A 288,358-nucleotide genomic window follows, 5' to 3' on the forward strand; every position below is an offset into this window, starting at 1 on the left:
CACTGTTACTAAGCTGTGATCCTTCATACAAAGTTGCTTGGAGTACTCCAATAATTTTAGCTGTAATAACCATGGATTTCTACGTATCTTTTCCTCCCACGTGCAATTTTTTTAAAACCTGGGTTTACAACAGAATCTTTAAATCATTATGTTTGCTCACCTTTCTTCAAATCTGTCTTTAAGAACTACTTCTGCTATGAATCCCATAAAACCCAGCATTTGTTTTTATCATTTTCAAAAGCTCCCATCCCCTTTATATTCTCCTTAATTTCCCTATGTGCAACCCTTCGTACATTTTGTAAGCACTAAGAGGAACAAAATTCAATTATTATTCTTGTATCATTCTACTCCAAACTTAAAATACTTTACAGTCATGAGTACTAGTCAATGATTTTTATCTTGAAAATCCATTGTACAAAGAGAGAACTTCACAGGATATAGACTAAACTTGGGAAAGCCAGTAGCTTGCATTGCTATTAATTATGGACTACTATCTCGCATGGATGAGCTGGAAGCTTGGCAGCCATTCAAGGACTTGGAATTACAATATAAATCCCACAAGTTACCACAGTATGTCAGCAGAAGGTTGGAACCATCATTGCACAGGTAGAGCTCATGCACTTCCCCTGTTTGTGACGGCCAACAAGCACATGAACAGTCTGTTAACGTAACTGGGATGGAACACCCTCAGAGTTGTACACTGACTTCTCCACACAGCTTTCAGGAAACAATCTGCTGCCCTCCTTTCCCTTCTCTTTCCTTGACACCACTTGAGCGGTCACAGTTTGAAATGTTCCAAGGAAAGGAAGCGTGGCAAATCTACCAGATTTTCGGTGTGAAGGGATATAGAGAGCCGCTCCTGTTTCAGCAGAACTAAGAAAATATTCAGAAATACATTTTTATATATAAAATTATAAATTTGTATGTAATATACATGTATATTTCCTGCCAAATTCTTAGCATTGAAATGGGTAGAGGAGATCATGGGCATACACTTTGACCATCACTCAGCAGTGAGCAGTAGATACACTGTGATGTGGGGTCACTTTGCTGCTATGTAGACCAGCAGAGTGCCTGTGATATTGCTTTGTGTGCACAGTAACTCTGCAGGCATCTGGAAAAGCCACTGCAAAAATTAGAGAGTGGAATGTAGAATTTGGGTGTGGATTTTGACACTACAAAATCAAACACTGTGCGCCGTGTCCTGCAATCCTATGTGGTCCACTGCCAAGGAACCACAGGAAGAAGACCATATGTTCACTGCACAGAGAAGGAAACACAGGGGAAGGGCACAGTAATGAAAAAAGGACAAAAACATTTAACAGTAGGCTTTACTAGCGTTCTATCTGAGCAGAGAAAATCAGAATGCTCAGAGGGCTTATAGAAAATCTGAACTCTAATTTTTCTCTTTCACACCGTTACATCTTTGCATTCTCCCTCACACCAGTTCTGTATCCCAAAGTACTGAAAGTCGATAACGTACTATCCATCATCCTGAATGCCACTACTTTATAAAAAATAATGATAAAGAAATTTCTGTTTCACATATATCAAAACTAAAACTCCTTTTTTTACTTCAAAAAAAAAAGGACAGGAAGAAATGAGAAAACATGGAAGTCCACAGGCACAGTAGCTGGAGTTATACACTTGTTTACAAGAAAAAACAGATGACCAGTGCCCTTATAACAAACATAATCAGCAGTTTCAACAGAACACGCTTGTTAAACTGATTCATAGCTTTGCATGGCATAATGATTTTATTGCCATTTATTACAGAGCGACATGAGATAACAAGAGATGTTTTATCTTTTCTTTATTTTTTTCAGACAATGGCATTATTTGTTAACTGGGTTTGATGACAGAAACAGCAAAGTCAGCTACGGCATGGATTAACATGAACAATAAACACTTCCTGAATGTTTCATTCAAAGCCAAAAGATAACAATCATGGTTTTTAACAGAGGGATGGAGTTTTACCAGTTGGAGGGATAATTTCCAGAATGCTTAGAAAATGCCAGTTCATGATGGCTTAAATTAATTATAAATAACAAAAAATAGACTGTTTGTTTTCAAAAATAAAGAAGTACTTTGTAAGTGATTGATAATTTTAGCTTAACTTGAATGAGAAAACTTCAATGTTTCATAAAGTCTAGATAATTATTAAATTTTACTGGAAAGAATTCAGATATGCCATTGTTTTTGTGTTTGGGTAGAAAACAATGTAAAAAAATATAAAATAAATTCATATAAATGAAGCAGTTTATGAAAATAATTCTCAAATAACCTTCTTAAAATAAAACTGGTGTGCAAACAAGTTGGAAAAAAAGATGGGAAATCCAAAAAAAAAAAATTCTCATGTGTTTTTTTCCGCCAAACAAGACGTGTTTCCAATTAAAGCCCATCCCATTATGATCACAGACATAGCAGTCACCACAGTACTTCTAATGCCTTGGGTCCAGACTGCACAAAGTGAAACATGACTGTAATTGCTTTCATAATTAGTTTCTGGTCATAGTTACACATCGTCTCATAAAAAGTAAAGGAAGTGTACTTGTGGCATGTGCTGCTCCAATGTTAGATCAGTAATGCAGCCAGTACCAGTGGGGGAAGGGGAACTTGTGGAAGGGAAAAATGCTTTTATTAGAAACAAAATTTAAATAACTTAGGTTTTGCTCATTGTTCTCTCAGTCTCACTGTCACAAGCAGCAGAAAAGTGTAGTGTTCACATGTCTGTCCACATGCCAGGGCAGGGGCGGGTGTTCAAGTGTCCAGCCTGCCATAGGGTTCTGCAATGCTTGTGTCCTGCTGTTAGGTCCTTTGCAATGCCCTGGACAGTGAGGGTAGCTGACAAGTTCTGCTCACCTTCTCATGCTATTCTTAGGCTGGCAACCTTATGCAAGTTTTAGGTATGCTTTATTTCAGCCCTCTTGGGTGACCTGCATCTCCACTGTGTCCCAGCCCTGAATCATCTCACTTGAATCACAAACTCACCTGAATCACTCTCATTGTCCTTTGTCTCCAGTGGCATCTGCCCTGTGAAACTGCAGGTATATGGGGTGGGATCTGGATGCTAACGTGGTTGCCAGTGACCCAGGCAGTGCTGAGACTGTTGTCCCTGCTGTGCCCCTCTGTTACTTCCCACACTCAAACCGTCTTCTTTCTCCAGTCATGCTATCTTAGTCTTTCTTACAGTTTCACACAAGTACAACACACACATCATGCAAACCAAATAGTATTTGGAGGCAGATAAATAATATTATCAAGTGGTGCTGTAAATTTTGCCCTTTTTCTAAAGTATCTTACTAAGTGCACTGAAACAACTACTATGAGGCAGATTCTCCCACATACTGTGGTCCTTTTGTACTCACGTTGAAAGAAATCTGATTAGAAGTATGCTAAGAAACGTGTTTCAAAAGAAACAAACTTTTGGGGAGAAGTTTTATGTGATGATCTTTTTTGTCCCATTCTTTCCTGTTTCTGGATATGGGACAACCCAGCACAACTTAGACTTCTTTGTTTCTAGGCTCTTTAGGATAACTGAAAGCAGGTGAAAAAAAAGAAAAACATCTGGGCTGCTCTAGCAGCAGCCCTAAAATTGGCAACATGATAAGAATAACATTTTTGAAACCTTATGAACCCCTTCTGTCTCCTCCTAATTACCCTGCTGGGCAATATTGTTTTCTTCTGATGAACTCACCCTGAGAATTTATTTAAGAGCTGTAAATTCCCATATGTAATGTAGAGTGAAATTACATTCAATTACTGTTTGAAACATTTTACATCTACTGCTTTTTACAGCAACTAACAGTAGTACTTTACGCCATAGTGACTCAGGAAGTGTACTTGATCACTTTTTAAATGCTGTTGCCAGGGATGGGGGGTTCTGTATACATCAAATCTATATGCAAGCTATTTCTTACTTATTGATGTGTCTTGCAAAAGATAAGTGCAAAGCCAAATTTTGCTTGCACAGAAATATTACAGCAAGAAATTCTTCAATCTTGTGTGACCACAAAAAGATAAATGAACAGCAAAATGTCTTTATTGCTTTTATTTCCAGAAGTCAGTTTGCCCATTTCATTAGGTATATGTGCAAAGCCATGTACCAGTACCTCTGACTGAAATACAGATGCTCTCAAATATTATCTGTATATAGCAAAATCTGAGACTCCCTCGATGAAATGAGGCTGCAAGTATGGCAAAGAATAACATGGTTAACTATGCAATATTAAAAGGATAATTTTGGTTTGAAAATATAAATATTTTTCTAATATCAGCTTGCCTCATATTCAAAATAGCTCAATGTACAGTCAAACTTTGGTAGCAGTAACTGGTTTGGGTTTTGCTTTCTCTTCATTTACTGTTTCCATGTTCCCATCTGGTTGTATACAGTAAGCACATCAAAAGCACATAATTTCTACTGTTATTCAGAATGTTTTGTGAAAAGACACATTCATTCCAAGCCTTGCTGTCTATGGAAATGAGCTTAATGAAATCTTTCCCACAGCTTTTGAGCCCACTGGCACACATCAGCCAAACCTTACACAGAAATAGGGATTGGAAGGACTTAGGTTCCTGCAATGAAAAGGAGTGGCAGGATGTTTCAGAGAAAGATTTTGGGCGTGGCTTTTCCAGGTGTATTCCAAGATGTGAAAAAAATAGCTTTAACTTTTGTCTTGTTAGAAACCAGAGAGTGCAAAGAGAAAACTACAACAAAATCAGTCTGACCTTTCAGTAAGTCTTCTCAGTAAAGGGGACAGGGATAGCAGCCTTCATTAATTCCATTGCCTGCGTGATAGTTATGTTGAGGAAATTGCTTTTAGCACCGTGTAATACCTCTGTTTATATCTAAGGCCAAAATCAGTAAGAGAGATTTCTCCTAGTAGTACTATAGTGAATAGCCCAACAGGAATTCAAGATATTTTCTAAGTAATTTTTTCTTTGATGGCTTGTGAGCTGTAAACACCACAATTTTTTTTGAGACTACTATGCAGCCTGATGCAATTCATTTTTGAGAGGAAGTTTTCTTGTTTGTATTACAATATTATATCATTGTTATCCTTATCATTATTCCTACTCAATAAGTAAATGAAAACCTTCAAGAAGGGTCTAAGGGCACCAAAAATTAATTTAATATCCTTTCCAGGGTATTATTATATACAAGGAAATAAAGTTCACAAAAATATTAATGACATTAATGCTTGGTTGTGGTAATGGTTATGCAGGCTATTAACTTGCTTGTCAGAGACTATTTTAAATTTTTAAAAAATATGGAAAACTTGAGAGCCATCACGTTCATCTATTTTACTTACATGTCTGTTTAGGGTGTCTGACTGAGAATTAGGTATATCAGTAATGCAACTGGGACTCAGACGATAATTTCAACTTGAGGTGCAGTCTTGAGAAAACAATCATAATGATATTTATTTCAGCTTATTACAATATTATGATATGTAAACTACAATTTTTTTCTTTGGTTGTGATACATACTGTGAGATTAGAAACAGCAGACTGCAGGATGTAGTCATATCACAGGTAAACTAAAGCTTTGCTGCATTTTTATTATAATTACAGATTGAAAACATTTAAAAAAAATATATTCAAATACAGATTTTTGGGTTTTTCCTTCTTTTCTTTTTTTTCTTTTTGTAAATATATTTTTAAACTGATCTCATATTCTTGCAGCATCTAAAAAATATCTGGAAATAAAGTGACAAGAATGAGGAAATAACATTTGCATTTTCCCACCAGATGAAACTATTTGCCCCAAAATTGCATGAGAAACCAGTATCAGGTTTGGAAGCACACATTCCTTGGGAGGGGTTCTCTTGGCAGACAAAGCAGTATGAGCTCTTTTCCAGCTACCTAAATAACAATCTCAACCCTTTTGGTGTCTTATACTAGAAAGCCCATCTGTAAGATTTCATATCTTTTGGAGTGTTTTGCTGTGTTTGATATATCACAAGATAGTTCTAATAAAGCTCTAACAAGTGAAGTGGGAAATATAAAGACATGGAAGTATAATTCAAGCAATATAATTTCAGCAGAAAAATGTATTCACTTCAGGAATATTGAATGTTCTCTCTCATTCTTTCTTCATCTGTACTTTTCATTTGTCTTCAATATAAGTGATCAAAGTTTGATGTAAATAAATCTCCACCATATGATGTTCCATTTTTTTATAGCCCTACCTTAACTTGTTTATTACTTTTCTAATAGCTTCAACCCAAGAAGATTTCCCTTTAAAAAATGAACTACCATCACAATTAAATTCTAACTCATATGATGAAAAAAAATCACTGAGTGCATTTTAAATTAATTGAAGGTAGTTTTAAATCTCATCATGAGCATCAAACAGGAAACCATTAGTTGTACTACTTCTGAAAAAACTACTGATTGTACTGCTCGTAATGTTTCAGCCATAGATCTAGTACCACACACTGGTGTCCTCCACTAGCAGCCAGATAGAATGGGATGACATATACTCTCTGAATCATACAAATTTTTGATTAAAATAACCCAAAAAATCTATTTTTTTTTTAAGTCATTATTTTGGTCAGCTGTGCTGCTACACTTAAATTAAGGTCATCTCAAAAGAAATTAAACTAGAGCATCTCCTCTGGCTTTATTGAAATGCATAGCACGTGTCCCATGACTAGTGGGAATATAAGTGTGCAAGCTAAGGGAGAGTTTTCAGTGGCCTTGAAATACATTATTAGAGGAGATGTTTAGTCCAGGGACTGGGCTATAGCTGAAAGTAAAAATGTCAGGGCCATATATTGCAAGTGTGGAAGCCTCAGACATAACAGCTTCTTCCTGCACAACTGCAGTTCTTGAGCCGAGGTACTGTTTAATACTTACACAGATGTATGGGACAATAATGTAGAGCAGTAGTAAAAATTCCGAGCGTGGTCCAGCTTTGTAAGTAATAATGACATCTACCTTTACTGTAGTTCTTTTCAATGACTTCCTGCACCTGCTTCATGGAGGATGACAGCATTGCACTCTGTACTCTTAACCCTCTGAGAAACAAGTCAGATGAAGGAACAGAGACTGAAATTTGAACGGAAATTTGAAGTCCACAACTTATTCTGAATTTTTCTACCTGTAGTAGTAAAATGAACTTGAAAATGAGAATTTCAGGCACTGCAGAGTGACACAACAACTGTCTTTCCAAAAAGTACAGCGGGTTCTAGACTAAATATTCATTAAAATAGTATATAACATAACGAGAAAATCTATGGGCTGTCCAAACCAGTACATATATATATAATCTATCAAGTGTCAGAATAACCACAATTTAACTTAAAACTTTAAAGATTTCCTTTTACTCTTACAGGGAAATTTTTATGTGAAATTAGTTCTTTGTTTTATTTTCATATAAAATCACCAAAAATTATACTTGACTAAGAAAATATGCTTATTTTTATGCATTCTTTTTGTAACTGTATTACACATTGTTAGTGTATTTCTTTCATTACTAGTACTGTCCATTGTTTAATCCCATATTATCTATCCATGAAGCATGGTGTACAGATATTTCCTGGACTATCAAAGTACCAGGACTAGCAGAACTATCAAAGGACTTCAGCCAGTTAGCATTTCAACCAAAAGATTTATGAATGATCAGTAGTTACACCCTTTACAACATGGATTTTCTGAAACTGACAAGTCATTTAATTTGTCAGCATACCATGTCACACTTGATAGCTTTCTACATCTGTAGTTGCTGGGGTATGTAATATCCTATAATACATAAATCCATTTTGTGTATTTTCCTCAATATGATTTTTCAAGCTGGCTGTGTAATTAGAAATATTTTCTTCATTAATTATAATAATTATATGTTTGTAAGTTACACACATTTCATTGCCAACTTTCCAAATATATTACATTTAAAACTGGCATACTTCCCTAAGATATTACATTCCCTTTTTTTTTACAATAGTGAACAGTCAAACACAAAAGTATTTTGATATTCATATTTCTGTCACACCTATTAGCAAAGGAGGAATTCAAAATGTGAGATATTTGCTTGTCTTTTATGCATACAGTGAAGAGTTTATTCCTGAAAAAAAGGACCCTGTAAGACATAAGGGAACTGATCTTAATAGTACCAAATAATGATATTTATTCTTTCAGGATTTCTCTAGAGTGCCTGTTGTTTCTAAGTACGTTGCTTTAGAATACATATTATACTGAATAATGGAAGTGTTCTTATTAATATATACTAAATAAATGGTGCAATAAACAACAGAAAATTACTACTGAAAAACAGGTGTAGGAGTATGTAAGACTGATGAACTGTTTAAATTTGTTAAAATTAAGGAAAACATGCAAGCAGAAAAATCTGGAAATAACATTATTTGGTTGCACATGTTGTTTGTTTTATATACCTTTATCTATTCTTCTTAGCAAGAGTGGTCTTTGATGTACAACACTCCTCTGAATACAAAGAAAAATAGTAGTGAGAGAAAAGGAATCACATAGATAGAAGAGCTGAGGTGGGATGGGCATCTGAAAATTGTCCAGTCCAAATCCCCCGACATATATAGTTGCATGTACAGGTACACACATACACATAAATAATGTCTCAGAGGTAAATTACAACAATTAACTTGATTATTTGGTATTTTTTAGATTTGTAGGCCCTAACTTACGCATCTATCTAAAGAAAACTTTTTCAACAACTTCCAGATTTTTCATACAAATATTATCAAAACACCAAGAAATATTTGAATGTTTGGGGTATTTTTTGTTAAATGAAAAATAAAATAAAAGTATTCACAGTTCTTATGAATAGAACCCATTTTGGAATTGCAATTCTGTGTTTGATACCTGATGTTTACTAAGTCATTCTGTAGTGGGACTGTGTTCCCTGGACAATTGTTGTGAGTTCAGGGAGCTTCTGTAATTGCAGGCATTCAGACTAAAGGCTGTATTCAAACCACAGTCATTCTCATGCCAATCTGTTTTTGGAGTTTTCCAACTCCAGTGCACTTTTGAGGCCACACTGAAACTGAAAACCTCTAAATGATGCATTCTCTGTAAACAGTGGGGTGCACTGGTGGTGGGATGGATGTTCCAAACCACCCCATCCACTGCAAGAACTTTAAATGAAAACACCCCAACTTCGGTGTTTGTTTTATAAAATAAGAACAGGGAGAAGGGTGCTCTTTATGTTTGTTAGAGAAAAACATACAAGCAATTTATTTTCTGATACAAACTGACATTTCACAGAAAAGGTCTCCAGAATCAGAGGATATTCTGATTATTACATATCCTTGTCATAGGCATATTATACCTATGACAAGGAGAGATATATCACAGTACAAAAATGTTTATATGAAACCTAAACTTCTAATCTTTTATTTGTAGTGTTTCTCATATTGAAAACACAGGAAGGAAAAATAATCAAATGCATAATTTAAAAGTTTTTTTTGTGTGATTGTTAAAACAGTATTTCAAATTTTACATACTCCATACCTGAAAACTTAATTTTCCATCAAGCTGTGTCCTGAAAAAGATACAAAATGAAAGAATAGGTACAAAGAGAACACGAAAGGCAAGAAATGTGAATATAGAAAACAAACACAGAGTTTGTCATTTTTTAAATCCTTTGCACCACAAATCAATGTATAAAAATTAAATTAAATTGACAGAAATGCAAGAAAAAAATAGCAGGCTGAGGAACAGAGCAGGAAATAATCAAGTTATGTTATTAAATAAATAAAACATTTTTTATAACTTGTTTTCTATTGAAAAACCTTGGCAGAAGCCAAGTTTCATTTCATATAGCAGTACAGTAGATCTGGTCAAAGGCCTATTGATTTCAATGTGATTCTTGCTATGTGCTTCAATGAGTCATGTTTTTAACCTCTAAGTCATTCAAATATACTTAAGGCTTTTTTTTAAAGAAAAGAAGGAAGGTTTAATTGATGACAACCAAAAAATACAATATGAGTTTTTAGACATCTAATGAAAAATTAGCACTGATTTAAAGAAGGGAGAGAATGTCTTTATCTAATGATGTGAAAACCTGACTATTCAATTAAATAATAGATTCTTCAAACTTTAAACAATTTAACCACATTATTTCAGATTCTTTCTATCCCATTAAAATTATAAAATCGGAAGAAAAAATAGGCAGTGATTCATTTAGCCACATTATGCTTTCAACTATGTACATATTCAGAAACTAGACCATTATAGTCTGCCATATAAACACCTATAAAATAATGTTATTACCTTAAAGATTATTACCTTCATTTTTGAAAATCAATAAAAACATTAAAAAACATTAGAAACCATACATAATTTAATGAGTCAGAGTCAGATATAATTCTTGCAAAGAACAAATAACCTCTACTGTCAGGTGCAATTTTTTTTCCACAAAGGACTGACATTTCAAGACTTGAAGTAGATTTATCTTGTTAGAAGAGAATACTCTCACAATAGATATGCAGAATGGGAAGCAATCTACAAAAATACTTTAAAATAGGAAAGTGTCACAAATTACAACCTTCCAAGATTTTTCTGATAATAATACTATATATAAAAATTCAAATTGTAGGAAAGAATTCTCATAGTGCTCTCAGAAGTTATAGATGTTGTTTTGACTCAACAAAACATTTGCAAATTTGTTCAAGTCTCTCACTACTCAGAAAGCTACCATATGTAACAAATGAGTTGGCTGAATATTGCATTGGAAAACAATTTGTTAGCAGAAAAGTATTGGAAAAAAAATGGAAATTTCCTCTAGCATGGTTCCCATTATCTGCATCTGCAAGAGCTTCTGTGCTGCATGCCAGTTCCTCAAGTGAGGTAACAGTGAAGAACAGGACTATGAGGACAAAGAAACCAGCATGGCAGGGAGGCATGACAGCATTTTGGCAGAGAAGAACTAGTCTTAAATCAATTCCAAAGTGGCACAAACATGATTATTTACAGTATTCAACAATGTTCAAACTTCCCCCAAGCCAAAGCATTTGCTTGCCTTGAAGGTAATTTCTGCAGAGGAGAGTGGAAGAGAGGAAACTTCAGTTCCAGATTAAAACTATCTGAAGTAGGTTCTCTCCTAATATCCCTTCCAGTGAAAATCAGCTCATTTGTAAATGAGTTTTATCTTTCTAATCTCCTTGAAATCTGCGGTTATTACCACTACCTAGTCTTAATCATTTCATTTCTGGGAGATGACTTTTGTTCTCAGCTTCATTTCCTCTGAAAATCATTATGGGTCTGTGTGGGGACAGGTAATGAGGAGCCCCTGATGTGAGAGCAGATGCTCCAGCCAGCAAGTCAGCAGAGGTCATCAGTCTTGTCTACATTACAGGAAGATGTGTCCTTCTAGAGACTTCTGCTACAGCTGCCTACATCATGCCAGCTCCAGCTCCAGGAACAAAACAGGGATTTACTTCCAACAAGTCATGAAAAGCTTTTTGCAGAAGTCTGTTTATAGCAAAAGCATATCATGTCAGAAAAGCACTTCCCACCAAAAGGAATTTCACCACAGATACCTGTCATGTTTTTCAAGTTTATATTCAGAAAGTTAGGAAAAGAAATACTGTTCTATTTTTGGATTATATACAAACCTTTACAGCCTACCTGATCTTGTTTCAACTGAGAAAGCTTCACAAAGTTTTCTGTATCGAGTGGCACTTAAGTTTAACCTGCTCAGATAAAACAAAACTTTGGTAGATTCTCTGCAGACAGGAATAATATATTCTTATTTTATGTGTAATAAAAGTTTGTACAATGAGTGTAGAGTGAACAAAGAAACTCTGGATTTCTCACAGAAAATACCAGTATGTAGAAGTGATTAAAATTATTATTCTTTTTCTATATGTGTTATTGTAATCATGCAGTTTCCATTATCATTTCTAAAACAGAATGTCAGAAACTTGATTTCTTCTTTAACCAATAATCCAGCATGTCAACTACTCAGCAAACAAGCTCCAGAATCTGAATTTTCACTCGGATCTGCACTGCCAGTTTCCTGCCTAAGCTGTGACCCTCACCTCTCTGAATGAACATAAATTCATTCTACATGGCTGTCATTCTTGCAATCTGATTCCCTCAGTAAACCAAAATTAAAGGTCTTTCTAGCATCATCTTTTTTCATCATCCTGTCATTTTTCTCTAAATCCTTTCTGTATCTCTTGTCTCATACACTAAAGAGAATAGTATATTACAACTCTGACACGTTTGTGATTTTAACCCAATCATTATGTCCTGTGCAAGAATCCCTCCATTTTCAAACTCAGAATATAATAATAAAAAAAAAGTAAAGCACTTATAAGATTTCCTGTTCATACATACTGACATACACAGACTATATGTCATCTGAATAGGATTTATCCCTACATTAATACAATGGTCAAATTTTACATGAAGTCAAATTTAAGTTCCTCAATAAGAACAATGATTTGGCCTCAAATTATATCATTGCAAGCACCATAAGTTTAAGAATTTTTCACATGTGTAATTAGGACAGGCATCTGGGCCAAATCCAGCTCTGGAATAATAGTTCCGTTGCCTTTAGTACTGGCTTTCACCCAATATGAATAAGTGGGGACCTGATGCAGATTTTTCCTAGTGTTTTAAGTTTTTATATCAGCTATATTCCAGCAGGATTCCTGAGAGAACAAACTGGAATGTCTTTTTTTAAGGCAAGTCCTGCTTTTCAAACAATCATATTAATGTTATTTCTCTATGAATATTCTAATTACATATCCTTATGCTAAATCCTGTGTTCAGGGAAAAAAGGAAAGGCACTTTTCTACAATGAATAGGGTTATAGTTTCCTAAGTTTTCAATTTTCACAAGTCATTAGTGACCTGCAGTACAAATGTTCAGCTTTAAGATTTGCTAGAAATCCAGATTTTCTGGGGATGGGGCCTGTTTAATGTGTTTCTAACAGAGTACTCACACAACAGCACAAATGGCCACTTGTGCTTCTGGAAAGCTACAACCAACATGTCTTTTCCATTAGTCTGTTCCTAGGGGTTTTTTTTCATAGGTGTATGAGGTTTCAATAACTTCTGGCAAATGTTACTTACAGCAGAGAGTTTTTCCTCTATTCCAAAATGATGTCTTATATAGAGAATAAGATACCAGCAAATTCTTCACTCCTATAATTCTACTCAAATTTTAGAGGAAAATAGCTGCTCTCTGTATTGTAATAGTGTCATATACTACTCTGAGGATCACAGTAAACAATATAAAGCATTCCCATTCCTCTACATTACAAGTAAATAAAATATAACAAAACAAATACCACCTGTAGTTTTTATTTAGAAAATCTCCTCTTGCTTAAATAACATATCCAAACCCTCTTGGTCAGCAAACATCTCAGTTTTCAAAGAAAATCCCCAAAATCTAGGCAGTTATCTGTACAATTAATACAGATAAAGAGTAGAACTCCAGAAGTTCATTATCTGAATAGTCTTGCACATATGCAATAGCCATGTACCAGGGAATGTTCACATATCTTAAAAAAACCTATAAGCTATAAAGGAACACAAACTAAATAACTGGAAAGACATGGTGAATGATGTTAAAAACTGGGACTGCTCTTAATGAAATGTGAATTCAAAGGTACTAATCTGATGTAGTTACATTCTTCCTAAGCATGGACTGGAGTACTCTTGAATAGAACAAACTTGATCTCAGAACTTTTTCAGAAAGTTCTTCAGAAAAGATTTTCAGAAGTATATCCTCAGCAAAATGCAGGGGAAAATGAGAAAAACCCTAATTTGTCTACTAAGGAGATGACTTAAGCCAAGTTACTCAATTGAATAAAGCACCCCTTTATACCCTTTGAACAGAAAAGGGGAAAGAAAATAGGTCATTACAAAGATGGACAACTTGTTTTACACAAAGCTCCTTACAATTTTTCTTCCAGGGACAAAGATACAGTGAGTCACTCTTAGGCTGGAACATGGAGAAACCTTAAATGGAAGACAACAAAGGTGGAACCAGAGGAAAACAAAAACCAATGGCAGTGACTGAGAACGAAAGCAAGAACAGAAGCAAGCGGGTTTAAAATATTAGAAAAAAAAAATAATGGAAAAGAAAACAAATTCTCATTTTGGCAGAAAGATTAAAATGAGGAAAAAGTGACTAGGAGTTCTCATTTTATTGATTTTAATGTTGTATATATCCAGTTAAAACATTACAACATAAAAAAAAAATTGATCCATTATGTTGTTAATAGCATACAAATGGAGATGCAGTAAGTCTACACTGAAAGACAAAGATGATACAAACCCTAAAGCACTTCTTCACTAAAAGAATATAAAAAATGACAAATGTACAGGTTAGATATGCACACTTTCAAAGTATTTTTATATAGGAAAAAAAGGAAAAAAATTCAAAATATTCTCTAAGTTGTTATGAAATTAAATGGAGTGCTAACCTATGAATTTGCATAAAATCCATTAAGACCATCTATGTTAATTTTAATAAAATTCCCCCTGCAAAATACTTTAATAAACTTTTCTGATTTGCTGCAAGTAGAATTGGAAAAAAGCATATTTTTTTCAGCAGTTTTGGGAAAACAAAATTATTTGTGAACAATGGGATAAACAGTTTGTGATCAAAAACAAAGAAATTTTTTGTCTGTTACTGACTTACAAAGAAATGCTGAAATTTTGAACATAATCTATGCAAAAAGAGCCAGCAGAAGGAAAAGCTTAATCGTTTTGCAGTCTTACAATAAAGTATTGTTTTATGTTACATGAATAAAATTGCTGTTCTAACATTCATAATTGAGGATTGAGTTAATGTGGAAGAGGTTCAAAAAGGAGCCAGTAGTTCACACTGTAACATGTAAAGTCATTAATTTTATAATCATTTTGAAAGTCATTAATTTCTTTTATCTCTGTACAAACCATATATTCTTCACCACTGTCATTTTCAGCGATATTCTTATTGAGATAGTTGCAATTTAATTCACAATGTGAGATGTTCTGCCAGTCATATGTTAGAAAGGAATTTATTTAAATATTTCATTCACCTGTCTTTATTTTACATTATTATTTTACATTATTATTTATCATTATTTTATAGTGTCCTCTCAGCAATTCAATGCTATGTACCTTTTTCTTTTTTCTCTCATACCTTCCTTCTTTTAACATTTTTTAAAAGAGGCTGGCACTTTAAGGAGCCTTTTCAATCAAGTGCTTCATGACTTCACCCTTTTGGTTACTCAACCAAAATCACATTTCTCCAAAAGTTCTATTGAATTTGCCACAAAAGCAGAACTTCAGAACACAATATTTTACGCAGAAGACAAGAAAAAAGTAAACAAGCCTGTTAGTGTTTGACTTGTAAGTGTATTATCCCTAAGCACTTGGATTTAAGAGCTGAGTTTGTTTTCTGTGAGAGCAGTCTCTGGGTGAGCAGAAGGACAGCCTGGCTCATTAAGGCTCATACAGAAGTTAGAGTTCTGTTAGGGATCTCTTTCTCTGTCCCATCCTAGCTCTGCATCAGTCTCCATGTGCAGCTCACCCTCTCTAGAGCTGTCCTGCCTAATAACAGTGCACAGCAACAGAGAGACGCGGCAAAGCTGCAGGAGCTCTGTCAATAGCAATTCTCCCTGCTAAAGGAGGGCAGCTGCAGCCACTCTGGAGAGAGTTTCTCACACACAATGCAAGTCAGGATGTGGCTGCTGTTATGTTTCATAGCAGAATAATGGTGTTGAAGACGGTTTGTTTTCTGCTCCTCATCCTTAATAAAAAAAGATAGATCAATATAAATGCCTTCACTGTGAAAGAAGCATGAGCTTTGTTACAGCCACCAACAGATAAGAATCATTTCCCAGGTAAGTCCTTTGTGAAAAGGCATCATTCTCAGAAAGGGACCAAGGAAAATGGACACCAAAATAGCTCCATTTTTGATAACTTTATCAATATTAAATAACAGTTGCCTTCATTTGCAGGAAGCCCAGGTACCATAGAAGCACAAGATACACTGAAGTTAGGAAGGTAGAAAGGGCAGGTGGAGGTTGAAACAAAGTTTTGATTCTCTACAATGTATTGCTCCATAGTTTCCTTGTGAAAGAGTGAAAATAGGACAAGTTTTGGGAAAGGCATAACTTTTGGACTTCTGAATAGGTCTAGAATTCTAAAATTCAGAAATCCTTAATTTTTGAGAAATAAAAAAGAAGTCAGCTTGTTGAGTTTGGATGTCTGGACCACAGTCTGAACTACACCTGTAATCCTCAAAACTCGGGCACAGATGATCATGCAGCAGATCTATATAAAAGATAGTGTGAACTCTGTTCAGTTGTTCAAGGTTGGGGGGGAGAGGAAAAATAAATAGTACCTGAAATCTTGTGAGTTTTTTAAACTAAATTTTAAGATGTATCACAATTAGAGGGATTTTATTTAAGGAGAATGAAAATTAATTACTACATAATGGTAAAAAGACTAACACTCAGAAAACATTTTCTTATTCACTAAGCTCTGTATTTTTTCTGGAAGTTTTTCTCAGAAACATTAATTAAAATAAAATAATTAGTTGCTTCCATTGTGATTTCAGGCTTTTAGCAGTTCTGACACCAAATGTCCCTGTTTAATAGCACAATTGGTACATTTTGTTTTATTTCTATTGTTGCAAAAACTCTTTTGTTCTCTTCCCTGTAATCCATTATAAAGTATCCATTACTATAAAAGAAATTATTTAGCTCTACTTAGCCCAAAAGGAACTTTTACACATTCATGAGGTGTTTTCACAAAGTGTTTGGTTAAAAAGTGAAAATGCTGCCACATTTTATAAGGGGGAATGTAATACTTTGTAAAAGGCTGTTGTGCTAAAAAGTCTGCTCACTTGAGAATGTGCCTTCATTTCCCATAGAACCAGATTGTAAAATCTGAGAGGAGAATGAATTTCTTTTTTGATATGAGGAAAGATTGTCACTTCAAGCCCTGGATAAGGCAGGCTTCTCTGTCATATCACAAATGACATAAATAAAGATGATGTCTTACATGTGATTAACAATTATATATGTATTGCAGACACTAATTGCCCACACTGATCTTTAGGGATATAAACAAGAAATTACAAAGCTCTTCTTGCCTTTTTATATAATTTGCCATTTTTTCATTTAAAAGAGAGCTGTAGCTCTCTTTCAGTAGTTGAAAATCTGGTTTGTAAGAAAGCTTAGGCTATAGGGTCAAATATTGATCTTTTTATTTCCTGTTCAGTAAAAGGATTTATGTAAGGGGACAAGGATAATTTCTGTCCAATGCTTTAAAGCAAGGCTGATCTTTAAAAGAGAAAACCAATTGAAAAGTCCCCATGCAGTATTTACCATGTTCAATGAAATCCAAATATCTTACTTGGAAATCTATTCTTTATACATATAGCCTTGATGCCACAGCTCTATATTAAAAAGCAGTGATTATTTCACCCTCTTCAAGTAATGTGAGAGTCCAGGTCTTCTCAAAACAAATATTATCTAATTCTTAATTTATCTACAACTGGTGTAAAACCAGTTGTACCCTGCCACCCACCATGGCCAGATGGGAGGGTATCTTTGGAAAATTTGCTTACTATAAGATAGAGTTCGTTCTGGTTTTCTTTCTGCTTTTCTTCAGTGCTGGAAAGCATATGGGTTGGACTGTTTTTACTTTTCAATAGTTACATAGTCCTTTCTGAGAGTTAAATCCAACAGGGTTTTGGAAGATATGCATCAATATCATAAAAATAGCTAAGTCTCTTGTTAAAAAAGCTGTTTGTTTGGTTTTTTTTAAGCATCATTCATAATATGATTTTTTAGTATTCAGCTAGATAAACAGCCCCAATTTGAAGACAGAGGTCTCAGGTTGATTTTCTAATTCCTTGAGGAGGTTTAAATGAAGAGAATCTGAAACCCAAGATATGAGCATACAGAATCATAGACTAGAATTATAGAGTAATTTACATTGGAAAAGACCCTTATGATTGATGGGTCCAACTGTATATGAAGCCATAAATGCACATTTTCCATCAAACTATTTCTTTCTATGAAACTTCTTCCATAGATAAGAACAACACAAAATGTTCATTATCTAGGTATTCAAAATAATATTAGTTATTTCCGGCATGCCTTATATCTTCAGCTCTAAGTTCCAAATAATCAATTTCAAAACATATTTTGATTTTAATTGTCATTAAGGTGTAATCTTCGATGACTAAATCTGCTCTGAATACTAGAGACTATGCACATATGTTTTCCCTGGAAAAGAGCATGCACAAAACTATCACTCTGAGAAAATATTTGTACGCTGGTTTTCCTTTAATAAATAATTTTCACTATGTCTGATTGATAATTTATTACTACTTTGTCCAAACTCTTCTCTTGTTTGCATCAGAGATATGTTTGAATACTTCTGTATACAGAAAAAAAAAGAATATATTTCAGATTACTCTCTCATCACATTTCCTAAAGCATTCTAATTGTGCTAAGCATAGGGAGACATATCAATATATTGACAAAGGGAAGGCAATACTATTACTCTTTTTTTTTAATATCATCAATAATTTCTTACATTTTGAAAACACAGGCCCTGGAATATAAAAGTAAAGATCTTGAAAACTCAGTCATAACCTCTTTTTCTGGATGAAGGAGAGAAGGGAGACTTTTTTAATAAACTTCATAGATTGAAGCTTTGGATTTATTTTCTGTGGAAACTGAATTTTTAAATACACTTTTACGAAAGCTGATTTCCAAGACCATTGTACCAAATATGTTCAGGAAACAAAGGGGATCTTCTATCAAATAAATCATCAGGAGACAAGTGAACACAGGCAAAAAAAAAAACCCTCAGACATGAAGAAGAAGCTTATTGCAATGAAAAGAATGGTTTCAAGTTATCAGCTGCAGAAAATTCAACAGAGATTTCTGGCCAGCTCAGGAAATGAAATTTCCTATCACTGATAATACAGGCATATGAAGGTTTTCTTCTGAGAAGAGAAAAGAACTGTTTTAAGATTCTGTTTTTATTAATATAGATTAGGCTATAAATTAAGTTACTATTTTGAATGTTAGAAAGTATGAATAATAAGTATTCAGTGAATTAAAGAAACAGTCTTAAATGGCATCTTCCACTCAGATTTGTACATTTTTGTCAATCATTTATTACTTGGGGTCAAATTCTACCTAATCTTTCTTCAGAGACCATTCTTTCTGTCATTATGAGTTTTGTTCATCCCTATTTACTCAAGTGCAGCATTCATCTTGCCACCCTCTATTAAAAACCTGATAACTGCTGCTCGCACACACTGACTGATACCAGCAGCCTTGTTCTAAAGTCAGCTTCTGTATCTGATAATAAAACTCTATATTTGTCACTCAGTTCAGGACCTACAATGCAAAGGAAACTCTGATGTCCTCAGCATGCTTTCCATAGTTCTGGGCCCCAGGAGAGCAAGCATCCTGTTTATCTTTCTGTGCAAAAGTATAACAATAGTTTTATATGTTCTGTGCAATCATAGAATTGCTCAGGTCGCAAGAGGCCTTTGGGCCTTCTAATTTTCTCTCTGCTCAAGCTTGTGCCATCCTTGAGGTCCTCCTGGGTTACCTGGACCTTTTTCAGAAGTAATGAACTTTCATCATTTGTCCTGAGTTCCCTCCAAAGTTCTTTGTTTGGCCAGGCTGGTTTCTTCCCCATCAACTCATCTTTTGGTACACAGGCACAGCCTGATTCTGTGCCTTTCAGAGGAATTCTTGAGGAATGCCCAGTGTTCCCAGACTCCTTTGCCCTTCGGGACTGGCTCCCAACAGACTCAGTCAACCAGACTCCTAAGCAGGCCAAACAAAGTCTGGCCTCTGGAAGTCATGGAAGTCTGGAAGTTAAGAATGAGGTATGGCTCAGTGTACCACCCAGACGCACACAGATGAGGCAGGAAAGTTTCTGTCACAGCTGCAGAAGAAAGCAATACTCAAGAAGTACCACCCCTTGGAGAGGTAGTCTGGAAATTGTTGAACAATTCAAACTGTTTCCTCTAAAAATGACTAGGAGAGGTGCTTTGCTAGCACCTCCCAACCTTGTGTTATTATTAGATATTAAAAAAATTCAGTTCACATTAATCAAAGGTCTGATTTCAGTTGAGACAATCAAGAGATGATCAAAACCTTGCATAAAATTAATCCTATAGCAAGAATTTTGGGTTTTGTCTTGAAACTTCTGCTTTCTCAGCAATGCAGCAATGACCCCTTGGAAAAAAAAAAAAAACCTTCCAATGGCATTTTCAAATTCCAGTGAACACAGGAAGAAAAATCTCAGGCTTCTAGACCTGCCCACAGCCTCAAATTTAGGAGTCTTGGTCACACAAGGGATTGCCAGACTGGCCTTAATCCCTGTTTTAGTGGGGAAAGGGAGTTAATAATCAGCATGCATGTCCCTTTCATGTCAGCAACTGTTGTAGTATCCTCTTGTCAGAATCCTAAAATGCTTCTGGCATTAAACTTACATAGTGATATATACTCTGAATGAAATTTCAGTATCATATGGAGATGCATATTTAAATGTCTCAGCTGGAAAGTAGTGAGCCTGTTTTGGCTATCTGTTCTCTGGAGCTTAAAGGAGATACGTATCAAAGCAAGAAAACTAAAGCAAAGGCTGGATTTTGTTCCTTTCCTAACAATCCCTGACTGCTAGAGCCCTGCACAGTGAATATATTGGTTTAACTCCTCCACAGAGCCTCATGTCTCCAACTGGTCTTTCTGAAACTTGTCTATGAAGAGAGGATGCTAGGTGAGATTTGAGCATGGAGATCTCCTCTTGCACTGCATTGTATTTTTAAAGTTTGGGATTTAACATGCTATTGAGAGCAATAAGGGCATTGTTCTTTGCATCATATGAGGATTACTTTGAGAATTCATTGGGTGCCTTCCTGATACCGGCAGATTTTTGCCTGTAGAGAAATAATTGAACAGAAGTAATAACCGCAGAGGAGTATTTTGTGTTAGGATAATGCCACCATACAGAAAATACAAAATTAACTAAATAAAATGATCTAGAAAGGATTTGTTTTGTAGTCAGCTGAGCTTGTATTAAGATTTAATTTTAAGTGTATTATTTTTTTTTTTTTTCACGTCTTTACATTATTATCTGTTCATGTCAATGAAGGATCCTCAGAGACCAGATTAGTTTGGGGTTTTCATGGTATCAGAACATTGTAAATCAAGAAGTTTAAATTTAAATCTAGATATTTTATTTATTTCGATATTTTAGTGACTGGAACACAGTACAAGTGTAACAGCAACTTTTAATGACAAGATCTAGCCCTTGGGTTGCACTGGCTGGTGAGGCCAAGGAGTGGTGTGTAGTCATGGATTGCTAAGCATAGGACAGTTGATTAAAAACAAAATTTAGCACACAAGGGGTTTAGATTCCTGAAATAGATAAAATGTCACCCTAAGGAGATTTCAGCTCTGTGTGATGGGAAATACTATCCCTACACCCTAAAGAGGAAAATACACCACTTCTTTCCAGAATTACTGTACAGGGAAGCCTGCAAGTCTAACCTGAGTTAGACAGGTCTAACAGGTTTGAAGGTGTGAATAATGCACTTGAAACTTACCTGGAACTGGCAATTATGTGAAAACTTCTTTATTTGTATTAATCTGAAAGGGTTGTTTGGGTTTTTGTTTTTTTTTTTTTTTTTTTAATCATTTAATACTTTTAGAGGCTTACACTGCTGTAACAAGACATGGAGAAAGAGGAGTTACTTTCACCATAGCTTTTTCCAGCAGGTATTAAGAGACTGAGCAAAATAGTCATTACTCATCATAGGCTGACATTTGTCTAGACTTGAATACTGGAGTGGAGTGACAGCTGACATGCTAATGTAAAAGATATTTGTACTACACTAGTATTAAAGCAAGATGTACTCTGCCTCATTAACATTGTATATACGATGCCCTGACAATTCACTTATACTTTGCTAATGCATTGCCACTACTGAACTGCATTTTTCTCTTCTCTAGGTTTTTTCCAGATATAAATGTTAGATATTTAAATAGATATTTGTTACTTTCAAAGGTATATAACCTGCTGAAGGAGTGCTTATTCAACTGTAGAGGAAATATACTAGCATATTCTGCTTTAGGCCAGGTAAGTTTATATGTAAAGTGATATCAATTACCAAGTTATTAAGGGTTTTTTTGGTATCTCCTTTACTGCCACCTTATATTGCACATCACCTTTTCTTATTTTTCTAATCTTCTGACATACTAGATAAAAATAACCTTGAAATGGGTCATATTCCTAAGATTTTCGTTCCTGGTTTTGATGTCAATAGGATTTGGTAGAAAAATCACTAAGAAGGAGAAGATTGTGAACAATGCTTTAAAGTCATATCCAGTCCTTGTTCACTCCTTATCCTTTGTGCTTTAAAGGTTTTACCTCAACATCCGTCATATCTGCCAAACTGGAGCTTATCACATACAATGATTATCACTGCCACACTGAATTTAGCCAAGGGTAATCTTAAGCACCAGAAGTGTTAAAAGCAACACTAGACTTGCACTGCCTGACCTAAAAAGCAGAGACAGAAGACCTCCAGGGAATAGACAGACAAGTAAGAAAAGTGTGTGGCATTATGAAAAGTCAAATAATGAATTAATCCTTGGATTTTTTCTATGGAAATTACTGATTACATGTTCAGAATAGTTAAATAGCCTTTTCATTTATCCTGTTTTCAAGACATGGACATTAGTTTAGCCTGTCTGTACTTTAAGATGTGAGAATCTCCTTAAAACAAAGGGTCTAAACCAAGCTCTCTCATTGCTGTGTGCTGTGACACACCTTTACTGAAGCTGGCTGTGACAAATGGTGAGGCTCTGAACTTTAAAGGACAATGAACAGGTTTGAATTATTGTGCTTTCCCTAGTTGAAAATAAGGAGAATAGCCATTCTCATCCATAAGAATTGGCCACTTAGTATAATTAAATTCTGGCAGACTACGTACAGCAGGTGTATTTTAATTAAATTTCTCCTTTATTACATCAGGAGCTGTATGCAGTCCCTGTGGCTCTTCTCCATCTTGCTCCCCCCACTTTCCCCCACCAAACACACCCTGCCACAGTCTCACCAAGTAGCTGAGACACTCTCCAGCAAAAGGTTAGACAATGCTTATAAGTAGGTACTGGGATTTACTAGAATTAATAAAATTAAATAGAATTCAGCCATGGGAAAATATGCTTTTTGAGGAATTAAAAATGTATTTAAACATTTAGTTAATGGAATAGAAAGAAGATGACTCTTAGTCGTGATCTGTAGATTTCCTTTGGCATTACTTTCTGAAATTTCAATATGAAAAAGATTTCATAAAACTAGTAGAGAATTGAGGTTTTGAGATAATTTTAATATGTTATTTTACCTGTTTCACAGATATTCAAAACTCTTATAAAATGTATTTTTACTAGTTTACTGATGTTTTCATTGACATGTAGTAGTGTTTTCAAATTTAATTTTACTCCAAAAAGTAAATATATATATATATATGTTTTGCATTGTTGGTTACCAGAGATCTATACAGAAAATACTTCTAATATGTTCTAGTATGTTGAAAACACAAGACAAAGAACTTCACAGGATATTAATTACATTAGTTTAATGCAGACTTAGAAGTTAAGTTTTAAAATGTAGTCCAGGACTAAAAATAAGATTAAAATTGAATGTATCTTGTGTACATGGAAAACAAAGTAATAACATTACCAAAAAAACAAACTGGAACACAGAGATATGAACATATTTTCTGCCATATGCCTTAAATGAATTGCTGCACTATTAATTTTTACTCATTATGGCAACATTTTTTTCCTTTATTCAAATTTCACTTCCTTTCATTTATTCACTGAATCTAATCCTTTCTAATTTCTCTAAATGTCTTTACCTTTTAAGGAAAAGCAAAACCAAAAATCAAACCAAGTATCAAAGAATCACCAAATTAACTGGGAACAAGCAAGCTGGCATTTCACAGAGAATCTATATTTGCTCATGACTCATACTTTTTATAGTATTTGCAATGATGAGGAATCAGGATATGTGTTAAAAAACTTCTTTCTCTCTAACCCACATACATATTAGTATATGTAATCTGCTTTTCCTTGCTTTATTGGTTTATGAGTGTGGGTCTAAAAGAAGTGTTGAGAAAAATGTTGAAAAAGTGTCCCATTACCAGAATATTTTCACATATATTTTAGAGTTTATTTTCATTTCCATCACGTGAATGTTCAGGTTATTCATACAAATGTTTAACAGAATAAACCAATTCTGAAATTAAATATTTTGTAAGGGAATAATAGTAAATGACCCCAAGCTGATTTTTAAAAAAGGAAAAAAATAGATTTTTATCCCAAAGCAAATTTTAATGAGAACCATTTCACTTATGTTTTGAATTAGTGCAAATTTATTTTGAACTGTCAATAGAGAAAAAAATAGTATTTTTTCATATTATATGAAAATAATCATATGTCCCATATGATCCAGGCTGTTCACTGCATTTTTGAATATGAGTATTTTGGCATTACTAAAACTGTAATGTTTTGTTCTGATTTGTTGAAACGGCCTAAAGCACAGTGATGTGAATCACTTAAGAAATGAAACCTTGTTTTCCTGTGGTGTACTTCATGTGCAATATGTTCTGTAGTGCCAGACTGCTTACAAACCTGTGAGATAATCTTCACATCAAACTTTGCACTCTAAGGGACATTAGAGAAGACACAGCACTGCAGGGATGCTGCTCCATATGAAGGAATGAGACTAGAGGGATCTCTTGCTTCATAAGGACATCCATGTGCTCTAAGGATATGTAGCCTGTTCTTTGAAGTCTTTGTTCTAAATGAAAATTCTCTGCTTTGGCTCAAATAAAAGTTAAATTAAGCGTTTGCTTATTTTTGAAAAGAAAATATATCTTTTGGCATTATAAAAGGCTTCTCACAGGAATCAGTTCTCCAGAAGCTACATTTCCTCTTGTAAAATTCCAATGGAAAACTCATATCCAGCTCTTGTTATAAATAAACTTCCTAAAAGCATTCAGAACGTGTTCTGACTGATGCTACACATGGCTATAAGAAATGTGTTGGACCGGGTATTTTAACAGATTCTATTCTATAAAGCCAAGCAGAACACAAAAATGCCCTGAGATGTCCTGAACAGTCTGCAGAGTGCCTGGAGATCCTGGGGTCAGTGTGTTCTGCCTGGGACAGTGTGGCAGTGAAACTCTCAGCATCCTCTCACACTCACAAGCCCTGATCATAGGTGTTAGAGGCAACAGGGCTGCCTGAGCCATTAGCCCTGAAAGCTGGAGAACCAGCCTTTGCACTGGGAAATCTGCTGTTTTTCCATAAAACAAAACTCAAAACAGCACCCACACCAGCACCAACTACTACCACACCCCCCCCCCCCCAAAAAAAAAAAAAAATCTGCTTGTGGTTTGTTCAGTTTGTTGAACTCTTAATCTGAGACCAAATACATCCATGCTTCTGACAAATTGGCACTACTGGCAAGATCTTGCTTGTGCATCAACAGGAACTTTGAAACTATAGAGTTGACAAAATTGAGCAGTTGGGATAAGTTTCTGTCCATATTTCCACACTTACAGAGATAAAACAGAAAATGTCCATACCACTGAGACACAGTCAGTCAAAGGAGGGAGAGAATGACAGGTGGAATGAAGAAAAGTTGAGAGAACATGCTGAAGATTCAGCCTTTCTTCATCAGAGCCTGGAGATGCAGCAGATTTTTCTGATCAGTATGCATATTCCTACTCTTAAGGTTTACAGGACAAAATAAAGCAAAAAAATAACTGTCTTTTCTCACTCATTGTGTAAATGTGAGACTTCATATGGACATCCTCCTGTGCAATGAACACACTGTTTTTCTTTCAGTTTTGAGAAGGAGAGAGAAGGAAGATGCACTGCCTAGAACACCTCAGAAGAAATCTGCTGGGAGCACTCACGCTGCAGGGACAGCCACCAGGACTGCAATTCAGGCACAGCTCCTCACAGTCCTGAGCTGCTGCATTCTCTGAGGGGTCGGGGATACCAAACTGGAAGAAGAAAATCCACAGAAAAAACTGTAATATACTGTTGTAACTTTTCATTGCCCAAACACAGCCTCATATATTCCAGGTTTTATATATATATATATATATATACATATATATTGAGGAGGAGGTATCTTACAGTTCACAGATGACACATGAGAGACATTCTTTACTTCACTACTCAGCCCAGGTTTCTTTTATGTTTTCTTCCCTGCTTTCTGTCTCCTATGGATTTACAGCCTTATTTCAGTTCCCTTACATCACTTCCACTGTTGCCTTTAGACTTATGCATGGTATCTTATCTACTTTAATAAGATACTTAACATTCTCTTTCTACTTCAAGATAATTGGTTTGAGTTAGTTTTATGCTAAAATGAGTGCATTTCTATCAATCAGTCTCCATATCTGCAACAACTTGATTCACCATGTAGTGAAATGCAATTCCAATACTTTTATAAAACTTACTGCATGAGAGAATGATTTTTAAGCTCACTTTTATGTCTCTTTCTGATTCCACTATAAACAGTTTGGTTACCACATGTTATCTAATTTAGATTTTATATTCACTTGCATGATGGTGTAACAGCACTGGTGAGGGAGTGGAGTAGTTACAGTAAAACATCTTTATGCTAATTGCTCAGTACTAATGTGTAATAAAAATATTTATACAGCAGCTAGTAGTCTACTTTGTATTGTGGTCAGTATTTGCTGGTTTTATATTAATAGATTAATCTTTAATAGACTTCTGGTTGATCTGAGTAAAAAAACACATTTACCTTGCTCTTTTACACTCCTCTATCAGTCTGTTTAAATATTTGCATTGCAGCATCACTGTGTACCTAAATGATCATCTGGTGTTTACCTTCCACACATGTGAAAGCACTGCATCAAGACAGAACAGTAATTCTTAAGCCTCATTTGAGAGCAGCATGTCTAAGTAATGATATTGATATACACCACTAAAATATTCACAGTATGCTGTAGCATAGTCTTAACATTCAGCACAATCACAGAACTTTCGTACCCCTATGATTAAACTGGTTTCTTCTCTTTAGATATAAGGAATATCCTGTCAGTATTGATTCCCATAATATGCAAAAATAAACCCAGGAATTGTTATACTATTCACCTTAAACTATATAAAGTTATGTTTGTGTATTTTAAAGAGTCTTAATTGTTCTTTATTCCTGGCCTCTGGACTCCTTTATTTTATACTTGTCCTTCATTCCATCATCTGTGTTCTGTTCTGCTGACAGAATTGATAATTTAATTTTTTCAAATAGACTTAGGGATAGAATATTTCTTGTGTTGATAAAACATACTCAATTTGGAAGTATATTTTAAAATTCAAAACTGAAATCTCTTCTAAAGATGTGCTGTTTTTCCTTCTTTCCTCAAGACATTGGAGAGCTTTGAATGCTTAATAATCTGAATGATAAAACAACCTCTTATGGATACGGATTATCCGAAAAAGCATAAAAAGAAAGATCAAAAGTAACTAGATTAGTTTAAGTTGAACAACAGATCTTGTTCTCCATCACAGTAGTTGTGAGAGTTGTTCACTCTTTCAAGAAATTTCTTACAGCTTTAGTGAATTATGTTCCCTAGAATCTTGGAAGACTCATTGCAAAACTTGGAGCACTTACACACATTTCATGATGTGGTGTTAATTTGACAGTCACAGGAACCTCTTGTCCAATTCAGAGCTCTGAGTGCACTACATATTTCCAGAGAGATCTATGTCCTTAAATTGACTTTGCTATGTGAGCATGTACTTTAGATTGAAACTTCACTGTTAGATTGTATCAGCATCTACTACTGCTGAGCAGTTCCTTACTTTGAGATTAGTATCATTAATTGAATCTATTGTGAATCACAGTAAAGCTATTCAATCTGGATTTAAATCGTGATGGTATACATATCATCTGGAGCAGCAGTACAACATGGTGAAACAGAGTGCATTAACATTTACAGAACTTGTATATAAAACAACTTCCTTTTCCCATGCTTAGTGAAGACTTTATTTTGAGGAACTTCTTAAATAAAGCTGTGAAGATAGCTCTGCTCACAAGTGGTATTCTCTAGAAATGCTTGCAGACATTCAGTTCTGCACACTACTCTTCAGATAAACAGGGAATCAGGGAGTCAAAAGCTTCACTGTAGTTAAAAAAGATTCGTCAGAAGAATATCTTGTTGATCTACTAAGACTTGGTAAACAGTTTCCCAGTACTGTTAAACTTTTTCCCAAAAAATAAACAGGAAATATTTTAGTGAAAGCAGTGTATGGCCAAAGGTCTCACTATTTATCAAGGTTATTGATTCACATAAAATCTATAACTTCTTCAGTTATTATGTATGCATAAATAATTCTCTAAATACATTGTGGCTGAGCTGATGAAGTTTGGGTTTCTGGAGACTTGGAATTTCCCACTCTTTAATAAGGATGGCATCACACATAGTCCTCCTCTTCATTTCCCTCCTCCCACAAAGCTGGAAGAAACTGCACGACTCTGTGGCTTTTAAACTTTTGTCCTATTAGACTGAAATGCATCAACACCTACAGAAGATTGGGCAGGACAGCAAAGTTACATCATGCAAATTTGCTGCTTAGGAACAAAATGTTACCTGAGAGGGATAAAATCTGCTGAGGAGAGATTTTCAACTACAGAACAACCTTGCTGGTTTTTAAGTCAGACCTCTTTAAAACAACGTTTTTCATTAACACCTATGTTTACAAAAAAAGAAATAGCATGATAACAAAAAAATGCTGACCACTTATGAAAACAATCCTAAATACACTGCAAATACTCCATTATACATAACTGTCAAGTCCTCAATAATAGTTACATTTTCAAATGTACTCCCTTTCTTTTCTTTTTCATCTTCTGAATTTCTTCAAAGGGTTTGTCAGACAACTTAATAATGTAACAAACAGTTCATGGTGTTGAGAGTTCAAAGTGCAACAAGGAAGTTTGCATTCTAATTCATCTTTTTTTCCAGTAAATAATGATCATATTTTATCACTTCCTTATTTTTTTTTCCATTTAAATCCATGCTTCCTTGTTATTTTTCTCCTTCCACCTTCTTGGTTTTGTCAACAAAGGGGATTAACTCATCCTAAAATAAAAGTTTATAAGAAGGTCCCTCTGATTCTGAGCCCTGCCAGCACTACCACCTTTCCTTGAGCCATCTCTGAAAGTCCTTCTTGAAAAGGGCAGCCTAAGTCCTGTCTCAAGCAGGAAAGAATTTTAGAGAAACTCAGAGGGTATTTCAGTAAGAGTTCCTTGTGAAAAGGATTAGAGAAAGGGGGTTGGGCATGTGTGTGGCCTCCCTGTAAAAAATAGCGGTCTGAAATTTCTCTTATTTATGTGAAAAAATCTGCTCTGCCCATCTATTCTTCCCCCATCACCCTTTTTTAGTGCTGCTCTATCACAGAAAATGTGTTGTATATGTGGACATCATAGAGACAGCAGTTATGGTACACTCTTGAGTTAGGCAAAATAAACTCTGTAACAAAATGTGTTCTCTTGTCCTAGCTCCCAATTTAAAGCACTGCTAAGGGCACTGTGATCTATATTCCCACCCCAACACCCCACCTCAATTTAAATGAAACCAAAATACATTACTTTAAAGTTTCTCTCAGAATTAATGGTTAACTCAGAATTGAAGGATGATGATCAGAGACTGAAATGTGTTTTTAATGTAAATGAGGTCTATTCATTAGTGATGCGGATTTTCTGATTACAGAATAGCTAAATATGAGAATCTGTGTAGAGAAGAGCTCACAAGTCTACACACATGATACTTTTTGGGAAGCTGCAAACAGGAGATATTTCTAACCCCATATTGTTAGAGGCTAAATGTAATGCTCAAAGTTCAATACAAATTTATTTTGCTTCTTAACATCACTTGAAAGCCTCACTCATCATTTTTGCTCTGATGTCAAAGAAAACTGCAGTATGTCTTAGAATCAGCAGAAGCCACAGTTCCACCGAGACAGAATATAGAAAAGTATGTGATGACTGGTTTATGACCCAGAGTATTCTGACAATTTTATGTAAAACAAGAATGTAGGTCAGATATAACATTAACATGAAAATCACTATCTCATATGTCTATTATTCATAATGTCTAGAGTGGTCTCTCACTTCATCCATGCTAAATAACCTTTCTTCCATGAATGGATAAATTCACCTTCAGGCAGAAACTAACCATAGAAAAGTCTAAACTTAAAGGTTGCAGAAACTTATGAATGGTTATTCATTATTTCATCATGAGCTGATAATTGAAAAGGTCTAGAGACACTGATTTAGAGTAATTATAGACCCAGTTGTCTCAATGTTATGTCAACTTTTAATTTCCAACTGATAAATTGATTTAAGACCTCTCATGTAGTAATGCAAAAAAATTTTTAAATTCTCCAGCTTTGGTCTATTGCGCTGTTCTTGTTTACATAGCCTTGGGCCAAACTCTGAGCTTCAACAGCAGCTGAAGCATATATCCCTCCTGTTAGGCTCCCTATGTCTTTTTATTTCCCTGCATAATTCCTTCTCATTTCTATTTCCCTTCCCTTTTGTTGTTTAACTGGGCTGACATGACGTTATCACAGCCTTATGTCAGCTTTAGCTGGAAAACAGCTTCTACAGTGCTGCAGTGAGTTTGTGGCAGAGACACAAGTGAACTATCCAGTTTCTGTCATGTGTCTTTTTTGTCATCAAAAAACAGACTCAGGTTCAAAAAACGCAGACCTCAAACACTAGAAGCTCATATTTTTATTTTTTTTTATTTTTACTCAGAAATAATGATTTTTACAATCTTTAATATAACTAAATTTCTGTTTCCTAACATTTTTCTCTTAAAATCCTTCTATAGTCTATAGTAAAAGGAGTGAGTGATATTGTTAATGTAGAGACTAATGAGTATATTCCAAATATTTTAATTATTTTCTTATCCTTGTGAGTGCTATTCTAAAAATGAAAAAAAATACCTAAAAATTACCATTTTTAAACTATAGAGGCAATACCTAAAATGTTTGATGTCACAGTAAAGAATATCTTTCCATCTGCTTCTGTTAGTTCAATTGATAGTAATTCCTAATTATTTACTCTGTTTTGAAGAAAAGGGTTAGAATTGTAAGCATAAGATGAAACAGAGCTCTCCAAAACATTGACACTTGGCTTTGCATGGGTTTTTTTGTCTAAGATATAAAATTATTACATTATTTTAATTTTTATTTATCTTTACTATATTTTAAACAAAATGCTCAATTTCCCAGTAGTTATGAACTAATATGCACAATTACAGCTGTGCATATCTTAAAATCTTCCTTTTATTTGGAAAATATGCAGTGAAGACGTGCAAAACTAAAACATTTCCTCTTAGGAGCTTCACATATAGGACAGACAATTAAGTGAAGCCTGGCATCTTCTGTCAGAAAAATATAATAACTTTTTAGGGTGTTGCGTGAAACCCTTCAAGCCACCTTTGTGCTTAGCATTCTATAACATTGAGTCAAAATTTTAACATATATTTCCTATTATAGAGATGTAGTATTCTTATATTTCACCCTTTTTGTTGGATGTACACACTTTATCTGGAATATATGTAGTTAAGGAACAGCAGTTTTAAAACTTTTGAGCAGTTTTGTTAAAATATTCTAATAATGCTTATTCTGTTCTTGATATAATCTGTGCAGATATACCTTATATGTGATCGTGAGTTATTAACTTCTTTTGTAAGAGTAGAGAAATTAAATTTTAATGAAACAATATATTTCACTCTTCAAGGCAAATATGTAACACCATATATCTGAGTCTATTCAAAATGGAAAAATAATTATTTAATTTCATTTGTTCAACATGCTATTTATATGTTACCAGAAGGTGGGCTATTTATTCCACTTCCCCCAGCGCTAAATTTGAAGCCAGTTTTAGTTCTGAGAATTTCTTAAAACACCTCTTGCCTAAAATTGCCACACACCTCCATATGTGGATTTGTCTGTGGGGGTACAAATGTGTTTCTCAGAGAGACTTTCTACACTGCAGGAGAGCTTAAAACAGGACCCTTATCTGAGGGAACTTCAGTTCTTATTGTTGCTCAGTTCTGCCATTTATTGCATTCCTTAGAGGCCTTAGCTCATTAGGTACCAAGGACTCCAGGGATTTCATTATAAAATACACTACAGGGAACACTGCTTTGAAGGAAATTCCCATCAAGCTGTCATCATCTAGCAATTATACCAATGTTTCAATTTCTTGTTATGCGGTACTTTCTCCTCAGTGGAATCCTCATGAGTCGAACCAGAGCACAGGCCAGACATCCTTGATCCAAGTGAGCAGTACCGTGCAGGCTGCCTTGTCCAAACCATTCCGTTTTGCTAATTCAGCACTGATTCCAGATGAACTTTGATTTAATTTATGTGAGACCACACTGTGAAATTTTCATGAAATTGTTTCACATGACTGGCAAGTATTTGTACTCTAGGAAGGTTAACTTTGACTCTGACAATTTAGCTGGATGTTTCATCCAACATCCATTAATGTCAGCCCAAAGATTTCTTTTGACTTCTACAGTCTTTGGATGATGTTCTAGAGCTCTAATTAGCCATCTGTGTGCATCTTTGCTGTGGTTGTCCAGCTACTGGATCTGGCCATTGCATATGCAGTTTCCAAAAAAAACATTTCTGGGAACTCACCTTAAAAAGGTCTGTCTATCTATCTATCTATCTATCTATCTATCTATCTATCTATCTATCTATTTATCTATCTATCTATCTATCTATCTATCTATTTATCTATCTATCTATCTATCTTATATAACTATTTTAGATTAATATACAGAAAATATGTCAAAAAATTCAGTGAACTCTATAGCCAAGTATGAATGCATGTTATGCATGTTAGTATCTGCATTTAAGTGTACAGGCAGCACTAAGTTAATGAATTTTCCTTTAGAAACCTTTCAGCTCTGGATATAAAGGGGACCTTAAAAATGTTATGCATATTTTTTTCTTCCAGTAAGAAATTATATGTATTTTTAAAACTGTTGAAAAGCTTTAAAATAAAGTTCTCACTTTGCCACTTGAAGTGATAATTTGTTATTTTTTACAGTTTCTACGAAAGTTACTAAAAATCCTCTGAAAATACATGCCCAATCCTCATTTGAAAATATGTTCAAATTAATAAAAATAAAATGAATCATTAGTTATAAAAACATAATTAGAAATTCTTCTACAGAACTGCTACTGTCAGGCATTTAGCAGTTCAACCATTTCATTGCAGTTCAACCCCAGGTGTCAACAACACCTCACAGCTGCTCACCCATTCCCTCTCCAGCAGGACTGGGAAAAGAGAATTGAAAGGGTAAATGTAAGAAAACTCATGGGTTGAGATAAGAATAGTTTAATCATAGAAATAACATAATCATAACATTAATTCCATTGCATCAAAGAAATTATCACTATAAATATTATTATAATTTATAATAATAATTATGATAATAATAATAATAAATAAAAATTTGCCATGAGAAGGAAAAGAAGAGAGAGAAATAAGAATTAAAACAATAGAAAGGCAAGTGATACAAGTGAAAGTGACTATGTGACTTATGCCCAGTCAGTCCCCAAGCAGGAGCCTCCACACCAACCATTCCCCTGGTTTAAAATGTCTGTAACATGTCCACAAATACCACAAAATATCCACTAAATTAATTTTGTCCAAGCCTTGGGGCTCCATCTGTTCTGGTAGTCACTTGGAACAGGAGACAGGAGGTGCTGTGTGGCATTCCTGGGCACCAAAGGCAGCTCAGGTTCAATCACCGCTGCATTTGCACTGCTTCTTGTAAGGTTTCTCCTCCATCAATTTGGGTGGCTCCTGCTATAGTAGTACCTGTAACATGCATCTTAAACAATGGATTACAACAATTTAAAGGTATTCCCATGACAATCTCCACCCTGGTCCCTTTGGACCAGTTTATCGTGTTTAAGATTGCAAAAAACTCCTCCATTTGTTCTTAAGATAAGCAACAAGTGACTCCTGCTGCAGTAGTTTCCAAAACATGCAACTCACATCCCGGGTTCCAGCAATTTAAAGGTTTTTCCATTGCAGTCCCAACCAATATCATTCATTTTTCATTTATTTTTAACTGAAGTTCAATTCCTTTGAACTATACCATGGGGTTTGACATTGCCAGGAACTACTCCCTCTGGCCCTGCTCCACAGACTTGGGCATATCCACAGATTGTGGTCCCCTGGGGCTGTTCCAGCTCCAAGTGGAGACTTATCTATGAGCCACAGTCTCTCCAGGGACATACCTATTGTAGGCATGGACTTACACACAGCCACAGTCACTCTGGGGTGCAGCTGTCTGCAAGTCCTCCTTCTCCACCTCCCATGATAACTTCAGAGATAATCCTGCTCATCTTGGCTTTACACACATCCACAGTCCCTTGAGAAGTAAACCTGCTCCAACATGGCCTTGCCAGGGCTGCATTCCCTCCAGGGCAGTGCCTGTTCTGTTATGGGCTTATCCATGGTAATGTGCTTTAGGCTGTTCCATCATGACCTCATATACAGTCACTCATGCTCCAAGGTGTACCTGCTGCAGCATGGACTTGAGCCACAATCCCTTCTGACGTACACCTTCTGTGCCACAGATGTAACCATGGCAGTAGATGCTTTGATGTGTACCTGCTGTGGCTTGGACTCATCCAGATGCTTCAGGGTGTCCTGTATGGACTCATCCACAAATCCAAGACTCTTTGATTCTAGTTCACAAAGGCAGTCCCAGCCTGCCCAGTGCAGCAGCAGAGAAACAGCAGCGATGCTCTGCCCATGTGCCAGACCAGCCACATGGCCTCTGCTGTGATCAGAATGCTCCCAGCACAGTACACTAAAGCAATCAGCAGTATGGCAAGCAGCAAAGCCAAAGCAGCAACTAAAGAGCACTAGATTCTAATATACAGCAAGGTAAGCAAGCCCCATGGCAAGCACAGAAATCTGCTGACTAGTGGCAAAACCACAGCTATAAATTCAGTACGGCACATTCCAGTATTATCTGTCATTATTTTGAAACCTTTGAGCCACACATTGGGTGCAGTCACAGTTCTATTCCAGACAAAAACTAGGCACCACACAGCTGCCCTCACTCACCCCAGTGGGATGGGGGAGAGAATCAGAAGACTAAGAGTGAGAAAACTCATGTGTTGGGACAATAGGCAAAGCAAAAGCTGCATGCACAAGCAAAGTAAAACAAGGAATTCATTCACATCATATGGGCAGGCAGGTAGTCAGTTACCTGCAGAGGAGCAAGGCAGCATCATTCTTAGCAGTGACTTGGGAAGACAAACACCATCTGTCTGAATGTCCCCCCACCTTCTCCTTTTCCCCCAGCTTTGATTGCTGGGCACGATGCCATACAGTATGGAATATCCCCTTGGTCAGCTGGGGTTACCTGACCCACCTCCATCCCCTCCCAACCTTTTATGCACCCACCACCTCCTCACTGGAAGGGTCAGGTGAGGAGCAGAAAAGTCCTTGACTCTGTGTAAGCCTTGCTCAGCAGTAACAAAAACATTTCTGTGTTAACAAGACTGTTTTCAGCACAAAACAAATACACAGCCCCATACCAGCAGAATTTTTTCTGTGAAGAAAATTAACTCCATCCCAGCCCAAACCAGCAGAATGAAGAAAACTCCTGTGGCTAAAGATAGCAATTTTTCCAAAGCATAAACATTAGTGCTTGTACCCAGAAAAATATCTTATTAAACTTAAAAATTTTTCATAGTGGTTGTCCATATGCAGGAACATGTTTGGAAAACAAATTTTGTTTCCTACCGTAATTATATGTATGTTTATGCATGATCTCACATGTCTGGCAGTAGACTAAACAAAGTGTGCACTCCTTTTAATTTTTACTGTATATACTTATTAAATACATATATTTTTCTATGTATATATATATAAATACATATTTTATATATATTAATATATATTATATATAAAAAATGATGTTTTTTTCTTGTTCTCTTTTACATAATGTGTTCAAAATGAACAATGATGAAAAAAATCAGTGCAATAAATAAAAGTTTTAATTCTTCTTGACTATCACTATCTTTGTTCTCAAAAACTCTGTTACTACACCTACTTTCTGAAAAGCAGAATAAAAATGGTCCTGGAGTTGAATCTGGGAGACACACAGTTTCTCCGCAGAATCTATCTTCCATAGCTAACAAAATGCAAACCACAGAAGAAACCTCAATTTTAACTTGCCTGCATTTTATGCAATAATATAGACACGGGCCAAATGTCTGCCAAATATATGATTCCAGCTGGCAACATATTTCATTTTCTTGAAAAGGTATATGGCAATAGAAAATCATTCAGTAAGCTTTCATATCTGCTTTACCTTTCAAAGATATTATTAATATAATCTCTCTCTAACCTATTCAGTGGAATTTGGTAGGTGTAATCCAGGATTATATTCTTAACTTTTCTGATCTGTGAGACATATGGAATTTTTCCCAAAGAAAAGCAAATATATATAAAGTTAGAACCCAAAACAGATTACAATCCTACTTTCAAACTCTGTTCTCATTTTATATCTCTTTTAGCAGCAGCAGTGATGGTTACATTTTGTTGCAAAAAAATACCAAAAAAAAAAACCAAACCAAAAAATCACACCACAGCAAATGGACAATTTTCTAAAGAAGAAAACCTAAGGCAAGTTAGAAAACTACTTGGAAATTCAGATACACTTCTAGAACAGCAAGTTCTTATTGTCCTCTAAAGAGAAGAAAAACAAAGCAACCCATTGAAAACCTTTCAAAGCTTATGATAGAAAAGAAGAAACTGAACAAGTAGAGATAAGAAACAAAATTGCTGTGTACCAGTTTCTTACAATTACAACTTCTTAACAGGTAAGCAAAAAAAAAAAAAAGAAAAAAGAAAAAAAAATAAAGAGAATATTTTATCCCCCTGTAGCTGAGATACAGTATCTCCCATAACCAAAATGCCCAGGAGAAAAATTGTCCCCTGATGAGCTCAGATCACAGCAAGGTCACATCTGAGGTGACAAAACTCAGATAACAAAATGGTTTTGAATAGGTCAATGTAGCAGAAAGAACATTATAGCTCAGATGAACTGCAACAAATGGGACAGATCCCAGATCTAACTGGGGTCATGTTTCTAAATGTAACCAGATAATGTACCAAGCAGTGTTAATGGAAAGGCATGGCTCTTTTTGCCCTGTGGGTTAACTACAATAACTTTTGCCACTTACATCAGTGATACCTTGATGCTATAATTACTCACTGCATGTGTCGGTCGATATTTGCAATGTGCTTATTTACTGCCCACTTTCTGGTTGGAAAGCTGCTGTGGAAATTGCAGATGGCTTGTCATGTTGGAAATAAGTCCATGTAATTTTTTCTTGTGCTGTTTTACAGGAGCAAGCAGTTTTTCAGATTTGCTGTATCTCTACAGCTGTCTGAGCCTGCAGAATCATGAACATAGAGAAACTATATATGAATTTTGCTGAAACTTAATAATTACTCTACTGTTAAATATGCAGCGTGCACAGATTCCGAGGTGGATGGGGGGGGTGGGGGAAGGAGTGGGGGCACAAATTCTGAATTTTTTCTACCTCAGAGTATAAAACTGTACATTACATTGGTTTTTCTATGTTCATTTCATGGAATTTTTTTGAAAAATAAATTCTGGCCATTTCCTCTGATTATCTTGGCCATGAATTAAACTAAAGAACAAGAAGCTCGCTGTCTTTAAACTTCAATTCAATACTGTGTGACCCCCAACCAAAGCAGACAAGTAAAATTATATCCAGCCATCAATGTGTCTTCTCCTTTTTGCAAGTTCAGAGGACATGGAAGAGTTTAAAGTGCTGAATAATAATATCATGTTGTTTATGCTTCCTTCATGCCAGAGAAACACTGTGTGAATGTAAATGTTTCTCTTGCAGTCTAATGAGTGAAAGTTTTGGGCACCATATTTTCACAGGACCTCTGCTGGAGAAGTTATAGAAGATTTTGTCTCCATTTATAGGATCCTAAATGCTACAAAGAAAAAATTGCCAACTCATCACTTCAATAGATTTTAGACAACTAAGAAGAGATATCTCAGAAGGTAAAACATTTTGGTCTCTGTAACTGCTTTAATTTATGCTAGAAACAGTCAATGTGTACCAGCTAACAAAAACTTTTACTGATTTGTTTCACTATCACAGTGTTTCTGAACTCAGATTTCAAGAATTCACATTCAGAAGCATTTCTCATTTCCCATTTCCTGTTATGGATTGTCTAATAAGAATAAAATGGTAATAGATGTCATTCATGCAATGACATAATTTCTCTTGATATTAAATCTTTTTGTTTCTGTTTAGTCTTAAATTTTAACATGGATGTAAAGCAATTGTTGTTACACCTAAAGGGATGATTTGCCTACAAAGTTACAAGAGAGAGTGACAAAGATTTTTTTGAAGTTATAAAATATCTACATTATGCATTTGAAATAGCCAGCAATCCTTCTTACTCTTCAAAGTATTAACAGTTTTCTGTTGCATTTAAATTTTTCAAAGCTTACATCCAACACATTATGTCATGTTCTGAGAACAAAAGATTGATAAAGCACTAATGAGTAGTTTATTAAGGAATAATATTTGTGGACAGCATAAAGGATCTTGCAGGTACTACAGAAAACACTTCCAATAAAATGCTGTCAACCCTTCACTACGGTGAGTTTAAAATAGCTGACATCGTAATATGACCAGCCATAATAGGTCTATTCCAAACGAATGGCTAAAGTAATGGAGATTGAAAATGGAGTAGCTGCCCAATCTCTGCAAGTATTATTTTTTTTGGCATTGGATGACATTTTGAAAAATGTTTGCATTTTGAAACTAAAATGACTTTTCTTGCCTGTAGCCAACTGAGTTGGCCCAGAGCTGACGGGCACAAGGGGCACTCGGGAGGTTATCGCATGGTAATCTTACTGCAACATTGATGCAGAGAGAACTTGTAGTCCAATAAAAACAAATAATACATTACTTTTATGCATATTTGAACTATGAGAAATTTGCTGTTTTACAGAGACTTGGCAGATTCTCATAAACAAACCAGAGATCAGCAACAGTATGTTGATGTGTCTCTTTTAGCTGAATTTAGTGTATGACAGAGATGCAAACGTCACTGCTCTTCACAAGCAAGAAGCTGTAAGAAGGGCACTTTAACATGACAGCTAAACTGAAAGGACACAAGGAACTATTACAACTGCAAGCTGTCTGAATCATGAATGAAATTACAATTAGCTCTTGGGAGAATTGTTGACAAAACTTCTGCATCAGACATTCTAACTCATTAAAATCAGAACCATTTGTCTTAACAAGCTTTTTTGAGAAAATTGCTTAGATCCAGGATGGATTCCCTCACTAAAACAAGAGAAAAAGTCAGAAAAATCCATAACCAAAAGGTTAATAAGACAGCTCAGAGACCAGATGAGACAAAATTTCAGTAGTGGGACCATCACATGAAAATGGCATAAAACTGTCTAAAGCTTAGAATCAACTTCTATCTACTTTTATCCGGTCTTCCAAAACATTGAAACAAAATATTTTCACAGCATTAAAAGATTTCTCATTTTAATGAAAGACAAAGAAATTCTATTATTTGAATGAAAAGTACATTTTCTTTTGGAAAAGTGGAAATGGAATTCTGTTTCAGTTAGCCATAAGGAATTTATGGTTTATAAATGTATTAATGAAATAAGTGGAAGGTATAATCAAATGTGGTTCTGTCTTAGGGTTCTTTTCAATGTGTTAAGTGGCAGAACATTGTGCCTTTGTGTCCTTACCTAGAATGAACATATATGATGGCACAGTTCATCCTCCTAAAGTTCTAGAAATACCAAGGAATCATATGTCTGTTTGACTTCTTCATGTAATTTCTGCAAGTTATGATGCATTTTGTTAAAGACAGTTGCTGAGAGGATGAGTGGAAAGACTGCCTCTATTCTCATTCTGAAAATTTCTTTTGGATAAAAAGCCTTGCAAAGCAGGGGGAAAAGAGGTGTTCTTCCTAGGAATAACTGGAAAAGCCCAAAGTAATGCAAATTACCCACTGAAAACCACAGCCAGTTCTTCCTAAACAAACCTGGAAACTTGACTGGAGTAGGGGTCTGTCTTCCAGTAGACAGATTTCATAGCCCCAGAGATAGCCATAAACATATTTTCCAAGGTGTTCAGCAGACTGAACAGTTTTTCACAGCCACAGAATCACCATTGCATTGCATGCAAGAGAGCTTGGGAAAAAGTTCTAATGATGCGAAGGGAAGAGTGAGTTTAAGGAGCAGAAAGCTTTTAGAGGGTTTTTAAAGAAAAAGTGGGCAGATCATCAAATCAGTTTTGAATAATAATTTTTAATTCTATGATTAGCTAATATACTTAAGGAAATACCTATCCCCTTTAGAAGTGCTGATCATCCTATTGTCATATTTGACAAACTGATTAACATAACTCTTTTGATTGAGAACAATTAAATAGGTATTGCTCTAGATATTGATATCTAGATAGAGAGTTTGTTCTACCTCTCAATTGCTTTAATAAAAGTCTGCATTTACCTGTGCAAATCTTACACCTCTCTCATCATTAATTGTTTTACCTTCTTGGTGAAACATTCCCTTTTCACTGCGCTCCCCCAGGTACCACTGTGCCTCCCATCTGCATCATGTTGCTGTGACTCCTGCAACCCAGACAGCAAATATTGCAAGATGTCCTTTTTCTGATAAGAAATCCATGTGCTAAGGAGAGATACTGTCTATTTATCATATCATGTATTTTTATGTCATCCAGGCAATCACCTACTATTGAACAAACTCTGAATTCATCTGTTTACATGTAACATGAACTTTCCAAAGTTAGGGTGTAGTTCTGTGAGAACTTCTTTCAGTGAAGATGAAGAATTATGTGGATCATTTTAGCAAACTTCAGCCCCTGAACTGACAGCAGTCCATCCTGGTAGACACTGTGAATTTCAAACAAGTGTGAAGTGAGATCAGCAAGACTTCAACATTTTTCAGGGTTTACTCAAAAGCAGTAGCACCTCTACTGTTTCAATATTTTCACATTCAAAAGAAGCAGAGTTTTAACATGTCTGAGCATTCACAAATCCTTCTCTGAATATGGTAGATAATTTTTACATGTAACGATATTAAATCTTCCTTATCTTTAAATAGTGTACACTGTATAGCATTCAATTTTCTGTATCTGTCTTTAGAAAAAATGCTGATATGAAATTGTTCCATATTGAAAATCTGTTCTCCCTGATGGTATCAATGTATTGTATAACCTTGAAAATACTTCCCATCAGTGCTATAGTATAGTGTTTATTTGCACATTAAAAATCTGTTTTACATTTTTATCCTGTGTACATACTGCACATAAATAGAATATTCATTTAAATGTCACCAGACATATGTCTAAGACAGCAAACATCTAAAAGAAATAATGAAAATGACATTATGATAACTTTAAAACAGCATCATAAACTGACATTACTCTGGCTAGAAATGAATCATACAAGAAAGTAAAGTTATAATAAAATTCACGATAATTATAAATCAAATTATATTGTCTTCTGTGGGAGTTGCTCTATTATTTGCTGTGCTCAATGAAGAAACTTAGTAAATAATGTGAAATCTAGACATAAAGACACAGTTCTATATTCCATGACTAAAATAGATTAAAGCTCAGAAATAGCTATATCCACCAGTTCTCTGCTATCTATACTTTTCTGCTTTTGAAGATGCATTCTCTTCCTCACCAAAATATATTGCAGTATTTTTTACTTTTCTGTCACATACAAAATGCTGCCACGCCTTCTGATCAGGGCAGAATACTGCCCCAAGGGACACTTGTCCCATCTGCTGCTGCCTGAGTCATTGCACAACACTGCTCCTCAGAGTCAGGAACACCTCTTCTGTCTCTTCTGGTGAGCCAACATCAAATTTCATGCTTCTGGAGTTAGCCTGCAGACTGCAGCTCACAGCCTCTGCTCTGTCTTGCTGCCCATTGCCTCCCCTGCACAGCCAGGTCGCTCCCTGCCGCTCAGCACAGCGTTTCTCCCCAGGCAGGACTGCTGTGCTGCCAGCAGACTGAGCAGGGTCACCACATGTCACTCACAGCTCCACTACCGCTTGCAAAGGCTTTTGAAGAAGGTGTAAAAAGGAAAACCAGGCAGCTCCTCCAATGAGGATGTCTGGTGACTGGGAAAGGAGTAATATCAAGGCACGGGGACTGGAGGATGCAGAGCTGCAAAGGGAAGGTCTGAGGGGAAAAAAAAGAAAAAGCGGGAGGAATATAAGGCAGAATAGAAGTACAGGGAAAATAAAAACCTAAGAATGAATATTAAGACCAAAAATATGCAGAAGAAACCATTCCCTGACAGGAAAAGATTGTCTGTGATTTCATGTCACATCAAATGTAGATATTATTCCGGTATGTAAGAGCCAATGACAAAATTTATTCTATACTATGTCACCTTTTTTTGCTTGAGTCATTGCAAAGAACCAGCCTGTAAGAACAATAGCTGCACATCTTTCCTTCTCTGCTTGACAACATAGCCCTAAGAAAAGGAATGATCCTTTCCAGTTCCTCAAGACCAAAATTTTTGTCTCCCTCCACAGAAGAGTGCAGTAGCCATAAGCAGCAACTGTGTTTATCCTTCTATTTCCCCCATTTCACACACTGGCTTATCCACAGTATCTGGTAGGGCATATCTCAGATCCTGGGTACACATCTGGTCTCCTGGAGGGGAACTTCTCTCCTACTCCTGTCCACCCTCCACCCAGCAGACACTCACTCCAGCAGACCTTTAAAGGTATCTATTGTATGGATATAGGATATCCAGACAGCATTAATTCTCATAATTTTGAGTGTCTGTGGTTTTAATACTGTGTGTTTTAATACTGTGTAAATCAAACTGAATTCTATATTATTAAGGACATAAAGATGTGATATCCCTTTCCAGTACAGCAATTAATCAGGCAAACAGACAACCTTATGCATAATCTCTGCCTTACTGATAAAATATTGACACAAATGGGTGGCATTACAAAATGGTCTAATCCTTTAAGAGGCTGAGTGCCCTGAGAGATGCATAGCAGACTCTACTCCAAATGAAATTAGGAAGCCTCTGAGACCCAGCACTTCACAGGACCAAATCCTTTAACTATGTTAAAGATTCTTTCTACAAAAATAGTAATGAGAAAACTCTAACAACCAACCCTTCTCCTTGTGCCAATGCAAATGAGTAACAGATTGGCAACAGTGCACACATAGAAGTCTGTGAGGCTACACAGGATAAGAGGTGTAATTAAGGATAAATTGCTGTAGTGAAACCAAGGGCTACACTGTAAATTTCTTACTCTGTGGCCAGTGTTCTGAAATTAGCAGTACTCCCATGGGAATGAATATTCACTAGCTCATCTGAAGCTGAGGATGTATGAGACATTATCTTCTAGGAGACCATACTCTTGCTTTTTCCTGAATTACTTCCAATGTCAAGCTTCTCTCCAAGTTGTGCCAGTATATATATTTGTGTGGCTCCATAGTCACTCGGGTTAACAAATCTATCTCTTTAGGGTGAACAGAGAACAAAACATTTTATTTAGGGATAGATCCAGGGGCCTGGAGCACCTCTTGTCTTGATTCATTGTGTGAACAGCTGTTTTGGCACCTTGGAGGATGAGAAGGACTGAAGTAGTAGATTCTACAATTTTACAGTCAGCTTCAGATAAAATTTTAGACAAATGGCAAAAATCCAGTTGTCCACCTTTCATCTTCTTGCACTGCCAAGCATACATCCCACTCCCACTTTTGTGAGAACAGCTCCTTCTAGGGGTATGGTTAGATTTAAAATTGGGGTGGGAGGAGCCCAGCCATGACCAGTGCTTTGGCAGGAATATGAAAACTCCTGGAAAAATGAAGAAAGGAGTGGAAGTTGAGAAATGTCCAAGTTGCCCATAGCAGTAAGAATGCTCAATGTAAAGCTACAGACCCTGTATGGCTTTATAGCTTGACTCTAAATTATTCCTTTGTATTCATCTTTGCAACAAAAAAATGTTGCAATAGATTTCTGTCAAGGAACTTCTCTTTCAAGAAATTAAAGGGAAATTTTATTCTTATACTTCAATTTCTCCTAAGGGGTTGCTGTAAAAAATTCAAATTGTAATTAACAAAACATCAGGAAACACATTTCCAGATTTCAGCAATATGTGTTCCACAGCTGTGGGATAATAAATTGTTCACACTACTAACTGCAATATTCAATCCTTAAAATGGTGTTTATTACCAGGAGTTAATGTGTACAAAGTACAGTCTCTGTCACATAACACAGGTGTGAAACACACAGTCCCAGGGCAATACGTAGCTCAGAAACTTAGGAAAACATTCAGAAACTGATGAGGCATTTCTTACAGCATATCATCAGCAACTTGCAATTACTAAGAGAAAAAAAGGACTTTCTAGAAAAATGTTAAATCTGAAAACCACAACTAACAGTAGTATATCAGTCAGCAACGACTGGTGCAACAAAAAACATTTTAGGATTTCTAACCTTGAAGCTCTTTCTCATGGCAGTTCAGTATTAGAACTATCTTGGATTAAGAAATACACCTTCTGGCACATCCTTAGGTCATTACATGCAGCATACTTTAGATTACAATGATTAGTGAACTCCAGATTCTATAAATTCTTCGAGTCAAACGCACTGTCTTTTGATAATTCTTTATCTTACAAAGACAGCTCAAGGCTCAGTACTTCCATCGGATAAAAATGCAACCCTTTGGCCTGAAAAATCCAGCTGTTGCTCAGATAAGTATGTCCTGTATACAAGGATAGTCTTTTGTTGTTACTGCTGATAAGGAGGCAGTGCCCTAGAGGATAGGCAAAGCATTGGAGAGCAAATTTCTGTTAAGGAAAAAAACTCCAACACATAAAAACCCAAAAACTTTTTTCTTTTGAGCACTTTATTCTGTAGTTGCTCAGATCAGACACTCTTGCAATTTACCCTGAAGTGCTGGCTACTGGTGCTGGCTCCTGTCAGGGATTGGGCAGTGATTTACAGCAATTCTTAAAGTAATGGAATATCAAAAATCAGTGTTTCATGTATGATATAACCGTAGGGACTATTTTAAACATTCAAGCATATCTGTAGTTTCTACAACATCTGTTATATAAAAAGGGACAAACCTGAGAGAGACTTCTGCCTCTTTATAGAAGCAACAAGAGACTTCTGAAGGTCATGTTACCCTTAATGCCTTCTCAGAGTTTCTCATAGCTGTGGTTGGATGACCTAAACTTCAAGGGCAAATTCAGTGCCCTTCAGAGTAAATTATCTCATGTCTCCTATTGTTGCCACAAATACAACCTCCTCCTTAATTATTTCAATATTATATAATAATTATCTCAAAATACTGTATTTAAAAAAAATAAATAACAGCAGAAGGAAAATCAAAACCATTATTCTTTGTACTACAAGCTACGAGTATGTCTCCAAAGCGAAGACCTTTACTTTTTTGCAGGCTGTTATTTGCACTGGCTTTGGAATTAATGGGCTGCACTTGTGGTCTCAGGATGCTCATATCTTCTGTAAAGATGATGACCACCTGCTATTAGAGTCTACTGTAATACTCAACCTTCAGCAGCTCTACATCTTTATTTAGCTACTTGAAGCACACCTCTGATGTGCTTGAGTGCACTCTGCTGTATGACTCGATCCATCTGCCCTCTGTGGACCTTGAACAGCCTCAGTAGGATCCAAGCAAGCTGGACTGAACTGGGCCTCACCCCTTATCAGACATTTCCTCTGTCACACAGTCCTTTTATACCTCCTCTACACACAACTAAGGGCAAAGGCAACACACATATCTTTGAACTGCAGTCTGACAATAAATTGAGGGGAAAGGAGAGGAAGGCCTTTTCTCTGATTGGATTCATAATGCTCTTCTGAAAATCAAATGAATGTCCTTCTGATCTATTTTCAGTTCTGAGTGTCAGCACCCAGCATCCCATTTACTTGGATGGTTTACAGAGCTCTGCTCCCAACACCCTCTACAAAATAAATGGTTTTTTTATTAAACATAAAAGATGTCTGCATTTTGGAAAGTGTCTAACAACTGGCTGCCTACTTGTAAAGCCAGTGGTTTAAATTATCTGAAAGGCTACTAATCCACCATATGTTAGAGCAGAGGATTATCCTCAATGCATGTGGGGACAGACACTTGCATAGTCAATATCCACTCCTTAAAATCCTCAGATTATAGAATGAAGGTAACATTTCTATAAAATAATGTTTTTGCTGAAATATTTAGATCCCACTTTTCTTTTCTCTTCTCCCTCAAACACAAATTTTTCTGTTCAATAAATGAAAATAATGCTGTTTATTTCAGAGATAGCTATATACTCATCTTACCACAATTCAGTTTGAATAGAAACTGACATACATTTTGTGATTTCAAATAATAATGATTAATTTTTCCAAGTAATTATAATGCAAATGTACTTGGTGGACATGAAAGGTTTCATTTCTTGGGTGGGCTAGAAAGCAGTCTTCAAAAATGAGCACATACAGTAAATCTACTCTTTATCTGTGTTTTCAGCATAAGTGCATGTGAACTGTTCATCTCAACTGCTTGCTACAAGAGAACGAATGAAGTTGTTTCTGAGAAAGAAATGACGTTGTTTGAACCGAATTTGAGAGCTTCAGTAACTAATTTTCCCTCTGAGAAAAGTTACCTTTTGGGGATTTTATTTTCTTTTAAAGATAATAGGTAAAGAATGAGGAATAGAATTTGATGTGATTCTGTTTGGGGAAAAATCATGGAATCAGAGAATTGTAGAATGGCCTGGGTTGGAAGTGACCTTTAAGACCACCCAGTTCCAGCCCCACTTGCCATGGACAGGGCACTTTCACTAGACAAGGTTGCTCAGAGCTCTGACCAGCCTGGCCTGGAACACTTCCAGGGATACAACATTCAGAACTTATATGGGAAAATACAATTTATCCAAAAACCAATGGTAAAACACTGTATCCATATCAAATTCATCTACTTATGAACAGGATATAAGAAAGGAAGTGTTAAATATGTAGGGAGATATAATTATCCCTGATTTTGAAAAATATAGGAACACACACATGTTGTACAAATTGTGGAACAAAATTAAAGGGTGTATAAATGACCTCTATAATCCTGGGATCCAGCCCTGGGGAAAACCACACCTCACTTAAAACAGTCTTTACAGGTTTCTCAATATCACGATTCCATTGCTGTCCTACAGCACCTTTGCCTCTGTGGAAAATGTACCTTTACCAGACTCCTGCTGCACAGCACTGGTATTTATGTTTTGTAGCTTGTAGGGAGGTGTGACCCATGGCAAAGATGGGTCTTGCCTCTCCAAACCATTTCTTCCCATCTCCTCTCCACCCATCCCCACTACAGTGATAAAACCTGTTTGCTAACTATATCAGCTTAAAAATGCTCAGGAAGAGAACCTCTTGCTGCTGGCTCTTGTCTCCAGCTCCAGACCTGGCTGAGCCTCTTCTTAGCTCTGCTGCCATGGCTCTCAGTGCAGAGAATTGATGGATGAGATGAAGGAGTTAGTCCAGACTATTTTGTTTCATTCATTGGTTTTAGGCTTGATTTGGACCTGTTCCCCATTTAACTTATGCAACTGCCAAAACTTTGATCTGCCAGCCTATCCAGTTTCCAGCATATTGTAAAACAGGGACAATGCAAAGTGGGAAAGAATTAAATAGAGAAATACCTTCAAACAGCATTTCTGGAGAGACTGAGTATCATTGGGAATAGATCAAAGGATTAACTTTGTGTTGCCTTCTAGAACTACAACTGACTCCTTAGGATGTCAGAATGGATAACAGAATTATTAGAAAATAAGTATTTTCTTTCTGGCCTTGGAAAAATAATCAGGGAATCTAATTGAAATAAATCCCTGCTCCTCCTCTTCCTTTTTCTTCCCCTCAAAATACATCCTCAGAAGTCTCCAGGTTGCAAACAAGTCTTTTAGGGTAACTTCCCTCCCCTACATTCCTTTTTGTTTGGAGTTAAGTCAAGAAATGAGAATGAGACTGTCACACCTAAAATGTCACTTCAGTAACTGCTGATATCACCAAAACAAATAATTCTGTTATATTTCATATGCTTTCCTTTGTAGAAAATAATTTCAGATGAAAACATTATTCATACTACTTAAATAGAGAATATGGTTCAAAAAAGAGCTTTTTCAGTTTTACTGAAGTCAAAAGGAGTCATGTACCATTGATTTTCTCGGCAGCAAGCAGCAATGAAATGATATTCATAACTTATGTTTTATTTTTGACATAAGAGGAGAAATACTGGTGCTGCAAATAGCTCTGAAAACACATGAGATGTGAAAATATGCAATTAAATCTCTTTGAAGTGTCTGGTAATGACAATGAAACAACTTCTGCAGTAATATAAAATCTACCATAGGTCCTTCTGTGTTCTAAGACACCTTGAAGAGCATTTATCTATGTGAGCTGGTGAATCACAGCCTCAGTGAATGCTGCAGATCCCCAGAATGGGCCTAGATAATGGACCTTAGAGTAATAATGTTTACTAAATTTAATATGTGTAATTTTGAACTCATAAAAATAGTTTGAATGACAAAGAGAAATTAAGATAATGATTAACTTGAAGTCAACAACAATACATTCTGATTATTATGGCATTTGGCATACCTGGCCATCAAAAACCAGTGTTGTTGAACGTGAGAGAGATAACAAGAAAGGAAACATGAAAACCTAATACATAAAATAGGAAGACATTTCTGAGTGAACAGGTTTGGAATTTATTTTGGAAATGCATTAGAAAATATTCAAAAATCAGACTCACAGAAAATAATACAGTTTTAATTTTTCTAGTGATGGTCACCTTATGTTTTAGATGATTTTATCTTTCCTCTTCAAAATATGTGTAAATGTATTTTGTTTTAATTCTAAAACACAAATTCCAGAATAAATCTCATTATTAGTTTCTCTTCCAGGCAAGTATAGAGCAGTGATATTACTTTTTCATTTCTGTCAAAATAATACAAAAACTGAAAAACATAATTTCAAAAACATATTTTTAAATTATAATTATCGAAAATTTCTGATGAAAATCACATTTGTAAGTAACAAAAACATCAGTTCTTTAAGATTATTTATGAAACATATTATTATTTTGTATTTTGCTTAGACACAGTTGAACATGAAAATCTAAGTTTAAAAATGTTTTGATTCTTGCAGCTATGTACAGAGACAAAAGACTACATGGAAAATTCTGAGTGAACATAACTCTAAAAGGTAATTCTAATCTTTTTCCTTTTAATCTAGATCATTACAATGTGACATAAACAATATTTTAAGTGTTCTGTGGCCTTAAAATATTATATTCATTGCTTTTTGACATCTTCAGTTTTTCTTATAATAATAGATTCCTAAAGGGGGAAAAAAAGGGAATGTGAAATTTGTACTTGCTACAGTCATTATCATTAAAAATTCAGAAGTGTTAGCAAATTCTTCACAGTTCCCTATTGCTTTGTATTCAGAATACATGGAGAAAGATCAGCTCAGGTGACATTTACTGGATTTCTCATTAATAATTGGCTTTTTGATCTATGACTACCAGACTTAAAATGCTATAGCCTTCCATGAAGGCTATGTTGGAGCTGCAGTGAAATGGTGTTACTATTGTGGCAACAGCATGAAAAATTTAGGGTCAGACCTAGAGGATCAGCTTTGATATGTGAAATAAAATTAGAACAGAGTCAAACAAATGCATTTTTTTAATGTGTAATTGTCAATTTCATTTTGATACTACCCAGACAAGTAAATGTTTGTTCATACACAGTGCACAGCTTCAGGAGCTAGAACTTAAACCTTTTTACCCTGTTGAACTTCTGCTGTGATGTTGCCCTGAGTCAGGGAGATACCAGAGAGATAACAGAGGATTCTGAGCTGACACCACAATTGAGAACATGCAATAAACTCCGCACATGCAGAACAACACTGCATCCATGACAAGCAGGCAGACTAGAAGTGGCAGAAGGAGCTGCCTGCTGGTCACATCATAGTTTTGTGTGACTATATGACTCCACTATATGATTCCAGGGTAGGAAAAACAGTCTTTACTCTCTATTCATGCTGTTCAGACCTGCTATTGCAGCTCCTGGTGAGAGCAGTCTGAAAAGGATTTAGTGACAGTAAAGTAGGAGCCTTTCTACTTCTTTGTGAAGCTGTCTTATTCCATCAATATCAGATTTATGGGGAAGTAATAAAAAGCAGAGGAGTTACCATTCTGTGTTGTGGAATTTATGGGCACTGATCTAGGAGAAAGTAGCCCTCGTTTTTTGGTTTCTGAATTCAAGAACATATCCGCTTTGATCCTGTGATTAATATAATCGTGTCAAATATTCTGAGAATACAGTTTTTGCTCAGTGTGAGAACTTTAACTGAAAGAAAAACCTAGGCACCTATTTTTTTTAGAAATCCTTATTTGAAAACCCACCAGCTCTTACCCTTAGTACATGACTACAGTAGAGAGCTGCCCAAAGGACCAGGACATGAACTAGCATTTAGAGAGCATTTAGAGACAACATAATTTCTGTATTGCCAAGAAACAGGTCTGGCTCCTTCAGAAAGAGATATGATCAAACTGTGAATTTTAGATCCTGCAATGCCATTGTTGTAAGGGGTTATGTAAATTGCTGGGATTACAAATCCGCAGGTTCAGGCTCAAGATACAGTGTCTGAATTGTAGATGCTCAAATGGAATAGAATCATGCAGATCCACAAAGGGCAAACAAAACCAACATTGGCTTTTAACTTTACATGCATGTAAATGACTGTGTGAGTACAACACAACATGTTCCAGAACATGAAAATCAGCTATAGTATTGAGGAGAGCTTCAGTTAAGGGCTCCTGTCCTCCCACCTCCTGTTTGGGCTCTGGGTACAAACCCAGACAAATTATGGTTGCCTGCTGTGTAGGTGACTTCATTTAGCCCATTTGTTCAAAGATAAGAATTTGTCTGAGTGCTTGTAACTGTTATCTTAAAAGAACAAAAGCACCTGCATGTAGCACGTACTGTCTCTTACACTAATTACAATAAATGGTAATAAAGGCAAGGTTTGGAAAAGATAGTAGGAAGTAGCCTTAAACTGAAATCTCTAGAGACTATTTTAGTGGCAGTAAGAAGACTAACAATAAATTTGCAGTCTCTTTGGTTTCTTTTTTGGGTTAGCTCTTTGTGTTTTGTTTTATAAAGATCACAGTAAATCAATTAATAATCTTGTCAGAAAACAACACAGATCAATAAAAATTCATAGCAAAACCAGCATAGGTTTTTCCTTTCAAAGTGATATTAACATTTGAATATCAGTAGAGTTCTACTTTCTAGAATATTAAATTTGCATTCAAATATCTGATTATTCGTAATGTATATCTTTATGGTTTTATATAGAGTTGACATAAGCTTTTCAAGATTATATATAAAACAACTTGCTATAAATTATTCCCTTTAGGGATAACCAACTTTTAAAATAAGCAAATATAGAAATCCTTTCTTTGAAGAGGTGTGGAAGAGCATAGATGACATGGAATAGTATAATCTTTTTATTGTGCTTTATTACTCTGACAGCTGAGCAAGGAGCTGTGCAGTATTATCACTGCTGAGTACCACCTTAAATTTTACCAAAATGCTGTATTTTATAGTGTCATATTATGACTTTAGCTCTAGTGGTCAAATGCTTTTAATAATACTTCATCTAATTCAGTATAATTATTGATGGTCTTATACTTTCATGACAAACCATTTATTGCATTGAAATAGAGAAACAAATACATTATATTGCTTATTAAATTCTAAGTGATGAACCTGAATGCATCAAAGATTGTTTGATCTCATGAACTTTAAGCAAATATCTTCAATTTTCTCTAGAGAATTGAGGACTTGTCTTCACCAACACTAAGGAGGGAAGGAAATGAGTATAAAACACTTGTCTACCCACCTACTGAACATTTCATCTATTTAATTGTTTAGTAGGCTGCATCCCACACTCATTTTGATGTTTTTTGGGGTTTTTTTTTTAAATGTTAATATTCTTTTCCTGCTTCCATTCTAGAAGTACTGCAACTGATGAATTTACATGGCTTTTCTGATGCCATCATATGATCCTTCTATGTCATTTTAATATTTCAAAATAATTACTGGACACCACAGACAAAAATACATCAAGCTGGTCAAATTGGCTGAAAGTTTTAGGAATTCCCTGTGAATTCAAGTAATTTCAGTGTGTTGGAACTGGATTTAAGGTAACTGAACTACAGCTGCTAAACAAGACAAGACACAACTCCATTTAGACTATATTAAACACATAATGTATATAAGTATTTATTTTATTAAATTCAGATAATCCTTTTAATGTGTATAAAAGTCTGAATGATTAGAAAAATAAGAATTTTTTTTCACTGTTCTACCTGAACACTAGCTATGTGCTTTATGTGTATCCTAAAGTGATTCAAGCCAGCCATCATGTAACTTTCCTTAAAATTTAATAAATCATAAAAAACTTCCAAAAAGCTCATGAAAGAAGGTATGTGAAAACATGCAAGAAGCATGTCACAGTGCAGGTCTTGTTAAACTGCAGGTACTTTTGAATGTTAATTTTTTTATTGGAGAAAATATTATATGCAGGTTTTACGATCTGACAAGATTTCTTGTTTTAGACTTTGGAAGAAACAAAAATAAGGACACTGTTTTCAATAAACTTCATTAAACTCATAACCTTGCAAATGCAGAATTCATCTCTGAAGGCTTATGGAAAGTGGTGGGACTGAAAGAAGAACTCTGTGAATACATGTGGAATTGATCTAAATAAAATTAGATGTATAAATCTACCTCTGTCTCTAGATTCTAAAACAGGAGAACAACAAGAACTAGTCCAAACCAGAGGATGACTCTGGTGAAGTGAGACAATAATTCACAATTTGCAATATTTTGAGTCATGAGCAAATTAAAATTATTCCAGCTGCTCCAGTGGACAGAGGGGTCCTCGCTTGACTTCCCACACCCACCTCACACCATCAGACCAGGTTTCCCATAGCAGAGTCTCAGAAGCCTTGTAATAAATAAAATAAAACAATTTATTCACAGCACAGTAACATAGAAAAAGCCTGAGCTGGTGCCTCCAAGTGGGGACCCCCAGTCTGCAGGCTTGCACACCTTCGCTGTCTAAAGGTGCTAAAGACTCGCTCTTCCTCCTGAGTCCTCTGCTCCTCCTGTGTCTCCCAGTATCTGCTGGAGTCAGAGGCACAGAAAATATTCCCCTAGCTGTGCTGACAAGCTCTGACTCTCAAGAGAGAATTGAGTTTAGTTTAAAACCATGGAGAAAGCTTCTAGAACTAAGTGGAGAAACTGAGAATGTGAGTGCATTAGATAGAATTATATTAAGTCACTGGGTGAGAAAGAGTTTAAGCTGTATTAGTGAATAAAAAACAACATGGAGGATTTAGGGCATTGTTCCTTTCTCCTTCTCCTCCTTTTTATTCTAGGGTTTTAGGGCAATAATAAGTGATTGGATGAAAGAATCCTCATTGCAGGACACAGGGGTCAGGTTATTGGGTTAATAATGAAAATAAGTTACTTGGCATTTCATTACTGGATGGCTTGACACTTAAAAGATCTTGAAGAGATTCTTCAGCCATTTTGCACCTTCATAGATAACTGTACATAGCTCCTTGTACTCTGTAAATATGCAATATAGATAAGGAAGAATAAACATCCTAAGCCTGAACACGAAAACAGGTGTCGCTCTCATCAATCTCAGTCCTGGGGAGAAGAACAGAACCTCCAGTGTCACCCTGACAAGTATCCATCCACCTGGCTGGCACCATCAGTTTTCCTGCCTTTTGTTTACCAGATGTTGGCAGTTCATGGCCTCCTGTCTCAGGCTCCCACCCAGAGCTCAAACTGCAGCTTGCAAGCAGAGCTGCCTGCACCAGATGTACTCCTCAACACTGCGTTAAGATTAGAGATATAAGAAGATAGGGAAAACTTTCACTGTTATTTATGTAAAGTGAAAGCGTATGGTGGCTATACAGACACATATTTTAGGTTTCATACCCAGCACCAATTGCCTGGGTTATGGAAGAAACTCTTCTACAAGCAAGTTTATTCTCTTTTTTCAGTTATGGAGTTTCTTTGCTCCCTATGAATCAGTGAATACTTAGAGAAAATACTTGATGTAGTATTTCCAGTGGTAAATCTCCAAAATCAATAGAATAAATTTAGGCATGAATTTGACCCTGTGAGTTCTATTGATCCACTGAAGTTATTGACCTAACAGAATAGTGCAGTCTTCCTTTAACTGGATTTTTAATAAAGCACCAAATTTCACTTCAATATTAAATACCAATTTGAGTTGATAGTTCAGATCATGGGTTATTGATTTTGAACGTATGTTACTGATTAAATCTGAAGTCTTTGAGCAACAACAGTGCATGTAAGATCATGGGACAGCTCATGTTGAGAGAATTCAAGAGACTGCATTTTCTGACTGCCTGTTCAAGTGGTGGGACCAGACCAGGTTGCTCAGGCCTTATCAGGTGAGGTCACGAAAACCTCCAATGATGGGAATTGCACATCTTCTCTGGGCAAATTTACCCACTGCTATACTAATCAGAGTGGATTTTTAAAAATTTATATACAGTCTGATTCTCTCTTGTTCAGCTTTTGGTCATGACTCTTGTATGGTCCATTATGAACCACCCATACATTAGGGCATGAAGCTAGATGTAGCAACTCTAGTGGTTCTTTATTAAGTGCTACGTGGAGAGGCATAATCCCTTCCTTCCTGCAATATACTCAGTGTACTCGTGTTTCCCCTCACTGTCACAGCCAGTGAGTCTGGTGGCCCTTTCCATGTGCTGCTGGCTCTCCAGCACCCCCAAGGCCTCTTCCACAGAGCTGCTTCAGCCCAGCATTGTTACAGGAAATTATTCCTTCTTGGGTATAACAGGTATACTGGCCATTGACTGAGAGTAATTAGAAAGATAGATTGGAACAGAGAAGGAATCTGATCATTTTTTTCATTTGTCTTTTTTGATTTTGGTGCTCCCCAATATTTCTTCTTTCCATTCTCATGTGTCTGTTTATTCTCAAGTTATTTGGTAAAAATGCTATTTTAATATTTATTCTCCTATTCAGTTTTTATTTGGATTTTCTTTCACTCATTAATTGATTATTACCAAGTAAGCATTTCATTAATTATATGTACTTGCATACATTAATACGCATGTACCCATAATAGGTATGATCCCTGTTGTCAAAATGTACAAGGAAAAATCTAATAGAGTTTTTTTTAGTATTCTTAAGGACTTGATCTGGGCACAAACCAATGAAAATCTTGAGGTATTAGGACTTCTGGGAGTAAGGAATGTGTCTGTGGAGCTCTAAAGTATACACAAGAGATCATTAAAAGGTGCAGGGTTTTACCTCTGGATACCTAGACTAGAAATCATTTTATGTCTGAACTTCCTCTGGCACTCTCAAGGTCCCTGAAGTCTGAAAGAAAAGTGTTGAAAACCACATGATAATGCAGATGAAAAGCTCTGACACTGAGATTCCATCCTCTGCTACTGTAAAGGAGACTTTGTTACTGGGTATCACAAATATGTGATGTGCTCACCTGTTTCTATGAGCTAATTTCCTTTTTTGCTTTCTCTTTTAGTCATTTTTGTTAAGTATCCTGTCTTGGCTTTAATTTTCATTATAAATATTTCAAGTTTTTTTAATTCTAGAATTTATCCCAAATACAACAAAATATTATTTCAATAATATGGCATTTTTTGCTGCTAAGGGACATAGCACAGATTTCACATGCACATAAAAACAGAGTTTGGTCCTATATTTGCATGACTTGGAGTCTGGATGATATGGGGTGGGTTTTAACAGAAATAATTCAATTTCTGCAAGCATGCATGATAATCTGAGTTTGAGTCATATACTCTTATCTTTCTTATTAATTTCTCTGCTTATATACACATCTAAACTTGAAAAGAAATAAACAGTATCAATAAGTAGGAATTTAACTACAGAATATCTAATAGGATTACAAGAGATGAAAAAGCTAAAATATTTTATGCTGAAATATTTTACACATATATTACTTCCACCAGAGAAATGAAATTACTCTCGGTTCATACCACTATAACTTTTTTATTTCTGCCAATATTCCCTGTGCCATCCAATATTGTCTGGAAATGCACATGTTCCTGGTATCAAAGGAAAATATACTGTGCAATGCTTAAAAAACTCACCATTGGGTATGTTAGTTTCTAGTCACATTTTTGAAAACTTTGGTTCCTATTTGGGACTCAAAATTATAGTCAACAGCACTAAATATCAATAGTAACATCAAGAGGAAAAAATATTTCTTTGTTCTGAAAGTTGTTTCACATCTATCTGAAATACATGCATTTTTGTTTGTGCATTTGGGAGGGGGTGCTTTCTGAAAAGAAACACCTGATGGAAGAAAATACTGTTGGAAGAAAACCACTCTTTAAGCAGAGGAGTCTTTTATCCCAGACAGTATTTTGACTAGTCATGATTTTCAATCCAGTTCTAAATTATTAAAACTGCTTCAATTTCCAAACTTCCTTGCAAAAAAATATCAAGGAGTGTAATAGCAGTTTGGTTATTACTTTGTAAGAATACTGGATTAACGCTGGAATGAACTACACAATTTAAGATGTTCTTTTCATATTTAACCCTATCACTCTGTTATGGCAGACTAGGGTAATATTTATGCTCTCAAATAGTTAATTACTTAATGGCCTGTCTTTGCTTTCCAAAATTATCATTGATTGATTTCTGTTTCTGAATCCTGTTCTTGTGATCTTCACATTCTTTTTCAGAGTCTAATTCTGGATTCCTCATTCTAAATGATCTCTTCCTTTTTTTTTTTTTTTTTCTGAGAGAAAGACAACATTATATTAGACTACTCAGATGAAAAAATATGCCTAAATTTCATTGCTGCAATGTTATATGTGGAATAAATTTCTGTATGTTTCCTAGTGTTAAGCTATATGAATGTGAATGGAAAGAGAGAAAGACAAATGATTTTAACATTTTTGTTCCTAATAGATCTTATTAACAGGATCTTGTAATTTCTTGGGATTGCAACAGGAAAGGACTCTTCAAAATCCCTAAACAACGGATTATTCTCATAATTGTGCACAGTGAGTTAATAGCTGACTTCAGTGTGAGCAGAGATAGTCTATTTGTTGGACATCTTTGGAAATTATAACTCAAATAATTCACAAAAAAAAATAAATAAAAAGCTGTGCCTCTTATGATGGAACACTTTTTTTGGTTGTTTTTCTTAAAAAAACAAAAAACAAAGCAAGAAACCCCACCACAATGGAGCAAATAACCAACATCTAAGTATTAAAGACAAAATGTAATTTTCACATTTGTCCCCACTGTCATGTGGAAGGGAGAAGCCAACTATGCAAAGATCCTATATCCTATTCTTCCTGAGGGAAAAGCAGCTGTCAAACAAAGACCATGTTTCAAAGCAATCTGTCTAGCAGGTATTGATACCTCTCTCATCCTCTCACCCAGTCCTGTTTTACCTACATCCTGTCTTCCCCAGGCACCATACCAGAACAAGGGCTACTGGCATAGGTTATGACAGATGCAGTGGGTGAGAGCAAAGAATAAGAAAACATAACATGAAAAAAGAGCTACGTTAGAAGAAAATTAAAACAAATTCTTAACAAACTGACCTAATGTATTCTAAAAAGATCATCTTGGTCTACACAATTTATTTTAATTCTTTGCATTCTTTTTCTGTCTAAACTATTGCTAAAAATACCTGGAATTGTTTTTTAAATCTTATTTTACATACTGATTTCCAGTCCCTGGACACAAAGTTGTTAACAAGGCTTAATCAGACAGTGACCTATTTGCTACAGAATTAAAAAAATCAAAGGCAATATTTCAAAACTCAATTAAAAGCTTCTCATTCCCCTGTGACATTCCCTTCAACAGAAAAGGATTGTTTTGGTTGTTTTCTTTGGTTACTTTTTGTTGCTGTTGTTAAATTCTCTCTTAGCACACCTTAGTGTTTAGATCATCATTACTGAATTGAACATCTCTGACTCAGGCTCGCAAGTTCTTAGATTTCCTCATAATTTTATTTGTAGTTTTATTTGAAGTTAGTTTGGTCTGCTTTGATCTATAAATTGGTATGGATGTCTTGACATATGTCTAACATTTATCAGTTATAGGAAGAATGTCCAAAGGGCAAAAGTATCTGCTTCATACATCATGTAGGTGAAAGACTGAAGTTATAGCCGTGATGCTATTCAATAGCCTTGAAATTATTCTGAATATTTGAGGCAAATTTTACCAGCACACATGGTAGTGGCAATAGGTATGGTAATTGTAAGCTTTTGAAAACTTCCCTTGTATACCTAATCTTTGGTAGGCTCATGGTAACAAGTTTTTTCAAACCTTGTAACAGAATTTTTAACATAGTCACTTACACAACAGATAAATTAGCTTAAAACATGTTCCTACATATTCGTCTATCAATCCAGTACCAACAGTGTAAACATATTGAAGAAAGTAGCATAAATCATTTGATACATAAGATAAAAATAAACCTTCTCATGGTACATTTTAAAATCCGTTGAAAAACTGTGAAGGAAGAAGAAAAATGAAGAGAGAGAAGAGATTCAGTATTTACTCTTGTTGTACATGTTTATATCTAGTTTTCAGTTTCTTTGAGGGAAAGAGTGAAAGTATTTCATAAGTTGCTGTAAGAAGGCAAGAAATTGAATTGGTGCACATCTGTACCAAATCTATGAAGCTTCTAGATCCTGAAACCAAAGGTCAGTTGGAGACTTTCTGAGGACTAAAATGTCCAAAGGGAAATGTTCTTTGCTACAGAAGGTAGAGTCTGGTGCACGGTGATGCTGAGCTAAGCTGATCTTACAGCTGCTGAGGTAAGGCTGATGTGTTGTGAGAGCTGCAAAAACCCAGCTGCAGCAAACCCATGCTACCAGTAATTTGAAGAGACAGGAACCATTACTCTCCTTTGTTATTTTCTTTCCTTCAAAAAACCTTTATTTCCCTTTACTTGCAGTCTCTTAGTCCCTTTTTTCTGTCAGCTGGTGCTTGAGACCTGTCCTAGCACCTATGAAACTGCCTATTAGAGCAGCAAGTTATGTATTGGCTGATTGGAAGGGGTTAATTTGGAAATTTTCTTAAAGACCCTTTGTTCCAAATCAGATTATGTCATTAGCAGAGGAGACTGTATTGAATTATGGCATCATATTTATAAGAGAAGGCTTGAACTCAGATCTTTCAGGAAACAGTTTCATGCTATTCTGAAAATAACAGCTTCTGACCAGCGACAGGAATTCAACACAAATAAAACTAATAGATATACAACGAGTGATAAAAAATCCACATTTTTAATTTGGACTACCACTTTTAAATGGGAAATGTGGAGCATTCTTTTTTGTTGCCCTGGGTTCCTTAGCACTATTTTGACTTACTGAACTATAACAGAACAAACAAACAAAGCAAATTGTTTCTCAGGTGAGAAATAAAAAAAAAAAAAAAAAAGGAGAGAAAGATAGAAAAAAAGAAGTCTGAAAAATGTAATTTCAGACTCTAGGATTTCTGTAAAGAAGTCCAAAATATGACTTAGAGTGTTAAAAGGAAAATACTACAGAGAATCAAGACCTCATGCATGTATTCAGCTCTTCATTATCCAGAGAGCTGAAATACTCCTGACCCCAAATGATGAAGGCATGGAGGTCACTGCAGGAGCTTTCCAGTTCCCCATAATGAGTTAGTTCAGGGTCAGCTGAGCTTATTAACTGTGGCTCAGCACTTTTCTTGCTATCCTCACTGTGGCTGCTCTGAAACCTCAGTGAGGATCCTTGCTCTGCCCCTGAGGACTCCAGCAGCAGAGCTTATTAGGTTGAGCAGAGAAGTAGCGTGGACCTGGGGTTCCCACAGGGCTCAGGCAGTCTGATAACCTGCCTGCAACTGAGGGTCAGTGGATCTGTGTAGTTGGCATGTCTAGAGATAATAAGTCTGCCTGAACTTGGTGTCCTTCCAAGCAAAATAACTGAAATGTCTCTGAAGCACAGAGACATTCTACCTATTTAAAAATAATAAAAAGAAAAAGAATGCCACCTTTAGCAGCAGTATATCCATGTTTGTATGGTGTTTATCTCATCTAATAGTACTGCCTGGACCAAGGAGTCCTTGTAGCTTGAGAATGGCTAAAATAATATCAAAACTGAGTAATTTCTTTATGTCTCTTCGAATATAAAAACTTTCACATGCAGAGTGATGTGTTATAAACATTTGATTCCATTCTAGAAAATGTTTTTAAAATACGTGAACAGTCTAGGAAAGATGGAAAGAGACTATTAACAAGAGTGTAGTGACAGGACAAAGGGAATTGGCTACAAACTGAAAGAGTTTAGGTTCAAATTGGATATTAGAGAGAAATTCTTTGCTGTGAAGGTGAAGAGGCATTGGAACAGGTTACTCATAGAAGTTGTCCAATCCTTGAAAGGGATTAAAGGTGACCAACACCAAATTAATTGAACCTAGGAGTCATATGATATCATCAAAAAATCCTCAAAATAAAAACAGATATGAATTGCCAGTTGCTTGAAAAAATGTTAAATTCATTTCAGTGAGATGAACTAATAGAAATTAATTTCATGCAAGAATTTTTACCCTAGGCATCAGCATATGCCACTATGTTTTAACTGATGAGAAGAAGAATGAAAAGCAACTTTTCCGCAGGACTTAAACCTATGGATATAAACAACTTCCTTCACTGAAGTGAGTGAAACACATTGCAGATGACATTTAACTATCAATGTTGAAATCTTACCAATTGACTTCTTTAGTGAGGCTGACATATTTGGGTTTGTTTTCTGAAGAGCTTTCCATAGTGTTTAGCTTGAGGAGGAAAGTTTTGAATACATCCTAAAGCATGATTTCCAGGAAAAGTCAGAAATAACTCTCTCCTTTACAAAATTCCTTTGAAATAAGTTTGTACCATAAACAGTCAGTTAACTCAGCACAAAAGTTTCTTCTTTATTCATCAAGACTGGAAAAAAGCAGCCCAAATCAAGATGCTTTGTACTGTACCATTCACATAAAACTTTCAGTCCTGTTTCTCAAGCATTCTGTTTGGGATTTTTTATTAGTACTATCACACCTAAAAAGTAAGACATCATATATCCTCTGATAATACTGCACTATAATTTTCTGCATGGATAGACTAAAACAAATTCAAAATCATGTTTCTAGGTGATTCTCTATATATCAAGACATAGGGGGATTATAAAGCAAGCAGTAGCAGAGAATCTGTCAGATAAAATATGTCAGAGAACAATGAAAGATGTAAGATTTCTCAAAAGAGCCGATATATGACAGCAGTTAGTATAGTGAGCATGCAGAATTTAATGTAAAGAGCACTCCAAGTGTTTGTTGGCTTAGCATTTCTGTCTGCATGAGAAGTCACCTAAAGAGCCAAAAATCTTTGTCTGTGGATAGAAAGAATCCTGAGTTCTGGAGAAAGCAACAAACCTATATCTTGTAAGTAGTAGAAAACTGTGCTCCAGACTAAAACCTATATACAGTATATAGAGTCCTGAGTGTAAAATAAAAAAACATTCAATACCTGACTGAATGTATCTTCAGCATGCTCATCTAAGAAATTGTTGTAAATTCTAGAATTTCTGAATGCACCTGGATCCCAAGAATTCCTTTGCTCCAAGAGTTCTGTATGTTTGGAAAAAAAAATTCATTTCAAAATTAGTCTTGAAAGAAACTGTTAAAAATACTGAGTAGACGGGTGACTGAGGTGTTCACTAAACATAATGGAGAAATTCTAGAAACCTGCTCAGCTGAGAGTAGTTTTCTCTCTCAGATAAAAGCAATAAAACAGGAAGGAAAGAAAAAGGACAGATGAGTGTCCAAAGCAAAATATAATTTTATATTAATAATGCATTTTCATCTTCCTTTCGGATCTTAAGTTAGAGAACCTTTCCCTAAGGATCAGTAAGTAAATGACCAAAGTCCAACAAGTCCAAAAATAAAGTGAAATTTAGCTAAATAGGAGTTTTTATACAGAAAAAAAAACCTTCTTCAGTTTTTTTCAAACAATGTTATCATAAATGATCTTTCAAGTTACGTGGTTTATGCTAGAAAAAACTGTTTTGGATCTCAGGCATCAATAACTAGTATGAATTCAAACCATATATGAGTGTTACACAGAGGAATACTTGAGTGAATGTTGCGGGGGTTTTTTGTGCTTTTTTTTTTGTGCTTTTTTTTTTCTTTCAATTAATTTCCTTTTTAGATAACTATGTGGTGTCTGAGTCTAAAATTATTAGTTGAAATACGATATGAAAGCAAAGTCATTGCATCTAGTAATAACTTTGCCTTCCAGCTCTTTTGGCAAATGCAAAAAAACTGCAGCATGAATTAAATCTGGGCTGCTCCCTTCATAACTGTAAATGAAACAGTTCTGACAAAGTGCAGATACTGAAACCACTGACAAAGCAAATTCTGGGCAGATATCACATACTACCAGCTCTGCCAAAATGAGTATGAACAAAGATGTTTGTGCTAATTTATGTAGAAGATTAAAACTAAGCAACTACAGAAAGATTAGGAATTTAAGTGTTAAGATGAAGCCCAAACTCTATTTCTAAGATGGTAGAATAGTTCTGTGTATTCTAAGATCTTGGGCTTTTGTTAGCAATTTTCTGGTTTATCAATTGTTGTCCAAAGATTCAGCTGAAGAAAAGGTTAGCCACCCCCCTGAATGCAAAAATATTCAGGAATGATACTATAAGTCTATGACAGGTTAACAAACCATTTTGCCTTACTTTATATGCAGACTAATGAAAAATAGGTGAACACAAGGCTCAGGAAGCTTAAAAGTGAATTGAGGAAGGAGAGAGAAAAAAAAACCCTCTAAATTAATTTTCAATTTAAATGAAAGGGAACAACTCTTTTCTTCTTTTCTTTCCCATTAAAATCATTGATCTCATTCCTACTTAATTGGTTGCTTCATTATAAGAGCATTATAGAACAATAATGCTATTCTATGGAAGAACATAATCATATGATGATTTAGACAATCTGGGAGTGCTAAATAATAAAGGACATTAGAAAGGTGTAAACAAGGAATAGTCTTAGAATGGAGTTTCCATATGGTCTTGGCACGGTTTATGAACAGTTTGGAACTGTTTAGGAGGGAAGATGCAAATGCATTGAGAAACAGGTTCACATGTGGGACGGCAGAGTGATGAGTAGTAGAGAAATGGACAGAGCAAAGTCTCTGGAGTTCATAACAGGTCATATTGTCACTGCAAAGCACGAGGACTTAGTTACCTGCTACTGCATGATAACTGCTGGCATCTTATCTATCTGCTTCCACATGGACCCTTCATTTACAGAGCACTTCAGCCCACAGAGATGGATTGCTGCTTAGTTAGGGTTTAGCAGCAACTTTCTCAGCAGGAGATGTATTTGACCTATCCAACTTCTCACATGCAGCCAAAAGATTAAAACTTTCCATAGATGCAGTAAATCTCACCTGTAGCTGCAATTTGCATCAGCATTTCCATTCATTCTCTGCTTTAATCTGTAGCCAAACACCGTTCTCTGATTTAGGGAAAGTGAACTATTTTCAGTACATCTCTGGAGTCATACACAGTATTAAATTTCCTCCTTGACTTGAATGGAGTCCACACTATTACTATATTTTGTGAAATGCCTTCCTGTCAGTTTCTCAGTGTTTCTCAGACACCAGTTTTCCCCAACAGCACAATGATTCACTTTTCTATGCTTTACTTATACAGCAGACACGTAAAAGAAGTCAGAAACTTTTAGCACTTTCATTCTAAGATTAATAAAAGACAGAAAAAGTAACAAGATGTCAGTAAATATCCATTTGGATTTATAATACATATTATGCAATACTATGAAGAATTTGATTGTGAAGAGCTATTAATTAAAATTAAAATAAGAAATTAAATAAGTTTTAAGAATTAAAATTAATAAGCAAATATAGGCAATTGGAAAGGTTCAGTTAAAAAAAAGACAGTGGTGAGAAAATTGACAAAATTTCTGACAGATATGTCATGATATGACACCCAGTATGGAAAAATGTATATCAATGTCCCATCTGCTCAAAAGAGATAGCATGACGTTTTTGATTCAAGAGGAAAAGAATGGGCTGATGAGACCCTAAGGAGAAAAAGTTGTCAACAGCCAAATAAATCCAGAACTGGAGGCTCAAGCAATGTTTGGCCTTAATTTGTCTCTGAAACTTAACAATAACTCATAAGTGATAGGGTTTGGCTTCAATTCTGAATAAGAAACAGAAATCTTCAAGAAATTCCTGTAACCACGTTCTTCTTGGAAGGCAAGTGACAGGAAAGGTTGCACAGTTACGGTGTGAAGAATGGTGTTGTCTCATTTAGATCATTAGCCTCAAGAAAACCAAGAGGCAAGACCAGCTGAACACTGACAGAGGAAGGAGTCTAAGATTACAGCTTGGGGGCTGGAGGGCTGTTGGGGAGGAATATTCATGGCTACACACAAAATGAAGAAGCAGTGAGATTTTTTTGCCCGTGCCTGCCATTGATGTTGTCAGGATTGCTGTGTTAATGCATGGAGTTTTCTTCTTTTTGCCATTAGAAGAATACTCTGCTGTGTTAAACAATATGCAGGACTCCAGCTGCACAGGGAGTAGAATGTTAGGAAAACTTGAAATAAGCATGCTGTCTTTGGCTAAATCTGAATTGCTCTTAATGCACTAAAAATATTTCTATGTGTCTGTGTGTGTGTGTGTGTGTGTGTGTGTGTGTGTGTGTGTGTTGCATTAGATCAGTATGTGTCTTCTAAGAGCTGAAACACTTTGTGAAATTTTTATGGTAAAGTATCTTCTCCTTTGTCTAGTTGAAGAACTGTGTGCAGAAGATGCATAAGATGGCTCTGCAGAATTGTCATAGGAGGATGTGGATGAGTTGAAGAGAAATCTATCACCTTTGAACTTCTGTGTTCTGGTAAGAACTAGAACGGCACAATAACAGCTCTGAATAGAGCTGTGAAACAGTTAATAAGAGAATTGTTTAAATAACATGAAATATGACAGTCTTCAAAATCCAGAACATCTGGAAATGTCATGGAAAGCAAGCCACGTCTCATGAGATATCCACTCAGGTGCTGCATTCTAATTATAGCTCAAAGAACAATACTTATGAGGTTTGACTGTCACTAATGCTAAATATTCTTAGTTACTGTGTTATTAAAATTTCTTTAAAGCCTCCTTTGATTTCTAATACCATTAGAATAGAAAGTGTCTAATAAGTTCCATCTCTTTCAAAGGGTTATTACATAAGCTAAAAGCGATTCATCCAACGATGAAGTAAAAATGCAGTGCATAAACCCAGACTTCAAATAAATCAATGACCTAATTCTTTATCAAAAGCTACATTATGAAGTAGAAGTAGGTGCTTAATTATAACACTTCCACGACTATTAATTTTAAAAATTCAAACAAAAAACATGAACTACAGGTACATTTTCCAATACTTTTATTACCTGAGCTTATTTTCTCTTCAATGATACAGTATCAATACTTTTCCCATGTATTATGTACATATTTTAGTAAGTACTCAAAAGAAGCACACTTCCATGTTTCTACATTACTTAGAAACACCATGTCATTGTAGGAAGGATGTAAAAGTGGATGATCATGGATCCTATCTTTTGTTCTGTTCACTTTGCTACGTTTCTCTGTACGCTAGGATTTCCTAGCATACATTGTAAGTGGACAGTTATAAACTGGATTTTGCTAAGGGCTCTTCACATGGTCAAATGCTATTAGCAACATACATTGTGATCTTGGAAATTCCTATCTTAGAGTGTCTATCTGGGATATCAAAGTGATATTGTTTCTTACAAGATTTACATTCTTTATTCTTAAAGTACATGTTATACCAGACACACATTTCCTGAACCCATATAGTGGAAGTTTTCTCTTCTCAGAAGTACTTCTGAATTCATTAGCCTTCCTAATTTATCTTGGCATGCACAAGTAAGAGAGCCTTCCAAAGGTGCAATACATGGGATGAATCATTTATCTGCAAAGCAAATGAGCTGAAAATATAGGTCATTAAAAAATATTCAACAAATATTCATTACTTTGTTCTGGGTTCTTAATATCTGGTATATATAGTGGCTAGATTTCTGTCAGTTTTACTATTTTTTCATATGTATGTATATATATGTATGTACAAAATTTATTTATCATCCTAATGGACTTTTTGTGGCAGCAAAAAAGGTGCATTGTATTTTCTGATGTTACTTATCTACATCAGTATTTCATGATGTGCATATAGTAGATGTAAACTTCATCTTAATTAATAGTAGGCTAAAACAGAGGTTTTATATATAATTTCCATGGAAATTAACTGCTCACTATATGAAATACTTGGAATTTTAAATGGCGTCTATTTGACAAAAGAATGGATCCTACCTGCTGAAAACAAAAAAAATAAAGTCAACTGCTGTCTGAAAATGCATATTCCTTCTGACATCTCCAAAATTATGACAGGAAATTATATCCTGCCCTGCCTTCAGCACTCGTGTCCTCTTGTTTACATATTTCTAATACACAAACATAATTGCAATTTACACCACGCTCAAGCTAGCCCAGAAGGGCTACTTCAGTTAAGTACTGTGAAGTATGGTGAAGCAGTACATACTGAGCTCTGTGGAGCTCTAACTGCACTGCTGTCAGGAGTTACATTGATTGTGTTGCACACAAAAAATGGTTTGAAGCATTCTGACCTCAGAGATTAATATTTTCATCCTATGGGTTTTTTTGATCAAATATTTGGAGATGTTTTCAATGAGAACCAATAATAGTCCAGTTTATTCCATGTAGGTTGTTAGCTGCAGAGCTGTTTCTGAAATAGTTTTTAATGTATTTTTTTTATCTGGTATTAAATAACTAAAGAGGTGGGGAGATGTGCTTCTTTTTCTGAGAGGCAGTATTGTTTTCATCATGTGAAAATTATAAAAGATATAAACTCAGTACCTAATCTTCTTTCACCTGTGAATAATATGATTTTAATATTTTCCATTCACCACTCTTTGCTCTAAGATCCTGAACATGAATAAGAGGGAGGAAGTCTAAGGATGTAGCTCTCCATCAGTCGGCTCAAGAGACTCCACTCAACATTTGATAATAAACTGCTTCTTGTGACTCCACTGAACCTACCAGGTTCAAGAAAACACTTTTGACTCAGATTAACTTAGTGCAGGTGCATTATATTTCTTCTTTGTGGTAATTTAAGAACTGACAAATTTTTACTGAGGAAAATATGGAAGATACAAAGTTCAAGAAAGAGTGTTTTCATTGAACTGAATGGTACAAAAGGACTGCAGGTCCTTTTGGATGGTTTCAAAGTAATGATTCTGGTATTCTGTCTCAGAAAGTATTGCCTTCTTTGGAGGAAAAATACAAAGTCATAGTGATGTTCTTCATTTCTTCACTTTTTTTACATTTCATTTGTAGAGTTAACTGGATATTTTGTCATTCACTTCAAAGGATCCAGTTTATAAGCCTTCTGGGGTCTTTAGGAAAAATGTTTTCCTCTTGTGTTATGTCTGAAATACAATAGAAATACATGAAAACAGAAATTTCAGGTTTAATGCTTCTTTTGTGGAAATAACCCAAAATTTCTTTCTGAAGAGCTGCTACCAAATGAAGAAAAGGCATGTCATTCTCATTGTTTCATTCAGTTCATGCAGTTTTGTAAAAAAAGTTTATTAGATGCACTCTTTTCCTTATCTGAGCTTAGTAGTCCATTTAAGCATTAAGGCAACAAATTTAACACACTCCTGATGAGGAATTGCCAGTTTGGTTGAAGATAACATTTTCCCTTCCTTTCTTATGTTCAATGTTTGAAATTCTGAATATTCCACGTATGCTGTCAATATCAAAATTTTCAGATATTTTGAATTTTTCCATTAGATTCTTTTTACTTATATTTTATATTGGGCTACTTGTTTTAAGGAAAAATTGTTAATTTTCTCTAAATTCAAAAGTTAATTGAATTTTGATGTACTATATCTATCTGATTTGAATAAACATCTTTTGGCTTCATGTAATTAACAGGACACAAAAATGGAGAGTGTATAGATGCTTTTCCTGCTAGTTAATTAACCTGCTGTGTAATCTACCTTAACACTTGAAGAAGTGAAAGATAAAGGTGAATTTTCACCAATCCCCATGCAAAATTATGTAAAACAGGAGAAAGGATACTTTTTAAGATAGAGCATGCTTTTTCTAAGTTATGCAGCTCCTAGTGTTAAAAGGTTCAGATGCATTTTTAATGCCTGGATTAAAGGATGGTTCACTGTAGGCTATTATTAGAAGGTTTGACAGAAAAAGAGAATACATGGGATATTTGGTTTTTTCTCTTTTCATCTCACATACAGAAATAAATCAAGTTTTGTTTTAACAAACTAAGGGAAAGCATGACTTGGCTGTCATGTTTACCTGTCTCTTTTACACCTCTCACTGACTGAACCATTGAGAGCAATTCTACTAATATACAAATGGACTTGACTATCCCTTATGTTCATTTAACAATAATAAAATACCTTAAGGCAAATGGAGCCTTACATTGCACCTAATTATTATCCTTCTTTTACTGACAGATTGTTTTTTTATAATAATATCAGTATATGACTCTTTGTTAGCATCATTTCTATTCTTATATTGGTCTCCCAGAAAATTTGACAGGCTCTAAAGTAGACCAAGCACAATAAGAGTATGAGAAGAGGTTAAGCACTATACGTAATGTGTAGCATGTAGCAGTTAAGTTCCCCAGTAAATAATTGCTCCTTCTTCTACAACAAGCAGCTGAGTGCCTTGAAATAAATTTATATAAAAGAAAAAAATAACATTGAACATCACAACTTAATTTAATTGACCTTCTGGTATTCACAATAAAATATTCGCTTTTAATAATATATATCTTCAAAAGGGCAATTTTTGACTTGCAGTAATTAAGATAACTTAAAAGGGCTTCTCCTCATCTGTATCTTTTATTCTATTACTAGCAAAAAATCTGGCAGTTACAGAAATATCAAAACAAATTATTCTTGGGATAAGTAGCTTACGTAATGGTGATTCATTAACTGCATTTCTTTCCAAAGCTTCTTTCACTGCTGAATCCTTCTGCGAAGTACAGTCTGTATAAATGTTCATAGTGTTCAATTTTTTCATTTGAATATTCTAGGCAGAATTAATATAGCACAAAATATAGGCACGTGGGGTCATTCAACCTCCATTCCATATGAGGGAGAACTCCATTAACTGCATAGTCTACTGCAAAAAAAAAAAGCTACATCCTCAAATAAAATTTATGAAGTGCTAGTCATCAGGGTAAGAGCTGTGGGTGTGTAAAGGCTGAGATTACTTAATCAAACTGGAAAAGGAAAATGCCTTCCATAAGGCCAAGGAGATGGAAGGAAAAAGTTATCTGGGGTAGAAAAAGTTATCTATTTTTGTTCTGAGAAGCACCTAATAGCAAAACAAGTAGGATACCAGGAGGCAGCTCCCTCTTTCCCCTTTTCAAGCTGAAGCACTCTTTTCCCTTAGATTTTTGCCCTGTAGTGTAGGTACTGCTGAAACTGTGGGTTTCAGCTGGTTTTACCAAGCCTATGCACAAACAGCTTGCCCAAAGGCACACATTTTCCCTAGATCAGGTATGGACTTATTTATTATTTTGTCCAGACACATTATGAATTTTTCACTTAATTTAGACTACCATGCTAGTTTTGTCCCTGTTGGAGTGGCACTGTTATATCCAGAGTGAAGTCTGACAGGTTAAAATTTAGCTAACCCCTAAGAGAAACAAATACTAAATGGTAAAATATGCCAGGTGCTCTAGATTGTGTGTCCAGAGGATTTGTTCATTTTTACATTTATTTTATTGTTCTGTTGAATAATGGCATGCTAGTGGTTTCCAGCCCAAATCCCAGCTCTGACTCAAGAACATTCACTTTCAAAAGAATAATCATGAGTCACCTTATCTGAGAAATCCCCTGAATAAAGCTAACCTTAAACTCGGGTTATTCCATCATAAAATGTTATGTTAAGATCATCTCTACACAAAAGGATCATCTCTACACTTGCAAGCACAGAGTGCTACTTTTCTGGTAAACAATACTGATGGTTCTTTTACTTTTGATTATCAATAGAAAGACAAAAGAGAGATTATTATCATCATTCTAACAGCTTTCAGAAGAAAGTGACTAAATATAGTAGTCTAAATATAGACCCAATGCACCAGATAACCTATGAAGTTTTTATGGACAGCTTTCTCTTCAAAAATTACTGTCTTTAAAACCAAAGCATACAGCTGAGGTAATTAGGAAATAAATATATTTGAAAAATCAACCAAAAGGATATTTTTAAAAAATATCTGGGAAAACAGTTTGTATTTGAAATTCCAGGAGATACTTACAATAATTACATGGGGCTTACTACAGATAGTTCTGTTAATATGTTTTCTTCACTTTTATGAAGACACTGGTTCCCCATAACCAGTCATAGGCAAAAGAGCTTTTATTTTCAGTGCATTCTGTCTGAGCATTGAACAGATGTCCCCCCTGCTAATGGGTCTGTATCCTTGTTTGAAAAAGGGTCATTAAACCTAGATCACCAGACTGTACTGTGTAGAGCATTCTCTGTGCCCTTATGATTCACATCTGTGAGCATAGTGGGGGAAAAAGAATATTTGAACTTGTTAATTCATTAGGGTTAGAAATTTAATTTTATAAGAAAACAGGAACCCAGTTTCACCAAGTTACAGTGTGACATCTCCTTCCAAGGACATTAGCGCTAAAGCACACCCATTAACTCAGAACCAACAGCAGATGGCCCTTGGAGTGTGGGATGCTTATTTGGAAACAAATTGGGATCAGGAATACAGAAAATCAACTGGGTTTATCCAAATAAAAAGGTACAAGGCCAAAGAAACAGCTGGTATAAACTGGCATATCTTCACTGAAGTCAATTTAGGAAGATGCCTCCTCTTCTATTAGTAGAGCCTGGACACCAAAGCTTTTGAGAATTAGGAAAGGTTGCTGTTAGAAGGCGGGTCAGGAGGAAGGGAGCATGACAATATAATGAACAAAAATGCCCTAAACAAGCAGGCTTAAATCTATGCTCTGGAGTGTGTTCCAATCAAATTAATTTTGGATTCATCAAAAATTGGTTTGTTTTCATTAGAAAACATTAAATGACTTGAAGTCTGATTTTTTTCTGTTTCAAATGTGTAGATTACTCTGTGAATGATATAAGAAAAGAGTCTGAAAATTCATTTTTAAATCAAAATTCCAATATTTTCAATTCAAAATAGCACAAGTAGAAACCAGGGCCTTATATATTAGGAAAATTTCAAAGAACTTGGTCTACTTTTAAAATGTTCAAATTCAACACTGAAAAAATCCAATAAACTTCACAAATAATTTTTAAATGCCCTTTAGATTCCAACTTATAAGGAATTTATAGCAGTTTTCTACTGACTCATAAAATCTGATAAGGCATCAGCTGCTATATAAAAACAAAATATGAAGTAAAAGTGGTCAAAGGACATATTTTCAATGTTTAATGTATTAAAATATCATCTAAAAACTCTGACATGAACTTTAAACAAACCAAAGTGTTGATGAGATCAGCTTTAATTACTGTTAATTTTTTTTTGAGATGAAATTTTTGGCTTCTTGATTAGCTGAAGATATTAAGTGGCCCCTGGTATTTCATGTTCCAACTCCCACAGCGCTTCAGCGAAGCTTTCCAAAATCAAAACCACAAGAGTGTCTTTGGGAGGTCAGTGAGGTGACCCTAGAAGATGCAGAGATGGTGCACTTGGAGGACAATCCCTGAGCTGATTGACTGATCTGGGTAAGGCTCTCACGGTAGCTCCATATGTTCTGCAACCACTTAGAGGCTTTAAGTCCCATTGTTTATTTGTTTTCACACTAATTTTCTAACACTTGTATGTCACATCTACAACAAAGACTTTTTTCCTTCTAAATTTTAATTGCATTAAGCTAAGTTTTACATCTTGATAATTTACTGTTTCATTTTCTGTTAAGAATTTGGTTTCTTATGAAATTTAGATTCTTAAAACAAGACATGAGGTCTTTTTACAATTCACATAAATAATTGATTAAGAAATGAAAATTATTCAAGGAAATGTTCTGTGTTTTCTGTAGTACAATATTTACATAAAATTTATTAAAACAAATGGAAATGCTTTTTACCACAAAAATTACATTGTGTTCCCTGCAGAAGGGTCAAATGTGGAAATGGAAAAGTCATACAACCTACACCTATGGCACCTGACATTCATTTTTATCATGTTTATCTTTTAAAGATGTATTTGAGTAAGCAGAGGACAGCTTGGCATTCAAATTGCTTCTGGAATGGGTTTTTTGTGATATTTATACTATATCAACAATTTTTAATAATGTATCCTCTATCTCATCACAGATCTTATTATGGAAGATTCACAAGCAACTATAGCATTATCAAAAAAATGCTAAAGAAATATCTGCTGAGAAGCCTTCTTGTGCTATTTACAGACAGACACAACAAAATGACTTTACATAACCTTGTTGGTATTTTCTGATGCTACAAGTAGGAAACTGAAATTTAATTATACTTAGATCTGAAGATAAGGAGAAGAAAATATTTATTTTACTGAAAATACCAGTTTCTTTTACTAGCTGTTGTACAACAAATTTGAAGTGAAACAAGCTACCCACAATGGAAGTCAGATATAAGATCCCAAAAAGTATTCTAAACTACTTACAAATCCTTCAATTCCCTCATCTTTTACCTTTCTTTACAAGAAAAGAGAATCAAAATGTTCCCATGACCTAGTCATGCTTAGAAGGAAACCTTGTCTATGATTTGTCAATATTATCAAGGTCAAGTCGAATAATTATCACTGCCTCAAAACAAAGGAACACTTTGACCTGAAAAAAGGCATCCCAATGTTAAGTTTAGAAGCACATCTGTAAGAATGGGAACAACTTATTTGCTATTCTGCACAATTAATATGAACTTTATGAAATGTTCCTCAACTGCCTGATTCTCTTTCCTTGTATGAAATTTCACCCTGGTTTAATTCTAAAAAAACCCAAACCTGGAGATCAAAGATTGGATTCATTTCATCTGTTTTTTAGCTGCAGCACACAGACAAAAGGGCCAGTTCTAAGATGAAGGAACTAATCAGCTGAGAATAAGTACCAGTACTTAGTGTTTTTATTAATGACATGAAAATGTTGAGCAATGAGGTGATAACCACCACAAATTCTATTAAATCCTGAAAGTTTTCAGCCTCATTAAGCACTTTAGAACGATTTAACCAAACTTGGTATTTAGGCAATGTGGTGGGAATGCACGGTGGAGCACAGAGGTGGACATTAGGAACAGCTCTTAAAGGGCATGAGGACAGACAGCAGTGGTGACTACCCTGTCTTAACTCTAGTCACAACCCTTTCCTGGTTCTACTGCTTCCCTACCACAGGGGCAGAAGCTGTTTTAAGCCTTCTTTTCCACATTTGTGTTACAAAGCATTCACAGTACACTTTTTAATCTTATTAACTCCTCTTAGACTGAAGTGAACTGAACCTACCAGTAGTTAATTGGTTCATTTTTTTTTGATACACAGATATTTTGGCATTATTTCTCCTCTTTACTATTTAAGGTTCCAGAAATATAAAATCTGTTTAAGAGACAGATTTACCTGTGGAAAATTACAGTTGTTTCATAAATGTCAAGGAGTACTATCCTCATCTAATAGACAAAAAATATATCCTTTGGCTGGAATATGAAAAATCTCTGAAGTTGTAATGAGATCAAGTGATTTTGATATTAACAAGTACAGCATTCTTCTGTCCCAATTATCTGATGCAGACCAGCATATCTGTAAGTTCCTGTGGAACTTTTGTTTCCTGTTTTCTGTCCAGCTGCTACCATGTGAAAAATTTTTGCAAGACCATGTTCAGTTCTGCTCTTAAGTTTCTTTCATGGTGATCTAATGAAAGAAGACTTTGCTGTCACTGAGAAGATAAATCACTTCTTATAAGAATTAAAGCTGTATAAATCAATTTTCACTGCTCCCATATGCAAAGATATTGTACAAGGATATGCAATTTCTCCATTATATTTTTTCATATTATGAAACCATCTTTTAATGATTAATTCAAAGAAAAAGATTAAAAGAAAAATTGGAACTCTTTTAAATAGTATCATAAGTTTTATTTCAAAGGGAAAATCTGCAGCCTTAAGAAAATCCGATAAATGTCTCTATAAGAAAACAAGGCCACTTTGTTCCAGAAAGGTATTGTATAAAACGAAATGTTGTTCTTGTCAGGAAATATTATTTTGATTTTTTGTTATTAATAGTCTATGAATGGGGGCATTGTTTTGCCATATTGATGGACATTTAATCTAGACTGCAGCAGGAACTTAAAACAAGGAGATGTAAATTATAGTTTCTTACTATCAGAATCACAGAAATGATCAGAAGACCTGATGAGAAACACAGAAAACACAAATATAATACAATTATCTGCTCTGGTGTTATGAAATGACAAATCTAAATTACACATTCTTGTGGATCTAAGATATGTTGTTGCGTTAACCCAGACCACTAAACATTAAATTTGCAGTCTTCTGTAAACCCATGCTCAACAAGCAAAACTCTCATCTTTAGTATTCAGCTGAATTCATTGTTTGTTAAGCTTATTTCTGAGACTTCCAAAGACTATGCTGTGCTGCAAAGCTAAAGAGATTGTAGCATTGTAAAACATCTCCCAGAGGAAATTCTACAGCACTTAACCCAGATTTCCTTCACATGGGTCACTAGACTCTAGAGAAAAAGCTAAAAGCTAAAAGTCACTGTCTCTTTCTACTTTAAACCATTTATTGAACTCAGCTTTCAGAGATGGAAAAGGACTTTCCTTACTAAGTTTATAGTTTCAAAACAAAACAACTTTATGAAAAGCAGGTTAATCATTCCTGACAACCGATTTAAGTAAAAAATGTTTAACTTTTCTTTATGAAAGTCCTAAAGAGCAAAAGAAAATGGAGTTTGTGTGCAAAATAGAGAAGATATTTTTGTCACCTCTGCAAGGCCTCTATTCACAGCAGCTCTAACCTCCCCACTCTCCTTTCCAAACAGGACAGTGGTAGGTGTTCAGGGACATCCCCACTGCTTAGGTCACTACAACTCAGTCTGACACCTACAAATCAGTGAAGTAATTCTGCAGCACTTAATGAACTCTTTCATGCTGCTTTTCCTTGCAGGACTATACTCAAAATATAGCTCTTTTCAGCCTCTGGAAAACTAGTCTTGCAGTATCTCTCAATCAGTTTACTTGCTATTAACTCTTAATCAAGCTGGAATTTTTCATCACTTTCTAATATGGAGGCAATTATTAATATCCCAAAAATAGCCCTTAAAAAGGACAGCTTTTATAAATTCCATAAAACATTATTTGCTTTATTTTTAACGTCCTATAAAGACAACATTAATTAAATCTTATACATATTTTAATCTGAAATAAATTTTTATTAAATAAAAAAGCATAAATGTTAACAGTAATTAATTTTAGTTTATTAATACACTACCCTTCTGGGAAAATAAAAGAGTAAGGTTTAACATCACATGACAGAACAATATGTTATCCAAAGTATTTGAAAAAAAGTGAAGTGAAGCAATTCCTAGCAAAAATGTTATGAGTCATACTAAATCAGGCTTTTGAAAAGAAATAATGTTCCTGAAGATCAATAAAATGATGGTGTTCCTTGCTGCCCTTCGTGTGTCTTCTTATCTCAGGTGTGATTTGGTCTGGCTGCCTCTTGATACATCCCTGCTATTAGATGTCAAGCATCATTTATCCTGCTCAGTAGAGAAGAGATGCCTCCAATGAGTGATACAGAGCACCTAAAGTTATCTACCTACACTCCATCAAAAGATGGTGAAGCCAGACTCAGTGTTGACTAATGAAAAACTATCCCACCAAAGAAAAGTTCGCAGCTCTTTGCCACAAAGGTTCAATGCTCAAGAAACAGGGCTAGAACCACTTTTTTAAGCTTGATCTCCAGCAATGAATTGGACTGAGATTAATAACATTCTGCAGCTCCAGCTGGATTGCTGCTCAAGGCAATCTTAAAATTTATTATTGTAGATGTAGAAGCAATTGCAAGATTTAGGAGCTGTTTTTTCAGGCAGATATGCAGATTAGATAATAATATTCTGGATAGTATCTGGGGAGAGAGGCAAAGAGAAAGGGATTTCTCCCACTGACTATAGGCAGAAAGAGACTGATAGGGAGTGTTTTTTCTTTGGGGTTTTATGCATTTATATCTGCATAATACTTGGCTGGTCTACACTCTTTCTAGACAGAGTATAAAATACAGAGTATTGAATAGACAGATCTAGAATAGAGTACTCTCATTATTTACTACAAAATCAGAATCCTTCATGTGAAAAATAGGTTAGTGACAACTCACTATTATGCACTACAGTTTTTAGCTCGCTTATGTATTTAGTGTCTAAAAAATTTGAACTGGAATAGAGTCTCAAGGAACAACTGCTCACTACACATATTTTAAATCATTCAGGATTCTGAATGAAGGATTCATTCAGAATTGACACTAATTAATTCATAATCAGTGAACTATATAGTCAGGATCAATATGAGCAGTAAAACATATATAAATGACAACTTTGCATGCTTACAAAATATTAATAAACACCCGTAACTTTCTCAACACCCTGCTTGAAAGGTTCATTCAAACTACAAACACTCTCCCACCTCTCTTGGCACTGCAGGTTGCCATGTTTCCCAAACCTCCAGTCAGAAACAAGGGCAGGTGCTCTGTGAGTTCCTGTGCTGCTCCCTACAACCCATCAGTCCACAAGTCATAAAGCAAGCACCCCCTGAGCTCACACAGACTGTCCACAGAGCTCAGATAAGAGACAAAAATATATTTCAACATTGAGATGCATAATCAAAGTTATTGATGGTCTGAATTATGAGATGTTGCCATTTTAGTTTCTTAAAACTGTATCTCCCCATCAGTGTCTTTTTCTGAACTCTGAAATTCACTTTTTTTTGAAGGAGTGATTCTTTGTTACTGTAAGTTTAACAAATGACTGTGGACTATCTCATACTGAGTGCCACCAATCAGCTATAATTCAGTAAGTAAACCCCATGGTGTATGAGATTTTAGCTCATATCATCTATATGGAAAAATGGTATTTCCAGTCTTTATTGATAACTCCATACTTTGCTGAGAGTTATAAAAGACAGAGCTATAAATTAGCTTTGATCAACCAAGAGGAACAGCAAGAGACAGAATGCACATTAAAGTGTCAGTGCATATACTATTTTTCAGTTTGAAATAAATGGAAATGAACATAATTTTCCTATGGAATGAAAGATACCTTATTGCCATTTTGGCAGAAGAGCTTGATTTAGATGCCCATGAATAGACATGACAATTATTTACATGTGTCTTACATTCCTTAAAGGTGTCTCTTTTATTTCACACTTATGTAGTATGATTCACATTGCAATTCATTTGAAACAGACAAAAACTGCTCGACTTTTGCAGGTATTGTGCAATTTGTCAATATCTGAAAACTTTTTGGGGAGAAAAGGCTTTCACTAAAGGCTTGTTGATCACTGTTTGTACACTGCCCAACTGATATGGCTCATTTCTGTCTTTGCTGTCTGAATTAGATTGATCTGCACTTCACCAGGCAGATGGGATTTGTTTGGGCTTTTTGGATTTGTTTTACTTTCTTTTCTCTATAATTTTTACTTTCATTCCCATACATAATTGATTTTAAACCAGTGAGTACCTTAACTGGTAAGTAAGACGCTTTATGTTCACTACCTATATGGACAGTGAATACTGTCCAAGTGTTAAATGCTATCTAAAAATGTCAATATTTTAAGGTAGAAGGTTTTGTGCTTTGGAAAATATTCAAGGATTATCAGTACAAAAGGGCTGTATGAATAAGGTGCCATATCAGGTATCTGAGTCATAGATATTGAAATAAAATTGTATGGTTTCCTTGAACAGTACTTCTAAAGATGCACAAGTACTTATTAAAAAAAAAATAAATTCTCTCTCAGACTCCATCTCTCCAACTCTATTGACCTGGGAAATGTATTACAGCTAATAAGAATTATTTAATTGCTCTTAAAGCCTCATGTCTTTGTTAAGGTTATATAAGGAATTGAGATTCCCCATTACCATAAATAACAAATCCTGGATTTATTCCATAGTACCTATTCTGGTAAAAATTTACATTGCCAGGCTCTGAAATTCTGGTACAGAATTATAATAAAATATATTCAGTGGGTAACGAAAGCATACCTAACTAGAAAGTCAGGACAGAAAGAAGTAAAAATAAATAGAGGAAGGAGATCAGAGTTATAAAAATACTGTCAAAGTCACAGAGTGTTACTTGGTCTCTCCCAAAGAATTGCTAAAACAGCCAATTACTCCAGTAGATAAATTTTAATTCATAAAAATCTACCAAAGTCAGGGATATCAGTTGCCTAATAAGATCTCTCAGACAGATATTAAAGTTTAATATAATCAAACTATGCTAAAGGAAAGCATTCAGCGTCATGGTATGAGTTCCTCACTCAAGTTAAATACCCTTTATATGTGCAACCCACTGCCTAAGATAGGACTAAACAACTCTAAGTTTTACAGCATTGACTATGTTTACCCCTTTAATATCCCACAACTGTAACCAAATGGCTTCAGGCAGGCCAAGTAGACTAGAATTTTTCACATGTTTCTGAGTGGTGTCACTTAGAGACAGGTAACTGAAGTGAAAATTAAGTCTAAGTCTCACTTCACATGCAAAGAGATGTGAACACAAGGATCACGTTAATGGAGTCAGTTTATAATTAAATAATTCTTTCTAAATGTTAAATGCTCCTCAGAGGAAGGCAGAATGCATACTACAAGTATACAAAGGGATTATTGCAATAAGAGAGAGAATGGATGTGCTTTCTTCACGCTCAGTCTGAGTTCATCCATTAGGTGAAAATAGCACATAGTTTTTATTAAAGGTCTTTTGCATGGAGATACAAGGTAAATGAGGCAAATTAGGTAAATAAGAATCTTAATTTCTGTCCACTTGTCTGTAAATTTAGAGATTCAACATTGCCTACTGGAATACCTACCTGAATGTTAGGCGCATGCTTTACTGTTTTTCCATTGGTAAACCTGAGTGCTTCCAGAAGAGATTAGGAGACACTGAGAATGCCACTCAGGCAGTAAGCATTGTTCTTCATTTTGTCTTTGCATCTTGAAGGAAAGCATTTCTTGTTCACTTGAAAAACAGTTTTCCAATTTTATTTTTCCTGTTCAGATGGCAAACGAAAAAGCAATCAGTCATTAATAGTTTTACCACAAAAAGAACAGTCAGTTTAAACTATATTCAGTCAAACTTACCTGTAAAGTAAATTGGGCAACACTCTCTGCAAAGCCTAACTATCTCCAAGAGGAAAGGTTAAATTTATAAGAACATTTTTTTCAAGACAGACATATGTTTTTTTTCTAGCACATTGGAAACATCACTATACAGAAGATAGTTTAAGAATATTATTTATTCTGTTGACCACAAGAGGACTTCTGTAGCTTCTCTTAGCACTACAGTGATGTTGAACAAAACTGAAAAATTCCTTCCATTTTCATAACATCCTTCAAACTCAGACATTGCAGCAAGCAGATTCTGTTCCTCATGCAGTCTCTGATTATTTGAAAACTAGTGACTTCTGTGCTATATCTATTTTTATATTCCTTATATATAAAAGTTTAGTCCTGTCACCTTTGAGCATGTGCAATTATTTTTAACACTGGAAAAAATTCTATGCAGTATCATTTAAGTAGCTTGTAAAATGTAGCATCTTTAATCATGCACCTGACAGGGCAGGCACATAATCTGGTTTTTTGGGCTTTGAGCTCAAAGCTCTTTCATAGGAAAGTGGATTTTTTTTTTAGCTAACAAATATCAAACATCACTAGAATCATATACAATGTACCAATTTTTGGCTAGTCAAAAAATGTCACTAATATTCTGTCTCATGTGGAAGTTATCTGTCAGTCCATGTATTTGCAGAGGCAAAGGCTGCAGATTAGACTGCTATTGTAACAGCTCACAAGATATCTTTTTTTAGTGTTAAGTTTGGAACAAGTGGAATAAAAAGCTTTACATTATTACAGCAAAATAATACAGACCTCCAATATCAAAAAATAAATCCAAAATCCACATATATACATTCACTCTTTTTCATGTTCCCTTAGTAAAAAACTACTTCAAAGCTTATATGTTGAAATCTACTGATCTGTTTCCACATTTTATGCATTTTTAGTAAAATTATTTACTCAAGAAAATATCCTATATATTTTTTTATGTTGTTTCAAACTTTCCTTTCTTGCACCTTATGAATTTTTATTAATCTTTCTGCTACACATAAATCACTTAAAGTAGGCAATATGAGTGCATCACATTGAAGCCATCTTCTCTCCTTTGGTTTTATTGGCCTTTCTTAGGGACTTCATCCTTTGTAATCATCTTGTGTAACAATTTCCAATATATATTTCAGGTATGGTTAAATGCAATACAACAGTGACAATTTAGTTTTGAATGTTGCTTCAACAGTATTTCAGTCCTGACTCTGAAAGTGTGTTTTACTGTGAAATTTGGCAATTATTCTATTCTTTTTAGAATAAGACCCTGTTTGCAACAAAGCCACAGTCAGTACTAAAGAGGGTAAAGTATTATGCTAATTTTTGATAATGCTAGGAATGTCAGCATCTGTATAAAAGTCTGCTGCTATTGAAATAATACACTGTATTCCACATTACCATTTTTGTGGAAATTATAGAAACTATTATCTGCCCGGTGGAAAGTTTGTCTTCTTCTATACAACAGATTAGGCTCATACTGAACCCCCTTGTTCAGCCATAATGTACTTTCAGTAGTAATTAAAACTGAAATTAATAAGTAAATACAAATATACACTAAACTGGGGGAAGCCCAAACCTTGGTCTTAGTGTAATAAACAAGTGCCCTTAAAGATCAGTGTGAGTACTCAAAAAATTGCAATAAAACAATATTGGTAAGTGTGCAAAGCACTGAAGTGATATCTGCCTGATTGAATGTAAAACACTGGATTTGAGTTTTTCTTCTATTCCTGGGATTTCACAGCTGATTTATGGGCTATGTATTTGGCAAACAACAGTGAGATCAAGAAATAAGCAGTTAAAAAGACCATCACATTATTCCATCTGGCAATGAAGTCTAATCATAGTAATTGCATAAATAAAACTTAGATTTTCCTGCTTGATGGACAAATGGGGACTGAAATAATGAGTTTGGTGACCTCCAGATTTTCACCGTGATGAGCTGTAGGTTAGTCAGGTAATCTCTGGGCAATTGTGGTTTTAGGTGTTAACATGCCATGCATATTATCATACAAAGAAGGCCAGACTTCACCAGACAGGCTGTAGTTTGTCTCACTGTTAGCTGAAAGGGAGTGCTTGGGAAGAGACTGTTTGCTGTGATTAGATCCCTACCAGTTCTGCTTGATGTCCCACAGACTCTGGTTTCAGAGGGGATGACCTCACTAGGCTGACTGATGGTACTGCTTAGCTTACATCTGAACTATTCTTACCTTGTAACCAGTGACAGGAAAAAAAATAAATATCTAGGCTCCCTGAAAAGCTGTCATATTCTGAGAATTTTCTGTCTGGCAGACTGAAATTCAATTACAATAGCATCAGAATTTCATGGGAGTTTTTTTCTGTATGTTTCCACTACTGTTACACTTTGAGTTTCTTGAAATATATATTTTACTCTTGATTTTTTAAAATCTTATTCTATGAATGAGAGCTCATTCATTTAACCAAATATTTCAGAGGATTCAAACATGATTTTACACTGACTGAAGTAACTTAGTCATGAAAGAGCATTGTAGAAGTCCCAAGTACTCATATACAGTTGCTTTTAAAAATTTAGTTCCAGGAATTGTGTGGTATTTTTCATCTCTTTTTTAAATCCATAGTTCCGTTTTATTGGGACACTCCGAAACTGTGATACAAATCTCCACTAAACTATTTTATGGAATATGCTTTCCCCTTCCTCTCCCAATTCACCATATTATAAGTTCAAAAAGTCAGGATTAGAATGAGAGCAAGCATTCTTCATGCAGCTGTCATATCTCTTTTGCAGTAGCCTGCCATTATACCCAGTACAAAGCTTTGTAGAGATATCTAGGCAGGCACAAGTGCCAAAAGTAGTATAACTCTGTTATTGCAATACCCCAACTAATATAACTAGATTACTTCCACTACAGTGCCACAAAGTACAATTACACATTACATAAATATATTCAAGTTTAGTATGCAAAGAAAATTCCAGTTAATCTGAAATAAATGGCATTTTTCTAATAAAATTGAATAGTTCAAAGATTTCATGCATGGACTGTACAGTTCCTGATATCCTTCAAGACTGAAAATTAAGCTTTTAATAATATCAGTTTAAAATTTTTCCCTTATTCAGTCTGAATTAGCCTGTACAAGGGACAATTTAAAGCTTGCCCAGGGCCATCAACATATACCACAGCCAATTCTGAGGCATTACCTAAAGAAATTGTTATAGTTTTGTGAGATCTAATTCCCTTTGCATTCTCACTTTCAGTAATTCATTGACTTCAGCCTGCAGAAAGAGACATCCAAGTTCATGTTAAAGATACTTTAGCAAACAGAAAAAAAGGATATGTGTATTTTACTTCAAACATATCTCCATCACACTTTTTGTAGAACAAAAGAAGACTACAACAGTCTATGTTAGATATAATATAAAAACAGAATTCTTACTGAAGGCTGAGGGAAGTTAGCACAAAATAAAGCTATCATTCTTTCATTTTGTGATCCTAGAGTTATAAAGATAGAACTGAGACAAATGTTCTTTATCTTCATGAAAAAAATTACTGGGTGGGAATTTTAGAGGTTTTCACAGCAGAAAAGAGAGCAAATACTGTTAAAAGTTGATTTTCTTAATATTGTCATATATATGAAGAATTTATAAAAATCCCCACATTCCAGATCTTGGCAATAGCACTTGCAGCATTTGTTTTCTAATGCAAGCTGAATGGGAACAACAAATTGCAAGTTCAATGTCTTTGTACATGTATCAACAAAAACATCCAAAATAATAAAAAAAACCCCATTCATACATATTACTCTGTCTTTGGTCCTTTGAAATGTCAAAACATTCTTGGGTCATAAAGTTGCCCCTTATTTATGCAAAACTTAAAAAAGAAAAGAGATTATTATCCTGAATTGGTTGAGACACTGTTAAAAATAATTTTGCTGACTAAGAAAATTCAAATTGGAAAAAAATTTAGAACAGGCTAACCTGGTTAACCTCATATTATACTCTGTCTAACTGAATAAACTTCAAATTTATGTAATCTATAGGGTATATTCTTCTCCACATAAACTCTCTGTTAAAACAGTTTCTGTGATCACACTCAGTTATCTCATTTAAAAAACCCAAAGATTCCAGACGGCAACCCAGCAGCATGCAACTGCTCAGTAATTCACCCCAATGAAATGGGGAGAGAATCAGAAGAGTAAGAGAGCAAGCTTGTGGGTTAAGATAAAGACACTTTAATAGGTAAAGCAAAAGATATGGAAGGAAAGCAAAGCAAGGAATTAATTCTCAACTTCTGAGGGGCAGGCAGATGTTCAGCCATTCCCAGGAAAGCAGAGCTTTGTCATGGGTAACAGATTTGGGAAGACAAGCACCATTGCTCAGAACATCCTCTGCTTTCTTCTTCTCCCAGGTTTGTACTCTGAACATTATGCCATATGATCTGGATATATCCCTTGGGTCAGGTGGGGTCAGCTGTCCCATCTGTGCCCCCTCCCAACTCTTCTCCCACAGCCTTCTTGCAGGTGGGTGGGGTGAGAAGCGGAAAAGGCCTTGACACAGTAAGCACTGCTCAACTATAATCAAAACTTCCTCATTTTCAGCAAAAATCCAAAACCACCCCATAGAGCTACTCTGAAGAAAATAAATTTATCCCAGACGAAACAAGCACGTTCTCCACCCCTTGTTCCACACCATTTATATCATGCTCAGATCCAACATCATCCAGTAGCCCATCATTAACCACTTGAGACTGGAATGTTAATGGTTCATGCACCAAGCAATCAGCCATTTGCAAAGGCAGTGGGTGATGATGCACACATTAAGAGCCCAGGTGCAGAGGTGCACACCCAGCACTGAAGGCCACAAGCTGGGTGTTGAAAAAGATAAGGGAAAAGGCCAATAAGAAGCAGGTCCTGCAAGGTGAGATAGTGTGTTTTATTATGTCAATGTCCTCCCACAGTGCCCTGAGTGTGAAAAATTCCCTCCAAAGAAGAACCAGAACTATCATTCATAAATCTGAAGATATTTTTCTTCATCCTTTGGTAGAATACCCAGAGATCATTCCCCTAATCTGTGGGCCACCCTTGTAAAATGTCTGTAAAAGGCTTACAAGTGTCTACACAGTGACAGCAGAGTTCATTTAGTCCATGGCTTAGGGCTCCATCTGTCCAGGTGATCACTTGGGACAGGAGGGGACCAAAGGCAGCTCAGCTCAGGTCACTGCTGCACTTGTAAGGCCTCCAATGGTCCATGTATTCCTGTTATAGTAGCTCCTGTAATACACAACTCACTTCTGTACTCAGATGCTGATGCCATGACTTGACAGAGTTCATCTCACATAGTAATTCTTGTCTTGTCTCGAAAAATTCACAAAAACAATGGAAAGAGGTTAGCAAATTCTGTTATAAGGTGCGATTTATTCTGTTACAAGGTCTGACCTTATGCACAGAAAGGGCCATGGCTGGAGTGACTAAACTAAAATATATAGTCTATGTATACTATGGAGCGAGATTCATTGCTGGTTTTGTGAAACTATTTCTTAAGTTTAGCAAAGCAGTAATATTGCAAATGCAGTCAAATAACTACAGCAATATGTGTCAGGAGAATTAATTAACCTAAACAACAAAACAATATGATTAATATAAACTGATGAAGTAATACCATGAATTTTGTGCATTTAATGCTGTAGCAACACATCACTGTTTATTCATATCAGTACATTTTTTAACTTACAGCCTTTACAATAAAGGTATTTTTCTTCTCATAGTGTAAATTTTCAGGTTAAAGTGCATTGGTTTCTATTCTCATGCATAAGCACAGTACAACTGAAGTAAAGTTGTAGCAGATGCTTTGTATTTCTCTGCTGTCTGTTTCAGTATCTCTGATTATTTTTTGTAACTCGTCTTTGCTCTTACTGAATAGAGACATTCTGAAGCAGTGTTAGGTTTCCTTGAAGACAGGAACTGGGGAGTAAGGGACATTAAAAAACAAACAAACAAACAAACAGCCAAGCAAACCCCCCCCAAAAGTGCCATATTAAAAGAGCCAGAATATATTTTAAAGCTAAAAAGAAAAAAAATTGTACCAGCAGAAGTGAAGTCTGGAAGGAGAAAATATGAGTCAGTGGAGCTATGAAAACAGAACTATTGACAAAGCCACTCTCAAGTGAAGGACCACCTACTCTTGGGGGTAGGTGTGACAAGGGAATTTTACAGATATTTGATGGAGATTTTTTTTTTTTTAAATTTTACTAGAGGAGATGTGTATGGGAGTTGCAAACAAAAGTTTAAACTGCGCCACATCAATATTGAAACTGATGTTTACAAACCTCTGCTTGTTTCTGGCACGTGTGACTCATCTGCAACAGCAAACAGATTCCTTCTTTCCTTTATACCCCAGTCAACTGGCTTTCAAAATCAAATACTTCAAATAAATGTGAAGATAACAACAAAACTAAAATATTATGAGTGGAATTAAATTTTAAAATCAGGATTTTAAACTTCAACTGTGTAAGGAATGACAGACTCCAGGCTGAGGAATTAATTTTGACTGAGTTAGGTGATGCAGCACTGAGCAGAACTTTCTTTCTCACAGTGTAAAACGACAATATATGAAGAAATTGTGACCTTTTTATTTTTCTATAAGGCACTCATAGCTAATTTTTTTATAAACAAAAAATCTTTCCCTGAACAGCTTTGTGGTGGAAACATAGCTATTGATCATGTTTAATTTTTGACAGAAAACCACAACCAAACTGACTTTAATATCCCTTATGAGTCCATGAAGAACTGTGAAGTACTGAGTTCATAGCTGTTGTAGGTAAAACCCTGTGCTGTGGGGCAAGGTCCCACCAGTACTTTTATTCTTGTGCAGACAGCACCAGAGAGCAAGGTGCAGTTTCTACATTCAATAATTTTCCCTGCAGGGGAGTAAGAGAAGATAGCTGAAAGGTACTATTTACCCTAAAAAATCATTACTTATTGTCTTTCATGTGATTGTTTCCTGTAGTTACAGCAAAATACTGTATTTATTGTAGTGACATAATATTTTGCCATTATATATATATTGAAGAGCCTCAATAACTTGATTGTAGAAAGAATGTTTAGTGATTTTTCTATGTCCTCAAATTGATGTCCAACATCATGTAGATTCATTCTTGTTAGGCTTTACTTGGCTAGTAGAGATCAGAGTTAGGCCAATTCCAGATTTTGGAATAATAAAGAAGATAAGGTAGACAACAACCTCATATTTCAAAGGTCAGAAAATTATCTGGTTCTTTCAGGCCACTGAATGCAGTGTCTTTTGTAGTGTGCAATCCCCTAACATTTAAAATATTTTTGGTTTATTATTGGAGTTGAGATAGCACTATCTTGGTTAAAGTTGAGGTTAAGATGGCCATTTTAGGAAACCATGGTGGTTTTCCTAAAATTTCAGGTTATGTCAGTTTATCATTGGTTCTGCCTGTACCAAACTTGATGGATAAGGAAGAGGTGTAAACCTATTTCTCTATTTTTGCTTGTTTTAATTAAAAGGTAGGGTTTCTTCCATTATATTCCTTGAATAACACTTGTATTAGCAATGGGAAAGCTTCAAATACTTAAGTAGCACATAAAAAAAAAAAATCAAACTTACATTATCCAAATGTTTCCCATAGGTAGGGACATTCTAAACTAGATATCACTGCAGACCGAAAAAAACCCCAAACAAACAAAAAAACCCAAAACAAACAAAAAACCCAAAACAAACAAAAAACCCCATACTGTTAAATGTTGTAAAGACAGAATAAAACTATAGTGATAAACAGTAAGTAAACACCTGTTTTTACCAGAATTTTTTGAAATTGAGTTTTGGTGGTTTCCCAAATCATCTGCAATGCAGTATGCCTGCTCCTAAAGAATGTTTTTCTTTTGATAGTATATTCTGAAATTTTGCTGAAAGTAAACTACCTCTGAGGTATGATCCAATGGAAAATAATGGAAATCAACAGACTTAATTTTCTACTATCTTGTACATTATGGTTCCTTGGCTTTGAATGGTGTCTTTAACTTTATTTTAATAGAAATGCAGAATAGAAGTAAATTGATTCTATTCTGATATAACACTTTGGACCCACTTTGCTTTTCATTTACACCAGTGCAATCAGGAATAGACATTTAAATCTGAAACTCATACAGGTTAAATCAACTTCCCTTCAAAATTAAGCTAGCTTAATGTTACCATCTCTGAGTTTTATCAGTTTCATTCAGAGAAACTCAGCTTGTGGCATTAATTGCTTTGAAATATGAGGAACAAAAATAATGTTATTTTTCTTTTCACTCTGATTACAGCAAAGTAGAGATGCTGGAATGACTGATTAATGTGCTGCTCCAATAGTTTCTTAGCAGTTTAGAGTGAGGTATCTCTGTTTCATGAACCATACAACCATGGTACTATGTCAAAGCTAATGAGCCAGAAGAAAAGCAGCTTAGATGAGGTATGGCATCTTCATAAAAAATACAGTTTCTAGATGGTTTACCCAAAGCTGACTAGATACTTACTCCAACTACCTTTCACTAGTACTAAGGACAGTCTTTATTAGTTTAAGAGAAGTTTCACAAGAATACTGCATGAATCACTGTAACAATGTGTCCTAGAGCTATCAAATGTCCTTTTTCATTTTTGTAAAAAGATGCTACCTTTTTTTGAATTCAAAATTAATATACAAATATAACAGGCTAATTTGAATGTTTGTAAATTACAGCTCAAATATCTGTGATTTTCTGTTAGTGTTCATAGCAATTATTCTTTCAAAAAAGATGGTTAAACCTCTGCATAATCACCAGATAACCTGCTGTATCTACAGTTTTATTTCAGAACCACAGGCACTACACTTCCTTAGCTTTCAATTTGACCTATAACTGCTCTTACTCATCTTCAGGCTTATGCACAAGCCTATTATAACTTTAGAGCCCAAGCTGGGCACAACCACCTTGGTTTTGTTTCCATCTTGGTGTGATAACACTCCAATCCTCTCCTTTACAGAATTGCTAAAGATCTTTAGTTTCAAGGCAAAAAGACCTCATATTATTTCTTAAATATTTAGTTTTTATCCTATTCTCACAAAGATGACTGTTCTTTCCCTTAATCCTTTTTCACTTATACCACTGAAGACTTTTTAAGTTCCCATATTACTCCAAGTTTATGTAGCCTAAAACTAAAAGAGGTTACTTGTTTTTCATCTCAGTTTTTATTTTGAAAGCTTTCTTAAAGTTTTAATTAATTCAGTTAAGCCCCCTTTAGCCCTCTTCTACCTTTTTTCCCTTTAATTTCTTTGGATTGAAAGTTTGGTTTGTTTGTTATACAAATATATAATTACACAGTGAGAAACATCTTTTAATCATAAGTGTAATTAGAGCTTTATTAATACACTATTATTGTATCTGTTTTCCCCTAGGCTCAACATTTTTTCTGAAATCCGCTAGATGATAAATGCATGAAAATATGGACAACAAAATGAACTTTGTTTAAAACAGCAATAAAAACCATTTATAATTCTTTAGAAAGCAAATGGCTAAGAAAATGTGTGAAAATTAGCCTGTAAACAACACCCTTTATGACAAGTAACTAAATTACAATTAGTTGACAAGTCACAGCAAGTGTCAGTAAAAAGGACTTAGTGTCTGAAGGAAACACCAAGCTGTGGTCTGTCTTGTTCAAATAGATAATGAACCCATTTGCCTAAGTTAATGAAACCTAATTAGTTAGTTATATATGGCAGTTATATAACAAGGCCTGAGATATCTCAGGTAAATAGCCATTCAAGCTGAATGGCTTTCACTGAAAATATTGCTACTGATTCCTAGTAACAGACAGACAAACAAATACAAGTATAAAAGTAATAGTTCAAGAGCAAGTAAGGTCAGAATAAAAAGGGAAAATATCATAATGAAAGCATAAATGTTCTTATAAACACTTACTAAAAAAGCAGTGAAAATGGACTCCCCATAGCTCTTCCTTGAAAAAAAAAATATTTACTTTTCTTTTGGTTGTGGTCATCTCTTTCAATTATGTTTGCTAAATGTAGTCAGAATCCACCCAGGTCAGGAGCAAACTGGGAAGGGAAAAAAGGCAAGACTGAAGACAAGCCATAATGAGTATTGAAGGTGGCTGTCCAGTACACAAGCTGCCCACAGTGCACAACAGAGGTCTGTCCAGGTCACAGAGAAACAGGGATGGAGACCTGCCCTCCTACAGCATCTCTGGGGCTGGGCTGAGATGGGGTGTGGGGCCATGGGCACTGTGCGGCGCCAGGGAGATTAGTCAGGACTAATGAGGATTGGTGGTGCCCTCAGAATCTTGAGAAAAGAAAGAAAAAAGGACATGCTGAGACTAGAGCTGTGATCTGATCTGTGATTAGAAATTAGAGATGTTTGGGAACAAAATGAATGATGGAAATGTCTATAGCAAGAAAGAGCTGCAGGGAATATAACCTTAGCAACACCGAGCACAATTTAATTTTTATCAGGCAGAGACATCGAGCTGGCCATTACACTGATTCAAAGAACAAAAATGTGATTTATCTTCCAGCAGCAAGGATATTTTGTGTGAATCTGAGGCTGGAAATTATTTTTAAGGGAAGTCCACAGTATGTATGAGGTGTCCTTCATGTCAAGACAGATGATGCTGCTTTACTCACCAGTGAAATGATTCAAGGGCAATAATGCTGAGCACGCTATCAAAAGAAGGGAGTGGAGACCATTGCAATAATCTGAGTTGAATTTTTCAAATCCATAGAAAAAATGGTAAAAGATGGCAAGATTCTAGGGACCACTAGGCAAAAGAATAAAAATTCTGTAGACCTATCAGGAATTCAGACTGCACAGTCACTAGTAAAATTATTGCATGTTTTAATCTTGAGTAGATTAAGATCAACACAAAACCACCCTTCAGCCTGTCAGATTTCCCATGGGCTATTAACAGGATTTTTCCATTCTTTTAAATTAGGACCACAGCATCTTTTCACGGCATGGCTTCACTTTATAGGGACTGTCTTTTTTTTCCTAAGAGAATTGCCTCTGTGAAACATATGTCCTTTGTCTGGCTGTTGACTACCATGGAAATAAACAACAGAGCCCAGATCTTTCTGAAGAGGACTTCTGATCAACATAGAACCACTAAAAATGACACAGTTTTAGTGTGGGTTTTTTTCATGTTAATGATGTCAATACCTTCTGCAGCATAGCTCTGTGATCCTGATGAACAATGGCTTCAGACAGATTTGTTACAGTAAACAAAATGCATTCACTCACTTTTCCAGCTGACTTGAAGCCTTGCTTTTGTCTCACCTGACTCATTGTGATGTGCTTGAGGACTGCCCATTAATTTAGAAACTCCTGGCATATGTAAACTTTCAGGTAAAAGGCATCTTTGAATGTTGATAAGTTTTTTGACAATGCACGTGAAACCTTTAACTTTGCTTCTACGACTAACTTGATCATTTCAGAAACTCTTCCTTATCAATTAAAAATTAAAAAATGCAATCTAGCTGTACAAAGTATGAGCAGAAGTGGTTAATCTGTCTCTCCTAATGATAGTTTTTGAATAACAAAGCTATCTGTCCCAATTTTGTGCCTTTTGTGCCTTTGTCGTGTCACTTGTGAGATAGGAAGTTGTGCTCTGGCATCCATTTCTGCCTAGCAGGGAGGGCTTGATGGGTTTTTCCCCAGGAGGCTAATATTAGATTTTGTGGATTTTTGTCTCTCCTGGGGGGAAAAAAAAAAAAAAAAAGTTGTATGTCTGTGTGTATGTATGTGTGGAGAAGTTCTGCTTGTACTTCTTACTAGGGATAAAGCTGTTTCACATTATAGAAGCCTAGAGGTAGCCTGTATATTGTTTGGGTAAGTGTAGCCAAAACATTAATTGGTACATATAGAAATTGTTCATGTGGCATGGAATATGCACAGCAGATACATTTAAGTGCATAATTAGGGAAATCATGTAATGATGCTTCATATTTTCAACTCAAGACAGTTATATGCCAATCAAGGAGTGAATAATTGCACTCTAAAGCACTGAATGAGTCTCATTAGATCCAGGACATTATAAATACATATAACCACATGCTCAGCTATTCTATCAAAAATCTGACAAATTAGGGTTGATATTTCCCTACTGAAAAACAGCAAATAAAGCAGTTGGCACAAATCTTCTCAACAGTCCACATATAATAGAAATTTGCATTACATTCTTTGCCTCTCAGGGATGAGGGAGAAAAAAATCCAGTCCATAAATATAGCGAAAGAGCTCAGCAAGTGTCCTACTCTGTAATCCCAGTAACAATTTTCTCTGCTCTGCACCAGCTTACTTTGACACAGATTGTTTCCCTGATTGACTTTTTATATAAGAAGAATTAAAAGAAAACAACAGTTTCAGTGCAAAATGTTCTGAACGTGCTACTAACAAAAGTTGATTGTAACTACACTGAAACCTTTGTGCAAACCAGTAAGCAATAAAGCTGGTTTTGTTTACCCTCTTCATGGATCAGCAGTATCTATGTGTAAGAATGCAACAATTCTTAGATATTAAGTTTCCTTTTTTTCAGTAGAATTACAGAGACAGTATTAGGATTAACAGCTCACATTTACACATGAAGAGTGAAAAGCATAAAATATGAAAGTCCTATAATGAAGAAAAAAAGAAGCAGGCAAAGCCTGTCAGAGCAGATAGACAAAATTCAAGCTGTGGTGAAGTGGGCAGAGATAGAGGTTCTAGGTATAGAGGAGCACTGTCATTATTTTATTCAGATATATTCGCATGTGTAAAAGTATCTTTTGGTCAATTTTTATCTCATTTTGGGGATCATATTCAGGTACACACCACAGTTTTTAGTTTATGCCTTCTGGGTTTCCACTTCAGATTTAGTCTCTTCACTATTACTGCTCCTCAGCTGAACTCATGTATTTCATATTTAATCAGATTCCATTTAGCATCCATCACATGTAATTTCAAATTACATGGCTAGCTTGTAATGCAAGTTGTTTTTTTTAAATTAGAAAAAAAAATGAATTCTGAAATGGAGTTGTGCCCAGAGCAAAAGGGCACAAGAGCACTTCTAATCTGTAAGGGTTCAATTATTGCCTGCTGAGCACAGAGCCTACATTTGTCTGATTTAGTGTCACTTATTTCAAGAAACATGAGGAGGAGGGAAATGTGTCCTTTGTGTGATTAGTCTTAAACAGGAACAGATGAAACAACAAAGGGTTGTTTCTTGTCATTCTTCCTAGTATTTAACAGGATACAACTAAACTAGCCTGCCCCATCTTCTCTTCCACTTCCATCCTTCTGTATTTTTAACAAATCCATATTTCATTCAGGTGTGTCTTCCATGTAAGCATACAGCACAGTTATGTAACACTTACACTTATTCAGTAATCTGGTTAACTCCTAAAATAACTGAAGCTCAATGGTTCTAGGGTACCTTAAAAATAGACAACATACCTAAATTGCATACATTGCTCTTTGAGACTAGATTTGGCCTTTCTTTCAAAGGCATCAATTGAAGTTTATGGCTTGGGACCCAGGATAGAGTTACTGCAAAGAGGAACATTCATTCTAAAATCTCGAATAGGTGAAATTAAGGTCATTGTCTTATTTAGTAGACCAAGTACAACATCTTCTCCCAATTAATCTAACATTTGGTTTAAGTGCCTCATTAACAAAGCTATTCCCTCTGGACTTCTGCAAAGAACTACACAGGACTACTTAGCTGAAAAAGATTGCTGGTAAAAAAGTCACAAGACTGGGAATGAGGAATTATAAAAGGCAATAAGCAGAAAGACGAAGGAGAGCTTCCCCTCAAAAAGGAACCTTATTTGTTAGGAGTTGCCAAATCCAGTGCCCCAGTGGAGGCCAGGCTGCCACAGCCCCATCTCCACAGGTCCAGCAAGTAGCAAGACTGAATTCCTAACAGACACACATGTACACACAAATTCACATAGAAGAAGTTAGGCTGGAAAATATAAGATTATCAAATGCAACAATAAAAAATACATGCAGAAGCATAGCCAGCTGCACAGGTCACCAGAGACACACACAGTCAGCACTAGCAAAAACAGCATTAACAACCTCTTCCTGTTACTTTTTCTGGCTGATCAGGATGAAAGCCCATTAAGAGTATTAATCCCTCAAGCAGCTAGCCAATGACATATAACCTACCCTGGGCCTCCAGCCTTCCCAGCTGTAGGTACCTGGACACGTGAGCCCGAGGATGCAGCCACACTCCACATGTTGGTACTCAAACCTACACACACAGGTACCCACCTGTCCAGCACCTGGTCTTAGATACTGTAAAGCCCAGAATTTGCTTGAGAAGTCTCTTAAACAAGCTTACTTTTTGTTAATGTATCCTGAGTCAGATGCAAGGGAGAAATACAAAAAATATGTTCTTCAAGAGAAAAGAACAGAAATCTTACTGGCAAACTTCAAAAAATCAGAGAACTTTGTCAAAAGTTTGAAGCGATGTTCAATCAATATAAATCATTTCACAAAGCGTTAATTTAGCCCATTCATCTTAAACATAATCCAAGCCCATCTGATTTTAAGTTACACAGACTTTGAGAAGAGGGAATTAGAAGAAGAAAAAGAGAGAGAGATGTAGAAAAGAACAAATATATCTACCACTCCTGGTTTCATCTCTGTTTCAGATGATGTAAATTCTAAGAGGAGGTACAGTCAAGACACATACTTACCTCAGGTTTTCCTAAAGTACCCTTTGGCCTTCCTGGGCCTTTCCCCAGGGGGGACTTTCAGTCACCTAATCACTCAGGAGCTGGGTTAGGGGCTCCAGGGGCAGGTGTGGAACATGGCCAGGGATTTGCAGCTCCTGTAAGGCTGGGATACAGGCCCCAGGGAATGGTGGGGTGTTTAGGGCAGTGCAAACTTTGCCTTCTCCCCCACACACATACAAAATGTTTTGAGACAGTCATCTCCTCCAGTCTCTTGCAGACAACCAACAGACTATCTGGGTGGCCCTTGGGTCCTCCAGTCCCTTAGCTGCCTTGCACAGAGACAGAAATGCCCCTAAGTAGCTGGTCCAGGTTCATAAACTTACCAGCAGTCATCCCCGAAGGACCATGGACTCTCCAGTTGCCGCTCTGAACCTCCTTGTTCCTCCAGCAGTGGACTCAAGACACTTCAATCTCTCTGCCTTCTGGCCTACACTTGTGGCACCTGCAACACTTGACTCCAAAATCTCCTTCCCATTTGCTAGTTAGTCTAGCTGGAGGTAGGCTGTGATCACACCCTGGTGTGCCTACCCACACCACGTGCATGAGCTCTGGTCTCTCCAGGTGCTGGCACTCAGGGCTGTGACCAATGGCCCCACTCCTACTGCTGGCACTTGGACACTCATACACACACACAGGCACACAGAATAGAGTCCTGTCACAGAAAATCAGCTAGAAATGGCATTCAATGAGAAGACATAACAGTCTGGAGGGATCAGTGCTGAACACAGACACACAGGTGTATTGACTGGCAATCTGCTTACATGCAATCAACCTCTGTTATCATCTTTCCCCTTACATTTCCTTTTCAAACCATCCTGATCCCTCCCTTTTCCTACCTTTGATGCTTCCCTTAAACACCCTATGAGTATCTCCTGCAAGTCCAAGATGTTTTTTCCCACACCCTATAGTCAATGCCATGCCTCTATCCAAAGGCTGCCAACCCTCTCAGTCGAGAAGGTGACCCAGAGAGATTTTCTGATAACTCATACCCATATTGAGGGATATCACCCTAGGCCTTGAGATTGAGGCTCCCCTGGAACAGCCCTGGGAGGAGGAGGAGGAGGAGGAGGGGCAGGGTCTGTGCTATTAGGGTTTCCCTACCAGCTGTACTCTTCTGTGTTCTTGGTGATGAACCTTTAATCACCTTTCCTAATGCTCACATCAAAGGTCTAGCTTGATATTAAAACTAGACATGCCAAAGGTGTCTGCAGCTTGCCCAAATTCAGACAGCATTATCCATATTTCAAAATGGTGTTTGGATAACATGGGCAGGATTTTTTTTTTCTGTTGGATACTGAGGATGGCTTCATCACATTATCTCAGCTGCTGATAATTCACAGATTTTGCTGAAGAATTCAGGTATGAAGCAAGCTATGGTCAAAAGCCAGGAGATCCCATTCCAGTCTATACTAAAAGATAATTTTTGAAGCAGTACCTTCTGTTTCAAATTAATTAAATGTGAATTAATTTGGTCAATTACATTTGATTAATTATGTGACATGTGATTGATGAAGTAATCATTTTAAAAACGTGTATGTTACAAAATAATGAAAAAATTAGTAATTGTGGTCTATTAGAGACTTGTAGGAATTAGAAATTGTAGAAATAAAACCACTCAATCTAGTAGTTTGACATTATCATCTCACAAAAGAAGGTAAGACTTATAGTACAATTTCTCTCCTACAGAATATAAATAAAATCACATACTTCATTACTTTTTAATCATATAGGAAAAATCTATACTCAATACACAGATTTATGCTTGCAGAGAAAACACATTGAAAATGTTTATTAATTAATTTTAGCTTACAGTAGAATATGTACAGAAATCTTTAAAAAGAAGTTGCAAGGGATTAGAAGGCAGGCAGGCATAATTTCAGTAGGGGACTTTTTACAATGTCAGTCACCCTTTAGGATGAATTATTGAATGAACTTGGAAATAGGAATACCCAGTGTAACAACGGAAACAGGTTAAGTTACAATAACCCTTTCTGTTCTTGAAATTAATGAAGTCTAGATCTTGAAAACTTTGGGGAAAAAACCTTATGCACTGTTTCATCTAGCCTATGTACTGCTGAAGGGAAAAAAAAGTAAGATTTACTTTAACAGAATTTTTTAAGGGACTGGAAGAAAACAGAAGGAAGGCTCTGTAGAAACATAGTGTTTGTTTTTCATACAGACAAGTGGGAAGAGTAAAAGTAAGGGCACATCAGCATGTCTGGGAGAATGTACTGCCTCAGGCAATGACCTGTTTCAGGTTTTCCTCTGTCCTTAGCAATCACTTTTTGGCACCTTTGAAATTCCATGCTCCTCCATCATTTTCAGCAAAATCATTAAACAGGACAATCATTAAACCTTTATTCTGGCATATGGTATAAACAGCTTTCTATCATTTAAACAATAGAATAGATGAAATCTTGCTTTGGAGAATAGTAAGAAATTCTTGCTACTGCACAATTCTAAAATTCTGAAAATGATCCTCAAGTTTGATTTTTCTTTTTTTTTTTCTGGACCTTGCTAGCCTTATATTCGGCAATGTTTGTCTGACCTATATTTCTATGTCAATATGAGCATTGTCAGAAAGTAGTAATACAAATGAAATGCCTAAAAAGAGTTTTAAAAAATTTTAAATGCTGAAATATTTATGTGAGGAGGGAAAAAAAATGAATTGGGGTTTAGCCTTGGGAAGCAGTGAAACTTCAAAGAAATTGGTGGATATAGCCAAAGGTATTTCACAGGTTTAAAAACCTAATAAAATATGCGAATCCAAGGTACCTGCTTTAGGTGATTAGATTACTAAAATTAAACATTCCCTTCTATCTGAATAACAGTCCTTAAAGTACAAATATATATGTTGCAGTGTTTATTCAGCTATCCATGAAATAACTGAGGATGAGGAAGTGAGAGAGAGGTGACAAAACAGACAAACTACCAGCTGAAATGATGGCACTAATTTTATTCGTATTGATACATAATAATGCTCATTTTTCCTGAGGCTAAGGGATATCTTCCTTAAAGACACAATGTCAGCTTTAGCTTATTCAGTGACTGCATCATTGCCATGAGAGATTCCTTGCAGGCAGCGTGCTACATTTCAGTTTTCTGGCTCACATGGGCACATTTAAAGGTATTTCTGACAGAGTTTACTATAGTCCCAGTCAACCAACAGAAATGCAGAACTTTTTATTCTACTATAAATGTGAATAGTACATTTTCACCTTAATCCCTTCACTTGGATAACCAAACTGATATTTAATTACCTATTGAGAATGAAGGTCCTAATTAGAGCTGTGCAGAGCTATTCACACATTGAACCTTAGTGAACAAGCCTCTCACTGTTTTCAAGTTTATTGCCATTAGCCCAGTGGGTTTGCTCTTCACCACAAGACTTAGTTCAACCATTATGCTCCAGAGAAAGAAAAACCCTGAGAACACAAACACTGATATTACTGCACTCTATCAGGAGCCCATTGAGCTTTTCTATCCTTTTGAATAAGCTATTAAAAGACAAAGTAAAAAAACTGCAGTAGATCCAACCAGTGGGGAAATACTGAGGTAATTTTACAAAAAAAAAAAAAACAACAAAAAAAAACCCAAAAAAAACCCACGAGGTATTGCTGAAAGAATGGAAGAGATTTAGAGAAAAAAATGTTGAAGCAATTTAAGATAATAAGATACTAATTAAAGAGGAATTATAGTGGAGATTTTATAGTACTTCTGACACTGGCAGTAATGCTGACTGCATCTGGGTTGGAAACAAGCAGAAGGAGCTAAGGCATTAGTGGCAATTAGGAACCAGACCCTGCCTCTCTCAGGGCCCAGGTTTGTGTGTAAGCAGGTAACACTCAGGGCAAGTACCAGAGGCAAACTGCAGCCCAGGTGCTCTCAGTGTGATTGCTCTGCCACTGCCACACACGAGGTAGTGAGGAACAAAATATCCAGCCAGAACTCTCTCTCACAGGGGTCTCGGGTGTGTGACTGAGGAGTGGGGCCTCAGTCTGAATGGATGTTTCCAGGGTCTGATTCTTGAATATACTCACCTTAAACTGCACAATTCACTTTTAGACAGCTGTGACAGCTTCTGAAATGCCCTAGAAAGGTTGGTTCCTGTATGGGTCAAATTATATCATCAAAATTAGAATAACAGTACCATCATATATTTAAAAGATTATTTTTGATGTAAAATAGTCCAATTAGCATGAGCTAATGCATTATAAACATGGAAGTAAAGGCAAATGTTAAAATATCTGTTGAATATGTTTAAGCTACTCATTTGTACCCCTTTCTGGTTTTTCCTTTTTCACTGACCTTTGGAAAATCACAAAAGCTTCAAAGAAAGCAAGGATAATTTATTTCTAGTTTGGTATGGTTCATATAAAATCATTTCTAAATTAAATTGATGTTTTATTTTAATTAAAATAAATAAAGGTTTTGTGGTGAGAATGTTAGAGAAGGCTTTGTCTGAAGATAATTACTGCAATCCGGTTATACACCTGCAAGAAAATGGGGCTCATGAAATTAAGATTGAAAGTACTGAGTTGCTGACACAAGTTTAACAGTCAGAATAACACATGGCCACAATAAAGTAAACATTGCCAAATACAATACCTAATCAAATATAACACTACACATTAGAAAAAAGAGAAAATCTTATTCAGTGCAATTAAAAATACACTGATGTGGCATACTCTGTAAAAGAAACAAAACAAAACACCAAAACACAACAACAACAAAAAAAAAAAACCCAAATCAAAACACAATAAACTGAGAAAATTGTACAGCTGCAGAATTATGCATTTTTAAATTATGCTCCTCTTGGGCCACATCTGTTTTTCTTATTACACCCACTAAATGGTTCTAGAAGACCAGTGGTCAAACACTGTGATAAACAGAAATTGAATTCAGAAAGGCAAGAAAGGCATATTACAAATCCTATAATTATCCTGTCACAGAAGTACATTCCCTCCTGAGGTTCTGCTTATTCCAGTGCTTCCAGGGTTGGACCCAGTGCCTCTCTCTGCATCAGAAAAGACAATGACTTCTCCTTCCCAAAAAGGACTCAAAGTAAATGAACATATAAAATACCCAGCAATCTGTACAATCCACATGTGATTTCCTGAAGGACTAAGAGGCAAGAAAGTCAAGGTTATATTTTAATTTTGTTCTGACTCATTCTATTCTTAGGTTTCTATTATTACCTCTTCTTCAAAGAAAACGTGCCCACATGTGAAACAGTCTAAAATAGGAACATCAATCCTAGATCACTTCTTGCCTGTACTGGCACCTAAGATCGTTTGCAAAGAAAAATCATTACCTAGAGGTCTTTTGGAAGGTCCTGACCTTGGCTGCCTTAAAGTGTTTCAGTGCTCTTGCTTGTACCCACAATTTCAGAAAGTCAAGCAAGGTATCCATATCCCCCTGGATTACTTCACCATGGTACTTATTTAGATACACCTGCTGCAGTTACATTGAATTCTAGGCAGTATAAAAGAGGCTTCAAGAATCTGGCAGCAGAGTGGTGGAACAGAAGTTAGCAGCTAAAGTGTGATAAAGATCATAGAGGTGGATGGAGACAGATGACTTGGAGATGATCATTTCAAACAGCTAATGAAAGTATATAGGTGTCATGATGCCTGGCAGGGCATTACACAAAGGAGGCAGCAAAAAAAGATTTATAAGAACTGTGAAACGAAGAGGAAGATCTTCAAGTGCACACAGGGGATGAGATTTCCAAATAGCCTAGACCTGTGATAAAATCTCAGAAGTGAAGAGAGAGGAAAAGAAATCAAACACAAAAGTCCATTTTCTGTCTAAATTTAGGCAGAGGTGAATCACTGTTATGAGAGGGTCAAGTAAGAGATCAGCCCATGGGATGTTATTCCACAGCTGTCCCAATATGGGAGTATGTAGAGAGATCTGTTTGTTAAAACAGAGCCAAAACAATTAAAGTTTCATCCTAGAGAGTTGCCGAGCTAAACCACAGAGGTTCATTACTGGTATAGAGATGCTATCTCCTTATGAATAACAGGTGTAAGAACAAGAGAGAAAGGTGTACCATGTATTAAGGGAGTGTTTTTCACAAGTTTGTGGAACAGAGAGAATTTTGCTAGATTATTTTATTTTATAAAAGGATCATAACTTCAGAGAAGAATTCACATATTCCACATAAGCTAGAAGACAAAATGGTTAACTTTTTTTTTTATTATTATTATTTTTATTTTTAAATTAAAGCACTGTAACAAAAGGAGATTGTAATTTTTCAGAGGTACCTAAAGGGCAAAATAAGATGACACAGTAAGTGCATGGAATATTTTGCAGGCAATCTTTGTTTTAGAGATTAAAGGATGCTCCTTTTTTAGATTGTGTCTCAACTAAAATGATAGAACACGTAAGCAAGAGGTACAATCAGAAAACAGAATTGTGAAAGATTACAGAAAAGATGTGAAAAGTAATGAAGTGTGGAGGTAAAAAAGCAGGAAAGTGATGGCTGAGGGGGAAGGCAAACTACACCTTTTCCTGGAGCACAGGAAGAGAAAAAAGTTAAAGGGCACAGGAGTGCAACACTGATGGAAGTTACTGAAAGACAAGGTATTTAATGCACAGTGGTAGCTTATTTGCAAGTGAAGCAAGGAATGGTAGAATAGTAAGAAACTATTGTAGAGACATCATAATTTCTCCAGTGACCTGAAAATTCAAAAAGAATCAAACAAAAAGTGGAAAGAAGATTATAGGTTTTAACATAAATATAAAGGAATAGCTCAAGACCCTTAGGGATAAGATCAAAAAAGCACAGTGATATAAAAGGAAACAAGATAAGGTTCACTAAATGCAGAAAAAGAAAATCAAAATATAGGCTAGCTGCTTAACAGTGAAGTAGAGAAGATTAAGAAAGACTCAAAATAAGATTGAAGTATTCAATAGTACCTGTTCTCAAGTCTTTCTGATAACAAAGAAACAAAATTGCATCTGTAGAAACTCTCTGGAGTAAAATCTTAAATAAATTCAATTTTAGCCAGGAAATAACAGCGTAGAAGAGAAATATTTAAGAATATGAAAATAACTGATTTTTCACTAAGAAAATTACTTTACAAAACATAAGTTTTATTAGTTACTGGTCTCAAACTAATCATAACTATCCCCTCAAATTTCCATTTGTAATGTCCAAAATAAAAGCAAACCTTGCATTAAAAAGAAAAAATTAGACACTATAGTATCGTTAAAATAGTTTCCATTCACATAACTATTCACTTAAATGCACATATTGACTGCTTTTCATTTCCTCAATTGAATTCTTGAATTCTAAAATATCTAGAAGTTTAGATAGTAGCAGTTTCTTGATTTTCCTGAGAGCTGATCATATTAATATCATTCTCTTAGGCCAGTAACCAGTGTTGAGGAGTACATCTGGTGCAGGCAGCTCTGCTTGCAAGCAGCAGTTTTTGCTCTGGGTGGGAGCCTGAGACAGGAGGCCATGAACTGCCAACATCTGGTAAACAAAAGGCACGAAGATGGGTGGTGCCAGCCAGGTGGATGGATAGAGGGAGGTTCAGCGAGAGCAGAGAACTCAAATGGAGGAGAAAGACTTCTGCATGATTTGGACTGTGAGGGGATGAAAGCCCAGGGTACTTTTGTTGGAGGTCCCTCCTCAGAGGCACCAGCTCAGGCTCTTCCTGTGGTTCTGCATTGTGAATAAATTGCTTTATGGAACAAGGCTTCTGAGACTCTGCTATGGGCAGCCTGGTCTGACTGTGTCAGTGGGGTGTGCAGAGTCAAGCAGGGACCCCTCTGGCCACTGGAGCCACCGGCTGTGAAGGGACTTTGGTCACAGCACTGCAAGTCTGTGGAATTGTGACCACCAGAGACCCTCCTGAATGCTCAGACTGGGATGTTTCCTTAACAACCTGGCTTTGTGGACAAATGAGAAACAGCCCAAATCTTCATCAGGTAGAATACTATGCCATGAAGCTATAATCAAATTTAGGTAAAATGAACAAGATGTGATTTGTGAGAAAAGAAACTAAAAGTTAAGGTACCATAAAACTGGGAGAAGACATTTAATTAGGTATACTACAAATGATCATTTGGTTAAAAAACAGACCCAGAGAGTAGATCTATTTTCACAATGTATAAAAATGTTTTTAATTTGGATTCTAGGAAAGAAAATCCTCCAGGACAGAAAGCACTTTCTCTGGACAGTGTTCAAAGGTTTTGATATTTTATTGTCATTTTCTCTTTTGGTAAAACATGTTATCAGCAATAGATGGTCTACATCTGCTTGATCCTATCTCAGTGTACAAAGGTGGGCTACATCTTATTTTGGCCACATCTACTCCTCTGTTTCTGTCACTCTGAATACCATAAATATTCTTTGTGCAGTGAGGAAAGGTCATATTTTCTCTTGTAGCATTAGTCATCTTTTTATTTTGCATTGCTTTATCTCCACTTTTCAAGGCTAAATGCAAACAATAAGACTCTGGTGGAGGAATCATGTAAACTTCCTTCTTTTTACATGTATATTACAAACTACAATGGTTACATGTAAAACATACTCTATTTTCTTTATGTGGTCATATAAAGAAATGTGTGAAATATATATATATATATATATATGTAAGTAAAGAAATCCATGATCAGAACAGAGAATAACAAGAGGGATTTATACATCTTCATACTGAAAACTGTAAAAATATTTCTTAAAATTGTTCTCTAATTTCTCATCTTTTTGAAGAATCTTATGCAGAAAGAGAGCACTCAGATTTGTTCTGAAGCTACTTCGAAGAGCGTATTTTCTAGGGAAAATGTTAGGAAGAAGATTCCGTCTCTGTAGGCATGATTTCTTAAGATTGGTAGTGAAAGAGGTTCTGATTTGATAAGGATACTTGAGTAGAATTACTAAGGATTTCCATTTTTTTCACCATCAATTATATATTATATCAATTAGTGATTTAGAGCTGGCTTGAATCATATTTAGATAAACCCACAGCAGCACAGGTGCTGTAGAGGCAAGGAGAGGAGACCTGATTCCTTATTCCACAACTGGGAAGCAAAAGGTTGCATTTTTGACCTTCATGATAAGTTGTCTGCATTCATATAACAGCAACAGTATTCTGCCACTGTTCCCCCATTTCACACCTACTAATATTTTGATCTGGTACTGTTTATTTGCATATTTCAAGTTCTTCACAGAACCCAACTGTTTTTACCTTAGGGCCTGAAGCAGCAATTCTGTCTGACTGACAGGCCTAAGGTTGCACTAGGAAAGTATAATTATCAATATTGTATTGGTACATGTTGAAGTCAAAGTCCAGTGATTTCCTTCAAAAATAAACAACAAACAAACAAACAGACCAACCAAAGAAAACAATAAAAACTACACCAGAACCTCCCCCCAAATAATGATTAAAAAAAAAACAAAACCCAAAAACAACAGAAAAAAAAGGCAATAAAATAAAGCAAAGAAAAAAACCAACCAAGAATCAGAAGGAAGGCATGTTTAAATATCTCTGCTTTCTTGGATTTTAATGTGAGACTGGGACTGAGCCTGTTTCCACTATAGATTTCAAGGTGACCTCAAGAATAACTATCTTAACTTCTATCGGCCACTTTTATTCAGATAATTTACCCAGGCTGACATTTCTCTGTGCAATCTGAACATTATTTTACAAGGACACTCTTAAACCCACCAGAAATCCCCTAAGATTTATAGCATATTATCAGACATTGATTTATTTTTCTCATCATTTTCTCTGCAACTGGATAAAAATGAGAATAATAATTTAAGATGATATTTTTATATAGGATTAAAATTTACTACATATAAAAAATTATAATGTAAAACTGGGGTAAGTTTATGCATAGAAAATAGACAATAGTTTAGGCAAGGAAAATTTGAGTCTGGAATACATGCAGTGCAGAATAATTCACTGCATGGCAGTCAGTAGAAATGCGTCTTTACAATGAAGAAATCTTCTGAAACTCCGTATTTATACTTTTGCATGTTAGGCAACAACAATACAGTCTCTTCTGGATGAGGATTACCAGCTAATTAATAATTGTTCAGTAAATTTTTTTGAATTTTTTTTTCCCAGCAATGTGAAACCGGCTCAAATACAGTTCTGTTCCCCAGCTAATTCTAATCTACCTCTAAATAGCTCAGGCTGCATTCGGCACAAGTTGAATGCTGATCTTTTGTCTCTCAAAGGGAGGCACTATACTTCTCTTCAGAAAAACACTGGATAAAAGAAACAATTACCTGTTGCTGTTCCTCTTACAGCCAGGTCCACTTTCTCCAGCTTTTTTCTACTGCAGGGCTCCTTTTAGAGCCAAGGACAGTTCTGTTTGATACATCTAGTACTTGTCATATAGCCATAAATCTGTACTGCAGGAGACAGTGAAATCATTAGTTTAACACAGCGACAGCTGTAAAGAGATACCTGTCACCCACTAACTGAAAACCTTCCATCATACTTGAAAACAAATCAGTGTCTAGGTGTTGCATGTTTCAGTTTCTACTGAGAGACTTGTGTTCCTGGAGATACCATCCCAAAGGACTTACCTCTGAAGTTCCTGCATGCACACCTCTGGTGATATTCTCCCACCCAAAAGAGAGTAAGAATCAATTCAAAACCCTAAAGCAAACTTTCTCAATTTAATTCAATTTTTTTCTAGAATATTTTTCTGATATTCCCTAAATATCAGCAATGCTATTTTATCTTTTAATACTTTTTTATTTATTTCTTGTTTTAAATATCAGTGAGGCCTTCCTTTAGAAGACAGGTTATTCTTGCAGCTCAAATAAGAATAGGAAGCACCAGCAAGGTTTTGAAATTATTTTTACTTTTAGCCAGAAGAATTTTACTGGCTCCAATTAGAATTACACCACTTTTAAGTGGTCTTGTAGCTATGAATAAGTTAATGCATTCTACATCTTAAATTAACACTTTGATCTTTCCAGTGACAAAAAAAAAATACTATTCAAACTGAAAATTTTATCCTTTTTTATTTCATATTATTTGATCTTTTTTTCTTGACTATTGTTTAAGTTCAATGGAAATTAAAGGAAAATAATAAATTACATAGAAGGTCTCATTTTCCAAACCATTTAATTACTTCAGAAACAGGTTTTTTTATACATACTCGGGGAATTAAGACCTTTTGTCGCAGGTTAAACTGTATTCTCTGGATCTTTAGTTTTTAAGTAATGAAGTTTAAGAGCTGTGGTGGGTTGGCCTTGGCTAGATGCCACATGCCTACCAAAGCTGCTCCATCAGTCCCCTCCTCAGCTGGACAGGGAAGAGAAAATAGAATGAAAGGCTTCTGTGATAAGGACAGGGAGGGATCACTCTCCAGTTACCATCATGTGCAAAACAGCCTCAGTTTGGGGAAATTAATTGAATTTATTACCAATCAAATCAGAGTAGCATTAGAGGAAATAAACCCAAGTCTTGAAACATCTTTCCCACACTCCTTCCCTCCTTCCTAAGCTAAATGTCAATCCAGAATTCTGTACCTCCCTCCAAGTGGTGCAGGAATATGGTGAATGCAAGTTATGTTCATCACATACTGTATCTGCTATTCCTTCCCTCTCAGAGGAAGGACTCCTCACCCTCTTCCCCTGCTCCAACATGGGGGAAGCTCACATGGGACACAATCTCCACCAGCTTCTCCAGTGTGGGTTCTTTCCACTGGCTGCAGTCCTTCAGGCACAGCCTGTTCCCCTGTTGGTCCCCTGTTGGGTCACAAGTCCTGCTCCAGTGTGGAACCCCCTCTCCATGGCTCCATGGGTCTTGCCAGAAGCTCACTCCAGAGTGGGCTTCCCAAAGGGACACGGCCTCTTTGGGCACCCACCTGCTCCAGCATGGGCCTTTCAGGGGCTCCAGGTGCTTTTCCATGGACCTCCATGGGCAGCAGGGCCACAGCCACCTCACTTGGTGTTAACCACGGGCTGCAGAGAAATTTCTCACGCCTGCAACACCTCCTCCCTTCCTTTTGCACTGACCTTGGTGTCTGCAGAGCTGCTGCCCTCACATATTGTCTACCACGGCTATGGGTCCAGCCTTGGCCAGCAGTGGGCCCATGCTGGAGACACCAGGGAATGGCTCTATTGGACATAAGGGAAGCTTCTGGCAGCTTCTCAGAGGGGCCACCCCTGTAGGCCCCCACTTCCAAAATCTTGCCACATAAACCGAATACAAAGATTCAGCTTGCAAAGTAAAATCTGTTAGTAGCTCCTACAGCCTATGACTCTGCATCTCACAGGTGTTAATACACTATTCCTGATAAAAGAATGAGCAATAAAAATGGTGTAATCTTCAAATCTCTCTAATCAACTACAACATCCAGTTTTCCTTGTTGGAAAATGAAAGGTTCTTTAGAGATACACTTTCTTCTGGGAAGTGCTGCAATTGTACCTAACATCAATGTAGTTCTTAATTCTATGACTATTTTGTACATATCAATGTAGTTCTTAATGCTATCACTTAGGAATAAATTAACCTTAATAAAAGACTCCTTCTCTACTGGATGAATACAAGAGTTTTCATATCTAGAAGATAAAAAAAGTGAAGATCAGAATTTTAACGAAAAACAAATTTTTATTGGTACCCCAACACTATGGGGGGGGGGGCTACCAAAAAAAAGCCTATGTCTAGGCTTACTCTGTATTGTCCACAGAAACACTTTTCAGACAAGTGGAAGATTCCCACTATTTGACTGGGAAATGATGCAAGAAAAAACATATATTTGTATGAATGAGTTTCTTCAAGGTTACTGTAACCTTCAGTTGTCATTTGCCATGAATTTGCCTTGCAAATTTGAATTATCACTCATTTACCTCCTTCCATCCCTTCTGGAATTACTTAGGTTTACCTCTTTGTTTAATTTGCTTGTTGGACCAGATCCTCCCTTTTGCAAATTAATTATCCAGGTAAATGTATGCTGTTTCATAGAAACTGTTATGTTGTGTAGGTTCTACAAACAGATAAACGGAAAAATTAGTTTTGTTGTATCAGAAAAAAAAATATTCAGAAGCTTTAAAAAATCTAAAACATTTTAAAAGGAGTGACACTGTTATATAATCTTATTTAGAAAAATAGCCTTGTCCCATCTTGAGTCAACAAGCTTGTCTAATCTCTCATAAATAAGGTACAATATTTTAGTATACTTGTACATGTCTGTTAGTATCAGTCTCTTGAGATGCTGTTGTCTACAGTGACAGTAGCACTTAAAAATAATTGAACTTTTTCATATCTGAAGGGAGACATAAAATGGAAATTGACATGTAAATGAGGGATTTATTGCACCTATCCAAAAATAATCAGATTTTATTTTTTAATTAATCTGGGGGAAAACCTTGAAAAAGTTTTATTAGAAGCATTTGGTTGATACCTGCTTTAAAGTGGAATTGGATGTCAGACTTTAACAACTTCTTGGCTGTGCAAAAGTCTTACCAGCTTTAGTATAAAGTTTTGGGAGCCTTGCATTAGAACAATTAATCACTGAAATGGAAAGAAACTAGTGTATCCATTGGCACATAGATAAATCACACATGATTTCTTTCTAATGTCTAGTCACTGAGAATAATAGAAAACACAGCTGGCAGGAACCTTAGGAAATTATCTACTCCATTTCTTTCCTCAAGCCAAAATCAAGTGCACCTCGTTCATGCCTGACAGATACCGTCTGACATCCAGTCTTGGTGCTTCCACACTTTCCAAAAGCAATATGGTTCTTAAAGATAGAAAGTCTTCTGAGGTATGTCAGCCCTAATCTACCTTGCTTTAATTTATTTTTGTCACACACATTTCAGATATGGAAAGCAGTTTATCCCTTTCCTCGCTGCAGCAATCTTTTCTATACTTCAAGACCACTATCACGTTTAACATGATGCAAGGCTTTACAGCACATCTAGCTTTTCAGTGCTCAAAAATTGCAAGAGAAATAAGCACAAGTCTACCCTGAGCTCCCAGAAACTGAACTCTGAATGAAGACAGTGCTTGGAGGAACTTAGTTTTGGAAATCTGTTAGGGTAGAAGAAAAAAGGAAACTTGAAATGTAGTCAGGAGCAGTTTTTATGCAGAGCAAGTTGCATTATCCCCTTGTCACAATGAATATGGAGTAGCCATTTAAAACACAGCAATGCAATATTTATGTGTAGCTCCAGTGGACTTTTGAAAATTTCATGATGAAATGAAGGATATAGCATGTGTTTTGGAATGTGTGTCAACCTGGACAGATTTCCTAGAGTTATGTAATCTCAATCTCTAGTGGAACATCTATAGACAAATGAAATTATTCATAGATAATTGACTTCTCTGTTGCTGCTCATAGATGTGCATCTCCTGGTTTAACCTAGGAAAGTAGGAGTTAGGGCCTAGTTTTCCAGTGTCCAATATTTTTCACATGGTAAGAACTTTCACTAACTAAAATCTGTTGACATGCAAAAGTCAAAAAAACATTTATTTAAACTTCATTGGTTTATTTCTCATTTTTTAATTTAAAATGTGCATCAAAATAATTTTAAAAACAAACATAGTCTCTTTAAGGAAAGACATGATGCTGCATCCTATTTATGAAACAGAAGCAAGAAGTAGAAAACTGGACTGGAACTGGACTTCTTTTTATTCTTTTATAGACATTGTCATCATTTTTTCAGAAAGCTGTGTTCATATTGCTTGGGCACAATTCTATTTGAACACTCAGATGGTTCCTCCTTGAACTCTTTCTCTACTGATGGGAGATTAAACCAATTTCTGTTGCCAAGAGCATAAGTTGATAACAACCTGTTCCAAAACATTTTCTATATGAACCAGAACAATTATTTATTATTAGTCAGGTAAAATCTGCCACTCTGCACATCTCAAGTTCCACATCATTAGGCAGTAAAAACAGACTGTCACTCAAGCTGGGAATAGCTTATATTTAAGCCTAGTACGTTTTATTCTAGGTGATCTATTTTTGCTATAAATCTTTGCATGTAATGTTTTGTAATGTATGTTTTTCAAGTGAAGGTTATAAATGAGAAGAGGATGGCTTAACTGGATGTTATCCAGTTTACGGGTAGTATTCAGTCGGCACGATTTTCCACAGAAAACCCTACTCAGTGCAACTTCAGTTTTGCTTTTCTGTGTGAAAGGCATTCCCAAAGAAAAATGATGCAACATCAACATTTCCAAATACATATTTTTATAGGTGTTCCTAATTCAGAGATTATTTTAGAACTGGTTCATAACCATGGAAATTTGAACAAGGCTAAACATCTCAGAGTCTGGGCTCTGGGGTGGTTTTGTCCAACCAGCCTGATCACTGTAGTGGTGTAATAGTTAACCTCTAGTTGACTAATTTTTGCCCTGATTAAACACAAACTTCAAGTGATACAAAAATGCTTCTCCATGCCTCCATTCCCGTTTTTTCCCTTGTTTCACGATTGAAGGGATTTCCAGAACTTTTGCTATAGCCCTTTGCACATTCAGAATCCAATATCACTTGAGCTTTCTCTGAATGACATCCTCTAAGCAATAAAAAAAAAGAAGGCTGAAAGAGTTTAAAAGTTTCCTCTAACTTCCAAATCCAACACAATCCTTGTTTCAGAAAGTATAAATCAAATGCCTGAGACCAGTAGATTAGCATTCATTATCATCATGTATAACATAGTAAATTCTAAGGATGATACACTTAAAAACTTTACTCAATATAGCCTAAAATCAAAAGCACAACACCAAAAACTTTCAGATATCAAAAATTACCCCTACAAGACTCAAAAAAACTATAAATGCATCTAGAAAACAAAATAAAGATAGTTTGATTGTCTCACCTTCACTAAATATCATGTTCTCCTGTCTGTGTCCACAATCCTTCCAGATGCTCTTTACAGAGTAAATGTAAAGTGTTGACACAGATGGAAAAAAATTCACATTCTGTAATCATAGGCAATATCATCCAAACAATGTAGTAGAACAACTCCCACTCCTAATACCACAGTGTAATTTATAGACACCCTATATTGCAAGTTGATTGTTTGCTTTAAGTACTCATCACAGGTTCTGGCAATTATAAAGACTATTAACCTCTGTCTTCCTTAAATTGCTCAGATATCTTGATCTGCATATTTCTATCCCCAGGAAAAATAGACCATATTTTGAATCTGTCATTCATTATTAAACAGTCTTTGAAGATCAACATTTAAGTACTGCTAAAAAAAAATCATTTCTAGTACTAATAATGGGTCTGTAACCCAGATTCATAAATATTGCATTGTACATTTTCTTACAGGACTACTTATAAAATCTTTTTCTTATAGATTTTCTGTAATAATAATAATTTATATCAGACCTTAACATTTATGATTTGAGTTTGATTTTATCTCTCTATTCAATATATTATCTTCATTTCATTGCAGAGCACCATATATATTGTTCAATCTGAACAAATTAGTTGATCAGTAATGACACTTTCTCAAAGTCACACTATTCATCCCTAAAGCAACAGACAGAGATTTAGAGATCTTGTAGATTTTGCTTATTTTAAGGAAGGACCAGAACATTCATGGCAGTACTTTTCTTTTAACTAATTCATCATTAACTTGTGCATTTTTTATGAACAAGAACCTTAAAAGAAGTAAAAGCTTAGAGTTCTGACTTTAAAATCCATAATTTAACATTCATAGAAATGTGGAGTTTTTTCAAACTTGGCTTATTTTCAATAGAAACACCTACAGAGAAAGCAAAGTTAGAAAACTTTTCCTTTCAAATCCTTAAATTCATCAGAGTAGAAACACATTTAACAGAAAATTTGAGGGAGAAGGACAATCTTTTTCATGCTCTTGCATCTGGGGAAAAGGATGAAAATGCAGTGAGGATAAAAATTTGGGCTGAGATCAAGAAAGAAAAATTGTGAAAATTATGAACAATCTCGTGTCTCACATCTCAGATGTATGCAAGAAATTAAATTATATGTATAAGAATGAGAAAATACATTTATAAATGAACTCTTAAGCAGATGAAAGTTGTTAAGATAGAGGATTTCATGGCTGTCTCAAAGTGATGGCTCACAGTTGATAATTTTTCTATCAAATGTAATTACAATATATGAAAAGATGTTAAGAAGCCAATAAGCTAATAAAGAGCTGGACTAAAGGGTGGGGCATGTGCAACAGGAAAAAAAAATTGAATATCAAAGTAGGTGGTTTAACACATTACAAGGGTGCTTTCAGTATATTATTTAATGGCACTTTCCAAGAAAAAAAAATCATGTTAAACAGATAAATGAGATTAAGCAGACACTTTATCATGGTGCACTTCTCCCAGTGTGCTAGGGCAAGTGAAACAGACCACAAGTTTACAGCTCTGTGTATCTGATATTTCGCCAGGAAATCAAGTCTTAAAAGAAGAATGGAAAACAATCCTGTCCCTATCCAGCTATCCTGGAGCTCTGTAAATGGCAGAAGATTTTCCTTTTGGTATATGAGAAACTAGTATGCTTTCCATCTACTTTGATAAATATGTTTATTAGATATGTTTCTCTTCTCCAGTATGATTGGGTTACTTTTGGTATTTTCCCCCTCATTACTAGGATGTTTTTCAATATTTCATGGGTACTGAACCAAAATTCTCCATGTGGAATAGGGGAATCATTCCACACTTGTGTTTGTTAGGACTGGAGATGCCATTTTAAGTACGTGCTGTAACATTTACAGCACAATCAAGATTTATTAAAACTACTCCACAGAGCACCATTGTAAAGAATTTATGAACTATAAAACTCCAATAAAGGTCACTTGAGATGCAAAAGTTTAATTTGAAGTATCATGTTATGGTGTAGTACTGCTAAACTTAATGCTTGTTTAAACAAATGGCTTGAGGATATTTGTCTCACAATGTAGGGTTTATTAACTTCAGTAAAACAACTTAATATTATCTTTTTTTTTTCTGCCTAGCTTTGATTTTTAAAGGCTTGCTCACCTTTTTATGTCCACTGATCCATTGCCTTACTTCAGTGAACATAAGCATGAAGCACAAGATAATAATTTTTTTTAAAAGTATTGTTTAATAGAACTGTGCAGACTTTTATTGTTATAATTATTTTGAGGTTTAATAGTCCATTTCACAAAGTTTGTTTTCTTTAATTACCATCTGCAAAGGTTTAGCCAACCTTAACCATCATCTGTGAAATGAAAGAAAAAGGGAAAAAATATTATTAATACTTAGTAAGGGTCTAAAAATTGAAGTTAAAAGAGAAATTTTAATTTGCAGATCATAATGTAGAATTGCATGTAAATTCCACAAGAGAAAATTAATTTTCTGGAAATTAATAATGTTTATAAGTTTTGAAGGGGAAATTTCTCTTTCTTCCACCAATTTTTATACATTTTCTTTTCTCCAAATCCCAAACACTTGGAGAAACCCCTTGCTCATCTAATTAAAAGCAGGCAGAGAATACCTTTAAACTTCCAGGAGGCTGCAAGAGCCTGCAAAAAAATGCTAATTTGTTCTTTATGTGAAATATTTATGATTTGTCAACAAAAATTATTTCCTGTTAAAATTTTCAGGGGTGATTAATAATTGCTTTCTCTTAGTTATGGAGAATTTAGGAAGTTTACAGAGGGAAGCTGAAGTTGGTAATCCCATCTAATCTAACATCCAGCCAGAGCTGGTCCCAACAGAAGCAGTTGTGAGAAGAAGTGATCTCATGAGGGGTTATAAGAGACACACAATTATTTGGATGTCAATAGCATCAGACAATGTTTTAAAGATCCTTGAGGTGGTTTGTCCTTCAGCACGTGGTTGTACAACATAGAGGCCAATATATTTAGAATCAAAATCATAGCAAAAGGACTAACAACCAAGAATAACATAAGATATAAAATTTCCACATTTTAGAAAATAGAAGAAATCTCGAAATTAATTTTTTAATGGAATTTGCACAGGCTCTATCATGACCTTTTTCCACAGATAAATGAAGATTTGAGTTCTAGTTTTCTTTTACACAAAAATGTTTTTGTTTTGACTCAAATATATGGTAAAAATACCTCCAGATTTAAGAGTGTTAAGGAGCATACTAATAAGATAAGAAATAATAAAATAATAAAATTTGAGGAGAAAGGATGTAAAAAAGGGATGCTGGGTGTGATATCCACACACTGCCTGATAGAAGGGACCTAAACCTTTGGCAAGATTTGTTCATCGATTTTTAATTACAGAAAATTTAGTAATCAAAAATGCACATGTGGAAGATATAATATCTAAAATAAAAATAAAAATGAAGGGGTCATTCATTTTAAAAATAGGAAAGACTTAAATTAATTTTAAAAATAGGAAAGACTGTGTGATCTACTGTTGATTCTCTACCAATGGGAGCTCTGAAGTTAGACATGCTTTCTCCTACCTTCAGTACAACAAATTGCCTATGGTCTTCGATGTGTTTCTTCAAGTGTTAAATTAACGAACCAGCTCCCAAAGCTGTCAGTGAGGAATGCCCCTGCATGCTCATTTTCAGCACGAAGCAACATTCACCCTGCAGACTCAGCAGTCTGCTAGGGTCAGGTCTCCTGGTTTTGACAGGGACAATATTCAAAATAAGTGTATTTACTATAATAAGAGAAGCTTGTTTGTTTGATATTTTTTTCTATCTTGACATAGCAAGTACAAATAAATAAGCGTGTACTGCCATGAAATATTTAATCGGAGCCATAAGAAAAAGTAATTTCCTGAGGTCTCTGAGAAGATATTTTTAAATATATTCTGCCAACCCTTTGATAAAACTTCCATTTAAATTTCAAGTTACCCAAGGAAGCTATTTAAGTTTTTTAATGCTATTTTATATTTCAAGGGGAAAAATAAATTTGTGTTTGCTTATGAACTGCATGCTAAATTCTGCACCTTATGATGATATTTTTATTACTAAAAGACCTCATTCACACATTCCCCTATGTATCTACAATTTACTGAAAAGTGTTTTTACCCATAGCACACTGACAAATATGACTTCATGATACACATATGAATTTTGTGCTGCTTTCATGTTATACTCAACTGCATATAAGTATATTTTAGATACACCACAAAAGCAATCTAGAAGTAAATATCAACATTTAAATATTAGCCTAAGAAAAATGTGCACTTTTGCAAATAAAGAGCAAATACTTAAGTTAAATTACCAGGACAACTCGTGCATTACACATTTTTAATAGTACTGTGCTTGTAGCATAGCATTGGGTTTTCTCATATGGTTTCACAGAAATTTTAAGAGGTCATATGTAGTTTACACTGAGACTGGATTAGGCCAAGCACATGTCTATAAAGTGTTTTGAAGTGAGAACGGACAAGGCAAATTACAGGAGATGATTCAGGGGAAATTTTCATTCATGGGTTAGAACACACGGAGATAATATTCTTTATGTAAGAACCTCTTCTATACAAGACAACCAGGACTTTGTGGTAGGTAAGGGACAATCTTAGAATTTAGTGTCCATTGATAGGATTAGAATGAATTTGAAGGCAGAGACAGAAATTCACAGGATGCCAAGACAGTAAGTGAGTAAAATGGTAAAGAAGCATGAACTGAAGAAGTAGGACAGCATTAATTCATGAAAATAGGTTGCCAGTAGGAGGCTATGATCAACTAAGGGCATCAGAGTGAGAAGGATGAGAATTCAGAAGAGGCTGGAAAGCTTTGAGGAAAGAGAGACTGTTAATAGCTGTAAGAGTGTTTGTAGGTACTGCAGGAAGCACAAAGGGAAATCAGTGTTGAGGAAGCTAAGGATACAGAACCTATTAAATTTTAAAAAAAATAATTGATGAGGACAGAATGAAGAGAAGACTGAATTCAAGACAGAGATTTTGAATGGTTTATTGAAAGTGTCTGCCTAGTATGACATGATGGTGAAGAGGAAATGGATTCTGGTAAAAGCTAAAAAGGAGCAATTAGCAAAGAGAAGCACTGTTACTCTTTTAAATCTACTGTACCTTTTAATCTTCAATTATGTTGATGGACAGAAATCACCTAAATAAAGAACCATATGAAAAGTTTAAGGGGAATAATTATTCATAATTTTTCATACCAGAGGAAGCAAATTTTAGTCAAAGAAATTATTGACACTAGTTTAAAACAAACAGGAGGTACCTTTCATGTTGCAAGTAAGGTGTTACTGAACTGTCTGATCTCCGTGGGAAATTATGGAGGCCTGAACCATAAGTAGATTCAGAAAATATCTGGAGACATTCACAGAAAAAAGGTTTTCATGGTCTATTACATATAATAATACAAATTACAACTCAAGGAGGAAGTTCTACCAGACTTCTCTTTTGTCATATGTTCTCCAGTACCTGCTTACAGTCACTATGACATACTTGGACACTGGGTGATTGTCTCATGCATTCCCTCAATCTCTCTCCTTGCTTCTGTGCAAAGAGAGAGAGACACACACACACAGAGCATGGAAAATTATTTTTATCAAGTATTGTGCTCACATTGTTAACAGAAAATATTTTTTAACTTTAAGAATGTGATCATTGCCAAAGGTTTCTGAAGTGGAGAATCTGAGATGCTGAGCCTTGTTGGACCTATCTGGGCACTTGTGGGAAGGCCCAGTCCAAGAATAAGAGAATGATGATGTTCTCTGGCAGAAAAAGTAAATACATGCTGCCTGACATATGAAGGCTGTGAAGTTAGGCCAAGGAGATAAGGAGAGCTGAGCTTAAAAGATGATGAGATGGGGACCAGTAGGTAAAATCCAAGGAGCTGAAGAGGGCTAGAATCTCTAGAGATACCTGTGGGGAAGAGTTCTATGTATTAGATCATCTTTCACCAATGAAGTGAAGAACAATTTCTATTTTAGTGAAAAAAGTGGCCTTTAAAATCATCATGGATATAAATGCATTTAAACTGAGTTGAGGCTGAGGTTATATATAATATAACCTCACATATATATATATATGCATGCACACATATATGTATATAAACACAAAGGGGTAGGTGGTGACTATTTGTGTATAAATAGATAGATATGTAGATAGGATAGACAGCCGTACAGTGATTAGTCTTTGTCCAAAAAGGAACATTTTTCAATTGGTCCTCAGCCCAACACTTCCTTTTTCTTTCTTTCTTGAAGTCCACTGGAAAGTAAAGATAATCCCTGTAAAACATATCTAAATGGTGTCAGCTAAATGCTGGCAGAAGAATTCTGTGAATCAAAGAACAGGAAGATGGAGGGAATCCATGGTCCATAACAGAATTCAATAATTTAAATAACTATATGCAGAGAAAAAGCAAACTTCTGTCAAAATTATTGCAGCTTTTTTTTTTAATTTCTCAGCACAGATCTGTGTTGAATTTCTATAAGTAGTAAGCCATTCATAAGCTTTTGTTTAAACTGCTATTATAACTGTGCCTAATGGGTGTGAAGAAACATATTATTCTGTCTTCCTTTTTATTTTTTGAGTCACAGTATTTTTTATTACTTGTACCTATGTCTGACCAGTTTTGTTGCAATAGTTGATGCATGATATTGATCAACTCAGCAAAAACCTCCTTTGCTTTGGGGAATGTGTTTAACTACAACAGAAGCAGCTAACTGTCCTTTATTCAAGATCAGAAGATGCATACTGCTATTAGTCACTGTTATGGCCCACTACTTCAAACCCATTCCATGCCTCATGCCCCAGAGTGAAGCCAAGAGCCAGTACAACAAATGTACAACTCACAAGGAGTATATGTGACTCACATTAGCAATAGAACAGAGCAACTACAGAAATAAGTACCATGTAGGCACAAAAAGACTCGTTTTCCTTTTAAATTTTGCATCAGCATCCTGGAATCAAATATCTATGAAAGATTTTCAGGAAAACACATAATCAGCCTCAAGTTGGTCATTAAACAAATATGAAACTTTTCTCATATATCTTTGGCTAAACTATAATTTTTTTTTGTCACATAATAGTACTTGTTCCTTACGTTTTCCCACAGGAGTGTTTTACGTGTTTTTTATATGCACACAAGTCACAATCTTTGGTTATATGTATTCCGTTATATTTGAAGAATATTCTCATAAATTCCATCCCCCTGTGGTGTTGCAAATGAGTGTTTTAAGGTCACTTAAGGAATCACCCCAAAGGTATCAGCAAAAGCAGGTTTGATAAAAAAGTAAAAGCATGACAAAGTTCATTGAAAAGGTTCTCTCTACTACTTAGGAGATGCTTAAAGAACGAGAAAGAAAAGCAGCCTAAAATCTAAAATCAATCAATCTAAACCAAAAGTCAACCTGTGTGGAGGCTGGAGCAGGGGGGAAGGCGAATGGGATGGGGAAAGTAAAGATGAAAAGGAATAAGGAAGAAGATCCTCCCTTTGCTAAACTGAGCTTCAGACTTGACTGTTTATCCCTAAAGTTTTAACAGCACTGAATAACACTTAATTGATAGCTTAAGTTACACAGTTTAACAAAATATTCATACAGAATTTACTGTAGCTCAACAGTATCTCACAGCCTAACTTACTAATAAACCCATAACGCTTAAGAATCTAGAACAACACTCATTTGTTATAATCACACTCGTGTGCACACAGATGTAAAGAACATGTACAAGATACACCTGTGAAAAATTCCCCTCAAATTCACTGAGTTATACTGGATGCCTTTGCATCTTCTCAGCAGCAGAGAGTTGAGCACTGAGTCATGGAGATATCAGCCCAGGCTCCACCAGCGGTGTTTGACATTGTTCCTCCAAGTATAGCAAACTTGAGGGTTTGCTGGCTCTGAGAGGTGCCCATTCAGAGTGAGATTTGTGTTTGCAGCCTGGCTGGTCCAGGAGGGCTCAAAGGGTCTCACTTTGGACTGCTTTTTATTGTGCCATAAGTAAGTGGGCTCAAGTCACAATAGTTCTTCATCCTGGCCTCAATTTGGGTAGGCAACTTTCTTTAAAAGTTTGATGACAAAAAAATGTTTTTCCACTTGGGTTGTTAAAATAAGTTTCCAAGGCTCTTGATGAAAAACCAGGATCTCACTAGACAGCATTAGTTCCTGGGAGCAGGCAGTTTCTGATAAGCTCAAGAGGAGCTCAGCCCAGTGCTGTTCATCAAGGCCTAACAAGCATTTCTCACATCACCGTGAGGCCTGGGCTGATGGGCTCATGTATTTATGACCATGAGTGGCATAAATATGTATTTATGCCACTCATGGTCATAAATACATAGCCACTGGAAAAAAAGTGGCTACTTTTACAAACCAAAGGTTAATCTGCTCTGCCTGTATCCACATGGAAGAATGCAGCACTCCTGTATTGCATGCTGCTGTATTATACAAAGTAAGGGTTTAGAGAATTCAGTGTGGGTTGTGTTTTAATAAAAAATAAAATATTTCCTTCTTCTGCAAGACCTGTGTAAGTGCCAGAACCAATATTTTTAATTAATTTTCTTGTGAAGGTCCACAAGAAAATGCATTGCCTTTACCTAATCTTCTAAAATATCCTCACATACATTGTGTGTAACATACATTTTTATTTCTAAAGGCTTTTCTATTTCAGTGATTTCATAGTTTATTATTTGAAAGCAATGAATGTGAAGAAATATTCTCAGGAAAGTGTAAAAAAAAAAAGGCAAACGGTTGTTAGTTTGAAAAACTTTTGTTCAACACTACATAGTTTTAAATTGCAGCCTTGAAAAAGTAATTGAAAAATACAAGAACTCAAATAGAATAGCATTTTTAATCATCAGTGCATACATATGCTGTATCAGACCTCACACTCTGAAGACAGAAGCATTGTTATTTGTAAACCACAGTAAATCTCTGTATGAAAAATGGCTGGAAGGAAAATTAATATCTATGTATAAAACTACATGTTAGCAGGGCCTCTGGCTGCTTTAAAGCACCTAAACAAGCACTTTAGTTGCTAGGGTTTTTTTAATCTGTTTTGTCTTCAATATAAAAACAAAGCAAAAGTTGATTTCTCTCTGTGTGTCTGTGGGTTTGTGTGTGTCTGAGTACACTGGTAGTAGGAGCAAAGAAATGAAGATATGCCTTTTTGAGCATCCCTCATTTTGTATCTTTCATATAATTTTGTATTTTCTTTAATTTTTAATAATTATTGACAATAATTCTGTAATTACAGAATACATTTTTAATCCACCATTTGCTGTTTTCTATCCCGATGTAAATTGTTTTATTTTAAAATTGATTTTCTTTCATAGTCTGTTTATTTCTACCTTCTAATTTTCTTTCCTTCTTATTTGTGACAGAAATAAAGAACTTGACAAATAAATGTTAGCCTGATGAATTAAATAAAACACAAATATTTTTCCTTTAAGGTTTTTTTTTACTTTATTTTTAAATATTTTTACTTTAAGGTTCTTTATTGTTTCTTTAAGATGGAATATCCAATAATAGTAACAAAATCTACACAAGATGCTCTCTCCCTAACTATCCCAGGACATGAATATCACTCCCTCCTTGACCTCCTTTAGTTTAGTCAGTAATTCTAGGACACTGTAAGACTCTCTTCCATGAGTTAGCCTCACAGAAAAGAGGCAAACCAATCAGTTTGCACTCAAGCATCTGAACATCCATTTAACATTTGCAATTTAATGATGCCTGTGTAAGGAGGGCAAAATAACAAGCCCAAAGTAAACAGATTTATCCAGAATCTCTGAGCCCTAATATTGTACCAAAGAATGTAGGCAGAAAAGGGATCCTGACCCAAGGAATAGAATCCCAATGTCTTATTTTTTATTATTATTTTATTTTAAATATAATCCAAATTTTTTCTTGGGCAGATCACTGTAGATCTCAGTCATGCTCTGATCATTTACCTAACCATGCACAGAGAGAGATAAAAACTATGGGGAGGGGTCTACTCTCTTTGTGAATCTGTGCAATGAATCTCAACTGAGGTTATACCACAGCTGTCTTGTCAACTGTAAAGTAAATAAAGAAAATGCACAAAATTCAACATATTGATCATAAGCAGAATCAGGTGTCAATATTTCCTTTTTGGTTGTTTTGGGTTTTGTCTTGTTTTCTTGCTGAGAGTTTTCATAAACTAAAGATTTTATAATCCTAATCTTGTGCCTAGGGACGCTCCAACTTTTTTATCATAAAAACAATAAATTTGAACCATCACAAATGTTAGTACAATTTTCAGAGCTAGGCATGGGTGAGATAAAGATGGAAGGCAAGAATCCTAAAGTGTGTTCATCAGTGCTGAAATGACTAACAGGAGGCAGGAAAAATGCAGAAAGATGGCATGCCAGTGCAGACATCTCACATCTTCATCTGAAGCTGCAGACTGAGGCAGCAGGGCCTTCAGTATTGTGCAATGAAGAGGGGTATTTATTTTGTTTACTTATTCTCCCCTTTAATTTCCCATTACAGAACTTGTTTTGCTGAGGACTGTAAAAATCTATTGTTTTCTTATAACTGCAAGTGCAAAGAGACAGATTTTATGAACAGTCACCTTTTCCAGCAATATAGGCACAGAGCTGCTCTGAAATGTACAAATCTTAAGTATTAACATTTATAGATCCAGAATATCACAGAATTTTACTATAAATTGAAGAATCATGTATTTCAGTTGCTAGAGAAATTAGACTCCCATTGGCATCAGCAGACTTTTGCTTGAGGTCAGAATGCAGGATCAGACACTAAATCACAGACCTGCTGTCAGACCAAGCCAGAAACAATTTCAATACATCACTTCTTGCTCACTATATTTCAAGAACAGTGGGTCTCACCCATCTGCTGCTCAATTTTTTTTTTTTTAATAAAGAAATGCAAGCATAACTGATTGAGCCATCTGTGTCCTTCTACCTCCAGAATTAAGTAACATGGGATATGAATATGACATAATGTTCAGTAAGTTTCCTTAATGACTTTATTTTCCTTTGTTGACAGCTTTGGTAGGCTCTCTAGCTAAAATATTACAAGAAGATCAGTATTTCAAAAAAGAATCTCTTGGTGATGTCTTTAAATATCTTAAAGCTTTTAAAGGATAAAACATTCCCCAAATATTATTTCTGCTTTCTTCTCTTCATATTTTGGATCTTTTTTGGTACACCTTTTTTCTTGTGAGTATAATTAAAGAAGGAAGTGAAAGTACAACTAAATCAATTAATAGAAAACCTAAATACTGGGAACAATAGTGAAAAATAAGAGATTATATCAAACAATAATGAGGATGTGACGACATGTTGATTGATACTGCACAAGCATTTACAGAGCAGCATATTATGTTCACAGTGACATACTGGGCCACTTAATTTGCAGAGAACATGAGTTTTAAGCTAAATTGAGAGAGAAAATGGTAAGCAAAGGCTTCAAGAGCAGAAATGTCTATCAGAGAGGTGAAAGAGAGAGCAGAATAAGAGAGTGGATAAGAGATCAGTTCTGAGAGAACTGAGATGGGAAGACAGGAGGGCTCAACTCTGTCACACAGACCGTGAAAGGCCAGGGAGGATAAGTGTTGGTGAAAGATGCTAACCAGGAGTAAATAAATTTGGCACTTTCTGAAAAGTGTAGAGAGATTATAATTTTATTTTTTTTTTTTATGCACACTGCAGCCCTGAACCAACAATTAGTTGCTTATAAGAAGCCTTTTTGCATGCACATGACAACCAGATAAAAGTACATTGATAAAATAATAGAGCTGGAGACTTCTCAAAAATTCACCATGGATATCAAGGATCATCTGTAAAATAACTCTCAGCCACTTTTTGCACATGTGTTCAGCAATGGAAATGGCACAGAAAGAAAAGGTCTAAAAAGAACAGTTTCCCATACACAATAAAGTAGACAAACTGAAATATTTATAATTTTTTATACTGTATATTCTATACAAATTATTTAGAAGTATTTGCAATTCTCTTTAATGTGTGTAAATGAATTAATAAGAATAGTTCATGAGATTTTAATTCAAATGTCAAAATTTCAAATGGGGAAATTCAACAATTTTGTAAATTAATATTTTTTTAATTTACTATGCATGTGAATCAGACTATTTGGATTTTTAAGATAACTTCCCTTAAAAGCTACATGAAAGTCTCCTTACACATTTTCCACAGCCTAACCTAGTTATAAATAATTGCTGTTGACACAGGATTTACACATGTCCTTACACTGTATCATTTTTTCAAATGCAAACAAGATACCTGCTGAATATTAGCTTCAGGAAGCACATCAGATATGAATCACTGAGTAAATATCCCTACCATTCATGTGCAACCTAATTCATCTTTAAAACAGTCTTCCTAGGATCTTCCCCTTTTTAAACTTTCTCTTAAAAAAAACACTGTTGTGTCTCAATTTAATTTGCAATTAGCGTTTGGGCAGCACACAAGACTGGTTGTATTCACACAGTAAGTAAAGTTTTCAGGCACAAAGGGTTTTTATTGTTTTCTATTTTATTTCTTTCTCAAGCCAATATATTAATTAGGAATAACCTGCAGTGGATACAGTCCCCAAAATATACCTCATTGGAGCCCAACTCCTCAAAAAAAGAAAAAAATCACATTAAATTTAAAGATACTGTTACTGAAACAAAGTCATCTATGGACTTGAAGTTCAAGAGCTTCAGGCATGTTTGCTATTGTTACATATTAATAACACAAATAATGTAGAGAGGTCAGAAGTGATATTTCAATTCCAACACTATTGCTTAGCAAACATGCCAGGGATTTCTCCTGTATCCTTTGCTACTTTTTGTTTTCTTCTGCTTTGGATGAAGTGCAGAGCTTGTGCACTGCAATTCTCACTCTGGCTGTCACTCCCAACTAATTGTGCTGAAACACAGAAGATGTGAGGTCGAGCTGGTTGCTTATATCTCTAAAGATAACCCCTACAGACATATTATTCTGAAAGTTCCTATGTGGATATAGGTGAATTAACTAAAGACAGCGGGATAATCTTACCACAGACCAAATACCCTGCTTTGCACAAGTTATGTTTTACAAATATAATCTGCCAGCTTTAAGGGTTTAATCCTACACATCAGAGGTGCTGAGTATTGCTTTATAAGCTCAAGATAAAAAGGGATGAGCTGCAAAGGGGGCACAGCAAAGCTTGCAGCTGCATTAGCAGGAAAGCACTGCTACATAAATGTCAGCTTGTTCCCATCTAGTGACAGATGTTAAGGCTAAAGATGAGAAAGAAGAGTTTAGTCCTTGCTGACAGTTCAAAATGATATTTGAGACCACCTCTCTCCAGGCATGCCAATCACCCACATCTCTACTGTGTTAACCAGAAGTGAGCCCAGAACAATTTGCTGTAACTATTCAATACTTTAGTCCTTGTGTGAACACACACCTGTGAAAACAATGATGCTCAGGCTCCACCTCCTTCTCTTCCTATTGCATACAGCACAAGGACGAAAAGGAATATTTATCTTCTTATAATTTATTTATTTATTTGTTGCATGCAGAGACATTTATACTGTGGAATTCCTGTATTTTTGGCGTTTTTACTACTGTTGGCATGTGGAGTGTCTGTTTAGCATTAAGCATGAATGCTTGCCTTTGAAAGGAATTTCTCTTTAATTTTTATGCCTCCTTTAAAAGTGCTCTCAGAAGCCCTAGGCCAAACAGCCATTTGTAATTTTCATGGATAAGGTATCTCAAATAAGGTGATCCCAAGGCCTCCTGGTTACTTCTGAATTCTGCATAAATCTTAGAAGAATTTGAACTCTCAAAACACCATGTCCAGTGGCTGTTTTTTAGGGGGGAGTATCCTGCAAATACCATAAGGGAAACATTTCTGCAAAATTTCTAGGTTGTGGTGTATGGGTGTGCAGCTGTACATACATTCATTTCACTTAATTCACTATGCAAAGTCCTGCTATTTTTCCTGCCATTTTAATCTCATTTCAGCTGTCATTTTATAATAATTTATAATAATGTTGTTTTATTTTATAAAAAATACAACTATTTAATCTCAATACAGACAAAGTAGGATTATGAAAAAAAAAAAAAACTGTCACAAGATTCAGCACAAATTGAGCATGCCAGAAACATTCAAACCCATCAGAATGTGAGTTAAATACTAAAATCTCAATTGTTTAGAGCCTTACATTGGCAGTTGTTGCTGTCTTTTTCATTCCAGGTTCAGAAAGAGAAAAAAAACTATGGAATGGAAAGAAGTGGGCCTGAAGCAACTTGTTATCACAAAATATTTACAATTCAAGTTAGTAAAAACCAGCCTTGCTTCTGCTAAGATATAAACAGAAAGCAAACCACGATTTTCATGCCAAGGGTATATTTGTTTCTGCCTCTGAAAGTGGTCATTCCTCACAAACTTCTTCAGTGTGACTTTCAGCCTGTAACAACTGCTGAAACTTCCAGCACTAGTGTGTAATGACCGTGCTCTCACCTGCCTCTGTTTTCTCAACCTGCCACCTGCCTAAAACACATCCTGAAAACAGTGTTCTTCCTGCTTTAATTCCATCATATGCCATGGGTTTTTCCACACTTACTAGGACCTCTGAAATATAAAATCCATCCATTTCTCTACTGTAAGTATTTTCCCAATGCCGTGTTTGATTCACCCCTTGAAAATACACAATTCACTATTATCTCTGTCACTATTTTATATTTCCTAAATAAAAAGATAATAACAAAACCAGTCTTCTCTTCTTTGGACACTGCTGACAATCACCTTAAAATGACTACAAAGATAAATCTTGTGTGAGTAAAGTTGGAGATCAGATCTGAGAGAAAATTGTTTTCTCAATCCACAGTACTCTCTATCATTCTTTTTCCTTATATTTTCTCAGGGTCTTTTAAGCTACAAAGAAAGGCTTATGCAGTAAAGAGCCATGAACCCAGCCTAAGCTCAGAGGGTATAGAAAATCCATGATAAAGTCATGTTGTCTAAAATTGTTGCTGTAGGGTTAAAGCTTGTGTCTTGCACAATATAGGTGATGTTGTGGTTTAATCCCAGCAAGAAATTAGGCACCAGACATCCTCTCACTCCCTCCCCCCCTAATGGGGTGGGGGAGAGAATTGAAAGGATATAAGAGAGAAAACTCGTGAACTAAGATGAAATAGCTTAATATATACAGTAAAAGCTGCATGGACAAGCAAAGCAAAATATTAATTCATAACTTCCCATGGGCAGGCGGATGTTCAGTCATACCCAGTAGCACAGGGCACCAGCACACCTAACAGTGACATGGGAAGGCAGAACACTTCACTCTGAATGTGTCCCCCCTTCCTTCTTCTTCCTCCAGCTTTCTATGCTGTGCATGGTACCATATTGCTAATATAACTTTGTCCCCAGCCTCTCTGTCACCACTGTCCACCCTGCAGCAGCCAGGGAGGCAGGGGAGGTAGATTAGATTGCCAAGAAGACCCTAAAAATGAGCTCTTTCCCTTTGCTGAGATGAAGTTACAGCTTTATTTCTTGGGATCCTTCGGGGTGAGATGCAGGAGGGAAAGAGCAAGAGCTATAGAAAAGCAGTCCTTTTTCAAGGCTGGGGAAAGGGGTGGGGGGAATTTACACAACCAGTAAGGGGAACTGGGGAGAACAAGATAAGGGAAAGAACTTACAAGTTTACATTTTTGGGGGTACATTCTTTGGGTCATACCATTTTTCCTAACTGCATTACAACACCATATGGTACGGAATATTGCTCGAGTCCATTGGGATCAGCTGTCTCAGCTGCATTCTCTCTCAATTTCTTGTGCACTCCCAGTCTTCTTGATGGCAAGTGCAAGAAGAAGAAGAGACCCAGACCCTGTGTACAGGCTGCTCAACAGTGATAAAAACATCCCTGTGTTACTTACACTATTTTCAGCACAATTCAAAACATACCTCCACCCTAAGTACTGTAAAGAAAATTAACTCTACCCCAGCCAAAATCAGCACTGGTGAATACCAAGACTGTTCTTGTATTCTTCTAGTCTCAATTCTGTTCTCATACTCTGCTCACGTTCCCTTTTCTGTGATGATATGAACTGTTCTTTTACCCCAGAGATAAGAAAAAATATTCTTACTTTGTTGAAACTTACATGTTTCACAAAAATACATAAATTATGGTTTTGTTCTAATTGTTAGAATCACTTGTGACTATTTAACACTTAAAAACTATTACACTTTTAGGACAAGAACAATAAAATTGTCAAAGGAGGCAGACAGGCAGGCATATTCAAGGTTCTAACCACATTACAGAAGGAAACCCTCCAGGTATATGTTCTAACCATAAAATTTTCTTTGCAGAAAGTGTGTAAGTTTTATTTCAGTATCTTTTAACAGGTAAAGTTATTATCTACATTTTGAATGCAATGATTACTCAGAAATTTTCTAAGAAAAAGGAGAGGAAGGAAGTGTGCCCGTGAGGAACTACTAGTTGAGTAGTTCAGATCTGACAGATTTAAAATTACTATTGTTGGAGTTTTTGACAAAGTAGTTTTTATTTATTGTCTTTACCATATTTTCTTCCTGACTGAAGAAAAAAATCTTACCTTCCTTGATTAAATTGCAGCACAAATGCATTGGATGTAGTATAAGAACTAGCTAGAATTCTTGAGTACAGGTCTCAAACGATGTTTGCATATATTTTGGGCAGTGTAAATAAAAGAAGAGCGGAGGCAGAAATAGCAAAGGACTTAGATAACAAAAATGACAAAATTACATTCATACTGGTGAAAAATAAAATGGTACAGTGCAGAGTAAAAGCTAAGTTACAAGGACTGACAGACTCTGTCTTACCCCTAGCAAGGAAATTCTTCCAATTTCTCTGACCATATAGTAGTACTAAAGGCTAAGGCTGTGAGCAAGCCACCTTTTACTTTTAGACTGAATATGAAGTGGGAGTTGCATACTGAATACAAATGCTAACTTGCTATAGATCATGCTGCCAGAGAAATTTGCAGTTCGTTAGTGGAGTGCATCCACCAGTGGACGGCATTCCTGCAGCAGGGAATCATTAATCATCTGCATAACTGCTTTCCTGCCACTGCTGAAAATCAGGTCTGCAGTTCCCTGGCACCACAGAAGGCTCTGAAGGCAAGCATACCTGAAGGAGTGAAACAAGATAACTTGTTCCATAGAATCACAAGGAATCAAAATAATGTATTTTGCTTATAACACACTTTGAATGGGGGTCAGATAGTCAAACTCTCTAGACTGGGTGAGGAACTCATCACCTATTAATGTAAGGGAAAGAGAAGGATATACCCATAGGACATCAAATAAAAATCAGTATGAAATAGAAATCTAACATAGATGAATCCATAAAATCACAATCATGCTATCTTCTTTCTTTTTATTTTCCCCCACTCTGTTTGCAAGATTTAACAGTATGAGAAGGAAGAGCAAAGAGCAAAAATCTGAGCTCACATTAATACAACATGTTTCATGATGAGCATCTTGTTCGAAGAACTGCTAGGACTTTTTTTCTATGTATGCCACAAAGAAAAGAGAGAGACTCCAGTTTTAGAGAAGTTTGGAATTTAGAGATGTCTATTTGAACTACATATATTTGAAAAAGGTTTGGTTCAAACATATGAATTTCACTAGAGTGAGGGTCTTTGAACACATGCTATGGTTGAAAGACTTGCTTGTTCAATGTTCATGTTGCAATATATGTGGTGATTCTGAATTTGTTAACTACCTTTTTTTGTTTCCTTATGGGCCTTGCTCGTATGGGCTGTTATTATTTTGGGTTTCTTTGGTAAATTATTAAAGAAAATATTAAAATATTTGAAAAAAAATGACATGTGAAATAACTAATCCATATTTTGAATAATACATGGAAAATCTGCAGGCTAACAGCTGGAAGTATGCTATATTAAATCTGGGAACTGATCTATGAGTGATGGAAAGAGTGAAGTTGACAACAGGAAAAAGAAACAGACTCCCTAAGTAGACCTTTTAGGTGTTTCCAGAGTTTTGATAAGCTCCTGCCCAGAAGACTCATTGAAGGATTGCCCACCTACACAACCTCTCAGTCACAGGAAGCCAGTTCCACACTGAGTCTCAGTTTCCAGCTATGAAACTCGTAAGGAAATATCCCAACACCATGCAGCAACCCCACTGTGCCTGAAATTGGCTATAACACAACATTTATTTCTGCTTCAACACAGCATTCAGTCTGAAACAGCAAGTGTTCTGTTAATCTGACTCCCTAACTTAATGACAAATCAGCAGCGTGCTTTTCATGTGTAAATATGGAGCTGGAGAATAAAACTAAATAAGAGAGGGGTTTTCCCTTCTTTGCTTTTCTGTAATGTTCAGAAGTTATTGTCATGCCTAAAAAGGAAAGTTTTTCTCATGATTGCAAAAAAATTCCACTTCATCTTAATGTCCTAATGTGTAAGACAGTAGGACAGTAAATATGCCTAAATTCCACCCTCTGCACTCTTTAAGGATTATACGAGGGCCCTTATCAGTAGAGCATAGGAGCCTTCCTGCAAAGCATTTTATTTGTGTGGAGTGTGAGAATACTGAATGGTGGCAGCTGATACAGCATTCTTCCCTTGCACAGTCACAGAAATAGCTATGGGCACTCAGGCTGAGGATGTGGGCAGCCAAAAAAAGGTGGGATGTGCAACTCCTTTGCCGCCCCCTGTGCTGCTCTGTTCACAGTGACAGCTGTGCTGCCTTACAGCTTAGCCCCATCCTCACACTTGGCTCCTGGCCAGGACTGACTCCCTCCACTGACTGGTTTCTCAGGCAGCTGTCCTCCAACAAACTCCCACAGAGCAGCCACAGCAGATGCACACAATGGATCTATCCCCACACCTCTGGAACCCCCACAAGGTGCCCCCAGTAAAGGACAAGGCCAGGGAAGTCCAGAGACTGGGCACTGGCATCGCCTGTGTGCTTTGACAGACTCTGAATCAGATGACCAAGGGACAATTTGACAGAAGGCTTGGGGCAGGACTGAAGAAGTGTCTTCTCTGCTCCTTAGAAGAGTAGCTTTGAACAATTGTGGTTTTTTGTGTTAAGCCCTCTTTGGATCAGATCTGCACCATTTAGTAACACAGTGCTCCACTGCTGTGTTGACTAAGCAAAAAAATCCTCTTTTATTTTGTCCTCGGAAATCTGAGTAGAGGAGTCATTACTTCTGGTTTTGAACTAGAGGAAATGCCATTTCCACCTGAATAAACTTAATTGCAGAACCCACTTTTTCCATTATGCCTTTTCAAATTAGTCTTCCCTTTCTTTATAGATGGAATATTTCAAACAAAGTAATTTTTTCTCCCTTTTTCCAAAAATAAACCTTCTGGTCTATCTCTAAACAATTAAATGTTCTGTGCAATATTAGTTAAATTACTGACAGCCTTTTTGGTTTGGCCAGTTAGTTTAGTTTTGTTATTATAATAGAAGGATAGCTTATGGATAAGGGTCTTTACGGGTAGTTTCATATTGCCTTCAGCTATATCCATGTAAACTTTAATATTTGAAAGCTATTTTCTCAAGAGAAATTTATTTATTTTAAAAACACATCAATTCAAAAGAAGGTGTGCTGAACAAAGTTGCTGTTATTTATGGATTTTTAAGATGCAGTATGCCACATCTGATTTTCAGAAAATTATTCATAGTTCAGATTTCTTAAACATTTCCATATACCACCTTTCTAATGATGGCAGATCTCAAAGGAGTGTTTTACATTCTCTGTTGCTGGTCCTTCCTGTAGACAACGTTTATATAATTCTCATTCCATTGTTGTAGAAAAATAATTTCTAAAAGCAATTTTAAACTGCTCTTTAAAAGAAACAACCAACTTCTATATTGCTTTTAAAAATTCAATCTGTTTGTAAATAGGGAGGAGGTAGAAACTAAATGCTTCTAAGTTTTGATTTCTTTGAGAAATTGTCAGTAATTTTAAAGTGGAATGACTGTTCAAGTAATGAGAAAAGGCAGAAAAAGGAGGTAGATTTCTATGCAGTATATATCTGCTGTACCCTTGTTTATTTTTTATGTGCTGGAAAACATACACAATCCATCTCCCCAAAGCTATTTTTTAGCAGCCTGCTTAAATATGTTCAGCAAATACAGATAAGAAGTACCATGGGGCTTTATGATTGAAATGGTTTCTGCTCTGACACATCCTGAGCAATGTGCACTGTAGTTTAAAGATTCATATTCTGAAATACATTTGCTGTAACAAATTTTTTATTCACAGATAAGTAAGCATCACATGACAGCAAGCATTTGACAGATAGAAAAATGCACTTCAGGTACACAAAGTGCATGACTTTTTCAGCACATCACCTGTCAAAAGGATAACCAGCTAAATTCATCTTATGATTGCTTGTTTTACTTTGCTTTTTTCAGGGATAAAAGAAACACTCTAGTTTAAATTAGTCAATACTCATGGAGGTACTCAACTGACAAGTGAGGGGAGCAAAATCTTCTGTTTTCTTCTGTAATATTCTCACTGCATTTTTCAGAGAATCTTGATATCACTTATTGGCACGACTAATTATACTCCTCACACCCATTTTAGATGGAGTATCTAGTTTATGAATTGCTTGAGTACAAAGCTTCTACTACTCAATTAGGTGTCTTGATAGCTAAACTTGAAAGAAATGCAATCTACTGTTTCTGAAGCCAAAAGAAATAAATAAATCAAGCAAATGAATGCAAATGAAAATGCAAATGTTGCCAATGAAAGCATTTTATTAAGGCATTTAAAATGTTCAACTAGAAACATCTAGTCACTGTAACATGACATCTTTCTGATAACTGAGATCTTTATAGACATTTGTCAAATCATTTTTTTCACCTTTTCAGAAGAAGAAAACTATTTCAATTATCTTCATGAAAGCAGTTAATGGCGTTCTTGGATAATACAACAATCACACATATAGTTTGCAGTTTCCATTAGCCATTGTGAATTTAAATGTAGGGATGTTACTTTACTTTTGCATTGCAATCTCATGTCAATAAATTTCCATCCTGACAGCTTGAATGTCACAGTTTTTGTAATAGTTCTTTTGCAATATCTTTATTGCCTAAAAATTATTGTTTCTAATCATTCTATGGAAATAGTAATAAATACATAAAAACCCCAAGCTCAGTTTTACTACTTTACATGCAAGAAAGAGGCATGCAGATTCCAGCATTAGGAAAAAATCCATTAATTTGATCACCCCAACCACAGACTCTTCCAAGAACACTCCATAACCAGAAAATATTGCCTTCATCCCTACCCAACTTTTTTCAATGAACTCTTCAACCAAATGATGCAAAACTGCAACAAATTGTACACACCTGATGTTTTTAAGAGTAGCTGAGTTGGTGGCATCTTTACAATGCAATGAGTGAGACTTTTGCCCCTGCAATACCTTTCTAGCAGAACACTCTAAAACCAAGCCCAAGGCAAAGTCTAGATGCTTCAGACACGTCTTTTGGGCAGCACTGGGGAACAGAAAACATAGCTTTTGTCTCAGAAAGCAGCAGCATTGTGAAGTTTGCTTTTCCATTTTCAGTGAAAAAGAGGATAATGAATATCAGTTCCTCCAGAAGGGAGAAATAGACAAGGTAGAGGAAAAAAATCCAAACACATTCCTATGCAATGCAATAATCCAACAACAAAAGGGCAGACTTATGAATGTATATTTAAATTCCATTTTAAGAACATGATAGTACAATTGAAATTAATGTTACTTAAATAATTGCATATTTTTTTAGTTCCATTCTATGTGGAATTTATTTATTCTGACTGTTGCCAGAAGCCATCTACCCCTCCCCTATTCAGGCCAAGATTAAATTTTTTTTTATTCTTTGCCTTCATGCCCTAAAGAGAGTTTTTAATTTAAAATCCTGTTTCAGCAAAACAGTTAAATCTAAGAAGATTCCATGACAATCAATTTAAGTGGTTTGTGTATATATGGGATCTGCATGTAGCAAGATAGAGAGAGAGAAGTAGAAGAAAAGAAGGAAGGAAAATAAGTAAGTCCAAAACTGACACCATGGGTCGTGAGTCTATTCAGTACAAAACTAAAGGACAGATATAATTCTCCTCAGTTTACTCACATAGGAAAGTGAAGCTCTCTTACCCACTCTCACATGCATCCTTACTCTTTTCCTACTGCACTCAGATACTTTCTCTGTGTGTGTGTGTGTGTGCCTCACAGTCACATGCAAAACCCCTACATGCAACATCATAAAAATAGCTCTGTTTCTGCTGTAACAACTTCAAAGCCTTAGACACCAGCAAATAACTGCAGTGCCGAGCTGTAAGACCATGATTCTAAGACGAAAACTTCATCTTCTTAGAAGAGGTATAAAATTGAAGATGACTGCTTAATTCTAAAATGAGTTATTTAAAAAGCTTTCAATAGTCTTTTGCATCATGTGGAAAGCAAAAAAGGACTTCAGAAACAAAATATCAAGATACACTAATCAACTTGTCCTTCAAAAAAATACTGTATCTCTTGAAATCTCATAGTTAATAATTACCAACAAGAATGTTTGAATTCATCTCGTAGATTCATTTTACCATGTCAGCTCTAAGTTATTTGATCCCTTAACCTTTGAGTTAATTTTATGGCTACAAATATTGGGAAAAAATAGAACTGTATATGAATTACCAACTGATACGATCACTAATAGAGTACATTTCAGCTCACTAGTTATGTATCTGGCAGTCTAATTGTTTATAAACCTCAAAGCACATGTATTGCTCATTCAAAGTTTTAAAAACTCTGTTTAGAAGTTCAGCTGGGGTGAGATAACCTTTAAAAATCTAATTAACACTATTTTTTGTCTCTTTCAACTTAGATTACCTACTTCACATGCAGTTAGCTGACTCACGGATAAAAATAAATTAACCTATTTGTTCTGCTTGTGAATGTAATCCAATCCAATAAATCTGTCTGAGGCAGAGTCTATTTTCAGTGTATCCTTTTTCTTCAGGTATTTCCTTTCTTATTGGATGCATACATATACCCAGTTTATGGGAATAAAGAAGCACAATTTCCAAGAGACACAGTTCTAGTATCCCTTTAAAGATTTCTGAATAACTGTATGTGTTAAAATTATTATGCCTCCATGTCCATCTACTAAAGAGAAAAAACTGCCAAGCAAGTAGAGACAACCTCTCAAGTATGTATAAGTCCAGGTAAAACTTACACTGAGCAAAGAAGGAATTCACATGAAACATCTTCTATGATATATCATTCTGTTTCCTATATGAGAAACTATTTTTCTCAGACTGACAAACTTACAGAGTGAATCAAAGTCTGCACAATTGGTCCCCAAAATAAAATTTCATTGTGTTACATCATCTGAAGTTTTTCCAAAACTCAATACTCTAGTGCCTTGGAAGTTCCCATTTTGCACTGTTGAATAAATTCAGTACTTTGTTTGTGAGATAAAAAAAAAAAAAAAAGCAGAAAGGAAAGAGACTGGTGCAATCTTATTTGCTCCAAAGTTTATTTGAATTACTTTTCAACCTATCTTCAACCATAATGGTCTCAGTGCAGCAAGGATTTCTAGGCCCATTTACCCAGAAAGCAACATACAATGCAAATCTACCATACACTTCAAATTATGATTGCAGTAAAGGCAGCCCAGCTGTGCAATGAATCAATGCACCTTTTTGTGGGCATAAATCTAGGCCATGAGTAAGTGATATCTCAGAATTGTATAATATATTCAATATAGGATCTATTCTACCTTTGTAAGCAGCACAGGCTGGATGCATTTATGGAACAGAACAGGCTGTTGTTGGGGACCTATAATCCATACATGTATTTTGAGGAAGTTTTACTTTGGAGTAGAATTAATCTGACTGACTGAATAGTCACTCACAGGTGGAGTACATGTGAAGTCCTGGAGCAAACCTCCTAGTCTACTTTCAAAAAAGAATAAAATTCAAATGCCCCAAGACGTGAACCAAAGCAGAGGTGAGGGCAATCCCTAAAGCAGGCACAACTTCTGATGTATTTTAGGTTTCAAATTACCTTTCCATGATTTTTTTTAAAGGGTATTGATCTATCACAGTCCTTGAAGAGATTTTTCAGTACTGTTTGCAATATGTACATTATTTCCTTCATCTGCAAGTTTCTGCCAATTTGTCAAATCAGAGAAAAAACACATCAGAGTTTTGGGTGTAAATAACACAAATAGTGTATTATCAAAAGCCAACAAGTAAGACAATTGCAAACTGATTGCATTTATCTATAGATTCACTTCAGAGTCTTCTTTCCTGACTTTGAAGACAAAAGTGTGGAAAAGTACTAATGAGCAAGCCATTGGATTTCTGACTTCTCACATGTAATCAGTTCATTTATCAATAAACCATCTTCATCAAAGGTTAACAGAACCATGGGGTTTTGTTGCTATTATATTTGGCCTTTCTGGCAATTAGTCAATGAAGGATATTTAAGTAACCCACTAAGCAAGAAATGCTTTTATGACAAGAGGCTTTAAGGTAGGAACAAGGATAGCTAGGTGGAAATTATTCTCTGAAGAAACAGAATTGTGGTCCTTTGGAAGGGTAAAAATAGCAGGAAGGTATAAGGTAAGAAAGGTTTTTTAAAAATATATTCAATTTTCTGTTGCCCATGATTTTTTCCTGCTAAAGAGGACTTTATACAAACACATTTACTGCCTGTGCAACTTACATCACTTTGTATTTCACAGCTGCACCCAGCTCTTAATGCTGAAACTTCCTCAGTTAAAATCACCTGTGCCCATCTGGGTGCCTGACTTCTGTGGGCATCAACAACAACATGATTAAACTGGCTTCTACTGTGTCTTAAATCTCATTCACAGGTACCCAGAATTACACACCCTATCAGTCTACTGACAGGCATGCCAATGAGCATTAGATTATTATTTTATTTTAATCTCTTTTAGCTTTGGTATTTCTCCATATAATAAATATATAAATATATTATAAAATACATACTCTTGACACTTGAAGTTCATAATATTAACACAATTCTCAGGACATCTTAATTCCCTATGATAAATTTTGAAAAAAAATTGTTGGTGGTTTTGCCAGAAAAGGAGTCAATTTTCAAGTGATTCTGTAAAACTTGTATGAACCAGAAGAATTTTTTCATATTATTAATGTGCATGTTTTTTATCATATTGCTGAGCTTAGAAACAAGTTTTAAAGTTCTGATGTGTTCCTTGCTAAACTCCCCAGTCAGACACCTTGATGGAAGAATAAATAATTTGAAATGAAAATGTTTTGCTTAAGGTCAATGAAAGTTCTGATACTGATATAAAGAGCTATGGGCTTCTTTCCCATAACCATGCCCAAACACAAAATGTGTGTGGCATCTTATTAAAATTCTAGACTATATATTCTTTAAAGCAAGCTAGTGGTTTTCAGGTTCATCCCCTTGCTATTTGAAGATTTTAGGATGACCTGCTATGTAGCAAGCTCTTACTTTCTCTCTCACCTCCATGCTTGTGTCGCAAGCTTTTGGAGGGAGTGTTTTCAGCCCAATCAGCTCCCTGAAATATTTCTTAATTTTGGTGTGTCATTCTAGTATCAACACAAGAAATGCAGGAATTCATCAGCCTTATTTTTTGACTGGCCAGAGTTATTGTGAGAATCCCAGCCAGAGCTAATATAAAAGATAAAGCCAAGCATTGTCTAAGGCAGATCTTACTCTTCCTTCTGTGGGTCTTTTTTCTTCTGTTACACTGTTTCTAGCTCTGAGATGAATTTTTGCAGCTGGCTCATGAACTAGCCTGGTGAACTGAGACAGCAGAAAAACAACCAGAAGGAAAAAAAGAGTAGGATGATTCTTTAACTTCGTCCACTGATCAGCAAGGCTTGTGAGAGACATTAAACTAATTTAAATAGGCCTTTATTTATAAATAAAAACAATTTCCATCAAATGACAGTAAATGAGAGTAAAATAAAGCTTAATACTGGAGAGATATTTTCCTTACAGGGAAATGTAATGGGTTTTAAATTTTAAAGGAATAGTATAATATTAAGAAACCCAAAAATTTCTCAGAAAAAATCACTGCAAATTTAGGGGGTGGTGGTTTTTTTTCCTAAAAGAAAAGGATCCTTTTAAAGATTATACAAACACAAAAGAAAACTGGCCTGCAAAAAATAAAATAAAATAAAGGCATCTTTTATCTAATAAAAATTACAGTCTTACATGTTTTTGATTTTAAAGCCATGTACATATTCAGTTAGGACTTGTTAAATCTGAAGTGTTTTTATATGTAAGTAAGAAGGTGTGGATTCTACAGTTTTATGGTAAGGTTTAAACACAAGCATGACCCTTTGAAGAAATTCAATATTGTCATAGGAAATACCATTCCCCTTATTTGACTATGGACAGAAAATGCATATATCTTATACAGGATCATTTTCAATTAATGCAGTACCTTCAGTTAGTTCACTATGTACTGTATTTATACTATCCCAAAGCAGAAGCAGAATAATGTGCCTGGGGAATTGAACAGAACATTTTAGCTAAGTTGAGTATTTTTTACACATATCAAAATACACTTATTAAAGAGGCCACCTTTTTGAAACTCCAGGACAAACTTTGACATGCAGAAAAAATGTAGAAGGAAATAAGGTGGTTTTCTGAAAACAGTGATATATAATTTGACATGTCTTTGGCTGGGAAAAACAAACAAAAAAATAAAGGAAACACTTTAGATGTTAAAGAGTAACAGGTTCAGGTTCCTGGTGAACACAAGGACTCTGAGGGAAAGTAAAAAAAAAAAATAAAAAAATAAGGTGTCTCTGTAAAACAATTCTCAGCAGATGAGAGAAGGGCAGATTTGTATTCAACCCTTCCTCCTTTTCTCACTTTGTAAAAAACAAAGCACATCCTAACAACCCCTTGAGATACATACTAGCCACTCATATTGTTGAAGCACTTAACCTTAAGTCTGATAACCCAAAAGCCATCTTCTGTCTTCTCTGCTGGAAGTGGGGCTGGTTTCATTGTCTGAGTGCTCACAAAGTATGGACACAGGTATTGAAAGAACACACAACTTGCAGTCAGATACTTCTTGAATGAAGTGAATTGACACATTATCTGTGTGTTTCTTTCACTTATTTGTTATTATAAAATAACTCTAGCTACCTTTACCATAAAAAGGCTTACATGTTCTCTAAGGGCTTTTCTCTTCACTATGATCCTTGCATAATTTTCAGTTGTGATCATCATCATCAATAACAGCAGAATGCAGATCAACTAATGTATTTCTTTTAACACTGAATGGAAGTACTTGTCACAAATGATGCAATTCATTGGCCATAACATGAAAATTGCAGGTTACAATGCAATATTCTTTTAAATAATACACCAAATAAAGGGAAATTTTTCATTTGCTAAATGATTTGCAAGGATCATTACAAAGATATGTGTCAATTACCTAGTGACAAGCTTAGCTCTTAAATCATTTCACTTATTTCTGTATATAATTTTTAACTATACCAATTCTTCCAGATGGTCTATGAATGTTAACTATCTTTAAATGACCACCACTTGAGAAATATAACTCATTCCATTCCACTACTTGAAAATATGAAGATGCAATAAATTATGATATTACTGGCTTTACTCATAATGGAGGACAGATCATGATATAGTCACCAAACCAGACAAAACTAACTCCCAGAGCAGGTGGTCCCTAATGTATACCATACACATTTCTAGATCAGTCTTTCAGCTACCATTATCAAAGGTTTTTCTAGCTTTAAAGGTATTTGCCAAAGTAATAGAATGTGTTAGACACAATACTTTCTTGTCATTCATAATACACTGCGATAAACAACTGTATGTCAAATATCAAAGAATAATCTTGAATTAAATATGACACACCATAACCTGATTTAAATATGGTATGTTTGTTTCTCAGACTGGTATTTTGCTGTGCTAAATATCTCCATGTCAAGTCACCCAAGCTGCTGCTGTTTGTCTGGGTAGACCAGAACTAGAGATGCTGAGTTTTAAAATGTTTTTGCGTTAAAAAGTAACATATTTAACAAACCAAATATAAATATATTTAAAAAAAACACTAAGCAGTGAAAATTTTACCAAGCTAGTGAGAAAAGGAAAACATTTCTGGGCACATATTTCTAGATCAAAGTTCCATACAGAAAATGTTATGAGAAATATCTCTCTTCTAAGACACCAATATCTCATTTCCTTTGCTAGCTCCCAGTGTGGCACTCTTCTAATTGCAAGCTAAATGTACAGAGCCAATAGATGATTTAAATATTCCTGTTATTCCAAGTTATGTCCCACTGGGTGAATACTAGAATTGGATCCATACATACTCTTGGGATTTTTTTTATTAAATTCCCAAAGTGCTTAATTGGGGAGTTTGGCAATCAGCATTTTGTCTGGCCAGTTCAATGGCATCTTTACAGACCCCTAACTCTTCAAACACAATCCTTATTGTCTATTGATAACAGCCATGTGGAATCATGACTTATTGTATATATTAGTCATAATAAAGATTGGGGGAATTGTTTTTTCCTAATATTTTAGGTCTATTTTAATTTAATCTCTTCATTGTTTTAGTTCACTTCCTTCCCAAAAACAATATGCAAGTTTGTGCTACAGCTGCAGTTATTAGAATTGTGTTTACAAGGAAAACCAGCATTATCTGTTTACCTAGGTGAGTGAGCTTTACACTTTGTCTCTCCCTCTACAGATGCTTATTCCAAAGCTTGTATAAATAATGGAAGAGGAACAGTATGCCGATTTAAAACACTGGTTGGTCAGTTTGAAGCCTGAGACCTTAAGAGTTATCTATAGCTGGTCAATTTTGAAGCATAATCTGAGGTACTTCAACGTGGAATTATCCATTGAATCATATGTTTTAGATCAGAGCCATGAGTGCTGCTTCCCTAAGTGAGCATTTCAGAAACATTGCAGTCCCTTCATTTTCTTCCTATTTTTCACGGTTCCAGTTCTTTACTGATGGAGACACATGTTTGTTGGATACTTATTTAGTTATTAATTATGCATATGTTTACGAACAAGATTGTGAGCATTATGATATCCAAGAAGTATATTGAGATATTTAAGTTAAACTAATCTTATTTTTTTTTTGTTGCATTTATGACACATGGTTAAAGTGAAAAATCAATGAACAGGCAGGAACCTGATTTATCCAAGCTTCAGGAAGGAATTTAGACTTGAAGCAAGTCTGGAAATAAAAGATCACAAGTATTAGAACCACCAGTTTTCAATTCAATTATTAGAGATCAGAAAACTGTCTGGAATTTTTTAAATACATAATTACTATTCAGTGTTCAAAGCTCTAGGTTTTCTATTTAAAAGAGCAGCAAATTTAGGGCTAATGATTTACAAATAGTGTGTGATATTTTTCCATTTAAAAAAAAATGGTTTATTATAATAAACCACTGCACTTTTCTGTTTCTTTAAGTCAGACACTGATATGAATACTACTACTTTGCCTTAATGGAAATATTGGCAAATTTTTAAATCTACAAATAAACACCAAATGTGTTAGATATAAATGACATGTACCTAAGAGGGGCTGCTGAAGAACTGTTGGTTTTATTTCTTTTCCAAGGAAATCCATAACATTTGTTGCACTGAAATGTAAAATACTGTTGAGATCATGCTAGTAGAATATGACATTTTCAAGGAACATATTTTACAGAGACCCTAGACTCTGCCAAAAGCTACAGAAATTTTTACCTAAAAGTTTTCCATATTCATTATTGAATGTGTGGAAAATATTAACATCACAAATAGAAGCAAGTAAACTTGGATTAGTATGCTGAACCAAATTTCTGTTGTGAATTAAAAGTGTGTTGTTACAATGTAAGTGCTAATTGACATTTAATTTGTCCATTAATAATGCTGCTAAATCTCTTCTTCCTCATTAAATGGCATAGCATGCTAAACATAAACAAGAAAGATCAAAAAACCCCTCAAAACCTGATATTTGAGCAGCTTAGAAAGCATAAAATCATTATGTATGATATAAAATACAATTATACGTGTTACATAACATGGTACCAATTTTTGAAACAAGCGCCGGCTTGATGTTTTCTTAAATAGTGACAGGATCGGTCCAAAGGTATTAAAATGCAAGTAACATTATAAGTTAATTGCTCCAGGAAATGCAAGATTTCAGGTTGAAACCATAACCCCATGTGTGCTGTGCAGTACCGCAATATATCATTACAAGATCACAAAAGTATTGAAATATAAATGTAAATATAAATATAAACTACCACCTCCCCAAAAGAGAAAACATCTTGCAGTAGTGCGGACACCTTTCAGTTCTCACCAGCAGGTACAGGGCAGAAAATTCCTAATTGCCCAACAGAAGCACAGCTGGGTTGTAGCATTCTTCCATTTCTGGATAAGCTGCTTTGTAACCCCAAAAAGGAAGAGCAATATATAAATGCACTACCTATAATTTGTGCAAGCCTCAACTCAAAACATTAGAGAATTTTTGTCATTTCAGCCCTTGCTGACTAAAAGAAATGCAATGCTTTTAAATACAAAATGTGATACTAACTTAAAGATCTTTACCATGAAACAGAGGAGATATACTTCATGCAGTTTCATATATTACCTTACATGGGTTTTTTTTGTTCTTTCCTGTATGTTATACAAAATACATGTTCATATAAAATCAGCTTTATGAGTCACTGCTTTAAGCCATCACTGACTGACATCTATAAAATATGCCTCTGTAAAAAATATATTCTACTGCATAAAAATTATAAATTATATAAAAGTTTCACTGTACAATTGTAGCTGTAAAACACATTCACAACCAGATTAGTGAAAAGCATGGTTGAGCCTGTCATCCTTTGGTTACAGTAGATTGGCTGATGTCATATCAAAAGGTTTATTTGCAATCCTATTTTCCAGTTTTAATGACTTATGTAGACCAGAGAAGAATGATACATTTGGTATAAATTCATTCCTTGTAGTATTAATTCAGCCATTTCTTTTCAGTACTTTATGTTCTATAGAACAAATGCAAAATTATGTTGTACTGGCTGCTACCTGTATTCAAAATAGAATATTAATGGAAATAATTCTGCAGTTGAATTCTCTTGAAAAATCTACATTAAACATTTTTTTTTCCCTCAGCACACAGGTAGCAGCAGATTCAAATTAGGAAATTCTGAACCCTTTATGACACTTTCAAACATGACAGTTTTCTTCTTCAGTCTCCTTTCAGCAAAAATTAACTGGAGCTACCATTCCATTACATATATACAGCACATTAATGAAAATCATATTACCCAAGAGTTAGCTTGACATGCTAGCTCTTCCTAAGCTTTCTGTGCTAAAATTTCCCATTTATTTTGTGCTAGCTAGAAACTGGGGAAACAAATATATAAAATTAGATCTGGGGTAAGTAGGAGAAATTTAATTACCCCAGCCACAACACCATTGTGGGAGAGATCCAAAGCCAGACATTTTCACCCTTAAAAAACCCCAAACAAAACTCTACCAGTTGTGTGGCTGAGCTTTATTAGGCATGGTAACAGTTCATCAACAGTGGAACGAACATGACAATTTTATTGGGACAAAAAGAATACCAAGCTTGTGTTTTGCATATTACTGTTTTTTCCTATTCTTTCCTTTCTCACTGCTTGTGCACATCACTGGTTAGCATGATCAGCCACCCGAGTTCAACAGATGCTCCCGCTGTACTTCAGGGACCTTGCCGTTTTGTCATGTTTACAGGTGTGTTCTTTAAAGCACTGCAGAGAATTACACTGAGCACAGTTTTGCAGCTGAGTCTTCTGCTGTCCCCACAGAGAGGCAGATGGATGATGATTCCTTTTTCTGTCAGGGTTTAGTCTTTCTTGGGAAGACTTCTGGGCAAACAGCCCAGAACAGCAGCAATCCAGGGATGAGCTGCTCTGTACTAAGCAGGTTTGGAAAAGTTTGTGTTGCCTGTGCCACCCCACGGAATGCTGAATCCTGACCTGTCACTGCTGTGTGCTGTCCCCATATGGCACCAGACCTGCCACGTCATCCACCATGGTGTAGGTGGTGCTGTCCTTGCTCAGGGCAGCAGTTATGTGCTTGTGCTCAAAGCACCACTGCCCAACAAAGGAGAAATGCAGCTTCATCTCAGGAGCAGAAATCTTCAGGGCTTTCCTTCCAGTGCACTACTGAAAAATGCCTACTTGCTCCAGGCTCAATGAACTCCCTGTATTACAGATACATTCCAGTTTAATTCAGTACAGAGAAATAACCTTAGTAAAAGCTCTGTTGCTTAAATTATATGGAAGTTCTATTATGGTAATGTGGTGATAATAGTCCTTTCCATTTCCTAATACTAAAAAAAATTATCTAAGACTCTTCACCTACTTATTTCAGTGGGGTTGTGTTAAATATTATTGTATTAGAAAACATTTTACTGAATTCTACTAGGAGTTTGGAGAGGATTAAGAGCAACTTTTAAAGGAACAATTCAAATTTTATCTCAGCATCAATGGTAATTATAAAAATCCTGCCCTTGAGTTAGATGTCATCATAACAGAAAAATTACAAATGAGAAAAATAATCTTCACTCAGTGTTGAAATTTGTCTTGTTGAGTTTCACCGGTTTACAAAATCTTTATATATATCTGTATTCTCTTTAATCACCTTTTCCCATCATTAAGTAATAATTTATAATAATTAATATTGATGTGAAATAAATTGTCTTCCCTGAAGTCATTCCTAAATTATTTAAAAAATTAAAAAAAAATATATAAAAAATAGGTTTTTACAGGAAAATGCTCGTTAAATCTTTGTAACAGTAGGAATACTGTTCTTAAGACAGCCCTTTCACTGAAAGTAGGTCTCTATTAAAGCATCCATGATATTAAGCCAGGCCTGAAATGCAGAATCTTTCTGTAAGACAGTGTTGCTCAAAGACATTAAGGAGAATTCTGCCCTTCAGACAGCACGTGCTTTGGCAGGACTTCTGCTGCAGCAGAAATTTGACTCGGACAGATAGTCATATCAAAAGAAAAGTGATATTCTGTCTAATGTTACAAACAGATAGAAAGATAAGGCTTGCTCCCATAAAGGAATTCAGAGACAAATGTCCTTTTTTAATAACACCACTGAAATCTTATGGCACAGAACTGTTCTCCCAGCATCACACAAGGGAGAGATTTCTGATTGTTGCACAAGAGAAACTATTACATTTTTTGTTTACCATTTATGTAGTGGATTCATGAACATCAAAAAAACCAGCTCAACACATAACTACATACTGGATGGGACAACAGAAAATAAAGGAAGTGCTCAGAATATGTGTTTGCTAAGCATCTGTCCTTTCCCAAGCCTGCTAACACATACTTCTGGAGTTTGTTCAGTTTGCCTGCATACACGCACAGCCTTCCATGCTGCTGCTCCCAGACTAAACTGCACATGGCTTTGTGTGTGTTCTGCTGGCATCTCCTGCTCTTTTCCTTTCCCTAAGTCCAGAGCAACAGCTGATCAGTACCCTTATTATTTTTTCTCTTTTATCTCAACTGGGTACTTTGAAAATTATTATATATCCTGTTTTACCTCTGTAATTTTCAACAGAAGTTTGGGTTACACATAAATACCTACGACTCCCTTACTCTGCATCTTCTTTTGTTAAATGTGAGCTCATAAAATCAACTGACATTTAAGGAATGAACCTGCTGTAGTTTGGAGTACTGCTGGCCTATGCAATAAATATAATCTGTCTCAAAAGTAGGCAAGGAAAAAAAAAGCAAGAAGTGAGGCTGAATTAATCTACATATTTGCTGACTTGCCTGAGACTACAGTAGTGTATTGAACTAGACTTTAGAAAAGCGTAATTTTCATTTGATTATTCCAGGCAAGTACTACCAGCACAACTATCTCTTAATTTGATGCCAGATGGTTGTTTGTACTCTGCTTTTCTCCCATAGCATGAGGCACTGATGAGGTTGAAAATCAATGACTTTCACACGGCTGTAAGAGCTCAGTATATTCTCACCTCTGTTGTGCCTGCTGTCTAAAATCACTCCCAGCCACCATTAAGAGGAGGGCTGAAACCCCTTTCAGGGATGCCTGCCTGCCTGAAATTTCTTACTTACCAAATATCTTACCTGTAGGTGAAAATGACAGCAATCATTACAATGACAAGGGATACTCTCTTCTCAGTCATAATAAAAGTCATAATGATTATAATTATCATTTTGTTAAAAAAGGAAAGGTTGATACATGAGAGACAGAAAATCATCAGACTTCATTCTTATTCTGGCTGCACAAGACTGAGAAGTAATGGGGAAGAAATTTCCAAACAATCTCAAATGAGGAAAGCGGAGCCATTAAAGACTGATGTTTGTACTGAAGCCCTCCCAGCTTCTGTAGAGATAAAGAGGAAGGATCCCCTTCCTTCTGTCTCTCTATTGCCTTCTTCCTTACTTCCTATTCCAATGGTTCCTGGCCAGATTGCTGGTAGAAATGTAATTCTCTAATCTAGCTAAACCTTGCAACTTAAAGGGAAAAGGTTTTGCCCTTTCCTCCTCTGCTGGCTGATAAAGCTCCTTTCTTCTTTAAAGTCTGCTGCACTGAATCTCATATATTGGTACTCCTGGAGCCATATTTTAAATTACAAGGAGTGAAAATTTCTGTAGAATCCATTACACTAACCCTTCTGAAACAGGCTGATAAACAGCTGATCTCGTGTGTATTACTGAGTATCTCACGAGAGTAATTTACAATTCCTCAGAAAAAACTGAGGTGAAATAACCCCTGCCTGTGTTTCCTCTCAGAAAACACACTATTCAATGTCCCAAGAATATTAGCAGCAGCAATATTTTCCTTCTACCATTTGCAGCCAGCTGGAATAGACATGAACATTCACGCTCACACAGCTGAGGGTTTCAGCTCGTCTGCAGTGTCAGCAAGGCATGTGTCTGACTCAGAGAAGTTCCACACAGTGAAGTCTCCTGGCTGCTAGATCCAGGTCTGTGGGACAATTCGTAGTACATGGGGTGATAACCACACTGTCCACATCAATTGAACTCTCTTATTCTATTCTTATCTTATTCTTCACCTAAATCAATCTAAGAAATTAACAGAACCAAAATATTTCTGATGCATTATGTCATGCAGATGTTTGTACTTTATCTTGCATCATAGCAGTACATGTTTAATGTTATTAATCTTACACAACATACTATAATCTTTTCTTGAGAGGCAACTCCTGATCTTTTAAAATATTCTGTCTTATCTGCCTGACCATTTATACCAGTCTACATCACACTTTTCTGTCTGAACTTTAATACATATCTCACCTGCAATACATATTTTTATAACAATCTTAGAAGCTTTTTCAGTCCTGGAGGATCTGTTGTGTTTCTGGCATACTCTACCATTTGTGTAGCAGAAAACAAACTTTAGAAGCAAAGGTTCTAAAAACTTCAGAACTGTTTTGGATAACATCAAGGCTATGAACTGTACTGTGCCACTGTCTTCAATACCCAAATCCTTGCCTGTATTCAGTGGACCAGATACAATGCAGAACTAATTCCATTTCATGGAATATGTCTGAGGTGAATGTACTAATTGTAATTTATTTTACTTTCTGTTTGCAGAAGAAATTTGTTGACACGCAGTTGAACTTAGATTTTTCCTTTCACTTCCTTACATTTAGAGTATAAGAACCTTATCCTTACATATAACTAAATGGAAAATCCCACTCACTAAGCCAATTCAGGGGCTGTTTTCAATTTCTCTCATTTTCTCTACAAATGTTCAGAAGTCACCAGAAACAGGGATGAACCCCAGAAAATTTAGATACATCCCTTTCCATCACTTTGAGTTTTGACCTCATGATTTTAAATGAGTAACATCTGTACTGCCATCGTATATGCCATCACGTTTTCTCTTAATTTCTCTGATTACCTAACGTGTGCTGTTTAGCGTCCCAGGCCAGCCTTGTTTTGTTAAGCCAATATTTGCCAATTAGTGAAGGACCATTTCCTTCTGCAACTGTTAATGAGAACAAAAAACAGTTAACCCCTGTATTGCCTAGCAGACTAATTATGGTCCTGATAGAGACACATCTTACGCTCTGCTCTGTATGCCAGTTAAATAAAGACTTTTCTCAATAATAGAGGATTTTTATGTATTAAAGATGAAAATTCATACTCTGACATGATTTATTTATTGTTCCTTTAGTGCAGGGTTTTGTTCTGAACCACCTACTCACGTTAAAGAACATTTGTAGCAAAATATACATAAATCCTGATTAGGCTATTTGAGTTCTAACTGCTAATGATGCAATTAGTTATTAAGCACTCCTTGTACTGTGGTAGGTCATTCCTTTTTCAGAAGCAGGTTGTTCATCCTGACTCCTTTCAGAGAGACCATCTTATCCCTCTGAAAGAAGCCATTTTCATTTGCTTATATAAAAACTTTACTAAAATGTAACTACTTGAGCTGCTAATCTCTACGGAGGATGGCTGCCTCAAGCCCTTGAGGAAAACACAGTCAGAATGGACATTAAAATATTAGACTGGGGAAATTAAATTTTTATAATGTTAAATCTCAAACTTGATATTTTGACAAAGAATACTTTCAATGATTCACCATTTAACCATTTATAAGCAGGGCTGTCAATTGCTGCCTGAGAGCAGCTGTTAAGTAGCCCAGCCTGTTTTATCTCTGAAAAATCAGTCTGCTTTTCTGGCTGAGCTGCAAACTGCTGAAAAGACAGAGTTTGCACAAATTCAGATTTTAGGAATCTAACTCTCTGTGTGTACAAAGTATCCTTACACCCCGCATCAGCTTGCTCATACTGTCCTCACTGAAAGCCCAGCCAGGAACTGAAGTGATCTCTCTTACAGATTGGACATGTTTGCTGCAGATAAAGACCTGTTCAGAGAAACTGCATCTGAAATTGGGAGCAGGGGGTGGAACTGACAGAAGGAAAGAGAGGGGCAGGTGTTGAGATCCCTACTGAGATTATTGAGCTAAAGTTTTGTCGAACATAAAAAGTATGTTAAACCCTCTGAAAATGAAGATTTTTAATGAATTTTCACATAAATACAGGAAAATATTACTTGCAAAAACTATTTTAAAGTATAGAATTAAATGGTGCAAAATATTATTTCTGTTATCAATAACCTTCCTCAGATACTATTAATTACTGGATAGTCATTGTGCAACATGTGTAGATCCATTTAAGAAATTAATTTGATTTAGAAAATAGTCTCTGTAGGAGATTTCCTTCCTCAGCAGAGTAACTGACCAGGATCAGCTCCCTCCATCAAATATTTCCTGAGGGGTCCACAACATTCAAATACAAGGATTGTGTCTTAGAAAAGTGAAAGAGTTTGATAAAAACTGGAAAATTGCTGAAATAATGGCATAAAGACTGGCATAAAGCAGAAACTACACCTGTGACAAACAGAAAAACAGGACAGCTTCACAAGCTTGTAGGTATTTACAGTTTGTAGACACTCTAAAGAACTTCCAGAAAAAAAGAAATTGATTTTAAATTCGGGAATCCTACTGATTTCTCACTGAAAATGAGTTCTTTCCTACCCATTTTCAATACACAACTGGTATTGCTCTGCATCTCAGAGTTGATTTTCCCAATGTTAAGCTATTCAAATCATGAATATTCTCATTTTTAAGCAGCACTCACTCAGAGTCAATCCTTTAGATCTTATTATTTCACTTGGGGTTGCATTTTGTTTTCTGAAATGCTAGTTGGATTCGTCCCTACTTGAATTGGTTCCTTTTGTCTGGGTACCATCTAGATATAGAAATAATTCAGTTTTAAGAACTCCTAAAATTAAAGTATCACAGATAAAATTGAACAATATTTCATAGCCTTTACCAAGGACAGAAATCAAGTCACTTTGTTATTCATGTCATGGGTCTGGTTCATGTTACTGCACAATAGTCTTAATCAATAAAATCCAAAAGTATTACGAAGTTTTTATTCTGAAATGGTGAAGTCCCTGTCCATTCCAGTTTGGGTTTCATTTTGGTTTTTTCTTAATATCCTACAAATTACAAATATTTTGTGTCAGTTAAATTTTATGGGTTTTTTACTCTAAAGGCATGAAGAGACTGATCTGTGCTGAAAAAGACAACCTACACTCTGAAAGTATCTCTCTAATGATCTCCACACAGATCTGGGCACACCTGTATGCCTTTATAGTATCAAGTCCCTACACATGTCCTATCTTATCACAGTCCTATTTTACAGGAACCATACTAATGAAAATAATTTCCAAGGACTGATGAATTGGGTGTGATTCTTATGGAAATATATGTACTTGAGAGGTAACTTGGGAAAAGTTTTCTGCTGCAAAAAACTTAGGATAAGTTACAAGTAAATTTTAATCAACTCTTTAGCCTGAAAAATCTATTAAAACCAACCAACCAACCAAAAGAAAAACCAGAGCAAACAAACAAACAAACAAAAACTCCCACAACACAGACAAAGAAACAAAACCCAAATAAATTCTTGTAGGTTGAGATAATGGATCAATGACAGCAAGAATTGCTGACATATTTGTTTACAAATACGCATTTGTTTACAAAAATGCATTTGAAAGGCAACAAATACCAACAGTTCCTCATATAGTTGGAGAAGCCATTATCTCCACTTAATAATATACTTCACTGAGCTTCTAAATTGTTAGAAAATTGTTGAAAATTTGCATGCCAGAAAACCTGATGCCATGAAGGAAACTCCTGCTGTCCTATTTCCTGTGGAGATGAGAGGCTGAATGCAAGAGTTCACACAGGAAAGTTTTCATTTGTTTTCTTTCCACTAGATCTCACTAGGTCTCCAACTTGTGCTTTGCCAAGAATATGAAACAAACCCAAACTGAGGAAAGTTTGTGGTTTGCCCACCACACTCTGAAATGAGTTTATGTAAAGGGCAGCATTTGATGAAGTATAGTGACAGTGTGAAAGAGCCTGACAGATTTATTTAGAATTTTAAAACACATCTGTCTCCTTCAGATTCAAAGAAAAGATTTAAAGCAAGAAGACTTACATATGCAAATATAATTGACAAATTAACTGCAAAGCTTGAAACAATAGCTGTGCTAGATTAATTCCCACCTGGTGCCAGTGATGTTCACCCAGGAACCAATAAGGATACTTTAATATCAGCCTCATTAAATATTTCAGTGCACATCAAAACACATGATGGAAATCAACAATAGCAAGAGATGAAAGAAAAGCAAAGGAAACATTCTCAAGTCTAGAAAACCTTTAGCAAAGAGCCACAGAATCACAGCACCAACACAAGAGGAGAGAGCACTTTCCAGCAGTGGTTCACAAGTAAGAAAGGTTCTCCATAGACTCCATGGTTTTCAGGGCTGACTTGAGCAATTGTTTTTGTATTCAGGTGATTCCTGCCTGCCATTATTTTAGATAATCAGAATGGATTTAATGACCATGGCCCTGCTGTGGACTACATAGTACAGCTCCAGCACAAGAACTCTGCTTGAGAGAGATTTTGCTTTTAAGAAAGAGCCAAGACCTTCCAGTCTAACTCCTGAGAGAATTACTGAGATCTTGTTAGAAAAAAGAGTCATAGTCAGTGATGAATTTTTCTGCTATGAACATTAAAAGCAATTTTTATATGCTTCCAGAAATTTTCCCAGTTTCTGTAAATTTAAAATGTCAATATGATATAAAAAGCCAAAAATGCTTTAATCACTTAACATTAAAAAAAAAACAAAATCAAAAACCAACCCCCCAAAAAACCAAAACCAAACCAAAACAAAAACTGAAACAACAACCCAAAACAAAATAGAACAAAAACCAAAACAAAAAGCCACACACAAAGAAACCAAAACAAAACAAAAACCAAAACAAAGAAAAACATACAAAAACTCCCCAAAAAACAAAAACAAAACAAAACAAACTGTCAGGAAAGTTTTTCATTTAATTATCAGTTTCTACAGCTTTTCAGTGCATCCTCTCTGGGAAAAAATTCTAGATTAAAACCCCTCTAAAGGTTAAGAGGCCACATGATCTTGGGGCTACAATAAAAAAAGTAATAATCTAGTGCATGGCACAATGAATTAAAGAATCTGTTGGACAGTGATCTCATAACTAAGAGCACAGAAACAACCTGTAGAAGACTTTCATTCTGCCAGATGACTCCACATTCTTTTTCTAGAGGTTTTAAGTATATCAAAAGACCTCATGTTTCTCTTAAACTGCCTATGTACTCCACTAACAGTAGGACAAAATCTGTCCTCAGTTATACCACTGGAAAATCACACATTTCATGGACTTTGATGAATTGGAAATTCCACTGGCATAGTTGAGGGCAGCACTTGGCCAAATATATCTTTATTCAGAAGCAGCATCTATTACCTATAATAGCTTTACCTACAGAATGGCTGGGAACCTCTGCTGATATTATATAGTGACACAGGTTTCTTCCTAAGGTGTTGCATAAGAAAAGTGGCTTGAAAATAGCCCCATTCAAATCAAATTGTCTTTTCAAGTTCAACTATTCCATTATAACACATGCTAGGGAAAAAATAAACTGGGATTTTTTTTTTAATAGATTAAAATTAGGTTTTCTTTCCTCTTTACTCAGTCTTCCCATTCCTAGATTTTCAGTAAAGCACTTGAGCTCTAATGCTTCCTAACAAGTTAAATGTTACTGTTTTATTAATAGTAATATCATAACACTGTGTTGTGACAGTATATTCAAACCAGTTTCCTAAGCCCAAAGCACAGAATAATGGCAATTAAGAAACAAGTTTATGCACTATTGTTAGCTCTCAGTCTGAGGATGTCTTGCAGGACTGCACCATTAAAATGCCTGCTGTCATCCTGCAACACGTCATCAAAGTAGGTCATGCATGTCTAGTTCTGAGATGGACATATTTCAGAATGTAAATTTCTCTCAGTTAATACTGTTAAAGAACTCATGGGCCCAGCAAAAAGAGAAGCTTATATATAACAGTGACATCTTGTTCACAAAAAAAAAAAAAAAAAAAAAAAAAAAAAAAAAAAAAGATAAAAGTGGAAGTAAACCTTTTCTGGTTGTTTTGGGGTTTTTTCCCCATAAAAGCAGGGAGAAAATGTTGACATCCATCAAAATAATTTTAATTCATTCTGGGATTTTAAAAGGATTTTAAAAAGAACCTGATCTTCTTAAATGTTCACATCCTACTTAGGCAGTTTCAAAATCCTTCCTTCATGCACAGAGAAGCTGACAGATTGACAATATAATGACTTGAATCTTTTATTCCCCAAACAAGAACACCATAGGCAAGGGATGAGGCCAAGACTTTTCACTCTTTCTTTTCCATGCCTCAATCCTCACCTGGAGGGGGCCACTCAATAGTCAAAAGGACATTTTATCTTGCAAACCAGCGTGATTTTCAATCTTTTTATTAGCAAGAAAAACAGTAAACATTCAGAATTGCCTACAGTTTCTAAAACTAATGCTTTGCAGTGTTTCTGAGCAGATGACCACTTGTATATAGAAGAGTTAGTGAGCCACAAAACAACCAGTGTAGTGCTGTGCCACAGGTAGGGTTTAGCCTCCAGGTCAGTGTGTGCTGGACAAATCTCTTGCCTGCAGGGTAACCTCAGTCTGCTCATTATAGAGGAGGATTCTGCAGGTAACTCCCCTTTGGTTCCAGCAATTATACCTCCTGCATCAGCTTGCCTTTATCTAAACGTGCAGCAAGTTCTCATGCAAACATCCTCTCTGTTTGACTGTAAAAATGATGAATAGAACTCTTTTATAGTAAGAGAATCAAAAAACAGCTCGAATGACAAAATGAGGTAACCCTTTCTACAGATAGGGCTTGCAGGATGTGCTGCAGGCTGGTGGGAGGCACATTTGGTGCTGCACAGCTCGGGGTTCCCAGCATCTGAAGGGATATAAGATTATAAGAAAGGCAATAAAGCTAGTGAAGGAACAGGATTTATGAGAAGTATCTGAAAGGACAGCTACCTGAAAGGTGGTTGTAGTTAGGTAGAGGTTGGACTTTTCTCCCAACAACTGACAGGATGACAAGAAATTAACTCAAGCTGCACCAGGAGAGGTTTAGAATGGATATTAAAAAAAAAATTCTTCACTGAAAGGGTGGTCAATTGGAACAGGCTGTCCAGGAAATGGTGGAATTACATCCCTGGAAGTGTCCAAAAAACGTCTAGATGTGCTGTTTAGAGGAGTGGTTTAATGATAAAGATGTTAGTGCTAGGTTAACAGTTTGAATCAATAATCTCTGAGGTCTTTTCCAACCTAAATGATTCTGTGATTCTTTGAATATCTATACTATTCTCTCTCTCATCACTGTGCTACCTCTCAAAAATAGTATTTTAAATGATACTTTAATGATACAGATATTATAGAGTCTGATTTCCTTTTTTGACATCATAACTGATTAGCACCTCATGGTGCAAAACACTGTTCTTTTGAGGTGTGAGATTTAAAGACACTTCTCAGCATTTATTTGCAATTTCACACAGGAGTACTATTTTTCTCACTCAACATACATTGCTGTAGAACAAGTATGAAATTAGTGTATAGGGGAAAATATGAATCTCTAATTAATGAAGCTTTAATTAATTAAGCTAATCTAATTAATCTTCACTTTTGCTTTGATTTTTTTACAACACCACATCTTCTAAGCTTGTCTTAGATATATAATTCTTAGAAGGCAGTGGTGCAAGAAGACAGCTTGATAGAATGAAAATGGAAGAAATAGGTAAGAAATGTGCAACACTGAAATTGGCTACAGGTAAAGTTCTGCCTTGAGGTTTTTCAGTGGAATCTGTATCCAAATAGACAAAAATGATACATTATCACCTGAGGCAGAATCAAAAGAATATTGCAAGTATTTTTAAGGCACTAGTTTAAAATAGGTGCTTTGAAAGAATACAAGGACAGCTCAATCACCCCTCACTATAAAAAGTCCAAAGAAACTTCTCTTTTTTATTTCAAGAACATTGCACAGAGACAGATGAAAGTTTATAGTATAGCACCTAAAAGAGAAACGGGCTATGTATCAACACTTCCAACAGAATCCAAACAAGAAAAAGAAGAGATCTCTGCTGAGAGAAAGAAAAAACTAAAGTAAAAGGGAAATATATCTGCCAAGGTCTTCTGGGACTATACTAATATTACTCACCTGAGGAGTAATGACTCTTCTTGCTCCAAAGTAGAACTATTCACATACAAAATACCAGGAAAAGGGAATCTTAAAAAGATATCTAAACAGAGCACTTGATCACAAAGCTGTAACTAATGATGAGACCAGGTCCACAAAAACATCCTGCCCTGAGACACAGACTTAATGGCCAAGTCTCTCTATTATCTTCCCCAATAATTTGGTTTGGCCAGTTAAATTGTCAGATACATTTAGGAAGAAAAACCACATCTGAAACATTCTATCTCCATGATTTCTTCCATATTTTACATCTTTATGTTTAGCTAGCCACTATTCTGTTATGGCAGCGATAGCATCAGCATGAAAAAAAAAAAAAAAAAAGAAGAAAAAAAGAAAAAAAAGTGAAAACAGAAGCAAATACAAAGATTTTATGAAAAATTAGAATTTTTTGAGTAATTTCAAGAAAGGGAGATAGAACACTATTTCAAGATCTAAGCTGCAATGGGATGATGGTTATTCTCAGATGCTGAGGAATGGAAAGGTCAGAGTTTGTGCTTAACAACGCAGTAAAAAAGGCCAAATATGGGAGAACGTCCAAATCAAAATGAAACTGATGTGAATTTGTCAGTTTTGCTGACTCTGTAACCAAGACAGACAAGAGGAAACACGACAAAGAATCCAAAATGCTATCTGAATTTTTTTTTTCAAAGTTAGAGCAGATATAAAACTGTCTCTGAACTACAAGAGTATTTGGGAAAAGAGGTAAGACTGATAGTGTATATATTATGACTTTGCAGTGTTCAAAAACGCCCATCAAGTTTGAGAAATCTAGAAGGAAAATGTCTATACTGGGAAAAATTCTTCATGGGGAGTGATGGGCATTATTACCTTTGGAGGCAGTATCAGTCTTAAGAAAAGCAAATATTGAATTGAAGCTGGCAACAAAAATACAAGGTCATAAGTTACCAGAATACCAAACTGAAAGAGAAGTAAGACTGAACTAAGGTAAAAGACTATTTTCTCCAACATGAACTGAGCATATGCACGTGTGACAGAAAAGACATCTGTTAATATTTTACCTGGGAAAAGTGCCCATCTGAAGGGTATTCAGCATGACCACCAGCTTTCTTTCAGTGGAACTGTGCAAAAATGTTATAATTGAATGAGCTGAAGAAAAGTCTTACATGGGAAGGGGAGTACTTAGTTGAGTGGAAAATGTCCAGAATGAATATAGCTACTACGTTAGTCACACTTCAGGGAATGTCTCACTTGCCCTAGGAATATGGCTGGACAAGCAAGAAATGAAAACTAGCAGAAGGTAAACACAATACAGAAATAAAAGGAAAAAAAATCCCAAACAATCAAACAAAAAACAACCCCCCAACAATAACAAAAAACCAAACCAAACCAAATAAACAAAACAAACCCAACAAAAAAAGAAAACAACCCAAGAAAACCCACCAGACATTTTCTTGTCTATATTGACTTAATGAAGTACAGTCATTATATATGAAGTGAATATTTTCCACTACCTAAAGGAGTGAAAACAGAAGAGTTACTTGATACTAAATGTTTTCCTATACCTCTTACATCTGCAGTAGTCTGGCAAGTGTCCTTAAAAACACATAGCACACACATACGTGGTGCATATTCAACACTCCCTTTCCAATATGCTCTTTTTCAAACTGCCATTTGGTTTAGGTCCATCAATAAGGCTGTTTCAGCAGAAAACACACACATTTTTCAAGGCCTAGAGTATATGAACATCTGTATAGGTGACATTTTGATTTGAAGTTAGAGTAAAGGGGGAAAAGTATATGACCAGAGGCTTCAGTTTTACAAAGAACTCAAGCTGTCAGGTTACAACTATCTAAAAACAAAAATACATATTTATTCTATGTAAGTAACAGCTCTAAAAACAAATATTAAGAAATGGTAAAAAACAAATAAGATTAAGGTAAAAAATAAATAAGATATTACAGATATCACTGGCTCAAAAGACAATAAGATGAATAGATTTCCCAAGTATTGTGAATAATGTATGGAAAATTACATTTCATCTAAGGTTGTTAATCCACAGAAAGAGCTACAACTATGCCACAATAACATAAAATAAAAATTTTATATGAACATTTTGAGAAATTATGCAATTAAATTAAGCTACAGAAGTTATCCCTACTTTATAAATGTAGTGAAATTTGTATTAAAATTCAAGTCCAGATTATCTTTTGCCCTCTGAAATACATTGCAATTGTGCAGCGAAGATGTTATCTTTCTGAGTTTCTTATCAAGGCTGTCAGTGGGAAGTTCCAGGCATTGAAAAATCCATTTATGGTCCAGCCTATGTTAGAAACTGAGCAGCAATGAATTCCAGTTTAGGAGATTCTAATTTTAAATCTAGATCCACTCACACCCTTCTTTAAAGTAGATCAAACTAAAGAAATTCCTAAACATTTTATTATTATGACCTTATATTGTTTTATTTTACACAACACGTTTTTATATTTGTTTAAGGTTCAAGAGTTTTTTTTTTCTTACAGAAAAATACATGGTTTTCTTTCTGAATCTAACCTTTAAAGCACAGCTCAACACAAAGATAAAGGAATATATAAAGCTTCCTATAATTAAGCCATTAAGATGGCACTTAGAGCTTCCTAAGATTAAACCACTCTGTTTCCACAGAGGCTTTTCCTTCCCATGGAAATACTCTGATCCAAATAGACAAACATCAGTTTTACAGACAGAGAAAACTGGATCACCCATGATGTCATCAAACCACTGAAGAAAACAGATTATGGGTGGGAATAGCCTGGGACATAGCCACATGTTTGAAGGAGGAGCACAGATGCTTCCAGTAGCAGTCAAAGAAATTCTAAAATGGAAGGAAAATTGAGTTTAAATTATACATCTTAAATTCAGAATGGATCATTATGGTCATAGCATAACCTTTTCTATAATGCAGAAACTTCTACAATAACCTTATCTCTGAATTTACAGCATCTGTCTGCACCACAACATCTTATTTACCTTCCCCCTCACACACACACTTAAAAAAAGCACACAACCCCCTTCACAGTGGTCCTCTGCTAAGTTCTTGATTTGGCAGCATAAACTGCAGTTATTCAAGCCAAAAGTGTTTTTTTTGTGGAATTGTGGCAGTTAAACAACTTTAAAAGCATTTCCTGACTTCCTTTCCTCTCCCTGATTTTCATCTAATTAACTGCTAGAACTAGATTTTATTTCACTTCAGAGGAACTTAACAGATATGAGCAATCAAAAGATGATTAATAGCCATTAGCGTGACTCTTCCAGAGCTACTATAAACGTTTATGTCTGGATTTGTAATGATCACTCACTACTAAGCCTTGGGGAAAAAGAAGGATCAATTTTTCTTTCAGACTTAAATACTCAGAATCCAGAAATAATTATTTCCTGATTTCTCTAGAAACAATAGTAATGAAGAATCTACCAGGTTAGATATTGAAGATGTTTAAATTTTCCCAGTACACTGAGGGGTAGGGAGTATCATGCAACTAAAGAAAAAAAAAAAAAGAAGCCAGCGAGAACAAGTGAGAGAGGGAAAACGAGACAAAGACTTTCTATTTTAACATTTTAGAAGGGTGTATGCTCTTTGGCATGCAAATAATGTCTCAGAGGAGATTAGGAGTGTCACTGGGTTTTTCCCTAGAATGAATTCTTTGTAGCAAAGAGACAAAACACCTCACCCTTAACAAAAATACCCAGAATATCTATGAAAATTAAATGTGCTATTGGCATAAATCTTAAGTAAGCACACTTCTAGGAGCTACTGATTAAATATAATTCAGGAAGACAAGTATTTTGAGCAGTTTCTGCCAAGGTATTTCTTACACAACTTAATGTGCAAACACTGCTGGCCCATTACTGTTAAGAAACAAGGGATTTTAAGGACTATTAAACACTCTGCAAATAGATCAGCTGAAAGTTATTCAGCACAGGTGTTCTTATAATTAGGTAACATTGGAAAAATGCAGTGTTCAATGGTCCTTGTACTTTGCCCTTTTCCTGTGTAGGGATGAATATTACTATTCATAATTAACCAAAACCTCAGTTCCAATAGAAATAAACCTTGAGTGTAAAAGAGTTACACTTTATTTTTATACCATTTCAAACTAATTTTTTTTTATAATCAGCTTTATATCATTTAATTAATGCTTAACTTTACTAACTTTTACTGGAAACAGAAGTGTTAAGATAAGTGTAAGGAAGAGACTGCTGGGGTTTTTCCAAATTTCATCTGACTAGAGTGGATCCAGGAAGCACAGAAAATGTTACTGTTTCATATTTACTAGTATAACTTGGTTATTCCAAAAGACACAAGTTAGCCCCTGGCATATTAAAAGGGTTGTTAGAGATCCTTTAAAAATATATAAAATTAAACACACAGTGATTCCATGCAGAAAAACCTAGAATTTGTATTTTAATGAGCCTTGACAGTGGTCATGAGGTCTGACAAAATTACAGGCCTGAAATGTTGGTTAATATTCAGTGAACCTTCTTCCAGACAGCTAAAGTTTTAGTGCATTTACAAACATACCTTTTTTTTTTTTTTTGTTCAAGTATACTTATTCATTTCAGTTATTTACTTATTAAACAGCCATCTAGACAGAGACAGAACAATTTCTCAAACAGTTTATAATGCATGTGTTTACATTCTAGTAAAGGGATCAGTAGTACTTTTATTTCATCAAGGGAGGAGCTACATTTTGGAAATTATTACAGAACTGTGAGGTTAAAAAAGTGAGCCCTGCAAAGGTACCGCTATCCTGAAAAAATATACATGTAGAAGATAACATGTTCAAATGAATTCCACATGAATGATGATAAAAGGCTTTCATGTTTTGTTTTGAAATTTGGTAGGAGAGATAGAGGAGAGGAATTTCGGGGGTGAGGGTGGTGTGTGAATACATATTACACTGCTTTGATAGCTGCTAAAGGAGGATAGTACCTGTAACTGATACATACTTTAGTAAGGAAAAACATTTTTCCAACCATGTGTTTGATATTCTGCAATTCAAAACTGCTTTTAAAGATATTGGAAATGGTGAAATAAAATAAGAAAAAGTGAACATAAGCAGAAAGAAGCCTACTTAGTTATTACACACTTGTATGTTTCTCTATTCAAAGATCAAATCAAGAGTCTGGAGATCTTGAACTGCAGTGCAAAGGTACTGGACTGTCTCGTCAGCACCTGTTAGTTTAAAGTCACTGAGCACTAGCTGCAGGGTGAGGCTATGAGAAGGCAGCCTTGGAGGTATATGAGCAAGATAGAAACATGTATGTAAATTAATGTGGAATATAACATATTCATATATACTGCAGCATATTTAATCACATGTATTCTATTGGGACAACAAAAAGTGTAATGACAGAGGTTTTCAGAGACCTGATGCACAAGAAACACTGCAATACTTGGAGATTCATTTCAAGATATGATGCTCAATACTTCTTCTCAAAGCTCTGTGTTGCAATAAATATGATGAATTGTCCTGCTATTCAAGGACATATGAAAGGAGGTCCAATAGTCTCTCCTGCCTTAAGCTCAGCACTGTGTTACCAAGGAATCTTTGAGGATTAGCATATCCCAATGCAGACATTTGAGAGAATAAAAAAAAGAGGAATAAAATCTTGATGTTATAAAATTATATATAAATTATATATATATACATACACACACATATACATACACACACACATGCATGTGTTTACATTCTGGTAAAGAGATCAGTAGCACTTTTATTTCATCAAGGGAGTATCTACATTTTGGAAATTATTACAGAACTGTGAGGTTAAAATATATATATATGCATATATACATATTATATATATATATATTATATACATATAATATATATATATATGTATATATACATATATGTGTGTGTGTGTGTATACATATATATATATGTATGTATATATATATGTGTAATGTTACCCACATTTATAATTTAAGCATTCAACTTTCTTGAATGGTTATTCTGTTTGGGGATTATAGTTAAGGCTTGTTGGTTTGATTTGCTTTGGTTTGATTTAGTTTGTTCAGTTTTTTCAGGTTTGGTGTTTTGGGGTTTTTTTCTTTGTTGTTTTTTTTTTGTTGTTGTTGTTTGGGTTTTTTGTTGTTTTGGGGGATTTTTGTGTTTGGTTTTTTTGTTGTTTGTCCTTGGTTTTTTTTGGTTGGTTGATTTTTTTTGGTTGTTTGAGGTTTTTTTGGGGGAGGGGGTTGTTTGGTTGTTTTTTTAGTTTATTTGTTGCTTGTTTGTGGCTCTTTGTTTGGGTTGTTTTTATATATAGAAAAACCCCAAAGGAAATGGGAAGATATCTCACACCAAAGTGAGATCACTTCAGAACTTTGTAAATAGAAAATGAAACTGATTCACACATGTCATTGATCTTGGTTGTGCTTTCACAAAGTGAAACAGATTTCAAGAAAGTTTTCCTGCAGTTATAGTATAAATAATATACAACCCCCAGAAACCAGTGCAGTTTCTTCTGTGTTAAGGCAGGACAAGAAAGATGATGCAGACATATAATTTGCAAATAGATGAATATCCACACTTGTAAAATTCATGAAATTCTTATTAGAAGTCCAAAAACAATACGTAGACAAATTACATATATCAAGGGAAGAACATCATAAAGGATAATACTCTTTTTGGTAATACACCAAGAGATAAATCATCCTTTTGAAGGATAAACATAATTACAGAACCAGTGGGTTTTGTAAATTTTATGGGATAAAAGCATTTAAATTACTGAAATATATTTGTGAAATTTAACTAAGCAGTTAGATTTCAAGATAAAATCAGCTTGCAAGAAACTGAAGACTTGAATTATTTGCAATTCTCAAGTACTCATCTTTGTAAAAGTCTCACAAAAGTACACAAGGAGGTCCATCTTTTTTTGTTTTATACAGAATTTATTCTTACAGAGTGAAACAATCTGTCCTCTTCAAACACAAACATATCCCTGAGAATTCAGAATTTTAGTATGGAGAGGAGAAAAAGGAAAACCCTCAGTAAATTTGTAAAAATAGCAGAAAATGGTATTAGACCTTGAAAAATAATGTATTTATTTATAGTTTTGAGGTACAATTAATGACAATTCAGACACCCAAAGATTATATTACCTTTGTATAGATTAATGCACTAACCAGCCATGTGATACTGCATTAGACAGCACTGTTTCGAAGAAAGTATCCAGTTTCTGTGCAAATGGCACAGCAATAGCATCATACCTGTGTGGCAGTAGACAGAAATTCAACAGAATTAGAAGGGGATTTGGGTTTTGCCATGTAGACAGTAAGTCAGTTGTTCACAGGAAGAAAATATTTGTTTCTCATCCTAATTACACCAACTGGCTTGCAAGATGGTGGAGTGGGGCAACTGATTTTCCAGCTTGCTTTCTCTAAAACTCACCTTCACACCATAAGCAGCTACCTTATGGGATTTGCTGTGCAGTGGAGGTCACAAAGCTTAAATACCTCAGGCTCTTGATAACCATGTATTTTAGGTTTAGGAGGGAATTTACTGTCCTGTCTCATACAAAATCCTTTCTTTCTTGACTTCATATTACAAGTTTAAACTCTAGTCTTTATGATAAATTAAGTTCAAAGTGACTATTTGAACTTTTCTTTTGTTGTCCAGCTTGGGATCCACACACATGACAGATTGAAGCAGTTCAAACAAAAATAAAGTAGAAATGGGTCCATTAAGATGAAAAAAGAGAAGTAGGTTTTTAGCTTTTTGGGAGCTGAGACATGCATCATGTACACTCTAAATCAAGAGAGGGAAAAGAGATTAGTGCTGCAGAGATGGATCCTCACTCCTTGTCTGTTCAACAGATGTATGGGCTTACAAACTATCTTCACAATTCCTATAGGCCAAAAACTTTTCCACAGTCCTAAAACAATACATACCTATTTGACTGTAAGCTGTGACTTTTCTTATTGGGATGATTATGTGCTGTGAGAGAGATGAAAAGCATAACAAAAGTCAAACTCATTTTGTGAAATCCTGAATGATACTAGACAGTGTAACATGCTCTCCGTGTCATAAAACTGGAAAAATCATAAATAACCAACACAGGATGTACATGGAACTGATGGAACCAGTCCAGAGGCCAAAAAGATTATCACAAGTCTGGAGCAACTCTCCCATTAAGGTGGGCTGAGAGACTTGGAGAAGAGAAGGCTCCAGGAAGAACTTAGAGCTCATTTTAGTACTTAAACAGGGATAAAAACTCACTTCTGACTGATACTGGAAGTTTTATGTGTAATAACCCTTTAAACTCTTCCAATTCAAAATGAGAAGAAGGGCTCCTATTACACAGACTGAATGGCTATGGAAAAAAGTATAGAGAGAGGTTTAGTGCATCTATTTAGCGCTGAATGCTGGTATGCAAAGACTTTGAAGTCTTCGTATCAGAGCTGCTTAGGACTCAAGTCCAGCTGTCAATTTTAATATGACAAAGATTGGTATTATGAATAGTTTTAATTTCTGTCCTAATTAATGAACAGAAAGAGAATACTTTATTATTAACTGCATGCTCTGAATGAAGAGAATCTCTGAAGGCAGTCTACAGAGCAATGTTAAAAAAAAACAATAAGTAACAGGAATACATTTACATTCCTAAAATCTGCAGGTAATCACAATGAATTCTGACTGCATTAGTTATTGACTCTGCTTATTAGAGAAGGCAACAGAAGCAACCAGCAGCAGATGAGCTGAATGAAATGAAAATTCACTGTGGGAGTCAACTGCAAGATACAATATTTCAAATAACATTACTTGGAGGAAACAGAACCAAGAGACCTCTCACACCTTGATTTGGATTCTTTTTACTGGATTATAAATAGCTCTGAAAATACTTTACTTGGTAAGCCAGTCAGTCCTTTTTCCTCAGTTACAATGTCCATAGCCCTCCAGCACAGAATACCCAAGGGGAATTGAACAGGCTAGCATGGTGGGCAGTGCAGAATTCCAGCTTGGCCAAATCATTGATTGTTCTTTTACAGTAGCCTGCTAATGATGAGTTGTTGACTCACTGTTACTTTTAACAGGGAGTTGCTATATTTAACTTTGCCCGATTTCATCTTACCCTGAAATATCTGAGCTCACACTTGTCATTCCCAATATCTGCTGTGCTGTAATATGTTGTAGGCAAATTTTCTCCCCTTGAAATATGTTTCTTTATTGGCTGAAATTAATGTTTTATCTTTAACGTAGAACTAGTCTCAGTTTTTATTTTTGATTTCCTTTATATGTGTGATTTGCTTCCTTTATTCTTTATTTTCCTCCTCCCCTCCTCTGATTCCTTTGAGTCTAGAGGTGCTCCAAATAGTGCATTATACTCTATTTGGAATGCATTAGATTCAGATTTTTTTTTTCTTAGATTAAAAGTGAAATTGAATGAAAACTTGATCTGAGCATTCTTCAATTTTTTACCATCCAGACAAATCATGGATTAAAGATGAAACCTTAAACAAAGAAAACTCTATTCCAAAGGTTATTCCTCCTTGGAAAGTTTTTCCAGGCCTTTGTTCTTGGATTAGTTACCTTGTACAAGGTGAAAGCCACTTAAAGAGTATTTTAAGACCATTGATGACTGTGTTCTTGGAGGTTCTCTTCCCTTCAACAAAGACATATTTAGTGCCTTAGCTAATACACATATTGTATAGCATTGTAAAATAACTCTGTGATAACCTTTGCTAGCAACTATGCTGAAACCTGAGAGCCCCAGATCTCCCAGTCTGATGAAATGAATAAAGCTCTTAGGTTTTCTCTATTTTTTTTATTTTTTTTTAATTTGACCTTGTCTTTCCAAGCATTATTTTACTTACTAGGAAATCTGTGCCCTGAGGCTTTGTTTGCTTGATACTGAAATTTTATGATCCTTTAGCAATTCCCAGTAAAAAAAAAAAGGTTTGATGGGAAGGAGTGGGAAGGAAATGCCAAAGTAGGAAAAGATTATTCTGGTAATATCTGAGGGGAGTAAATGTACTTTGTGGTAGAGATACCATGGTAACTACCACATAGTGTAGAAAATAATCCATGTCCTTTCTGTGTTTACTGCTTTTATACAGCCTGTTCTCACAGATTTTAAGCCTGCACACACATATTTAAAACTTTTGGGAACATAATTCAATGATTAGCAATAATCATATAATTTCTTTTTTTTTTTTATTCTCTGCTGCTGCTTATTGTAAAATTGCTCAGGTGCAAGAACAAAAAAATGTAACAATTTAATTGCCAGTGGTAGTGCAATAACAATGCAATAAAATCTATCTTTAATTGAAACAGCAGATTAGCTTTTTTAAATTCTTTGGTTATAAAATTCAACTAAATAAATCAATTGTAATGTTATGTGTGTTAATGGATGTTTAGCTTTTTTCTGTTGACCAAAAATTGATCATTTGAAAATAAAAAAAACAAAAACAAAAGGAACTCTCTTTTCTTTAGAACAAGTACTAACACTTTTAATAAACTTCAAAAGCAAATGTCTGAGAATTTCTCTAGTTCTCCTTTCACTACTGTATTTTAATTAATTTTGTAACCTCTGATTTTCCTCTTATGCTAGTTCTTAGGTTACTATCCACCACTTGTGCTATCCAACTACCACTTGCTATTCATGAAATGTTGCCATTTTGCTTCTGAATAAAGCAAGAGTTGGATATAGTGAGAAAGTAATCATTCCAGACTTCCTTTATTAATAGAAACCATATTTTTAAAGATTCTTGAATGCAATCTGACTGATAGGCTATTAACTTTAGAAACTCCCTGATTTTGATGGCATGCAGCACATCAAATTAATAAAAGGTGACTTGTAAAGATAAACAAATTGTACTGCCTTCCTGTTTCTGCTTTTTCTCTCATATGTAAACAAGTTCTGAAATGGTTTTTGACTTTTTTTCCCACTTGTTTTTGATCTTTACAACACAATGAATATCAGTGGCCTGTAGGATGACTTCTTTGAGGTGTGAAAGAACCAGACTGTGAGGTATCTTAGCTCATTTAACACGTGAATTTTCCAACAATGTTTTTGCCAAAGTGTTCATCAGACTGGTTAGAGAAGTTAAACAAACCCCACATAAAACCAAAAGTTGTTTGGGTTTTAGGTTTGAAGACCTTCTTCTTTTAATATAGCAGTGGTGTTTTCCCTACAATTTCCTCTTCATAACACTATACACAGGATAAAGAATTTTTCATTGAGAAACAGGTGGTACACAAGACTTAAGAAAGCATGCAAAATGCCTTTAACCCTCCATCCACTCAGTGAACCTAGCTGATCTTTACACAAACTTTTTCCTTTTTCATTTATTAAAATTAAGTAAACTATATTCTAAAATCTGCTTACACAGAGGAAACAGGAGAGGAGGAAAATTTTCTCTCAAAATGACTGAAATTAAGATTCTGTGTGAACCAGTCAGCCTTCCATATATGATGTTAATTATTAAAACCTGAACATATGGACTCTACATTTCACTGGTAAATGAATAAATAAGTTCCTTCTACCTTTAAGATGTTTTAAACATATTTTATACAACTTGCTTCATGTAACAGAGTATTTACATTTGGAAGAGAAGCTTTCTAAATGTTTGGCTATAAAAGATAAATCCTCCCAGTCCATTAAGTATTTTAAAGAGATGTTGAAACATTATGTTGGTCTTACTGTGGAAGAAGACCATAATCACTTTTATGGTTTTACTGTGGAAGAGACTTTTTCTGTTTCAGGTTTGAAAAATTAATAGTAATGTGAAATCTTTCTGATTGTTTAATCATGATTTTTTGAATCTTTTAATTACTGTTTTTTTGAGATTTCTCACATATGCTGGGGAGAAGGGAAAGCTGTACTTCAACATTTCAAAGAAAGGGTTCCACAGGTTTTTTAGCTTGAAATAGAAATCCATTAAATATTAGAAGATTGAATAACCTATTATTTTGATCTAGGAGAAGTAGCCATATATAAGATATAGCAATATGTAAATATCTACTTTTAGAAATATGACAGGGAAACTTGAAAATTATGTACACAAGTTCATTCATCAAAATATCAGAACACTGTATATATTCTTGCAGCTCCTGTCTGCCTTTTCTGTGCTTTTGGGTTGTGGGACCCCACAGAAAGGAGGAAAACCTCAGGAGTTTTCACAATGATTGAACTACCTTCATTCCCAAGTAGACCTGAGGCTCAGTCTGCCTCCCAGTCTCAGAAGGAGGGGAGGGCTCTCATTTATCACAGGTAAGGGAGGCACATTTAGGTTAAGTTTAAGCTGAGGCTCTTTAAGGGAGGAGGCACAGAGAGGCACAGAGAGACCATCCTCATTTAGTCAAAACGAAACAAAGGTCTTAATTGCGGAACAAACCAGTAGGGAATGAGAAGTCAGGGCCCATGTGAATTGAGAGAGGCAAAAATGAGAAATGAAGAGCATACTCTAAGCTGAAGTTCTCGTTTATTTTTGTGACACCTGCCTCATCCAACCAAGAGTTACCTGCCTGCACTGATAATTGTTGGAGTAAAAAGATCACATACATATTGGTTTTGTTATCAAAAGTCACAATTACTGATTTCAACCTATTTCTGTGCTCTGCTGCCCACAAAGACTTGGGTGTAGGCTGACACAGGGGATCCAACTGTACAGCAGATACTGCCTGTTAAATTACAATTTAGATGCTGTTCCTGTGTGCAAATTAACAAGTGTAAGATTTTTGTAATAAATCCTCTTGCAGACATTTCCATGAATTACTCTGCTTAATTCAGTGCAGCTATCTTTAAAACTCTATTTGAAATACAAACCAGTCCTAATTAGCTTTATTCATATTACAACAGAGCCAGAAGTCTGAAGCAATTTAATAGACTCAAAAGGGGGCTATTTAATTTATCATAGGTGCTATAAGGTAATCTAGACATCCCTCAGCATTCCTTTCTGGTTTGTTATCATGAAGTGACCCTGAGTGGCTGTTATATTCAAGAGCAAGCTGCAATATCTGTATGTTTCCAGGGGAATTCTTTGTGGGTGGGCAGATCAAATGCTTTACAGCTAAAGCTCAACACCTGCAAATCTCAGCAATTTGGATCCATGACAACTTAAAGCAAGGAGGGGGAAAATGCCTCTTGACACAGTCATCAAAAGTGCTGCTAAGAAAATACTCTTGTGAAAGTGTACTGTGGCTGAGGTTTACTTAGGAGTGGAATCATGGAGTTCTCAGGTATGTTCATGGGAAGATCAAGAAACAGAAACAGCTAAAAAAGAATTATCTAGATATATTCTGACAATCTTGTAGTGTGAGAATTATATGCTCACATCTAGTAAAGTTATCTTTTAAAAATGGTATGACTTGTACAGCCTTTTTATGCTTCACTGAAAGAAGTGTGTTTGAGGGGTTTTTCTAAATAACTAAAATTCAATGAAATAATAGACAAAGGGACCAGTTTAATTGAATCCAGCTCTGTTTTGCTGATTCAGTGTATTGTCGAATGCAGAAAAATGGAAATTACTAGTAAATTAAATTTGTTTTCAGAAAAGCAGAATCCCTGGAACTATTTTCTTTTCATAATCACTGATATTTTCAGGAGCTGATTGCATAGAGAACAAAAATGAGGAATAAAAAAAGATACAAGTGTCTGAAATTTTATTTTCACTTCTTTTAAATAATGGTTGAAGAGAAAATGTGTTTGATGTATTAAAGTCAACAGGGCTCCAAAAAGACCTGACATTTCTGATGCTATTTTTGAGAGGAGTGACACTACTGAGATGAGTGGTTTCACTGCCTGAACATCTTCTTAGAGCAATGTACTCTAAATGTTGTCAGCAAAGATAAATGCCTTAGGCATGCCAGGGATTTCAATTTGTACTTATTATCACTCTTTGTTTCATGGATGATTAGGTGCTACAAAAGTGCCTGTTATCTTTATCCCAATGATCCCAAACAATGAGGAATAACCTTGCTGATTCTGTAGGTAACAAGTGATATTTAGTACAGGTTGCTCTGTTGCAATTACTAGTGCAATAAAATTATATTCTTATAAAGAAGAATAAAGATAATCAATATGAGCAAACCAGTAATAAATAGAAGCAGCTGATGTTATAAGTGTGATTGAAGCTGGGGTTTCATCCTTAGCAAATTAAGTGCTTTAAAGAAACCAAAATGTCACCTGCAAAAGTGCAAATGCTTTCTACAACTAACAAAAGTATAGTTAAATTTAAAAGGCCAAATTTTCATCTTTTCTTCCATGTCAAGACAAGAAAAATGTCATGGCTTTGTCTAAAACACCACATTCTTAGCCTGTATCTCCCCCAGCTCTTGCTTTTTAGATTTTTTTTTTTTTCTTGGTTTGATATTGGGGGTGGTGGGGTGCTGTTTGTTTTGTCATTTTTAATGATACTTTGGAAGGACTATATGTTTGCAGTTAGTTTTTATTCAGGAAACCATTTCCAAAATTCGAGATGAAAACCTGAAAGCGAGGATGTAATTGAGTTGAGTCTGGGTTCAAATTTCTTTTCCTGCTCTAGCTGTTGCTGAAGAGAGACTGTGTTTTGGCTTCTGCTGTAATCCAGGCAGGGGCGAGAGGCAGAAGGCTGACTTCCAAACCTCTGCTGAACATACAAGGAGTTTTGAACCAGATCTGCCTCTTTCTGTCCTTTAAAACTTTTTATTACCACACAATTTTAATGTTTAGCCCGGTGGGAAGAGGGGAATTTTTTGAAATATCAGTGATACAGAACAGGGAAAACATATTTCCTGGTCATCTCTGGCTCTAAATCTACTTGTGTTTGTAAGGTCAGAAGAACAGAGCTGTCCCTTTCCATCCTCACAGCCATCAGCCATTGTAAGCTCTCTTCTGTGCAGAGTTTTATGGGTGTCAATGATCTACATGTTCTTTCACTTCATCTGGAGTTACAAGCATTCACTGCCTTTCCAAACATTGGAGCTGAAATGAAAAATTCCACTCCACTCTTTACTGCCTAGTGGTATTCAGTGCCAACACAAAGGTTGGTAAAATACCAGAGGGTGTGCATGAAGTCAGTTTGAAGTTTTATGAAGGGTCCCAAATCAAAACAGATTTTCTTGTAACTCTGGAATGTATGGGTTGGATGCTTCTAGACACAGGAAGTTAATTGATATGGATATAAATAAAGGTTAAATTCCAAGCCACTGTAGCTCTTGTTTGTCATTAAAGTGTTCCTGACTTTTTAAATATTTTTTAAGTGTTTAAATATTTTTAAGCTTTTTCTGCATTTTTCCAAGTATTAAATTTTAAACTTCAGAAGCTTCCTACTTGAGCCGTATACATAAAAATCTTTTTAATTCAGTCAGTTGTAAAAGTCATTTAACAAGGCATTGTTCTCTGCAGGCTTAACAATATAAATGTTGTGTAAGCTGAGGAATAAATCTGAGCAACAGTCTGCTCAACAAAACTACATTGAGTAGACACGGAATTTTCAAGCATTGGTGCCTGAGGATCTATCACACTATTAGCTAATCTAAAGCTTGCCATAATGAAGTGCAAGTTTTACACTTGCATGTACCACAGGAAAACAATGGGATTAAGGTATTAATACAAGAAAATAGCTAATTTGTCTCGTAAACTGTTTCATCAGGGACCACACAGTCAAATTCTCCAACTGTCTGCTTATTTAATATTTAGTCATTAATCTTATCCACCCATCAATTCACAGAATGGATAATTTAAGAAGCCTACTCCAGCCCAATGAACTTCTCTGCTACTTTCCAACATTTAGTAGCCAAACATCTACTTTGGTCCTGATTTACAGCTGAACATTAAGACATGACACTGACAAAAGAAATAACAACTGATAGTCGTGGCATTTCTTTAAAGGATTATCTCAGCTATCATGTCACTTCTTTGATAAGTGATGGAAGGAGATGTATTGCTGGCCCTGACAAAAAAAAAAAGGAAATCTTCATGCACTGTTTGTTTGTTCTCACCTTTGTGATCTTTAAAAGCACCTGAAGCAATGAGGTATCTAAGTCCACTTGAAAGCTGATAAATTTTACTGGCCTTCTTCACCCTTCCATTCTGTACCAGCTGTGTGGAGGAATTAATAACTAAGAAACATCTAAAAAAACATATACAAATATGGGATGGAGAAAAAATAAATGTAGACAGGAGAAAAATTAAAGAACCACGAGTTTTTGCTAGGTTAGTGCACAGTCATAATATAGAAAACATACTATGAATGATGTTATTGTATGGGTTTTTTTTCATTTTGTGATATTTCTAGTCTTACTGTCCTAAAGTTATATTTCTCAAGCTCAAATTTAAATACAGGTTGTGTGTTTGGAGAAAAGAATTATAAACAGCTTGAGGCAGAAAATATTTATTAATAATAGGTTTTACATTCAGTTTTCTCTTTTTCAGCATAATCATCATTTGCTTTTGCTCTGTTTGGATATCTTTTAGAGCTACCTGTCGATCCTTATTTCCTACCATATTTCTTTTCCAAGATATTTCTGTTCTTCAATAAAGCTGCCTAGAAATCTGTGTCCAGGAGCGCTCTACCTCAGAAGAAATACCGGGTTTCTTTTTTGTGTTTACATACAAATCATATCACAGTACCATTTTATACTTTTGTGTGCAGAGGGGAGGATTCCCCCTTTGTCTTTTAAAATTTGTTGTAAAATTTAACCCAATCATCATGGAATAACTACCGGTGTTCAAAACCAGAAAAGGTGCAAACTCAAAGCGATTTAGCAAGGCGTGGGTCAGAATTGCAGCAGGGTTTCACCTTGGAATCACAGTTAAATACATTGCATGTACCATCACAAGCTGTTCAGGCATCCTTGACTTTACAGGATGTTCCCGTGCAGCACTTGCTGAAAACTTGTAAGCTTAGCTTCTCATTCCCTTATCCAAACTCTTCAATACCACAGAGATAGCTGACACCATTGTATCAAAGAGAAATGTGCTTAAGTGTAATGGAGTGGAAATTCACTCCAGCAGGTTTAAGTCCAAGTGTCAGATTGTCTGAAGATGTGTTTCAGGACTCAGCTCCATGAAGTGTTTATCTAGTGACAATGTTGCTAAGGATACAGCCATCCTCTCTGGCCTAAGACACTGCATACTTGTCTTTTCCTTTCAGAAGTTTTCTACAGAAACTTTTGACTGCTTAATGAAACCTGAGAGTTGGTGGTGGACATAATTAAGTTCCAGCAATTGTGTATGTTATTTCAGTGAAATTTTGCCCTCCTACCTGACTGAGGTAAAACTGATTTTCAGTATCTGATTTAATAGAACTGTTACTTTCTTTTTTTGTTGGTGTCATTAGAAATTTTAAATCCAAATTTCAAGTTGGTCTGTGTTCTTCCCTGGGATATCTTTTATGCTTGTGAAAACCACAGTAATCACTGTCCCCTAACACAGTAATATGTTAAGGTAACAGTTGTAGCACTCCTTTTAAATTGGTTTGCATCCCAAACCTAAGGTTATAAAAAATTCCATTTCATACTAAACTGACACATTGAGAAAAAACTCCATTTCATTGAGTTTCCACACACTGATTTAGGATGCAGCTTTCCATTCCAGTCTACTTAGAATGAGATAACAACCCATTCCATACACATAGGCCAAAACTATCTTCAGTTTGGACTGTAAATTTATAAATGACAGTTCCACAAATTAGGCTTGAAAGGAAAAGCTGAGCAGAGGGTTTTAGAACTTGCATGCAAAATTCAGGACAATTTGTACAGGCAAGAACCTAGCTGCTTATGTTATAACAGCATAAATCCCAGAGATGTCTATGACCAAAATGAATGAAAATAATCTTGCCATCTTCTCACTTTTCTATCTTTTTTTGGTCCTTGATGATTTATTGTTGCCCCGCACTGAGTATAGTATCCATCTATTTCTAATAATCAGAACTTTCTTAGAGAAAAATATTTTTGGAATAATTATAAACAGCTGTGACCAGCAGCTGGGAAAACACCTCTACAAAACTCAGAGCTAAGTTTGAAATGGATAAACCTGAATTTTCTGCCCAAGTGTTTTCTTATTCTGCAGTTAAACTACCGACTGTAGCCTTGATCAGGTGAAAACATTTGACATTGCATATCTTGTGTATAAATGCATGTAGGACTCATCTGGCTCCAGACATTTGCATTTCAACAGGCTTACCAAAACACACCTGTATTCGTGGTCCTGAGACACTTGCCACTAAATTTCACAGATTAAATTAAGAAACTGGATTCCATATTAGTTCTTGTAAAGGAATGTGCTCTACTGATCCTAAATCCTTGTGTTTGCTATTTTATATTCTGCTCAGTCCAACCTTTCTCTACTGAAATGCCATCTTAAAAGTAAGATAAATGCCATCTTAAAAGTAAGATATATAATGATGAAGGCCATACACTTGGCCTTCATCATTATATATCTTACTTTTAAGGCCTCAGTTTTCCTATTTCAGTCTTTTGCTAAAGGCTCAGATGTATTTTGGACAGAAAGTCTAGATGTCCCTTGCCAAATCTCTTCTACTCCAATTTATTGCCCACAACCAGGCTGCTTCTAGCTTGCAGCTGCATTTATTCCTTGTTCCAGGTATGTTCCCAGTCCATACTTGTTTCTCACCACACTGTGTCACACAGTCGTGGCCTTTAGAATCAGATCTTTCTTTTGAGGCATCTCTCTCCCATTTCTCAGATTTCCAGGAGCTCTGCTTTTTGCCACATTTAAGACAGGAGGTTTATTATAGCTAAAATCTGAATTTACAGATGCAATTGTTTCTTATAAACACATAATGTAGCTTGTAAAAATAATGGTAAAAATATATTGATTTTGAAAAAAACCCTGTTTTTTAGGAGCTGTGACTGATTTGTTATTGGAAAGCATGTCCTCCTGTGTCTGCTTCTGAAGCTTAACTAGAGGAATGGTCAAGTTATAGTTATGTTAAGATGCTTTTTAAAGATACAGGCCTTTCAATAGGATTATGCTGTGTGTCCCCTTTGCCAGCATTTAGACTTTGATTTACAAACATAATACCTTTCACTCAAGCAAAGCAGGCATAAAAGATCTTCTGTATATACTTAATCTGCTTACTGTTATCAGGCATGCAAGCCTCTCAGAAGTAAACACATCTATTTTAAATATTCCCCTAAGAAAGATCGCCTGGTGCCATTTCATAAAAAAGATTCTTCTGGTTTTTTTCTCTGCTGATCTTTTCTTTGAGTTATATCACTGCTGACAGTGGCTGCTATGAATTTCCCAACAATCTAAGTGCAGTACTTTAACTAGAGAAGAATCTATAGCATCTGCCAAAGTTCTGTTTCAAAAGGAAAACAGGTTTAAACAAACAAGAGTATCATTTCAGAATGTGAAATTATTCTGTTTTATGTTTGCTGGTATCTTTCCTTTAAAAGAAGGATTTCTAAAGGATTCTTATCATGACCAACATGTTTGAAAGTACAAAATCCCATTACCTTCTAAAAATAGTTTGATGTACTGAAGCAGCCTCTGTGACAGCTATGAGCTACTCTGTTGTTTGGTTTTTAATGAAAAATATATTTTGCTAGGCCGAGATCATGGGAGATTTGTGATGCATTGTTCATTCAACTTTTTAAGAGGAAGAAAGCTACACAGGAATTAAATTATCGCTGCATATTGTTATCTATTTAAATAGCCTATCTTAACACCTGCCTGAGCACATAACAATTTCTCTCTTGATTGCTTCATATTTTCAGACATCTTCCCTTCCTTGCTCCAATATGCATAAGAACCAAATCCAATACTTAGAACAGTGAAACTTGTTGTGCTACTTGCACGGAATTGTGGCAATTGGCATGGAGAGTAAAAAAGAAAATCATCAGTATTTACAATTATCTCTACTTTCAGTTTCACATAAGCAACAAGAATTTTCCTTAGTATTATCTTAGCACTAAAGCTTCTCTAATAGAGAAATTTGGGTAAAGAAGGTTGGAGGACATGTTGGAAGAATGGCTCCTTCTAATGCCAGCTTGCATAGTCAAAAAAGCACATCCCACCATTTAAAACGCTTCAGATCTTAAGAAGTTTTTTTAATAAAACCCACATTTGAATTTTTTTTCCAGACCCATTGTTTGTTGGATCAGAAAATATCTTGCCTTGTTTTCAAATAATTGAAATCTCTTAAACTAGATATCCTTGGGACCAGCTTCTCAGCTTGCTCTGTACTTTCACCTAAGGTGCTTTTCTTTCCACATTGCCACATTCTGCTGCTTCAGTACCCCATGTGTTGATCCAGTTTTGATGAACAGTATTTCAAAGCCAAATTTATATTTTTTATCTCTACTGACATAGACGTAAAAAACTTTTATGTTCAACTTTCAAGAAATGCTTGGTTTTCTCTTTCAATTAAAAAAAATACTTTTTATTTTATAATAAAGTGTTGTTTCAATTGTGCTGTCAGGAAGCTGTTTTGGGAAAAGGAGGGGTGGTCTCAGTGGGATTAAGAACTGAATCAGGAACTCAGACTGTATATTATTATATAAAATAAAAGGCACATCATGAATTATGTAATTTTACATTTCTATCTTGGGATTCTAATGACAATGTAAACCACTTGAGCTTCAGTTGTATGGCTTATGATGTCAGCAGAACACCTCAGTGGAATTCTAATCTCTGAATTCTCAACTGCCCACTATACAAAATGCATCTAGACAGAAGAATCAGAAAAGGAGATGATATTTCGTCTTCTATCTCAGGAATACAAAATCCACTACATTACAACAGCAAACCTCTTCTTTCAGAATGTAATCCTAGAACAAGAAAAAACTATGGATTTTTTACTCAAGTAAAGATTAATTTTGTTTTGAACATGCACATTAATATGAAATACATCCACAAGTTTTTGAAATAGTAAAATAAATGTGGCATTGATATTGAAAAAAAAATATCCTGAGCAGAAGGGTCTAAATACTTAGCAAGACACGATGACTTGAACAGAGTAAGTTTGAATACTAACATTGCTCAGCTTCCCAAAGCTGCACATGTCAAAGAGAAGATTTATCTCAAAGGATGGTTGATGATTTTTGTCATCTGGGGAGGCTGTTCTGCCTAAGAGAATTGGTAGAGGAATTTGCTACAGCAGAAGCAGAATAGTTCTGATGCAAGGACCTAGTGGACCCTTCTTAACTTCAAAACATTTTTAAATTTATTCCCAGAAAAAGAGAGTTGGCAAAGACCTCTGATTTTTATTTTTTTTTCCACAGAATGCATGGTGAATATAAGAGGAAATATAAGAATTTACTTTTTTTTTTTTAATATTTTCTGTTGCAGAGTGAACATATTACTTAAACTCTCTTTCCCATTTCGAGGGGATAACTTCTTTTTTATTACTGTCTGTGAAACCCATAAACCACATCCATTAAATGAAAATCCAAACTGTCATTCATTGATATAACTCCATAAACTAAATAATTATTTATCAGTTTGATGAAGCATGAGGGGTTTTTTCCTACTGTAAAAAGTCACAGAATCCACAGGAAGCTAAAAGCAAGCCAAATATACACAGTTCTGCACTCTCCTTCATAATGGACAGGTTCCATTGCCTACTTCTCTTTGCCCAACTGGGCACTATTAAATATCTCTTGGGGTCATTTATTAGACTCTGCTTTCAGACCTGCCTAATGGGGTTTTGGTCTCTCTTCATTATTCATCTCTAATCAGCATTTTCTCATCCCATAGATATCTGTTGCTAAATCTCTAGACAGGAACTACCAGCTGGCAAATTGCGGACAGTCTTTGAATTTAAGCAGATTTAGTAGGGTTTCAGTGAATGTTTATAGGGCTTAAGCTAATTGGAAATAAGATTTACAGTGCTTCTTTGAACCAATGCCATTCTATGCTTAGAAAGAGAATTACTGGTATATCTTAGAACAGTAATCTAATTTGCTCATGAGTATAACTTCCTTGAGTACAGACAGAGCCACTGCCAATTTAAGGCAATACACCAGATTTAGATTTAACTTCTAAGTGTGAAGAATTGAAAGGTTATTATCTGCAGTTATACCAGATACAGACAGATAGCAAAGTCACACTTGACACATCAGGATCAATTAGAATCAAATGGTAGCTCCTTCAAAGGAAAGTCTAGAGTCTTCAAACAAAAAGTACTGAATCTTAGAGTTGTTCATTTCTAAGAAAACTTGGTGCTTTATATGCCTCAAAATAAGGCTTACTTATGTTCATGGTAACCCCTTGGCAATAATACAAAATATTGTTCATGTTAATTTGAAAAGAACAGATAAAGGAAAGAAAACATTCCTAGAAAATAATTCCCAAGTCTCCAGTCATTTATTTTATGTCCTGTCTTAAGAACATTTCTACAAACCTCTGCATCATTTAGTAGGTTGGAGAGAACAATTGTCTATATAAGTATAAAGCCCTTCCTCCCTGGGAACTGAAATGGATTTTCATCCTGATTTTTAATTTACTTCATTAATAATTCAAAACAGGTCTTAATTTCTTCATGCTCAGGCCTAAACAGGTGCATAATGTCACTGTTGCATTCCAGCTGCCTTGTTGAGTTTTCATTTATTTTTTAAAAAGTGAGATCTTTGAATATTTATGTACCCCTTACTCTTCTCACATATCCCTCACTAGGCTGTATGTGACTTACTGTGCTAACAATTTCTTTACAGTATTTTGAACTTGTATTCAGTGGAATGTAAATAAATAAGGCTGAGTCTATTTACTGCATGAAAGTCACTTAGGAGCACAGCTGAAAATGGTTTATTTAGGCTAAAGCTGACAGGTGAGTATTTTAAGGTTCTGCTAAAATCACCAACCAGCATGAAAATAGGTTAAAACTTATTTTGATGATGATAATTTTACCAATGTAATTTCTGTTTTAAATGACTGATAATATCTCAACAAGGCAAGAATTTACTGCAGAAAATAAATAATAATAATAATAATAAAAAGAGCTGTCACCTGCAAACAGCTGCAACCAATTAGCCTTGCAGTTGTATTCAGGTTGATACAAATCTGCCTCTGTCAGTTTTGACACTGCTATTGCTTAAGATCTTCAGTCATTTTAACTTCTGATCCTGAGTAGAATTGTGAGCTGAGCAGAGAGAGAAGAAAACTTTTCTTCCCCCCTGCCTTCATCCAAAAAACATTTAGAAGATGTCCTTCTTATTTTTACATATCCTAAGCCTTTCTGCCCTAATTTTATAATTTTCTGGTCCAGCTGCTTAGGACTCAGCTTAACCAGGCTAACATCTTTTAGGGTTATGTCACTTACACCATTCTGGTGAGTCTGAATCCCAGGAGGCAGCCAAAAGCAAATCCCCAGGCAACCTGGGATTCATATACACATATAACAGGTCTCAGAGCAGCTCATGAGACTGTGTACTGTGCTGATTTGCTCCAGTGGTGAGGTTCTGCTTATGGATAAGCAACAGGCTGCTGCACTTCCTGTTAAGTTTTTCTCTTACTTTTTAAATGTATTTGTCTCTTCCCTGTTTTGGAAAGAATTGTTTCAGACTTAGAAGGAACATCAGCTTCAGACCAGTTTAAATAACATTTTCCCTAGAACAATATATAATAGCATTTGAAAGATTGGCAAGCAGCTTTTAATCCGCTTTAGGAAATCACCCAACAAAGGAAAATAAACTATATGGTTAAAATCACAGCGTTATTTCATGCTTGAACTCTAAGAGCCTTTGTCATGCATCATTTTAAAAAGGTAAAATATTGAATTAATTTTTAAAGTAAAAGACTGTTGTACTTGTGGTTGATAATGAGGAAAACAATGACCACATTTCATGCTGTAGCAATGGGTAAGAATTATTTCTTAATACTTCATTATTATTAGATGGTAGACAAACCTTTTGAAAAACAGCAACATGTATTTATGTGACCTGATTTCAAAACTGTGTTCACCTGGAGATTTTCCCCAATATATATATTCTTGTTATACTCATGTAAACCCTTCCTGGCACGAGTAGCACATGGAAATCATGCTTACTGGTAGCTAAGTACTATCCTTCATTATACCCCTTTTTATTCTTTCTTTTGCTTTTCCAGCTTTTATGTCTGAAATTGAGAATAGCTTGTCCCAATACTAGTGAATTGGATCAGGTACTGGAGAACAGAAATGAAAAAATATGTGTGGGCTTGACTGAAGAGGAAATATGGGACTTCGTGCTTACTCACAATCCGTGCTCTTTATTCTAATTCATGTGCATTCTGCATATAAATTTATACATTTATTAATTTCTTAATTTCTTAATTTAATCTGTAAAAGTAACAAGTAGTGATAATTCTGAGATTAAAAACAAAACCATCTACAAAGAGTTCTTTTGTTCAGCAGTTCAAAGCATGGCTATCTGGCTTAAACAAAATATAGAACAAATAATTTATAGACTACACTTCTATATTCTTTGATGTGCAGCCAGAGACCGCTAACCTGATAAAAGTTATCTCTATTCAGGGACATACCTTTGTAGGGTATATCTCTGAATAAAACTTTTAGATTTTCTTTACTCCAAAACATCACTTATTATCAGGCCTGAAGTCTGTATTTGAAACATCTTCACCCAAATCTTACTTGTTTCTATGCTTACATCTGGAATCTGAAAAAATGTAAAATTACTTATTGATATGCTGTTAAATGGAACAAACTGTCAAATGAGGCACCAGAAAGATCTCAAGAGAAAATTCATATGGGCAGGGCATGATCAAGAAAACAGCAAATTCCTAATTTTCCTTCATTGAACTCACAGTGTACATTTTTCTCTATGACCCTGAAACATTTAAACCAAAACTGAGCCCTACTAACATAGGACAGTTTTTGTTTTGAAGGCTTAAGGACATCAGATGTAAACATGAGAGAGATATAGGTGATAATTATGATTTGCTACTGCAATTTGGCATGTCTAAGACTACAGCATAGTATTACTTGTGTCTTGAAAAATCTAAAAAGGTCCCTTGAGAAAACATACAAAAATTTCTTTGTAAAAAACCCATCTTTTTTCTTATAAACAAGGTAACAGTAATCCCTTTTCTTCTCTGGATAGGAGAAGAAATAGACATATTTCTGTCTTCTCAGATGATACTTGGTTGTCATTTTATGGTGTATACTAATATTTGATTCTGCTAGTCGAAAAATAGATTGCTAGTACACCCTCCTGACTAAATAAGAGAGGTTTTCCTCAAATCAGATGGGGTTTATCACATGACCAATACAGAAGAGAAGCAGGATAAAATAGCAAAGTTGGAAATTCAGTATAAAATAGTATTTCTGATGTTCCAATCAAGATATAAAATGGTTGTATCATTGTGACCAGATAAAAAATAATATTGTTTTGCTAAAGATGTAAACCACCCATTAGAAATAATGTTTTTTTATGACCAGCTTTGGTAGTATAATACATTTGGCACAAGTGAGAACACCCATGGTGTACTACCATGTTTAGAATTCTTTCTCATGATGGATAATGTTTAGGAAAAATTTCATTATAATGATATAACAAACTGGTGCTTAAGCAGATGTTTTATCTGAACAAAGTAGTTCAGAAACCTTAAAGAGGGCAGACAGGTTTGCTTCCACTCATAAATTCTTTAGTATTTAATTACTTTGGGATATAGCTTTGAGGAATCTATGTAAGATTATTCATAAAATAAAAAGTGACTAAAAGTCTTGTTACTCTGAGATAGAAAGTGGGTCTCCAACCTGCTGACACGCTCAGCTCCTTTTGCAGCTGCCATGCTACCAGACACAGATCTGTCCCAGTCGGAACAGTTGAACAGGGAGGAGAGCTCCCCTTGGCAAGGCGAGCTCCTTGCTGCTGGAGGAAGCAATGTGGGTCATGCTCATAGCAGCCATTTCAGCTGAACACTTAACCAAGTGTCATTGGGGGAGGAAAAACTCGGGAAAGGACAAGCTGTGAGCTGGCAGAGTGTTTCTCCATTCCAGCACTTTCCATTCAAAGCTAGAGCCATACAGAGCTGCCCCCCTAGGACAGTGACAGATAGTCTGCAAACAAGGAAACTCAAGGACACCTTTTGCACTTTCCATACTGTACTTTACAGAGTTTGCCAAGGACCTTGCAAGGGTCGTAGATGTGTACCCATCACAGTCAAATTATGATACTAATGGTTGCTGTCTGCCTGCCAGTTATCCTGTAAAATCAAAACAGAATTCCTTACCCCCAGTCCTAATTTCCTAGATGATCATAATACACTCTGAAAGACTATAGTTTCCTTCATTTTACTGATTAGTGCTACCTGTATGCTAAGTAATTTTTTTAATCTTTCATGATGAAAGTGTGAAAGCTGTTGAATATTGGAGCAGCTGAGTCCATAGCATAATGAGGTCCTTGACCAATTCCAATTATCCTGCTAACTATGACTAAGGCCCTGAGAAGAAAAGTTTTCAGCGCTGCTCTATATCTATCTATCTATATCTATATCTATATCATATATCTATATCATCAATATCTATATCATCTATATCTATCATCTATATCTATAGCTATATCTATACCTGTGCTCTATATCTAGCAGACTTAATCAAGTTCTCATCTTGCAATATGTCATTGTAACTGGCTGTATTCAGTAAGTGACCACAGATGAGCAGCCAGCTGCTTCCCTTCTGACCATCTGATTCGGATGCTCCAACATGATCCTGATGTTAGGACCACTCATGAGGTCACAAACCATGCTCCTGCATGTTTCTGCTTACAATAACAGTAAGAGTGCTGGACAACAACTATAAATAAAGGACTCAATTGTTATGTCAGTGTCCCATCAAATTAATTAGAACTTAATAAAACTCATCTTTTTTTAATGAAAAATAGACAAGTCTATTAATTTCATAATGGAAGTAATGATCTCAGAGACTTAAATTGTTTCATTTGAATTTGGCTCTCCAACATCTACTATGACAGCTGATTTCAACTACCAGATAAAAAATCAATACTTTATGAATAAAAAGCAAGGCAATAGTCCATAAGCTTATAAGTAGGCTAAGGAACTTTCAATTCTAAAATCTTGAGCTTTTATTACATTGAAACTAATTTTTTTTCCATCCCCCCACACCACCTCTTGCTACATCTTCTTGATGTAGTTATTGAAACTCACACCACATGAGGGAAGAAAAAAAATACTAACCTTCTGGAAAAGGAGATTGGAAACTAAGGCAATTCAGTTTGTCTTGTAGTTAAAGCACTGGCTAAGAGTCAGATAATAAAGGGTCAAGATTTTACACAAACTTCCTGTGTGAGTTTTCTGAAAGCTGATTCCAGCCAAACTATGATGGTTTGTTTAATTATAGTGACCTAAAGCATGGTCCCCTATGATTCATTTGTAACTACTTGTGGAGCAAAGCATCATGTTTCTTTGTGAAAGGGGGAAAAGCAATCTTATCTTCAGTCTTCTCCTCCCTTGTCTTTGGATCAATGGGATCATAATACAAATAGGAACTTGCCTCCACAAAACGTTCTATTTATTGCCTCACTTATGTTGTTCAGATATTTCAATGATGGTGTTAATGGTCTTGGTCCAGAAAAGTATATAAGTATGTTTCTGGCTTTCAACACAAACACCACCATTAAACTTTATGGCTTACTGAAGTACAAGACCATTAAATCATGGAGAAGTCTAGGTGAAATCTGATTGCTATACTTAGCACCTCTGAACTGTGAAGTTCTGGAAATACCTACAGCAGTGCTGAAAGAGCAGTTGTTTTGGGCTCTTTTGCTCACTCCAATACAAGGAGATATTTTAGACTTCCTGATTGATGAAGATTCCCCATCAAATGTTATACATGATAAAGAAAATCTTACCTGAACAAGTCTCTTATGTATGGCAACAAAACACTTATATACTAGTTTAAAGAGTTCTATCATGTGTTATCTAATTATGTTATTTTGTTTTTCAGCTATGTCTATACATATTGCATATAAGCGAGTTTTATACCCCAGTTCAGAATATAACACATATTTAATTGATCATTGTTTCCTCACTGCTCAAAGATACTGCATATTATTCAAGAATTGAAGTCAACACTTTCTATAATCAAGGTTTTAAAATATTCCTTAGCCTGGAATTGGATTGGCGAGGATTAAATTTCCATCCTATTCCTACTGGGACTTTCAAAATCCACATTTGAAGCTTGATATTTAAATTGATTATTATACTTTCCCCATTTCTTTGACCAGCTTCTTCCTTAGTAGCTCTTGTTTTTAAATGGCACCCCAATTAGATGAAGCTAAAATGTGGTGTTACCCCAAATAATAAAAACAATAAAAACAATTTAAAAGCAATATCTTCAATTTCTTTATCTGTTAAATTTTGTTTTACATGAAAGAGAATAAGTATTCTGCATAAGAAATGTGTCAGCTTTCCTGGGGTTATGTTATCAGCAGCACACATGGATTTGTGGTGTGGTCTACACTAAAGTATTCTGGCAGTCAATATACACTTCAGTACATGGCTTATACTGTGTCATCAGACACAGCCACAGGCAGCAGCTTCACACAAGAGTTCAAAACCAATTTGCTTGGTAAATTAGCTATTTAATATTGCAGCAATATTAATTAGTCTTCCAGTTTATTAGTGATACATGGAAATTCAGAACTAGAGATTCCTGTTCATTTTACATAAAAAGTACACATATAGATTAGCTTGCAGTTAATAATGTAGATACTTTATATATCTACTACTATTCAGTATCACCACACTGTTGATAATTCAGAACTCATAGCTGCAGTTTTTCCATCATCAGACTTGTATTTACTTGGTCACACATGCAACAGCAGCCTAGAGACCTGTTTCAGTCTCCTTCCTGCACCATTAGCTTGCAATCCTAGCCATGACATCCCCATGAAAAGTAATCAGAGGTTTACTATAATACTTGCAGAACTTACAAGCTTTCTGTGTTTTGAGTATCCCTGGGAAATGTGTATCTGAAATAATACAGATACCAAACTCCTATTAATAATGCAGTAACACTCCATAATAGCCCACATCTGTTTCTCATTGTAAACAAGTTTGGATGACTTGTCCTTGTTTTCTTTACTTAGATTTTTGAGAAAATGCGGTGGAAAAAATATCTTTTTTTTCCTAATACCACAGTTAAAAACTGGTCTACAGTGTCTCAGACTCATATGTTTGCATTTGAATCAATCTTTTATTAGACTTTCATACTTTATCAAGTGACTTATCTTTGTTAAGGATCATTTTTTTGAATTTTGGTTTGAATTTTGAAAAGGACTCTGATCCTACCCACTAGACATTTATTTTAAGGCTATTACCCTAGCAAAAAAGGGGAGTTATAACTTACAATATTTTTTTTGTCCTAAACTGGACAACAATGATATCTGTAAAAGAGTGACCTGTGCTTTTTACTAGATGTAACCTTTCTGTATCACTACTGCAGGTTTAGTGTTTAAATCAGAACTCAACTGTTTAAAAGCAGTAGCTGACCAGCACAATGTAGCAATTACATATTTATGGAAATATAAGTGTATTTTTTTGTTGAAACATACCAAAATTGCAACCACTTACAGACTTTCAGTGCACCACAAACCAGGTATTGGATTTATCGCCATTCTGCATCAAGGGACCATTGTCTAATTAAGTGAAACAACCAAGTGAATTTGCCAGCCTGCATGGATTTACACAAAGTAGGTATAGTGTGAACGGTGTTCCCAGCAGGGAAAATCATCCAGCTATCCTGATTGCATCCCAAAATATTTTTTTTGCTGAACAAGAGTTACATTTACTGCTGTGCTGATTTCACATTGCCCATGTTTGGGTTACAAATGATACTTCATATTAAAATATGAACAAAATTCATATTTTGTTACAAGAATTAAATGGCTGTAGTGGTTGGGAAAATCCTGTAAGTTTCTCTTGGTAGTTTCTTTTTTAGATTTTATTTCTTGGATTTCAATAAGCCTCCATCCTTTCAGTATGCAAATTTCCTCTTTTCCCTCTTTTTCATTCCTTTTCCTTTTCCAGGGTTAAAGCAAGTGAAAAGAACCTGTCTCAGCAGTACCTCACTTCAAGCAGCTCCAAGATCTTTCCACACAGAAATTACTATTAATTAAAGAAATAGATATTAGTCTTTGAAAAGCATTGAGACATACGTTTTGGCAGGGTTATTTTAGACAGGACTTCCTTTTATTTGGTAAAAAGTTAGACAGCTCAAGTGCTAGAATACATTATAATCTAAGGTGGAAAATGGCTATAGCTTCACAGACTTCACTGTGCCATAGTGGCCAGTACCATTTTTCAGATGGAGTTTCTTTACTGAAATATAAAATTTTCAAAACTGAGTATTATGTATTTTCAAAAGCCTCATTCAAACTTATAATACTATCAGTACTGTCTAATATAGAGCAATCCCCAAGGCTTTCATCTTGGACAAATCTATAGGGGACCCAAAATAAATCTTAACCTAGTTTTAATTATGAATAAAGCAAGATTAGGGCCCTGGTAGAGACATGAACCTCGTTGATGGAACAAATTTCTTTTAAACTAGCTTTGGTATTATCTGTGAAAATAAGACTTCTATAATATTGCTGATGGTTTTCTTAATGAATGTGGATTGAAATATGGTATATCTGTTTCAATATATGGTTTTACAGCATATCCTTGTCTTTGTTCATGAAAAAATTAGTTTTCTACTTTATAATATTGTTTCTTCTGTCCATATAAATCCTTTAAAGAAAAAAAAAATGGGATCAAAGTATAAAATTCAGAGACAGGATGATGATTTTACCTTGCCCCAGATTTGACAGGACTACAACAAGCCCCACTTGTAGTTGAAGCTCAAAAAAGGCAATAGCTATTCTGCCTACCTAATGACAGAAGTGCAGATAGACATGGAGAGTGACAAAGATAATCCCATAGAAACCCAGATGGATTGAATGCTATGCCATTGGTTAGCTAGTGTGGCAGTGGAAGAGCCGGGAAATGGAAACTAATTGCATCTGAATTTGAGAATACAAACATAGGTCTGTTGTGAAGGTACCGAGTTGTAGTTTCTACTAAGTTTCTACTCTGTTACTTGCACTACAGTAAAAAAAGAGAAAAAAAAAGGGCACAAAACCCCCCTCCATCCCACTTTTTCTATCAGCAGTAAGTCAGCAGTGATGTTTCTGCAATCAACCAGCAGTGGTGTTTCTCACTGTCTACTCACTTCTGATACATTTCTCTTGTCTTGGAAAGTCACTGACTGATCTGGATGATTTGCAGGAATTTTGGTATATTTTTTATAATGTCTGAAATGTTATATTTGTCTTCAAGCATGTTAATTCTGCAGTTAACTGGAAAAAAAAATACCATTTAAATGAAGACGTTAAATTCTGTCATGGAGAAAATAATGGAACTATTAGTAGAAAATTTTTACTCTGTTGAGACATGATATAGCTGTAAATTAGGTGATATAAAGTAGAGCAGAAAAAGCTGAAACACAAAGTCAGGTAAACAGAGTATCTCCTTATTGCTATTCAAGGTGTAACCATCATCTAGAAACCAATTACCTTGGTATGTGAAGTTTGCATATGTGTGAAATAAACAGGAGACTGAAGCAATGCACCCATTCCCCATCCTCTAAGGAATAAAGTAGCTATCCTCTTGAAATTACTAAACTATAAATTTTGCTTTTAAAAATAAGAATGGATTTTTTCCATTTCACTAGTGGGAGATTTAAATTGTGCCTTAAATTACTGACCTCAATAGCTGGATGTTGCTACCAGACTTTCTTAAGATGGATACAAAAGTTATTTTCTTCTAAGGATCTAACAGAAAAACTGGGAAAAACTGGGAAAAAATCCATGTCAATAATAATGTTGAGTCATAGGTAAAAATGAAAGTAATTTCTTGTAAAAGGATATCTATGTTAGACCCTATTCTGCTCTAAATTGCCCTGAATCCACTGTTCCTGAGTATTTAATTAATGTAAAAATTACCATTAACAAAGCAAAAAAAAAAAAAAATCAGGTCTTTAAAAATACATATTTTTAAAGTTCTTGTTAATTGGTTACATATCAAATCAAAATTGTCTGTATGTAGCTGGATTTACAGGAAAAGGGGAAATATGTATTGCAGAACAATCTTTCATCTTAATTGTATGTTTATATATACTAAAGAAATTTGAATGCCAGTTAGAAACATTATATCTAGCACACAACACCAGGTTTAAATTATCAAAATCCAAGACTGCCTTTATTTAGTATTAAAATATTGTTCTTACTAAATAGAAGTATTTGTTTATGGTTTTCAGATTTACTGATATTAGAACTGAAACTCCTGAACAAAGCTTGCAAGTGGGAAGATCTCAAAGAAAGCTTCTCTGGAGGAAACCCAAGCTGTGAATGAAATACATGTTTCTTCTAAATGATGAATAGTCCAGTGTCTTTCTAAGTGGTGTTAGTACTATTCAAGCCATTAGTTACAAATGTTCAATTTTGTAAGATCCTATTTAAAACTAGATTTTAGAAGCCATCTGTGCAATTCCCATTAATTTGCATAGAAGAGAATCAGAGCTTGAAACTTTAATTTTCAATCATTCTCATGGCACCACTGATGAAAACTGCTATCACCCCACACAAACAAAATATTCACTCCCTAAAAACAAGTCCTTGGCCTTAAATTTATGAGATTTCCTCTTAAGGATTCCTCTAAAAATATTTACTCTGAAGAGGTTAATTTCCTATGTTTCCATAAACTTGGAAATATCTTTAAACAAATTTCTGGTCAATGATTAAAATAGCAATCTGTGGTAAAACATATTTCTGACAAGGAAATAAAACAGATTGCCAGACATCTAAGTGGATTTACTAGAACCTAATTCTACTTGAATATATGAGTAATCATGATTGGACAAGATGGTCCATATCAGTCTCTTATTTGGGCTTTGCAATGGAGATATAAACCAAACATCTCAACAGAAAATTATTACTTTGGGGGAACAAAAATATCCAATGCTAGTTGTTTATCTGAAAGTATTTAATGCAGAATTTAAATAAAAGTTTGGCTGTAATGCTGAACTTACATTTTTCCTAAAGGCTGTGAGTAGAACATACTGCACATTACTGAAACAATTTGTGGAACCATATCTACAGCTTTCAGGTTTTATTCATATCACACACAGTTTTAAGGAAACCAAAGCATTACAGAGGCAATTACCACTTGACAAAATTGCCAAATCTAGTTAGGAAAATTTGGAAAATAAAAGGGACCTGTATTATTCTAAAAAAATACCTTGAGAGTTTATTGAAAGCAGAACAGACTGCAGTGGAGGATTAGCATACGACAGAAACAAGCAAATGGAACAAAGATATGTGGGTACCTGAATGTTAATTCTACTTCTGTGTATTTGGGTGGGTTAGTCTGTCTGTCTGAGGGAAAAGTGAATTAGAAAACTTGACTGTTGCAGTTTGATCTAGGATGGTCTGTCAAAAAAACAGTGCATATTTTATGTCTATATAACAGTGAACTGTGTCCTCATGGAACACTCCCAGTGAATGCTGGAAAACAAAACTTTACCTAACAAAACTTTACCAAAACAATGTAGATTTTGTGATATTAAAAAGTTTTTTCAGGCAGACATTTAAACCTAGTAGAATATATTGAAATACCCAAAGTAAATAGTCATTTAGAAATATTCTGTAACTTATTAAACTCTGTAACACTCTTAGGATCCAATTATTCAAATTCTTAGAGATGCCTCTGCCCAAATTAAGGTGCAAATGAGACCATATGCCAAAGTCGATAGTATGGATTTTATTTAACAGTAAATGTGAGGTAAAGAGAGACAGTGAAGTGAGAGGGATGGAGAGAAAAAGTGCAACAGAGAAACAGATTAAGCAGAAAGAATATCACTACTTCATAGATTACAAGTACATCCCAAGGGTCCTCTCCTCAGGGGTTGCAGACTGTATCCATCAAGGGGTGGGAGGAAAGAGTCCACAAAACACCAAACCAATGGGGTTTATATTATGCTGAGGCTGGGTGGAAACACCCCTGTAGCTCCCCTGGATGATATAGTACTGGATCAAGGGACATTTTGTGAGTCTTTGATACCTTCTAAAATGTTGCAGCTGTCTCTTATGTCAGGGTTAGTTGAATAGATCAGCTATTCAACTATCAGCTGAAATGAATACCTTCATCCCACACGTGAAGGTGCCCATACTTCTGAGGGGATTTTCACAGCTGAGTCATTATGTAAGGGAGGACATTGACATGATAAGAAGAATTAACAGGATTTTCCTCTTATCAGCCTTTTCCCTTATATGGGAACCCTCTTTGTAGGCTGGGGTGTGCCTGCCCCTCTGCACTTGGGAAGGCACTCTGTGCATCCTGGCAGAGCAGCCAGCCCATTGTTTAAGCCACGGGCACCAATAGTCCAGTCTTGTACAGCTCCTTGATTACTGCACGTGCTTGAATGTTTGAGTCATTAGGGACTAATCATCCAGTCTCTCACAAACACACAACACTGCTTTAACCTAAATGAATGAATTAATTTTGGTCAGGATAATTAAACTTTAAAACATTTTACATAGTTATTTCTTCATCTATTAAGGAAGCAGTAGAAAGTATGAAACATACAGTGGAAAACATTTTTTACTTTCCTGTCGGGGGTAGGCTGTCTCTGGATGTGAGGTGTAAGAGGACATGGGCTGCATGATATACTCTGGACAGGTGAGAGAGGGGTACATGGTGGTACTAAGTGATTCAGGAAAAAATTCCCAAAAGCCAATTATAGATTACTGCAGAAAGTCATTCTAACACAATGTCAGACAAAGCAAAAAGAAAGATTAAAACAATCCCAGTTTTAAATATACAGTGTTGTGATACAAGCTTCTGGGAAATTAAAAATTTGGGTTATAATAAGGGATTCTAATAAAAACATTAGGCAACTGTTCAGAAGCTTCTGATAACATAAATAGGACACCAGGTATTATTAAGAGAGGGATAGAAAATGAAGTCTGCCATTGTGCATTCACACCTTGTGCTGTTCAAGGAAACAGGAAAAAAAAATGGAGAAAAGCAAGGCTGATTCAAAGCAGAGAAAGAACACCATGCAAAGAGTAACTGAAATGTAGGACTTTTCATTACTGCAATAAAAAAAGGGAAAATGTCAATAGCATTGGTATGATGAATAGGCAAAGTTTGTTCACTGTCTCTTACAGCAAAATCATCAATCAACAGGCTCAAAAACCCGCCAAAATAGGACTTTTTTTTAAAGTCATGTACATAAGTTCTGGAATTCACGTTTGTAAATACTAAATGTCAGATTTTTCCTTCATTAACTAGCCTGTGAAGCACTACTAAATGCAAAGATACTGCTTCTGCCTTGGTGATATTCCAAAAGTCAGAAATTTCAAAGGTATCCTGTTAAATACAGTTTTGTGAAAAATATTTGTCAAATGGAATTCAACACAAACATGTAAATTTATCTTTATGTGAGCTGTAATATCATTAGCTGTCTGATTACAGCTCTTATAGGAGTTTCAGAATTTTCAGTATAAACTTGTGGAAAATGAAAATAGAATTTGTGGCCTCATTAAACTATGTGCTTAAGAAGTCTTTGACAAGACAAAGCTTTCTTAAAGCTAGGTAAGCTAGAAAATATCATCAGGGGTGGTGTATTACTTAAACTGGTCCATTTCCCTGACGACACATCATTAGAGTTTCTGTAAAATGAGGAATGCAGAGAGAATGAGACAAAGCTTCCAAAAACAAAAATAGTATCAGTACAAGCATTCAGTTTTCTTACTGTGAAAGGCAAAGTGTCCTAAAGTAGTCATAGTAATCTTGATTTTTGAACTTTGTCCTAGGAATTATATTGACACTATAAAGATGCAGTAGAGTTTATAGGTTTATTCTCTCTGCACAGAGAATACATTTATCACCACAACCTTTACATTCCAAAGAATGCAGATATACTAAGGAATGAAAGGACAATGCAAGGTTGTAGCATAGCCTTTGATGGCTGACTTTGGTCCATCTTAAGTAATCTTTCCATTTGGTGTCTCTATTTTAATCAAATGCAGAATATGCAAGAGAAATATCAGTTATAAGAATAGATATGACAAAATAGTTTAAGTCATTCCAATTTCTCACTTCAGATGTTAAATTGGACACACTGTATTCTTTCTTTCTATGTAACAGATAGAATTCTGGGACTCAGTCTGGAAAATATCAGTGCTCATCTGGGACCACTCTGTCCCAGGCAACCTTCCACCTTCTGCAAAGGCCATGAGGGTAGAGTTCAACTGCTGAGCTGCTACTTCTCTATTCCCTTTCACGTACTCTTAGTATAGTGTTAACCTTTGTGCTGTTTCTCTTTTGTTTGTTCAGCTTCTAAATTCTAAGAGGATGCTGCATATGAAATATCCTTAGACCTTTGATATATCCTTCCAGGCTGACACTACAAATACAGATAAAGGGGGTTTTCACAGTTCTGTATATCTAGCTACAAAATACAAACTTGCCCTTCAACAACTCATCCAGCTGGGATTCTACTCAGTACATGACTGAGCATACAGAGTCCTGGTGTGCAAAAATATTGTAGAATATATAGTACTGCAGACTGACCTATGAGCCATGCTTGAAATTCCTCTTCTCTGGCATTGTGGGAAGATGGCTGGGGGTAAAATGAGTGGAAACTGGTAAGTTTGATTCACATTCTAACAGAAGTTATAACAGGGCAGAAATTATAAGGTGAAATGCAGTTGCTACGTCCTGGATGGAATCTGGTTGCCATGCAAATCTATTCCATGATGATTCTCTACATACATTTCCCCCATACAGCCTGCAAACATAAGCACCTGCTGAGGGATGAAACAGAGGATGGAGCAGAGCAGAAACACCACAGCCAGGCTCTGCTGCAATCCCTGCAGAGCTGGGACCGTGATGGTGCCGTGTCTCTGATACAGCACATAGCAGCTGTCAGCCCAGGGGATGTCTTGCTGCTGCATCAGCAGCTGTGGGGATATCGTTCTCTTCAGATGAACTCAGTTCAGTAGAACGACTGTTTTATCAGCTATATCTTTAACAGCAAAGTGAGAATTTTTCACACCAATAAGTAACAAAAATATGATGGGAGACAATCAGTTCCACCTAAATATAAAGAAATAGTATAAAAGTGAATTAGGGATGGAAAGAAGTTACCTTCTTGGATCAGTCAACTGGTAGAACCTCTGTTCTTTGCCATTGGGACATCTGTTGGGTAAGAACCTTACTCCATGAGAACTGAATTATTAACTCAAGCTGGCTTTCATTGGTGATTGGAACTTGCCTGTATATTGCTTCAAATTTGCTTTTGCAGCCAGTTATTATCATCACAAATGTTCAAATCTTAACTCACCACAATTTTCTATTATCAGTGTGTTTATTAATAAAGTCTGTTACTCTTTTAACAGTTTAGCATGAGTCCCTCAAGGGCAATAGCAGCCAATGGCAGGAGGTAACATACTGAAGGAAACAGGAGATCTGGGAGTGGGTACTTCTTTATAGTTCATAGTAAGAGATTCAACTCCCATCTGCTGAACAATATTTTAATTGCCCTCTGACACAAAAATGTCCTCTGTATAACAGGACACCAACAGACTGGTCAGGCACAAGGGGCTTGGTTTTCCTGGGGCATTCACAGACCAATTAAACACAAAGAATACAAGAAACCCCTTTTCATATGACAATCATGAAGCCCTTTATGACTTTTTCCAAAGAAGACAAATTGTAAAATCCCCCTAAATGCAGAAATAATTTTGTTTCCTTGCAGGGAAGGTAATCAGTAAAACACAGATAAAGTCTAGATCTTAACTAAATCATAATTTTCAGCGTTTCAGAATTATAAAATCATGTGTCTGCTAGCCAAACCTGTGCACACACTACTTGGGTGAACACCTAAAATTGGAATTCTAACACAGATAGAGAAAGTCTGTCTATTCTGCTGTTCTTCATCTGTGGAATTTGGACAATCAGCTTACACTAGACACCTGTTCTCTAAGGGCCATGCAATCTCAATTAATGGTGTATTAAAAGTCTCTGTCACAGGCTTTTTGACTTGCATGAGTTAGGCTATCCTTAACTATACAGAATTCAGCTTTCAAAGGTAGTGAGAATAAGGATATCTACTTGATTGTGATCCTAAAAGGTTTATAAAATGATAAACTGAACATCATCTCACCCATTACTCATAGCTTCAAAGAAAGAACCATGTTGTACTATTCATAGATCATAGGCAGTGAAGTATAAAACTACACTACATCCATAAACCTAACATGTAAACATTTTATGAGCCAAGACATCCAGTTCAATTGCTTTTCAGATATGTGAATGACTTACAAAATCATATCCATATTATGACAGATTTTGTTTTAAAATCGATAGATCCTCCTAAAATATTAACAATTTTTAAAAGGAAGTTATGGTTAATTGGGAGAAAGAACATTATTAACTTCTTCAGAAATGTGTGCATTTTGCAGAGCCTCACATCTTCACTGTTCTCTGAGCTGTGATACCTCTAGCAAATTCATCACCACAGAAGCTGGTAGCTGCTATTTCACATATTTTTTACTATATTCTTTCTAGATTTTTATGTCATATAATCTTCTATGAAATATAAACTCAGAAGTTAAGTACTTATGAAAGAACCTTAAAAAAAAGGACAGTTTTTTAATAGGAACTATGTTTCTTCTTTAAATAGAAATATTTAGTGACATTTCAGTTTTCTACCATCTGCATGCTTTCCCAAGAAATTAATCTTCACAGCATCAATATTACTATAGAGTCATTCTGCAATGTATGTATCATATGACATGTGTATATTATATTGTTTACATTTTATACTAACTTTTTAACCATTGAAAATATTGATTTTTATTGGCTGCTGTACTCTCTGTGCCAGAACTCTTCCAAGATCTTGAGAGCATTTCAGAACCTATGACTTGCTCTGCCATGTGCTGTATTTCTTTCAGGAGTTATTTGCAAAAAGTCTGCAAGGGTGTTACACATCAAAAGTCAGACAGTGAACTCTGACCGAGTTCTTTGTGAGCTTTCAACCCAGGAAAGCAACAGCATAATGGAAAATTATAAAACACACACAAGACTCCAGAGCCTGTTTCCCTGTCTGAACTGGGACCTTTTCAGCACTCAGAAAAAAATGTGTAAAGCAAAAAACATGCTGCTGCATCTAAAGGGGGCCTTAGGTCTGCTTTGGTTAAAAGCGGTAAGGTAAGAATGCAGAGTTATGATTCCCAGTTTGAAAGCAATGAGGCATTGTCAAAAACAAAAACAAAAAAACCAAAAACAATCAAACAAAAAAACCCACCAACCAAACAAAAACCATCACAGGACATCACATCTTGTATGGCAGCTTTGGTTATCACCCTTTATTGTGAGCCATTTGGAATGGCTTCTGCTGCAGACATTGACTTGACTCAACACTTTGAACATGCAAAACCAGTCTTACATACCTGCCACGTGGATCTGCCTACAGTCCAGGGAAAGCTACCAAAAATAACTTCTTCTGGAGTCCAGTGTACAATACTGTGCTAGCACAGAAAATCCTTGTACATACATTCATAAGGTTTGTATACATCAAGTGTTTTGTCCTTGCCTTTGAGCAACATATCTTAATGCTCTATTCTGCCCTGCATTTCTAGAAACCATTTATGTCATAACCATTGAAATCCACCAGGTTTGATCCTCATTTTCAACATCACAGAGAGAAGACAATGACATGCAGCAAAAGACTGTGAGCTGAACTCTTCAGGGCCATATGGAGAATGATAAACAATCAATTACAGGAAAAGACCTGTACTATTAACAGGAAATATATGATTTGTTAGAGTAATGCCTTAGAGGCCACTATCTGAATGATTTTATAATATGTACTATTGAATAAGCAATACAATGAACTATTAGACATGTATCCTTATACCAGGTTTTCCCATATCTCATACTGATTTACTCTCACAGAGCTTTGCAAGCAATGTAAAATTAACTCTGCTAATGTTTTGAGAGGCAGACTGTATTATATCCTTGACAAATGAACCTATCAGGTAGATAAATGGAAGATATGTGTGTCAAGAAATTCCAAAAAGCCTTTGTTGCTTCCACTTAGATAAAAGAACTGAAAGACACAACCCTCTCTGCAGTACTACATTTAGTTCTTCCAGTTCAACATAATATCATAATCAGTCTGTTATATTACACATCTAGAATATTTCATAAAAGCATACTATGTATAAAACAGAATATCTTTCCATCATAAGATTTATTTTATAGTTCTTTCACCCTACAGAGGTAACCTGATAAGTATTTACCTGCAGATCACCAGGTCTCTAGCTGGCATACTTTCATGAGGTGATAATGCAGATGAAAAACTGGCTGTTCTTTTAGGGAAATTCTGTGTAGAAAGTGGCCAAGGATTTAATTGAGTAGCATATATTTTGCATTATTTGGGGATGACTAAAGTCAGATTGGTGCAAATAATTCAAAAAAACACTACCATGACCTCCCCCCTCAACCCCCCCCCCCCAAAAAAAAAAAGACCTCAAGAATACCCCAACAAATACCAAAACAACAACTTAAATTCAGTAGCAGTGTAGATTTGGCACAAAATGCATCAGATGAGGCAGCATTTCATGTGACTGAGACCCAGCTCAGCTGATTGAGTTTCCAATATGGATATTCTGACATTGCACTTTGTCTTTTGAGCTAATCTGTGGTGTCTTCAGCTTCTACAGATCCAGGAGCAGGAAAAAAGTATATGTGTTTTTGTTGTGCTACTTAGGAAACTGAAAAAAATTCTACCCTTGTATAATACAATGTGTTCCCACTGGTATACTTAGGACAGGGTTCTATTTAGCAGCTCAGAGCTGCTATTAACAAAATATCATATGAGCTCATTACAGAAGCTAAACTAAGCCATTCAATTTTAATACAGAAGAGAGAATATAGTTATGGAAATGTGTTATTTTAAAACAACTTGCTTCTGAGTTGAGACTTAAGCTGTCAGTTTCAGTCTAAAGCCCGTTTTTACAGTTTGATTATAAACCCTTGGAAAGGAAATGTTGACATATCCTTGGCTATAACAGGAGATTTTGCAATAGCCTCTAAAGCCAACTATTCTAACTAAAACCTCCATTTATTTAATGTTACAAGGCACAACTTCTGTTTATGACTGAAATAGATGAAACTTCTGAAGTATACAATACTGATAAAGTACATGATCTTCAAAGTGTTATTCACAGGACAGTATTTATACTATTTATACTCAGCTTACTAAGCACCCTTAATATTTCAGTCTATTTAAGACCATCTTTAAACATAGATATGTCTGTTTCTCCTCTTAATGAAACTCTCTCATGAAGCCCATTGTATTTCTATGTTGCTATTTTGTCAGACTGTGAGAGCATGTTGCAAAGACTGGGAAGATCCAGTCCTGACCGTGCACAGACACACCCACAATCCTTATGTTATGTAAATAGTCATCTTTACAATACTTTCATTATTCATAGGGTTTTCACCATTCAAATGCACTTGAGTGCTTTGCTTGATTGTATCTGGAGAGGATGGTAAAAAGTAAGGTGGAAAAGGGTAAATGATAAGCATTGAATGGATAAATCTATTATTTCATGTGAGGCTCACTCAAGCAATATTTTTGCTAAGGTATTTTTTTTTAACTGTAAAGATTCAGTAGATAAGGCTTATTATAGGAACAATCCTATCTGATTGAAATGCTAAAAAAATCTGTAGCTCTAAGACCTTAATTCTTTTCATTAACAGTATCCAATTAAGGAAAAATAAGAATATGCAAGAAAATTTGCATTCATTGTATAACACAAAATGTTAACTAGATTACTGTTTTTATCTCAATATCTCTGTATGAATGTCCACCAAATATTCCATTGAATGTCTGTCCTTATGAATTCTGTCATGAATCAAGGACAGAAATAAAATATTATAGAATTAATTTAATGAAATATATTCATATACAGAGAGAAAGATATCATTTCTACCAAACATACACATAGCGGTCAAATAGATTGGTACATGCATTTTACAATTTTAGTGTTTTGGTTCTATATCTGACTTGAAACCTATTCCCATGAGGTAAAAGACATTTTTCCATTATTATTTTCAAGTCAGAAAATTACTTTGGTTAATTATTTCAATTTTAACACTAATATAAGATCCTCCTATTTAAAGTGAAGAAAATCTCAGCATCTATTATCTCCATTTATCTCAAATAGACAGGGATGGAATCTTGTGGAAATGTCCCACACAAATCTTCTGTGCCTAGATTTTTAAGTATTTTTAGATGGCAAAGAGGAATGCCTCATGAAAAGAAAAAAAAAAAAAAAGAAATAATTAAAGGTAAGATTCAGTTGTTTGCTTTCTATTTTTATTTTAACTATAACTATCTTTCCAAGTTATTAATGAATATCAAAAATAAATCATACGTGCATGACCATACACACATTTAAAAATGCAATTTTTGAAAAAGAAAGGTATATTTTAGGCTCCTTCTGATGGCAAATCTCTAAGTAATTCTAAGCAAGAATGGCTCAGAATGCAGTTCAAATGGATTTTCTATGTTTTCAGTAACTTTCTAGCAGTTGCCTGCATCTGCATTTTTTTAATTATGTTCCAGTGTACAGAGGTTGTATGTTTTCCATACTGATCTTTTATACAGTCCAAACTTTGAACAATAAGTACTGGTATTACATTGCATTCACTTTCTGAAATATGTCAAATGTCATTTAAAGTGTAAAAGTAAAGCCCAGATCAAGGTGTAATTAATAAAGGGAACATTATTCATTTTAACAGAACATAAATCATTTCATGATTTTTTTAAAAGCTACAGGCTGGCATTCCCAAAATCAGTGGTAGGCTTTGAAGTGATAACAAATGCATTATCAATATTTTTGAAGAATCTGTAGTATGCTAACACAAACTATAAAAACAAAATTATTTATATAACAGTGTTTGTGTTAATTTTTTTAACTAACAATCCACAGTCCTACATGCATGCATACCAGAAATCCAATATTTAACAATTTTCAAAACTTCAGTAGCTCACCAGAATAAATACTCATTTTCTTTTAAGAATATCAAAGTTTTGCACCAAATTTAAGGTTTCAATCACTTACTCAAATGTAGGTTTATCAGAGCTGTGCTGAAAGATGATGAGATACATTTGTGACTACAGAAAAACCCAATTATCCCTTGGATAATATGACAGATTAAGAAATTTGTTATTTGGCTGATGCACCCTTTCAGCTCACTTAGAAGTAGAAAGCAAATACTTTTTCTACTTGAATATTCTTCCAGTATTTTAAAGCTAATCTTGATGAAAATGCAGTTGTTGTTTAGTTGCTTTGAATTTATTTTATTTACCGAAACAATTTTTTAAAAATTCTTTGGTACTGTTAACTCATGTTTTCACAATACAAAGTTTTTCATCTGTAGATTGCAACAAATATGTAGTCTCAAAGTTGGCTGATGGTGGTTTTTTTTGGACTGGAGTAATAAAGTAACTCTTCTGTATTTAGTATACCACAGATCAGTGTTAAGCTGTCATATCACAGAATGGTGCTTTTCATTTAACATTTGTCATATTATGCTGGTAAGAAGTTGAGTTCTGGCTATAGCAGAATTGTCTTACAGTCAACAAAGGAAAACTCATTAAATATAAAATTTGTTCTTTACTTTTGAATTATTAGACAACCTGTTTTATGCTGATATCCTCATAATGCTGATATGCCTCCCCCATCAAAAGCTGTCACAAGCAAATTCCAGTAAAATGCAAATATCACTACAGCAAGATGATAAAAAAATAAGACTTTAAATATACATATCTACTACTTAACATTTCTCCTACAAGGAAAAAATTGCTGTATGGGCTATTTTGAGTTGTTTTGAACAGCAGCTATTTATATTTCATATCTGTATAATTATACAACATGAAAATGAGACCTCATGACAAACACTGCCTGTGCAGTAATTAATTTCACCTAGCAGCAGAGTTTTAGTATTTGAACATTGATTCAAGAGAGACTAGAAGAATTTATGCTGACCTATTATGTCAGTGTAATCATTCCATGATGAAGATGGCCAAAGAAAATTACTGTCTTGTTTAGACTACTCCAGAAATAGAAGAGTTTAGCGGTTGTGTGCATGTGCACTGAGCATCACTTCTCAGGGTAGTAATAAAGGCACTATAGATAACACTGACAATATAAAACCATACTCACCCAAATTTTGCAGCACAAATGGATGCTGTCAAATATTAAATCTACTTGCAGATATAATGCCTCTCACTAGACCCTTAGAATCTTTTAGTCTACGAAAAATTTAAAGGGTGAAAATATTCTATAATGCAATTCCAACATAAAATATTAAGGAAAAGTAATTATTAAATTTTATTTTTAGACAGGAATAAAGGAACAATGGAGAATAGAAGCTGAGGTATTTGTATGGTAGATAGACTTGACTTCAATCAAATGGGTATCTATCACACCCCTCATCTTTTGAAGTGGATTTTTTGAGGGCTGTCATCCTGACTTAATGTTCTCATGAGACACAGAGGGCAAATTGTCTGTAACTGAAAATGTATAGCTGTTAAGTCCAAATTAATCATGCTATTGCAATTTTGGAGTTTATTAACCCAGTTTCAGGTGATATGACATTGAAATTCCATGACTTTTTTTCTTTTTTTTCCCAGCAACTTAGCCATTGAACTCAAATGATTGAGAGCTGCCTCGATGTATATGCTTAACTGGCTGCAGAGGTGCTCTGTCACTCCTTCTGCTCTGTCACAAGAGCCCCTGTCACTACTGCAGTACTACAAGAGCTGTCACTACTGTCACTGCTACAGAGACTGTCACACTGTCACCACCACAAGAGCTCTGTCACTCCTGCTGAAGAAAGATGGAAGCTGATGGTACTAACCCCATTTGAACTCTCGTGTGAGCAGGCAGCAGTGGTTCCCCCTTCTGCAGCCATTTTCCTCCCTCCCAATAGGCAGACTTTTTCTTTTTTTAGGAAAATAGCCATTTATAATGTGAGTCTGATCACAAAGAAATTTTATCATCTATATTTAGATTTCTAAATATGTGATTCTGAGGAGCTCTTGCTATGCATATTTCCCATTCTAACTCAATAACACTTCCCAGTTTGGAAATGTCAGTATATGGGGGCAATGCTTTATAAAAATAAATATCAAAGTTAACTAAGAAGCTTTTCTGCTTTCTTTACACAAGTAACCATGGATTTCTCTTTCACTTGACTGATCTTCATCCAAAAGCAAGGAGATTTCAAACACATAAACAAACAAAAAAAATCTAAAAGCAAAACAAGCTTCCTTACTATCCTAAATTTAGCCAAATATGAGGTACATATTTGAAAATGCATCTGGCTGGTAAAATGCAGTGATTTATAGTCTAAGAGCCAGGGGAAAAAAAATCAAGGTAATCACTACAGTCATCAAAGCCTTGCTCTCTCATGTGTTTTACTTCTGAACACCTACTTTTATATTCTGCCATGTATCAACTTCTAATTCATGATTCTGATTGCAATCAAGGGACATCATTGCTCTGTATCTGCTGGTCTTCATTAATGTTTACAGCCATTTTTGAGCTGTAAGGCTTAGACTCCAGCAGAGCAGAGATTCCAGCAGAGCAGACACAATGCCTAAATTTGTTTTATAGCTGAAATTAGGGAAACCCTCCTAAATGAATGAAAACCAGATCATCAGATCTCACTGCTACAGCTTTATTTTTAGCCAGGATTTTTTAATATTAATCGTAAAAAACCTATGAGGATTAAAGGAAAAAAAAATAGCTCGTCTCCTTTCCTCTATCTAAATCATTTGATTTCCCTAATTAACTGTCTAGATTGGAAGATTCCTTGATTATTTGCTTTATCAGTGATATATATATACTGCATAAACAGCGTTTGAAATGATACTTCAGATTTCCAAATTTTCCTGTAAAATAAAAGACATTATTTAGACATTTTAGACATGTTTTTAGGCTTTTTACAAGCCTTGGTCATTCTAAAACTGCTGGGTTGTGGTTTTCCTAAAAGCCTTATTTTCTCCCTTGAAACTCCTGTTCTAAATATAGATTTATCATTATCTGATTTAGGTAAATGAAATAAAACAAGTTAATGTACCCCAGGATTTAGTGGTTCATTGCAACCTGTTTACTAAGAGCCAACACTGAGTCACATATATTCTGGTTAAAATAACTAAAGAGATTGGTCGAGACAAGATACATGTATTAATAGCAAATAAATATATCCTTAGTAAGTATTTATTGCTATGCAATATGTCATTAGTACTGAATGTATCCTGTAGAATATTTTATTCTTTACTTAGAAAAAGAGACAAAAAGCCTGATTCTGTCTTTATATCTAATCAGGTTAAAATCAGTTCACAGGCAACAAGAATCAACATTTTTCTCCACTTACATAACTGACTCCCATAATATGCAGCTTGCATGAAATGAATGAATTTCTCTCTATAGGGCAGAGGACAGCCATGCTTCCTCAGGGGCTCAAGCAGAGGTTGCAACCTAAAAAAATTTAATCCTTAGTGAAGATCTCCAGGATCCATACATTTATTGAAAAATATCTGTCCTCTCCCCCCATGAACTCCACTCCCCCAAAAATCCAATCAGTGAAACAACCCTGAGAATATCTACTTCAGACAATGTATGCCTGTCTTGGATTTTACTCCCTGAAAAATATCAGGCCATTTTAATAGCGTTTTATATGTATATATAATATATAAATATAGTGTTATGCAGAATAATTTTAATGTCATTGTGCTGAGAATAATTTTTCTATCTTCACTGTTGGTTGAGATCAAATATTGACTCGTATGGAATATATATCTCTACAAACAATAGTTTTAAAGATATATATTCTATATTCCATTCTATAAGCAACAAAAGCTAAAAACTTCAGTAATGAAATACTGTCTTCAAAACTTTAGAATAAATTTGCTAATGATTTTACTGAGCTCTCACAAGCAGCTATTTCTTAGGTCCAATGACTTTAAAGGTAAGTTACAGCTTTATTACAGCTTTTGATTTCCTGCCTTTGAAAGAACCTTTTTTTAATCTATTTTTACCATATTTTTGATTCTTTTCCCATATACATATATGTATTATAGGTGTTCATAACTATATAACATGCAATGGAAATAACAAATCATGACAGAAATCACAGACAGAGCTACACATCTCAATATGTTTTCGTCTGATAATGAGTCGGTCTTGATTTCAGTCACTAACATGTGGACTGGTACTCAACATTGTCACAGAAGTCACACATCATTTGTACTTTCCAAATACTATGGATATTGAAATAATAATTCTTTGTGGATGGGTGAAACTATTGTTTTAGTGTGTGAGGCAAGCCATGTGAACACACAGGAGCCAAAGCTTATGCTAAACATCACCCCATTATGTTGAAAGTACCATAAATTAGAAATTAAAGGCAGGAAAAGAAAGATTATCAGTGTCTAGCTGGACATAGCAAAGTGGGATCACTTAAGGTTACTGAAAGTAGCACTGCCCACTGATCAGATCAAAAGGAAGACATTGTGGACAGTTCTAGCAGTGTCTCTCTCTAAAGGAGCATAGGTAAGCTTGAAGTCAGATTTGGTTTCACTGAGCCTTGGTCAGACTCAATAGAGACCTGTGATGTAGCTCAGCTATGAGATATTTTTCTGGAAGGGAATTCGGTTTGCATGGACCATGGCCAGCAAAGTTATTTTGTACCTCTGAGGTGTGACTGTACAGGTGTTTTTGCTGTTTGGTGTTTAAACCACATTTTACAAACCAGAAGGTGCTCTGAGTGTGCTTTCCTGACAGATATGGGTTGCTTCTATACTAATTTTAAAATCCAAAATAATTTATATATTAGATACTTGTGTTCCATCTGTTTGAAAGGAACAGGAAAGGTCAGAAGTTCAGGAAGAGGAAGAACAATGGAAAAAAGATAGGGAAGCATTGCTATTGACAGTATCATTATAGGGAAATTATCAAAACCAGGGATCACAGGAAAAGTAATACCTTAAATCAACAAGGGTGTAAACAGGTTAAATAGGCACCACAGAAAGAACACGGAAGGAAATAAAAGCCATCTGAGAGTATTTGAAGTTTTAGAACACTAATTAACAAACTTACTAAATCTTCCAATATATTTGAAAGACTAATGGATAGCTGGACATTTCAGGTAGGAATATGAGGAAATGGAAGGAACAACTTGGAGTTGATATACTGAAATCTAAATAATTTTATTTTCCTTGTGTGCTTATTGAAAAACACAGCCAGCACTGTGAGTTAAATATAGGCAGACAACTGGAGAACAACAAAATCCCAGAATTCAGAAATTAAAACTTTAAAAACAAGTAATAGTGACAGAGAAACAGAACTACTTTTTGATGACACAAGCAGAAGTGGAATAAGTGAGGGGAAACAGTAGCCAAACTATGTCAAGATCTTAAATAGGCTTATAAAAAGATCTGAGCAAGATCTTACATTAGCTCAGTTAGCACTGCCACATGAAGATTCCAAGCAGAATGCAAAAAAGATGCTGATAAACAGCAATGTGTATAAACTCAGAGATAAGTAAGCAAGATGTCCCAGAGGAAGAGTCCAGGTATTATCTTTTTCCACAACATAAAAATTATGAAGAGCATTAGGAGCACTTTGATTACATTACTACAATACTGACTGTTTTGAAACACACAAATATATTGAGCTCCAAGGAATGATCATTGCAAGCCAAGTGGATATTTTCTTGCTCCAGTGAAAGTCAATCAGCGTGCAGTGCAAAAGAGGGACAGACCCAGCATCAGAGTAGGTTATAGTCATGCTTCCATCTAGACACAAAAAAGGAACCCCAGTAAATCTGAGCCAAGCTCTTCATGCAGTGCAAGCACTGTTAGGTATGGAACATAAAACTTACATCCATTTAAACTATTCTGTGAAGCCTCAACCCTAACCCAAAGCACAACCCTAACCCTAAGCAGAGGAGTAACAGCAGAAGTAAAAGCTTGCTGGGGCTGAGGCATCCAGAACAGGGGTGGTGCGAGGCAGAAAGGTGTGGAGGGAGCAATGCTGGAGCACTGCTGTGCTCCCCTTGGCATGCCTTTGGTAATTGCAGTATCCCTGGAGCTCTGGGATTGTGTTTTTTTAAGCCAAACTCCAAAAGGCATGCCAGAAGACACCTGATAATTTTGTTCAGTCACTGAGCCATACTGACAGGCGTGAGGGAGCAGACTGCACTATGTCCTTTGGGAGATGGTGACTGCTTTCATAGATCTCTGTGGCTTTTCAGCTCCTTCTCATGACTTATAGCCCACAGAACTTCAAAATGCCTGTCTTCAAAGAGGAACCAAATACCATCTTATGAGAGCTTATTCAGCACAAGTAGAACAGTTAACAAAGGAATAGGAAAGAATGAAGAAACAGGACAAACAAGCAGAATTTTATTTCAAAAGCAAAATTAAGCAGACTTAGATTCTCCATCCTACAGTGTCAGTGAGCATGTATAATTTCAAATGCAAGTTCAAAGTTTGACATAGTTGATCATGGTATTCAAGAGTCATATATGCATGTTCATTGGGTTGGGTCCATCCATGTGTCTAGGAGAAAAATACAATGTACCATTGAAGGAAACATAGAAATTTTAATGATTAAAGACAAACATGTATAAAGGTAACAAGACTACAACCTATCCACATCTTACCTGTAATAATAAAAGACTCTCTCTACCAGCTTTGCTTTCCTAATTAGCTGAATACTTGTCAAGAATGATTAATGAGCAATTGATTATAGCTTGCTGTTAACTTGGGATTAAAGATTAGGAAACAAATCCTGAGTTAAATCTTTGTGCCTGAGAGGCACAAAGATTCTGCAACAGTGACTGTGCACAAGGACATACAAGATACCCAAGGAATTGTAATGAGGAGGTGACAGCAACACGATTCAGGGTGGGACATCATTTTCTGTATGCAGCAGTTTAGGCTTAAGGCAGGTAACCTTTGCTTCACAAAAGGCTGAAAGCTTCTGGCAGAGTTTCTCTTATTGGTCTGCTCAAATATCTCATTGCTCAAAAGACCTACAACTGGCTTTGTCTGAATGAGAAAAATACTTGCCAGTATTTCAGGAAACACAGAAAAAGAAAAAAATGCTAAGGGATGTTAATGGTTCTCTCTGTATATGTACTTTGTACTGGGAAGGAATCATATGACCAATAATCCATAATTTCTTGCCTGGGATAATTTTTGAGTCTCAGAAGAAACTGACATGAAATAAAGTGCAGTGTCCAGTACAGCTGGACAAAGAATTAGAAACTATACCATGATAACAATATCTATATTGGAATAGAGATAAAATATGCAAACTTTTTCCTCTTTGCTAATTTCAGTGATTTTGATAGAGATACTTGGAGGTTCCCTAGGCAAATATTCTGTATGGTGCCAGGAAATTAAGCAACAGTCTCCTCTCAAGAGGAGGCTCCACTGCTGGGACAGACAGACGTCAGCCAAAGTAGCGAAATCATTTTATTTCCATCATCCGGGATCCAGCTCTATTTCTTGTCTCTTCTTCCTCCTCCACAATTTTTTGTTCTCTTTACGCTGTGTTCTTTCAATATTGGTAATGAAATTATTTTCTTTTCTTCCACCTGCCATGTAAAATTTTGCATTGGCTCAGTTTGCCAAAACAATACAATCACAATTTTCTGGTGATATGGAAATGCATTTTGAAATTAAACCTGTTCTGCAGCAGCAAAATATTTCTCTGAGAAATTATATATACAGCTCAAATTTTAGAGATTAGTATCTCCTCTCCAATTGGGCTGTCAGGGCCATTGTTTTGGCCTTATTAAAACAGGAACATTTAGTACTTTTAATTGTATTTTATTCTACTACAAAACACCAGGGCTTTCACAAAGATGTTTTTCTGCACCAGACAGAAACTGCACAGAGTCAGAAGCTGACAATTGAGAGAATGTGATCTGATGACATTATTCAGTGAGTCAGTGCATCTACTCAGGCATGAAAAAGAAAAGAACTGAGTTTTAATGTGGTATGTACTGTCACAGGATTATCAAAGGAAATACAAGTGGGACACAATTGTGCAGCTACATTAAATCCCTTAGCATCTGAGTTCTTCTGTGCTGTGCTTTGTAAGCAGAACATAAGAAACCTTTGGAGCACCAGCAGCATGTGGCACAGCCTGCATAAACTAAAGCAAAAGCCTTTGTGAATGCAAATCTCCTGTGGCAAAAGTACAGCTGTTCTGGCCCATGAAATTAGAGTCTAACTGCAAAGTTGAAAGTCCAGTTCATTCTAGGATTCAAACCTTTCTACTGTTGAATGCTTTGTGATGTTGGGATTTTTGCTCAAGGATCCTCTTAATGAGTAGGATTTTTTTATGGCAGTAAGAAATATCAGCCTTTGGTCCACATGTCTTGTAATCTGTAATTAATCAAATGCCATACAAATTTATAGTACATTAAAGGTTATAATTTTCCAAATGCACTGAGAAATTAATTTTATGCCATACGGCAGATCTTCAAACACCCAACAAAATAAGTTGCTATGTTTTGGAAGCGGGATATGTGCTTAGGCACAGATGCTTACCTTTTCCTTTAAAAGAAATCTTCTCTTGAAGATTCACAATAATAAACAAAAACGTTTCTAGAGGCTATCAGAAAACATTCCATAACAAACTACTGCTCTTCTTGTCCACTATGAGCTCCTTCTGTCATTGAACTTATTTAAGTAAATTGAAGAATACAACTCTTGTAAATGTGTGCTGCATCCTCTGTTAATTTAAAAAAAAATATTAAAAAAAAAAATGTTGACTTGGTAAAAAGCAAACAGGAGAGGGGAAGAAAGAAAGAAGAGAGAGAGAGGGTGGGGCCTAAATGCCACTATTCCTCTGCCTTGTGTTTCTCTTTTCCCTGCATTTGTAAGGTCATTCTATAAAATCAGGTTTTATCAGACCCAATAAAGTAGCATTTCCCTGTATAATTTTACCTGACCTGGTTTGGTTTTTTAGGTAAACAAAATATAGCAAAACAACTTAAAAAATCATTTAGACATATCATTCTGGTAAATGCAAGTTGCAAGTTCAAGTGTCACTTTCTATTTGTGGTTTTAACCTGAGTCTCACAACACACATTTGCTATACACCCGTTATGGAGACACCCACAATGGTACAGTGAAAGGATTATGTAACAGTCAATTTTCAACCCAGGTTTCCAACTTTCAGAGTTGTTGAGACACACTTGAAAATGTGGCCAAAGATCCTAGAAAAGGTAAGGTAGGAAAATAATAACTGCAAAAGAAGCCATGTAAATTTAGAATTCCTTAAACTGAGACAGATATTGACTGATTAACTGGGATTAGAAATTCTGAAGGATAAACTCTATATTTAAGAACTGCATTATTCCCATAGGATTTCAGGCACTGAAAACACATGGTGATGTCTTCCAGGCCACTGTTTTACCCTGGTGGTAGATAGCACAAAGAAAGCAAATTGCAGAAGGTTTCCAAGCTTGAGCTCACTAGAAGGAGGTAGGCTCTGAGGATCTTAGAGGCACTGCAGAAAGGAGATCAAAAAGTGAACCACTTTGCAGCTGCTGAAGACCAGCCAAGATGTCATCCAGCATAAAAGACTCAATATATTATGGCCCATATATTTTTGGATATATCTCAACAGACAGCATAGCTGGGATTCTTTTTCTGATGCCTCTAAACTCAAGACCTGAAAGAAGTTACACATTTATAGTGACACTGAAACAAAAAGAAAGACTTAAAGTGCAGAAAAAAAAATGTAGTCTCCTGAAGTGTTTCAGGCTCCACATTCATGTGTTGGCAAAGAGTTAGTTATCTATAATTTAAAAAGTACCACTGTGTATTATTTAACTGCAACAAAGGGAAATTATAGAGATATTTCCTTTTTTTCCTGGCAAATTCTGGAGGAGGGAAAAGTTGTTATGTACTCGAATTGTATAGTATTTACTCAATTTAAATTATACTTTGTACATACTTTAAAGATTTTTGTATGCAAACAGTACAGTTACCAACCAGAAACTGCAAAGGACATAATAATTTAGTGGTATTAACATATTTTTTATATTTTTCAGCAAGTGAATTAATTGGAAGTTGTGTTCTTTTTATTAATCATTGAATGCTTAGTCTGTAAGTGTTTAATTTGAAACATTACTGATTTGCAATATGTTTAAATGTGTTTCAAATTTAGTGTTTGACTACATTCACTTTCCTTTCTGTCATTATCCGTTGATTAGTTTACCTATAATTGAAGTCAATAAAGTCTCCTTAATGTACTGTACTTCTGTGTATCATTAAATATTGGCTGTAATCATGGAACTACTTCGGTGCTTTGGAATTGCAAGAACATGTAAAGGATGCTCTGATAATCTCTTTCTTACAGCATAAACACTTAAACATCCAAAACATGAATTAGTAGCAATTTTATTTTAAATTGTAATCACTAGCTGTAATGGCACCCCATTACCTTAATTCTGGTATAGTTGCAAAATTAGTATGTAGACAGCAACTGGAATAAACAAGCCATCTTTAAGCAACAATAACACATATAAGGAGATTCCTATTCAAATATAATAGAGCAAAGGGCCATGTGGCAGAGCTTCATCCTCAGAGAATTAGACATTTCTTTCTGTCCTAGAAGTCCATGTGGCAGAAGAATGCCAGAGACATCCCCAAAACAACAAGCATCTCAAAAAGTGTTCAGTAAAGCAAAAAAGTAAATCATATGCTAACGTGTTTTGCTCAATCAAGGTCTTAATTTGTCCACATCAGTTCAGCATAGTCCTAGAAATATTGTGAATGAAGGTCATCAGATACCTAAGCTTACTTTAGTAAGTCTTGTAATGGGCAGGGTAGCAGGAATATGATTTAAAATGGCAGGCTGATCAGGGGGGCTGTTCAGCTAGCCAACTACAAGAAATGGAGCAGTTAAGGGAAGGGATAGTCACCTTCTGCTTTACACTCACTTGACCACATCTAGAATATTGCATCCAGCTTTAGACCTCCCCCACCACCACCACCACAATAAAGGCAGGAGTTCAGGAGAAGGCTACCAGAATCATCAAGATTGTTGTTCACCCTGAAAGGAGAGGCTGAGGGACCAGGTCTTGTTGAGTCTGGAGGAAATATGGCTTCAGGGAAACCTAAAAAACCAATAAGGAGCCACACTGATGAATCCATGTGCTTGAAAGCACTGAGTGGGAAGAAGACAAGACAGTAGCGATAAGACGGAAAAATATCATAGTGGAAACTTTTTTCCATACAAGTACAGTGGTGTAGTTCTTCCTGGGAGATTGTAGTTCTCCTGGGAGATCCATCCTTGAATGTTTTTAAATACCCATCTGGATATGGCCCTGGAAAAGCTGGCCTGATTCTGCAGCTGACCCCGCCTGAAAGGGAGGCTGAATGAGAAACCTGGTTTCCTTACAGCATGAATTAGTGTCTGATTCGGTGACATGTTTTAATACTGTGACCTTTTAAAAAGAGACAGTACCAACTACAAACAATCAGTTCAAATTTGAGAATTCCCACAGAGACAGGTAGAAAATATATGTGCTTATTTTTCCCTTGCTGTGACCTGTCCTACCAGCAGACAAGACAGGGACAGACACTATTGCTACTACTGGACTAAACCAGGTTTATGTTTGGCTGCCACAGATTGCTGACAAGAGATCTTTCATTCTTCTACCCTCTTCCATGTCATAGAATCATAGGATGGTTTGGGTGGCAGACTTTCACATACTTAATCAGACTTTCTTTAAAGCTGCTATAGTACCAAAAATGAACAGTACAAAAAATTGCATTTAAGCACTCTGAAAGTTATGAGAGTAGGTAATGCATTTTAAATCTTTAACTATGAAATTGTTCAATTGATTCACCTGTATAAATATATTGCCACAGGCTATACATTAAATATAAGACCAATGAAGTGAAAAACTGATTTGTCACTATGATGTGTTTTACTGACAGGATATTTTTCTTCCTCAGTGAAAAATAGAAATGGAGGATATATTCCATATTATAGTCTGGTTCTGGTATCTGAGCAATTACTTATGAGCTTAACCCTTCCTGAGGGCAGCTGACATGTAAACCCTGGAAAAAAAAAAATAATTATTATCTACAAAAATGCTCTATTGGTAGATTTGAAAATACTCACTCATATCTATTAAATATTTATAATTGCTCAGAGGAATTCATCTAGAAAATTTCTTCTTTGTTGTAGCCTTTTATTTGGTTTCAGTAGGTCTTCAACTAGCAGAGTAAACATTTTGGTCTGGCTTCATCACAGCTATTTTTGCACAAAAATATTGCTTGTAAATATGCTACACTATCCAATAAATGATAACTTCTGCTTCCATTCATCAGACAGAAAGCAAGAAAACTTGAAAAGAGTTCAGATTCTCAGTTATTAGCCAGTTTCCTTGTCACCTAGTCTGTGGTTTCCTGAATCTTCTTTTTTTGCCTTTCATGTAGAATGTAACGAATGTAATGATACATTCCAGTCACTCTTCCTCTCATCTGGAATTTTTCTTGACCTCTATAATTTTCCAAAAATTATAGAGTGACTTTCAAATGGCAATGTTCAACCCCATTATCAGCCTTGGATGCAGCCTATAAATTGCCAACAACATATGTCTATATAGACATCATTGTAACCATTCTATTAGTGGCATGCTAATTCTTTTCTCCTTGGCATAGATCTAGGCTGACTTTATCTGTGAAGATAAAAAAGAGTAATGTAAAAAGAGTGATGGTCTGTCCTTTTCGACTTCTTTGCCAACCTCTTTCTGCAGCAGTTGCTCAAAAGCTCAAAGCTTTTTCTTTATTTGCAAACAATCATCTCAGCAGAATGGATCTCCTTGTAGAGCAGCAAAGTAGTTGTATTAGGGCTCACAACACACTACAAAAATCTCTCAAACTGCTCATACACCACTGTGAGTCTTTCTGAAGCCCCCCACAAGAATCAGGACCTGCAGAGCTAAGGATTTCCCAAATTATTACTGAGCTCTGAAGAGTTAGTTAGAATGTTCATCCTGACCAAAATAAATACTATAAAGCAGGAAGGTCTATGAATGTCTACAAGTTCTGAGCTGTGCACAGTATAAAGTCTGTAAAATGTAAAGTCAGTCTCAAAAGTAGAGGAAGATGAACAAGGCCCATCCTCTCTTCCTTCCTCCCAAGCTCTGAAGTGGGATACCCAGAGGAGTTACCTACATCACCTTGAATGCTTCCACTGTAGAAGTACTGAGACTATGTAGACAGCACCTCCTTGAGCACTAATCTTTTTAAATCACTCTCTAATATTGTCAAAATATAATACTTGGTAAATACTCTGAAGTTTGCGTTTAATGCAGAAAGAAACACATGAAAGCAACAATTAATTTAATCTGTCCTTTAAGCAATACTCTGGTATCACCTGATGCCATAAGGCTGAAAGGGTAAGCAAAACAGGTTCTCAGGGAGACTTACATTTGGATTTTTAAGTGACAATTCTCACTTAAATTGAAGTTATAGAAACACACCCACTATAAATATTTATGCTAAATATTTATACAATTTCCTGTTATTTAGAGTAAGAATACCAGTTTTAACTTCTAATGACTGGAATCACTTCTACTTTGGAAAAGCCAGAGATTATTCTTGAAAAAAAAAAAAAACCATAATAAATCTGGGTATTGTCCCAGAAAGTTTAAATTAAGATTTAACAGTTTGATTCTTTCATTCAATTTTTCTCAAGCAGATTACACTCCAGTTGCATTTTATCTCTTTTCTTTGTTTTTATTTCACCCCCTTCTTCATATAATTTCATTTCTGTTTGGCAATACTCCTTTATAATTTTCTCCAGTTAAACAATATCCCTTTCCTAGTCATCTAGTTTCTGCTTTGAAATCTCCTGACTAATGTATAATAGGAGATTACACCACCTCTTGAAGCCAATTTACAGGCTTACCAAAACATTTCTGGAAAAACCTAGCATTCTTATTTTTATATGTTTCCCAAAAGAAGGTCAATTAGTTTTGGCAGCCTTTGGGATCTCATAAAAGGGATAGGAGATTTTTATGATATATTTTTAGATGCAGAAGGTTTCAATTAGACGGTAAGGGTGAAAAAGTCACAGTTGAGGATATGGGGGTTTCTGTCCTAGCTGCTGGCCTAAAATTATATGATGAATCACCAAAGCAGAAAACTCACTATTTTACTTTCATATCAGACCTGTATTCTTCCAAGATGGAAAATGTTACACTAAGAGATGCCAATATCTCTGCTCATTTTCCATGTATAAAACAAGAAATCCCTGTCCTATTCATTTGACTGACACAGAACATTATATAAAATATTTCAATGCTATAAAGAATTATGATTCCCCTTTTCTGCTATTTTTTATACCTCTAGACACGTTGAGACAGAATTCTAAGTATTATACAACATAGCAGCAGCTCTTGCTCCATCTCTAGGGGTAAACATTTGTGGCAGCCCTCCATGAACTAATTGGCAGGGGTGAGGAAGCTGTTGCAGGAGCACTGAGCACGAGTCTCAGGGTGGAAGACAGCTCAGAACGGCACTGCCCCAGCTCGTGGGACCCTCTCTTTCAATCACCTCTCTCCTGTCACAACAGTCAGAATGGCTGAGACAGAACATGCTTCTGCCTGGTCCTCTACCCAATCAATACTGTCTAGTTGCTTGATTTAGTTAATTATTCAGCTAAGATATACTTCATGATTGAGTGCCACAGGTTAAAGTCTGCACAAAGCAAAGCTCTTGAAAATGAGATCTTCACTACACTGCCCAGATGTAACTCCTTACACAACTGAAACGAAAAGTATAATGGTACACTTAATTTTAAGTAGTACCTGAGATTAAATCAGTAGTGAAATAGCATTTTTTGGTTTGACTACTGAAGACATAATCAGAAAACAAGATGCACAGGAAATGTTACAACTTTAGCATTTATCAGATCATACACAAAACAAATACTGCAAAGTAGATCTTCTTAAATTGAATGGAATCGTTGGCAGTTACTATCAAGGTGTCTCTGCATTTATAAGAGGCTGGGACATGAGATCACCAGGATCCAAATGAGCCATAGACAGCTGGTTGTAGCTGAACATGAAATTCACTTAAATTTCATTGTAGTTAATTGTTTTAAGAAATAAACGAGGAAATTGCTTTCTTACCTCCTCTCTGAAAATTACAGTCTAGATGAAACAAAGACTTTGAAGACAATGGCTTCTATGAAGGAAGTTATAACTCAAAGGAAGGAGATTGCTTACACAGCAGGATACAAACTACAGCAATTAAAAAAAAAAAAAACAACAAACTTTTGGCTTATGTAGCAATTCTGCCAAACAGATGATTTGTAAGGAAATGTAGTATACCTGCTGCAGTGTGTCACTGGTGCAATTTATTTGCAAAATCTATGTAATATGCATCTACTATATTCCTGAATGGCTAACAGATCAGCATAGAATTTGAGAGAGAAAAATCAACTGCACTGTGTATACTGCTTTTTTCCATGCAATAGAAAGTTTGGAAAAACATGTTAATATCAAAATCACCAAAAGAGAAGGAGACACAGAGATCTGAGTGTCTTCAATCTAAACCTGCCAGTTTCAGAAAACCTGCATCTCTGATTTTCATTGCTATCCTGGGGAAGACAATAATGTCAGGGTTTTAAGCCACTATGGTGAACATTAAATTTTAATGTTCTTGTGGAGCTTTAAGTGCATTTTTTTCTCCATGTAACAACAACAAAGAGGAAGAAAGAAAACAATAAAAAACCTCAGTCTTACCCATCAGTGTGTTCTAACAGGAATCTTAATCTTTCATGCTCTCCTTAGCTTTTGAGAAGTCTTTTTGATCCCCTTAAGTACAGCAAGAAATAGTGAAGAGACATTTAAAAATATTGCTCTGGAATCTCCTTTGTTTTCTTTTAAAGTTGAAAATGCATTTAGGTTAAAGATTTATTGTTCTACTTGGTTGAGTAAGCCAAATGGATTTTAGACGAAGTCCTGAATTGTTTCTACATCTGAGTGACCTGAAGCTTGACGAGGCCCAGCTCTTGGCAAGGGGACACCCAAGGAGAGATTCTTAGGCAGAAAAAAAATATCACCAAGATGAGTAAATATTAAAGAGCACGCCTGTAGATTGTAGAAGCTGTGATTGGATGATTTAATTTTGAAGTTGTTTGTTTGCAGGGAGCCCTTTAAAATTGACTAGATAAAGGTTTGTTAAATGACAGCTACTACTGATTCAGTTCAAAGTAGGCAAAATGAGATAGGATCATTAGTCTTCTAAGAGATCTTCACACCTTCATTTCTGTGAATAAATTAATAACTTTAGTCCTCTCACCCCTCTCCCCATCATCTTCATCTCACTCTCAATACCTAAGGATGTTTCAAAGTGATCACTATCTTCCCCTCCTGCTGATTTCAGCCACTGTCTTTATCTGTTCTTTCTAAGCTTGCTGCGAAATCTCCTCCTCCTGACCTAATAATGTGTGTGATGCAATTTCAGAGGTATCTTTCTCAAACTGCTATCTACTAATGTATACTATCTGTCCTCCTACAACAGCTGATGCTGCTTTTGTAGTATTCTTGTGAGCTGATCAGGTCTCAAGAAATAGGGAATCCTGAGGGCACATATGCTCTTATGACAAACAGATTCTACTCTGGCTGACAGAAGGCACCTAAATCTTTTCATAACATCCTGATAATTTTTTTGATGACCACAACCAGCAGATGTAGATTTACTGATATATAAAAAGATGAAGATTTAAATCTAGTCAGCTCTGGCCAGGTGTCATGATTTAAACCCAACTGGAAGTAAAGCCCCCCCCACAGACTCTCCTCTGTCCCTACCCTCTCTGTTGAGAAACAGACAAAAGGCAAAGATTAAGGGTTAACAAAACAATTTACTGGAAACAGCAATGAGATAAGAAAATGAGCAGTAACAGCAGCAATATTAGTAACAGTATTAAAAGAGGGTGATTACATACAAAATGTTCAGAGACTGAGGCAACATGACTGCAGCCAGCACCATCCCACTGCTCCCTCCACCACTTTTTTTCCCAACCAGAAAGGGACTTCCATCTCGTCAGAAACAAGGAGAGAGTTCTTTCCCCCTTGCCTCGGCAATGAAAAACAATGCCTGACAATGGGACCACCATTACCCCACCTCTCCCTTCTCTACTCACTCCCATGGAAAAGGACAAAGTGCCAGCAGATTCTCCATGCCCCACTTTTTTTCTCCACTCCAACCCATGCCCCCTTCTTCTTTGACGTGAGAATCCCTTGCTTCCACCCCTAGAGATGGTGTGAATGGTATAGAATAACAACCTGCACGCCCACATGGCTCCTAAAGTCCTTGGCCAAAACTAGGGTATCAGGTCATACAACATTCATTTAATATTCCTTAGACTTTAATACCCAAATGAGTTCTACATCAGAATCCTCAACTCCCACAACGAGAATCTTTCTGTAATTGTAAATTCTAGCCCATTTTTTGACACTGTAGCTTCTGAGTGCTAACTAAATCTCTACAATTTTCTTCCAGCATCTATGAAAAACAGATTCTTTGTTTGTCTGAGCTTTTTTTACAAAGTGCAGCTCAAGAATTTGGTGACCAGTGCAACTTGGAAGATTTTTTCTTAATTGAAGGGTTTCCTCCAATTCAGTCTCTCTAGAGAATTAGACCAGTGTTTTCAGTGTCTGCCTTTGTATTCCACACTTGCTCTTCTCTCCTCTCACTTCCCATTAACATTAATGTTTTTGTCCCAGCCACTAACCTGTACCTCATCTTCATTTATACTTCTTCTCCTAAAAGTAATTTCAATATTGTGATTAGTGAGTTCCTTCCAAGACACACCTGAAAAGAATTATTCAATGCCTTTCTTTTCAACTGTGGAAGCTTCCCAGTGGTTCACTGTTGAAATATTCACATTTCCTCTAGGCAATCCCTTCCGTGTCAGCCTGTTGAGCGCTTTTAGGTTTGCAGACAGAAGCAAACTTGCAAGACATGCAGACAGCTTGTGAGCTAAAACTCCTGAGCTTTGAGGGGCTTGTTTGCCTGCAGGGTGAACACAGTTCACTGCAGATCTACCAAAGTTCCATTTTGTTAATAAATGTACAGCATGTAGCGGCTAAATGAAAAATGAAATTCAGTAGTAATTCCTGAAGGACCTCAGGGATGCATTACACCGACAGAATGCCAATTTATATCTTTAATAGGATATTATACTAGTGAAACATCAAAATTATTCTATATGGATGCATGTCACAACATGCTGAAGCATCCTTGTGGTTAGAAGAGTAATGTAGTCATAACAAAAGTTTTACCTTTTGTCTTTCTAACTTGACTGTATATTTGTTGGCACTAAAATACAGCATAGAAAAATCAGATTTTTAGTCAAAAAAAATTCAAGAAATTTTCAAACATAAGAACTCCTAATAGACACTCCACTGACTCCATTATCAAGGTTTAGAGTTGCCCTGTCTCATGGAAGAAATACCATGACTGCTTTAATGTGTATTACTTCTTGTGGAGACAGATGGCTTTGCTAGGCTTTTTGTTATTTTATTTTCTTCAGCTGTTTTGTGCATGCAGCCACTTTTGTGGGAGATTTTGGTCACCTTTAAAGTAGTCATGCTATGTATATTGGCAACATTAACCCTGGGTACTGAAATATTTCGGATATAAGCTGAGTTGTAGCTTCAGGCTGCAGCACTGATGGATTATTGACTTAAAAATTAGTTTACCAGTGTGATGAGTAAGACCAGCCAGTAGCCAAGTATCCACTTAGTTTCTCTCTACCACCCTACCCAGCAGGCTGGGAGAAGGACTACAAAGAGCAAAAGCAAGAAAACTCATGGGTCAAAATAATTAATCAGTGAAGAAAAAAAAAAGGGGGGGGAGGGGGGGGAGAATGAAAAGAAATCAAAAGAAAGCACAGGAAATCACTCACAGCCTCCCTAAATCCCTGATTTATTGCCACAAGTGAAATTATATGATACAGAATATCCTTTTGGTTTAGGTCAGTAGTCCTGGCTATGTCCCCTCCCAATCTCTTGGCCACCCCCAGCATACTCAAGGCAGAGCAGAGAGAGGAAAGGAAGAATGTCTTGCCACTGTGCAAACCACTGCTCAGAGACAGCCCAGAAATGCTTATCACTGGTTTAGCCACAAATCCAAAACAGGCAGCACAGTGACTGCTATGAAGACAATTTAACTCTATCCCATCCAAATCCAATACAATCTTCTAAGCCAGCACCACGGTCTGCTAAGATTGCAGGCACTGTACTGATGTTTTATACACTGATCTTCTATCTTTTATCCTGCAGTATCAAAAGTTTAAAGTCATGATTTATGCTGAGACTTGAACTTATTTTTTTTTCTTGGATTGACACCCTTTGAAAGGAAGCATAAACAAAAAGATTAAGTTGCTATCATGGAAAACTTGAAACAATTTTAGTATACTGAGATTTTGGGACCTGATTTGGGCCACAGTTTTAAGGTCACTTTTTTGTCTTCTCAGTATGAAAACAGTGTCATTCTCAGAAGCCACCAATAAAAGTTCATCTGGGATATTATCTAGATAATTACATCAGTATTCCAGCACACTACAGCTGCAAATATAGCTTCAGTGGCACTTTCCACAGATCTGCATTTCCAGTCCACAGTCACATGCAGTTACTGCTAGATTGAAAATTAAAAAAATTCTCTTTACTTGTTTTTATTTAATAAGGATGCATTTCCTTTTGTTCCCTCATAACATTGAAATTTAACTCCTGGTGGCTGTAAGGAGTATCAGTAAGTGGATGATTCAGTAAGTTCATGCTTATAGTACTTACACTCTTACTTCAATCCATAACCTTGGAAAAGAGAGGAAGAAGATGCATCCTGAAGGTTTCTTTTGAATCCAGTCTAGTTTAATAATATGCAGAAGCCATTGCTATACCAACAGCTACTGAATAGTAACTGCAATTAAATAGGTCTTTTCCTAGCAGGTGTCTCTCCTTGCAATTAACTCATACCCATAATTGTAAGTCTCAGGTGAGTATACAAGGAATAGGGACAGGTTATTACCATTATTACCATTACCCTAAGGGCCTGCATGTCCTAAGATTATGAATTTGCCTTTTGAATGTATTACAGTTCAAACTCAAACTGCAGCCTGTTCTCTGATTAATCGCTAGACTGGAAAATTTAAGTTGTGGACTTTTTGATTAAGCAAAATGAATTAGATTTCCACTAAACCAAAACAGGACTAATTCTTACTACTTAGTTTCATCAGGGCTAAAAACAGCCCCTTCAGCCTTCCTCTAATGTGGACATTGTTTTAAAAATAATGAAACCAGTATTAAAGATCAGTATTTCAGATAAATAAGTTAAAGGTTATTTTAACCAATAAGATGGTTTTAAGATGTATTATCTGATGCAGAAAAATTTTTACATTTAGATGAGTATAGTATTTTATGTAACAAAAGATGTAAGAAAATTTAAGGTGTACTTTAGTAGGAAAACCTAAGCATGGTTTTGGCTGAATATGATTATATAATTTAATACATAATATTAATTATTACATATATATATATATAATTGTCCCCTTGCATAGAAAGGATATAATAATTAGTATATGGAACCTACCAACTGTGCGAGAAGGTAGGTAGCAGGCAGTATAGGGCCACCAGGGAATATTCTCAGTTTCAAAACAAAGCAGAAATATTCTCTTTGTAATGACTGCCAAGGAATGCCTAGAGAGTAGAGGTCACTGGCACCTCAGTTAGCTCTTGCTTCTAATGGCTCTTTTAGAAAATGCATTCCTTTGAGATGCAACAAAATCAATTCACAGAACTGGTTTGGCTTGGAGGGAAGCTCTGGAGGTCATCTTGTACAACCTCCTGGCTCAAGAAGGGTCAAATTCTCACACACTGTTTTGAGCAAGAGAAATAGTATTGCAAGAAAAGGACCATCAACCATTCTGTTTTTGTCTCCTACTTCTTAATTTCTCATAAAGAATTGTAAAAGCTAGACAGACCTAGAATAGAGATGTTCTAAATATGAAAACATGATACACTTTCTTCTTCCACTTACTGTGCTGAAACAACTCCAGCTACTCTGGTACTTTTATTCAGATTCTGGTCAAGTGGGGAAAATACCCCCAAAGCAGTTGTTTACCATTAGGAGAAGAGGGAAAAAATAGTTGGGAAGAGAATGGAAATCAGATGGTCAAGATAAAGGCAGTTTAGGTCAGCTTAGGTCAAGCAAAGGCAAAGGCCATGTTTGAAAGCAAAGTAAAACAAAAGATGTATTCTTTACTTCCCATCAGTAGGCAATGCCCAGCCACTTCCCTAGAAGCCAGGCTTCAGTGCAGGTAGTATTTGCTCCAGAAGACAGAAGCCATAAATAACAAATTCCTCTTGCTCTCCCCTTTCCTCCTGTCTTTTAGCTTTTACTGTTGACCAGACACCATGTGGTATGGCATGTCCCTTTGGTCACTTTGGATCAGCTGTCCTGCTTGTGTCCCCTCCCAAGTTCTTGCCCACCCCCAGTCTGCTGATGGGGAGACAGTGCTGATGCTGTGCCAGCACTGCCCAGCAGTAGCCAAAGCACTGGGGTGTTACCAGCTCATTTCCAGCTACCAGTGCAGAGCACAGCACTGTGAGAGCTGCTGTGGGAAAATGAACTCCTGCTCAGCCACACCCAATACACTTCCACTTGTTTTCTTCCCCTTTCCGGGTCCAGCAGCCACTGTAGTATAAATGAACATCAGTGCCATAAAAGTATCACACTCTTTGAACATCATCAGTTTTGTTTGAAGTGAAAGCCAAAAGTTTTAAGAAGTGAATTGAGGGGGATGATTATTTAGTATATAAAGTGCATAATTTTTGTTTTGTTTTGTAAATGTATGTTCTGATTTCTTTAAATCTGGTATATCACATTAGAAACCAAATTTCCAGAATTTACATTGTTTCTGTGCTGCCATATTTTTCCCTCCATGTGGCAGTAGAAAAAGGACAGGACAAAAAAATAGTGTTCCAAGCAATATTGAAGGCTAACATTTCTAACATTTGAAATTATCACAGTATAGAGCTCTACATTTTGTATCAAAAAATCTGTACCTGAACTTGCTAGCATCCCTTAGACAATGTCTACTTGAAACCTTGAGATGAGCAACAGCTACAGAATTAAAAATAAATTCCAAGGTCAACTGTAGTAGAAAACGTTTTACTAACACCTAAAATAATGTCCATTCATTCTTTACTAAACATTACATTTAGCCATTGCAGAAACTAGTAGGACAGCAATGTATCTTTCAAAGGTAAATAACCATACTATAACACAATGATATGTAAAACATTTTAAAGTATAGTTGTTGAGCCTCAGTATTTATGAGAGAGAGAAAGTTAAAGCATTATGCTACAGGGAAAAAAAAAGTAATTTAAAATACCTATACATATTGAAATTCCTGAAATGATAGGCTTCATATGAAGTAGTCTGAGGCTGTAATGTACTTCTAAGTCTAATACAGCTACATTACTTTTTCTTTAGTAAAGTGTTCTTTAGTCTTCCATAGAGCAGCCACAGAAACTGCTTATTACATGTTTTACATATATATTAATGCTGAAGACTTGTCATGGAAACCACCTTACTATAGCAAACCATACTTAAAGATAGTTTGGATATTTTTTAATTTACTTTGGAAGACAGCATCACTACAGATACACATATGTGCTTTTAAATTACGTTGAAGATATTTTTATAGGCCTTTGACTATGACTAGAGTCTATTAATGTTATAATTTTTTAAAGGTCTCTCAATTCCTGTACATCTTTGTGTTTCAAGTTGGGAATTCAAGAGAAAAGAGGACAGAGAAAACAAGATGCAGAATGAATGCTTTAGTCATTAAATTGTCATTTTCCCTGTATCCCACTGTCTAGAGCAATGTGTGATAGCCATTTCCCTGAAGGACTTCAAAACCACCCACAGTAAGGACAGCTGCTGACATGTAATAATGTAAACATGCAGAGAGTGAAATAATCTAATATTGAGTTTTATATTATTGTTCCTTGGGTTAGCATGTTAGTTACAGACTGTGACTGTGACTAATCCTTCAGGAGACAGGTGTTCATTAAATCCAATCATAATTCACTAACAAGACTAATTATTAAAAAAATAAAAAATTAAAAGGTGAGGAAGGTAGAGAGGCAAGGCAAGGATAGATGTAAACAAAATAATTTGCTATCTCAAGATAGATGGTTTTAAGTTGAATATTTTGTAAAAGTGGACAATCTCAAAAAGACTAGTTCAACAAAGTAGCTCATTGAAATATTTCAGCTCTTTGATTCAACACTTGACAAATGGAACAGACGTGATTAGTTTTGGTCTGCAAGTGTGATGTTTGCATCGATTTTCCTTTGCTATGAGGATCATTGCTGAATTTCAAAATGGAAACTGTCATTAACACTCCATTCCTTCATATTTCCCACCCTCAACTATAACTTCACCAATTGCCTTTTTTAATGAAGAAAAGTGATGAAAAATAGTGAGCTGACAGCAGCTGTTTTCCCAGCTACAGATCTATGCATGATAGAATAATAGAATAATAAATACATATTTATTATTCATCTGTTCTTCTCTCCCAAACTGTCTTTAAAAATAACAATTTATTTTTGAACTACTCATAGCAATATTTAACCACTGAACCCTTTAATTACTTAAACTACTGACAAGCAGGGCTCACTCAAATGCTGAGATAATAGTTTTGTACATGCAAGCTGAATTAAAAGGGTAAATGAATGAACCTTTCAATTTTTAATAACCTGCCAGTTTTAAGTAGAAGCTGAATGTTCCTGAATGGTAAAGATGCCACATAAATAAATACATGTGTGTGTGTGCAGGTATGTATATATGTGCAGAAGTATCTATTTCCTTGACCAAGTATTTTGTGTTCAGCTTTTTTTTCAGCTATTCATAGGAAAGGTGCACACCTAAACTAAGGTTGTCACCTACACGGCTTCCTGGTACACGGAAAGAAACTGGCACCTGCAAAGGACATGTGACATCCTAATTTAGCACAGGATTGAATACATACAAAAAGGGTTTAACTTTCCCCTTCAGCTAAAGAGGAATCTTAGATTTCTTTTCAATGATAGACACTTCCTTTTAGAGAGACAAAATGCTGGAGAACCCCACAGCATTGCTCAGAAATATATAGACAAAAAGTGAATCTGTAGTATGGTCAGATTCCCTAAATCCTTATATTTTTTTGGCTCTTAAACCTAGTGTATGTCTGTTTTGGATTTCATCAGCATTATATTATTTATAAGTGCCAAATACTCAGGATACCATGAAAATAAATGGAACTGCAAAGCAGGGATACCGATTTTTATTCTGAGTTGCAACTTGATGTGAAGAAAGCAGATTTAAGATCCTTGTGTATGTCACATGGGACTCTTCGGAGCCATCAAAGCTCACAATTCCTCTGGACTAGGACTTGACAAAGACCAAGGGAGGCCAACCCAATGCACTCCACAGTCTTTAGGCTACAAAGAATTCAGGGATCCCTATATTTCAGATCTACTTTGCTCCTTCTGTCTCACAGGAAGGGATATGCATGTGTTCTTACCAACTAAAACACACAGAGATCATCTTCATGCACCAAAAGCCCACAAAAACTACTTTTTTTCACAGAAATAATCTTTCATACAAGTTTTTATGCAATATAAATACATTTTGTGCTAAGGCCCTATTTATTTACCATTTCTCACTCTCTAGTGAGAAAATAATAATAATAATAATGCCATGAGAGACAGGAATGATTTTAAGGTCTTCTAAAATACACTTTTCCTACTCCTATAATAGAAGTGGTGATTTTTTTGAATAGAACATAGAAAAGGGTGTCCCAGCTAATTTACAACATAAAAAAAAAATAAAAATTTATAGATAAGGTATCAGATCTAAGTACATAATGGAGACTAAACATTATTTAGTTGTCTAAATTATAGATTACCCCATCTTTGACCTCACAGACACTTGGATTTCCTCAAAGTCTGATGTCCTCACTGCTCAAATATCTCATTTTGAACATGATGCTTTCCCCTACCTAAGTAATTAACTGTAGGATTCTGTTTTGCATATTTCCTAAAACCATTCCTATGAAATAAGACATCTTGTAAAACTCTTCCAAAAAGAGAACAGAAGGTGCAAGAAGGAAATGTGTTGTTGCCATTTCAATCAGCTGGGAACTAGGAAATTTCCCTGGAGCTGAAGAACTGGGCTCCAACTTCTTTCTTAACAAAGCATCCACTTCACGAGGACATGGAAAATTTCTTTCCTTCCTGTGCCCTCCATCTGTCTTGGATGTTAAAAATGGGTTGAAATCCCCTCACATAGAGAGCAATCTCCTTCACCTCAGAAAAGATCTTTAGCAGTAATCTGCCAGAGAAAAGGCAATCTTCCAGGTTCAATAGAATTTTGTGAGAAAGGGATGAGTGATAATTAACTCCAACATAATTTTACAACTGTGAGCCAGAAATGGACAGAGGTATTTATGCAAATTATAAACTGTTAGCCTCGGAGAAGACAGCATATAAACACATCCTTCAGAATTCCCTACTGACTATTTACAGTATTTTATACTTAGATCCAGGTTCAGCTTCATAAGTTTATGGTATGTATAAATGTCCAAGTAAGGAGGAAAGTAAGTATTCCTGTTCTAGTAGACACAGAGAGACAGGCTACTGTGTACAAGTAGATTAATTTTCAAGTGATCTGATTTACTCCCCCACAGAACATGTATTTCTTCACTATGTACAGAGGGAGCCTACAAAACTAAAATTCCTACTTTATATGCCCAATCTAAGCTTCTGAAATACAATGAGAACAGATTTGGTTTTGCAAGATTTATGTTTATCTCTTTTCAATACCTAACTTCCACAAAATTGAGTCAAGTCATTCGTGCCTGAGCTCCAGGTTACCTCAGCCAATCTTTCAAACAGAAGTGCTGTTAAAACTAGCAATCACATTCTACTTTCCTGAGACTGGATCCAGCCTGTTAACTCAAAGACAGAAATGAGGATGAAATCAGAAATTATTTGTAAGTGAAAAATGCCAGCAAAAACTGCTAGGAATATTAATGATGAATATGTCAGCCAGTTCTAATAAACATAATCAAGAAAAGCCTGGTAAAAACTGACTACACAACATGCAATTAAATACAAAACTACTAATGAATTTCAAGTTTTATGTTCCAGATGAGAGAACTCACCATTACAGAAAAACAGCTAATGACATATTTGCATTGTTCTTCAAGGATATTTCTTCTAATTAAGCTTTAAAATTCAGCATAATCAGAGAAAAAAACCACTTGAGAACCAAGTTTTTGAAAAAATAGGTGTTCATAATGTAAATAGCTAGCAGATACATTAAAATAAGAAATACATAATTATTTTTGCAACAAGAGATTGCTACTTATAGTCTACTTTTTGAACAGTCAAGTATCTATTTGTTCATGCAAGTATACCAATATTTTCATATAAAAATTAAGGATTTTTTAATTTTTATTGCATTAAAATAAGACCCATCTTTTAACTGATAAATCTACATATTATGCTATCACAGTCACAATTTACTTATCTTGATCAAAAATAGAGAAAAACATTCAGTCAGAAATTGAATTTATTTTCTGGAAATAGTTTGCAGCATCTTGTAATGGAAAGGGAAGCCTCAGTCCATTACTACAGAGCAACCAAAGGGCAAAAGCAATTAAAAGAAGCCAAATTCTAAGGATCATTGATTTGCAAAGAGGGCACCTGCAGAGGTACTCGAGCCACAATGTGGTTTTATCTTACAGTGTGGCCTGAGGAGGGGACAGTTTCAGGGAGATAATATGGCTCCAAATTATCACAAATATGTTCTAAAATCCATTGACTCCATCAAAATGTTTTTTGCAGATATAATCATACCTGCACTAGAGAATACATTTATGAGTTTCCAGAGGAGACAAAAAGGTATTAGGAAGCAACATGTTCATGTATATGCCCAGGTGACACAGCCTGGTCACTTACTATCCTGTCAGAATTTTTTTTAAAGTTTGTTCCAGAATAAAGTAGCACCTTCCTGACAAAGATTTGTGACCAATAATAATGATGGCAACATTTTTTTAAAGAATATTTGTAACATATTATACAAGAATTCACTTATTTTTAAAAATAAAAACTAAACTAAATTCAGCATAGTTTCTTCAACAGAACTTTATGCATTCATTCACTGCCTAATAAGTATAATTTAAGTCTTGCTTAAATCTTTTACTGGACTTTTCCACAAGGCTGATCACCACTCTCTTAGAGAATTCCCTCCCTTTGCTATGAGATCTCTTTCCTTTGGTTGGCACTCCGGAAAGTTTTAAGACAAGTTTTCTAACTAACATTTCGATGGGAGAAATTCTTGAGGGAAAACACAGATATGCATTCCTAATGCTCATGTCACCATTCCTTCTATATAATGTGGTAACTGTTCTTCACATATTGTCAGGCACAGTATTCCCTAAGTTAGACGTCTCCTGGTTTTGCCATTATTGGCTTCAATATAAATGAAAGCATAATCCATACCTTCCCTGTGTTCCAACAACACTTCTCTCTGCTTCCCTCTTCTCTGAGTCCTACTGAAGTTATGAAGAATAGAACCTCTTTTTCTGGGAATACAGAATTCAAAAAGTCTCTAAGTCTTTAAGTAACAGCATCACTAGCCTTAAAAATAAGAAAATAAAATATAACACTGTGGGCTAATATTTTATATTTTCCAGGAATATGCCTATCTTTCCAAACAATAATTCTGAGTCTAGCTGACCTGAAAGTTGGCATGGACACTGTATATGTCTTCAAACCTTAGCAGTTCTGAAGACAAAGCTTTATCTCATTATATTTGCCCACAGTAGACAAGCTGTATCTAGAGATCCACAGAGATTAAAACAAATACAAATCTTCATTTTCTGTACACCTGGAATGGGAAATCATTAACCTCACCAGGTACAATTTCCCTTTCATCTTCTAACTTGAATCAAGGGAGGTGTCAGATGAGAAATGAACTTGGGGATAATTATTCAATTAATTTACTCAAAATAGTAACAGATTGGGGCTAAGTAGTTCTGTTGTATGTGCTGACTGTTCTCCACCAGCTCAAAGACTTTTAAACTGAATGGGAAAACAAGGGTTCGACCATCTGTGTGCTTAAGTAGTTTTGTTTTCCCTTAGCTAATTGTTTGTCATGCATGTGGTAAGCAAATGAACTTAACTGGACATTTACTATCAAGTTCATAATAAGGTGATTCTCTGTGGTACATTTAACAGAATTAGTAGTTTAGAAATGGATAAGGCTCCCTATTAGCTTCCTGCAACCTTCAACTGATAAAGGTAAATGGAAAGATAAAGGAAACTTCAGGTTTTTAGATCATATCATCACAAAAGTAGATCACCTCTTTTTCAATAAAATCTCTTTCTGAGAAGCTCACAGACAAGTAAATTACTAACTTTAATTCACTGACACCAAAATTAATTGAAGAGAGGGGGTATGGTGAAATCAGGAGCAGTTAGGTAGCTGTGTAGACTTGAGGCAAAACTAAAAATGAAGGCCTAGATTATAGATACAATTCATTAATACTTTATTCAGCAAGCCAGCTCACTGTAGTAATATTTTCAGGTATCTAATTCAACAAATACATAATGTGTGTAGTTATCTGCTGAAATTACTGAAATTTTAAAACACTTAATTTGATGTTTAGCTTGGTAGAGCAGTATCACAAATTGCAGAAATATTTACACTAGATGGAACTCATGCTAATTTGAAAAATAATAACAAGGTTTTATTATTTCACATAAATTTAATATTTTAAAACTTACTGAGCCTAATAGTGATATAAGAGAATTATGCTTTCGGAATAAAAAAAAAATGGGGAGGGAATAAAAAGAGACTACTTGCATTCAGGGTTTATCATATACAAATATGCATTTTATGTAGATAAGCAGTCTTCATTCATCATACATTTGTGTCTAAAATGTCTGCCTCTGAAAAGCTGTGCTTCCACAGTCATTCTTGACTGTGTAGAAAAATATGCTTCAGTTTTTCTCCATATGACTTTGCCTGATGTGCAAACATAAGGCGCAATTCAGCTGCTCACTTCTCAGCTGTGAAGGGACTTTGCTGCCATTGCTGCAGGGGAAAATAAATTAGTCACAAATTATAAACAGCCATAACCAACTGGTAAAAGGCAATCTTTTGGGAAAAAGAAATCCTTTGAGTGTGTTTTTTCATATTAGATACAAACCATACAGGGCTACAAGGTACCTTTCAGTGTGTGACCACAATAGTGGGTGTGAGAATCACCTCAGCAGCATCATCAGCTCCTGAAGGCAGAGAACTGGAGCAATGAGAGGATGCTAGGGCTGATTAAAGATTTGTTACTCTTGATCTGCTCTTTAAGACTTCTCCGTATCTGGCTTTTGCAGATGGAATACCTTGTGTTCTGTGAGACCCTGCATTTGCTGTTCAGAGGCAGTAGGTCATCCCTTCACCAAAATGTTTTTTTAAAGCCTCCTTTATTAATCCTGTCATGTTCTCTTAGCATATGCATTTATACTAAAACATGAGGTGAGAGCACACTTTCTTAGATATGGGCTAGTCCCTTATCCTTATTCCACCAACTGTGTCCCTTAATCCTGCTGTCAGTCACAGCAGGTAAGACATGCTCTAATGAAAACTGTGCAAATAAAAACTAAACAAAGTCTTCATTAAATGTCTTGAGGAAAAATCAAAATATGTTCAAATTACTTCCTGGCCTCATTCACATTCTGAAAAAAGAAATCTCAGCAACATGGCATAGCATTATTAAAATTTGCATTGCCCTGCAATTATGTATGTGGAATATGGATATTATTATTTTTCCCTTTCACATTTGTTAAGGCATAGTGTAGTGCTACATCTCCTATGTATTTACAATCTGTCATTTCCTGAATCTTCTCTGCCAGGTTCCCTTACCTGCTTGTGGGTCTCATAACTTTTCTCATAACGCTTCCACTCAGAAAACTTTCTAAGCAAGACAGAATAAAAGCTTTTTTGTTGTCCTTCCAGTACTCCTTTTGAATTGTGTCTGTGGGACCTACACAGCTCTGAAGATGAGATCACCATTATCACATTATCACATTAACTATTATTTACACCTTGCAGTCCTTCTCACTTCATCTACCTGCTCCTTCTCCCTAGTGAATCTTACCTAAAAATTATCCTTTCTCATACTTGAAGACCATGTTATGCACAAGATGTGAGGTGTCAGTGGCAGATTCTACCAAGAACCTAAACAAGTCAATGGGAAAAGTTGGTATTGGGAAAGGACACAAAAGAAAAGGAAAGCAAGAGCATAGCTGAAACAAACAAAGTATGAGGAAAGGTACTGGGAGGAACAGGAGTAAATATCGGAGCATGGGGAAAAAACCGTCCTAGGTTAAAATTGTGAAGACCATTTAGGGAGAACTGTGAGAACCCCCTGTGGGCAGATTCCCCCTTTCTATTTGTGACACAGCTATTATTTGCAGGAAGCCTTTGTCTCTGCTCACAAGACAACTTTTCTGGGCACAGCACCTACTAGTTCCCCTTCACCTGAGCAGAACTAGATTTTTTTTCTTCTGGAAAGTTGGTCTGAATGAAGCATAAAGGCCCCAGAGGATAAAAAACTCACCCAAATATTTCTGGATCAAGAAACTGGGGAAAGAAATAACCTAATCCAAGTGGCAGTTTTCCCCTCCCACTTTTTTACAATTTGCAGCTTTCCTCTCCAAAAGAAAGGTAATAGTCTTGGCATAAGAAACAGACTATAAAAAGTGTATTCAACCCAAATGCTAAGCTTCCTCAGTGCCAAATCCTCATTTAAGGAAACGTGTGCATGCTGGAATAAATTTTACTACAGTTAAATGCAGGGAAACCTTTTTAAGGCACACCAGTCAGGCTTGAGGCAACATTTTGGATTCACTGTGATGAACCCTGCTGCTCTGACTTGGAGGCAAAGTTTACCTCCTGATTGGAAACAACTTGGAAGTCCTTTCAGACATACTTCATAATACAAGCACCCTAGAACAAGAACTAGAACTGATGCATCCAAAATCTTCAGGAAATCTTCTGAGTATATTTCTAGATTTAAGGAACATACATATAGAATCCTAAAGTTCCTAGCAGTAGAATCTAGAAATCTGATTTTCCAGCAGGGAATATTCACCATTGTCACCTTAGAGCTACTGTTGACAAGGTGTTTGAGATAAAACTGCTTCTTTTACTCAGGCTAGGTGTTCTCCTTTACATATTTGCCAGTTTCACTGATAACATTAGTGATAAGACATTAATGAAGCACACAGTTCCAAGTACATTTAACAGCCCAGTGATTAAAGTAGTTTTTAATTTCTCTTCTAACAAATTCTTAATTTTCAACTTCAATCCAGCACACCTTCATGTAAGCTGAAGGACCTAACAACCAAGACATTGATGATTCTTCTAGAGAGAACTTTTAGAGATGTTCTGCAGTCTACGAATTAATTTGAATTTATAGACTAGAGGGAGAAGGGACAGGTGATAGACTGACACAAAGGCTTACAGAAATGGTCAGGATACTCCTGTGGCAGAGTTCAGTTCAAATCCCTGCTTCAATAAATATTTATTTATCTATACCACTGGAACAGCTTGGAAAACAATGGGTGTTTGCAGCAGAATACCTTGCCTGACAATTATGACATTCCTTCAGGCTTGCTATGACAGTGAAGCAAAGTAAACTAATTCTTACTGTCTTAGGAGGGGATGAAGATGGCATGAAAATGTGTTTTAAAGAGAATACTACATGAGAGAAGACTCCAGAGCTCAGTTTCTCTGGCAGAACTAATTTCTTAACTGTCTGAGTAAAAGGCCATAGGCCCTATCACTCTCTTCAGTGTTTCTTTCTGTCTAGTTTACACTACTCAGCTTTCAAATTTCTGTGTTGTTTCTCTTGGGCAACTAATTGTCTCCAGACAAGAAGATCTTATTGCAGATAAGGGTGCCCAACCCAAGGCTGTGGTATTTTCAATGTAACAGCATCTAGATTGTTTTCTGAATTTAACTGTACCTGTTTTGGTTAGAATGGATATTACTGACCAGAGATTTGTTGTATTCATCCAAAAATACAATAATGCAAAAATGGGTTTTTACCAGGTATTCAGAAACCTTGCTGTATGCTATTTGGATCCTGCACCATTCCTAGCAGAATTACACCACTCCAGAAATTATTCAACCAGAAAAAAAGAAAAATCAGTTTTTGACTCCAAGTAAATCAAGCATGCACGAGGCGCTGGTCAGATTTTCAGTTCTTGTTTGCTTCAAGATCTAATGCTCTTGAGAAAAGAAAACTGAAAGGAAAACACACAGACTAATATTATGTAAAAACATTCTCTACAGGTTAAATTAAAGACAAGGAGATGCCTTCTTCACTATTACAGTGTTGTGAGCTTTTTAGATTCATATATGCTTCATGTTACTACCAGATTCACAACCAAGTACACATATCTTATATTTTTAAGGTAAGATTTCTTTTTGCAATTCATTGCATTCATAATTTCCTTGCTACTGTTACAGTGAAGGATCAGTGCCACCTACAGACAGGGATCAGAGCAGAGTCCAACTCAATGTGAAGGGAAGAAAGTATCTCAAATGTTAAATCCTGGAACTTCTAGTTAAAACAATCAGTTTGCTCAGTTAAGAGCAAGAGCTGACATCAAGATTCACAGAAACACTCAGATCTTTTTATCTGCTAATTCTTACTGATCACAAGCGTTTCCTTAACAAGTCACTACAAAAGATGAATTCTGGATGCAGCATTTGGCAGTATCACATTTCCAAATGCAAACCTCATGCATATCTGAATAAAGAAGAATACACTGCTGTCAGCTCCTTTTCTGTGCATCTAGCTAATTTTGGTTAGTTGTTATCTGAGTCAGTTCAAAGGGGAAGAAGTCTTCCCCCTCAATTATGAGTGCCAATTAGATTCTGGTTTAATGATCCAGATACAATTAAACCCAGCCAACTTCTCACCCCAGACTAGACTGTATTAAACCAAACCTAAAACTTCAGAAGAAATTACAGGAAAGCTGGCAGAACAGAGCTCATTAATCAAGCCAGTTTAAGTGTTGGCAGTATCATTGCTTCTCTTCCTTCTGGAGAAAGGAAGATGGGAGCAGAGGGGACTATTCAAGTCTAATCTCTTTAAACCCAAACCAGTTTGCCTACTGTTCCTGCCCTTGCACACACATAAATCCATACACTCATCTATGTGTAAATGTGACTAACAGTGATGGAAAGGCATTAAATATTTACATATAAATAATTGTGTGTGTGTGTGTGTGTGTGTGTGTGTGTGTGTGTGTGTGTAAGAGAGGGTAATCTAGCACCACTGATGCAGCACAGGAAGCACACAATTCATCCACCTCACCAAGAGACCTGTGGCCATTGCAGCACAAAGGCTTCGGTTCAGAGAGGGGTGGCTGCTGTAGGTGTGGAGAAACAAACCTTTGAAAGCCAGCACATGACTCATTGCAGGTGATGGATAGAAGAAACACAGCATAACTAAGGCTCATGAGAATAAGGAAATCAAGCCTTTTATTTCTTCTGCTGCTGTACACTTCCTGCATAACCCTGTTGCTAGTCTCTCAGAGACTAAGCTTTGCTATGTGTTAAAGAGGGTTACTAGTACTTACTTACCTGACAGATATGAGATTAGGTTAAACCAGCTAAAGCCTGGAGACTCTCATAGGGAGAGTTCATTTGCAGAAGTAGTTATTAACTATTAGTGCTGTTTTGGCATATTGCAGGCAAACTCAGCAGCTTTGGGGATTTTAAAAGAGGAGAGTAGGAAGTCATTGCTGACCTCTCCTTTTAAATCTTACTCCAAACTTCGACCTTCTGTTTCACATAATAGGGAGAATATGGTTTTATGAGTTGCCAGGAATTTCTCCCAAATTATTTATTGCCATCATTCATTTTACCCAGAAACAGTCTGAGCACAAAAAGAATGAAGAAAAACAGGCTCAAAGATCTGTAATGTAACACAGCAGACTGTTAAAAAAGTGATGAGATTCTGCTGTAGAAGCCATGTTTTATGCACTTCCTTTTTATTTTTAATCTTCTCTTTGAATAAAAAAATAAAATAAATAATTAAGACATAGGAAGGAATTTCTTAAAATTACTTTACATTTTATACTTTGCAAAAAGCTTAAAGTTTTAAGCAACTTTATTTTGCAAACCTGCTAATTTTTTTATCTATACCTTTTTAGAGAGATGCTCAACTGATAATAGCTCCCCTAATTTTAGAAAATTTTTTTAATTCCTTAAGTGACCTTTCACATTCTGTTGATTCATGTTGCTTTAGTTGCAGTAGCAAAATATATAAAATATAATTTAGCTATAAACCCCAATAGTGTATCAGTAGATTGCATTGTGTAATTAAAATAGATGTTGTATACTTTCACAATTTAATGGATTAAAATTTCAAAGACTATTAAGTATCTTCATATCCATCTCACAAATAACAGTTAAAATAAGTTAAAGTGTCTTTTATTTTATAACTGGATCAAATTGATTTGAAATAGCAATTTCCAAAAGCTCTGCAGAAATGATGTAAATCAATTATTCCAGATGAATGAAACTCACAACCTGCTCATCTATCTTGCAGTATGGGAAAGTTCTTCATTTATTACCATCAGTGTCTGCTTTTGAACTATGCACTCCAATTTTCCTACTATTGAACTATACACTATCAGGAAAAAATTCAAAAACAAAGCCAGGTTCTTAAAAAAGAATTTAGTTACGACAGCACATGATCATTCCTCAGCAGGCAGAAATGGATTACACTACAACAAAGTCCTACTTTCTGATTTTTCCCGCCAACACATTACAAGGTTTGGACCAAACTGTTATCCCACTGTCCCAATTATCCCTCTATACAGTAGAAAATGTAGTATTTAAATCAAAGAGAAGTCATTATTTATTTATGTTGACCAAGTACACTAGAAAGTGTAAGGTTTGTTATTCAGGCCAAGTATCACCACAGTGATACTGTGCATATGATATTTACTAATCCTGAGGACTTTTGCATTTTTTTAACAACATTTGCCATGGGAATTTGGGGGTGGGTAGAGAGGGAAAAGGGCATACTTCAGAATTGAACTAAATCTAAACTAAATATTAAGCTTTATTTAAATGTTATAGTTTAGAAACATTGCTAACACCAGAACCTTATTCAGCAGTTAGTGTTATATGACTGCTAGACGTTTATTTTACCCATTAAAGAGACAGCCATCAATTTTTTCATGCTTTACATCTCATTTACTTTTAATCTGAAATCTTCATTTAGAATTACATCTGCAGTTAGAACCTCTTTTGATACAGGTGTTAATAGTGTTAAGGTTTAGAAGCAGGAAGTTAAGTCCAGATTTTGGTTTCTTTCATGGATATGTTCATTATTTATAGATGTTTCTATACCTCTCATCACAGTAGATTCTGTATGCCATAAATTCAGTCTGCAGTGTAACCCATTCCTGCATTCCCTCCCAGGTTCTGCAAATAATTCCTTTAGAATGTTAATCTCCTGTGAAGTTTTGTACATTTTGTTATAAAATTTTAACTAAAATATTGCTGGCCTATTTTGCTTTCCATTAGCATAAAAAGAAGATGGAAAGATAGAAACTGAGCCCTGAAAGAAAACTTTCTTTTCTCTGTTAAGTGCAGTGATTTCTGCAGGGCGCTGACTGGATGTGCAGGGTTGGCTGGAGTCGCTGTTAGGACAAGACACCTGGGGCTGCAGGCAGGCCTGGAAGCCAGGTGTGCCCGTGGCCATTCCTGGGCAGTGCCATGGGAACAGCGGGCAGGAACAGCCTCAGGCACACAACTGATGCCTTGAGTTTTAGTTTTCCTATATTTCGTGCCTAGGTGTATAGTTCTGAGCTTCATACTAAGCGTTGTTGAGCTCTCTTCACAGAGTATGTAGACAAAACAATTCCCTTTCCAGCTTGAGATCAAGGACAACCGTTTCAGGCCCAAAAACATAAACAGTGGACTGAAGAGAGAAAAAAAGAAGGATGGGACATCATAATCTGAAGCTGTAATTGGACAATCAACACCAATGTGCAAATGGACCAAAACTTATAAACTATGAGACCTTATGTCCAGGCATCCATTTTTGTGACCATTTTGGGCCCACCTTAGGTGTAGCTCTGGCCAGGCTCTTGTACTGCCCAAGGTGTATCCTTTAAGGTCCTTCAATAAATACCTACTTTATTCTCTTAGCTCTGTCTAGCCTCTGTTGTAGTTCAGCCCTCTCAAGGCATCACAACCCAACTCTCCTGCTCTCACAGACCAAGCTGCTGCCAGGGAAGGTTCCTGCTCTGGCTGTGTCCCACAGCAGCCACTGGGAAAGGTGCTGGGGGTGGGAGCCGTGGGCATCGCGGTGACCCAGGACACGCACCAGGCCATGAGGGGTAGTTCCAGCAGGGCCAGGGCAAGAGCCTCATCTGAAAGCAGCCTCTGATGGCCAGGACAGGCCACAGACTCCACAAAGGGTGCCAAGGAGGGCCTCACCATGGCCAGAGGCAGCCCCGAACTCCAATGCCCTGTTTTGAGAAGTGTGAGCTTAGCACTGGGGGTCCTGCACTGCTACCCAGTGTGAATGAGGCTAGCAAGGCAGACTGAAATCTGGCTCCCAAAAATGTTTTGAAATTTAAATATAAGGCAACACCTTATATTTAAACACCAAACTATATTTGGTCAGGACAGACCAAATCAAATCATAATAGGTCAGACTGTTCAATGCATGTATCTCCTCATCTGTAAAATAAGATGCTAATAATATTCTCTAATTAAACAGACACACAGTCTCTTTAAAAAGCTGTAGTTCTCTAACATTCTTCAAAAGCAATCATCTTCACAGCTGAAGAATGAGAAAATGGAGTAGCAATTACAAGTTCTTCCCTGGTGCTCAACAGCAAATGAGTACAAGTACTGGATTTCATGAATGTTAAGTTAAATCTTCACACGCGCTTGACAGGAAGGACACGGGCACATTAGATCTTGCCCTAGAACAAGGAGGTGGATTAAATAACAATTGAGGTTACTACTAGTCCTTGGATACCATGCTGGGCTGCATGTCACTCTGCAAGTTTTTAAATGTCTAGGTAGCTGAGGGCAGGTAATGGACTAACAACTTGATATTATCTGCATCCACTATAAATGCAGGCAGAAAACTTGATGGAAAAAAAAGTTAGCACAAAAGCAGCTATTGGCACTTTGAAAATATGATGGTCAGTCTCTGAATTCTTTATGAAAGAAGGACTTCTTTCCTTTGACAAAAATTTTTGTGGGGAACTTACATTGCTAAGCAAAATTTCAGTAGATCATAAGAGCATTGCATACTGTTTATCTGTCATGTAATATGATTGGCAATCTTCTTGATATGTACCATCTGTGCCTAGGGCTTTGAAAAGTTCTTTGAAAATTCAATTATTTGATTATGAAATATTTCTTTTTGCTGAATTCTGCAAAACTGCTTTCAGGATTGAATAGTACAAGCCTAGAAAATGGTTTGTGTCCCTAGACTGATACATAATAGATGTTGATTCCGCACAAAGCAGACAACAAGTACTCTGTAGGACAGCACTATAAATACAAAAGAAGTTTGGCTTTTTTCTTTTTTTTTTTAAATATAGCACAGACACATCCATTTTATCTTTAATTCAGGAATAGAACTAAAAATTCTATACAATCAGTTCAGACAAAATATAAGTGACCTTCAGACAAAATATAAGTGACCTTCAGTTTGTTTTATTGATGCATATATTAGATTGTTCTTAATGCCAGTATTTTTTCTTTAATGAGTAAAATAATTTTGCCAGAGAGAACTATAGTTCCCTATTATTACCTTTCTGTCTATCAACAGGCCTTGTTCAAATATGAGCCATTGAAACTGCAAAAATGTTGTCTCATCTGAACTGCATGTCATATCTTTTACCAGAAATACAAAGAAAAAGCACCTGTACTTGCCTTTGGGTCTAAATCTGCACTTTTCAAATGGCTCTAAGATATCAGGACTCCTGCAAGGTTTCCAGCCTCAGGAAGGCAATAGTTACCTTATCATTCTAAAGCCCATGTAGGAGAGGAGAATTTGGAAACAAATCAGTCTAATACAGTTCTGAAGTATTGTTGAAAATTAGTGCAAATGTCAAATATCCTTCACTTTTTTTTTCAAAATAATTAGGATATTTGCAGAAAGACTTTGCAAGCAACCACTGAGAAGGAAAGAGCATCTCAATGGAGCCTAATTTACACACAAACTTTCAGCAAATCAAGACAGCGTTAACAGACATATTTCTTTTATTTTTGAAGTACAGAATAAAACTGATGAAATTTTACTGCTGGAGTCACAGAACATTTAGGTATAGCAAATATCAGTAGGATATCCTCCAGTCTGGGGTCACGTAACACCTGCTACAATGGAGTCTATGTTGTTGTAGATGATCTAGTAACAAATTAGAGAGAAGAGAAGGTTGCATGGATTCTAGGAAAGACCAGGCAAATAATGTGAAGCAGTAAACAAGCTCTAATATATTCTAAAAATGAAAGAAGAAAACTTTTAAAGGCACAGACCATCTGGGAAGGAGGGAAAAATAGAAGAAAGCACAAATGTTTTTGGTACTTTTTTTATGGCCACCAGTGGATGCAGAATGTTGCACTAGAAAAGATTCCTTTAAGTGAATAGAATTACATTTTAATTTTTTAATACATTGAAAGAGACAGAAATCTTAGTCCAACTACTAATCAGCCAAATAAAATTAAGAGTCCTCATTCTGTGAGAGCTCTGTTGGAAAAGAGTATGGAAAGAAAAAAATACTTCCCACATTTCTTTCAAGGAGACCTTTTTCTGTATATTTTGGCGATTACATAAAGAAGATTTGTTTTACTTGATAATTTTTAAAAGTTTGGTCACTGCAGTCAAATTACTGTCGTTTGCTTTAAGGATAAATAAGAAGAGAATATGAATTAGGATGGATGTTCAAAAAAGAATCTTTAAAATATGAGATTTGCTGATAATAAATTATAGGGAACTTAACTTATATTCTGTATCTCAGTAAAATACTATATGTCAAGAAGTTTAATACACTGAGTTCTTGCTGTAACAAGGGAAAACGTTTGTTCTAACATTCATGCCCACAGTTTCCACTGAAGGCAACTAATGTTCCATACAATCTCTATCTGGATGGAAAAGCTATGAATTATAAAAGCTGAAATATGTGAAGGCTTCAAATATATCCACATGGAATTTTAAAATACTGCTAAGGTTTGTATCTATACCATACTATTTTTTTGTTCAGTTTATCTGTGTGCTTCTCTGGTCATACATTCTTTTATTGATATTTCATTGCTCTGTAAGTTTTGGGATTTAACTTCCCAAAACCATTTTCTTCCATGAAGAAACACTATACTAATTTTTTTACATTATCCCATGAACAGATTTTCTTCAAAATCAGACAAAAGTAGCCCAATAAATCCATCAGGGAAACTAGTAATAGCTGTATTTACATTCCTTAAAGGTTAATGAAAACGAGAAGCATAGTAAAATTTTAATTAATTATTACAGCAAAACAGTCTTAGTGAAGATCTATTGCTCTTACCTGAAGACTATCCTGGGTTTGGAGGATTTCTTAGAAGTGTGTAACAAGAGCTGATATCCTAATATACATTCTGAAGTGTTTGTATTTAGAGATTCAGAAGGCAGATTACCTGAATTTTTAAGCTCACATTTTCTGTAAAAAATACAATTAAATAAATCTTGGCATTAGGTATGACATTCCAGAATTTTTGTGAACAATTTTTAGAGACTATGGAACAAGTGCTCCTTAGTGGAGTGCTGTGGAGACATAGGTCAAATTAAGTAATGGCATGCAAATGGAAAATCTACTCATTGTTGTTCTATATTCAGGACAGGTGTGGAAGTAATTGTGAATTATTTGCAGATAGAAAGGTCTAGACACGTTTTTAAAAATAAGGATTTTTAAATGGAAATGCCATCAGACATGAATCAGTTGTGACACTGTGACAATGATTTGAACACAAATCAATATAGTTGAAATGACCTGACTCTCCTGTAAACAACATAATATTCCAAAATGCTTTTAATAAGTCCTAAAATTATTTGGTTTTCTGTAGAATCTGCTTGTTTACTGCTGAATTGTACAGGACTATAGAAAAAACACTGAAGACCATGGGTTCATTATTCATGTGGTATGAACTTTCTATTGCCTTTAGTAGTTCTGCCTTTAGTGCTTTTTTATTCCATCTCTGAAGTTGGCCCTACGTCACCTTGAAGCAAATTTTAGAATACATTTAATTCAGACTGCTTTCAGATAATTAAAAATCTGTTCATCACCTTGTTACGGCTAACAATCAGCAGAGATACTATTATTAATTAAGTCACATAAGATGAAGATGTGAAAGTCTATGACCTAAAAGTACTAACAGATTATATCAGTAATGTAAGAGATAAGAGGTTTTTGGGTTTTTTTTAAGGCTTCTATTAAGAGAAATTAAAGGTATTGGGCCCCTCACTACAAGAAAAATTTGAGGCACTGGAGCGTGCTGGTCTGTCCTCCCTGGCAACAAGCAACAGCATGAGAGGAAATGGCCTCAAGTTTTGCCAGGGGAGGTTTAGATTGGCTATTAGGAAAAAATTCTTCATGGAAAGGGTTGTCAAGCACTGGAACAGGCTGCCCAGGGAAGTGGCTGAGTCACCATCCCTGGAGGTATTTAAACATGTAGATGTGGCACTTAAGGGCATGGTTCAGTGGTGGACTTGGCAGCAGTTTAATGGTCGGGCTCAATGGTCTTTTCAAGCCTAAATGATTCAGTGATTCTTGTTTCATGGATATATACCTGCTTAATTAGACACAAATTGCTAAATTGCTAAATGTTCTGTTGGTCCAAGGAATTCCTATACCATTTATTTCAATCCACAAGACCAAACATTCAGTCACTATATGTAAAGTTAAATGCCAAATTCAATCAGATTTGATATAGAAAAGCAATTAGATGCTAAAAAGTTCTTGGACAGTACGACCTGATTCATAGAGTACTACTACACAGTAGAAACTAGAAAGTTCCTACTTCCACTCTTTTCTGTTGTAATAAGAGTGAGCAGAGCTTCAGCAAGGAGTATTTTGTCAAACAGAGCTCCACTTTTCTATCAGTAGAAATCAGTATAATTAGCATAATGGGAGGATGTTCATGAACAAAATACCCGATTCATACACACTGAAGCTCATGGTATCTTCTATCTATTCCTTTAGGCTCATTTTAATGGACTAAAATGGAAGAGGGGCAGACAGAATGCAAATTTGTCTATGTTATTAAAATATTTGAGATTACACAGAATAAGATGCAGGTTATGAGAGATAGGTCAGTGTTATCCAATGCACTGAGTGCTTAGTAGTTGAAGCTATGTAATTACTTCTAAATAGAAAACCTTGTACACAAAATGTTCATGGTATTAGGATATTAGGTATTAGGATAGCCAACAGCACAACCACCAAATTAAATCAACTCTGTTTCCCAGGCTTTAGCAATCACATTGATACAATAGCCAGAGATCATTGCTAGAAATCTACAAGTTGGAACTCATGTTCATAGAAAGACAGACTTATAACAGAAATAGGTTCTCATTTAATTCACACTTTTCCTGACAAAACAAAAACCATTCTGGCACTCTGAATTTCCCTAAGTGCTCAGGAATCCTTACAGTACTAAGACAGTTTGTCCATTGTCTATTCCCAGCACCCCTAGATGCTGTGCATTTTCAATATGAATAGTTAGGTCAGAGATACATTTTTCTTTCTTTCTCAGCTATCTCCCATCTATTTCTAGTATTATCACCCTTATGATTTTTCTTAATTTACTGGTCACTTGTTCCAGGATATTATTATGTTCTCCAGGATTATTTATTCTTCTCATGAAGTGGTATATGTTACTGGCATCTTTCCTAGAATTAATTTCACTTTTAACAATATCTCCCTATGGCATCAGTACATTTTTTTCCTTTTCATTTTTAGAAGCTCTATTTTCTACTTCAATGATTTCCTGTTTCTTTCTGATTCAGGAGTCTGTATATTTTTAATGTTTTGTACTATTTTTCTTTCATCTTTAACATTTCTTTTTCTCACCAGTTTATCAAGACTGCCTAGTAGGTTCTGTGTCTCTTTCCAAGAAAAAGAATGATCATAGTATAGATTTTAGGATTTCTATCTGTTGTGGTGATTTTTTTTTCCTGCTGCCCTACAATGCTTACAATGAAGGTAATAGCACGACCAGCTTCTTATCATGTTACAGAAATTGTAGGGATTTTAGAGTAGACGAAGAAAAACAATAGGAGGCAACAAAAAAATAGACACACTGTACCATGAAATAGAAAGAAAAGATTTAACCATGGTATCACAAAAAAATCCATGGAAGTTTAGTTTTAGAAGACTGTGATTCACTAACGCTGATTAACCAGACAAAAGATCATGAGCAGCCATGTAGATACATCCGTCCAAGCAGTCTAGTGCAAAGTTCTGTACATACAGGGGCTCATGAGGAACCATAGTCCTTTTTTAAGCCACAGCTCAGCAGAATCAAACAAATTGTATGCAGAAACACATTCTTCCACTGCCTTTCTTTCACTAAAAACAAATTACAACAGTGTGAACATTATCTCAGAAGAGGGTTTTATCTTTATAAAAGAAAATAAGAGCCAAAGTAACATAGCCATTCACTTTTTTCCCTGAGTTCTTTTTATGGGACATAATTCAAATCAAGAAATTAGCCACCACTGCTGTGTGCTTTAGCCTGTATCTAAGACCACTGCAAGAACATCACTATTAAAGATTTCCTGATAATTGTTTGCTATGGCAAAAATGGCCTATTTGCCCTGACAGTCTTCTGAATTCTAAAAATTTAAAGTATTAGTAATAATGAAATGCATTTGTAACTCCTCCAAACCAGGCTCTGTTCAGAGTGAAATGACAATGTAATTGTGAGATACAATGATAATGCTGTGACAGTCCAGCTGTGCCAAACAAAATATGCTGCAGCTGAAGACACTTTCGTATGAAGACAGCTTCTTCTTCATAAGCAAAGCCATGCAGTAAATTAAGAAAAATGAAATAAGCTAAGACTACAAGGAAATGTTCTGAAGGCATTTGACTTCATGCATAGAAGGCCTGTCTCTCACCTGTAGGAAGAGGGCACTAGCCAGAAAACAAACACTCAGAAGGAAAATAAACAAATAAACAGAAAAGTCAGAACAGGGCCCAGGGCCCATATCCCTTTCTCTTTGCAAGCAGCTCAAACATAGGTTCCGTGGGGTTTTTTGTACTTATGGGTTGTGTTTTCTCTTTTTTTCGGTCAATCCATCCAACCTTAAGTACCCTATTTGGTAAGAGAAAGTCTTAGATATCCTTGAACTTCTCTATGTGTTTATATTGAATTAGATTAGTCAGCAAGTCTTTGTATCAGTTAGGAAAATATCTAGCACACAAGGAAAGAAATGGCTGAAAGTGCAAATAAACTACAGTCCCCTAATCTCTGGAGATAACACATTTCCAGGAAAAAGAACCAATGTAATTTGTTTCACATACACACAACAAAAAGGTAAAAGCATAAATTAAAAGTTCTAAGCCAGATCAGTTAAAAACCATTTAGAGAAATGGGCTAGAGATGGGAATTGTTCAGAAACTGAGAAGTAATTCAAATTGCCAAGTGAGTTATTTATATATCTAGGTTGCTTGCCTAATGTATTGTCCTGAAATATATGCACTTATAACTGGTTTCAGTGAAGAACTTGAAGTTGATATTAAAAATATATGGAGAGATGAATTCTAACCAGTATTCATAAACCCAGTGTGCTTTTGAAGGAAAATAAAATAGAAATACAGGCAGAAGTCAGACATTTCTTCCAAAAGTATTTTAACTGGGTTTTAGTTAATGTGGAACAGCAGTACTTCTTAGAAGCATATAGGGACAAATTTATGAAAGAGACACTAGCTCAGCCATGTTTAATTTTTAAACACCTAGAAAATTAGGCACCCAGCAGCAGTATTCAAAGCATTCAACAAGCTGATTTGCAAACCACCATCGGGAAGTGAAAATTAAAAATAAAATTATCTCCTCACCCAGATGTAATAAAGAAATTAAATCTCTTTCAGATTTCCAAGATTGAACTCTCTCCTAGGATTACCGTCCTAAGCCAGAACATCCTTTTTCAGGAACAAAAACATTTCTAGAAACATGTTTTTAATATCTAAATAATATTCAAATTACAGCAGCATGCATTTATAAGTAGTAAGCCTGATAGCCTATTTCACTTGGTTTGTAATTAGATCTAAACATGTGGTTCAGATGTTCTGACAATTAAACTTTCAAATACTCATTGCCTTTTACTCCTCTTTCCTAATCCTGCTTTTGTCCTTCTCTCATTATCTACTTAGAAGTTTATTGTTAATCCAAAATGAAGCAGGAGACATGGAGAGACATGTCTTTATGAGTGGCAATATTTTGTGCAGCCGTAGCACTACAGACACAATTCTCAGGCTGCTGTATTCTGCCTCTACTTGTCTACACCGTGTTGAACAATTGCACAGTATTTTGACACTCTCCATGGCACAAAGGTCAAGTTTAGATGTTAGGAAGATACTGTTTACTGTGAAAGTGGTCAGACAATGGGACAAGTTGCCCAGATGTCCCATCCCCAGAAGTGTTCAAGGCCAGGTTGGATGGGGCTCAAAGGAACCTGATCTGGTGCCCATGACAACAGGCTGGAGCAAGACAAGGTTTAAGGTCCCTTCCAACACACACCATTCTATGGTTTTATGACTCATAGCTTCTGAAAAGTGCTAAGATGCTTCAAAACTAACCTTTAGAATTTGGGCAGCTTTCTAGAATACAAATTTCTAGATGGCAGCAGAGTTTTCAGGGTGAAAACCTGTACAGGTACTGTGGGGTTTTGGTGGGACTAATGTTAACTGCTTATATTACACATTTGTACCAGGCCTGAAATAAATAGTATGATGATACTGCTTTGAAAAATAACAAGTATTTAATATAATAATGAAACAACAATAATTCTTATTTTCCAGATCCTATGAGAAGTACATTCAATAATATGTGGAGACTTTTTTTGAAATTATGTGAAACAGTTCTATTTAGATTTCATTTTTATTATAGCCCCTTGTCTAATTGCAAGCACATTTTTCATTCAAAATGGATAGAAGTATATCATGATGGTATCAGGGTACTGAACCCTGGCTTGTTTAAAAATATATGCTACTGAATAACATATCTCTGTAGTTCATTAATGTGACCAAGAGACCAGCTTAATAATAGCCCAAGGGCTATCCATACCCTTTGGAATTTTTCAGGAACTGGTGTTTGCCATTAAATTGTGTTTGGATTGTGCACTCACTGACCAACAGTAAATCATTAGGTAGCTATTTCTTTTTTCCTTTCCTTCAATCTAAATCTAAACCTAAATTACTGTGAAGTTTTTGGGTTTTTTTTCCAAGAGTGAATTAACATGTATAGGAGTTTAAAATGGAAACTGTTCCCCTTGGAGCAGGTCTTGAATTTCACTGTGTCACTGTTGCCTCAACAGCAGTACGAAAGAACACCGTGCTTCTGATTTATGAGCTTTATGCGTTCTACAGACCAAAGCCTGAACAAAATCCTCCCTCACATCATTTCCTAGGAAATACTTACACAGCCACTGCTTCAGCAACATTCTGATGTGTATTATTACCATAAAAATGGTAAATATCAGTGGGAGCCATTGTCTTATCAGTTAAACTATCATGGGAGAAAAACATTTCCAAAGTAAATTTTAACCCTACACTTTACAATAAACACTCGGACCTTATTTTTGTTAGTAGTAATTCACAAACAATTTCTTTTAGAGAAGGATAACAAATGGTTTGTGCTTTAAAGATTGAAGACTTAAAATATATATTTTGACATCTAGCACTGAATGAGGCAATGTGAGTTATACATAGCAGAACCAAAATATATTCTATCAAACACAAGTATCTTTCTGCACTTAACACTTGTTAACTTCTCTTGTGCACTGTCAAACAGCTGTTGTCATCCACTCTGAATCAGAAAGGATGTTTTATAAATTTTTGTCATCTTGGTTTCTACAGAGTGTGATTCTCAGTTGAAGATGTGTTCATACACACGCACACAGCTGTTCCCAGAACCCTACGCTCAAAGGCATAAAATGCATAATGCAATACTTGAGGCAGACCAAAATCAAGGATGAGCAAATAACTCACCAACAAACTGTTTCTCAGAAAACTGCTTCATGTTTCTTCCTTGTAAACACATTTCATTACAATCTATGGCTGTCTTTAATTCTTTAAGTGCTTCTTAAGTTCTGACATACATAATGAAAAGTCAACAACAAAATGTGTGAGAAATGGAATAAATTTTAAAGTTAGAATGAATCACAGTGCTCAAATTAAGAAACATATGAAAGGAGTACATGATAATCAGAATAGGCATCCAAAAATTATGGTAGAGAGGGGGAATGCTGTTTACAGCCTCATCCAACATGTAAAAACCTCCACATACACTGTTAACTTGAACTATATCTCTAGTGACATCTAATCCCATCTTTCCCTTACCAAGGTATCTCCAGTCTTGCTATTGTGAACTGTGGACACTTGGGAACCAAAAGAGACACAGGGAACAATTTTTTCTTTCCTTGAGTGTAGGCTATTTTTATAGAAGAGACTTAGAATTTCATTAGGGTGGACCAGAAATACAAATATGAGCAGACTGCTTTAAATTTGGACAAATACCTGAGTTCTGACCCTGTGTCAAGGACTAGTTATGTGCTGTATGCTTATCTAGCAACTGTAGAACATAAAATGTATAAATAACCTCTGAAATAGGAATTTAAGCATAATTTTTTTTAATTCCATGTGACTGACTGTATTGACTGGGATATTGTCAAGTGCTTTCTCACTCCTAGTAAATATTGAAAACTAATGCAAATTGGCATGGGATCAACACAGCTGAGGGCTGACAGCAGCCAGTTGATTGGGACTTCCTTTGGGACAGTAAGGCCTCCTACCACCAAGCTCGAGTGCTGTAGCTAGGAAATGTCTGCTGTCACTTACATAAAAGGACTAACTCCTACACCATTTTCAGAGGAAAATACGTTGACGAAAATTTCAGAGAAATTCTGTGATTTCCAGACCTGTTTTATGTGTACCCACTTTCCCTGTAGAAGTCCCTCAGGAAACTAGATGTTGTGGGTCCTCAGAAAGACTTGCATATTTGATGCTGAACTAAAATGGGAGATGGGGGGGGAGGCAGGGGAAGGCCTCAAAATCTTTCATACAGTTGTGAGTCATCATCCTGAGATAACTACTTACCTCGTTAAAAACAGAAAAATATGGCTTGTACTAATCACTCAGTGTCATCTAACTAGGAAATGGTTCTCCCTGAGGCTTTCCTACCTTCTGTAAAAGACTACATAGCAAGCCCATTAGAAAGTAAGAAAATCACTGCTAGTGTGGTCTAGAAACTGTCAGGTTCCTTTTCCTACTGTAAATAACTCAGTATGTAGAAGCTGGGTTTGTGCCTCCTATGTAGTAGCAGTACTTTTCATTCTTCATTTTTAACCACTTAATTTCTCATCCAGAGTACACAGAAAGAAAATAACTTGACAATGTGATTAATTAGTAGTAGTAGTAGTAGTAGTAGTAGTAGTAGTAGTAGTAGTAGTAGTAGTATTTGTTTGTTTATTATAATTAATAATATTTTATATAAACTTGAAAATCTAGACCTCAGCAGACTCTGACATACATCCAAGTTGTAATTTGCCTTAATACTCATAAATTCCCAATATTACCTCTCAAAGGGCCATAACAGCTTTTTTTAGCTAATCCAAGACAGGTTCTTCATTAAGGAAGATCAGCTGACATGTTAAATAATCTTGCTACAGCCACTGTAATCAAACAAGCCTCTAACTTGCAAAGTAGGGGTGGAAGAATTTGGAAAGACTGGGAATCAGCAAGGTTAATCTTTCTAATTAACAAATCTGTTCCAGGGCAGTACAGGATGCTCCACAGTATCACTGCTGAAATAGCAGAATTACTTCCTCTATGGGGCTTGCAAGGTGGGGTAGGGGTAGGGGTGAATTTTGGTCTGAGGGAATTGATTTTGGTTTTCTTCTCCATCCTATTAAATGGAAAGACTATTTATTCTAAAGGAGTTCCATTTTATTTTTTTTTAAAAAATACATTAGAATTTGTTAGCCAAATCACCCAGGAAACATAACCAAAGGCCCAAAACAAAATTATTTAAACTGTGGCTGAATGAGTAACAAACCAGAAATAGGCTGTTTCTATCAGCAACATTCAGATACTTCACAAATCCTTTACTTCAGTCCAGTCAAAATGCAGTATGAAAGTGTTTTAGAGGCCTAATCCTTTCCTTGGGTTTTCAGTGGCACATCAAAGCCAGAAACCACTTTGGAAGGCTGGCCAAGCCACAGCATTTGTATCCAGCCTGTCTGTAAATACATGAGCATTATTTCAATAATAAACAATGGGGAAACTGAAACACTGGCAGTAATACTTCTTGAAGGACGATGAAAATTGCAGCTCACTGTCCTCTGGCAGGGATTAGTTTCACAGCTTTGAGGAATTTATCATATAATTGAGGAACATGTCTCCAAAGAGGAAAGCTGGCTATGATAGCAGGATGGAAGTTAGCATTAGAAGCACCATAAAAAGATAAATCTAAGTAAGCCATTTTTGGCACACAGAGACAGATCCAGTAAAGGTTTGCACAGTATCAGTTTCTTTCCCAAGTTAACAGAAAAGTAAGGACATGTCTAAGTAAAATCTTGAAAGAAATTATGTTGAGCAATTTGATCTCTTTCTTGCAGCACAACCCTAACACAGTTTCAGTCACTAACCATGACCCAGTAAAAATAAAATCCTTCCTTCAGAACCAGACTTACTGTTACAGGATTCTGTGGTTTCTGAGCAAAACTATTTTAACCCTCTATAGAATACTAGGATGTATGATACCAATGCCTCTTCATTAAGCCAAAAGTGTTATAAGTATACAAAAATACAACAGCCACTAGCTCTCTGTCTCAGCTCATATTTAATATTATTTTTCAAAGATAGAAAAGGCCAATATAATTTCACAGCAGTGTTATGCTCTATCATATTGTGTTCCTGTAACTGGAAGTGTTAAAGTATTTCTAGCAAAAAGTGATCAATATTTGTTTTAGTTGGTGGCCTCTGTTTTTATAGAAACCTTCATTTCTATATATTCTTTTTATTCATTCCACTCATTAAAAATCCAGAATATTCTGAGCTTTCAGTGTCTTCATCATATGTAAACTCACTATGGGGGGAAACCAGTCTGCATGATTTAGAATGGTTTGCCTCTAAACCTTCTAAAAACTCACTGTTGTGAAAGATTTCAATGGGCTCATGTGTTACTATTGGCAAAAAAGTCAGAGTGCAACAAAGATTTCACATCAGATAACCCCAGTACAAAGCACACAATGTTTTTTTCCCATTGCAGATGCTCAACTGAGCACGTTGGCCTAACTTGACTGGTGCCACTGAAACCTGCTAATTTATACAGCAATGTAGACTCTGCTGTCACTTAGAACCTCATAGATATATTCCTGGTCCTTATGGCACCAAAATGCCCCATGTCTAGCAGTTTGAGTGAATACATTTGCTTAAAAGTAAAAGAAATCACCAATCTTCCATCTGCTAGCAGCCAGGAGATAATTAGAGGGGGAATGTTCATATTTTTCCAATATGAAATTACATCTGCCTAAAGTGGAGAGAAATGAGAGTTCTGATTAGGGACTTGAGACAAGTCAGAAAAGCACATAATTTCCCCACCATACATGAAAAAAACCATATGATTGATCTTGGTACTGTCTCCACAACTCTGAGCACAAGTATTGCCTTTAGATGTGTGTGCTCTAGCAAAAGCAGTGTTAACAAGATATTATGTATAATAATGATCACAATAATGTGATACCAAGTTGTGGAGTATTATTTATCCCAAAGTTAAGAAAAAAAATTATTTTTTCCTTTAAAGAAGAAATCTAAAAGTTTAATTTGTATAATTGTTTTCACAAAACAGTGTATGCACTCATTCAACACCCCATGTACTATCCTCACATTTGGTTGCTAAGTTAAATATATGCAGAATTGCACTTAGAAAACATTTTATTGCAAAAACACTTGGTTCAATCCCCTAAGTCCTTGCATCTTTAAAAAAAAATAATTTCATAGCTTTTATGCTGTCAAAAGGAAAAATATTTAACATTAACTCAATATCCACAGATGTTTTGGCTTAGATTTGAATTCAACAGTCCTGCAGTTATTCAAGAAGTTAATGGGATCATGTCTACTTGACTACGGTCTCAGATCCATGCTAATCAGTAGTTTTGGAGTAACTCTCTCCACTAACTCCAACTTGTCATACTTGTGGGATCACATAATCCTTCCAGATCTGATTCCTCCAAGGTGAAGGAGAAGATGAGTAGAAGCAGAGTATCTAAAGCATTGCTACTGCTGAAGATGCTCAAAGTACTCATTCAGACAAAAGCTAGTCCAGACAACACTGACTGTGTGGACACCAGGACAACAATTCCCTCTATCGATCTTCCACTTTCTAATGTAGCTTTTATAATTAAATGGACCACAGATGGTAAAAACATTGCTTTAGCCTATGTGTATAACCATTTTCTTTTCTCAAAGCCATTTTTCCAGTGTATCAAAGTCTTTGTTAGCCTCCCGAGAAAGAACTCTTTCAAATAGTGCATTTACAGTTCAGAACCCTGCAGTCTGACATGTATCTGTCACTCACTCAGCTGCAGTATTGTAAAACTGTCACATGTTCTGGGGGTGGTTTCTGAAGATCTCTATAGATCTGTGAGCAGTTTCTGCAGATACCTCAAGTTATCATAGCAGGGCCTGCTGCCTGTCAGTAGGAGGGAGTCTTGTGCAGTCCTGGCCTCTTTTGTACCTCAAAAGGTAAATCGTAAAGCAAAAGAAAAAGGAGACAACATGCTACAGAACAGCCCAGTGTTCAGCCACTTCTGGGCCACTCAAAAGTGTATCATTTTATGCAAAGCGAGCTATGTTTGTGATCAGTTACACAAACTGAGCTGCAAAAACACAGTTTCACTCTCAATGTGAATTGGCAGTGAGCTGGAGTTCACTCCAGGGCATAGGCATATAGAGACCACCTTGCATGAGGGGGATATCCTACACTGAGGTAATTTTGCAGCTTAATGTTTCCTAAAATGTGACATAAACCATAACTTGTAATATGTAATATGTTAGCTTGGCAACATTAAGGCAGCAGATTAAATGAGATAAGGAAAATTAAAATGCAGCCCACATCCTTGACCCCACACTTATCAGTCTTCACATTAGCTTCTTTGCTTCATTGTGAAAAATCGAGTTTGTAAATCTCTCTCTTGATAGCATCTAGCTTTCAGGTCTATTATTCCTACCATGACAATCAGGGACATTGTTAAAACTTCAAATGTTTTCTTGGCTCCGTTTTGCTACAAGAAAACGTGAGGATAATTAATAAGGACAATACTGATTAGAAACTGCCAATCACAGCAAACAGCTAGGGTTTTTGCAGGCAAAAAAAAAAAAAAGATCTCTTCTGATATTTTCATGATCCTAGATAATTCAGGATTATTTTTAATTAGCTGAACTTGAGGATGTCATTTGAGTTTTCAGAAGGCCAAGTGTCATTACTTTGGATTCTATGGGAGAGCTGTTTTACATCACTGAATCTCTATTAAAGGTCAACTGACAACACTAAAGTGTAGGTGAAAGAGAAATCATTACATGTAACATTATTGACCAGTGTGTAATTGCCCCATTAAAATTTATGAAGTTACCAGTGATTGCTTTTCTGCAATAAAAATATTTTACTAGATGAGTGTGCATTTGATATCATATCATGCTTAAAGGAAATTTACAACCTTCTTGTTCTGGTTCTTTTTTTTTGGGTTTTGTTTGTTTGTTGTTGTTTTTTTTTAGTGAGACAAGTATGGTACTTCATATTACCTAGTATTTCCATCTCTCAAGGTAATTTGCAAATAGCTTATAATAATCAAAGTGTTTGTATTCATTTTAATAATTATTTAGGAATCTCTTTTTGCTACCAACCATGAAAGAAGCTAAGAAAATCAAGATCAGTCACCTTCTGACATATTATGGTCACCATCACCAGAATACAGTCTCCAGTCCTTCCATTTCAGGTGCCAGAAATTAACTATATTTTCTTCAATTATTTGATCTCTGGACTATGATTTCATCAATTATAATCTCTTTCCTCTTTCTGTCATTTTTAAGCAAACATCTGAGTAAGGTTATTGAGCCTCTCTTGCTGTTCCTCTTGGTCCTTGAGCAAAATCGTAAGTTTTGGAAAGATAAAACATGATCAAATTCTCTCTGTCTCTTTAACTGCTTAAATAAGTGACTGGGGCACAACATGTTTTGCTGGTCCCATAACACAGATTGAGGCCCTAATGGGAAAATATAGTCTATAAAGGTATCACAGGCATGTGTCCCATCAAAGTCTGATTTTCATGCAGAAGGTGTGAGACTGGCACCTAGGTGCCTTGGGCCTCTGCTGAATAAGAAATTGAGACATGAGCAAGATATGCAAAGTAGAAGTGCTCAAAAGATCTCCAAAATTGGATGTAGTGCTCTGTGTATCTTTAACTATTCTTGAAAGCATCTTATGCATTTTTTTTCTTTCTTTTCAAATACTGCAATATTTTCCTGAAACTTCTTTGGGCATTTCTAATTTAGGAGGGAGAAATTAGATGAATGAAATTAATTTTTCATTCAAATCATGGATGAAGAACAACTGTTACAACTATGCTAGTTTTATTTATATCAGCTGAAGCAGTAACTGAACACCTTTCAGGAACAGCCAATCTTTTTGTTCATAGATCTTTTACTGATTGAGGACACAACAGTGTTTGCAACGACTTTTAGCCAAAATGCCTTTAAAGAATATTATCTGTATATCCAGTCTACCTTTTCCTAACAACCTGAAATCTGGTGCATCATGGAGTACTATTTATTTCAGTCATTCTACTCATTCAGCACTCAACTGATGAAAGGTTCAACGTGGGCAAGAAAGGAAGAGAAGCAGAGGAGTTCCAAAGCAAGCAGTTGCTATTAACAGGAAGTTATTGACGTTCCCCTCCCCAACACAGACACTTTTCAAAGCTCAGTAGAATCCACTGCTCTCTCACAGATGGCAAAAGAGAATAAAGGTATTTATTTTCCAGAAAAATTTTGTCTTCTCTAGTCAGGTAGAATTTGCACGTAGCATTGAATATCAAAAGGACATAAAGCAGAAACAGCAAAAATACCTAACTTCCAAAGAATATTTTTTCCAGTGCTTGTTCTATTTTTAATCAGAATTGTTGTATCATGCAACTTTCAGAAATAAAAATATGTTTTTTTATTGCTATTCTCCCAGTAAGATATGTTAAAAGACATCTCAAACCCAGCCAGTAGTAAAAAACACTACTAATACATAGAATAAAAAGATTTGTGTTACATTAATAGTTTTTGTATCAATATTCATTTACTGTCAATTTGGAAATTCAAGCTGATTTCAAATGACAGTCTAAAATATACAAGCAGCATCAATCAGTCAAGCTTTATTGCATCTGCTTTTGTTGTGGCAGAATGACATATTATAATGTACAATAGGAAAACACAGTGGAAACATACAACACAAATACAAACTATAATACCTAGTAAAATAGAGCAAAAGATACATCAATTTATAGTATAAGGTAATGTTAGCACAGCAAATGCTCTATAACAGCACTGCTGAGAATTCTCTAGCTTCATGTTGCTATCCTCTCTCTAGACCAGTATCACACTGTTACCTTTCAGGAACTTATGTTTATTTAACCTTTCAAGTTCCCTTAACTGGGCTAATGCTAAAAGGGAGTCTTTTCTCTCCTCTCAGCAATCATGTAAGTAAAATATTTATTTTCCTTGCTATCTGTTTTAATATTAGAACTTGGTTCAACTCTCCTTTGCAGTAGAAAAGAAAATACTCATATCTGCTCTCCCCCTGCTTTTCCAAAGATACTTCCTTTAACTGGAAGTCTTTTCTTTTATGTCACAGATGAATGATAACAAAGAGCAAGGGGTGGACGAAGAGGACTTTTTTTAAAGTAAGCAGACATGACCATTTAATTTTTCACTTTGGTTTGTCTCCTTAATCATTTTTCCTCAGTTCTAAAGTCGAAGTAGACTCCTGTACCTGACTTCTTTTCCTCTAAATAAGAGCATAGCAGATCTGATCCTCAAGTTTTCATGTGTGAAGAACCCCAAAATTTCTCCTAATGTGCCTGTGCCTGGAAATTCCTTAGCAGACCTTGGTATGCAGAGTTAACAGAAACACTCCTACTCTGTCTGGGTTTTCCCTCAGAGAGTAGAACCAGCCCAGGTAAGCTTTTCCAAAGAAGCCACATCTTTAGTCATAGTGCAAAGCAGTGTACACCTTTTCTGCAAACAAAGAGTTTAAATTCATACAGATACCTTTCCAATAGGAAAGCAAGGGTCACTAGACCTGGTATGTCTAGTGGCTCTTACCGATTTATTGATATTTCACACAAGCTCCAAACCCACATCAAAGATTCTTAACTGTCAAGATCTGTTTTGCTCAAAACTAAAGTAAACATGATAGAATACCTTCTTCCTGCAACAAATAAACAAATCTGAGATGAGCCATCTCCCCTCCTCTGCCTGAGTTGCAAAAAAACTGCCAAATTAAGTTGCATTCTGACTGCCCCGTCTAGGTGTGGATGCACATACCTGTACATAAATACACTGCCAAGATTAGTCCATTTTCTATCATTAGCTAGAGTGACTGCATTAGTTGCTCAAGCAGTTGATCCATATTATATTTCCTAGTACTGTTAGCAAACCAGCGATGTTGGGCCAGTCCCTGTATTTTATCAACAATCTCAAAAGGAAAAAGTACCACAAAACAGTATTTCTTCTTAAATTCAGTGATTGTCAAAACCTGGAAAACTCTGTACATAGTTGAAGTACTGAACAGCATGTTGTTTTTATTGCCTATTAAATGTAATAAAATACTGATTTTTTTTTTATTTATTTATTTTTTACATTCAAGAATACCTTAAAATTATTTTCGAGGTATTATTCATCATTTTTATTTTTTATTCTTTTCTCCTCTATCTTGTAATAACCAGAAAGCATAACACACACGAGTTTAGGAAAGAATTATAAACATCCTGAAAATTTCCAACTGGATTTTAAATCACTGTATTCTTAGAGGAAGTGTATAAACTGCAGCAGCCATAATTAATTTCAGTATTATGGAGTATTCGGAGCTAAGAATTTTGCACATGGAAAAAATTAGATTAGGTTTTGAATTAGGAGTCAGACCCACCTTCAGAATTTATTCAGCAAAGCCTTGCAGCCTTTCTTTCAGTGATGCTAGACTATTTATTCAGATGTAGGCAGCCATGCACACCTGCTGCCTGCACATCACTCAGACAAGCTCAGAAGCCACGCTGCTGCAGGTCTGAGCTGTTTCCTCCTGCCTCCCCAAAGCAGAACAGACAGGCTCAACGACAGCCAGGACAACAAGGTTATGGCAGTTCCAAGGACATTTTCTTTTTATCTGAATCAGAAAATTAAACAGGCTTCACCTTGCTGCATAGATATGTTCTGTTGCTGAAATTTATTTTTTTTTCAAGGACAACACTGAAAAAACACATCACACAATCAGCTGTTTTAAGTAACAGCCTTAGACTAGCATTTGATAGAAATTATCAGCTGTAGTGGCTTGTTTAAGAGGCCTTACAGTCTAAAGATGACTTTGAATTAGGGTTAGGCTGCAGCTGTAGAAGATGAAGGATTGGAATTCAGGAGAGAATCATTTATTGGGAGCATTACAGGTTTTTCATCTCAAATGAGGTTTAGCCCTGTTATACATCTCAGGTTGTGCTGGAATCTAAACTTTGTTTGCCTCCATGCCCACATGCTCTATAATCCTATCACACATTTGGCATTTATTTTATGTTGTCATTTACATTTAGAAGTCTAAAGTTCCTTGCACCTCTTAGATGACCCTGTACACATGCTTAGCTCATAAAACTCTGACAAGCTTCACAATTCAGATTTACATTTAAGCCCTATCATGGTCTTTCCCTACTTTCAAGATATTTACATTCCTCCACTGCTATTCTTAAAGTCCTCATCTTCATTATACTTGATTACTGTTACTCTAGCCTACCAGGTTAGAGCCAACATTCCTGAAACGAAGCAGAGGCCAGAGGCTTGAAGCAGACAGGAGCCTTAAGCACCAGATGATAACACTGATTCCTTCAGGTCTTGTCTTGGTTGATAGATTAGGAAAGAGTGAGAGACATGATTTAACAAGTACAGGATTTTTCCAGATGAGATTAGCATGGAGTGGCTCTAAGAATAGGGATGGATGGCAAAAGTTGTGGGTGACCATGATTAAAAGCAAGGCTATAGATAGTTTTATGATTAAGAAAGGAAGCAATAGTTATTTCTGATTTTAGTGGGGGCAGAACTTGAACAGAGAATATGACAGTACTGTGGATTTCTATCCAAAAATGTAGCAAAAGATGAAAGATAGCCTCTGAGGCAAGCCAATACACTCGTGAAGTACGTCACCTAACAAGTTCTGGGAGAAAAGCAAAAACCTTCTACCAGCTCCAGCTTCCTAGACTTCACATATGAACACTGACATTTTTTCTGTGATGCACCCCTTATTGAATATGTAAAAAAGCCAGACATGCCTCAAGTTTCAGGTAAAAAAGTCTCTAAGTATTCTTTTGGTCTTAGTCCAGGCTGAATCTGTCCCACAGTCTGGGTTATTTAAATGGTATCTGGCTTCAGTTTCTGGGCAATTCCTTTCACAAGATGATTATTCCATCCTCTTTCACCTAAGATGAACACAACTGTAGTCAGAAAGACTTACCAAGACAAAGTGAAGCTCAAGAAGAAGAAAAGATTTATTACAAAAGAAATATACAACACATAGAGAATAACAGAGTTCAGAGCTGAGCTCCAAGAATACCAGGTGCTGCCTGTCTTGTGGAGGTGAGGAAGTGCAGTGGAAGTGAGATGCATGCAAGAATCAGTTCTTTACTGAGCAGTCAGTGTGACCCTCTTCCTAGATATTTCTTGACATCCAGCTCCATGGCCAAAGAGAGAAGTAGCCCATTGTGTAGCATGAGTCCAGAATCCTCAGCTGGGTGATTTTTTCCTACCAGCTTTTTCACCAGGAGCTAACACTCCAAAAGTTCAGAGGATATACAGACATAGTTATGGTATGGTGTGGTTATGCCAAAGATACAGTTTTTATGGCCACAGTTACACCCAGAAAGTTCTGGATCAGAATATAAATTCTTCAGCTTGTATTCTCTTTCAGGCTGTCTGGCAAAAAAGCTGAAAAAGTCATGTGCAGGAGGTCCTTTTCTACTCTGTTCTTGAGGAACAATTTCTGTCCCTTTTACTCTGTTCTTGAGGAAAAATTTTCTTGTTTACCTACTGGGACTGGATTCTAACACAGTTGGCTTTTTTTGTGGGATTTTAATTTTCAGCCTCCTTGCTCTAACAAAGAACTGTGGGATCAGACTAACTTTAAGTACTTGATTTCTTGCACATATAACGGGGCTGTATCTCCTGTATCTCCTCCACTCACCTCTCCTGGTGCAGTTCTTAGCTGTCTCCAAGGCAGCTTCTGCTGACCCTGAACAGGAGCTTGATTCCAGGCTCAGTCAGTTGTGGAGTGCAAGGATCAGAAATGCCCAACAGAAGGAAGAGGTGGGAAGGCTGTAGTCACTAAGATAGTTTGCATATTTAAATTTGAAGCTGTTTTCAATTATAAATTCTTCCTGGCAGCTTGGGGATGTTTCTGACCCTCACCATTCATAATCAGAAAGTGCAGAACTTCTTGTCAAGTCTGAGCAGACTACTGAATGACCCACCCACTTCCTCCAACATCAGTTCTGAAACAAAGAAAGATGATCAGACTGCAAAGCTACTGTGACATGATATGAATAGAGGGACCACATCCACACTGTGACATTCAGTGGGACAGAAAGAAATGTCTCATTGCTGGTAGTGCCAGTTCTTTTATTTCTGTTCTGAGCTGTCTTATTGATCACTGGGCCTTGCCAATATTTCTTTAGAAGCTGGGGTAGTGGGGTGACTTGAGTCTCTTTACAAAATATTGTTTTGACAGCTATGATGAGGGGTTGCATCTGAATGCAGAAGCAGGTAAAAGATAGAGTGTGAGAGGAGCATAATGATTTGTTGGTGTTCTGTGAATACCCTGCAGGCAGAAGAACAATGCCTAAATGACAGGTGAACCTAAAAGGGTTGATAGTTTTCCATAAGAGTTGGGCTCTTTGTTATCTTCAAATTTCTCCACTGTAAAATGGGGATAATTATATTTTCTACCTCTCACCTGTTTTCTGTTTTCTTTATAAACAGAATTCTTCCTCTGTTTACCCTTCCCTGACATTTCCATAGCAACACACAACCCATATAAGTACCTGTAAATATTTCTTTCCAAAAGCTCATAAGGAAGAAAACCATTATTTCTATGAAAACATTAAGATTTTATATATAAATTCTTATTTTCAGCACTGCATTTTTCCATGTTCAAAAAACTACCCTTTAAAAATAACTCAGCTAGAAATCCAGCTGAACTGTGCTCTCTTCTACTATAACAATCAGACCTGTGGTCTTTATGGGCACACATGCCAAGCATGTCCATTCCCAGCAAACTGATAATATATGATTTTAAGACTACTGACTGTTGTGGTTCAAGAGTACTTTATGTTAGGTATGGGTAAATGTCATAGTGCAAGTCTCATAAGCAGCAGTCCAAAACAGAAATAATGTCATTAAAATCAGTTGAGTGCTGTAGGTACAGTGCAAGTATATGAAACCTGAATCCATCCACTCTGCTGTTCACTAATTATGGTGATGACTGATTAAAAACTTTGATTTGAATCCACATTTTATTGATATGTGGCATTGCTGTGGCCAGCCTGAATCTCAATTCCATTTTTATCAAAACTACAAAAACTTCCCTTCTTTTAATCCCCTGACCTCCTTAATTAACAGAAAAGTATCTAAGCATTGTTTATGCTACAAAATTTCAATTTTATGCTGAAAAATAGCTTTGAGGTTTTGTGCAGTTGTCACAGAGGGATGCACTACACCCACAAGGTAACATAGGCCACAATATTCCATGCACTATCATAGGAGACAACTGGGGCCTTAATACTTCTTCATGAGGACCAGTGGTTACAATAGCTTGCCAGAAGGGTAATGTGAGGCTACCATAATGCTGCATATTGCTATATATACCCCAGAGGCCCCCAGGAATTACCTCGGTTGTAAAATTTTCCACTACCTATGCATGTAATTGAGAGCATTTCTACCACTTATCAGAGAAATGAGAGCATTTTTACTTGTTTTATCTTTCTTCTTCCTATGTCAGTTCAAACAAACCAATCCAATATGTAAAACTTGAGATCAAAGACTCTGGCTCCAGATATGATAAAGGTGGATTTTATTGTCCCAGAAAGGCCACCTAATAAAGCAAGGCTGAAATAAGTTTGATGAACCATAATTTGTAGGTTGGGCTTTATGACCTGACACAATAAACTTATTGCTTGGTACATAATTGCAGCTAGAAAATGGTTTCTAAAAGTTGACAGACACTAGACAGGTTTTATATCTACTTTGACTTACTTTGACAGCTTAGAATTGTGATGTGAGGAGGCTGCCAAGGCCTTGTAGTGCAATTAAGTGACAAGAAAACTTGAAAGGGATTTAGACTTAGGTTGTAAGTTGAAAACCAGGCTCGTGTCTGGATTTAGATTTGATTTCAGTGGAATGTTTTCCTGTTTTCCTGCCCTTAAGCTTTGGCTCCTCCAGCAATAGAGGCAGAAAATAAGTTACAAAACTGAGGTCCTGAAGAAGAGAACATTCACAAGAAAATGCTATTCACAAGGTTCTGGAAATCTCTTTATTTTCCTTCATTTTGTGTAGACTTTCCATATTTCCCACTTTCTGCCATCTATTTACTTTCCTCCATTTCAATAATTGTTCTATAGTACATTTCTGCTACCTTCAGGATTTTTTAGTTCCTGGGTTTTGTTTCTTGTAGATACAATTCTTTTCAATCTTTGCTTCTTTTTCTACTGTTCTTTTTTCTACTTTTTTCTTCATTCATTTCTAAAAGATTTCAGTCATTTGCTAGTTAAACTTTGTTTCCCCACTATTTTTAATTTTCTCAAACAACATATATCCTTTTCTCAGTCCCTTAACTTAGCACACTGTGATCTCTTCAAGATTTCATCTATGTGCTAGGACATCGCTTTTTTCCCCACTGCTTTCTATTTTCTCAACTGACATGTATTTTTTTCCTAGGCCTTTAAGTTAGCCCACCCTGCATTCTATATAACATTCCTGGGCTGTTTCCAGATCACACGACAGCACTATCTGCACACAACTGTGCAATCTCTTACATAGATGCTCTCTGTCTTTAACCTACTTAGCCCAGGTATCAATTACAGTGCATTAGCCCAAACAACAGATGAGTGCTCCTGGTACCAAGAAGTTTGGGCAGTCCCCTAAAGTCCATATTTTTGTTGTAATTGATACACAAGTTAGCTATATCAGTTTGAATACAGCTCTTAAGTTAGACCAGCTATATAAGCATATTCATGACTGCAGTATCCCAAGTTTTCATTCAAAACATGCCTTAAGGTGTTACTACCATGCTGCCCTTTTTCTTTAAGCCCATTTAGCCTAGTTGTTCATTAGCAATGTGCAGTATCAATGACAGCATCTGGAATTAAGCATGTTCTTAGGAGATCTTTAGTGCAAGTGATAGTCTTTCACTGAGGAGTATCTTTGCAGTACCTGTCTCCAGTCTTCCCACTTTTTACTTCTTTTAACTGTATGAGTACATACTATTAAGTATATTAAATGAATCTATATTATTAAAGAATTTAACACTTTTAAAAATTGAAAACCAGAAGTGACTTAACATCACTGAAGTTCACTGAAGCAGCATTAACATCTCTACAGAGCTTTGCATGAAAGTGTGGGACATTAAAGTCAGGCTGTTGAGCTGCAGGTGTGTAATTGCTACACTGAAGACAATGGTAAAACTCTTGATTAACACCAGTGGAGCCCAAATTCTTCCTAAGGAAACCTGAGGTGTCATTCTAGGACTAGTCAGAAGGTTCACATGATGAAGACAAAATGAAACATAGGGCTTTTAAGGAACCATTAGAGCCCTGTAATTTGAAAATTCAACACCTCCTCTCCTCAGCTGCAAAATATTAAGTGTACGTACATGTACCTACTTACAGAAATGCTCCTGAAGCAGATCCCACATGTTTTCTTATGATAAGGGTGACTGAGTCTTTTACAGACAGATCTATTCCACACTTTAGTCCTAGATCCTCTCCTTTAACATGGCATATCTTCAAAAGATTTGGCTTTGACTCAAGCAATTTCCCATCTAAATGGAATGAGCAATAGACATATAAGTAAACAGGAAAAACCAAACATTTGTTATAAAAGAAAATTTAGCCTTCACTGGTAAAAGTGTTTTGTAAATGTTTTTTACCATTGGAAAAAGGAGCCCCTCTGCTAAAGAAAGGGACTATGTGATTTACATTATACCACAAGACTGTCAGAATGATGAAAAATACATCAAGCATTCTGAATGTCACTAATAGGCACAGCAATGTAAAGTTCACATGGGATTCAGCAGAGAGACTGGCGCAGTGCCTGTTGAACTTCAGGTTAGAGCACTGTGGAACAGCTTCAAAGAAACTTTCATGCTCTGCACATAACATGAATCTGTCCCTTTAGCTTATTAACCTGCTTTGAGAGCTAAGCTTTGTCAGAGTTACAGCTATAATTGGGTCAGGGAACTCCAGTCCAACCTGCCTGTCCCCAGATACAATTACAGGATTGTTTCTAACTTGTCTAGGGAACCAGGGTTAACTGCATTCCCCTGATGTGTCCTGGATACGGGGACATGGCTCAGTCCTGTGCGCTGCGAGGCTCTCGAGCTGCGAGTAATTGCATCTTGGAGCTGGGAAGCTAGAATCCTTTACAGCTGCAGTGCAGGACTGACCAAAGGCAACCTAAAGGAGCTATATTCAAAAGGAAGGGTATTTCTTTTTCTTCCCATGAGAGTTCCAAGGAGGTCCAACTTTTTATCTACTTTGTGTTTATGTAAGCCTGCTTTTAACTGTTCATACCTTAAATATCACTACAAAAAAAGGCTTGTTTTCTACTTCTCCCTATAGAGTAAACTAATCAGAGACTGGAGGAACTTCATTTTTATTTATTAGGCTCTTCTGACTTAAAGAGATTGTGAGTTCCATCACACATCTGGTAGATGACAGCCTACTACAGAGACCAGGAGCATGAACAGCCTGATGCTGTTCCCTCCAGCACATCTGTCAGATAGCAGCTCAGGACTGAAGTGACCAATGCAAGGCCACTAGCAGCCACTGCCAAAAAAGCTCCTGCCAAACTAAGGATGCAGAGATGTTTATAGGCTACTTGAAGTGTTTCCTGATGCTCTAAGCAAGACTCTGCACTGGGAATTTGAGGGCAATCATTGTCTTGTGCAAAAACATCACACCCACCATGAAAGAAGCAGATCATTTTACTTGTATGCTTTAAGATCATGACTGTGAGAGACTGAAAGACCTTCAACATAGAACATTGGGATACAGAAAAGACTCATTATCTACATTAGAGATGCATTAAATGTAGATCACACCCTTTTGAAGCACCTGCATAAAGACTCAGGTGTCAAAGGTAAACTTTACTCTCTGTATCTTTTTTCTTTGTTTTACAGTAAGTTGGTGGTACATTTCCTCCAATGGAAAAAGTTTCTCTAAGAAAGGAAATGTTTTTGTTTGCTTGCTGATTTTTTATAAATCTAAGAAACATTTACAGAAGAAAACCAAAAAAACAAATCAAAGAACATTTCTTGCAAATTCAATGTCTTATGTCACACATAATTAAAGATTCAGGTGTATTTTAAGAAAACAGTAGTGAGATTCCCTGAGGGCAGCCTCTGATTTCAGTTTTATGAGAAAGATAGGGTACAGCAGCCTCCTCCACTAGTTTTGAAAAAGTAGTTTAAAAAGGTAGCCAACTGTCCTGAGAGCAGGTATCTGCTCTATGCAAAGTACATTTGCCCCTTTCCATAGATGAGGGGTAGAAATACAACGCCAAGCATGTGATTTCTACCTTCAAGGTTTCAGACACGTCTTTCTTTTCAAAGCAGCCCTCAAGACAGCATGATTTGAAGCCAGCCTGTTCCAAAGAGAATTAAACAACTCCATACAGTGAAAGCTTTTCTGGATGACTTTCACATGATTTTCTGGGGAACAGCAAAATATCCGACTGCACCTTCCTTTTCCTGATATTGAGCAAATACTGTTTCCTCACATGAGATATTGACTCACTATAAACAACAGTGTGTCAAAGTAAAAAAAGAAGAAATGTACAGCACTCCCAGGCACGTTTTGCTATATCAGCTTGATCACTACTAGAGTATACTAGTTTTATTTGTATGCTTATTCTATCAGAAAGCACGAGTTTCCATAGTTGTTATCATAATAGAAAGGGAGAAATTCAGTACTGGTAATCATGACAAAACAGATCCATGAAAAAGTGCATTTAAGAAAGCTGTCTTTATAAAAGGAAATTTGCCAGGAACATCAGTCCTTAGGATGACCTTAATTAGGACAGTATTGATCCCCAGGAGGAAAATTATTTTAGGTGACAGACGGTATTGAAAATCATGCTGTTTTCAATTCCTTCTGTGCTCAGTCTTTTTCTCTTCTTCTAGTGGAAGAGGCTGCAAGATCCTGACATGCACAGAAAAGGGCAAGAAAATTAATCTTGCTGTTGTCAGGGAATCACAAAATCCTAGAAACTAAACTAGTCACACTCTGAACCAAATCATTTCTCTTGTTGGCATGTTGGTCTCTGCTCCCACTCCCGAAGCATCCTGCAGAATGAAGCAGCATTCTAACACCTGTTATGGCAATAGGAATTTTTTGTGACACGCCCAACATTTTTTGTGACGCATCCATCATTTTTTGTGACACACCCAACATTTTTCCCCATCTACTCTGTCTGGAATTGAAATCTTGGCTCAAGTAAATGGCAGATTACCTGGAGACACCTGGTTTTCAACCCATTATATAACTACAGATGCAGAAAAGGAAGAAATATATGCTCATGTTGAGGAATACACTCAGTGCTGGTAGTTGAGTGAGCAGCTGCAGTGCCAGCTCCAGGCTGAGCTTTGGTGGTGAAAACCCCAGACAAGAGGCCATGAACTGGAACCAGCCTTTGCACAGGGACCTGTGGTGCCAGCCAAGGCACCAGACATGCAGAGACACGGCAGGAGCCAAGGACCCCCAGATTTTCCCATGCTTAGACCAGAAGGGTTCAAAAGCCCAGGGATTCTTCTGTTCAGAGTCCCTTCTCAGAGGCACCAGCTCAAGAGCTTATTCTGTTGTTTCAGATTAAATTATTTAAAGGATCCTGATTGTCCGTCCACAATGAGGCTCTGCTATGGGACCCCTGAGGTCAAGCCAGTGAGAAAACCTGGTCTGACTGTGTGAATGTGGGTTGTGTTGCTGTGAAAGAGCTTCAGTCCCAGCTCAGATGGTGCAAGAATGACCAACAGTTGCTCCTGGATGGTCAGAACAGGGAAGTTTCTGGAACACTCAATCTATGAAAAAGTTTACTCCATTACTACATTCTATATTGATGCTTCCCATCTTTAAAGAGGCAGTGATGAGAGCTGCAACCAGCATGCAGTGCTCTTGTAACTTATGAAGACCACACAACCTGCGTAAAACAAAACAGTAAAACCAATTGCACTAGGGGAAGTTCAAGTGCTGTCCATTTTTTCCACTGTCTTTTCAATCATAAATATATTCAGTTTTCTCTGAACCTGGTAGATGGCAAGTCACATCTAATTGGGCCTGAAATTACTTTTTTCTACAATTGATTGAGAGTGCAAACCTGGGAACACAAACTAAAGAGCCAAACTGAAGGCCATTAAAAACTTGGCCCCATGGTGTTAGCTGTTCTGTTGGCTGCCTTTCAGAGTAATTTGAAACCAATCCGTTCTTCAGCAGTACAATGAAGCAATTTTCTATCTGGTTGTCATAAACAGAACAAGTAAACAGCAGTGTTTAAGAGGGGTTAGAAGTCCTTGTATACTCAAGGTCACAGTCTGGGCAAATGGCTTAGCTCAGCTCCAGCAGATTTTAAGAACCAGTGGCATAAAAGCACATAAACTTTTGTGTACTGATGGCCAGGGATAAGTAGCACAGATCAACAGGAGCCTCTACAGCATCATCCAAATGCTTATGTGTGTGGCACAGGGCATGCAGTTACCTCTCTTGAACCTTACTGAGAAATGTGTAACTGTGGCCATAGGTCTCAGGATATTCCAAAGCTTTATGGTGTTGAGACAGGCCCAAAATAATGAGTCGGTCCTTTACTACCTCATTTTACAAATTAGGATTGTTTGGTTTATCCTCACCTCATCAGAGGCATTTGCAAAATCAAAATGGAACAATAAAAAGGACAACCATCCAGAAAAAATGCTGATTAAAAATGATTTTGCTCATATTGGTTTGAGCCAATACAACAGTCATGTTTAATTACGTGAATCTTAATTATTTCCTAAAACATTGTCTAACAATGTTGTGCATTATAAGTTATTTTTTCCCCTCCAAATTCCTGCCCTAAGAAAACTGCATTTCATAGAGTGTAAATCAAAGTCTAGACCTGTACTAGTTTCTAAAGCACTTTGACATTCTACAAAATGACAGGTGTTATGTATGCATCACATTATCTTTTCCAACTCTGCTCCTCAAGTATTCAGAGGAATAAGGTCTTTATGGTTCAGACACTTAACACTGCCTCTGGTATTTGACTCTAATGCAGGGAACCCATTACACCAAGGCATCATTTCAGACCATCACCTCCCAGTATGTAAAAGCAAACACAACCTTTACCAGCCAGCAGAATAGTTAATATAAACCTATGACAGGACACTCACCTACTGGCAGAAAACATGAACATAAACTGGACAGAAAATCCAGCCAGAATTACAATTAAACCAGAGGGAGAGACTTTAGAAAAAATTCTTACTATACCTTTCAAAGCCAATTTATATTTCTGAAGTACTCACTTTAACTAGAAATAATTGTCTCACCCACAGTGAAATCCATTTTTTGTTTCCAAAAGGAGTGAATTTTTTTCAGTGACAGAGAAAATCTTTAATACTGGAAGAAGGAACAGAAGTTTTGTTGAAAGTTCAGATTATCTTTCCTCATACACACACCAAACATTAGTTTTGCTCAGGTAAGCAAATGAACTGTTTACTGTTAAATTTTACCATTTACCACTGGACAAATTTCATGGCAACCACACAATGACTACATATATATACATATATAAACACCTTGTGCAAAAATATATCATCTTTATCTTCCTGATGTGTTGTAAAGCAAAAAGCACATTGTAATCAAGGCCAGAGAGCAATAACAATAAGTACATTCATGTCCTCCGTTACATTTAGACTTCATAAAAAGTTCATGATATGCAAAAAAGAATTATTTTCCTGTGACAATATACAAGAATTTTTATCTAGTTCAGATTTATAACTACACAAATAACACAAACATTTAGTAATATCAATTTCTATATCATGAAATGAGAAGGTTACCAAAGCCACCGGACAAAGCTCTTCCAACAAATGTGTGGGTTATATGAGGATGTGTTTAATGTATTTATTTGGATATCTTGGGTAATTCTAAAGCATTTTATCTACTTCTGTTTATCAGAAAACTTACAGAAAAGCTAGGAACAATTAGTCCCCAACTGCTGAAGTCATTAACCTTGTTTGCAAAATATATTTTATCTGCTCATAAGGCAGGTGACTCTGCAGACATTGTGATGGCCTTTTATTGCAGGTACAACATAATGGAATGCAAGAAGAGAGCAAAGCTTGCCATTGCTGAAAGACTACAATGTCTCCTGGAGCATGGGAATCATAAAGATGATGCACAGAATTTTGGGATGCTGGGAAGACCCCTAAAACCAAAAAAAAAAGGTCATCTTACATAGCAATATTGCCCAACAACGCTGCAGTCATAATAATTCTCGTGGTAGCTCTGCTCCATTCTTGCAGTGGGAGCTGCTTGTCCTTCCATTCTGTCAGAAGGAATGGTCTCAAGGTCTAGGTGGATACAGAAATACATAGGCCAGACAGGGTGTCTCCTTACCCCCTGGAGCCAAGCTGTGTTGCCTATTCCCAACTACATATCTCCTATACAACTTTTAAATCCTTAAAAAATGTACAAAGACAAGGAAACATCAGAGGTCTTATGCTGAAAGTAGTTTCCATATGAAGCTAAGTGGCTTTATTACCAAAGGACCCCTTACACGTACATTTGAATAAATCCATTGGATGTCTATTCACTGAATATTTCTTTTAAATGATAACTGCCTCCCAAGTTCCTTTTCAGAAACTGAAACACAAGAAACATCCTGAATCCAGGACACAGGTTCATACATGACAATGCAACAGCTCCTAAGCAGAAACAGCTCATACAAAACAGCCAACACACAGTAAAGACTTCTGCTATAAAACCTCCTTCCTCCCAAAGATGTAGGATTATTGGTTAGGATGATATAAATTTTTCCCTTTCCAAAGGAGGCAGTTATCTAAAATAAGTGAGAAATTATAAACAGAATTAAAATTATAAATAGAAGGATAATAAAGGTAATGCCAATATTTTAAAACAAGAAAGTTCTCAAGTATCACATTTTTGCACATCAGTACCATCTAAGCCTCAGAGTCCTATCAACTTTCTGATAAAACCAAGACTTTTGCCTCAGTTAGCCCTGCAAAGGGCTCCCAGAGTGGAATGAATTTTACTGTGTCAAATTGCAGGATTTTATTACCGGTGGTAATGTAAAAGGCACAAAAAGCAGCTCAATTCCTAGATCCCAAGAGCAGTTAGGAGTGCAAGCAACTACAAAAATCATCCTCTGGATTGTAAACTGCACAATTTTGATAACAAAGTCATTAGCAGTGAATGAAGAGGGCCCTTTACGATGACATTGTTATATAGCTGCTTCAGAAGCAGACTTTAAGGTCAAAAAGTACTTCACATCTTCCTGCAGTTTAGACAAAATGCCATGTTTCAGGAAATCTGGTACAATTTCCTTTACTCTGAAGCTTCATGATTTCCCTTTCAGTTTCCAGGAGGTATTTCTTTTTTATGGGGCACTGACAATTTATTCCTGTGTGTATGTCATTTCTGCTGCTGTTCCTTTCTCCTGCTATAGTCTGGGCTCTTTACAAAACATTTTGTAACTAACTCAGGAAAGAAACCTCATTAATAGCTAGACAATAAAAATTTCATTGTAACATTTCTCTCTCTAATCTAATTAATGTCCAAATGAAGCAAAAAACAACAAAACCCAAACCCCCCCCCAAAAAAAAAAAAAAACAAAAAACAGTTGGAAGGCAAAATAATGCTAATAAAAGTGAAAAAGGCTTGCAAAACAGCAGCAGAAGGAAGAATGGAACATTCAACAAAATCTTGGGGTCCCTGGAGCATATAATGTAGTCTTAGGGTAAACTGAACCTTAAAGAAATGAAGCCACAGCAAGGCAGTTCAGGTGCAGCTCCTGTGAGAAAAGCACCCCAAGCAAGCAGTGAAAGAGATGTAGCAGTCCAAGGTTGTTAGACATGGCAAGAAAAAGGCAGTTCTGACTAGAGAGGCTGGGTGCTCTAGCACCTAGTTCACATCCAGCCATCAACCTGCCAAAACAGAGTCCCTGAAATTACACTGTCATTCCCTGCCTCTGCACCAGTCCCAGAAACTCTTTCTCCTCAACTCATCAGAAGATGTCATACATCACGTCCTTGGGCATCCCAGCCTAGAGAATACTGGGGTGTGTGCCTGAAAGAAACAAGATGAATTACCATTTTTGAGCTAGATAACAGACACCATATGTGGCAAATTTCCCTAAGAGGGCAGCATGATGCAAATACATGCAGTCTGCTAAGAACAGAAATTTTTCAAGGTATTTCTGTTAAAAAAATTCATTCCCCAGTATCTGTGTTGGATTTTTTTCCTTCATTTTTGGGTGATATATGTAAAATCAGATAGACAAATCAAAGTACAGATAGTTATTGGGATTTCCATAACTCTCAAACTCAGCATGGCACTAGACATATAAAAAGAGGCATCTAATTTGCATGTGACCCCCAATTTTTATTAAAGGCCTTTTTAAGGACTGATTCATATCAAAATATACCACAAGAAGTCTGAAAACAAGTCAAAGTGTGGCCACTTAGCAGTAACTTTGTGCTGTGCTGAGTATATTAATCAGACATACACTGAGCACCTCAAAGTGTCTTTGACTGGGCACATCCAGACACATTGGTCTGGTAGCAGAACTGGCGCTTTTGCCACTTTATCCATCTAAAAAGGCAGAAATATCCAAACTGTGATATGGCAAACCAACAAATGTTTCCAAACTCACACTTTTTTCCTTTAATACAACAAGCAGGATGCCAAATTCAGTTCTTCACAAACCTCAAGCAACAGGGTTAAGCTTATGATTTTTTGTTGACTGGATGACTAGTGGGCTCATTAAAAATACATATTCAATAACACACAAATTTTCACAGTAGGAATCGTAGCTGTAGCTGATTCTACTGGAAATTAAAAATTGGCAGTAGTCTGCATCTTACATGCCAGTTAGGACATTCACACACAATTAAAGCTGTGTTATTTATATAGCTATAATTATCAATTTATCTATATTTCAGTCTTAAATTCTGAATTAGATTAGCATATCACAGCTCTGTGTGTCTTGAACAGAGTTTTCCATGTTGAAATTTCCAGCTACTCTTCCCCAGGAGGCATATTAATTTCATACATAGGAAAATTTTACACAAATTTCAGCTTTAGGATCCTAATGTCAACGGCCGAATTTGTTCTCCTCCTGGCTCAATAACATGCCTTAAGATTATGATTAGCTGTTTTGCACATGCAGAACTGGAGGAATATAGAGAACCAAAATTACTCCACCCCTATCTGGCCAGCCTGAATAGAAGCTGAGAACATTGGGCCATCTTTCCCCTCTTTCCAGAAGATGGTCACCATTGCAGAGGCTGGAATAAACCCAGCACAAGTCAGTGGACACAGCTGTTCACCCATGATGCTGTGAGACATTGTTGTCTCCTCTTGAAGCATCCAGTGGAACATGCTGGTGGTACCCAAACACTGTCTGTTCTTGGCTGACTTCTGCTCTCATTATAAGTGGGCATCACAGCAGCAGGCAAGTGAATGGTCCTTTGTCTCTACAGCAAAATGCTACCAATAGTTGTGACAGCTGCAGGATAGTTAGAGCCAGGCACAGCATTTTTGGTGAATGCCATGGTACCCAAGAATGTGGCTTCAGCTGACCTCAATAATAAAAATAATCATTTTATGTTAACTACACTGTCAGCTCTGGCTCAGATTTTTTTTCTCCATGGGCAGATTTCCAAAGCAGTGAAGAGGAGAGGCAGGATAGTACTGTCACCCAGCTGCATGGGAGAGGCACAGGTCCCCAGTGTCTCCTTGGGGATGGGGGGGATGATGAAAAAATGCTCTAACCATTTGGCTCCCTGTACAAATGCTGGAGATTAAACATTTCAAGCAATTACGGTTAAACTTTCTTCTCAATGTGAAAAATAACAAATACGATTTTTCTTCATTTGAAAAAAAAAAATGCACTTTGGTTCAGGCATACCCTGTTATTACTTTCCTTTTTCTGGCTGGTAGGAGGAATAAAGCCAAAACTCAAGAAGCTGCATATTTGCTTTGAAAATACCTTTGACAGGTAATTGGTGTGTAACACTGCCAATGCCAGGAGCAATAGCAGCAGACTACAGCTTATCAGCATTTGAAAAGGGATTTCTGAAAGTACAATGAACAGCAACCCATCACTGGCACACAGATTCCTGTTCACTCCTGTACCTCCTTGCGAATTTATACATTCTGTAACTGAAGAAACTGAGGTTGTCATTTTCCAGTATCCTTTAGTCCCAAGAACTCCAGCTTAATCCCTTGCTTATTATATTTATTCAGAGCAGTTCTCAAATATTTAAGATTTGAAACAGATCACAGGAAAAACATTTTTGTTGTTACTATTTCATTATTATGGATCTTTCATGTCTAACAGAGAAGGCTTTCTTGATTAATCTAAGAATATACAAAACTAAAATATTTGCATATTTGAAACCCTTGCTTTTGCTGCTGTTAGAAAAGAAATAAATTTAAAGGAAAAAAGAAAGCCACACATTGATTGTCTTTCGTAGGTCGACTAGACAGTATATCTGCACCGTGTTTACTTTTCACAGAAACCTTCTCTGTCTCTTTAGTAGCCTCTGAATTTACAAAGAGTGAGGCTAGCTGTGAACCTGAGCTGCAAAATCACACCAGTACTAGTGCCTTCAACTTCAAAGTTTAGTTATTTTCAACAAACTTTCTGGCAAGCCCACTAGACTTGTATGTGTGTGCTGCTGCTTTTCATCTGCCTCCAGAAGCCAGGCTTGGTTGGAAAAGCTGCTGAGTAAAAGCTGTACAATGAATTAAGCTTTGAAACCAGGAGGGGAGGGGAGAGGATGGTGCTGGGGAGTGCATGGGGGAGGGAGCACAGAGATATCCTTATCTAAGAGCACTGATATCCTTATCTTAACAAATTTCAGTATTAGGTGAAGGCAACTTTCTATATCTTTGTCACATGGTTGAGAAGAGAAAAGGAAAAATATTGCAGAATACACATGATCTGACAGACTGGTGCATTTAAACTTAATTCTTTGCCTCCAGACTTTTCTCACCCACACTCCACTTGCTTTTCCTTCTGCTGTCATCATGTATTTGTTGTCATTCAGATGTCTAATGTGGGAGCCATCCAGATGAACTTCTCTTCCCCATACTTATTTAATCATTCCAGTCTCATCAATGTTATAGATTTTGTGTGTGTGGGTGCTCTGTTGATGAAAGTCACGCACACACCTTCGTAAATCTACAAAAGTCACAGTCTAATGAAGCACCCAGGAAAAAAAAAAAAGAATATTTTCTGGCAGAGAACTCAAAAGCAGCAAAGCTATACTTCACTCCTCCCTAGGCTATCAAAAAGTCTAAGCCAATTTTTTGCTGGACACCAAGCCCAGCAAAAAACCCTCATAGACAGAATGATCTTAAAAGCAAGAAGCTAGAGAATGTTAAAAACAACCCTGATAATGTATATGTTTTAGATTGTCTTGTTAAGAAAAAAACCTATCTGAATGTAGTTTATTAGAATCAACTTTCTATCTTAAAACACTATAGATTTTTTTCATTCTATCAGATCTAATAAAGTATGAATTTTTATTAGATTGATTGATTGATAAACAAAAATAGATTTTTAACTATAAATATTAAACTTTATCAGTAAGTGCTTTTCATGATTATAGTTTGTATTCACTGGGAAGAAAAGTGATTCAAATTATACTATACAGAGGATCCATCAGGCAACAATAATTGTTTGCAGAAGAAATTAGTATATCAAAGGCACAGCTAATACTTTCAGTAGAATAAGAATCACCCTCTAAGGAATGCAATTGCAGGAGCATCATTTTTATTGTGTAGAAACACCATAACAAAGTCTGTTTAATCACCTACCTGATATTTTCATTTGCACATGAGAATCCACCAGTGCCATGCAGGCAGGAGTCAATTGCCAAGACTTTATATGTTTTCTTTCTTTGCAGGCATGTACTTATGTTTTTATCCGAATGGCTTAAGAGTTGAATCAGGACTATCTTACATAGATAAGAATACTTCACTCTTCAAGCAGACCCTAAGAAATCAGTAGGACTGCTCTGGAAAGAAGTTGCTCTGCAACATTTGGTGTATGGCATTGCTACCACATCTACAATGTCAAAGCTGGTGCAATACTTTGGTAAATATTTTAGGAACATTATCATGGGCCATTATGAGTTGGAAGAGCTTCACTAAGCCACTAGGTCGACTTCAACAAAACTTCAATTTACATCAGCTGAGAAGCAGAGCTAGGGTGTTTAATTAGGTGTATAGAGCAATAAAACAAAAAGCCTTTCCCTGTGTCTTACAGAGAGAGCATGTGGTTTGGATTTAGCACAGCACGCTCTGGCATTAGGCATGCAAGCACATCGCTGCAGCAGTACAAAGAAATGCTATGATTTTTCAATGATCAATATCAACTTGTGTCATATAAAGGCAAGAAGTGAAACTCTGAAGCTGACTTTTAAATGCTCCTGTTTTCCAGCAGCATTCCAAAGTACTGATTTTGGCATTCTGAATAAAAAGAAATATGAATGAAACTGCAAGACAACAAATGCACAGAATGTGTTGTTCACTCGACGTTATGTCACAGAAAGATTTGTCTGATAGAAAGAATTATTTAATATTTATATTTTTTCTAGAAACCTTTTTTTCTTGAGGGTAATTTTATCTCATCAAAAAAAACCCTGACCATATCTTAGTGGTTTAATACAGATGCTGAGAAACTGTTTTCTTTCATTCTACACATGTACAAGCAAACACACAGAGAGTAAATTACAAAGGCATTTTCAGTGCTATGACACATTTCAGAATTGTGAAATAGAAAAGGGGTCTTTTTCCCCAGTTAATAAGACCTTATTTACAAGATCTGCAACTTTTTCCCATGTCCTGACAGTGTATAGACAGTGTATATGCTGTGGTGACAGCAGTCTGCAATTTCAGGGTTTGCTTCATTATTATAACAGAATATTATGCTTTTATATGTCATCTTGCTAGCAATTAATATTTATATCAGCCATGCATGATGCTTATTTCTTTTTCTCAGCATTAAAATCAGACTTAATTAGCTCATTTTTACTGAGATTTGACTTTACTGCACATTAGCCACTGTTATATTGTAAACATGTAAATCATGATGAAAGCTTTTTTTTTGCTATGGAGAATACTACTCCTGTAATATTCCAGAGCTCCTGCTGGTTTAGTCTTTGAGTTGAATGTAAAAATTTTACTTGATAGTCCCAAATGTAGCTTAAGGGGTCTGAATCTCAAATAAAAACATAACTGTCAAACTGTCAGGTTTTCCATTATCTGTTTGTTTGAGTCACATGGTATAAAAGCCACTATAAAAAACACTGGATATGGCTAACAAGGACATTTTCCAAGCATGGGTATTTAATGGATTGCTACAGCCCACCCGTTCTTCTCTGCCCCAAGAAGCCCAGAGAGGTGCAGGAGAGAGTAAACTTTGGGAACAATTTCTAACTTACTGAGAGAAAACGTGAGATAGGAATTTTGGAGACTGCATTGCCACAGCGCAAAATTTTCTGATAGACTTGGCAAAACTCTCTTTCCACATGCTTTTCTACTTGTATTTCTGCAAAACCTACTTTTGTCTTCTTTAGAGGGGACTGGGAATTAAACTATGGTGGGAACAGCATATTAGTAATTCCAGCACTGAGCTCAGAAGAGGTATAAACTCTCAGCAAAATCAAAAGCTCACAACTGCCCTTTATAAAGCTCATGTCTGTTGCCATTATCATTGTATGAATTGAACCTGGTAACAACACATATAGATTGGCTGAAATAAAGTAAAGCTTCAACAAAAAGGAAAAAAGGAAGTTAGTCCCTTATTTTCTAGAAGCTTTTCTTTATATTCCCAATAGGATTTTTTGTTTCGCATCTCACATATACAAGACTGGAATTGGTTGCTGAAAGAAACTCTTTTACCATTACTATTTTATGGATTTTTTTTTTTCCCCAGCAAGATCTACCTGAGTGTTCTCACTTTTGCCTGTTAGCTTTTTCTTTTTGCTTGGCTTTTTCTTTTTGTAAATTCTCTGCACATTGCAATCTTACCAAGAATACAGCTTTTCATCGTGTGTGCTTACTTAATTACCTTGACTAAGTTATTCCCTTCATTTCATCAGATGTCTAAGCAATTTATGTGTGATTTTAAATTACTAACAAAATATTCATAATACAACATAAATATTAATTCCCAAATATTTTCTTCTCTTTGGAAAAAAACTATTCTGGTCCAGCTATTTAATGCATCCAAATTGCAGACCCCAGTATCCACAAGAAAAGGTGTAGATGAACCCATAGCATTCCTCACAGGTCCCCTGTCTGAAAACCTTAGATGTACCTGCATGCCAAAGCTCTAAATGCCATTAATTCTGTCTCATTTTATAGTTAATGGAGAATGACACTTACAGAAGAGTTATGGGTAGGCTGCTGGGTTTGACCATGTGTCTCCATCAACTATTCAGACACTGGGGGCATTGTTTACAGAACCACACATTTGTAAAGGACTTCAGATATTATTTAGCTCACCTAATTATACTTTTAGCTGAAACATTTTGAAAAGTAGAATAAATCTATGGACCATCTTGTACTTTTCAATCTGTGGGAAGAAAAAATTTAAAAGAAATCAAAATATGAATACCAGTCAAATTTCTACTTAAGTTTACTCATGTTTTATAGGGTGGATTTTTATGGGGTTTGCTGTTATGCTACAAACATTACACTTATCAGCTTTTCATATTTTAAAGACTACAGGCTGACTGATCAAAACAGTTTCTTGCCTTAATGCACAAACCACTGTACAGTGTCTGTGCTGATAGATGTTTATCTAAGCTATTCTAAAATTCCTTCAGGCATGGTGATCCCTTACTGTCACCAGTGGTACTGGTGGACCACTCTAATCCACTTGTTCTTCTAAATGTTGAGTTTTATTCCAATATCTAACTTTAATCCTGCATGCTGAAATCCAGTTATCTTCTATTTATCTGTCTGTTTATTTCTTTATTTGAGGCGTCTTAATAGAGCTGATATGCAAATTATCTAAGCACTCCTTCATTCAAGGGGATAACATTTTTGCTGTCCTCAGTTTTTACTAATGTCACAAACCATTTGACTATATTTGGTCTTTTGATGAAAAAATTATGAAAATGATGAAATGAGAAAATGATGGGAAAACATTTCAATGTTTGGTTTTTCAGCATCATCTCACAGTAGGAACATAAGGAACAACATACTGAGGAGACCACAGCACTTGTGACTACAAGTGGCCAATTGCAACCTCTTAGGAAAACGATAAAGCAAGCTGAAATGATATTTCTCTTAATATTGCTCCTTCTACCTTTAAAAAACTACTCAGAAACATGCAGTGTCAAAAACTGTATCTCTGCCTTTTTGTTTAATGATGTTTTCTGGATTATATTTCAAGCCATTATCCTAGGACAATAGTTTCAGGATTTATGTACACAGTGTAAAAAATATATTCCTCTTCCATCTAACCACATTTGTGCCCCAGTGGGTGTATTATAGAAAAAGTAATTTTAAATCGACCTGCCTAGTACATTCACAAGTTCATATATTTCTACCTCCCACCCCCATTCATCTCTCAGTTTCTCTCCCCAGAAGAGAGGTGGCAGGTGAGCCTGGCTGCAGGACCCAGCAGAGGGGAGCTTAGGAAGACCCCTGGCCATGGCCCCACAGTGCCCAGCAGAGTCCCTGGGCTGCAGGGAAGCCCCAGGGGCGTTTCCCTCAGCCCTGTCTCAAGATGCAGCTGTTTTCAGAAAGAGAAACACAGAAAATGAACTTGGTCTATTCATTAGAGAAAGGATTTTAGTAGGAAGATTGTTAAAAATCAACTATTTTTTAGCAGCATCATAACACCATTTTGTAAATGTAAAGCCACGCCGGTTTCAAGGCTTTCATAAATACTAAAATTTGTGATCCTTATTTCTGATTTCTACTCTCTTCTTGCAAAAATTCATGCAGATTTCATAGAACTGTCAATGTCATTACTTAAATAAAATTAACTAGTTTTCAAGATTCCCACTGCAGCACAAGGACCAAAATAACATGATTGCTTTTATGAGCTAATAAGAACTAGCTAAATCTTCATCAGTGCCATATATTCTCAGCTAGTTGTTCCTTAGCAACTAAAAAAATACTCCCTGCAGAAAAAGAAAAAAATTTGAAAACTATATGTTTAGCTGGTATTTGCCTGAGGTGCAAAACATAAATCAAATTTTCCAGGACTTTGACATTTTTATGTATTTATGCTATATTGAGCCAACAGCTTAACTCAGGTTTAGTTGTTTTTCACAATACATTTTATGAATAATGCAATATTTGCAAACCTTTTTGAAAAGGGAATACTGCCCAGTGTTAGCACAGCAAATTGGCATTTCATGGTAATTTACTGGCATAATGTACCATTAAGGTCAACACTGCCAGCGACAAAACATAGATATAATTACATATCAGTGTTTTAATATCATCATAATTGAAAAATGATGAAGAATACTCATAATTTTGAAAAGTAAGATGTTTTTAGTGCAGCCATACTATGTTACAATTTCCCAACAATTAAAAAGTCATACCCTGTAAATATGTTGCATGAGACAATGTTTCTTCCTTTTCCTTAACCAACTCCTCTCTCCATGTGCAGCAGGACAGAGCACTCAGCAAAATATTTTGCCGAGCTCCTATTTCAAAAGTTTTTCTCTCTCCCCAGAAGAATGAGTTGGTGGAATTAAAATCACATCAAGAGGGGGGTGAAAAAGGTCTGATATGTTGCAGCATCGATCAGGCAACAAAATCAGAAAGCCATGCTTTGCCTTCTTCATGGATCCAGACACATTTGCCCTTCCTCAAGTAGACACAGAAGGGATAGATACATCTCTGTTCATGCTGTGTGCAATATGATTTTCAAAACCCTTCTATAAAAGCTGTAAAAAATGCCTGCAAATTTTGTAGACATTATAGAAGACAAATATTTAATTGAAACTAATTATGCCTAATAAAAATTTTCTACTAGAAGGGATTCTGCAAAAGCAATAATTATTTAAATTTTATTCCCATTACCTCTTTTTTTGGCTGTTTCACTTCCATCTTTCTTTGAATTTTGCACACAAAAATCACATTACATGGCCATTATTTTTTTCAAAGTATCCCTAGGAGTCGGTGTCATTCCCTTCAAACTGAGTACATCTTGAGAGATTTTCTCTATAATCTTGAAACAGTCACAATATTTGCTCTCCTCCCATCATTCAGCTTTACTACTGCAAAGGTATGTCTGGCCTTCTGTTTGAACACTCTGAACTTGATTGCTAACAGGAAATGAGACAGACCGAGATGCTCCTTTACTTGCTTTTTACCAAAGTTGCTAGATGAACTGATAGAAGTTTTCCCATCAATGTGAATCAGCTTTAATATGTTGTGCCGTGATTTAATTGTTTGACAGTGTGACTCCCTTGAAATGAGATTTTTTTTCTCGTAGCCAATTTATTAACATGAAAACATACTTGGTGCTGAAAAGGCTGCTAACACCTTGTTTGTTTTTAGATGCTTCCAGATTGCAATTTTCTTTTGACTGTACACATTTAACTCCCATTAAAATTAATGGAAAGGCTGCACACTGAGCAAAAAAATAAATGTAAAAGCACATATTCAAAACAAAATTAAGCCAGTTAAATGAGACTATTAAGGAATAAGTTAAAACATCCCAAGAATTGGCAGGCAATTTCTGTAAAGATTCTGAGGTGTTTCTTTCCTCTTCTTTCCCCTTGCATTAATGGGCAAGGTCTACAGTATGTTGAGATGTCATCCCAAACTTTGATACACTGAAGACTTCAGTACAGCAATTCACAAAGATCCTCACCCAGGATCTGAAAGCAAGTTGTTAGCAAAGGAGACAGAAATCATCCTTATACTTCATACACACTGGAATTAATTTAGATAGAAATTTTACCTTGATCTACTATTCTAAATCAAAATGAATATCAGTTTCCTATGAAAATATTCTTCTATAATGAGTAGATCTTGATCTACAGCTATGTTTAGATCAACATGGCTGCTTTTTTGTTGTTGTTGTCTTAATATCAGGGATAGAAAGTTGTTTTTAGGATGATGAACTACATAGTAACTGGGGAGAAAGAGGGTAAATCTCACAACTATATATAGCAGCTTAAGAAATTTATTACTGTGTGAGATATGTCCATTAAGGGTGTACATCATGTTCATAACAAGCTTGGGAGTGAAGGAGGAAAAAGCACATTATCTGAGTCCAGCATGCTGCTAGCTGATGGGACCACAGGTGACTCCAACCCAGTCCAGGTACACTGAAGGTGCAGCTTAATTGCTTTTGGATCCATTATCTAATCATCTGCATCTGCTTTCTGACTCATATCTCATGTTATGAGAAGTTTTAAGACTGCATTCATATTCATGTTAGAATGATGTTAGAAATCACACTTAATCTAAAATAGACCTGAATAGTGTGCACAGAGCAAATTACACCCTGATGTAATACTATTTCTTTAATGAAGGGATTTATTTAGCTCATAGGGTAAAGTTCTTTTCTAAGACACATGCATTCAGCCATCCACAGAAAGATTATCTGGGTATACTTCATTCTGATGTTCAGGTAGAAAAGATTCCATACAGTTGGAACCAGATAAGAGCAGTTAAAGTAGGTGCTTTTCTCAATATGTACAAATTGGAGAGTGACAGATAGATATAAATTGAAAGGAATGTTTCACATGTGTCTCGCAGATATGTATTGAAGTGAGACAAGCACTGAACCTGGGTTTAAAATCTCCACTGCTTCCTTTTCAGGATATGCTGCTGTTACTGCTTCCACATTACTTCTCAAAAATAGGCATTTCAGGCTGTTCCATTTTCAGGTATTATACAGGCTTACCTCAGATAGATGTAGTTATTAGCCGCTTTAGCAGGCCTTTCATTTAAAAGAAATTATCTAAAAATTTTAAATGCAATTAATATCTATACAGTGTTACCTCTGATAGGGCTTTTCCACTTTGCAAGATATTCTGTGATTCAGTTAGGAACATATATTTCATATTTTACCTAATCATTAAATCTTCCCTATGCATTTTTCAGCAGTATTTTGTGTTCCATCTACACTGAAGTTTAAAAATTGTAAAATTAATATTATTTTCTAATTATTTACACTTACATTTTTCAGACAATTATGCTACAGTTCAGTTTTCCTTTACATGCCCACCTGTGCTTAATATAACAGGATTCTCTGGCTTACTTACATGTTTTCATAATATCTCAGTCATATTGAATTATAAGGATAATCCAAAAAAAACATTTGCAGGCCAAATAATTGCACATCTTCTGTTTTATTTCAAATGTGTTAATTACAAATGGCTAATTACTAATTTTTTTTCAAATGGTTAATTACTAAGTGTGCAAAAATTCCATTTGGATTATAATAACTACCATAAGTCCTGCAATTACTACTCATTAGGTACTGATATGGCCATACCCTTTCTCTTGAACCCAAACATTAGGCTTTCAAAACAAGTCTAAGAAATAAAAAACCTGCCATAACTCTGCTTCACTAACTTTTTCTCTATCTGACTCTGCAGTAGTGACATAAGCACTTAAAAATCCCAAAAGATATTGACTGCTTCCTGAGAAGCAGATGGGTTTGTGGCTAGAGCTGCAAATGAGCATTACCCATTTAGTGGTACCTGATCACAGATGGCTTTTTGGGTGAGGCTTTAGGAGCAAGAGCTGTGTGAGACAGGAAGGATCAGTTTCAGCAGAAATGTGTAAGGTGGCAGTAATTATAACCTATCACACACTTCATGAATCTATACGAGACTGAAGAGCTCGTCTGTCAAATCTCAGATGCCAAACCCTGTCTACAGATCTCAGGTAATACAGAATCAGGGAGACTGGCAGCACATCCTGTACATTTCAACTGTGATCAGAAAGAGGCAGAAAAAAACTCTATAGGAGTTTAATCCTTTGGAGAAAAGTAGGTAGGTAGGTAGGTAGGAGAAGAAGCTCAGACAAATGTTTATATAACTTTTAAATAACTAAAAAAGTTATTTAAAAGAAAAACTGAGAAACTAGACAGCATAGCTTTTCATTCCTACTTCAGTTCTCTAAGTGGGCTCCTGAAAAATTCCATATTGACAGCAAGAATACAAAGACTATGCATACATGTATTTATTCATTTTATACATATATGCTCTCAAAATTCCTCATCAGAGTTGAAGAGTTCAGTGTAAGTTACAACAATCCATCCATGTGAGTTTAAATCTAATTCTGCCATACAACATCATAGGACTCTCCCACTGAGGGGGTCTCTTCATGTCTAGACTCATGGAGCTACATCAAGCATAAACCAGAGAAGTATCATCTTTACTACTCTAGACATAGCCTGAAGTACGATTTTCATCATTTCAGTTAATGCTGAACCATTTTGCAACTGCCAACATTTCAGGCATTTGTTAAACTGACAGAAGGCGTCAGTTTAGGGTTAAATATTTATCTGGACAGATCCTAAAGTAAAATGTACACATGTTTCAGAAAAACAGATTTGAATCCCCATATTTGTCCACAGGTAAGTAAACTAACAGCCCCACTTCTACTGCTCCAGACCTCAGCAACAGTGCCCAACATTCACCTTTGCCTCTACATTTGGCTATTCAGGTATTAAATTTATCTCATTTTACTTGTTACCTATGCATATTGCTCAGCCACTCTTTCTCACTCTATGCCCTTGACTATATCATGTTAATTATGAATATTAATAGCAGAGCGATTTGCTCATCCCAGTCATTCTCAGGTATTTAGACATGAGTAGCTAAGAGTTTTGGGGAGAGCCTGCCATCAGCTAGTCATCTCTTCTTTGAATTACCATTTAATTTTAAGCAAGCTTAATTTTGAAAAATGGATTGGTCATGTCATTTCCTTCTTGTTTAAAGATAATGAGTCCTATTCTCTGAATTAAAATTTTGTGTTCTATGGCACAACCTTTTCAATGCACTTCCTTCTGATTTGATAACCACACCATTAATCCTTATACAAGCATTAATTGATAGGTATGTGACAGTAAAGCATCTATCCAATGAAAAGCCATGATAGAAGCTAAAATGGCACACTGCACATAACATATTGGGTAGTTAAAATCTGGTCATTTATTCCTATCACAATTTGTAGTAGGGACACAAACTAACATGGCATGAATCTGTTCTCTTGACAAATCTTTTTTTCAGGGCAAAGAGCATAATGAAAATTGCAAAAGCTATTGCACTAGCTTAAATCAAACCCATGGCAGAATAATGTACTTAAACCTGTGGCCTTCTGAAATGCAGTAGGAACTGTAATTTAAGGTGCAATCAATTCCCCAGCTGAGATTTTTATATATATGGGAAATATATATGTTTCTCATATACTAGAAACATGATTATGCAACCACAGAACCACATAATCATATAAAATTCAGTGCTGAGAAGCCTTCTGTCACATATTTCATCATGAAATCCCCTTCAGTTTAGTTCCTGGCATAAAACTGATGTTCACAAAATGAATATACTGTTAGCATTTTTTAAGAAACATGGTATTTGCCTAAAGCATACAAGGGGATACAGTAACTGTTTAGGTTGAGACAAACATTGTTTTGACTGACTAGGTTCCATAACTAGAAAAGAACAAAGCAGATTTCTCTGCTGCATGGATTTAGTCCTCTTTTTAAAACTCCTTGGGAAAAGATCAAAATACTTTCAGATGAGTATTTTAGTGTTTGTACATCAAAACTTCCTTCTCAGTAAATAAGCCAGCCCATATCAGCTAGTGATCATGAAACCTTGATCTAGGTGGTATTTTCCTTGTGTCCAATTCATATCAGCCAGTTTCAAGTCCCATGAAAATAATCTGCAAACGTTTTGTGACTCTCTAAACATCACAAAAGCAGGCAAAAGAGTCCAGTGTCTTCTAGGAATTCAGACCATGAAATACAATATAATTAGAGCTGATGATGAGGTATAACTATTGTCTCATTATTGCATAGGATCTTCAAATAAAAACATAGTGAGACATTTTTCAATAGTAAATTCCTAAGGACAAAATTTATTGTTCAAAGACCTAATGGGATCGAATCTTACAGGCAAAATATATGAGACAATTAGACCAGAATTTAGTCTTGCAACTTATGGGCAACTCCAAGCTGCACTACAACCGTCACACACTTTTAATAGAACGGCACCTGTTGACCCTTCTCACTCTGAGTGAAGGTTCTGAATTAAGGACTTGTCATAGTTAACCCCAGCCAGCAACTGAATACCATGCAGCTGCTTGCTCTCCCACCCCTCACCTTCCCTCTGTGGTGGGATGGGGAGGAGAATAGGAAAAAAAAAAAAAAAAAAGGTAAAACCCTGGGGTTGAGATAAGAACATTTTAACAATTTAAACAAGAAAAATGTAATGATGATGATGATGATGATAATAATAATAATAATAATCACAATAATCACAATAATCACAATGACAAGAATTGGGCTGGTTTTGCCTGGGGTAGAGTTAATTTTCTTCACAAGAAGTGGTGTGGGGTTGTGTTTCGGATTGGTACTGAAGAGATAATAAATGTTTTTGGTATTGCTGAAATGGGCTTGCAAAGTGTCAAGGACTCTCCTGCTCTTCACCCCACCATCAAGGATGTTGGAGGTGCTCAAGGTGCTGGGAAAGGACACAGCCAGAAGAGGTGACCCCAAGTGACCAGAGGGATATTCCAGACCTTATGTCATCATGAACAGCATATAAAGGAGAGGAAAGCAGGAGGATTTGGGACACATTTGGAGTGATGGAGTTTGTCTTCCCAAGTCACTATTATGCATGATGGAACCCTGCTTTCCTGAAGATGGCTGAACAGCTGTCACCCCATGGGAAGCTGTGAATGGATTCCTTGTTTTGCTTTGTGATTGTGTAAGGCTTTTGCTTTCACTATTAAACTTTCCCTGAGTTTTCTTTCCTTCACCCTTCCATTTCATTCAAAATTGTTGGAGTGAGAAAGCCACTGCGTGGTGCATGGTTGCTGACTGGGGTTAAGTGATGACAAGAAGGGAGAGACTGGAATTGAACCCAAGAAAAATAAACGATGCAAAATACAGCTGCTCACTATCCACTGACTGATGACCTGCAGTGATCATCAGCTCCCAGCCAAACCCCTCAATTTATATCCTGGACATCCCATGGAATATCCCCGTGCCCAGCTGGAATCAGCTGGCCAGCTATAGCTTCTTCTGCACATCCTTGCTGGAAAAGCATGGGACACTGAGAAGCCCATGAGTTAGGACAAGCACTACTTAGCAATATCTAAAACATCAGTGTGTTTATGAACATTATTCTCATTCTAAATTCAAAACACAGCCCTATACCAGCTACTAAAGAAAAAAAAACCTACTTCTGTCACAGTTGAAACCAGGACAGGTCGTTGTCAGCACACATTGAACATACTCAGCACATTGGTGTACCCTCATGCACAGTTAATCTTGCATTTCTCTTCCCACTGCATGTATTTTAGCATCCTATAAGGCATAAAGTATCCAATTAATGTTAACCAAGGATGGGTGGAAAGGTTTAGTGCTTTCTCCATCTGCTGCATGGTCACTAATGATCCTAAAACTTGTTCAAGAAAGTATTCACCTGCCATTGGTTAAGGGAGATCTCATCAAGCACTGTAGAATAAACAGAAAATCACAAAGTCTAGAGAGATGAATGAAGAAAAAGTTTCAGACATCACAGAATGTAAAGCCATTTGCATTCATGAAGTGTCACATGCACTGTATTCTGTTATTAATCTGAAACCTTTAATCATTGACAAATGTATTCCCAAAGCACTTCTGAGAAGATCTGGAGGATCTTTTTCCCTCTTCAGAATTTCTGTTTGATTTTATGAGCACTCTGTTTCTTTCTGTCTTATAATAGTCTACTGTTAAACACTAGCTTTTCTTTTCTTATTTCTTTTGTTTTTTTTCAGTGCTTATTAAAGCAGACCTTTCTCTGTAAAACCTAGTCCTCTTTTTTACTATCTTACACTCATTAGGGCATTTGAAGCTCATGGGATAAAATCGAGCAGCTGTAGCTGCACAGCTGAGGTGACTCACTAGTGTGACTGGTCAGTGTCTGCGTACAAGACTAATGAACTGTCTGTAGTCCACAAAAGGACTAACAAATGCCTACAGATTGCAGCTGTGGTATTGTACAATGAAGATACGTAGACCCAAAAGTGGTGAAACACAGCCTAAAGTTGTATAGCAGGAAGCGAACATATGGCGCTGCTAATTGCAAGAGTCTGAGAACATGCTTAAAATATGAATAAAGTAGTTAAGTGAAAATGAATGACAAACACAGGATAATCAATTAAAAGACAAATATGAAATCCAATATATATTGCAGATTAATAGCTTTGGGCCCTGCTTATTGAACTCCACCAGGTTGTACTCCACCAGGTGTTGCCATATCACAAAGTGTCACGTTTGCTATTTTCTATATTTAAATGTACCTGATAAACACAGCATCAGGTCAAGATGTGTGGAAGGGCTGAGCAGGTTTTGTCCCCGCAAGAGGTGAGACTCAGAACGTATCTTCATGCACTCAGCCATGAACATTGAGTAGCTACACCCTCAAATAAGGGTCAAGAGTGCTAACAGAGCCAATATTCCTCAGATCTTGGCTAACAGAGTAGCTCATGCCAGATGCCAGAATAGGCTGATGACAATAGTCAGAAATGTAAAAACTTTGCTTTGGGGTTTGAGTCATCTGTGGCCAAGCTGCAGGTTATTAGGACTTAATTAATTCACATGAAGGTACTCTTATTGCTGCTTGTGATTAATGACATTTGCACAACACAACAGAAGACATTAAGGTGCAGAATCAAGAAGGCAAAAGCCATATGGGATACAGGAACTGGGAAGAAACAGTCTTGGTTGTGACTGGAAAGTAACCAAGAACACCACAATTAGCACTGCTTAAATCATGCATAGGAGATTTTACCAAAAAAAAGTGCCATTAAACATTCATGTGAAATATGACAGTGGTAAAGGTCTCTATAAAAGACCTTAGCAGACACCTAGGCCAAAGATCTATGTAGCCTATTGCTCCTTCACTAATCCATAATAACCGAAAATTCTCTGAGCTTTAATAGCTTAAACAATTTAAATGACCATTAGTATTCTAGTGATATATTCAAGTGCAATGACAACAGTTTATTCCTGACAATGTAACCTAGGAGCCTTTATATTTAGCTTGCAAATTGAAAAGTCTAGGGTTTAATCTGATGAGAAGTGGAAAAAAAGATTTCACATCAACACCTACTTACAGGTCAAAATATCATCTGCTCTACAACTATAAACCTATTGTGAAAATCAAACATGCCAGGAGTATGGTACCAAAGATCACACCTCCAAAAGAATTCACATTAAAAGAAATATATATTGGGATTGTGTGGCCAGGTTTGGTAGTGTAGGGGGGGCTACAGGGGTGGCTTCTGTGAGAAGCTCCCAGAAGTTTCCCCTATGTCCAACAGAGCCAATGCCAGACTACTCCAAAATGGACCCACCGCTGACCAAGGCTGAGCCCACTAGAGATGGTGGTAACGCCTCTGTGATAATTAAGAAAGAAAAAAACAGAAGTTGTTGTGCAGAAGTAATTCAGCATTCAGACAAGAGGTCTGAGAATGAGAATATGTAAGAAACAACTTTGTAGACGCTAAGGACAGTGAGGAAGAAGAGGAAGAAGGTTCTTCAGGCACCAGAAGATCATGGTGAAGCAACTGTACCCGTGTAGCCCATGAAGGTTCATGGGGAGGACACCCACACTGGAGCAGGTGGATGCCCAAAAGAAGGATGTGGTCCCATGGTAAGCCAGTGCTGGAAAAAGCACTGGAAAAGCACTTCTGTCAGGGACCTGCAGACCCATGGAGAGAGGAGCCCATGAAGTGGTTTCCTGGCCCCATGGGGACCCCATACTGGAGCAGCCTGTCCTTGAAGAACTGCACCCCATGGGAGGTACTGACATTGGAGCAGTTCCTGGAGAACTGCAGCCCATGGGAAGGACTCACATTGAATAAGCTAATGAAGGACTTTTTTCTTCAGAAGAATCCCATGCTGGAATAGGGGAAGGACTCCTCTCCCTGGAGGAAACTGCAAGAGAAACAACCTGTGATGAACTGACCATGGCCTCCACCCTCTGTCTTTCTGAACTGCTGAGCAGGAGGAGGTAGAGCTGGGAAGGATCAGGCGCTGAGGGGAAAGTGGTTTTAGATTTGGTTTACTTTTCATTATACTGCTCTGATTTTGATTGGTAATAGATTAAATTAACTTTCCCATGTCTAGGCTTTTTTGCTCATGATAGTAATCAGTTTGTGATCTCTTCCTGTCCTCATCTCAGCTCATGAGCCTTTCATTATATTTTCTTCTGTCCATTTGGAGGAGGAGAGTGATAGAGCAGCTTTGGTGGGCACTTGGCACCCAACCAGGGTCAACCCACAACAGGATTCTATGCAGTCTAATGTTGTATTGGAAAGCCAAAAAAAGCTGTGTATCTTCCAGAAGCAACTACATCTTTAAAAAGGAATGGTAAATAGTAGAACAGAAAAAAATAATTTCTTCCTCCGTTAAAAGTGTCATAGCACAACAGCTACTCCATTCTTGGGCACATGCAAGGTATTTATGAGATATACACCATATTGATTAATAATTAAAATCCAGTGCTGCTAGCCTGAAGCCTGTTAAACAGCTGGTTTCATACAGACAGGATCATAGAAGTATCTAGGTAAAAAACTAAAGGCCACATGTTGACCAAACACCACCTGTTAACTAAACCCTAGCACCAGGTGTCACATCAGTCATTTCTTGAGCACTTCCTGGGATTGTGACTCCACTTCCCTGTGCAGCCCGTTCCAGTGCTTCAGCACCCTTTCAGTGAAGAAATTCCTCCTGATGCCGGCTTGAACCTCCTCTGACACAGCTTGAGGCCACTTCCTCATGACCTGTTACTAGTGGCTTGGGGAGGTTGTAGCAAGACATGCTGACCCCAATCCTGTGATAACCTCCTTTCAGGTGGTTAGAGAGATTGATAAGGTCACCCCAAGGCTCCTTGTCCCCAGTGTAAACAATCACAGGACCCTCAGCTGCTCCTGACTCTCCAGATCATTCACCAGCTCCATTGCCCTTCTCTGGACATGCTCCAGCACCTAAATGTCTTTCCTGCAGTGAGGGGCACAGAACTGAGCACAGCACTCAACATGTGCAAAGTACAGAGGAAAAATCCCTTCTCTAGTCCTACTGGCAACTTTGGTTTTGCTCTAGGCCACATGTCATTGGCCTTCTTGGCCACCTGGACACAGCTGGCTCATGTTCAGCTGCTGTTGACCAGCATCTCCAGGTCCTTTTCTGCTGAGCAACTTTCCAGCCACTCTACCCCCATTCTGTAATGCTGCAGGGGCTTTTTGTGACCCAAGTGCAGGACCCAGCACTTTGCCTCATTGAAGCTCATACTGTTGGTCTCAGCCCATGAATCCAATGAATACAGCCTGTTCTCCTGGTCTCCAAGAGATCAACGCTGCTATCCCAGTTAGAGTTGTCTGCAAAGTGTAATTGGACAGGATATAATATTTTTAGAAAGAAGTTTAGGAAGAAAATAAGTCCCAGAGAAAGTCATGAACATCTATTAGTGAAGGCCACCTTAACAAGGGATCTCTTGCAATAGAGCAGCTGCATGTGATTGAAGTCAAATTGAGATAGCTCTCCCAAAACCCTGACAAGTTTCCCAGAGCTACACTGGTACAAGAAAGATCACATTCTAGCTCACAATATTCATCCACACAGCTTGAGGGAAACCAGCTGAACTACCTTGACTCTGTTTCTGGAATGCCTTTAATGCAAGATCAGGCATTTTTCCAATAGCTGTGCCACTGATAAGAAACACTGCTTTTACTGAAACTGTGTTATAACTTGAGAGCTTTTCCTTTAGGATTACACAGCAAGAAACCAGATTTGATTTTTTAGCTTGATATTACAGAAGATTTAACCTTTTGTTTATATTTAATGATTTTAAGACAAGTATTATTTGTGATGCCATGCTTCTACTAATGAATACATTAGTTTTTGGTGTAATCAATACAAAGCAAATATATTCTAATGGAAAGAATCATAGTCCTTGAAATCTGCTGCAGCTGTAAGGTTAGCACTGCAAAGACAAGAGTTGTTCACCTCACTCAAAGAAATTAAATGCTTTTGCATGTTACATTTTGGGAGAACATTTTATCATATAAAATGGCAATATTTTCCATTTTAAAAGTAGCTTTCTACATAGCATTTTAGATAATATTTAGGTAGGATACATTTAATTGGAGAGCACATGAAAAGGACACGTTTGGGTTTTTTTCATTTTTGTTTCCACATATTAAATATTTCATCATATTGTGTATGCTTGCATATTGAAAAATACTGAAAATGAGGACAAACACAGAATTGGCTAAGTAAATCATAAGTGACATAGAATTGCAGATCCATCAGATGGAAATCAAGATATATCTATATTTTTAGATGTGACGTGATCTGATTATCTTTTGCTCACAAAGTCAGTAATTGAATTAAAATCTGACTTGTCATTTATTGCCCATCAAAGCAAGCAGGAAAAAAACCTAGAAAATAAGTGAAAAAAGAGAAAGAGAACATTCATTAGGACAATAATTAAACAGCAGAATGAAGACGAAATCTAGCAGAAATCAATGAAATCAAAACAGACAACCACATGTGAAATGCAAACAGAGAAAGCAATGATTTTGTAAATTAAATACAAGCTACCTAGTAAAAGAAGGATTATAAGGGAACATGCTCAGGTTCAGTTTCTTTTTCAGAAGATGTTATGGAAAGCCATTTGCTGAGTCCTGTTCCCATACACAGGCAACATTATGGGAACTACACACAAATCTGATGATAATTGTTCCTGACACATTTGGTTAGAGCACATGTAAAAACCATACTTAGCCTAGGCCTCAGACAGAAACCAAGTATTAACTGAGTTGCATTTTTGCAAGGAAATAGTCCGAAATGATAAAGCAGGAATTATCAGTGATTAATATATTCTGGAGAACATATATGTGTCTGCACTGCAGATTTTATTCCATCTGTGATAAGTGGTTTTTCAAGCATCTGTAAATCAGCTCTGCATTTTTCCATTTCAAAGCCCTCTATCTTTTTCAGACTTGTTTGAAAGATGCTTTGACAAGGAAAACTATTACTCTTTATGACCCATTGAAATGCCATACATGATTTAAAGTGAAGTCTAAAATGGCCCCAAGTAGAAGCAAAATCTTGCAGTCTGACATGTGGATTCTGGAATTTACTCATTGCCAAGGGAAGAATAAATACCTACATTTTCATCATTACACTTAGTCCATTCATCACAGAACTTAGGGACCTATCAAATTATACCAGTTTCTAAACTAAGAAGTCGGAAAAAAACAGCTGTTGTTTCTGACAGATGATAACCTGTTCAAATTGACTGCTTGTATAGAAATTGAGGTGTATGATGTGTCGCAATATTTCTGTAAGATTTAGTATATTCCTTAGATTAACGATGTAAGAAGACAAGTTTTTAAGGTCCCTTAAGGTTCCATCAGGAAAATTAGTAACTACTTTTGTGTAGCTTCTTTGTAAATTGAATGTGTAAAATTAATCTTCATATCCAGCAAAGTAGATTTCTCTTACCAATAGTCTCACCACACAACAGAAAGACGAGGAAATCTTGTCTTCCATGTAAACACTTTTAGAAAAGAACACTAATTAATGAGACCCAGAGGAAGATATTTAAATTTTTCTTGGATGTTGAGACATATTGAAAGGTAGGGATATAATGAGATAAGAGTATAAGAGTTATTATATTAAAAAAGAAGAGAAAAGGTGGAAACTCCAATAATCAAAAGTTTTAAATATAGTAAAAGAAGAAGAAAGGGAAAATAGAGATCAGCATATATATATACATATATATGAATATATGTATATGAATAAAGAAATTTTAGAGGTGAAAAACAAGGGATAAAAAATACAGTAATACTAGACAAGTGAGCTGAAACAAGTACTCCAAGTAATCTGGTTCAGTAATATGTGTTAGCTTTGAAAGAAATGTGAAGTTTTTCTATATAATGAAAAGATAATAACAAAATGGAAATGTTACTGATGCCCAACAGCTAGCTATCTATGCAGTGACAGCAAAAACACAGAAGACTGGAATGAAGGTATATTGATTAGGAAGAAAAGGTACAGGAAACACTGAATGGAGTGCTTCAATTGGAAAAAAATAGAGCTAGCATGTATCAAGATTAACTGATTTGTTTTAAAAACTTTAAGACTAGAAGGAAGTACATCATAGCAGAGCTAGAGGTCTCCTACAGACATCCAGCAGCAGATATTGTTGTAACAGTGTTTGAGAAATAAATACTGCTAGGAACTGGATGGTATTGGAAGATATCAGCCATACAGATATATAACGGAGAAACATCT

The sequence above is a fragment of the Parus major genome, chromosome 4 (genome assembly GCF_001522545.3).
Source record: "Parus major isolate Abel chromosome 4, Parus_major1.1, whole genome shotgun sequence".
NCBI classification, from domain to species: domain Eukaryota; kingdom Metazoa; phylum Chordata; class Aves; order Passeriformes; family Paridae; genus Parus; species Parus major.